This window comes from Pagrus pagrus (assembly GCF_965226575.1).
Source record: "Pagrus pagrus genome assembly, chromosome: 18".
NCBI classification, from domain to species: Eukaryota; Metazoa; Chordata; class Actinopteri; order Spariformes; family Sparidae; genus Pagrus; species Pagrus pagrus.
The window spans coordinates 16,901,227-17,150,733 of record NC_140202.1 but is presented as its reverse complement, the minus strand read 5'-3'; the positions used below and the strand labels follow the sequence as shown (position 1 = coordinate 17,150,733).

General features: G+C 40.7%; 13 protein-coding genes across 19 annotated transcripts; 6 read left to right on the top strand and 7 right to left on the bottom strand.

Annotated features, from left to right (window-relative positions):
* Window positions 1–899: 899 nt before the first annotated feature.
* grhl3 (grainyhead-like transcription factor 3) lies at window positions 900–9,647 on the bottom strand. Its single transcript, XM_084380774.1, has 15 exons — window positions 9,513–9,647; window positions 7,998–8,172; window positions 7,841–7,902; window positions 6,885–7,161; window positions 6,543–6,782; window positions 5,808–5,919; window positions 5,582–5,676; window positions 4,861–5,019; window positions 4,699–4,768; window positions 4,487–4,611; window positions 3,736–3,761; window positions 3,540–3,625; window positions 3,353–3,438; window positions 3,123–3,187; window positions 900–1,914 (listed from the first exon to the last, which is right to left on the bottom strand). Exons 1-15 carry the CDS (start codon window positions 9,527–9,529, stop codon window positions 1,797–1,799), a joined length of 1,713 nt encoding a protein of 570 aa, XP_084236900.1. The 5' UTR covers window positions 9,530–9,647; the 3' UTR covers window positions 900–1,796.
* A 23,640-nt stretch (window positions 9,648–33,287) lies between these two features.
* nipal3 (NIPA like domain containing 3) lies at window positions 33,288–39,849 on the top strand. Its single transcript, XM_084380972.1, has 11 exons — window positions 33,288–33,507; window positions 33,866–33,934; window positions 34,473–34,644; window positions 34,821–34,880; window positions 35,125–35,270; window positions 36,843–36,939; window positions 37,092–37,227; window positions 37,412–37,500; window positions 37,619–37,682; window positions 37,992–38,086; window positions 38,446–39,849. Exons 1-11 carry the CDS (start codon window positions 33,472–33,474, stop codon window positions 38,610–38,612), a joined length of 1,131 nt encoding a protein of 376 aa, XP_084237098.1. The 5' UTR covers window positions 33,288–33,471; the 3' UTR covers window positions 38,613–39,849.
* An 820-nt stretch (window positions 39,850–40,669) lies between these two features.
* On the top strand, window positions 40,670–83,875 carry rcan3 (regulator of calcineurin 3). Of its 2 annotated transcripts, XM_084380888.1 has the most exons (5): window positions 40,670–40,807; window positions 42,538–42,802; window positions 76,604–76,777; window positions 77,778–77,949; window positions 80,637–83,875. In XM_084380888.1, exons 2-5 carry the CDS (start codon window positions 42,593–42,595, stop codon window positions 80,789–80,791), a joined length of 711 nt encoding a protein of 236 aa, XP_084237014.1. In that variant the 5' UTR covers window positions 40,670–40,807; window positions 42,538–42,592; the 3' UTR covers window positions 80,792–83,875. The 2 variants fall into 2 exon arrangements, with proteins under 2 accessions (XP_084237014.1, XP_084237015.1); XM_084380889.1 differs by lacking the exons at window positions 40,670–40,807; window positions 42,538–42,802 and adding an exon at window positions 58,656–58,926.
* A 4,051-nt stretch (window positions 83,876–87,926) lies between these two features.
* Window positions 87,927–99,619, top strand: ncmap (non-compact myelin associated protein). Its single transcript, XM_084380912.1, has 5 exons — window positions 87,927–88,110; window positions 88,256–88,424; window positions 97,530–97,636; window positions 98,082–98,166; window positions 98,546–99,619. Exons 3-5 carry the CDS (start codon window positions 97,543–97,545, stop codon window positions 98,823–98,825), a joined length of 459 nt encoding a protein of 152 aa, XP_084237038.1. The 5' UTR covers window positions 87,927–88,110; window positions 88,256–88,424; window positions 97,530–97,542; the 3' UTR covers window positions 98,826–99,619.
* A 337-nt stretch (window positions 99,620–99,956) lies between these two features.
* On the top strand, window positions 99,957–103,709 carry tmem234 (transmembrane protein 234). Its single transcript, XM_084380913.1, has 5 exons — window positions 99,957–100,060; window positions 100,416–100,567; window positions 100,662–100,728; window positions 102,351–102,443; window positions 102,780–103,709. The coding sequence occupies exons 1-5, from the start codon at window positions 100,048–100,050 to the stop codon at window positions 102,887–102,889; spliced, it is 435 nt and encodes a 144-aa protein (XP_084237039.1). The 5' UTR covers window positions 99,957–100,047; the 3' UTR covers window positions 102,890–103,709.
* A 103-nt stretch (window positions 103,710–103,812) lies between these two features.
* Window positions 103,813–110,523, bottom strand: dcdc2b (doublecortin domain containing 2B). Of its 2 annotated transcripts, none has more exons than XM_084380910.1 (15): window positions 110,416–110,523; window positions 109,928–110,222; window positions 109,741–109,792; window positions 107,785–107,855; window positions 107,177–107,308; window positions 106,946–107,080; window positions 106,739–106,778; window positions 106,491–106,556; window positions 106,134–106,305; window positions 105,920–106,029; window positions 105,718–105,786; window positions 105,276–105,356; window positions 105,090–105,167; window positions 104,905–104,982; window positions 103,813–104,800 (listed from the first exon to the last, which is right to left on the bottom strand). In XM_084380910.1, exons 2-15 carry the CDS (start codon window positions 110,209–110,211, stop codon window positions 104,741–104,743), a joined length of 1,428 nt encoding a protein of 475 aa, XP_084237036.1. In that variant the 5' UTR covers window positions 110,212–110,222; window positions 110,416–110,523; the 3' UTR covers window positions 103,813–104,740. The 2 variants fall into 2 exon arrangements, with proteins under 2 accessions (XP_084237036.1, XP_084237037.1); XM_084380911.1 differs by having other exon boundaries at window positions 105,291–105,356.
* Window positions 110,524–111,233: 710 nt separating this feature from the next.
* iqcc (IQ motif containing C) lies at window positions 111,234–113,859 on the bottom strand. The gene is made up of 5 exons (XM_084380639.1): window positions 113,758–113,859; window positions 113,386–113,529; window positions 112,979–113,303; window positions 112,211–112,332; window positions 111,234–111,476 (listed from the first exon to the last, which is right to left on the bottom strand). Exons 1-5 carry the CDS (start codon window positions 113,797–113,799, stop codon window positions 111,441–111,443), a joined length of 669 nt encoding a protein of 222 aa, XP_084236765.1. The 5' UTR covers window positions 113,800–113,859; the 3' UTR covers window positions 111,234–111,440.
* Window positions 113,860–114,068: 209 nt separating this feature from the next.
* On the top strand, window positions 114,069–151,955 carry fancm (FA complementation group M). Its single transcript, XM_084381395.1, has 24 exons — window positions 114,069–114,847; window positions 114,933–115,105; window positions 115,395–115,472; window positions 115,610–115,768; window positions 133,580–133,711; window positions 134,010–134,142; window positions 134,305–134,397; window positions 134,604–134,708; window positions 135,106–135,284; window positions 135,938–136,144; window positions 136,229–136,469; window positions 136,575–136,723; window positions 137,486–137,653; window positions 145,192–147,028; window positions 147,140–147,228; window positions 148,060–148,128; window positions 148,309–148,422; window positions 148,702–148,867; window positions 149,000–149,106; window positions 149,192–149,643; window positions 149,722–149,815; window positions 149,922–150,270; window positions 150,841–151,135; window positions 151,344–151,955. Exons 1-24 carry the CDS (start codon window positions 114,142–114,144, stop codon window positions 151,468–151,470), a joined length of 6,222 nt encoding a protein of 2,073 aa, XP_084237521.1. The 5' UTR covers window positions 114,069–114,141; the 3' UTR covers window positions 151,471–151,955.
* soul3 (heme-binding protein soul3) lies at window positions 118,037–128,193 on the bottom strand. Its single transcript, XM_084381396.1, has 5 exons — window positions 127,594–128,193; window positions 122,459–122,553; window positions 120,636–120,777; window positions 120,319–120,502; window positions 118,037–120,131 (listed from the first exon to the last, which is right to left on the bottom strand). Exons 1-5 carry the CDS (start codon window positions 127,832–127,834, stop codon window positions 119,960–119,962), a joined length of 834 nt encoding a protein of 277 aa, XP_084237522.1. The 5' UTR covers window positions 127,835–128,193; the 3' UTR covers window positions 118,037–119,959.
* Window positions 151,956–152,481: 526 nt separating the features above from the next.
* On the bottom strand, window positions 152,482–160,952 carry slc25a29l (solute carrier family 25 member 29-like). Of its 2 annotated transcripts, XM_084381772.1 has the most exons (5): window positions 160,540–160,559; window positions 158,760–158,803; window positions 157,450–157,493; window positions 157,111–157,194; window positions 152,482–155,976 (listed from the first exon to the last, which is right to left on the bottom strand). In XM_084381772.1, exon 5 carries the CDS (start codon window positions 155,974–155,976, stop codon window positions 155,188–155,190), a length of 789 nt encoding a protein of 262 aa, XP_084237898.1. In that variant the 5' UTR covers window positions 157,111–157,194; window positions 157,450–157,493; window positions 158,760–158,803; window positions 160,540–160,559; the 3' UTR covers window positions 152,482–155,187. The 2 variants fall into 2 exon arrangements, with proteins under 2 accessions (XP_084237898.1, XP_084237897.1); XM_084381771.1 differs by lacking the exon at window positions 157,450–157,493 and having other exon boundaries at window positions 160,540–160,952.
* A 1,939-nt stretch (window positions 160,953–162,891) lies between these two features.
* On the bottom strand, window positions 162,892–167,496 carry wars1 (tryptophanyl-tRNA synthetase 1). Of its 2 annotated transcripts, none has more exons than XM_084380937.1 (11): window positions 167,392–167,496; window positions 166,916–167,043; window positions 165,851–166,064; window positions 165,659–165,767; window positions 165,272–165,391; window positions 164,986–165,168; window positions 164,726–164,826; window positions 164,126–164,238; window positions 163,859–164,032; window positions 163,636–163,776; window positions 162,892–163,404 (listed from the first exon to the last, which is right to left on the bottom strand). In XM_084380937.1, the coding sequence occupies exons 2-11, from the start codon at window positions 167,027–167,029 to the stop codon at window positions 163,246–163,248; spliced, it is 1,428 nt and encodes a 475-aa protein (XP_084237063.1). In that variant the 5' UTR covers window positions 167,030–167,043; window positions 167,392–167,496; the 3' UTR covers window positions 162,892–163,245. The 2 variants fall into 2 exon arrangements, with proteins under 2 accessions (XP_084237063.1, XP_084237062.1); XM_084380936.1 differs by lacking the exon at window positions 167,392–167,496 and adding an exon at window positions 167,190–167,253.
* Window positions 167,497–167,695: 199 nt separating this feature from the next.
* On the top strand, window positions 167,696–186,736 carry wdr25 (WD repeat domain 25). Of its 2 annotated transcripts, none has more exons than XM_084381172.1 (7): window positions 167,696–167,819; window positions 168,368–169,119; window positions 173,306–173,453; window positions 181,191–181,321; window positions 183,681–183,851; window positions 184,699–184,839; window positions 186,070–186,736. In XM_084381172.1, exons 2-7 carry the CDS (start codon window positions 168,385–168,387, stop codon window positions 186,289–186,291), a joined length of 1,548 nt encoding a protein of 515 aa, XP_084237298.1. In that variant the 5' UTR covers window positions 167,696–167,819; window positions 168,368–168,384; the 3' UTR covers window positions 186,292–186,736. The 2 variants fall into 2 exon arrangements, with proteins under 2 accessions (XP_084237298.1, XP_084237297.1); XM_084381171.1 differs by having other exon boundaries at window positions 167,696–168,002.
* A 1,408-nt stretch (window positions 186,737–188,144) lies between these two features.
* On the bottom strand, window positions 188,145–228,044 carry begain (brain-enriched guanylate kinase-associated). Of its 2 annotated transcripts, none has more exons than XM_084380602.1 (7): window positions 227,959–228,044; window positions 216,963–217,204; window positions 214,025–214,186; window positions 211,940–212,006; window positions 198,719–198,826; window positions 195,405–195,488; window positions 188,145–192,051 (listed from the first exon to the last, which is right to left on the bottom strand). In XM_084380602.1, exons 2-7 carry the CDS (start codon window positions 217,031–217,033, stop codon window positions 190,513–190,515), a joined length of 2,031 nt encoding a protein of 676 aa, XP_084236728.1. In that variant the 5' UTR covers window positions 217,034–217,204; window positions 227,959–228,044; the 3' UTR covers window positions 188,145–190,512. The 2 variants fall into 2 exon arrangements, with proteins under 2 accessions (XP_084236728.1, XP_084236727.1); XM_084380601.1 differs by having other exon boundaries at window positions 216,963–217,127; window positions 227,959–228,027.
* Between the last annotated feature and the right edge of the window lie 21,463 nt (window positions 228,045–249,507).

The following is a 249,507-nucleotide window of genomic DNA, read 5'->3' as shown; positions in this document are numbered from 1 at the left end:
TTATCCTACTCCTTAAAGCAACATTATGTAGAAATTGGCATTTTGTGCGATTTGGCGCCCCCCACAGTTCCTGAGTGCAACTCCACTGTTATGAATACGAATCCCAGGTCAGAACTTGTGTGTTGAAGTAAACATGTAACGCTGTGATCCTACCCTCTCACTGAAGTTACATAGTGCAGAAACAAGTGATAGGGGGGCAGAGTGGCTGTGACGGAGACACCATTCACCCTGTTACAAGACACTGCGTCATCAAAATGATTTCGAAGACGCTATTTTAAGGTAAACGTTGCGTAACATACCGTTGCGCATAAAGCTGACCTTTAAGAGATATGTGGCTCTCACAGGACAGCGACGCTACTAACATATGATGATCTCATACAATATGATGCATTGCTGTAGCTTAAACTACCCAACAGTATATAAAGGAGTTAAAACGAGCTCAACCTTAAACATCTACAGCGGTATAAATCAAATGTAACATTAATGCAATGGTAAAATAATCCAAAAACATCAAATAACAGCTACTTTAAGTACATTTTGCTCATAATTCTTGCTTTTACTTAGAGACCTATTATGCTTTTTCATTTTTTAGTTTAATTAAAGCATCTAAATACTGTCCATCTTTGCCTTTAACACACACACACACACACACACACACACACACATTAATCCATACATACCAAAAATACAGAAAATGAGTCCAAAGCTCTCTCATGCAGATTGGATTCATACTTCTGCTTGAGCTGCACAGAGAGCAAATTGTATTTTCATTTTTTCCAATATGCACTTCATCTCAAGGACTAATTGCAACACCCAGTGATAATTACTGGCAGAGCTGACAATGGCTCTCTTTTCAATCTGTAGGTGCGGAAATGAAAGAAAAAAACGAAGAGACAAAACCTATTATGCATTTTCTTTATTTTTTTTTTTTTACAAAAGAGGCAAGATATGCTAATACAACCAGAATTGCCATGGTATAATAATGAAATATTACAGGGATACATGTTTGCTTTGAAATGATGCGTATTGATATAAGGGAAAAGAATCCTACAACTTTTCACACACACACATACACACGCATACTATGGCTTTAGGGGGTTACATACAGTCAGGAAATGTCCACAGCTTTGGGCTAAATGACGGCCAATACTAACTCTCGTGTGGTTTTACGGGTGGAAATGTCTGACTTTTTCGGTTGTGAATTGAACCCAGCGTTGGGCCAGTTTAGTCATGAAACTGAAAAGGAACCTAAAAGAAGATACTTATGGCAATGAAAATTAGTAGGTTGTGGGTGAATAAACGCACCAACGAGTCTCATGGAAGAAATGATGAGTACATTGAAAGCAGCGAGAATAGCAACCTCTGAAAATGCTGAAAATAAACTGCACACACATCATGTACAGAGCTCTGTAAAAATACAATTGAAATACATAGCAATTCGTGAAAAATGGGTCGCAACATGCACGTGGCTAGTTCATAAAACACTGTCATATTAAAATCTATTTACATTATATATATGTACACACAGGCTGTTCATAATTGCTCTTAATATTAAATTCAAATAAAAAAAATTCAAAAGAACAGGGGTGAGTGGTATTTACAAAAAAAATAATAAAAAAAAAAACAAAACAAAAAAACAGAGAAACGGTTTGACTTTTTCGAAGGTCTCTTCAGTCCGGTTCTCTTACTGGTGTCGGCAGTCCACAGCTTATATTATCAGTGATTGGGCAGTGCTTCGAGAGATGGTTAAAACTGGCAGTTGTAATTTCTTACATCCTTCAAGTGGAAGCTGGCCCTCATACTTCAACGAGAGTGACCTGGAACTGACCGGCGGCGACCTCGGACATCTCGATGAGGAAGGCCGACTGGTTGGTGTAGTGTTCGATGATGTTGTCGTCCATGTTGACGAAAATCCTGCAGAAACAGACGGGCGAAAGCAAAAGGTTACCCCGGTGATCAGAACTGAAACTGGGCCAAATAAAATGTTACTTTTGAATAAAAATAAACTAATCTTCAAAACTAGGATGCACAAATTGGCTCTTAAACGTGTTCTGCTTTTTAACTCGTGTGTCACATAAGCGACAGGTCATAAGGTTTCTTATGTGGGTTCAAACACAACGTGTCATCTGCTTCTTGGTGGAAAAAAAAAAAAACAGCGTATCTCTTGCATCAGGAGGGTAGTAAATCAGGTCACTCTCCTCCTCTTCTTCCCTGACACCAACACTAACCTTTAAGTCTTTAAGGCTTTTAATGACTGAACTAACCACCACATTCATGCATTCTGCCTGCAGGGACAGGGCTGATTGAAGACAAGAGCCAAAGAGGAGGGAGGGAACAGCGGGGAGAATGTAACCCAACCTGTTAGCTTAGCTGCTCCCCCTCAGGTGATGGCTGCAGGCAAGCAGCAAAAAAAAAAAAAATCACCCAAAGGTGATTGTGAGTCTCTGTAAAGAGGTCTTAATAGTGTCTGCCGTCATATCTCCTCTGAAAGTGACTCAGATTATAATAAATTTGACTGTAAGATACAGTCGATGCATGACGTGAACTTTGTGTATCTCCAAGAAAGGACTTTACAAACTCAAGTATAACCTTTTTTTCCTCATGACTTTGAGGAAATGAAACGCAAAAGGCAGGGTACTTCGTACGAACTCATCTGGCCTGACCTAATGTTTTGCTGATAGAAACGTAACCTGCGATGGTTCAAACAAAGATGCCAAACTTGCTGGACAACCTTCACCCAGTTAGCCTTCCACTTTATCGAACCAGATATCTCTTCCACTACGGAAAAACTTCCCGATGTTGCGATGCGATTATGAGAAAATAGAACGTACAACAATAGGCGCATGACGCATCTGCAGGACGCGGAAAAAAATCTTTTCATCCTCGCTCAGTCACCTGTCTTTCTTTTGGAGGAGCTGCAATTAACACATTCCAGCAGGCCGAGCCAAATAAACCTACCTACCCAGTCTGTCGACATGCGTTTCCTTAAAGATTAAAACAACACAAGCTAAGCCCTGAATTTATGTGCATTTTATGCGTCAGATGAACTCTTTTAATCCAACTAAGCTGGTTGTATAATAGCAGTACATTAGGGAATACCAGAGGAACAAAAAGATACTTACCCTCTCTTGCATTTTTTGTAGATTTTCCCGATGGTGTCTTTCTGCATGCCATACTTTTCTGAAACCTGAGGGAGGAGAGGAGTATGAGATGACGGTTAGCGTGATGAAAGAAAGGTGATATGCTTGAGAGATAAGGTACAGTAAAGTTAACGCTATGTGAGCGCGGATACGTGTGAGATTCCACGTCAGAAATCAGGTCAGATAGTCGTGCTTATGAGTGTGTTACTTACAGCATCTCGTAGGCCTGACAGAGTCGGCGTGCTGAGCATGAGCGCGTCAAACACCTCTTCAGCGCTAGTCCTCACGTACAGAAGAACTATTGGAAGGCGAGAAAAGAATAAAACATTAGGCATAAAAGTTAGAAAAGCTCATTGGATCGTTAGATGTTTTATTGAAAGGGTTAGGGTTGGGTTGTACCTCTTTGTGGGTCTTCTTTGCGGGCTTGCTTGCTGGGCGGAGAGCTGTTCTGGTCTCTGTCTTGATACGATCTCTTCATACAACTCCTTAGAAAACAAAACACAAACTCACATTAGTATAAAGCAGCCTCTATGTGATTATTTAGAAAAAAACAATTGTAAAGGATTTCAATGTTGTGTTTATTATCTACGCTTACCTGTCGTTCTCGTCCATGGGAGTGACCTGGAGAGACAGAGAGAGAAACAGAATCTGATTACACACCACTCCATTGCTCGATGCCCCTCTTCCCACCATTGCCTGTCTGCGCAACACCTTCAAGAATGGATGTTATCATCACTCTGAGACTGCATTTCCCATAACCTCTAACAAGAACCACGTCAGCGTGGACGCTGATGGCGAGACGCTGATAGGCTTTATCGTGCCGGCCAATCACAGATGTTTTCTGAGCAGACTGTGAGGCGTTGCATCATAAAGTCATTCTGCAATAGCGGTTTCTTTTACTGTGAGAAGTCGTGGAAGTTGTGGAAGCTTTTCCTCTCGCACATGTCGGTCTAGACTCGGCGGTGTGGGAAAGCTTGCCTGTCTGAACAGCACTCTCACCTCACTGTTTTTGCAAGTGTGTGCGAGTAAAGGAGAAGATGAGGGTGGCGCATCTGTTGGACCAGGTGTGTATGTGTGTGTGTGTGTGTGTGTGTTTTTGCGTGATCCCCCATAGCTTAATCCGCAGCGGCTTGTACCTGTGCCTGGTTTCGACTCAAAATTAGCTCATCTGATCTTTCGCCTCAATTTCGCTGACACCATATCCTCCCCCCATCCCACTACATACTTTCCCACAGTTTTTTTTCCCTGCCTGTCTCGTGCCTGCAGGGACTCAGGGGTCGGGAAGATGATTCACTCAACACAAGAGGCGAGGAACAAAATATAATTTAAAAAAAAGAGGGGCTTACAATGCGCTGTAAGCTGGAGAGGTGCGTTTCTGGGATGAAGAGAACTGGCTGGGTGACGTGGTCGTCCAGGGTTTGGAAGAAGGTGCTGTCGCTGCCCATGGAGCTGCTCACTAAGGACTTGTTGGCTGGAAAACAAAAGCAGGAATGTCAGAATACACTCTTTGGAGGCTGTAATGCCGAACAGAGGATGAAATCTTTAAGGCAACACTTACTGCTAGCATCATTCTTTCCCCTCCTTTTGCTCCTCTTCCTCTCCTCATCACGCATCTTCCTCTCTGCACCCTGAGGACACAAGATCGCAGGGTTACAGTCACGATTCAAACACAAATATCAGATTTTTTTTTGTTTCTGTGTGGGAATAAGGTGAGACATACCTTATCGCAGAAAATCTTGACCTGGCACGCAGCTCTGTGTATGAGCTGGTTGGTTCCCGAGCTGAAGTCATAAGTGTCGATCTGGATGTTGAGAGGCAGGCCTTTCACTCCCTTCTGAGAGGAGAAGTCTGTGCTCAGGGAGTTGATGCCAATGTACACCTGTAGAGGAACAGGAGCAGGGATTTTAAATTAATCATGCGGGCATCATGTGTTTGTACATGTGAAGAGATGTTATGGGGTCTGAGAGACACATGCCATTGAAAACAAAGGGAGAAGTTGGAGGCATTCACGCTATGATTGGATGTTTAACCATAAAAGCTGTGAAAAAGAGAGTCTGTCTTCCTTCTGTTTTAACTTCTCTATCCTCACATTTTCTTATCACAATCTCCCTACTTCCTGCTTCGCTCCACCTGCAGCAGGTTTGGCGGCCCCACCTCGGCGCCTTCGGGCCACAGAGCAGCTCGAATAAGCCGCCGCCGCTCTCTTGCCTGCTGTGGTGACAGGAGCCTCGGGGCCAAACACATTTCTGGGATTCCTCCCCCTCCCTCCTCAGCCACTCCTTCTCCCTCTTCACCTCCCTTCTCTACCTCTCCTCTTTTTTCTTCTAAATCTTCCACCTGTTCTCCTCCCTTTCTTCCCTCTTCAGAGAACTGGCCTTACAGAGACAGGTTACATACATACAAAAAAATATGATTCTTGTTTTATAATAACGTGTGTTTACCTTGGCCTCTACGCTGGGGTTCCACACAAAGGAGAGAGCGTTGAAGGCCACTTCTTCAATGTCACTGATGCCGCTGAACACTTCTTTGTAGTCAGCTATGAAAGGAAGGAAAGAACATGTTTAATCTTTTTTTGAATTGAATAAAATCCTTCACCGTTCTGCCTTCGGTGTTGGGTGCAGGTGCACAGGGACCTTGCATGTGTATTTTCATTTATGAAGAACATACCGATGTCAATGACCCTCTGCTTGACGGTTGGCTGGCGCGCATGCCAGTGATTCCAGAAGCGGAGCTGCATTTCTGGGCTCTTGTCATTCTCAAACACAGCCATCACCACGGTCTGGAGTGAAGAAGAAAGGTGAGAGAAAAGATTTAGGGACAATTGTCGGGCTGAGCGCTGCCTATGCTTCAAGAGAACCATCGGGTTTCATTTATCACTCCAAATCCACCCTTTCTCCTCACACTGTCACCAGTTATTTGCGGTGAGCGGGTGTGTGTTTGTGTGTATTCTTCCCCTGATTTACTCGACAAAGAAAAGGGTTGTCACATATGTTTTAAAACCACACACCCTCCTTGTCCTCTCCTCTTTTTTCTTGTTTTTTTTCCCCACCCTGCTTGTGTCAGATGAGACAAACGGAGCTGAGCTGCACTCTGGCCTCATTAAACCACAGTAGGAATAAGTTATACAGGGCAGGACACTGTCATTTTAATGGTAGCGGCACAGTGTGCGGGGTGTCAGCAAGGAATTAGTCACCAAGGAGCTGGCTATAAGGGAGGGACAGATATTTGGGAAGGGTTGGCTTGGTGGCACGCAAGGAATTTATGTATTCATGAAGCATGAAAAAAGCCTGAAGGGAAGGATGGAGTTTGAAACAATAGTCCTCATATTTTTATGTAACCATCACACAATAAAAACAAAACAGGAACTTTCGTGCTTTCCTGATGATGTCTATCATGACTCACCTTGACTTTGGTGGCACTGAGGCAGGCGTTGTTGTCCACTCCATGGAGAGTGATGGGGTAAAACTGGCCCTTGTTCAGGTAGACCATGGGCAGCTCATTGGACTTGTAAGGAGAAGCCAGGGGAGCTCCCAGGGAGAACTGGAACTCGTTCCTGAGTCTCTCTGGCGGGGAGCTGGCGTAGGAGCCGGAGTAGACCGGGCTGGAGTGTTCCTCGGGGAAGGGGACGCTGTAGGGAAGTGTCTGAAAGAAAAACCGGATAGACATTTGTCAATAAAGGAAGATGTGAAGGACGGCGATGTAAAATAGAAGAGGAGCCAGGGCTCAGCTTTCAAGTACACTAACCTCTGTGTTGTGATCAGGGAAAGCGCCGGGCTCTGGCCACTTCTGCAGCAGGGAGTCAAAGATGATGTTGAGCTCCTGCTTGTCATAAGTGTCAGCTACGACGCTTGTAAGGGTGGCGTAGGTGTCGGAGGTGGTGGGGACAGAGATTGGCAGGGAGGTGTTATGCTTGGATCCCAAAACCTCTTGGGAATGGCTCAAGGGAACATTCTCAGAGAGGATCTTCATGACGCTGGTGGACGTCTCCAGTGACGCAAACTCATTGGTGCTGGTTGGAGTCCTGGAGGGTTGAGGAGAAAAGAGGAAGTAGCTGATTAATTACAACAGGAAAGCTACTTCTTTCAGGTCAGCATGACTCGGTACAAAGAGATCCAGGAAACAAACAAGCTTTAAGTGACTAACTGTATTGTGTCTTACAGAAGCCTGCAGACGGCCTGTGCAAACACGAAGCAAAAGCCCTTCTTGTGTCTAAGCACACATCAGCTACTGCAAGGTGAACCCGCAGAAAGACACGGCTCGAGTGTGGGTGGGAACTATTTGTCTCTTAATCCAGCTTTTTTTCTTCTCTGTGTTTGAGTTTCTCTGTTGAAAATGTTTGAGGGGACAAACTGCGCCCCAACAATGGCCATTTCTCACCCAGCAGCGAGGACAGAGGGAGAAAAAAACACAACCGTCTCTCTGCCTGTTGGGAAACTCTTTAAGCGAGGCAGAGATGATGATGGAGAGAGGATAGATGGATGGAAGGTCTGGAGGAGTAGACAATAAATCCCTCTGACTATGTTTGACTTGAGGATTACCCACTCACCTGTTTATGACCCCTGCCTTTCTCTTTTTGTGTTCACACTCTCCCTGAGACATTTTATCATGTCACAGTATTTAACGTCTTAATCATGCAACCTCTCAAAATTGTTCGTACAAATGGGAATTTAGTTTGACACTTTTTTGAGGATTTTGCTTACCTCTCTGTTTTGCACATGTTTCCAGCGCGGTTGCATGCAGAAATCTTCTGCTCTTTCTGGTTCTGCAAAAATAAAAATAAAACAAAATTGTAAAATCGTCATCAGATTGAGAAAGTTAGAATGAATCCTTGTGTCTTGTTTATCGCCAATTATCTACCTTGCACTGCTCATAAAGCATGGTTATGGCTGCCAGGTCGTCTCCTGGGTGGAGTCTGGGTTTGGAGAGGTTCTGCTCAGGTACACAGCTCTCCATGTAGGACCAGGGGTCCATGATGTGGTCAGTGTAACGGTTATAGTTGAAGTTCTCGCTCTGAAAGACCAGTCCCAGAGTCCTACAGAAGAGAGCAAAGAGTTGACAGTGACTGATTAGATACAATGAAAATGTACACAGAAGAAAAATGTGCCGTGGATCAAAAGTGAACTAAATGTAAACTCGCATTTTTGACGCACCGGGTTTGACAGTGTGAGTGTAACAGCTGTACCCGAGCCTCAGGACACTGCACATACTTGCCCCTGAGCATGAAAGGGTTTCGATTGCAAAACCACAGAGCTGACTAATATCCCTCAGAAGCAGCGGTGTCAAAAAAGGTTTAAAAAACCAAGGGCCACCCACTAATACACCCCCCACAACTTCCCGTGCATCTTCAGTGCTGGATAAACTCTCTTATTTGCACAGATCTTGAAAGAGATTACAAGAAAACCCACAACCAGTCAGTCAATAGTTTCCGTATCACTTGTGAAAAAGAAATAAAGCCTGGGATTCTGAGGATTGGATTTGTTTGGAGAGACTCGCAGTGAATATCCCGCCTACCAGGATAAGCCCCCTTTGGAGTTTGTCTGTGGTAGCTAATGAACAAATAGCAGCAGTTTACTGTGGTTAAACAGCTCATCAAATGTGCTGACAGGAGGAGAAAGATCACATGTGTTCACAACCACAGCAGAACCAAAGCTTACGGCGAAGTGAAGTGATTTCTCGCAGGGATTAATGAGAGAATATTGGGTTGTTCTCACACAGCGCCTGGAGAGCTATAAAATGCTGTTTTTGAGCATGTAGTTCTGTACATTTTAACTTTTATTTTGACGCCAGATTACAGCCCGTTTACTTGATATTTAGCTACCTTAAAGAAACTCAAACAAAACTCATACACCTGCTCTGAGATGCACCTGTCTCTGCCTGTCATACGCAGCAGCCTCAGCAAACACCACCCATTAGTTAGCCTCCAATTCCCCCCTAAAACCAGCCGAGTGCAGACGTTTTTACACAAACACAAAGGGGGGGCTCGTGTCTAGAGTTTCGCCATTATGTAATTCAATGCATTACATGCTGTCTTTGCCCTCTGTCTCTGTCCAACACCTCGAGAGGAGATTCTTATTTCCCGGGCTCCCTTTGTGCTCTGTGGCCCCTAGGTTAGTGACAACACAAGCCGAAACAGACCCAAAAAAACTATCCATATCAATTTCCTCTGCAAAACACCCCTTTCTTAAAACAGGGAGATTTCACATGGGGGTCTCATTGCAAGTAGGAAAAAGGGAGGTTTCTGTCCCCAAGACTGGAATCTAACTAACTTTTTACCGAACTACACAAAGTCTAAACCAAAATGTGTGTGTCTTTGGAGAAAAAAATCCACATATACAAAGCCCAAATAATACAAAAACCAACTCATAAACTTACTCGGTCTCTTTGGTCATGTCTCCAATCCAAGTCAGCAGGAATAGTTCCTTTAATGTTTGCTTCTTCTCCTGTTTGTACGTGTTTCCTTCTCTGTGTGTGTGTGTGTGTCAGTCTAGCAGAGGAGAGCAGTGACACACAGATGAGTCAAGTGTTGTGATTCTCTCTTGAACGGGGCCCAGATTTATTTCATTGCAGCCAAGATTCCCTCTCTTCTCTGATTGGCTGAGAGGACTGAGACAGGTGTCTGATAGGACAGGTGTAGAATCGTTAACTCTTCCCTGGCTGGAGAGAAACTGGCTCGCATGTGTATGAGTGTGTGCACACTTTGCAAGACAATCCGAGGCAGGAGGGTTTCGAATCTCATTATGGTGCCGGAGAAAAGGGCGAGATTGGAGAGCCATAGGTGTGAAAGGTTTGGTAATGACCTGGAACTGGGCTTTAAGATGTTAATAGTTTTTCAGTATCATTTTCCACCTCTACCTTCATGTCATACACAGGTTTTGGTTTCTTTATTTCCTGGGGAATTATACATGTATGTATGGGGGCTTTAGTGTTGTGGTCAAAACTCCTGAAGGGAGGTAGGCTTAAAGGAATCTTGTATGTAAGAAGGAATGTTTTAAATTAAAGTGGAACAAGTTGAGTATGTTTAGGATATAAACAGGAAAAGGAGAAATAATATGAAGGTATTTCTTAGATTAAGAATAAAATTTAAAATGTTTTGTAAAGTTTTGCTTTTTAGTGAATACATTTGAATTCATACAGTAATGCAGCAAAACATACACACAGAGAATGTACTCTCTAATTCCATAAATAATATAATAATATAAACTACTTAATAGCAGTGATGGAATGTAGCTAAGTACATTTCCTCAAGTACAATTTTAAAGTTTGGTGCTTTACTTGAGTGTTTCCATTTTCTGCTACTTTATACTTCCACTCAGTTACTATGAACCACTATTTTAGAGGCAGATATTGTACTTTTTACTTTATTTATTTTATAACTTTAGTTTCTAGTTACTCTGCAGGATGCATGATGCACTGGAGCCACAGAGCATTTTTAAATTAATTTATTTTATCACAATCAGAAGAAAAAGGCTGATAATCAGTGGATTCAAAGCATACATTTTATACACATAGAAATATATGTATAATTTACTTTTATTTGTACTTTTGATACTTGAGTATGTTTGATATCAGATACTTTAAGACTTTTAGTCAAGTGTTATTTGCATGGCTGACTTTCACTTTTGCCAAAGTGATACTTTAACACAGTATCAATACTTTTGCTCAAGTATGACTTTTAGGTACGTTTTACAACACAAAAAACCACATTTTTAAATAAATAAATAATTGTTTGAAAGTATTTACACGTTATTTTTTAATACAAATCATTTCCTGGCCTAACTGAACCTGTGTGAAACTGAAACTGTGTAAATTTAACGGTAATCTTTAAATAAAAATAGCAATTGATCCAGTTGGAGCACATTTTAACCACTTTATATAATGTTGGATATTTTGATCCACAACAATAAATCAGATTTTATAGAAATGATGTTTGGTATAAAAAGACAGCAGTAGATAACAATAGCTGTTTATCCAAAAAAGATTTATCCAAATACATTACATGAGTATTTGTACTTAATTTCCTTTCACCATTGCAATTTCCTAATATTGACATGAAAACGAAATAACTCTGCTCTTCCCATGGCAAACTAAATTATGTAACTGTTTCTGCCATTTGAACTATTTTTATTGGACTGATTAACAGGCAATTCAGTGATGCATTTATGACTTTGCATGTAGAAGTGGAATTTAATCTAGAATATAAACCCTGGGAAGGTGGAGCACAGACAGTTTGTACGAGTGTAGACTACACTATAGGATGAAATGTTCACTTTCACATTGACTTCACGGTAAATCACACACACATACACACACACACACACACACACACTTCCTGACAAATAAAGCCCAAACTCACAACTCGTGCTACCAGGAACCGAAAAGCAGTGAGGCTTGTAAGGTCTTCGTGTCAGTCAGGGATATCATCTTCCACCCACACACAGGTGTACACTCACACAAACACACACACACACACACACACACACACACACAGAGTGATGTGCTTGTGTATAATTACCTGTGGCTGTGTATCTCTTCATACGTGTGTGTGTGTGAGCACCTCTTGCGGCTGACACCTGAGGGAATCTGGCGTGGTATTACACAAGGGTGCGTGCTGTGCAGCTTGCCCACACACTCACACACACCCTTGTACAATAACACACACACACACACACACACACACACGCACACACACATACACAGAGGCCCAAGGGCGAGTTGGCATCGAGTCAAGAGAGAAAGAAGGAAGACTTTTCTGTGTACGGCACACCTTCAATATACTTTGCACGTTAATTAAAATTAATTAAAGAAGCTCTATCCTGGTTTACTTCACCCTCCACTACAAATGTGGCTAGACTTAAAACTTACCATAGTTTTACGTTTATGTTTTACCAAACATCTCATTCAGACATAAACCACTAGAACCAATAGTTGTAAAAGAGGCAGAGGTGAACAGAGGATGGATGGATCACTTTCATCAGCTCGTTCAGGGTGCGAACACTCTCTCTCGTCTGTGGTTTCTTTCTCTCTCCGGCACTTTGTCTTTCTTATATTTTCTCTATCTGTCCCTCATTAGTGCTGTGAAATTAACACATCACAGTGTCAAACTCTTTTATTCCCACTCCCTGTTTCTCTCTCTTTGCACTTCAACTACAGGAAAATCCCATAAGGCCCTGATGCACACATCTAAACAAGAACAGCCTTTGAAACACACTGGAAGTGTGTGATCAATGCTTCAACGAGGGAAATTTTCATAAATTAAAAAATTAACTCTTATAACTATATATATATATATATATATAGTTATAAGAGTTAATTTTTTAATTTATGAAAATTTCCCTCGGACTCAGGATGTTTGAGGACCAGGGGCGAAAAAAATTTAAAAGGGCACCAGTGTTTTTATGTAACCGTAGAGAAATCTGTCTCAGACTCAAATACTGTGCACATATAGCTTCCTCCACAGTGGTGACAATAACAAAATAACATAAAACAAAGCATACTGTAACAAAAGCATTGCATTATAAGCAATATTTGCTTGATATTTTTCTGTTAATATTGGCAGCAAGTTTGAAATATATGTCGAGTTATGCAATAAGCCTAAAAAGTTATAAAAGATAAGAAACAGAAATGTAATCACGACTGAGATATTCTATGATCTAGTGGGGATTTGAAACTTCTTCTAATTTTAGGGAAATCAGACAGTGTTCAATCAGTCCATTTTCAACTACTAGTTTAACATAGATAACATTAATGCTGGAGTGCAGCAAGTCGACTGAACATGCAAAACATCAAACAAAAAAAACAAAAACATACAAACAAAAAAACCCAATATATATCAATAAAGTAATTAAATTAACAATAAATTAATAATCATTTGGGTTTCAATGAATTATCCTTTAATTGGTACCACATGCGTGTTTACAGGAAACTTGTAAGATAATGATCTGAAAGTTATGAACTTATAATAATACAGCTTGCAAAACACAAACCCACATCTACAATAAATAATAACATACAACAAATCCCAAAATGAAATTGTCTAACACTTTTAGTGTGTTTTTACTAATCCAAGATACCGTATCTAAGTATGCGTGTGCAGGAATATGAGAAAGGCGAGCTAACAACAGCAGCAGTCTGGTCTCTGTTGGGTGTCTGTAGTTTTTCTTAATTTTTTAATGCAAACGTACAATCACACTAAGAAAAGAGGATCTACCTTTGCACAAAACTTAACACTTGCCTGTCTAAGGTTCTGTCAAACTTATCCTAACACTCTTCTGTGTTGAACTATCATGTTGTGTGAATGTGTGAACGGCCCCCATAGAGACCTGTGGCTCAATCCTTCAGGGTGGGAACGATTGGAAGATGGATGGATGTCACAAGATGTTCAAACGACTTCCTTTCATGCCTTGAAACTCACCCACGGAGTAAGAAACCAGGACCTGAAGTGGCCTTGTGCTTTGGTCTGTTGAATGTGTGCCTGTTTTGTGTGTGTGTGCGTGTGAGCATGCAGCCATGCATGGTGGCATACAAACAGATATCAGTTCTGGCTCTCCGCAAGACTGCCGCTGAGAAAGGGGCTCTGTCATCACCCTTCTCCTCCCACTATGTCCCTCTTTCTCTTTTTCCTGTCTCCTGCTTGCTCCTCCTTTCACCTTGTTTTCTTGCTGCTGCTTTCCCTTACGACTGACCCACCAAACTCCGCTCTCACTGCTTAAGAGCATCTTCATCACCCTGAACGTAAAGACCACGCAGATTAAAACTCTTGACCCGCGGTGATTAAGTCACGCGAGGTGAAGAAACCAATGAAAAAGGAAGGCAGTTCTTTAGTTCTGCGTCTGATCTTTCTCATCAACTCCTACATTTTATACATATCTCTCTATCTCTTTCTCTTCCTGTATCTCTTAATCTACTCTAATGCCTGGTTTGACATGGAGGAATGTGTACGAAGGGTTGACAGAGATATAAGGAGCCCGGGGCGTGTTGCTCATTATCTGCGCCTCACATTGGGAAACCAGCAAGTATTGCACCTGTTACCGGAAGGCTGCGACACGTCTCCCTTTTTCCACTAATGTCCCACCCTTACCCACTATGTTCTGCTAAATATTCAGTTTAATTACAAATGTATGTAGTGCATGTAGTTATGTTATGTCACTGTTTTCAGGACACAGTGTGCAATTAGTTTATCAGTATGTGTGTTTGCATGATTCGTTGACCTCTGCCAGGTGCTCTGACCTCCTCAGAGCTGTGATACTTCGGTGAATGGTGAGACCTCTTTAGCAGAATCCTGCTGTCACTTTGTTTGGCCTGGACTTGGAGAGGCTCCAAGAGTCTGGAAAGACTCTCTAACCCCCCCACCACCACTACCTCTTCCTCAGCCTCACTCCTTTTAATATCCCCCCCACACCAGGCAGCAGCAGCCACTCCCAGAAACTCCACATTGCCCCGAGTAAGGGATCAGGGCCAGGGGGGAGGAGAGAAGGGGGATTTAGGTGTAAGAACATGGAGAGAAAAGGGGAAATTGAAGGGTGAGGAGGTGGCGGGAAGTATATGAAAAAGCAGCGGGTTGACGGTAATGCTGGCAGAGATTGAGAGGAGAGAAAATGGGGAGCTGACAGGATCTCTTCAAGTTTCAGCGCTTTGACATTTGCATGTTGGCTATTAGAGGTTAGGACACCACGTTGCCTGGAGCAAAGAGAAGCTGCAGAGGAGAACACGATAGTTGCATTGCTCAATACATGCATTTCTTGGAGCTCTGCTCGGGGGCATACGTGTTGACAGAGTAGCTACGAGGGGATTTTACAGGCAACAAAAAAGGAACTGAGTTCCTGCTATTTGGTCATAAAACATCATAAAACACAAATGCATGCCTTGTGTAACCCTAGAAGGATTATTATTACTGCATGAGTCCAAGATAAAATTAAGTAGTAAGTGTTAAGTGTTTAAAGTGTTTAAATTGTTGGTTGTTTGCCTGTAACTAGATTAATATAATTTCCTCATCCTAAAATTTGGATACAATTTGAATTACCTCAGCTTAATTAAAAAGTTGTTCACTTCTCCAAAATAAGCTTAGCTTCTCCTTTCCCACATGTGCAAAAGCATTCAGTTTGCACTACCCTTGATCTTCAGCCTGAAATATGTGTGCAATTTTAGCTTCAAAACAGTTTAGCGCCTGAGAAATTATTTGCATTCTCGTCAAGGACACTGTGAAGTTCAACAGAGTGACTCACATGGAGTATTTTCATCAATTCCTGGTGTTTATTCTACTGTAAAATAGGTCCGTTCCTCACACACTGAGAGGAACCTTGTGTTTAAGAAGCCCGTTGGTGTTCAGTCTCTGTCGTGTTTATTAAGAGTCACACCTCTTTCATTTCATTTCTCAGACTCTGCTTTTGTTTTCGGAGGATCGGTAGGAACACAAGTGAAAGAGCCGGTAAAGATAACAACGCCTGTGGAATGACAGATGAATGCTGTAGGCATACGCACAAACACAAACAAACACGTACATCTTCCATTATGCTCTCTTACATATAAACATGAAGTGGTAGATTTAGACAGGTGATAATCTCATCTGTCAGACGAGCCACATCTCTGCATCATCTGCCATATCTACTGCCAGACAAATTAATGAAGCGACGCCAAGAAACCCAAGGAGTGTTGAAAATTAAAGAAACATGTTACCTGTTATAGAATATCGATTTAGTTATCGCAACTGGCAGAATTTGATTTTTGTAAATGGATAACAGGTACATGGAAATCTTAGAGCTGTGTGAGAGTGTTCACATGTCTAATGAAGACTGCTGCAGGTTGACACGAGGGATCTGACGGCCATCGTCAGGGTTTGGAGCTAAAAACTCACACACACTGCACAAATATGAACGAAACTACAAACTACAAAGAGAAAGCGAGGTTTAGGATGTGGTAAAGTTATAATATCAAGATTAGAAGGTGACACACCAACACAAACAGAGACACTTTATGGTGTTAGGCCACTGGTTGTGGGCCCACCCATGTGGAGAGCAGGTATTGGGCCTATCTACATATTAGGTTTCATTCTGGACCCCTCAGGCTAAAGGTGGGTGCATCTTCACTTCATAAAGCGAGGAGGAGGTCTCTCCTATCTGCCGCAAATGACAATTGGAAAGAATTGTGGCTAATTGCCCTCTGACATTCCCAGAATGCTTTACAGGAAACATGTATAGTCAAACACCTGCTGTCTCCCTAGTAGTGTTGGTGTGTACAACATTTAGGGCAGCTCATTAGTCTTTTAATAAAAAGGCTATACAAAGGTTTTGCAAGTTATAGCCCATTGAAAGATTAATCAGAGAGTTTGGAAAATGTGCTCAACCACATTGTTGTCGAGAGTTGGATGAGAAAATTGACGCCCCTCCCATGTTTGTAGGCTAAATATGAGGCTGCAGCCAGTTAGCTTACCATTAAGACTGGAAACAATGGGAAACAGCTAGCCTAGTTCTGCAAAGTATCTGAACAGTGTGTGCAGTGTATAACTAAAACACCTGGATTGGCAAGAGAGATAGCAAATCTAAAGTGAGCTTTTTGAGGCGCTGATTGCCTTTAAACATAGCCAAGCTAGCTGTTTCACATTGTTTCCAGTCTTAATGCTAAGCTAACCTAACTGGCTGATGGTTATAGCCTCAGATGTACTGGTGTTGACCTTATCTAACTCTCTGCAAGAAGCGTATTTCCACAAGTGTCAAAACATTCCTAACTTGTGAAAATCTTGTGCTAGAGTCACATCAGCCGCGTCAACCGCCAACAAGTTGACATACCAACCCATTACCACTCAATAGTCATTACCAGTTTATTACGTGAGACTCCACCACACCTATCTTGGAACCCTGTCTTCATTTTAATCTCAACTACACACCTGTGAAAGTTTGCGAAAGCATCTTGCAGAGTTGTGATGCTATCGTGCTGACACAAATCTGACAGACTGCAATATAAACACCTCTGTAGGCCACACAACTCGGAAGATCTGGGTGTTGTCAAACCCGGGATGTCGAGCTCGTTTGGCTTCACAACGCCACTGAGCAGCTTTCATAGCAATGATTGGGGCTCGGCCTCCAACACTTTGTCCAGATTTAATACGCTAACTTTGACATGATGTCAAAACTCACTTTTTGATTCCTTTAAACAAAAATTCTCACATATCTCACCTTTAAGGGCGCAAAGAAAATATAGGCCTTGAAGAATGGTCACAACTTATCATAGTTAATGGGCTACAACAATTAAAATAAACGGTTGGACAAATCAAAAAAAGGGATCCAATCAAAAAATGTCCACAGTATTCCTCAGCTGTATCCGTGCCAGCCCGTGCAACATTAAAGTGTGACTGTAAATTAATTTGGTAACGAGAAGAGTCAAGCGTCAAACATCGTGCCAACAGCATCTTCTATGAATATCTGCGGGGTGAGCTCACTCTGTCCCTGTAGCCGTAGGCCCTCAAACACCCTGGAGAAAAGCTGAGACTGATATTCTGGTGAAAATTTCCTGCAGGCGGTAACACAACGCGCAGGCGGTGTGGGTTCACAGGAGATACAGTGCAGCTCATATTCTCCACAGAGAGACAACAATGCAACAGTCTGCTCTTTCTCTTCAGCAGAACGGGACAGTGTGGCAATTAAAAGACACAATGTTCCCTGGTGTTTCAGTTGTTTGTGTGAGTCAAATGTGGGTGCATGATTTTTTTTTTTGGGGTGTGTGTGTTACATTGCAGTATCAGTGTGTATACAGGCATGGATGTTCACTTGCGGGTCAGAGTCAAGTGGAAACTGAAGAAGATGAGGGCAGCAGTGAGAATATGTCTGTGGGAACGGTTCGATCACTTCTCTGCACATCCTCTCCTTTCTCTAACGATAAACATCTCTCTCCCTTCACATCTCCTCCTCCTCCCTTGTTTTCTCATCCACCCATCATCCCTCTCCGTCCCTCTTTTTCTATGGATGAGTGGTGATATTCCCGTGGGATAGTGGAGGAGGAGAGCTTTCCAGGGAGTGTTGCTTCATCGTCCCAAATAAAGCAGGGAACATGTTCAGACCACCTCACCTCGGGTTCAGTGATGAAAACCTCAGACAGAAACTATTTTTTTTTTTTTGTTGCAGGCATGCCGTCCCTGTAAACACAGTCCTCTTTTCTGTCATCAGTCTCTTCTTCCATCCTGCATCTTCTTCTTTTTATGTCAAGTTTTGGGATTTTTTCTTTCACAATCTGTTAATGCAGTAATTTACAGCAATGACTAAATAAATGGGTCTAAATATCAACATTGCTTTAATGGTTTTTCTTCTATACGTTGTTTTTAATCTCAAAAAAGAAAAAAAAATCTAAATAAACTAGAGATAAAGTTTATAGACTTTCAACCAGCCAACTCTGATTAGAGGGTAGAAAAAATTTTCCATGTTCACCTGTGATACCTCACCATAATCTATTTCTCTCTCTCTCCCTCCCTTTTCCTTTCTTCCCCTCGCGCCCAGTTTCAGTCTACATGTCTCGGCTCGTCTGAGGTTTAGAGGAACCACGCACTCCTTTTCTCCTCAATCGCCTGGAACAATCACAACGTGCCCTGCTCAAGGGCCACAGCAGGGCGCGCCCCATCGCAGGCCCAGGAACAAGGAAGACTGACGTACTTATTGATGCACAATCCCTGTGACCTCTAGGCTTAGTCCACAAGTCTGTCACCATAGAGACACAATACTAAGTTTTTCACTGTAATAAACTATATTGCTTGTCTGTTGTTTAATCCTGAGAGGACTCATTCTAGAAATCTCCTGTAAAGGTCAAAAGTTCACATCTACTTCTTCTTTTTTTCTTTTTTAAGATTTAGTTTATGTAGTGAAATCCTTTCACAATAAGGCATCTTCTGTGGTACTGTTAAAATATGGTATCTTTGATTCATGATTGTATTGTCTGTTATACAAAAGGATGTGCATAGGAGATTAAAAACTGCAAAATTAAACATATTATCAACAATCAACAAATAGGATTTTTAAAAGTTGTTCTAAACAAACCATAATTTAGTTTGAGCCAATAAAACGATATAAAAAATGACACTCACACCAGGTCAAAACAAGCCATTGTCATGGGTGGATTTCTGCCCATGGGTACTGGGGTAAAGTTAAACCAGTATTGTTTTTAGAGCTACCACAGATAATCGATTATAATATATGAATCGCCAACTATTTTAATAATCAAAAAATCTGTTTTAGTTCCTTTTTTTTGTGAAAAAACTGTCAAAATCCAGTTTACGACCTCTTAGATGTGAATGTTTTCTGGTTTATTTACTCCTCTATGACAGTAAACTGAATCAACACTGTTCGGATTTAACATTTGACATTTACGAACCAAACCAATAATCAATTAACTGAGAAACAATCAAAAGATTAATCAGCAATGAAACAATCGTTAGTGGCAGCCCTTACTGTGTTGATGCTGTAGTGACCTGAATGGGGTCCATTTTGTTTCAGGTTTGTGAGTTTCACAGTTTACTCAGTAGAATTAAAGAAGAAATTGAGGATGCTGCCGTCCATCTGTTTTGACTGAGTCTTGGGTATTTCGGTCTCGGAGGAGTAAAATTGTGATCTAATCACATTTAAGTTTTACATTTATGTTTTTCATCTGCTGAAATTGTTGTGCAATTATTTCTGCAAACCAGATCAATTACTTCCTGGTAGGTGTAATGTTTCAAAGAAGGAAATGACCGTTATAATGGGTCGAATAGTACAGATACAAAATGAGTGAACGAAGGTCGAAATAGTCTCAGAAATTAAGATCTGCCAAAAACAATTTAAGGTCACAAATAAACTGCAGCAAATTGCAGTTGACATCTTCTACATTGACTAATTGTGTTTGAGGCAATATATGAAATTGCATATACATACATACACAACATTTTCTGAATACCTTGAATCCAGCTTGGGAAGATTAATTAATGTGAAGTTTAGATGCAGAAAGAAAGTTGTGTGAATGTCCCATCTTATCTAAACAATGAGTTAAAACTTTAACAGCCTCACACTACTGAATGTTTTGGTTGCTTTGGTGTAAAGGTCATTCATCAACAACACGTACAAAGGAACATTGTGTGCAGGCATAAGGATCTTAAATGTAATACAGTTTTAATCAGACTTCCATCAATAGTTATATCAGTTCATCTAACAGACTTTTTGAGTCACATCCGGCACACGTGCACCTGCTATTGTCTGACTTTAGTCTCCCCTGAAAGGAGATTCACCTGCCAGTGCAACAGGGGGGAGGAGAGGGAGAAAGGGAATGACAGAAAGAATAGAGGAGGCAGGGAGAGACAGTCATGCCTTCAAGACAAATGTGTCTTGTCACCTGTTAAAAAGAGAACGCAAATCAAGGCAGAAGTGTGAATGGAAGACTGGAGAAGATGTGAGGAAAGAGGAGGGAGGGAGGGAGTTGTCGTCTCCTGCAACAAGTTTAACCTGAATCCAAAGCTAACAAGATGCTGTGATTGCAGGGTGCTGAAAATATGAAGGAACTACCAAAGACAACAGAGGGAAAAAAAAGAAAATTAAACACAGGCTTTTGTTCGCTATGCTCTCTGCTGTCTCTCCTCAGGTTTCAGACAAGAGCTGTCACACACACACACACACACACACACACACACACACACACACACTTAAACAGACACTAACTCACTCAAAAAACTGGGAAGGGATGTGGCAGACAAGATAAAGTTAGTGCATAATCGCTTGTGTCTAAGGTCAAGCTGCATTGCCAGGAAGCATGCAGGTGCCGTCTGCACACACAACCCCAAAAGTCAAATAAAATCCTGCACACTGCACACTGTCCAACTCTGAACACTCCTCATGCATTTGCACAGTACTCACTCATTAGTAAAGACACCAAGACAGTTATAGAAACCTGCAACACACACGGTGCACGACTCGCTTCCTGGTAGAAGAGGTATTTAGATCCTTTACAAGGAACTTTTAACTGGTTATTTATACTGATGCCTCACTGTGGCCTACATAAGCAAACTACTATTGCTGTATAAATATGTTTATTCAGAACGCTTGTCACCAGGTCAGATTCTGACATAAACAGGTTGGATAAGTCATAAAATCAAAAATATTTTTCACGGCCGAGTGCTGAGGATGAATTGATGGGTGTCACTGCCTGAGGAAAGTATGGCACCAAAACCAAAGTTTACTTTGTTTCACTATCGTCATCTTTGTCCACAGAGAACGCCAGAATCAACACAAAAAGGGAAGTTCCTTGTCGTAGCTTTAAGTAAAAGGAGCAATGACGTTGAAAACATTCTGATTTCAGTGTAAATCCTGCAGAATGACCCCTTTCAGCTTGCTATATTATCATATAACTGGATTATTATGGCCGATGCATTAATATAAAAGTAGCATTTTAATGTTGCTTCTCTATTTTCAGCTATCTAATAATGCAAAACAGGCTAGACAAACAGACTAGAACAGTCTCGCCAAAGTGAGGTCACAGTTGGCTCGCCACAAGGTTTTATTTGGCCCGGCAGATGTCTCCCGTAAAGATTAAAAATAATGACAAGAAAATGTTATTAATCTAATAATAATCTATTTTTTTGTGAGATAAAATTCTCTTTAAATTGACCTTTACAGGATAATTTGTGCATGAAGTCAGTCAATAAGGGAACTGGGAATCCTACTGAAGCTCTGAGAGGCAAGTGTTTATCCTAGCAAAACATTTTATCACCTGTTCTTACATCATAAGTGGAAATAAAAGGAAATCACAACCTCATTTTACACACACCCAACTAACTGCGACACTCTGAGATGTGTAACGTATACAGTGCGTCGGGGTCAATAGTTGAGACAAAGTGTTGCCTTACTCCTCTCATAACTGCGGGTGAGAAAAAGTACAGGCCACAAACCATGGGAAGTGTTGAATGTGGGCTCTCACAACATCTCAGTCCTCATGTCGCTGTATGAGACTTTGGCATCCAGGGTTTTGAAAATTCACACTGAAACCACATGAATAAAAATAGTAGTCGTGTAACATTTTTTTTCATTGTGTAACATGGAACGTTTTGTACTGAACACAAAAAACAGAATCTAGAGCAAAATGTCAGTTAAAGTGTTGCTCAATCATTTGTCATTGTATCCTGACACACGATGACTGTCAGTACCATGATGTTTTAAATCGTGTACCAAAGCCCTGAGTCATAATCATGTTTCATGACATAAGTATGATGTAAATCCTAAGTTTGTCAGAAATACTTAAATAATGTTGAATGAAGGGAGTGCATACCACTTCATACGACGGAACGTTTTGTTGTGTCAGATGATTTGTGATTCATGATGTGAATATTAAGATTGTCAGTCAATTTTATGTATCTATTTTCATCTCAAAATAGCAAATTTAACTAAGATTGGTTTAACAGAGTAATAAGGACAAAGACAGACAGAAATGATGAAGGTGAAATCATCCTTAATATTGAAAGAAATGACGATAATGTAATATTTGAAATAATACAAATATAATCTTAATTGTTACTTAAATTAATCAGTGATGATTTTTTCTTGATTTTACATGATTTTAATGACACTATAAAGTCTTGTGACCACAATTTAGACCCATATGATCTAAATTTGTATCCTTATTATTCATCATTGCCACTCCACCTGTCTAAAGTCTTCAATGGACTTGAGGCCAAAATGTTACTTACAGCCTTTAAAAGCCTCTCATCTGTGTTCACCCATGAGAAATCCATAATTACAGAGATTAGCAGACTGTAATTCTCCTCTCACACTTAATAGCCAGGTATGGCACACAGGACTACAAAGCTCTGAATGAGCCGGGTATGCACAGGGCCACCTGGAGGTTAGATGGACACAGTTTTGTTGTTTTGATTATTATCTCAGTAGTCGGGTGGTTCGGCGTGTTCTTCCCTCAGGAATGCGTCTGTACTTTTGAAAGAGGTTGGGCTAATTCTCTAACGATTGCTGCGAATTTTAACGAAGCTGCAAATTGATTGCCCTCCTGGTACAAAACAGGACTATTATAAGAATCTCTTTAATGGCGAGAATAACTCATATGGAACAAGCACATATTCACGTTTACTGAAAAATATAATGAAATCAGGTTTGGGAGGGTAACTTTAAAAAAGTACTCTGATACAGTTACTAATTACCCGTTAACTGAATGTAACTTGAGTACTTTCTGTTAACTTTCAATAAGATGACTTTCATTTAATCTTAATAACCTCAGTTACAGTGCATACATCATTCTGTATTTTAAAACTGTGATCCTGTAATCCAATGATATGTAAATGTCATGTTCTTAACAAGTTGTGGAAAAACTGCCATTATTGGCATGTTTGTCAATATGTAAAGAATATATCAGTTCATTGTTAAATATGTATTTATATTTTAAGACATAAGATGGCACTAATTCAAAATATATACTTGTGTCATATCAGTAATAATATGAATTAATTATAAAAGGCAACATTTAATGATAAAAAACATTAACAAATGGTACATTTACAGTTAATTAAACTTTAGTTAATAGTTATTTGATCGCTTCAGAAACCATTTATTGAGCAATTGTTTATCGCAAAGTTGCAACTGATTATTTGACTGTTTATAATACTTTCTAAATGGTAGATAAATACTGTTAAGTTAATCTGAAAACAATATTCGGATGGCCATTATAAAGCTCATGCTCAACTTTTACACTTACATAATAAATGGTTTGGTTAACAGTACAATAACTATTAATTCAAGTTTAATTAACACACATGGGAAATATACATATAGAGAAATTATATTGTTGCATATACATATACAGTATTAAATGAGGTATATGTAGCATAAGGGGAAATTAAAGCACGCTCCGGCTCTGAATTTGACATTGGCAATTGTGTTTGAGATGCTCATCAAGCTTTCACTGACATGAATAATATCTCAGACATAAAAGATTTGAGTCCTCTGGTGAAATGTTAAAAAATAAATGAGACTCCAGACACTCACGACATCAAACAGGAAATAGGAAGGAATACAAATAAATGAAGGGAATCCGTCTTATTATTATGACTAAAGCGGATTCTGAGTATGTCTTTTGTCACATAAATTTCTTAATCCTGTTCGGCTGATGAAAAAGTGCACACAATGTCATCGAAACCAGCGCTCTGGAGGGATGCCCAAGAAGAACAATGGTGAGTTGATTTTTTTTTTTAACACCCACAGTCACAAGCTGTGCTCAATATTTTCACCTCAGCATTTATTTCTAGTGTTGTCATTGTCGCTTTGGAGTCATTGCTAGAAATGTTCCCGACAAGCCTGGACTTGCAGTGGATTTAGGAAAAGCCTGCTCTTCAACCACGGCTTCGTAACGTGTTAACATTCCTTCACAAGATGGAGTATCACCTCATGGCTGCAATGACTTCCTGTTGCATGGTGCCATATGCCGATGAATACATCCCCTTCATTCCCTGCTCCGATCTAACGTACAAGCATTCCTCAGTCATTACAAACGGATGCTGGTCTGTTTAGTTTTTTAAAACAGGCCTGGCAGTTACTAAATACACACTGCCATGCTTAACATTTGCATTCCTCTAGAGATGGTGGACGGCGCCCACGCATCACAAGTAACTGACAGAAGAGAAGGGAACCACAGATATTTTGTTGATGGTTAACAGAAAGTAATTAGAAAATGTATCAGGGTGTTGAAACGGTGTCTTTTGTGGGTCAGCGAAAGGAGTTTAAGGTGGGAAAAAATGTAGACAATAGGATGCGTTGTCTGAGAAAGCTCCTTGTCTCTTGTAAATTAGTGGATACAACGGGCACTTCAACTTGGCACCAGAGGTTAAGAAGTTCAACCCAATCAAAACATCCATTTATCAATTCATTCTCTGTAACCACCTGAACCTTGGACAGATCATCAGATCAAGTCTTTGACCTCTGTCCTCGGAGCTTAGATGATTGAACGATTAGTCTATCAACAGAAAACTTAACGTACTACAAGAAAACGAAAAAATTACAAAAAACAACCTCAGCTCAATACTGATGTCTTTAAATGATAGGTAATCAAGACCATCAGCCAGAAGATTGGCTTTATAGTTACTACAGTTAATGCCCGTCACTGCGTGGGATTCTGACTGTCATTATGGGCTCCTGGGAAATGTTAATGCCCATTTTTCGGCTTAATTTTTAGGTAGGCTAGATTAATTGATAATACATAATAATGTCATTGGTGAGGCTGGAACAATTAGTTGCTCAATCAGTTAATTAACAGAAAAAGTAATCAGTTGCTATTCTGACAGCAGTGTTGTATAAAGTACCCAAAAGTCATACTTGAACATATTGTGTCAAAATATGATCTTAGTAGAAAAGTCTCAAAGTATCTGATATTTAACATACTTAAGTATCAAATGTAGTTTAGTATCACAAGTACAAGTACAAGTAAATAATACAAATATTTACATATATGTACTGTATATACTGCATACTCTGAGATATTCAGCATTTTCCTGATAATTGTCATCTGTGTGTTTTTCTTTTTAAATCCAATTGCCGAAATAAAATAATTAAATAAAAAATTTACTGAAGCAGCATGCAATCTGCAAAGTAACTAGTAACTTAAGTTTTCAAATAAATGTAGTGGAGTAAAAAGTACAATACCTACCTCCAAAATGCAGTGGAGCAGAAGTATAAATTATCACTGTCTGACAGCCAATCAATTGTTCGAGCAGTTTTCCAGAAAATAGGTCAAAGGATTTACTCGCTCCAGCTTTACAAATATGAGGATTTGCTGCTTTTCTTTGTTATTTATTGTAAGATTATACCAGACTCAAGATGTCAGCTGGGCTCTGAGAAATTATAAAAAGGTATATTTCACTATGAATCAAAGTAATAAATAAATCAGAATTAGCAGATTAATCGATAATCAGAATAAGTGTTTGTTGCACATCAGCCTGATAATACATTAATTTGGGGATTCAAGCTGTAACTCTCACTTACACACACACACACACACACACACACACACACACACACACACACACACACACATACACACACACACACACACACACACACACACACAGACAGATAGCACTGAACAGGTCTGTCCACTATGCAGGATGACCGGATGTCCTCAGGAGGGGCCACACCTTTACTTACTTAACCACCAGGATCTCAAGACGATGACAACTCTAAATATTCAACTAATACTATCACAGGCCTTGACAGAGAAGCTGTAATTGTGTTATAGTAACAGTGTGAGGCTATGATAATTACTCAGAATAGATGCTTTGTTGAGCATTTGCATATTTAATTATATAAAATCATATTAAATTTAATTTCGTGGTGTTGTTATGAAGATGTTTGTTGGTCAATTGCATTAAAAAGACATGAAAGAGGTTTTTAAATAGATTTCGATGTGTGTAAGCACAAATCATTGCATGCATTAGATTAAATTCATCATAAGCTGGTTTTTATTGATAATTAACATTAAAAATTATACTGAAGTGATATTATCAGTCTGTGCTGATGATGCTTTACGTGTTGGATTGTGGGAACAAATTGCATCAATTCACTGGGAATTGTTTTGTCATTTTTTAAATTTAATTTATCATCACAGTCACAATCTAATATGTGTAGTAGTTCACAAAACCAACTAAATCACAAGTAAAGTGATCAAAATGAATTCAATTAAAACTTAACTGCATAAAAAGTCCAAGAAGAAGACTTTACAGAAAAACCTAAACACTACACATTTAAGCCTTGTGCAATGTGTCATTGTTATAATTTCTTAGGTTTTCTATATTCTTGACACTTTGCTAATGACAGTAATTGCTAGGTGCATTCACCTTGAATAATGGTTCACACTACATATGAGGCTGTGCATTGGAAAAAAGACATCATCTGCATACCTCCACGTACCTGTTGACACCCTGAGGATGAAGCACCTGTTCACTGTCTCTATTTATCCTACCCCCTAAACCAAAAGCCACTGAGCTGTAAATCAGTGTCTTAGTGACAGATACCTACGAGCCATAATGCCGCGTCTCATTCCAATAAGTCGTGAAGGACATCAGACTGTGACAGGCTGGGAAGGAGAGAGGCTCTGTAGTTTGGAGGGAGATGATGGTTTAATGACACATCAGGTCCCTGACTGTCAAAGTACAGACGTCTACTGCATTTTGTATTGACTTGTTATTGAAATATGCTGTACAGATAAACATGCCATGCCTTCATCTACAGATATGCTGCTATTGGATTAAACCAGCCTCTGTAATGCATTTACAAATGATTTTGTGCCATTTATAGCGCATGCATGCAATCCACTTAAAGAATATGCACAAGATTTTCCTGATAACTCTTTTAGATGTCAGGAAGGCTGTTTTCACTGGATGTCATGGCAATCTGACAGGCTTTTTGGACTCTGAAGAAGAGGGTGAATACATCCATTTCCAATCAAAAAGTATTCGAATGTGTGCTATGATGAAAAATTCGATCTGAGCATTCGCAGCAGAAAAATCACTTCACAGTTCTTGCAACACGCCAGTCAGAAAAAAAGGCACAGTGCCAAAAATAACCACTTTCTTATATAACTTCATATGAAGCATGCATTCAGGAATTTATAGCATCAGGTCATTGCATGCAAAGAGTGGAATTAAATACCAATGAAACATCAAATGACAGCGGGGACTTTGAATGTCTCGGCTTCCGTCAGAGCACAATGGGACAGGCTGATGGTGTCCTTCCAGCTGTGGTGTTTCACTCCCTCTGCTGGTTAGCAAACGAAATGTGAAGAGCAAACTCAAATCGAGAGTTTGTGTTAACACCTGAGACTGGAGTAGAGTAAACTTTAGTTTAAGTTCAGTATTTCCTATTTTGCAACAACTTGTAATAACTATCACTATTAAATGGTCAATTTATAGTTTATTAAACTTTAGTTAATAAGTATTTCACCATTAAAAAACACATGAAATGCTTTAAAAAACATATATTTAGCAATCATTTATTGTAAAGTTGTAAAGTACTGTTAAGTTGCAGTTGATGTTTACAATACAATAATGTTTAAAATGGTTAAAAATGTGGTGTAGTTCATAAATAAACATTATTTGGATGGCCGTAAAGTACAGATGTTTATCAACCTTAACAATTGCTTAATACATTTTTTTAATAAAGCATTTCATTGTTTGTTTATCTTGAGATAACAGTTAGCTCAAGTTTAATTAACTATAAATTTACTATTTATTATTGAGGTAACCTTCCTATTTAAATATTACGTTAAACCGCAGCTCACTCGTGTCACCACAGCTACTGCACTGTCACCACAGCTACTGCACTTTGCCATATTTCTTGCCAATTCCACATGTGGAGTCAATGACTCATCAGTTCCTCATATGATTTATGATTTCACCTGTGATGGAAATGTTAAAAAACTCTGCTGTCTTTTCAAACAGCAAGCTAACACCCTTCATTGACCTGCCTTTGTTTTGCTGTGCAGCTCCAGTTATAGAAACACTGTTACTGACACACCTGTACTGTGTCCCTCCTTTCACTGCTGCAGTGACAAAGAGAAGAGAAAACATACCATCAGTGTTAGTCAGGATTACAATATGATGCCATGTCAGATAGTCATTATCACTCATTCCTCCTGGATCAGGAGGGGCAAGTATTATATAAAGATATAACCTTTGTGTCACCTCATTTATTTATGTAGTCTGTTTGTGATGGATATGATGAATGAGTTAAAAAAATTATAACTGGGCTTTGACATGTCCTAGATGTCTGGCTAATGACACCAGGGCAATACTCATAATAAGAATTGAAATTCATTTTAAATTTGGTAAGTCATAATTATGAGATAAAAAGTCAACATTCATCTCATGATTTTGAAGTTTTATCTCACAATTTTGACATTTTATCACACAATTGTGACATTTTATCTCATAATTGTGACATTTTATCTCATCATTGTGACATTTTATCTCATTGTGACAATTTATCTCACAATTTTGACATTTTATCTCATCATTGTGACATGTTATCTCATCATTGTGACATTTTATCTCATTGTGACATGTTATCTCATCATTGTGACATTTTACCTCATCATTGTGACATTTTATCTCATTGTGACAATTTATCTCACAATTTTGACATTTTATCTCATCATTGTGACATGTTATCTCATCATTGTGACATTTTATCTCATTGTGACAATTTATCTCATCATTGTGACATTTTACCTCATCATTGTGACATTTTATCTCATTGTGACAATTTATCTCACAATTTTGACAATTTATCTCATCATTGTGACAATTTATCTTACAATTTTGACATGTTATCTCATCATTGTGACATTTTATCTCATTGTGACAATTTATCTCATCATTGTGACATTTTATCTCATCATTGTGACATTTTACCTCATCATTGTGACATTTTATCTCATTGTGACAATTTATCTCACAATTTTGACATTTTATCTCATCATTGTGACATGTTATCTCATCATTGTGACATTTTATCTCATTGTGACAATTTATCTCATCATTGTGACATTTTACCTCATCATTGTGACATTTTATCTCATTGTGACAATTTATCTCACAATTTTGACAATTTATCTCATCATTGTGACAATTTATCTTACAATTTTGACATGTTATCTCATCATTGTGACATTTTATCTCATTGTGACAATTTATCTCATCATTGTGACATTTTATCTCATCATTGTGACATGTTATCTCATCATTGTGACATTTTATCTCACAATTTTGACATTCCATCTCATCATTGTGACATGTTATCTCATCATTGTGACATTTTATCTCATTGTGACAATTTATCTCATCATTGTGACATTTTACCTCATCATTGTGACATTTTATCTCATTGTGACAATTTATCTCACAATTTTGACATTTTATCTCATCATTGTGACATGTTATCTCATCATTGTGACATTTTATCTCATTGTGACAATTTATCTCATCATTGTGACATTTTACCTCATCATTGTGACATTTTATCTCATTGTGACAATTTATCTCACAATTTTGACAATTTATCTCATCATTGTGACAATTTATCTTACAATTTTGACATGTTATCTCATCATTGTGACATTTTATCTCATTGTGACAATTTATCTCATCTTTGTGACATTTTATCTCATCATTGTGACATGTTATCTCATCATTGTGACATTTTATCTCACAATTTTGACATTTCATCTCATCATTGTGACATTTTATCTCACAATTTTGACATTTCATCTCATCATTGTGACAATTTATCTCATTGTGACATTTTATCTCATAATTGTGACAATTTATCTCATCATTGTGACAATTTATCTCACAATTTTGACATTTTATCTCATCATTGTGACATTTTATTTCATCATTGTGGCATTTCATCTCATCATTTTGACATGTTATCTCATCAGTGTGGCATTTCATCTCATCATTGTGACATTTTATCTCATTGTGACAATTTATCTCATCATTGTGACATTTTATCTCATCATTGTGACATGTTATCTCATCATTGTGACATTTTATCTCACAATTTTGACATTCCATCTCATCATTGTGACATGTTATCTCATCATTGTGACATTTTATCTCATTGTGACAATTTATCTCATCATTGTGACATTTTACCTCATCATTGTGACATTTTATCTCATTGTGACAATTTATCTCACAATTTTGACATTTTATCTCATCATTGTGACATGTTATCTCATCATTGTGACATTTTATCTCATTGTGACAATTTATCTCATCATTGTGACATTTTACCTCATCATTGTGACATTTTATCTCATTGTGACAATTTATCTCACAATTTTGACAATTTATCTCATCATTGTGACAATTTATCTTACAATTTTGACATGTTATCTCATCATTGTGACATTTTATCTCATTGTGACAATTTATCTCATCTTTGTGACATTTTATCTCATCATTGTGACATGTTATCTCATCATTGTGACATTTTATCTCACAATTTTGACATTTCATCTCATCATTGTGACAATTTATCTCATTGTGACATTTTATCTCATAATTGTGACAATTTATCTCATCATTGTGACAATTTATCTCACAATTTTGACATTTTATCTCATCATTGTGACATTTTATTTCATCATTGTGGCATTTCATCTCATCATTTTGACATGTTATCTCATCAGTGTGGCATTTCATCTCATCATTGTGACATTTTATCTTATCATTGTGACATTTTATGTCATCATTGTGACATTTTATCTCACAATTTTGACATTTTATCTCATCATTGTGACATGTTATCTCATCATTGTGACATTTTATCTCATTGTGACAATTTATCTCATCATTGTGACATTTTACCTCATCATTGTGACATTTTATCTCATTGTGACAATTTATCTCACAATTTTGACATTTTATCTCATCATTGTGACATGTTATCTCATCATTGTGACATTTTATCTCATTGTGACAATTTATCTCATCATTGTGACATTTTACCTCATCATTGTGACATTTTATCTCATTGTGACAATTTATCTCACAATTTTGACAATTTATCTCATCATTGTGACAATTTATCTTACAATTTTGACATGTTATCTCATCATTGTGACATTTTATCTCATTGTGACAATTTATCTCATCATTGTGACATTTTATCTCATCATTGTGACATGTTATCTCATCATTGTGACATTTTATCTCACAATTTTGACATTCCATCTCATCATTGTGACATGTTATCTCATCATTGTGACATTTTATCTCATTGTGACAATTTATCTCATCATTGTGACATTTTACCTCATCATTGTGACATTTTATCTCATTGTGACAATTTATCTCACAATTTTGACATTTTATCTCATCATTGTGACATGTTATCTCATCATTGTGACATTTTATCTCATTGTGACAATTTATCTCATCATTGTGACATTTTACCTCATCATTGTGACATTTTATCTCATTGTGACAATTTATCTCACAATTTTGACAATTTATCTCATCATTGTGACAATTTATCTTACAATTTTGACATGTTATCTCATCATTGTGACATTTTATCTCATTGTGACAATTTATCTCATCTTTGTGACATTTTATCTCATCATTGTGACATGTTATCTCATCATTGTGACATTTTATCTCACAATTTTGACATTTCATCTCATCATTGTGACAATTTATCTCATTGTGACATTTTATCTCATAATTGTGACAATTTATCTCACAATTTTGACATTTTATCTCATCATTGTGATATTTCATCTCATCATTGTGGCATTTTATCTCATAATTTTGACATTTTATCTCATCATTGTGACAATTTATCTCATTGTGACATTTTATCTCATAATTGTGACAATTTATCTCATCATTGTGACAATTTATCTCACAATTTTGACATTTTATCTCATCATTGTGACATTTTATTTCATCATTGTGGCATTTCATCTCATCATTTTGACATGTTATCTCATCAGTGTGGCATTTCATCTCATCATTTTGACATTTTATCTTATCATTGTGACATTTTATGTCATCATTGTGACATTTTATCTCACAATTTTGACATTTCATCTCGTCATTGTGACAATTTATCTCATCATTTTAACATTTCATCTCATCATTTTGACATTTTATCTTATGATTGTGACTTTTAAACTTATTTTGCCTTTTCGTCTCATAATTTTGCCTTTTTAACTCTACTTGTTTTTTAATCTCATAATAATAAATAATTGTTTTAAAATCAAGGCTTAAGCTGTCTTTTTTGTTTAACTGACGAAAATGGACCATTCATTTTTTTATTTCATTTTCTAATTAAACTGATCGATATCTTTGTCATAGGCTAAATGCTTTTGGCTGAATCCTAGCTCAATAGCACAACCTGGTGCCACCAAGTGGTACTGCAGGCTCAAATACAGCAAATAATACATTTTTAAAATCGCATTAAAATTTCAGAGTCTGAATGTTAATTCGCGGATTCAGTAATATTGGAGAAAAACATTATAAACATATTTGCCTATTTGTTATGTCATCTTTAATATCAACTGTGTAAAAGGAAAAGTACTTCCTGTCCGCGGTCACGTGACTGATTACGTCGTGCGTCAAGTCGCCGCATGAAAGCAGGTCGGTGGAGGAACTCGGAAGTGAGGCGCTCCTCGTCCCAAAGATGGTGTCTTCCTCGACGTAGTGTCAGATAAACACGCGAATTATGAGTGCTAAACATATAATCTGAAAGCGACGAGATGAAATACATAACATGTGAACGTGTGAGTAGTCCTGATAATTAACAAACTGCCTCTGAAGGCGGACAGTATGGATACCAGCAGAGCCGACGGAGGCTCCTACACGGTGAGACACTTGACTTTACTTTTTAATCGTCTGTTAATACTTTACTCTCTACTTTTTCTCTTCTCGGAGTAGGAATGAAACACTCATTGGGGTGTTTTATGTGTCGTTATTCTGTGTGTTTTCACGTCTATGAGTTCATATTAAGAGTATGAATGCTGTCAGTGCTGTCAGATGAATGCCGATAGTAAACAAAGAAAACCAAATGTCCGATTGTGTCACTGCGAATAGGAACAGAGAAATGAACACATCCTTGTCACTCAGTAGAAAGCTAAAGATAAGATTTAGATATGTTGTATCGTTTTATTTATCATAACTGAATCCAATAAATAAATATGTCTCGTCTGTGTGTCTTCTTTAGGATAATCTCATTGGGACTTTACTTGCTATATTTGGAAATGTGCTTGTCAGCATCTCCTTAAGTGTTCAGGTACAGTATTCAGCTGTGACATCCACAAACACTTCCTCATATGTGCCTTAGTTAAAAACGAAAGTTATTGTGTTTTCTACATGAAATATGTTCTCTAATTTCTCTGTGTTGTCTTCTCATGTCAGTGCCCTAACATCAGGCTCAGAATAACCCTTTACTTTTACTCAGCTGATACTCTACATCAGTATTTTTCAGGGTATTGTATCAAAGTTAGAAATCCCTGTATCGTGACAACACTGTGGTGGGGTCAGAACAGCAGTCTTGATTTTGTGGAGAGCTAGGTTGAGCTGTCATCACTGTATTATTATCAGCCTCCAATAGAAACATACATGGATGAAATAATTAACAGTTATGACGTCATCATGATACAATGCTGTCCTTGTTTTTGCCCCTATCACCCATCCTGTTCGCACTCGTAATTTCCAATATCTTGTTTGCTTTGTTTAAACCCGCTTTCTAAATTTGCTTTGCCTAAGCTGAGTATACTTCAGCAGACTCTGTGTTTACCTATGTGACTCTGTTTTACCTGCACTCGCAGAAATTCAGCCACGTGACGTTAGCAGGAACCAAGGACCCGCGTGCCTTCTACCGCACTAAGACCTGGTGGTGCGGTTTTGTCCTCACCTGCCTCGGGGAGGGAGCCAACTTTGTCTCTTATGCTTTCGCCCCCCTTTCTCTCGTAGCACCTCTAAATGCTGTGTCTGTACTCGGTGAGTATTGTTCCACGTTCACTCATACTTTAGTAGAAGGTGTTCAGAGATAAATATTCTGTATTATGAAAACAAGGTCACTTGGCAATAAATGTGGCCGTCTAGATGTATTACTCAAAAGAAAAAAAGGAAAAGTTGTATTAACTTGTTGTGTTATGCTTCTTTGTTGTTTCCAGCAAGCTCAATTTTGGGCCTTATTTTCCTGCGTGAGAAATCGAAGCCAAAGGACTTTGCAAGTAAGTTCTGCCTACGTGTCGAACTGAAGATGGCACACTTCTTGTTATTATGCAAATAACATGGCATTTGCTGCATTGAATGCAAATGTTTAATCAGCGTCAAGGCACTTGGCAAACTACATTCCTCCTGCTCAGCTGCTACAGTATAATGACTTAAAAAAATGTGTCTGTGTAGTCTAACACGTTTCTTATTTCACTGGAACTGATTGCATGTAATTTTTATGATATGATGTTGTTATTTCAGAGCGATATGGGCTGTCCTTCCTGGGCTGTATCCTAACCATAGGAGGAACATACCTCTTTGTATCGTTCGGACCAAACTCTCATGAGAAACTCAAAGCAGAGAACATTGTGAAGCACATGGTCGGATGGCCTGTTCTCTTGTATCTGGTAAGATGTTTTCATTCACAGAGAAGTTCAGAAGCACGTGACTCAAAGCAACACTGATACAGTTCAGTTTCTGCTTTTTAACCTACTGTGCTTAATTTCCACAACACACTCACTTAGCAGAAATAAATATGTATATGTATGATATAGCTTATTAAATATTTGAACATGTGTATATCCTGAAGAATTTTTACACGTCCATGCACTCATAATTTATGGTTTGCAAATACAACCCCTACGGCAGTCCTGCAGTACAGGTTTGGTGACTCTCATGTTCTATTTTTGCTGCCTGAAACCTTTTTGATGTATCAAAACAACTCTGTTGTCATGTTTGTGGCTGTAGCTCGATGTGTTTATAAGAAAATATGCGTCATTGAGTCAGTGTCGATGAAGGTCTATTTCCTCTTTGCAAGTCCGCCTTTCCTGCGTTTCTCACGCGTATTGCTTTTTGCCTTACATAATCGCAGGTTGTAACTGACACACCAGATATTCAGGCTACTCAACAATGTAAACCATGATGAATGAATATGGAAAATTAGTCATATTAGGTGGAATAACAATTATTTGAATGTGTCATCTTTAATTGATGTCTGAGATTCATCATATTTATAACATTTAAAGACATCTTACAGAGGTTAAACAGTCACACCCTGAATTGCTGATGCATCAGTCACGAACACTGCATCATTATGTAATGTGGTAATAGGTAAAAGTATCTAAAACCTTAAATACATACGGTAAATACCCAAACATTGGACAAATAGGAAGAGTGGTTACAAGAAAACCCTTGTCAACACAGACTGAGACACTCAGTGGCACATTTTCTTTACAACACCAGGAGCTGCAGCTGGACAAAAAAAAAAAACTGTCTAAATCAATGGCATCTATAAAGATGGACGACAAAAATCTGTGTAGTAATGATCAGCCGCTGTATCGAGGTCCTGCCTAATCAGCCACCAGTTCAATCACTAGCAGGGTTCAGCTGTCAATCATGAGGTCACTCCAGCTTTTTGTAGCGTCAAATTACAAATTAAAACCAAACTTATCAATAAATTAACGTGAACATGCATCAGCATAATAAGAACGTCCTGAAATCAGTGATGGAATGTAAATAAGAACATTTACCCAAATACTGTACTTAAATTTTGAGGTACTTCCATGGAGGGGCTGGGATTTATTTTCGATACTGCAGCCAGCCACCAGGGTGAGATCGATAATCTTTGGCCTCACTTTAAGGGGGCTGTCACTTCGTCCATCTTGATCTACAGTCAGTGGTCTCAACCATGATCGAACATTATGACCTTTACTAAATTGGTATCTAATCCAGGGCTGCTGTAGTATTTCTCATGCCTTTGTTGTTGTTTAAATTTTTTGGGGAATCCCCTATTAGTGTCCCACAAACTTGAATTAAACACAGCAAATGACTCTGCCTTCTTGACCTGTGCTGTTAATCAGGATAAATGTGTCTCTGTTTGAGATAAATTGTGAGTCTATTATTGAGTCTAGCAACGACTTTCTGTTTTGTTGATTTGATGCTAATTTGGTGTTTGTTGTTGCTGTTATCTAAATCGACAGCTCCTGGAGATCATCACGTTCTGCCTGCTTCTATACTTCTACAAACAGCGTCATGCTAACTACCTCGTTATTATTCTGCTGCTGGTCGCTCTACTGGGTGAGTGTCCGGCATTAAAGCCAGTCAATTACAAGCTGTCTATAAAGTCAAGCTATAAGCACACTTTATTAGAATATATTGTTTGTGAATGTCTGGAAGGCACCTGAGCTGTTTGTACTGTATCTAACTGTGCTTTTGACTTTGGTGCACAGGCTCCGTCACAGTCATAACAGTCAAGGCAGTGTCAGGCATGTTGGTTCTCACCATCGAGGGCACCATGCAGCTCTACTACCCGATCTTCAGCGTCATGTTCGTGTGCATGGTGGCTTCAGCGGTCTTCCAGGCCAGGTGAGTGACAGGAACATCAAAGATGATTTACTGAAAACAGAGAGCAGTGTGATTAGCGTGGTGGCTGTGGTTGGCTGTGGTTGGCTGTTAGTGACGTCAAAGATACACGTATTCGCTTGCTATTTATGTTTTGTCTTTACAGACGAGCAAAGTTAAGTTTTTGTGTGTGTTATTGTCGTCTTAGTTTTCTCTCCCAAGCTTGTAAGCTGCACGACTGCTCTCTGATTGCCAGCGTCAACTACATCCTCTCCACTGTCTTTGCCATAGGAGCTGGTGAGTTAAGAGAGTCTTTGCTGCAGCTAGTCTTGAATCTGATCTGGATTTAGTGGTGCAGGGAAAGTGTGTCAGTCTGGAGCCTGAAGTTTTCTTCTTTTCTGTTTTTCTTTTCTAGGAGCTGTGTTTTACTTAGAGTTTAAGAATGAAGACATCCTTCACATCTGCATGTTTTTGTTGGGGTGAGTGATCTATCATTAATATGCCTCTCTCACAAATACATTTTGACAAAGAGGGATGCTGTGTTTGCACAACTGCATGTAAATGGCAATATATTAATGACATTTTTATATAATATTTATTAGCCATCATTTATGTTCTTATTAACACCTGCTCCCTTTGCAACCACAGTGTCTGCTGTGAGGCTTAACACTTTCTTTGTCAGCTATAGCCAAAAACTAATAAACAGAGAATCAGACATTTGAAATATTGTAAACAGCAGTTGAATTATTTATTTTGAATAAAGGCAGATTGTTTTGTGCTTTGTACAGATCTGCATTCTGTTTCTTGGGGGTCTTTCTCATCACCAAAAACAAGAAAAGGACCAAGACCTTTGAACCGTGTGTCACTATGGATATGACCAATGGTTTGTATAAACTTTATGTAAAAAGTGAAAATGATATTTGTAAAGATTTACAGCTACACAGAGCAAGAATTCCAAGACTTAAACCATTCAGTATCGATGAAACAACGTCAGACAACACTAATCATCTTCATAGTTTTGAGGAAAGTTAGCTTTTGAAATCTGCAGGAAGAGCGCTAGTTAGCTGTTAGCTAAACCAGTGGGCAGCAGAGTCCTGTGTTGTGTTTGGCTAAGAGAGCTAACAGCTAGTGGAGCTTACGGCTAACAGAGCTAATAGCTAATAAAACAGTTTGCTTTCTCATTTTAACCTCGCAGTGCTTACTTAAACCTTACTGTATCTTGCCTGTCCTTTCCGTCATCAGGTGTCCCAACTATTCATGACAAAGGCTTGGTAGACTTCAATGGCTCCTTCTCTTACGGAGCTCTGGTCAACAACGATGGAGTGGCTCCTGCTGGTGTACCAGTCAACCTGGAACAACCACCAGTCAGCTTGAGATCCTCTGAAGCATCTGACCTCAAGCAAGACTAAAAACAAGCATTTCTACTTTTTTCCCCCTCACATTTTGAAAGACATTGAAAGGCAAAGATGGGCACATTCCGTTTTTTTCACATATTCACGAGACCAAACTCCAGCCCAGTAGGGGTGTTGTACTGTAGCTGTTCTGTCACTCTGCCTTACACTCCTCCTCACATGCATTCCTTTCTGAAATCTCTAAACCAAAACCTTAAAAAGCATTTCTTTTTTTTGAGAAGATGTCAGCCGTATTCATTCCGAAAATGAAGGGAGGAAACCTGAAGCTGCTGCTGCTGCACGTTGTTGTGGATTCACAGGCGCGGAAATATGGCAGCAGAGACGGTGTTGTGCCTTGAAGCTTACTGCCTGTACTCTTTGTTTGCTTTGAGAAGTAAGGACTCACTTCCATGACAGTTATACAAGTTTTGCTCTCATTTGGGAACACACAGTGATCTGTTTCTCCTCAAATCCAGGTTCTTACCAACAATGTTGTATCGTGTAGCTGCGGACTTTTTCAGAGGACTTGCCAATGAACATTTTAACTTTACATGTCTGTCTTATGTGAGCAGATTTCACTCCATTTTCTGCCTCTTATTCTTGGAATGTCATCGTATTACTGCTTTTCCTGACGTGACCAAACAATGGGTGCAATTTTTTTCTAATTTATTGTATTTATTAATTTTCAACTGTGCTTGTAGTGTGCCTTATAAAGTAGCCGTACACTGGATAAATAACCGTAAGGTGGCACAAAACCAACTGGAATAAAAATCTTAAAACTATTAAAAAGAACGTGATACCACTTTGACTCAAATACAAGAAGAGTGAATCACGTTCCGATCTTTAAATTACTGATAAGCTGTACAACTAGGTGTATCTGTACTGTAAGTGTAGAAGGGTACTCTATCGTAAAAAAGTCTACATTTTGTTTTTAGCTAAAACAATTCAAATACTATTCAATTTGATTGCCTCTTTAACATGATGCCTTGAAGTTTCTGATGTCAAACAAACCATGAAATGAAACTAAAAGTATGCAGTTAATGTTGCTGACGTACACTTTGTAGTATTTGTAGTACAATTTTTTTTTTTTACATGTAAACGTCAGATATAATGCAGCAATAAGCAACATGTCTATGAAGGGTTCTATGATTAAATACTTAATTATGAATCAATGGCTACATAACTTGGATCCACTCCTCTACATATGTGGCAGTGCATTTCTACAGTGTTAATAAAGCAGAGTCTTCCCACAGTTTTTAGCGCTTGGTTATTTTGGTTGCATGGCCTGTGGTTTACTAGCATCATTATATAAACCATTTAATGTGTGTCGACATTAAAACAGGCCTCTAATGAAACCAGAGCAGCTTTTAAAAAGAGGTCACTGATTCTGCAAAAGTCGTACTTCTTCCATTGTAAATGTGATACAATCTGGTTTCATATAAAGTTGTCACCTAGTTGGGTTTTTTTTTACTGCAGAGTAGCCACAGAGATTTTTTAAATGTATTTATTTATTTATTTTGCATGCAAAAGTGGCTCTTTTGATAGTACAGCTTGCTGACCCCTGGTCTAAGATGTCTACAGAAGCTGTTTTCTTCATTCTGTGGCCATAAAACACCACTTTAATTTATCAGTGTTTGTTTTAAATCCACTATGCAACCTAACTGACTGACATGGGCCTTTTGTTTGAAAGCCTGTTGCTTCATGCAGTTTAAAAACCTCTTTAAACCACCTAAAAATGAAGCGCCTTTGTTTGTGTGCGCAACAGGTGGATCCAGAGAACTGCACTGCATCTAAAACTATCAGAAATCCTATTAAAAAAGTGAGCGCCTCATCGTCCTCGCACAGCGGATGAGACAGTCGATTGGTCCGCAGCTCGTCAGATGTGTCTCTCTGGGACGTCCTTGTCAAATTAAAGCACGGGCCGCTGTGCGCCACTTCGCTGCTGGGTCGCCACCAATCTTGAATCGCAGCATCCGCCCCCTCGCTGCAGCCTGATTGGTCGCTGCGAGCCTGCGCCGGTATTTCATTGGTCTCACCTGCTGGTCCTGACGCCGGAGTAGGCTGCAGCAAATAGTGTCTCATAATCCAGTAATAACAAACACCGACAGCCTCCAAAATATCACAGCAGTGTGACTGAATAAACTCAGTTTAGCTTCCTGCGTTTAGTCCACTTGAGATGGCGTGTTTCGGCCTCTTCCGCTGACAGTTGTGAGGTGAGTGCACGCAACAATTGTCGCGTTTAAACCGATTAGAAAGGGAAATAAACACAGCAACTTCACCGGTGCGAGTGCAACCACGACTCAGTGGCGACTTCCGTTTAAATTCCCTCCTCGTTTGAGCTTAAAAACATTAATTTGACTCTGGAAAACAAACACCTTTGGAGAAAACGTGTTACTTTTGTGACAAACGCTCGTGCAGCGATTTTCGCACGAGCCCATTACGTAATTTCCAGGGGTTTCCTTCGAGGACACGCGATGCAAACATTGATGTCACACAAGCCTCCACGGTCATTTATTTATACTGTGGACATGTGATGTCATTGATGTCATTGCCTTCGCGTGCTCTGTTTGCACGTCACTCCTCAGAGGTTAAAGTGGAAGACACAGTTTTTGCTCTGAAATAAATAGTAAATCATGTTTCACCTTAATACTTGAGGTCAGCTTGATTTTCAGCTGGTATTTTAATTAAAAGATAGATGATAGACTCATTCCGGTTAAATGACGCTAGATGGCGCCCTGTCCTCAGTACTAAGTTGTTTATTTCACAGTAAGTCCTTTTTGGTTTTTTTATAATCAATGTTTCCCACTTGTTGCTTCCTTTTCCGACTTGAAAATTGTTATGGTTTAAATAAAAGTCACTGCTTTCAGCCTCTTAAACGTGAATATTGAATATCTTTGTGTTTTTTGGACTGTAGGTTGGACACAACTAGTGATTAACCTCGGACATGTTTCACTAGTTTCTGACATTTAATGCAAACAGTTGATAAATCAAGAAAATAATTGGCAGGTGAATCCCAGAATGAAAATAATCATTACATGCAGCCCTATAATTGATATCAATTGCATAATCTATAGGTCTGTTGCACAAATGCTTTTTAAAGTGAGAGCAAGTGAGTGGGGCCCTGTTAAACTTTTAATCATAACTCTGATCAACACACTAGACCAAGATGAAGCACTTCCCTAAATGTTTTCTATTTCACAAACAGAACATTTGCATTCAAACGGGCGAATTAATAATCCATCCACATGCATGTAACAGTTTGGAAACTTGCGTGTCTTTGCAAACACATGCAGTTACAACTCGCTGTCGAGATACGTTGTGATGTTGTGTCGAAGTCTGTTCCCCTGTCAAATAATGTTGCCCTGTTAGAATTGTGTTTCCTCTAATGCATTCAAATGGTCCAGTAGATTACACACATATCAATGTAAAACAGACTTCAACACAACTTTAAAATGGCTCAGGTAAATAAGGAATAAAATGTTATTTAACTATCATGTTTTATCAGTTTATATTATTTTTTTGAATTTATTTAAATCTAAGTATAATACAAATAATATGAAAATTAAAAGCTTTTTTTGAAACCTTTTTTGAATTATTTATTGTAAATGACCTCTCACGGCCGACCTGCAGTACCTTCACGGCCAACCAACTTTGGAAATACTGTTGCAAACACTTCAGTCTGCGAGCAGGTGGTACATTTTCTCAGTCAACAGTGATGACCAGATAAAGATATGATATAGATATTATGAAGAATTGCGACAAAAGAGAATATTTGAATCATTAATACGGACCTACAGTGTGACCTCATCACTTAAACTTCAGTGCAACCCTGTAACCTTCACGCACCAGTGCCTCACCATCACCTCCTTCTTTCTTCACAAACATCCAGCCACTATTCACCTTATCTCCCAGCTTCCGATCTCTTAACCTCCCCTCTCCCCAGTCCCCAGCCTCTGTGGTCCCTGAGGACTGTCAGCTGCCTCCTGAAAAGCTTCAACATGCTGCGAGGGGGCTCCAAGGCGTGGAGCAATGGCTCAGAGGCCTACAGCAGCGACCCTGAGGAGGACGAGGAGGAGGAAGAGGACATGGTGTTTGGGGAGACTGATCAGGAGGGCATGGCGGAGGAGATGATGGATCTGAGTGACCTCCCCACGGCGCTTTTTGCATGCAGCGTCCATGAAGCAGCGTTCGAAGACGACGTACACAGGGTGAGATGAGGCAAACTCACTATTGTGTCAAATCTGTGTCAAATCCTGGTGCTGTATGTGTGTGTGTGTGTGTGTGTGTGTGCTTGTGTGTTGTTGGTGCATCAGTGTGTGTGCGTTTGAGTCATCCTGCTGGATGTGTCAGTGCATCTGAAATTCAAAGCCCAGCAACGAGCAACAAGTGCATGATGTCATCCACAGCTTTTGCTCCTGTCTGTCGAAGTCTGTTCATGGTCTTGAGCTGCACTGCTGATTGCTCACACACACACACACACACACACACACACACACACTCACACACACACATATACACATCAGGATGCTGTTATTTATTTGCCAGGGAACATGAATGCAGGGCAGTGGATTACAAAATGACTTGCGCAGAAACGCGAGCCATACTCAGCATGTCATCTTCATACTCGTTCTATCGTTATGCAATATGTTATTCATGCCCACGTCTGTTTTACAGAAGTGGCAACAGGCCTTAGACAAAAGCCCACATACACATATACATATAGTCTGTTCATAGTTACGGTCAGGAACATTACCATCAGCCCTTGAGACTGGCAGTTTTAATGCCAATCCAGAAGAGGGCAGACTTTGTTTGTTGTGCGAGGGAGACGAGCTTGAGAACAAGGTTAATGTTTTTGTTTTGCTGTCCTGTCTACAGGGACGTGAGGGAGGTTGTTTTTCACTAAAATGTCCTCCATTTATGTTGATTTCTTTTGGCTAGAAGATTGCGAAAACCTTTTCTTGAAGCAGATTTTGTTTGCCAAGCTTGTGAGAAAAGGCAGAGTATTTTGTTTAAGATGATGAAGCTGCCAAATACATGTACTTTTGATGTCGTGACTCATGAGGGATGTGCAGTTTGTGTGGATGACACGTAAATAAAAGAAATCAATCAATGACGCAATCATACAGTACATTATTGGCCTAGGGCTGTACGTCAAACATTGATAAACATAATTATGGATCATGGCTATAGTTAGTATTCACTGCTGTCAAGCTAGCATGTTATTATCAAGACATTTTGGCTGCAGTTTCTTCTTCTTTTCCTGTACCACTATCTATCTAATAGCTTTACCAATGTATCTGCCTAGCCTCATGGAAGACAAAGTGGTCAGACAGAGCATTATGATTTATTGATTGCTGTTGGGATGTTATGAGATTTTCTACAAATAAAACCAAAAATGCTTTTAGAATAATTTTCCAACCTTATTATAGCTTTAAGGCTCTCTTGCATGAGTAGAGTCTCTCTGTTATAGCTCCTTAGAGCAGGAATACTTTGTAATAGCTGGATCCTGTTTTCTGGAGGAGGATATAAAGAAAATACTTTTAATTTTCTGCCCCCTCTAATCCAATTACGCTGTCCTACCATCGTTCCATCCTCCCAGCTGGCACCGTCCTCTGTCTCGTCTATCCATTCATCTCTCTCTAAAAGCTATCTGACCCATCTTCATAACATTTTTCTCTCCTGTTTCTGATCACTAGCTGGTTAACTTCTCCTTCTGCTGTTCTTTTAATATTCCCCTTCTGTCTCCCTCCTAAGCTGTCTTTATTTATCCTCTCTGTGTATGTAAATGCAAAGCAGAGAGGCTAAATGTGGCGCATACACAAAATCCCTTTAAACGAATCACTCCTGCTTTGTGCGGTTGCTGTTTGTACACCCATTGCTCCCAGCAGTGGAGTCGGCCCCCTTCCCCTCCTTTCGTTTTTTTTTTCTCTTCCTATTTTGCCTCCCCACTTCATTACGATTCACACTCCTGCTTTTAAGTGGAAATGCCACCCACGCACCCCTTCAGTCAGAGCGTGTCAATAGATTGTTCTCCATATGGCTCAATTAAATGAGCTTCACTAAAAATAGAACTTTTTGACATTTATTTAAACTTTCAAAAACGAGGACCGGAAGGGATGAGGTATGAAACAAAAAAGCAGGTTGCTTGTGATATTTTTCAAAGCACGAACGAGGATTTTATGAGGTTGTTTTTGGCTTGTAGCAGTGCTGTTTGATTCTCCACACACACACATGCACTCACAGAGTCTTTAACGTATTCTTAAATTGCTCAATTTTGAGAATTTCGCTAACTGCTCAAAACTTGACATCTCTAAACTCAGTGTCTGCATCCTCCCAGTGAAGAACAGGGACATGGCAACCTACATTTTTGTGTCTTTGGGCTCTTGGCTCCCTCCCAACACCGACATTACCTTCTGTTTCTGTTCTCAAAGGCCTGCATGCAGGAGGTTGGGCTGTTTCTGTAATCACACTGTGCACTTTTAGAGAGGAAAGGAGGGAGGAGAGACAGACAGAGAGAGGGAGAGATACATGTGCCCTCATATTTATAAGAAGCTCTTAGCAAGCTGTAAAAGCCTTTTTCCTTTCTTCTGCATTAGTGAAAAGAAAGTAAAACCTAGTGGCACACTTTCTTCTTTTATCTGCAGTATTTTGTTTCCCTGACCAGCTTTTAGGTAAAAATGGGGAGACGCCTTAAAAGTGCTTCGAGTTTCTTCAGGAAGTTCGGCCGAGGTCTGGTCAGATCAGCCCACCTCTCTGCTGAAATGAATGGCTTTATTATTCATTTACTCATTAAAATTAATTATCTCTCATGATTAAAACAGGGCTGTGCCACTACACTCAGTGATCTCTCATAGAGCCTGATCAACAGCAGTGTGGCAAAAAGTACCCAAACATCATACATGAGCAATAATAAAGACATTGTGTTAAAATATTATTAATAATAAGTATTGAAAGTAATTTTCTGACGATAAATGTACTTAATAGGAGTGTTGAAAATGCACTGAATCCTTACTGAGTCATTTCAGATTTCACTTTGAAAATGCTGACTCGCCCATGCCTCTGATTATCTTCCTTAGCCTGCTTCTCATGGTGGCCTGAGGCATGATCTGCTACATTCAGAATACGATTACCAGCATTGCATAGAGTGAGCACAGCCGCAGCCAGCGTGGCTCCTAATTTTGACATGATTCATTATCTGTAGCACCCACAGAAAACAAGTGTGTGCGAGGAAAGAGGGAGTTAGACACAGAAGTGTGAGTGGGCAAAGTAAGGAGGCAAAGTGGTTGTCAAGAGGAAGGTCAGAGAAGCCATTATAAGTCGTCCCTCATAGTGCCCAGTGTATATCAGGCCTAATCAGCACAGAGCAAAGCTTTCATCACTGCTCCTGCTGCTGTCAGACTGAGCTCTCCTCAATCTATAACCAGTGCAATCAAGCAAGCACCAGCTGCAAGCTTAATACAACACCAGGCAAAACATTTTCACCTAACAGGCAATAGAAAGACAAGCAAAATATCTTCAAGTTGCTGCTCTGTGTTACTGTAGGATGATACTAAATGAATTATGTCAGCTTAAAGCTGCAGTTAACCAATATTTTTATATTAACAATGTGTCAAATGATTGAATATATTGTTAAGAGGGTTGTTCATTGTGCCGAACCCACATAGACCCTCTGTTTTGTTCCAGAAACTGCGTCTCCGTCACTGTAGATAATGTATCGTGCACTCTTGTCAACATACTTCACAGGGGACTTTTTCAGTGGGACTTGTTACTTGTTATTCCATTTTCTGGAAAGTGCTTGGAGCAACATAATTGAAATACCTCAATTGTGTTGGTGGTGGTGGCAGAAACCTCGAAGACGCCCAGTGTATAGAAGCAAATCAAACCAAAACTATTGCTGTCGTCTCTGGATAACTTGTCTGACATCTTTGCTGCAGAAGCCTTGCAGACATTTTCCAAGCTGCTCCTGTTAGCAATGCATTAGCAGTGTGGCGGCGATATACCACTGTAAGTATGTGAAAAGTTGAGCTGCGTTCCTCGACACAGATGTCCCTCTTCAGTCTAATGTGTTTGATAGTGTGACTCATATCGGGCGATAAAGTACGACAAACCCAGAGCAGAGTGGAGCAATGAAACACATCAGGGACTAAAGATAGTGTGATAGAGGATGTGAAAAGTGAGCTGTAAAGTGAGTGTCAGTGTGTGTGTGTGTTTCGTGCACACAAAATGCATGTACATACAGCGTGCGTGCATGCATGCGCGTGTTAGTGATATGTTTGCATGTGTCAGACTGCAATCTATTTTTGGGTGTCGGTCCCGGGGGGTGAACGTGAGGGAGCGGGTGCTTGGCAGGCTGAAGGTCAGACATGATGCAGTGCAGAGTGAGTGAGCGCCGCCGGCCCCTGCTCCTGCTGCGGCCTGGATATTATTCTGGTACACTGACCGGGGTTGTCTCACCGGCCTGCCGCGCTCGTTTTGCCTTTATTTATCAAACAGAGGAGAGCAAAAAGCAATTTAAGAGAAGCAGACAACAATGGGAGCACAGTTCGGTTGAACTGAGCTGCTGCGGCACTCAGAGTGTGAGTAATTTTTTCACATTTGACAAGATGACAGCGTCTTCTTTTGCGATGACAGTTTCCCATTTTTCTCTGTTTAATGACACTGCTTCTTGGATTTTGATGAGCATGTCGAGCTACTTGGTTTTTCAGTTAAATCTAAGCATTTACTTAAGCGGCAGATAAAAACCAGATAAAAGACAGACATAGTTGTTTGACAAAATATCTGCATCATCTTTAACAGTTCTTTCTGTGTTTACTTACCAGTTTGAACATGTCTATAAATTAAAGGTCTCTGGGCAGAAAAGTTAAAAAGGGAGTGGATAAGGTATAAAGGGCAAATCTGCACACCCATACAGGTGATTGTAATTATACTGACTGATTAGGTCTCCTCTCAGGACTGTATGGGTTTGTGCAGATTGCGCGTGATTGCCAGCTTCCTCACTCTTCTGTTTCACCTGTCAGGATGGAACAAAACGCACCTCAACGCCAAACCGAACTAGCAGCGTGCCGATTAGTGCCAGTCAGACCTAGTTCCTACTTCATTGCTATTCGGTATGTAAAACAGCCTGGCAGCATGCCACTTTTGCCATCTTGAATGGACAGCACTGTGTGGCACCTTGACAAAATACCTCATGTACCAACAACACTGTAACAATAATCCACACATATATATGACATGGCTCATTGTGGCTGAATGCAAATGAAAAGCCATTCTGCTGTAAGGTCGTCAAAAGTATCGATACTGTGATATTTTTTTGACACCATGTGTTTGATACATTACAATATTTGCATTTGTTAGGCCATTTTAAGCTATTAAGGGTCTACATATATTCTGTTACTCCCCAAGCCTGCTACTATTGTATCAACATTTTAAATTCTTGTATCATAAAAATCCTGACTATTCCGTCTTTTCCAGAACTTGGCAGCTGTGAAAATATGAAATTAAAGTGTACTAAATGCTGGACAGAGACTCTTGGTGACCTTGATGAAGAAAGGAGTTTGTTTTTTTGCAACCAGGGACAGGATGAGAGGAGTGATGGTAGGGGAATAAGGTGCAGAGGCAGCGGGTTGGGCAGGATGAGGGGAGTCGTGGCTGGCGGTGACGGCGTATGGGGATGGCGTGATGGCTGCGAGGTTGTAGGCAGGTTGGTAGATGAGTGGGTGATGCTGATAGCACAAAGAAACAGGCGTTACACAAAAGGATGAAAACTCTAACTCACAAGAAGATTTGGCCTTGATGAGGTGAGAGCTGGAGATAATACTGCTGTAGGATGATGAACCGATGAGAGGCCGGTGTGCAGAGCTGGAGGAGTGATGAGCTGATTGCAGACAGGTGTATTCAATAATCAGAGCTGGGAGTCCATGCAAACACACACACACACACACACACACACACACACACACACACACACACACACAGACAACATATGGCAAAGAGAAGGAGACAGACAGAGGGCACTGGGAGCACAGGGAAAGGGAAGACACAGGAAAACACTTATAGTTGATTGTTTGATTGAATAAACACAGAGCCATCGTTCATTTTATTAGTAACACCGAGCGTTTCTTGCGATGACACGTCAGAGGCTGCGTCTTGAATCTATAGTAAGCTGTAAATTGAGATTTTGGTCTCTTATGAATCATTTATAAAATCTAGACCATTGCATTATGGGAAAGCTACCATTAACTCTACCTCTCTGTCAGACGGACAGAATATCTGTTGTGTAAAAGGTCTATTCTCATTAGTGCGAGGAGTTGAGAGCCCTCATGTAATTCATAATTCACCCACCCTCAACCTGAGTGGCATTGTAATCAGCCAGAACACCTGTGTGCCTGTGTCTTCTTTTTAGTGTCGTGTTCATTTCATATGTGTAAGGATTCATTTTTAAATTTAATTATTTAACCTCTTATACCTGACAGAAATGTCTGACACCTGCGTTATCTCCCACATGGTAAAAAGAACGACAGACGTGTCCACAAACTGTTTTCAGAAAGGCTGGACATGCACCGACGCTGGCAGTCACATCTAAATAAAATCAATAGTATGGATTTAGCTAATTTAAAGGGATAGTTCACCCAAAAATGACAATTCACTAATTATGAGTAGCGCCCTCCTGCTGATCGAAAGTTGGGTTAAGTTTTGAAGTCTGCAAAAAAAAAAAAACAGTGGTGTAGCATTCTACTGAACAACTAAAGTAGATAGGGGACGACCAAAAAACCCATAAAACAGCTCCTGGTCTGGTGTGATCCAAGTCTCCTGAAGACCTGAGATGCCAAATAGTTTTGAATAGTCGCTATCCACACCCTTTTGTAAGCAGAGGTCTTCATTTTGGGCTCCTAGATATTGTGGGGGGCTATTTTCCGACATCTTACAGTGTTGCTTTCAAGTCATAGATCACAATTTCTCTCAATTGATCTTACAATCGGTACGTACTCCCCTTAGACCTTTTATTTGGATAAGGAAAAACCCCAGGTTAGTTGGGGAAAAATACAGACTTTCTAATATTGCTCTTATTCTGTATCCTACAAGGATGCTGATCACTGGGTTTTCTGTTTTTGTACTCAAAAGACTTTGCGCTGTAATATAAAAATGATCTCCTTGTGATATTAATGTGATGTTATTACCTTTTAATGTTGAAAGATCACTTCACACAGCTAATCAAATCAGGTTGCATAAGTCGATGATGTCATATTGTCCCTTCTAAACCTCAGACATCTATTTAAAGACAACTTCCATATTTCTTCATCGTGATTAAATCGTGTTTTTCCTATATTGATACTCATTCAGCACCACTCCCACGTCTCCGGCATTTCAGCTTCGGGGAAATTCATTTTTCCTCTTTGATATGTAATTATGATAGTTTTGTGTACGGTTGCTTTGATAAAAGAGACGGCTCATCTCGCCTCGCCCTCGCCCACCACGCAGGGGCTGATTATGAAACTGTAGGATTTAGGATGCGCTGTAAGCCACTGTGTCGTTTGTTCTAAGACGTGCTCCTGTGATTCTATTTAAATCAAGATTATTTTCTGGTTCAATCAGTCTAAAAAAAGAAACGTCCTGTGGGCGCTTTCAAGAATAGCAGCTCGCAGGACAACAAAACATGATCTCTTATGTGACTGACGCCAAATATAAACGGACGCCAACGATGAGTCCATGAAATAGAAAGATGATCTGCAGATGATTGCTTTTACTGAATGTGTAAAATTAAGGAGCTGAAATAAAACCACAGGAAACAGGAAGTTTAGTATATTAGACTGTGAGGATAGTACAAGGACTTATGTACCATGTTATTTTTGGATCTGTCTGTCGCCCATATTCAATTTGTACTTTATTTTAAAAAGGGGATGTTTTTCTCTTTACAGAGAGTCAGTCGGTCTGTGTCGTATTAATCTAAAAGTATTACTTGTATACTTCACTGTCCAGTACTAGCTCCAGCCCTTATTACTTTTCCTTTTTATTTACAGAACTGTATTGATGTCTTATTGTTGTGAGTCTGCTCTCCTGCGATGCTGCTTCTCGGAGGTATTTATGAGGAGAGCAGAGGGTAGACTGGCACCCCAATCAATTCCTGCCTGTTGTCATTTAGAGAAAAGGACTATTGACAGTCTGTTGTTGTTGATTTTTCTCTTTGCACTTGTTTTTAACTGCCGTTACTTTGCTGGCAAAAGGAAACACAATTGGATATGTGACTCTTCCTGATTCAATTTGGTTTACTTTGGTCGTCATTTGTTCCTGTTTACATCTTTGAATTACTGATTTTCTTTCCTTTCATTTTTTTAAAATCTGTCTCTGGGTGCTTCTCACACTCTCTGCTTCTCTCTGAACTCCATTCACTCGATGCAATATTTAAAACTAGAGCCTGTCCGATATATTCGCTGGCTGATATTATCGGTCGATATTGGCTTATCACAGGTATATTGGTATTGGTGTAGATGTTATTTAGCTTTACGAAGCATTTCATTTAGTTTTTGAATGAGCCAGCTTCATCCTTTATAAAGTTTGCAATCTCATCGCACCATATCACCACTTGCTCTCATCTCAGTTGCCATGAGGATCCCGTAGCTTTAAATTAGATCTGTTTGAAGTGAAAGAAGAGAGAGCTGTTCCTATCCTCTGGTGAAGATGATACATTTCTTTCTTCCTCTTTGTTTGCCTTCTACAGAAAATGGCACCCTCTTCTCAGAGCGCTGTGTTGTCTTCGAAGCTCTGAGACCGCCTCGGGTCATTCCCTGCCTGTTTTCTTTCTCTTTTTTTTCCCTCTTTGTTTTGTCTGGTATTCAAGCAGCGGCAATGTCTGTATGCGGGTCGGAGAGTCCGCCTTACCCATCCAAAGATTTGACCTGATTTCAAAGCGAAGCAATCAGTGGAACCATCGGCACGTGTCGCTCTGTCTGTGTGCCGCTCATACAGCTATCCAGCAGCTCATCTCTCCAGCTCCTAAGCTGCTGGACTGGGTTAAAACAGTGAACAGCTGCTGGTGGCCCACCAGATGTGGGCTGTGGACCAAATACATACATATAGTACTATGCTGTCAGCTCCCGTGGTCAGACAGTGCTTGTGATGCTGTTAGCAAATGCCCTCTGTACATAATGTTATTTATTTACTAATTTGCATTTTCATGTTATTGAAAAGTATTCTTACAGCATTTTTTTTATACCCTGCAAAATGTTTCCCACCACACTCTTCAAAAACATTATATTCAACAACTGTGTAATGGCCATCTGACTTACTCCATTGTCTTTCTGGTCATTATTTTCTTTAAAATGACGTTTTTCTTTGCTGGGAGCGGGGTCAGGACACCAGGCCAGTCTAATACACCGGATAGGCCTTGCTCCAGCTGTTTTCATTATTAATTAAACTGCTGAATATTTTTAGGATTAATTCATTAATGATTTAGTCCATAAAATATCAGAAAATAGTTGAGTTTTTATCAGGTAAAACATGTTTTGTCTGATCATCGGACCAAAAAGTAAAATTGTTTCATTTATGATAACCTGAAAAATGACGTAAAGCAACAAATCTTGCTGGAGCCAGAAACCATCAACGGTTTTAATTTAATAATTTAATCAATTATTTGGTTTAATAGTGGATTAGTATCAGTTTGATACTGATCCTATTAAACTGATTGTAGATGACTGGGGAGATTTGACTGATCCTCATACAGTTTCTTTGCGACTGTCAACAACAAACTTTGTAGAAATATATATAACATGTATAAACATCTGGATAAATGTAATATTGATGTATAAACACCTGTACTATGGCGCATCATCCCCTCATGTAGATATAAGGGGATAATGAACCATAGTATTACCAATGTGCTGACTTATGTTATTGATTGGTTTGTCCCTATTTCAAAACTAATGCAGTTGTATCCCAATCGCCATGAATAAATATTTGTATTTGTATGTTTCAACTTTACTTTTCTTTGTGTTGCAATTTTACATTTCTTTTAGGTTCAGTTTTTAGTTTTATCTCGTGACAATGCTGTGCTTATAATCTGGTTAGGTTTAGGCACAAAAACCACTTGGTTATGGTTAGGAAAACAATGTTTTTGCTTGAAATACCTTTTCTGGTCTAATCAGTCATGGCTGGAAATGTCCACAGTCTTGAACTAGGGTCACTGGCTTGTCAGTCTTCTCATTTGTAACTCCTTAACCATCACCTCCACCTCCCAAGGTGACAGCTGGGTCACGAAGATATAATATGAATGTGATATGACACATTTTGTTGAAATTTCAATATCATACACATCTTATGACACATGCAAATGTGAACGCAACCTGACCACTGGGCTGGATATAGTACGAATGTTTACCTTCAGTTCACTACAGCTTGATAACAGATTGACAGAGTCTTCAGAACTTAAGTATGTTAACCCTGATGTAAAGTTAGAAAACTTCCTATAAACCTAAACTCATTCATTCATATTCAAATGTGGAGGAAAACTCATACCAATCAGCTCATCTGCTTTGTTAGCACTGTGATGGTGAGCTTTGATTAGATTTGACTGACAGAGGACCGGCAAGACAAACAAACAGCTGTCATCAGATTTTGATTAAAATGTTGCTAAATCCTGATTGGAAGAGCACAGACAACAGACACAGTTAAATAACTTAAACTGTACAAACATTTTGTTTTTCCAAATACAGGAATATTGGACATTCCACTCATACAGTTGCATCTACAAATTTCCCATGATGACAGGCTCATTTTTGTTAATTAGGAGGAGAGAGTTGCAGTCAGATTTGGCCTCTGGGAGTTGTCTATCACTATTAATTAAAGTTTGATTGCCAGAAGTCGTGTAAAACTTCTCTGTCAACATTTTTCACATCCAAATCACCGAGCGATACGGCAGCTACAGTCCCGCCCTCCTCCTGTCAGACTGTCTGCAGAATTCAAACCACCAGATAAAACAAATCTCAGGCTTTGAAGGAGTGTTGATGGAGGCTACTTGTGTCATTTACAGTTGATGGCTGGTGTCAGCTCATCCTCAGATATCCATGCCGTCCTCTGCACCAGACGAGGCCCCTCTTTCTATTTTCATTCACCCTCTCACTACTTTCATTCCCTCTACGCCATCCCGTCTCCCTGCGCTCCTCTCTTCTCCCCCGCTCTTTCTCACCTACACTTTCTGGATGTGTCTCTCTGCCCTGTAGACACTCTTTTATCCTCCCATCCCTCTGTCTCCCCCTGGCTCCCTGCGCTTGTACTTGGCTGCTTGCTTTATAAATAGCTTGGCCTAGATTACAGCAGCTGCATTGGCGCTGGCACCAGGGTTTGGTTAGGCTGGGCCAAGCGAGGTAGCCTGGTGAAACAAGAGGTTGGCAGTGAAGGGACGAAGCATGTGAGTGTGAGTGTGTGTGTGTGCGTGTGTGTGTGTGCGTGTATGTGTGTGTGTGAAGATCATGAGGATAGTGCAGCCGCAGCCTATCTGCATGCCTGCAGTGGCCGAGCTGTTTTCATTCCTTCCATTCTTCTGCAGTCACACACACACACACACACACACAGCTGATATCACTCATACGTCTGCGAGAACTGTCGTCATACTTGTCATATTTTCATTTCTATTTTTGGTGAATTCTTCTAGTGAATAAATGTTTACTAATGTGTGTGTGCTCAGTTTGACTTCACAGATGATGCAGCACAAATACACTACACTTGCATGACGCGTATATCTGTCATTTATGTGTTCGGCGTGTGCGGGCATGCATCAACATACATGTGTGTATTGTGAGCATGCGTACATGAGCCCACCGTGATGATCCACTGCCCTGATTTCCTCCCTCCTGCTCCTCTGCAGAGCTCCACTTCAGAATACAAATTGTGCTCGTCAGTGAGTCCGAGACACAGCGTCTCACCCTTTGAGCATCTCTGCTGCCTCGCCGCCTCCTCCTCTTCTCATCTTTTATGAAGTGCATCATGCCAGTTAGAGACCCTGCAAAACCTAGATTTCTGCTGTTGGATTACAGATTTGCAGAATGCATTAATTCACTATTTTGCAGAGCGTTAGATTAAAAGATCTACATAAAGCTTTGGAGGTGCTGGTTGCTAGAAATCAACCGTTTAAAAAAGCGACACATTCCTATTTAAACTAATAGTTGATACCAAAGTGAAACGAGTGCTGTTATTAACAAGTCATACAAGGTGGCAGCATTTGAGCGTTCATAATCATCTGCATTTTGAAAGAAATGAGCAGTCGCTCGCCTTGTTTGAAATGGATAAAGAGTGTGTTATATTTTCCTCCATGGAGTCTTGTTTGGGGCTGAGATCTAACAGAGGGAATTGTGAATGAGAAGAAGAGAATTGAGAATGAGGAGGGGGAGGAGGAGGAGGGCTGCAGAATGAGGCCAGAGAGGAAGAAAAGTGCTTCATCATCCGCAACGATCCATCCGACTTATCAGCAGCGACAAAAGGGATCAGAGGAGCGCATCGCGACAGTGCTTAGATAACCGAAAAACATTAATGTTTACGTCCGTATGTCAGTGGCTGGCACTAAAGGTGGTCCCCAACCTTCTTTTTTTGATGATCTCAAGCATTTATACCACCCATTATGCTCATTTGATTGATTTTAAGTTGTTTTACACCATTACTTATGTATAAAAGGGGATAATGTTATTACATTTTCACTGTTTATGTCAGTTTGCATTTGTACCTGAAGCACTTTTGGCAGACTATTTGGCAGAAGCTGGTTGTTTTAATTGTTTATCCATTACTTTTGGCAAGCACTTTCAAGCGATTACTCACCTCTTTTACCCCAACAGGTAAATTAGGTCTTCTAACTAACGTTAGTGAAAAAGTGGTGTTATTAATGAGAGGGTTAGGGCTAGCCATTTTTAACCATGTGTTTATTAATTACTGAACCATTTCGCCATTATTTTTTTTCTATTATATCTTTTTCTATTCATTAACTTTAAGCAACCGTCCATTGCTTTTACAGCACTTGAAGTAGCAGAACCCTGATGTTTGAATCATTTGTCCATTACTGTCAGCTAACTATTTTGACTGCTCATTTGCTAATTAGCTTTTATGCACCTTTAACCACAGCACATGGTGCTCAGGTGTTAGAACTGACTCAGACAGAGGTGTATATTGAGCAGTCAGCATTTCACAGCTGCTGAAAAAGCATCATACCATTTTGAAATCTATTTATGTTTGTTTCCCTCCTAAACAAATTATATGGATATATGTTTTATTAAATCCTGAATTACTTATATTACTCATCACATGTCCCACAGATCCCAACTAAAGTCCCCCTGCGGATCAAGTATTCCTGGTTGTGAATCCAGCAGCAACACTTCAGTGGAATAGGCTGGACTAGATCATGTTAGACCAGATTAAACTAGTCCCGACTAAATGTGAGGTTTACCACAGGCAGGATGGCTTCGAGGACTGAGCATCAGTGAAGCAGAAATTCTCTTCAGCCAGACAGTGAATCTCTTCCATCTTCTGTTGACCCAAGGCTTTGTAAACAGGGGCAAGTGAAAAGAGAATTTTCCAACAAGGCATAAATAAATGATCACAACAGTTGGCGAGCTTCGACTACATTAGATTCCAGAAAACAGAGTGGATTTAAAAGAAAAGGCGACACAGGCGCGCTGCTTTATCACTTCTGAGCTTGTGATTAATGAGCTGTGGGGGTGATTTTGAAAATATATCGGGGGCCTGTCAAGTAACATCTTCCATACCGCCTGCTCTCACTACCGTGGCTTGAAACAATAAGAAAAGATTCACTCGCAGCAGATGAAGCAGCTGACGATGGTATTCAGGCTCAGGCCAACATGTTACAGTGTCTGAAACATGTCGTTTTTGGCATTTAGAGTCGGATTGTTCCAGACTGACTGACTGATGCTGTCTGGTGGAGGAATGTCACAGTCATCCTCACATATCTCACTCATGTTCCCCGTCTGCACAGCATGGACAATGCCTGACACACAGAGACATAAATAGCCTTTACCGCCGAGAGCCTTAATATTAATGGCTTATGGGGGACTTAGCTGTCTCAGCCGGCTGGGCAATTATTATTATGAAACGGCGAGAGAGAGAGAAACTGAGGGAGAGAAGGGGAGATGATCTGAGTGATGGAAAGAAGACATGGTTTGTTAGGATATTACGCAATGGCCTAATGTCTGTGGGAATTTTTTAAATGATTGGGCCTCAGCTGAAGTGGAAACTCGCACTGTATCATCATAATTAAGAGCTGTGGCAGCGCTGTCAGCTCCATCAGCTGCTTTGTTGTGGGTGATAAAGAGCCACGGTACAGTTAATCTTCAATCAACAAGTCAGCAGTAAAAGTACAGTTCAGCTCACTAAGAACATCTGTGAAAGTTTTCGTATCTGAGTCTATCCAGGATCAACAAGGCAGACTCAAATTAGATATCCATTAATTTCCTGTATCAGCTGACAGCATGTAGGGAGACAACCTCTTCAGAGAAGCCGTCATATAACCGCGTCATTTGTCTGTTATTCTGAAGCCCATGAAGCCGTAAACCACGTCAACTGAAGGCAGCACTAACTCCGGAGCATGCAGCTGACGGGCATGGTTATGCAATTATGGCTTGACAGGAAGTGCTGTAGTTGTCTGTCAGTGAGGCAGTTGCTTGAGCTCATGATTTATACAGAACGATATGTTACGGTAAAGCAGCTTTTCAAATCATAGCTCTTATATGACTTTGATCACAAGGAAATTATCAGCATATTATAGCACTGAATCGAGAAGACCTTCACAGCGTAATGCAGCGGATCCTAGCATCTACTTGCAACCCCCCCGCCACAAGATGCAGAAAATGTCATAGTCTTCATAGTCCTTAAAACATTTCTGTTCATCTACATAGGTTGTTTATGAGAATGATGCAGCGCTGTTTTGCAGTGAAGCTCCAGAAATGTTATGTGGATTCTTTCCAGCCCAAAGAGTTATTCACTCACCCCCAGTCCACATACTTGGGGTGGGTGAATAACGACTCAATTTTTTATATTTGGGGTGAACTTATCCTTTAAGTTGAGAGCAGTTTAATCCAAAAGTGATTTCCCCTCATTAGTGTTTCACTTGACTACTCCTCTAAGGGATAAAACATCACACCAACAAACACAAAGATGAGACGAAAGCTTAAAATGACTGATACGATTAAACAACGAACTGATGAGGAAAATGAAGATTTGCTGCCCTCTTTGTTTCATATCATTGTAAACTGAATATATTTGTGTGTTGAACTGTTTGATTTACAGAAATCTTAGATTTTTCACAAATTTTTGACATTTCATAGTATTAAAAATGCATTGACTAAGAGAAAAAAAATAATATTTGGCTAAGTAATGCAGAAAAAAACAATCCTTTGTTGCAGCTGTACACTTGTTTAATGCAATCCAGTAAGAACGACCTTGTAATGTTATGTGTTTCATATGATTACAGCGCATGGGTGTTTATTTAATTTAATGGTGATTCTTTAAAGAGGCACTTTTTGTATTATGATGGATTATATAAGGAATTTTTTTTGTTATTATTTTGTATTAAGTAAAACAGCCTCCACACCTCTGAAACAGCCTGAACAGCATTAAACATGATCAGGACTGTTACTGAAGGGCTTTAATGAGACAAGAATGAGACGTCCCTTGTTTGTATTCATTGTACTGAATATGCAATCATCGTCCAAAGGCATCACATGTAAATAACTGAGCTCTCTACCAGAATGCAGGGGGTGAGTCAGGGTGACTCTGGTGCTGGTGTACCCATGTACAGTTTGGCTGACAGGCTGATTTTTTTAGAAAAGGGCTCTGACACATGTCGGTGCTCGGTGCACATTAAAAATATATATACCAGGAAAAAATACACAAGAAAAAGCGGAATAAACCGGTGCACTGAATTCTGCAGTGCACGGTTCGTCGGGCACTGTAGTGGCGTAAAACACGACGAACGTGAGGCTGGTGATGACGTCAATGTGGAGCCAGGGAGGGAGGGGGAGAGGGAGAGAGAGAGGGAGAGAGAGAGAGTTTGCGCTGGCTGCTGCAGCATCACTCTCGTCAGTGCAGTGAGGAGTCCAGCAGCAACTCTCCCGGCTGAGAAAGAGAAACCAAAGCAGAACAGTCCGCTGGACGTAACCTCAAGTTTCCTGGACCTGACAGAGAGGAAGAGAAAGACTTACTGTTTTTTTTTTTTTACTCCATTTCTGTTTTTTTTTCCCAACCACGAAGGGGAATGCCATCGATAAATATGAAACTGGAGATGGTGACCATCATCGCCTGCGAAGTAGACCTCGAGGTGTTTACATCAGACAAAATGCAGGTACGCTTCTCACCGAGAAAAAAAAAAGAAAAAGAAAGAAAGGGTAAAAAAAAAACGCACGCTGCAACTAAACCCTGAGTGTGCCCTTGTGTTGTGTGGTTGTGCAGCAGTTTTAGCTCATGACCCGGCTGCATGCTGCTGAACTGTAGATGTGCATGCATGTCTTGGTGACGTTGAATGCAGCCCTCTCTCTCTCTCTCTCTCTCTCTCTCTGTCAGACGAGGAATTTTATCAATGGGAGCCGCAGCTCGCCAAGACGCACGTCCCGCGACGCGCGCACGGCACAGCGATTGACGCTGGATGAATTGCAGAAATGCGTAGATACGGCGAGATTTGGACGCAGTCAAAAGACCAAAAAAAAAAAGAAAGAAAAACATCCCAAATGCGCAAGTTGAATGGGAAGGGTGTGATGAATTGAATCGTCCATGCAAAGGCACACGCAGGGAAATAAGTGAGGCAGTTTTTTTAGACGCAGTGGCGGACAGACCCTCTTCTCCCTCTCTTTATCTCATCCCAGCAGCACTGCAGGTGAACTGGGTTATATAAAAACAGCCATAGCAATCCAATGAAAAGGATCAGTTTGACAAATATCTGAATAATCCAACCATATAAATGCATCGAAGGTAATGTAAGAGTCTAGGTAAACTCAGCACTGACCACCCTAAACACTCCCCACAGTCATATTTTATTGACGTGTCTTGAGGGCAGGCGCAGGTGTTCAATCTGCTGCCTGTCAGTCACAGAGCAGGAAAGCAGTTGCACTTAAATGTGCTCAAAGTGAGCCCACCTTTTGGCACCACAGCGTGCCAGGTTTGGGGCTTAAAAGGCCACACAGATGGTCCGCCAAAGCCTGGCTCACCTACTAAACCCTTTGGAAATTCCATGTCAGAATATATTCCCTCACCTGCTGGCTGCTCGTCTGCCTGTCTGATTTGACTCATCAGGAAAGAGGCAGAAAGAGACGCAGGTCTGAGGCGAACTAAAACCAAGTCAGAGCAGCCAGTGTTGCAGTTGTGACATTTTCTCAATCACACAATCGTGTTTTTTCTGCCCCTGTTTCACTTCCTCTTCGCTGCTGATGTGCTCTGGTGAAGCTCGAGGCTGATTTCAGCTTTTCCTTGCATTTGCAGGTTTTTTAAGAACCCAGTCACCCCCACCCTTGTCCCCACAGCGCCTTGCTCAGCCATATATTACCACTTTTTGCAACTCCATGTATATCGCAAACTTTACGCTCGCAGCTCAGAGGATTACGCGTGTATATGAAATGGCCTTTCGTCTGTGATGGCATGAATTGTACGTACAATTTGATACTACTGAAGAATGTATTGCACGTTTGAACATAAGCCATGCATGTCAGCCGGTGCCCACCCTCTGGTCTGCGTTCCCCTTGTGAGCCAACTCTCATTGCACTTTCAAACCCCCGCAGACCAGCTAAGGTGAAAGACACCGATGTGTCACTGTGCAGTTGTCCTGTAATTACAGGATGGTTGTCGTCATCTTTAAGATTTCCCAGGGACGCGAGGTGACAGAAATATGGCTGTCAGGGAATGCTGTGAAACCTCAGAGGCGTTGATTGTGCTGAATGATACTCCCGATCATGACACATTATGATCACACGTGTCAGTTATTTTTTAATGATTTACTTCAGTTAGTGCTCTGAGATCAGACGGCCTCCAGACAGGACGATCTGTTCAGAGCGCAGTCTTCACTGAAAACCTCCCTGTCAGGCAGCTCTTATCAGCCTACCTCTCCGAGACTCACCCAATGAAAAAGGGGGTCCGTGCACAATTAAAAGAGCAGACAGAGGGCTGACTTTCGAATGACACAAAGAACACCACTAATCCTGGTTTCTGGCACACACACGGAGAGCGATGGAGAGCGCCGGGGGAGAGGGCAGATTAAAGCAGGGCACGTGGGGAGCGGCCTCTGATTGAGCTCACCTCCCTGTCAGCTCCTGTTTTTATTATCATTCAACAAGATCTGATTTTTTTTATTAATATCTCTAAATCTGGAGATGAGAAATCATAAGACTCCTGTTTCGTTGCAGACTAATATGTGGATTGCTGCTATTCATATTCACTTCAGAGAAAGATTAGGCAACGGCAGTGGTTCTTGAATGGTGAAGAAAATCAGTGAATGGCGGGGTTTTTTTAATTAGAGGAGATGCCGTGCTGTGGTGTTTTGGAGCCATTGTTTTGACACGGTTGAAATGGCCTTGCCCACGCCTTGGCTCAATCCCTGCTGGTTACATCATTAATGAGCCGAACACAGAGGCTTGTGGACAGGGCAGGTTGTTGTTGCAATAATGTCAGAGCTGGTGGTACTGTAGGCTTTCATAGCGGAGTGCTTTGTATCCATTTTGGAGCAAACAGAAGGGCTATTGTTGTTGAAAGGTCTAGTGAGGGCAGAGCTGTGGGCAGACGCTGTCGTATGTGTACGTTCCCCACAACACTGTAATTACCTGGAAAATCTACCAGCATCAGCAGATGATAGCACAGGACACACGGTGAAGGTCACAGCTTGTTGGCAGGCTGTGAATATATTACAAAGCGTGACGCAAGCCTTTACAGTTACCTCCCATGCTTGATTTGAAGCTGGCATCTTCATCTAATTTATGCCTTTACTCACCAGTCTGATGGCTGCCTGTTTATTCGTTCTTTTATACGTACATTTAAATTTGATTAAAGGGGGAATTATGTTGTTTTAAAGAAGAAATTCAAACCCAGAATTTAAATTTTTACAATATTAATAATTACATAATTTCAATAACTGAATAAACAAGCTGTTCTCATGGGAAAATAAGGTCCCCAGAACACTGTTTGAGGCTAGAAAGGTGGCAGGGTCCGCCACATATAAACAAAGTAAAACAGTATGAAATTGTGTCGTCCTTTATGGTCAGTTTGTTTATTCAGTTTATTCAGTCATGAAACAAAGACAGTTTGTTTAGGCAGAAAAAAATCTTCTCTTCTGATTAAAATTTCTTCCATAAAACTACATACTGCACCTTTAAGGTGCTCTTTCTCCTGATAAGTACCCATCTGGCTTCAGTGTGTCACTGAATGAAATGGGTTTTAATTGGGAAGAAAACAGGATTTTAACATTATGACACATTCACACTTTATTGTTGAGACACTTGTGCAACAGAGACGGCACTGCAAGCCACAAAGTACAGCTATTTTTCAATTACAGTTCGCGTTCCCACACACTGAAGACTGTAGTAACACTGACACAGTCACACACTCCAACCACAACAGTGAGTCAGCGGACTCGCATAGAAACAAACACCTCTGTCAGCAAACACACAACACAACCCCATCGCCGAGAATCCTCAGAGAAGTTTCCGTCCACCTGGGTCACGTTCTGTTTGTCCTCCTGTCTGTCTGTTTATCCGTCACTTGTGTCATATGTCTGTTCCCAGGCGTTGCCGTCACAGAAATTATGCTTGTTTTGAGGAAGGAGGGGAGATTTGATGACTAATCTGCTATTTGCAGGTCAACAAAACTAGAGTGATTCTGCTGACGTGTGTGATGTTTTTCATTCTTTCCCACTGTCTTTTTTTGTTAAGCCTTACATAACGTGTCGCCATTGCCTTTAGTTTGTGACAGCTATTTTGAGCAGCCGAGCAACAAAGTGAGGAATTATCCAAAAAGGTTTCCAGCTACATTGAATTATACAGGGTAAAGGTTAGATGAATGGATATCAATGTTTAATTAATCTGCAGCATACTTTCTTGATTAATCATCTGGGTTACAAAATGTCAGAGAATGGGCATCACAATTTCCTACAGCCCAAGGTGACATCTTTAATCAGCTTTTTTGATCCGAGCAACAGTCTGAAACCTGAAGATACTCAGTGTACTAGCACATAATACAAGGAAAAGCAGAAAAATCCTCAAAATTGAGAAGGTGGATCCAGGTAATGTTTGGTAGTTTTGCTTGGAAAAATTACAAAATGTCTGCCAAAGCATTTTATCCGGATGGACGAATCAGTTATTTGCCTAATCATTTTAGATGATGGCAGTCCTCGCTCATACTTTCTACATGAGATCCCAGTTTAAAGATATAGTATGTAACATTTGCAAAATGATGTTTGGGGTGATTTAAATACTTGAGTTCCCATCAAAGTTTTCTGCATGAATTATACTTGGAAACATTCAAAATTATTAACAGAATGTGAAGAAATAAAAGTTTTGATGTTATGACATCCATGTATTGTGTAGAGATTAGCTTGCTAACTAGCTAGCAACAACCCATACCAGTCCAACATTCCTGTGCTAGTGGTGTAAACACAAACCCTCCCCCGTGCTGTTGCACCATTAAAGTTAGTCAAGGTAACAGTTCATTTTGTCACCTGTCGCTCTAACTTCAGATATATTTTCTTCAGCAATGGTGGTTGTTTAATGATGAAGACAACTCCAGCGATAGCTACGGTCAAGCATGTCTTCTGGTTGGTATTGACTGAGAGATCCCAGTGGCAGAAATGTGCTTAAATTGTGCCTTTAAGTGTTTATCTATCTTACTATCTGCTATTATTTACCACTGGCAATTTAGTTAGTAACCCATTTTCACGGCAGTGTCTAATTATTTAGAGAAAGGACAAAGACAGACCTCTCACTCCATACTCATCAAACATTAATCCGGTCTGAATTTTGATATGATCCAGGCCCATCATTTAAAACACTGTTGTGATCCACTCTTACCAGCTTTTGAGGTGAAGGCAAGAGGCAGAGGAGCAGTGGCAGGACAGACAGGATGGATGTAGACGGTGACAGTATCATGTTCTGTGCTGGTAGGAAACCAGATCTGAAGCTTGGCAAGGTTGAGCGATCCTGGGCCTGAGCAGTGGGTTCAGGTGTGCCTGCTCCCCCAGTCTGGGCACTAGGCAGGTGGAGACGGGCAGCTCACGTTGGCCTGAAACCTTAGAGAAGTGCCGGGGCTCAAGTGTCAGCTAAAGGTTAGCGCTGCGTCCGTTAGGGTGACGTAGAACAAAAGACAGTCTCCTGGGTGGGGTGTCTGGTTACTGCGTGGTCAAGACGACACGACTATGAAGTGATAAGATTAGAAACAAAAGAAAAAAGGCCTTGCAATGGAATGTAGAAGCCCAAGGAAGAAGATGGGGGAGCAGCGTCACACATAATGATTGGCCTTTGTTATTGCTCATTGAATATAATTTTGCTGTCAGAATTTCCGATAGAATTTCCATTCCAAGACAAGCAGCTCTAGGAAGACAAAGCAGTTTTAGTGCCTAAAATAGCAACGCCCAACCAGTGACCTTAAAGAATACAGTAGGGCTTTAAGGCCATTGTGTCTGCAGTGTTATGGCAGCTAAAGGTTAACTTTACTAAGGTTGTGCACAGCAGTGTTTTCATTTTCAAGTGCGTATATTGATGCCGAAAACAAGTCAACAAGTCAATCCATGGAAAATAAATCAACTACAAGTTTGATAATTGGTTAATCATTTGTTTAAGTCTTCTGAATACACGAACATTTTACCTAATCAGTTTTGCATCATTGTAAATTGAATATTCTTAAGTTTTGACTGTTAAAAGAAACAAACTGGAAAGTTGTAAGGGGCATTTTTCAAAAAACTTTCTCTAGTAGTGCAGAAAGAATTATTGGCTTAAACACAAGTAATCTAATATCTATTAAGTAACAGTTGTGTACAGTTACACTGGGACAATTACAAAGACTAGATCAATATCTGTCGATCTAGACTCATCCCATATGCAGCAGTGGAAGAAGTTCATAATTTTGTTCCTCATGAAAGTAGCAATGCCACAGTCTATAATATGTAAGTTAAAGCATTGAGATTTTGGCAGCCTGGCACCATTTTTTCAAGTCTCCATTAGAGACTAAATGAATGAGGAAAGTAGAAACCAATGCTGTTCTTTGCAACGGTGGTGCCAACAATAATACCACACTGGGGGGTTAAACTGGGACATTAAGAAAGACTATATTTATCTTCCCAGATTCAACTAATATGCAGCAGTGGAAGAAGTATTCAGGATTTTTACAATGTGATAGTGGTAATGCCACAGTGTAGAAATACTCAAGTGAAAGCACTCACAATAGGACTTGAGTAAAATTATGATTATTGATGCATTAAAGGACAGATCATCATAATGTTGCAGCTGGTAAAGGTTACTAATACTATATATGCAGCTTGGTAATGTAATATATAATAATTTATCATAATTTATTTGATTGGAAACTCCCCCCCTTCGTTTTGTGGCAATATTGTTGGTGCCTATGTCGCAAAGACAGAGTAACAACTACCAGCAAAACTGGATAAAACCTAAGTTTATTCATTTAGTTTATGATGGAGACGTGAAAGCAGATAGAAATGGTGCCAGGCTGCCATTTTGTTTGAGTAATCTAAATCAGCAAAGCAACTAGGAGATAAAGCTCTGAAATAAATGCAGTGCAGTAAAACACTTGTTTTCTGAAATGTAAGAGGAGAAGAAGTTTAAAGTAAAAGAAAATGGAAATACTCAAGTAAAGCACAATACTGCATCACTGGTTACTGAAACATGACATTACACTTTGCAAGATGTGCAGTCATGCTCCTAACTTTGCTCCTGTATGCTTGATCATCACTCGAGCTGGGTGCTGACCAAGGTGATGCACTGATTGCAAAACGACAGATAAACAAAGAGCTCATGAGTCCATATGCTGCGGTGTCCTAAGGTAATAGCTGTAGCATCTCTTAGCCACCTTATGTAATGTCGTGTATGTTTGGATTACCGTCGCCTCTAAAGTGTGTGAGTCTGCGTGGGAGACTGTGTGGACACACTTGCATGTTAAAAGTGTGTGATGTAAGGGAAATGTGTGCGTGTGTGTGTTCAAACGAGGCCTAAGTGCTGCTGACTAGGAAAAGCTCCTGCCTCAATAAAAAACATAACGACCAGATTGGTGGTAATAGGATTAATGTGTCCCCTCATGCTGTAAACTGATTTCAATCTCCCTGCCGTGGACACACTGTCCCCGAGGGAGCGGCAGTGTAGCGCCGCAGCGTCGGCCCCTTGTCGATACCGTTCCCCCGCTCGAGCTATTGATCCGACTGTAATAACACTTGCACCATTCACATGCCTCCCTGGTGTTTATGCAGCTCTCACAATGCTCACAAAGCTATTAATCAGGAGTTGTTTTTGTTGTTTTGTAATACTGAGGATTTGCTGCTAATGGTGGCTGCTTTGACAGAAGCTGTGTTTGCCTGCCAGTGTTGGGTCACCACACACAAACAACTTCGGCTTGGTATTGAGTTTTTTTGTTTTTTTTGTGGCAACACATTATGTCATCAGAAGCAACTGTAGGTTACAGTTGTTCCTAGTGGCCACAAACGTCTAAGATAGCTGCAGAGCCAGCAGTGGTGAAACATCGCCGACATGCCAAAAGCATATTTGTATTACTCAACACCGAATAAGAACGTTGTTGCTCCAAACTCTTTTAATAACTCTGGAGGTCTTCTGAAGCCATAACATGTCAGACAACCTAAATACAGTACATGAGCTGCTATTTTTGGAGCGAAAATAAAAATAACTTGGCAGTAACTCGTGTTGACATTCAAGATGACATTCACTGTTTTTGTCTTTCATCACTATGTGTGCAGGTCAAAACCTACGCAGTGATCTGAACACACTTCCAATTAAGGTTGAAGACAAAGCAGTGGCCGTTTAAGGTTTTTAGTGGAAGCAGTCGTGAAACAGGGACATAAAATGATACTGATTGCAAATCTGAAAAAGATTGGAACCATGAACAATCATAACATCAAAACTAGTCACAAAAGTACAGACAGTTAAACGAGTTATGTTGTCCCTCATACCAGGAAGAACCATCATCGCTGAAAGATCAACATTAAGCCCTTTTCCTTTTTAAGGAAGTAAAGCCAAAGTCCTTATAGGCAAGTTTCACCACTCAGCAGCCATCTTGACAACACCCCTATGCTGTTATTCCTGGCTCACGAGACCAGTCCCCTATCTAAATGAATGAGGAGAGAGCCAGAGCCACTAGAATCACTAGTCTGATTTAAAAAAAAATGCAAAAAGTTTGTTGACTTTGCCCCAAAAGAAGGTTTAAACCACCTTTTTCCTACAGGTCATACTACTACAAGGCAGACGCAAAGTTTCACTGCACCAACTTCTATTACAGCTCAATACAGAGTGCAACATTAGGTCATCCCGCCGTCAGGGCATCTTGACAAATATAGGAGTTTATTGTCTAATGTTTGAATATCCTCACCTTGGTAATCCTGTGCATTAGCATGACATCCTCCTCTTCCGCCCTTATTCGATGTCTGTAGCACCTGTGCTAAATCTGTTGCACTGACGTCAGTGAATGAATAGGGAATAGGCTGTTTGTTTGGTGACAAAATGGTGAAACTGAGAGAAGTTAAGGTACGAGCAACAGCAATTGAAACTAACTGAAACTAACTGTTGAGTTTCACATTAAGCACTTGTGAGATGTATGCGGTTCTGTGTTTAAAAAAGGTCTGGAAACCTGTAAAAGGAAATGAGAACAGCTTCAGATGAGTATTTGATTTGTTTTCGACAGCGTCGGTATCGTTGTTGACAACTGAAAGGCCTGCTGTGTTTTCAACTGACGCATTTTTCTTGTCACAAGTGATAGTTGTAACTGCACTCAGACATGACTGCAGTGGAAAGTTGGCTCTGTTTTGATGGAACAGTCATGGAAAAAATATGGAACGTGATAAGCAAAAATGTGCTGGAAGAGACACGCATGCAGGTATGAGATTTATCATCCAGCTCCGTCTGTTATCTCTACAATCTGCCTCTCTTTGTTCGACCTCATTAGACTGGTTCCAGTTTGGCCCTTTAGGGAGGAAGGTAATTAAAAATGATGGTCCACACACTTAAAGAAATGAATTTTCTTAATTATTCCAACATGATCTATTTTTAGTGTAACACTGGCACTGACTCACCCCGAGGCTCCGTGGCCTAGTTTGTTGGTTTTCACCCAAATCCCATTCAAGCACGAGGGTCTGGATTAGATTGTACTAAAGCCACGCACGTGTCACAGAAAGATGAGTGATTCGCCAGATGAAAAAAAAAAAAAAACACTCTCAATAACCCTTCTTTACGTCCCAATTAGGCTCGGTTAATCTTTTCATTTTGATCCAAAATGCCAAATGGTGTAATTCAACTTAGAATTGAACTAGCTGGTGGATTACAGTCACGGATTTTGGTACCCCAGTGCCAATGTGATTTGAATACTGTACTAGCTTAAATGAGAAACGGGATAAAAATAGAGCGTTGTGACTCAGTCTGTGAATTTAAATGGCTGCAGATTTCTACACAGACGAAGCGTGCGTATAGATACATAGACAGGACCTCAACCAATGTTACAGTTTGACCTGATGTTTAATTGTTAATCGTTAGGGTCAGTGGTCTATCAAATGTTGGAAAACAGCAGTATATCCATTTTGTGCTACTCTGTACTTCCACCCCATTACAATTTTCGAGGAAAATATCGTACTTTTTACTTAACTGCATTTTTTAGATAACTTTAAGTAGGTAACTAAAAAGTTACTTTGCCAATTGCATTCGGCATGAGAGCTGAAGTAGTGCATTTTTCCTAAATATCGGATCCGATAATCAGTCGGGCAGATAATCTGTTGACCCATAGTATACAGTAGATACATACATATAAATATTTGCATATTAATTTTCATTCTGAAAGGGAGTACTACTACTACTTCCTATCTAACATTACCGTTTGATAGTGTAACACAATACGATAGGCATGAAATAATTCCAAGATATCAACACACATCAGTGCACATTTAAACCTGGAAGTGAAACACACAATGTAATAAAAGTAATATTCATTAACATTAGCCAACATGTTATCAAATATGTTGTTTTACCTTGAAATATGGCCCTGATTTCCATCCAGATTTTATCTATCCCTCATTTCCCCCCTCATTGTGTGTTTAGTGCATTTTCAGGCACATTGCTCATCAAAGGACATGGACATTTGAGTTGATGTGACTTGTTCACTCTCAAAAAGCAGGTGACACCTGAGCCTCATCTAGGTCCCTAAACTGCACAGTGAGTTGACAACGACACAACCAAAAGTCGGCAGAATGTTGGAGCTTTCGTTGAGAACGCATCCCGGGTCTAGTGTTTGTGAGGACGTTTTTGGTGATTGCATGTTTATTCCTCATTGTGTTTACCGTGCCAACAGAACAGGATGGACCTGAAGCTCTGCTAATTGTTACTGATCCCTACACGTTGAGGAAACATAATCCTTCCTTTACATAAGATGGGAAAACACTTAAGTCACACTCATCTGTCACCGGGTTCCACCTGATTCTGCCCCTTGACTGATCCATTACCTGGGAGACGTGTGAAGTAGATGCACTGTATAAACACTTTATCATTCCTCAGCTTTATCTCCTCTCCTGGATCCTGTTTGCCTCTGTACTGTTCTTTCAATCACTGCTGTTTATTGTTCTGCTGCCTGACTCTGCCCCAGATGAAACCGTGTCGACATCGCCCAATAGCCTCTGCCTCATCCCTAAGCCGACTGATCTTTTGTTCAGATGATTGTGTGTCAGGACCACTAGCCGACTCTTGCGTTCACTGCCTCCCTGTGCTGCTGAATGTGAGTCATGCCCACAGACATGTCCTGTTGCCACCGCGATGACAGCCTTTCCATTACCATCAGGAACATAACTGCCTCATTACCCAAGAGGCAATCTGCTGAAGGATGGCCCTCCAGCCACCGCCGCAGCGGCTGCATTTCACTAGCAAGCTTTATATCGCTCCACATTGGGTTTTTATTGTGCTGGGTTGCTTTCTGTCTCTTTTTGTTCCGCCTTTTTGTTTGATGTGTTCTTCTTTCTTGATCTCTATTTTTCTTTTTGCCCCTCAGGACATGCAGTGTGTCACCTGAGGGCATGTTAGTCTCAAAAGTTGATTTATTTCCCTTCTCCTCATATCTCAACAGTATAGTTACGGCTCATACTGCAAAATAATACAAAATTGATTAAAAACACACAGTTTGCATTTTAAAGCACTGTAGCTCAACTGTTTATTTTTTTTACTTAGACCATTTTCACACCAAAATTAGTGCAGATACGCTAATGCTAGACAACATGCTGATAGGCGCTTTGTATTTCTGTTTTTTTCTGGTGTGTCATCAATGTCACGAACACACCGGAAAACAGGGATACAGGGAAACGGTTAGATACATGGAAGACACTGATAATGTCATTTGCCAACTGATCCATGTTCCAGCGCTGCTTGAACAGAGACAAAAACTATTCACGTGATAATGTCTGTAAATTTGATACACGTCATAGCATCGTGTCGGAAAGGGGCAAAAACTAGCGTGTCCACCCAGGTGTCATGTTCCCATCAGTGCCTATTGGAGCTGATAAACACCCCTGACTACTGCAGAGTCAGTTGACCTGGGTGAGGTTTTTTTGTCTAGTGTGAAAGGAGTTTTAGAAGCTGCTCATTTGCATTTTCACCCAATTTCCACTTCAGTTTCTACTAGCCAGAAGCATTTCGTAAACTGTGGTGATAGTTTTACTCTTGCAGTAGGAAATATGACAGCTTTTAGAGTGTATATGGAATAGGTGTGGGCCATATACCAGTTTTATCACCGTTGCTACGACATGGATTTTGCAATACCCTCATTACAGTCATCAGTGTTCGACCATAATGAAAATAATGTGCCATTAAATGGCTAAACACCTACTCATAGAACTAAAGTTACACGCAGTAACTACTGTTTTACTTGCGTATGCCGACTTTGGTAACACAAACACATGGAGCGTAAATAATTTATCTGTTGAAATGTGTCAAAATTAACGTGAGATTTTGTGTTGCAAATTTGCTGCGAGGGGCCCCCGGCTAGCTCAGTTGTGCAACAGCAGGGCAAAGGGGACAATCCAGGACAGGACAGGAAGGGAATTTAACCTGTCGAGGTTCACCCTGGCTGTTACGTAAAGGTGACATGGAGAAACATGCGGTCAGCAATAACTGACGCGGCGCTTGCCGTTTCAATCAAGCCGAGTTGTCGGCTATTTGAGAGCTGCGACTTCACACCTCGGCCTCTGGACCGTCTCCGCCCCTAAACTCATCAGATTTCTCTCGTTAGATAAACGAAGCCTGCGAGTTAAACACAAGACTTTAACGTGAGAAGGAATCATGAGGATGATGTGAGGTGTAGAAATATGCTCCCCAAATAGATTTCTTGTTTTCTGTTACCTAGCTACTGTGTGTGAGATAAATCATATCTTCGTTTCAGCTTCCTGAAAAGATGTTGTCATCTGCCGTGGTGAAAATGAAAAATAAGAACATGCTGTTCTCCTCTCTCAGCTGTTGTCCTGCAGCTCTCACTCATTGCACATACAGTAGTAGCAGGTGCTGGATCAGACTGTGTGCGTGCATGTGTGTGTGCGTGTTTTGTGCTGTTAAAACCAGTCTGTCTGCTGACGAGGGTCGTCCTTCACTTGTGCTTAGATTCCTAATGTTGCTACCTGTCACATTATTTTGCCATGCAGGCCCGCCCTCCGTGTGTGTGGATTCCTACAGAAATGGCAGCTAATTGTGGAAACACAGTGAAGAATCCTGAGCACATTGCGCACATCACACACATGCTTACTCACTTGCCTCTCTCTCTCTCACACACACACACACACACAGAACAAAGGGAGTGGGTCACCACGGGGAACATTGCGATGGCAGATGAGCAGGCCACTTTTCAGCCCTGTGTAACCGAACTCCCCTCTCCTCTTCCTCGTTTCCCCTCCTCTTCCTCCTCTCATTCCCTCAGGATGTCCGCTCATAGTGACCACATAAATTAGTGATCGAGCACGCTCACTTGTTACACGCCAATCAACCGTGGGTGTATCAGCATCGGCGCGCGGGGTTAAAAACAAACACTATTATGGAACATGATCTCAGAGCTTTCCCACATGCCAAAACATCAATTTAGTTTAGGGAAGTACCCGCTTTGTGTGTTTGTGTGTGTGTGTGTGTGAGTGAGACTGAGTACCTTATCGGTTATCCCACATGGAGTTTGATGACATGTGAGTCATAGTAGCTGGCCAAGGCTCATGGAAAATTCACGGTTTGAATAAGGGCATAAGTGGGCTCTGCAGAGAAGCCAAACAAATGCTTTGTTGTCATTCTCAAGGTAATTATGATTTATCAGAAGAGTTTGCAAACAAGCAATAGCTGGTAATCTTAAAATGCTGTGGACCTTTGTTTTCCCACATATAACAACATAGTTTTGGCTGGGACTCAACTCCCATGCAAAGACCAAAGCTTTTTGTGTTTGTTTGTTTGTTTTTTATGAATTTTTTGTTGTTGTTTTTTTTCTCTAAAATCCTTAAGGCTGCACTAATCAAAATGTTTATATCAGCAGTGGAAAAAATACATTGGCTAATGTGAACCGTCTCACTTGTGGTGACAAACCCCTGAACTCTGTGGAGTTTTATAGCATTTTGAGCTAGCTGTCTTGATAATACGGCTAAAAACATAAATGTCATCAACGTCCTTTCCACATATAAAAGGCAAAAATTCAAATGATTGATAATGTTGCTCTGCATCTGCTAGATATGTTAACAAGACACTGTTTGGCATATTTTGAAGCTGAAAGTATGTCAGTGTTGTGTGTAGAGCTTGTTGCTCTGCCCCCAAGTGGCCAAAAAAGAATTAAAGGAACAGTTCACACAAAAAAGAAAATTTAGTCATAATCTGCTCATCCCCATGCCGATGGAAATTCGGGTAAAGTTTTGTAATCTCCAAAGCATTTTTTGGAGCTTCACAGCAAAACAGTGTTGCAGCATTCTCCTAAACAACTGAAGTAGATGGGGGCTTGTTTTAAAACATAGAGCTTGTCTGGCTTGATCCAAGTCTCCAGAAGTCCCGAGTTCCCAAAGTGATTTGAAAAGACATTATTTGCATCCTTGACGTGTGTTCAAGCTTGTGAACCCACTTCAGATGGGATGTGTGCTAACGCTTTTAGCTTAGCTGCTACAGTGAAGATTTTGCCTTTAAAAAGGGAATAAATAACGTCTTTTCAAATTAATTTGGGATCTCGGGGCTTGGATTACGTCGGTCAAATTGTATGGAGCCATTTGATGTGTTTTTTTTCTTTTTTTTTACATTTTAAAACAAGTCCCGCAAGAAAATTTTTGAGAATACATTAAAGGAATTATAAATGTTTTGCTACAGGCAGGGTGTATCCTGGTTTCTCTGGCATCAACAGGAGCACAAAACAGCAGTAACCCTGATGAAAAAGACAAAATATAAAAGGCCATTAAAGGGATGTTGTATTTCAATTCTGAGAGACTCATTAAAAGGCAAATGTGGACCCTTTAACCTCTTAGATACAACATTTTGACTGGCTGTTTAGTGGTGTTTATACGCAATTAAAAGGAAGGAAGCTATTTGTTTAACTGCAGTTGACTTTGTTGTCTGCGAGGCTGAGAGACTCAATTTTAAATGAGCACACTTAACACTCGGCTGTCTCTCTATCGTGGTGAGTCACTCTTCCCTCTCCTCTGGCTTTTTTGAGATCGTAGCGTTTTAATTGCTAAGTTAGTATGTTATTCTCTTCAAAATGCATACAAGGAGTCAAGATATTCACACATTCCTGACTTGACCTCTTTTTTTCCCGGCTTCATTAGAATGCACCTTGTATGGTGAACTAGAAACCTGACTAAAAATGGTATCACAGAGCCTGGAGGTGAAGTCAGCTCTGAAGTTTAGCCAGCTACCCCGAGGCGTTTAGCAGGGGAAGTCCAGATGCACTTACATGGGGAGAAGAAGTGGAAATGAAACAAGACGGGAGTGAGGGCGGATTATGAGTAAAAGCGTTAATCTGCTTATTCTTTAAAATGCAAATTGTTTTACCACAGTGTACACCACACTGCAGCATAACTGTGGTTCACAGCTTGCTCAGTCATTAACGACTCTGCATGTGTCAGACAGGATGATGATGTGAATTATCCGCAGAGATCCAAAATACACCCTGTGTTTTACAGCTCATTCTCATACTAGCCGTTGCAAAAAGCACCTAGCACTTAAATGAAGGGAAACAGGCATTCAGCAAGGACTGCAATATAGCAATACCTTAATTAATCATCGTAAAATGTTTACAAATAATGCTATAGGTGAGATACAGCAGTTTTGTGATCACTTAGGACAAACAGTGTCCCATCTTTGCATTTTATTTCCTTTACAGTAGTAAAATAAATGTGTACTTAAAGGTGAACTATGTAGTTTTGGAAAAGAAAACTCAGAAAGATAACATTTACAATATGAATAAGGTAATAATACAAACTCAGAAATACTTATTTGATATACAGACGTACAGTATTTCCATAACTGAATAAACAGGCCGTCCTGCTGATGGACTAAAACAATATAAAATTATCTTGTTGATTCAATTTTTTTCCCCAAAACTACAAAGTGCACCTCAAGTCATATATGTCATTAGGTAATGTATAGCATGATAATATTAAATTAACACAGACAAGTCATACAAGTCATCATGTCTCGCGTCAAGTCATTCATTTTCCGTAAAGTCAAGTTGCAAGTCATCAAAACAGTGACTTGAGTCGACTCTAGTTCAAGCCACAACGACCCGAATCCTTGTCTCTGCTAATGAGCAAACCTATCGGTCAAAAACAAAGAGGGTGGTACATCATTAATAGAAGGAAGAAAGACCGAGGAGGGAAAAGAAGTGGAGGGAAGAGAGGAGACCTAAATGATTCAAAAGCAGATAGATACAGTGTGGCTCCCAGGGCAAGATGGACCTGATCCTTTCCTTATGTGCACATGATTCATCACCACAAAGACCTCAGAGAAGATATTATCAAATAGAATCATCCATACATGTCTTCTTATGGATTCATCCGAAGGACAGAAGTGAAGTTTACAGACGCCTGGTGTCGGCCATCACTAAGCTGTCGCTAATGTGCAGAGGCAGCTCTCACAGCTGACAGGCTGCCTGTGCTCCTTCAGGTAACACGCACCCTTTCCGTCCTGGTGAGAGGTGCTGTGTCAGCCGAACAAGGCGAGTGTTGTGGGAGTATTTCAGGATCATGTTTCCCACCGCCAGAAAGAGGAAGGAAAATATTTTTAGACGAACGCTGTCACACAATATCACAATAGACTTTTTTTTATAGGAGCGCTTAACAGTTGATATTGATGCCCCTGACTGTACTGAGTGGGTGAATGAGGAACAGGCCACAGTATGTTATGTTAAATCAGTGTTGAAATGTTTATGACAGCCTCTCCTCTCATCAGACTGGTACATTCAGTCATCAACCATCTTGATTCTTGGAAAGAAGACTCGGTTTCGGAGTCACGTTTCCGCCTGTGCTGGGAGACGGCTGGCTAGGAGATAAAGAACAGCACTACCGAATACTCAGAAACCAGCTCTCCCGGCGGCCTTTTTTCTTTTCCTCTGGCCCTCCTACTGAGCAGTTTGATTGGGTTCACAGCTGAGGAGGCCAATTTGATGCCCACGGAGAGCACTGAATGAAGAAACAAAAGAGGTGTGGGAATATATCATATGGTAGTTAAAGACAAATTGGGGTGCATAAGGATGGGAGGGATTCTCATTATATAGAGAGAAAAAACAGAGATGGAAAGTGAGAAAAGAGGACTGTGAGGCAGGCAGCGTCAGAGGAGATTGCAGGGAAATGACAGGAAGTTGGAAATCTAATTTCCCTATTAAGTCAATAGCAAATGAAATGGGTGGAGAGCAGTTAGAGTCACGTCTGATGATCAGGCGGACAAACCTCAGCTGACCCTGAAATGTCTCGTCTTTTCACCAAAACATGAAAAAGAGCCAGAGATTACATTTTCTTATGGAATTTAAAGGTTTATTAACAATTTTGACAATCAAACTAATTGCTCAAATCATTTATCAAGCAATTATGACAAAGATTTGTTGGTTCCAGCTTCACAAATTTGCAAATTTATTACTTTTGTCTCTTTTCTGTCTGCGTAAATTGAGTATCTTTGGGTTGCTGGGAAAAAAAGACGTTTTTCACAGCTTATCTTTTGGGGAATAAAGTATTAATCAAGACATTAATACAAAGATTAGTCAATAATGAATATTAGCTGGAGCCCCATTTGTTTTTTGTTGTTTTTGTTTTGTAAACAAGCAACACAGCTACAAAGAAGTCACCCAGAGCTACCACACCCTCAGGGATAAACAAAGACAGAAAAACAACATGTTCTTATAGGATACAAAGCAATATGATCAGCAAAACATTCTGCACCAGCTACTGAATCAATGTCTACATTATGTATAGAGGAGTATACATATACAGTACATGTATTACGTGTAGGCCTACATACATACAGTAGGCAGTATATACGCTCCCATATGCACAAACACATACACGTAAAAGATAAGACAGGAATGGTTGCCACATTTTATCGAAGATTGCAGAGCTAAGAGAAACAGTGTGTTGAAGGCACATCCTCAGTTTTCAAAAGGGTTAAAATATCCCTTTTTGCAACAACCATACTGTATTGTATTGTCTTTTGGTGCAGGTGGGATAGAGCTAAAAGATATTGGGTCGCACCCAAAATAGCAGCGCAAGCTCCAGCCCCATTTTTAACCAAGTGTCTTGATTCCACCCTCATCATTTGTGTCCTTTTTTCTGTTTTTATCCTCCACAGGAGAGGTTCGAGGCGTTGTTTAGGATCTACGATGAACAGGTGACTTTCCAGATGTTCAAAAGCTTCCGGAGAGTCCGGATCAACTTCAGCACCCCAGAGGCTGCTGCCCGCGCTCGCATCGAGCTGCACGAGTCCGAGTTCAACGGCAAGAAGCTCAAACTCTACTTTGCCCAAGTGAGTGTCAGTGAAAGGGTCTGGGAAAGGGCAGGCAGGGGGCCTGGGACACGGACGATCTAAGGAAGAGCAACATGTACATGGGAAGTTATGTTATAGTGCATCATTCACTGCAGCAACAGGGACAAAACAAACTTCCTGACTGCTTCCTCAACCCTCCTGTCAAACCTCATCAGTCACATGATTTAACACATGAACACATTTTTGATGTCTCTCTCCCAGCGTAGCGGTGTGTATTTGTGTGTCAGTCTGTTGCCTTTGGGGTCGAAAGGGAAATAAAAACAAAGCGAAGTGTGTTTCTAGCACAAACACAAAAAAAGAAAAGCGGATATCTTCAGCACCGTTTCATAATGCACATAAGCTTTGTTTCGACAGCCTTTTAATGAATATATTTCAATGTGTAGCAAGTCCAGACAGGAGAAAAAAAAAACTCAATTTAGCCCACGGATGCCTGGACGTCATTGGCCTGCAAATCATCAGATTCCTGCGTCCTGGGAAACCACGAGTCGACTTATAATTGATGCCCCTTTTATCACAAATACATCACCAGCCATGGCCCTCTCAGTACTTTGATGTAAGAGGATTAAGGATTTTACCACTCAGACAGATGCCACGTGTAGGTATTGTAATTATGGCAATTGGCAGCTATCAAAACGGCAAAATCTCTCTATGGGTAGAAGCCTGCAGTTTGGGCCTAAAAGGCTGAAGCTGTGACTGCACAGCTTTGTGCTTTTGTTGCTTTTAAGTATCATGATCCCAATATGACCCAGCTTTGTAGAGCTGTGCGCTGTTGTTTCAAAGTTTTCACCCTTTTGCATCAACCTATCTACTCCCTGTATAGAGATGCAGGCTTCTGTCACTTTGCACATTCAGTATGGCATGAAATTAGGTTGCAGCTATGTCCACTATCATTCATGCAGAGGATTTCAACAGCAACAACTTTGATCTGCTCTTCAGAGCACCGCAGCCTTTTTTTCAATTCTTATCTCCTCTTCAATAGATCCAGAACGGCGACGAGGATATTGACAAGGCGTACCTGGCCCCTCCCCAGCCCGTCAAACAGTTTCTGATCTCGCCGCCTGCCTCGCCACCCGTGGGCTGGAGCCAGAGCGAAGACGCTACGCCCGTCATCAACTACGACCTGCTGTGTGCAGTAGCCAAGCTAGGACCTGGTCAGTATTCAGTAACTAAGTTCAGCAAGCATGCGCAGTGTACTTACACATTCGCACAAACATGCACAGGAACAACACAGAGAAATCAGTCCATAATGAAGGTAAAAGAAAAAAATCTAATTGGGTCGGTCATCTCTGAACTGTCGCCCAGACAGAAACAGGAAATCATTTCACGCTCCTCAGCAGGGTGTTATGGAAGGTGATGAGTCTAGGAAGCAATTTAACAAAGGAACTGAGGTGGACATTGTTGAATCATCGCTGTTTTATTATTGACATTTCCTTTCAGGTTTTTCAGGGATGAAGTCTGATTTAGCCGACCAAAGATGCATTTTTATGTCGGAAAGCCGTTACATGCCTGTATACATGAATGTCATCGTGGATTGATTTTAAAATCGGTCTTTCCACGTGAAATGGTTGTCAACAGGATTTCATGCTCCAGCAGTGACATCTGGAAGAAAGTATGCATTATTACTGTGGTGATACTTGACCTCTAACTTCGATACAGTACCTTGAAACGTTTCAATATTCTATATCATGTTTGGTACCACAGGGAAAAATTGACACATCGAGGGCAAAACATTTCTGATTTTTTTTTTAAGATAAATAAAGCAGGGTTTGTGTGCTGTGTGTTAAGCACAGCAAGTAAATTTACATCTGAACATAGAAGATTTCGAGGAACTGGTCCTGGTGTATTGATACTGCGGAAATTGAGTCCTGAAACTATATATATAATCAATATATGTATCGATATATTTATAGTTTTAACAACATATGCATGTACGACAATGTAGATCAGATTCACTTCACCACAGTTCGATCTTTTTGCAGTTTTTCCTACAGTTTTAGCAGCTGTATGTGTAGATGTGTAGGGAGCTCAGCTCAGCACAGTTAAATTTGGAGATGTTTAAGATCTTTCCCAGCAGCAGTTTTTCTGCTCGGAGATAATGCCGCCGCTGTCTGCCTTGTCGTCCAGATTTTAGATTGCAGCAACCTTTATAAAATGTCACCTAACACACATACAAAGGTGTGTCGTGTCGACAATGTCTCACCATGTTTTTTGTGTGTGGCTATGCTCAAAAATCATTGCTTCTCAGTATTCTCTTCAGCACTATTGTCTTTTGTTATTTTCAACAAAAACATGATGAAACTTTCAACATACTCACAAACACACACGCACACACACACACAAACACATACTGGATGATCAGGAAATGGCTTTGTTCTTCGCCTCACATCCTGGCATCTAGAATCAGATTAGCGCAGGGCTGCAGCACAGCGCGCTGACTCCCTCTGTCAACTCTCTGCGGTAACAGCAGGACTCTATTCACGGCCCATCTTTCTGTTTGGCACCACAGTGAAAAGCTACGAGACCAATTTCCTCCTGACTGTCGGCTGTCTGATCTCATCTCCATGGCAACTGTGATACAATCTAGCAAGTGTATGTTTTCAATCCGAGTCCGCTCAGTTTGGGCGTCTGGACAAATGGCTGCTGCAAGAAAAGGCTTTATGTTTTCTCTTAAAGCCCCGTCCTTCCACCTGAGCGCTGACCTGATTTCCAGCGCGGTGGAGACACTAACAATAGATTATTTTGTGCGGTAAAAATATCTTCAGGGTTTTATAAATAGCGACAATAAATAATTAATAAACTTCAACCAGAGCTGCTCAAGCTGTCTCACTGCACTGCTTTAAGTAAACGCAATGCCTTCAATGTTTGCGTAAAAGTAGAATAAAAGTAGTATAATTCAGTCTGAAATGTGATGGATTGATTGAAAGGTCTACAATCAAATTATTCTAAATATAAATCAATTTGATGTAACTAAATATGACTAAAGTTCCTCAGAATAGCACTTTAAAAGCTGAGGTTGTTGTCATCTTATATTTTTTTGACAGTAAAATCCATAAAAAGACCAAACCCAACAATGTGGTACTTTACTACTTTCCTAGTTCCTGCTAAGATAGTTCCTACTAGATCAAAAAGGGGTCACACGTATCAATCAATTAATCAATCAAACAAACCAGAGAAAAGGAAAAAAGCAATAAAAGGAAAAATACTGACAAAGTAAAGGCAGTCCCACAATGGGTTTCTGAAAAGCCACAAAAAACGAAGGATAATCTGATAAAGATTCAAATAAGTAAGATGTAAAACAACATTCAGTTACTTAAAAGCCCTAAAACTTTGCTGTTATGAGTAAGTAAAGAAAAAAATGTAATAATTGAAAGTGAAATAAAATAGTTACATATGAATGTTAACACTGATGTTATTTAATACCTCCTAACCATGCTTCATGTCATGTTTTTTTTTTTTTTTGTGACAAACTTTTTATTGAACATTTTGAACATTTTATTACAAACAAACATAGTGCCATCGCCCCGCCATTAAAGATTCATAAAAAAAAAAAAAATAGGATCCACCAGTGGGAGCCCATTGCATTAGATGACCTATGTGAGGAGAGTCTTGCAGTCAGACAACATAATTCACAGTAACACCCTTCATGTCATGTTTAAAAAAGAGAAACGGTATTAAAAGTACAGGACACAAGGCGTAGGTTCTCATACCTCTTTTGTCCAGTGGGGCCGCCAGAAAAACACAAAATGAAAGTTCCCTTGTAGCTGCCTTCATGTAAAAAATGTTTTTTTCTTCCACCCCTCTCCTCCCTCTTTCCAACCCTCCTCTCCCTCTCTTCCAGGTGAAAAGTACGAGCTCCACGCGGGGACAGAGTCCACCCCCAGCGTGGTCGTGCACGTGTGCGAGAGCGAGACGGAGGAGGACGAGGCGGCGCGGCCAAAGCAGCAGATCGTCCAGACCAGACGTCCCGACGGACCCCCCAAAGTCTTCAACTAGAGAGGCCTCCCCAGCCCGACACCGGCGCGGCCCCCCGACCGCCCCTTAAACCCGTAACACACCTGCCCTCTCTCTCTCGTCTCTGCACTCACAGAGAGCGTCGATGCCCCTCATTTCAGTTCAACTACAAGCAAAAACAAACCAACAAACATTGCTCAAAGACGGTGTTTGTGGGGAGCGTGGCGATGGAATGAGGCGGCTTGAAGGGGATGGATGAGAATCACACACACACTCATCACATTCTGCGGACAGCGTGGGGAGCGGCGGGCATGCTTTGCCTCCACCCCACCAACCCCCCTCGTTTTCAGCAACAGGGGTCGAAAAATACCTGTCCCAATGCAGGCACCTGTCACTTATCACACACACACACACTCAGCTCTCATTGCTAGTCCTGCTCAGTAGCTTGCTAGTTAGTTAGCTTATTAGCTTGTACCTCTCCCTTCGTCTCACAGTCCTGTGTACAATGATCTTCAGTTGAGGTGTACGCAATGCCTCTAAGCGAAGACTTTATTTCTTCTTTTTGTTTTTTACAATAAATTGTGTTTTCAGGTTATATATGAATATGTATGTTTATTTTTTTTCTTCTTTTTCATCCATTTTCATATCGCTTCAGCTTGCATCAAGATTGAGTGTGTGATGTTCCCGCTCTTGTCTGCATGTATATAATGTATTACAAAAAATACGTACAGAAACACAAATTACTAACAAGATATATCAAGAAAAAGGAACCTATTTAACATCACACACAGCACGAAGCACCATATGTGACTAACAAACTTGTGGTGGTTGTTTGACTCTATTTTCTTGTTTTTCGCTCGTTTTTTGCTTTCTTGTCTTTTGTTTTTTTTTTTTATTTGGAGAGGCGTTGTTTTTTGCTAAACTACTAGATGTGTATTCTGACTATGTATTTGATACCCCGACACTTTTTGCATGCTTAGTTACTTCTGTAGATGAGGAGCTGAGGTGTTTTTCTGTTCTTGTTGTTTGTGATGACAGGGAAGTAGTGTGACGCTTTTGACGCAAGTGCATATCCCCGAGTTTAAAAGGACGTCTTAGGGGGGAAAAAACAGCTGAATTTTTTGTAAGATTGACAGTTCAGTCTTCAACTTGATGGCAAATTTGTCGCTTTTGTTGGGATTTGACGGATCAGAGACAGTTCATCCCCCTCATTTTCTTCAAGGGGTTTGAGATGTGAATTCTATTTTTCTGTTTGTTGTATTTCACATCTTTGATGTCTTCGTTTGATCAAACCCACTTTCTATGTCAGGTTCTCTTCTGAAACCTGCGACTGCTTGTTTTGCACTGAGTATCTCTCGATATCTCCAACCAACTGCGGGGCTCTCGACCGTCTCCTGCTGCGCACCAGAGTACTGCGCTGTTTCTCGCTGTAAATAGCTAAGCAGTAGATTTGTGGAAGTAGTCCTTTTAGATTTTGTAGTTTTACCTGAAAGCATTTTGCTGAGAAAAGGGAAAATTAGGTAGCCTCATGAGATATCAACCAAAGCATTCACTCACCTCATGTTGTTATGGAAACATAAATGATTTTTCGTACTCTGAGACACCGATGTATATTGTTGACATGAGCTGAAAGGAGTCATATTTTCCCAACACATCTGCAGTACTTTTGTATTGCATTATGTCTTATTTCATATTAGCACTCAAACTTTTTTTTTGCAGTTTTTATTTAAGTGGAAATCTCCACTAAAAATCCTAAACTCACTTACTTCGATATTTCCCCTCCCTCCTTTCCTCTTGGTTAATTCTCCCCACAGCTCCACTCATATCAGTGTTTCACCTCCTTATTTAATGAAATGTTTCAGTGCTTTAGAAGCAACATGAGCAAATGTTCCTAACAGGGCTTTTGGGTGTCAGCGGTGAGTCTAAAACCTTATTTGTCATTAGGCAGCATGAAATCTAAAAAGACTTTTTTTGCTATATAACAATATTAGTAAGCAAAAGACAAGTCAGTCTGCATGTGAGCACTTTATCGTCAGTGTTTTGTTTGTTTCCTTCACATTAAAAAAAGTATTTTTCTTGAGACGAAAGTAGGAAGCACATTACATTTCTTCTGTTTCTTTCTTGTTTTCTTTTTCTTTTATCACAAGCTGAACACCTGGTTAGCCTTTTCACCAGCATATTGCAGTGAGTGAGACACTTCCTTTTTGCTAGTGTGAACCTTGGATGAATTTCAGGCCTTGTGGTTCTTTGGGGAGTGTTACTGCTGTAAAGATGTAGACAGTGCAGTACAGTCAGAGGGGTTTTAAATGAGGAAGGATGACACTGCAAAACAAAAATCAATGTCTTTGTTTTCGTGTTTGTCCGCAAGGAACATTCATCTTATCTTCAGAGAAAGTTAAACAGATCTTTGAAATGCACCGTGTTGGCAGAGTGCAGTTTTATTGGCACTACGGTAAAGCTGTCACAGTTATCTGAGCAGACAGCAGATTGGAGGAACTACTGAGGTGGATGGTGATAAAGAGGAAGCAGCGAGCAGCAGGAGGAAGACACTCGTGAAGATTTTTTTACTCTCTGTGGTCATGGTGTTTAAAACCGGGTGCATTTTGGTCACAGTTGAAATGAAAATGTATATTTATGTACATATGCCAATTGATTTTTTTGTTTTGTTGCTGAGACCAGTCCCAGTGTGCAGTTTGTTACGGCTTCTCTTGGCAATGTTGTAATGGAAAAAAAAAACAAAAAATACAAAAACGTGTAACAATAAGTCCTGAAGATGCTCGATCAAAAACCAACTGTCATTGTGTTGTGTTCAACATGGACTCTGTTTGAATGTTTCTTTTATTTCTGGGGAACGTCTACTAAAAAGGTCAATAATACCGTTTGTCACTGTTGTACTGTTTCTGTTGAAATATGAATATTGTGTCTTGTATTGTAGGAATCCAGAAAACAAAGTAGCAAAACAAGCAATAATTTACAGTTCTATAATACCGATATGTGTATTTTCATGTTCTGTACTTATTTCTCAGAGATGGTCTCTGTCTCTTACAGTATCCGCTTCTATTTGTGTAGTATAATAGCCATTTGTTTCACATAGAGAAATACATAAAGACTTATTCTTAAAAGCCATGTTTAGTGTTGTTTATTTTAGGGGGTTTCCTTACTTTAGGGGCTACACACTTGGGATGCAAATGTAGGAACAGAAAAGGAGTTTCAAGTTAAATTTACAATGTAAGATAATAAATATAACACTTTCTAGATTATTGCACATCATGTTCAGATTGCATGACACATTCTTAGCACGAGCCCAGTTTCATTACATTTCAGTCACAGAGCTTAGCATCCTTTTTTCAGGGACACCCCGAAATCGAAAATACAGCTAGCTAAATAAACTCACTAAGCTGGCTAACAATACAGGTCAGCAGGAGGACACCATAATATAACAACCAGCATGCTAACGTTTAAGGCTCTGATGAAGGCCAGTAGGCCAAAACATTAGCATGTTGGTTGACATGACAAGAATAAATTGGTTAAATTAATGACATAAAATTCAATGAAAATGAAGATTTATGTGTGTGATACATTAAAAAATAGATATTATTTTCTGTTACATAAAAAAGATTTAAAACTTGTTTAGCAGGATGTGGCTATATTGCTAGTTCATCCTGTCGAGACGCAAGCCAAAAAGTTTTTATTATCAGGCACTAATCTAGTAGCCTAAATAAATTTACTTACTTTCCATTATTTTTTATTTTCATGCATAACTTTTATAATGATTGCTTTGTGTTCTATATGTGTCGCGTCTGCCATATTCTAGAAAATAACTTGGAAAATGGGATTTTAAAAAGTTTTTTGTTTATTTCAAGCAACTGACAGAATACTTGTTCTATACAGATGAGCAGAAGAGTCTACGGAAATATCATCAAACTGTAAGTTTTCCCAATCAACCATCGTGGGTTTTAGCCAGGCTAGCGACATGTTTATGTTAATAGTGTAATATGGAACATTATACCTAGCAAACATCAGCATAAGCATTTATTGTTGTTGCGAGCATATAAGCCTGCTAACGTTAGCATTTAGCTCAAGGCATCTAATGCAGTGAATACAGTATGACTTTAAGACTCTAGCATTGTTGGGTGATTGCCATCATTCAGAAAAATGGCTCTATGATACAAGTGTAGCCTGAGGATAATGTTAGAGACACAATGTGGGGGCGTCTCATCAGCCTAATCATGCAGAATCGTGTAAATATTAAATGATAAATTGCCATGCTATGCAGAGGCACGTGCAATATCGCTCCAATCTCTTTGACATCCACTCACCCCTAAAATTCTCTCCTATTTTCTAGTTTTTTCACAATTAATGGCAGTGAATCAAAATGTCTGAATTCCCATTGGGTTTGGTATTGACTTGTATTCCACATAAGGCTATACAATACACAGATTAGCCTATTATCACCTCACTGACATGTATTTGAATCAGGTTATAATGCAAGCATGTGACTGCCTACTGCCATTTGCACTTTGCACCTCATATTTGCCCCAAGGACCAAACAGCAGTTAATACTGTGTCTGGTCAGAGCCTTGTTTCAAAGGACGCTGACATCAAGGTTGAGCTAATGATTCTTTCAGTGAGCAACACCGGACATGAAATTTATCACAGGAAATCTGGAGCGACTGCGCGGCAATACAGTAGCCATGACCTGCAGTTCAGCAGCCTACTGAATTCCACAACTTCCTTGTGTTAGACATAACGAAAAGACAAATGACTTCTCATGGATACAATAACAATACATTTCTCTCGTCTATTCCTTCTGACAAACTGCACTTCATTTCTTATGCGAGTAAAGAAAAACAACAAAGGCAGAACGGTGGCACGCTGTCGACTCTGACTTGACAAAAAGATGTTTTGCAAATACAAGAAAAAAAGATATCTATGTCAGAAGATTTGTGAAGAAAACGCTGCTTTTTAAACATTAAGAAGCAGACATGCAGAGGATCCAAGGTCTTAAAGGTTACCTGTGTCACTGCTGATGTACTTAATGGTTAAAGGTGGACAGCTGTCTCTCCATGACACAATAAACCCTCTCTTCCTCCCCACAATGACCCTCACTGTTCAATACGAAGATGCGTGTGCACCTAAGAGGAAGAGATCAGGTCAACGTGGCCTACATGGGTGTTGTACCTCCAGATTCCTTTAAAGGTACTCTCCAGATTTACACAACGCGTAAATCTCAGTCGCTCAAGCAGGAATCTTAAGTGATGCATTAGTCATCATGAGTGGACAAGAATGAGTTTTCAATACAAGTTCACAAGGTGTAATTAACAGTGTATAATGTGTTTATTCTGACTGAATCAAACACTTGCCTGAGCTTTTACATCAAAGTCCCCTAATGCAATAAAGTGATAAGTACCGTGAGTGTAAACACTTTCGCCTCAATCAGGAAGAGTGAGCAAAGGTTGGCTGACCCTTTTAAGTGTTCATATCGTCAGGAAAAGTACTTTTCTTATCTGTTGCGATAATAAAATCGCATTAACGGCTAATTAAGGCAAATTATCAAAGGATTACAATGTTTACTTAATGTTTGTACTTTCATCAGGGTCTTAATCTAGGGAAATGTTAGCCATGTTGTAGCGGCTTGGCTCCAGGGACAGCATGGTCGGTCCACCACCCCCTAGATTGAAGTATCTCAACAAGATTATGGATTGCTATGAAATTTGGTAAGACTAAGACATTTATGGTCCCCAGAGGATGAAATTTAACAACTATAGTGAACCCTTACCATTGCTCTGTTCAAAATTTGTACCTGTACGTAACCTGTACATCATGTTTAGTCCTGTCAACGCGTGAGCATGCTAACATGCTAAACTAAGACGGTGATCAAGGTGAAGTTTACATCTGCTCAGCAACAGCATGTTAGCGTTGTTATTGTGAGCTTGTTAGCATCATGGATGTGGTTAGCCTGTTAGCATTAGCATGTAGTACAGCCTCATGGAGAAGCAAGTTAGTCTTGTTCAAAGCAATTATCGTGGTGCTTGTAGACATTAACTGATTATTTTCTGGTAAAAGAAAACCTAAAGACTCTGATGTTGATACTTGACATGATGGGAAAAGTAGTCGAGACCAGACGCTTTCTTTACTTTGTGATAAGGGGTTCAATAAAAGGTGATTGACGGGTGAAAATGCTAATGTCAGCCTTACTGTGGGAAACCGCCAAATTACAAAGCTTTCCAACGAAAACAAACAGTTGATGGAATAGACAACAAAATTCTGACACCGAAATGCAAACCCAACCAGGAAATAACAAACGATGAGCCACCTGTCTTTTCACTCAACACATTTTGCTTACACCACCTGTGCTGGACTGAAACCAACACAATGCCATTTTGTAGGAAGTATTCTCGTCTATGAAACTTGACCTGCAGCTTTCAGACTTACGTAATGGTCTTCCACCACTGCTGAACGTAGAGTAATGGGGGACACTGGCGCTGTGCACGTATGCAGGCCGTTAGGTGAAGCAGAACAATGCGTGTCTGCCTAAATGAAGTTTAGTTACACTTTCTCACAAAGGCACAACACTCACTTGCTTTATAGTCGTGGGCACCACCTATCCCCTGGAGGTAATGTGAGGCGAGATCCTGACGAGCTGCTGGCACAGTTTGGGGTGGGACTGCCATGTTACAGGGGCTTATTTTCCAACAGTTAGGTAGTCGGACTGATGAGAAGATGGGCAAATTGTTGCCAGTGAAAACATTTTTCTCGTTCAGTGGACAACTTTCACACAAATGTTGCCAAGCCTTTGAATGGAGCTCTTTGTCTGACAAGAAAAGCATCTAAAGAAAAGGCTTTTGCGCACATTATCTTTTCTTAGAAACACACCCAGTACACTTTGGACAAGCACTGTAATTCACAGTTAATTTTCAACTAAATACACAAAACGTGTGTGTGTGCACAGATGAATGGGTTTGTGATAACTTTGAAACCGCACGCTCACACAAAACATGCAGTCTTTTTATTCTCCGTAAAAGAAAGGTAATGATTTGATTTTTGTTTCACACTCGTGCATGCATAAATGTATTCAGTAGATGCACACGCACCCAAATGTTTAGGATATACACTGGAATGTAACATATGAGAAGTTATTTTTTATCTTCTTTGAGCCCCACCCTCTGCAGTCCACGTCCCGTGAGATGCAGCCCGTCTGATTTTTGAGAGGCAGCAGTCATGGTGAGAGCCGAGCCGAGGCGAGCAGACAAGTCTGGAAAGGGAGCCTCGCTTTTTGATCATCGGCACGCCTAAGGGCCAGGCGGAAGGACCTGAAAAACCAGCTGCCTGAGATTATTACTTTCAGCGAGGAGCAACAAGTGAGCAAGCCTGGAGCCTCCTCCTCTTCACTCTCCTCCTCCTCTTCACCTGAACACTCACCACAGAAGCCACACACACAGACACACAGAGCCATCCCTGCTTGTTTATAGTCTTTTGTCCTTGTCTGTGTGTCTGTCCTGTCAGTTTGTACCTTGTCAGCTCCTGGGACTTACATTCCTCTCTTGGAGCTGCTCACGCTCCTCAGACCTCGCCGTGACTCCAGTGGACTATGCCCCCCTCGGTCAGCTGAGGGAGGGGGCTCTGTGCTGCTCAGGCTCCCATCTGGAGAAGAAACCAAAGAGGAGACGGTTAGGTGAGTCCACAAGACCTTGAACTCCTTCTTCTCTGTTGAGTTTGCTTTCACTTACATTCAGTCTCTTGTGGTTGAGAGTGATTTGGGTTTGCGACATACTTTTCTGTGTGAGAGTGTCTGTGGGAACAGGGGTTCTCCCAGACAACATGGCGGGACGGCAGGTGAGTCAGGTGTAAGGGAATAGCTCGCATTCCTCAGAGCGCTCGGATTTAGAAATCCGCTGTTACTGCTGAACCAGTGGAACGACTCAGATTTACCTCCGAACGGGGAAGATTCAATTTCAATTCCCAGCACTATCAGCCGGTGAATCTCTCATTGATAAGTGGCAGTTTGATAGAACTGCTCTACTTATCGTCTCATCAGTTGCCACTACGTTGTAGGAAAATATGACAGAGCTCACCAGTCCTTGTTCTTCAAATAATGGACAGAGAAGTGGCATGTCGATGATGTATTACACATTTTGGATTTGTTTTTTTTTTGTTGTAAACAATAAGTTATTAGGCCAGGGAAGTTGTCTGCGTAGGTCTAAAAAAACAGAAAGGTTACCTGTTCTCTTCACTCATTAAATCAGGCTACAGCCAGTCATGGAAAGGTTAATGAGTATGTTTCAGCTGGATCGCTTTCAAATGTCACCGGGATAGTGGCCGGTTTCTATTTATTTATTTTGATGCAGAGAAACCAAAGTTAAAAAGACAAAAAGACTTAACTCCCAAAAGGACATGCAAAGATACAATCAACGGGTGATTCCCTCCACCCACGTTACACACTATCACATCCACTCAGTTCAATTATAAATACATGACTGCAGATATAAAGAGGCTGATCACTCGGCATAAGAGGCTGAAATGAGCTGGTGATTTTCACACGAAAAAGAAAATGATCCTCTGGCTGGCTCTGTAGACGATAAGCTCGGTGCTGTTGTGTGTGCTTTCTTTTGTTATCGTGCCCAGCTCTGATAAGCATTGTTTGAAAATATGCTCCATTATCCGGCCCGAGAAAGCACACGGCGCATACCAGCAAGCAGAGTTCAATCTGCAGCTCGGACGTGAAAGTTTTTCAGGGTGTTTGACTATAAATGAAAATTGGAAATCCTTATTAGCAAAGCCTAATTGGGAAAATGGGCTCTTTAAATGTCTAGATGACTTTATTCTGACTAACAAGATGTTAGTATTAGTTGTTAAATGTGGTGTTTAAAGTATAAGTCCTATTACTGGATTATAACACTCATGGGAAATCAGAATATCCCAACAGGAAAATTAATTTGAGCAGGTTTCTGTCACGCTAATATCTATATTAAAGGAGATAAATCAGATTCCACCTGGGCTGTAAAAGTAACTATCCAACTGCTGTACAAGCATGCATGGATTTTATACATTTTTCTTTTAACGTCAAGGGAGGCCCCCTGGGAATTTTCTGCCTTGGGCCCCGAGCAGGCGCTTCGACTGCCGCTGCCTGGAACACAGCAGTACGACATTTGAGCTTCCCAACCTCAGCATGATGTCAGAGAAAAATATGGTCTTTGGTAAAAATAGTTCTCAGAGGTTGACTCACACAGATGCCTTTTGACTGACAGTTTTAGTTTAAAGTAGAAATCGGCTTTAGACCACAGTAAATAAAACCCAGAAAACCTGCCGCAGTATGCCACCGTTTGACATTTTAACATCCCTCCTCACAGCAGCCGTCAAACTTTCAATTTTAAGGCTTTCAAAGTGGTAAATAAACCGGCTGAACACAAGATACCGTTCGCTGTTCTCATCCATGTCTGGCCATTTCAGCCGGACTCTCAGTGATGCGAATGCAGTGCCTGTGTTCATGTTGCAGAATGATCAACTGATGTCATCGCCACAAATAATATATATCTATATATGCTTATATAAGTCCAGACACTCATGAGTCTGTTTCAAACTCAGCCTGTTCAGACAATGACTAATCAATCAAACCCCTCCTAAAAACACAATGCCAAGAATAATGACTCGTTTGTGCAATCACACCACAGCAGTGTCTTTTTGTTGCCCTTCCAAAAATATCCATTTGTCGCGCTCGAACAACACATTGTAAGCTCAGAAGCTGTTGTGCAAACCTGCTTGTGTCCTCAATGATGACTTTTTCTTTTATTCTTTTATTCAATGCTAAAAATCACCCTTTTTCTAACCCAGTTTGGTACCCAGGTAATAGTTGTCATTGAGATGTACACCTTTTTTTATATTTCCTGGACAATGCAGACTGTTCTTTCACACGTCCAGTTTATAATACTTCACTCTCACACCCTGAGCTGAAACATGGTCGTGATATATTACATCTTTACGACACCCTTCTCTATCAATTAGCTAGTTTTTAAATCTCTGATGTCACTTTTTCATTTATGTCAATAACAGGTCGCTGTAGATTGTGCCAAAGACCTGTCAGCGCTGCTGCAAATCCTGCGTTGACTGATGGAGGTCGATAAAAGTCACCGTCGAATCACTCTTTAGGGTGACATCTGGAAAACAAACAGCATGGGAAATTTACATCTGACATAACCAGATGACCTCTCCGCTGTGACTGTGTGCTCGCTCTTCCTCGGCTGAGCTGATAACTCGGCTTGTCTTATTAACCTCCTTCAAACCGACTGCTCAAATATTGACTCCGACCGTCATTAGATGAAGGGCACACTTTGAATGTGTTTATGGAGCCTGTGTTGTACTCGCAGAGGGGAAACAGTCGGGTCAGTCAACAGCTTTGTCTGGCTTTCCTCATATAAAAAAAGGGGGAACTAAATTGTTCCTGTTCTGTGTTGAGAGTCCGCTCTGTCCAGAGTCCCGTAAATGATGTGTTTACTGAGGGTGGAAGAAGATATTGAATCTGCGGTCCGCAGCGAATAGCTGCAATTTGTGGAACAACAAACAAACTATTTCAGCAGGAGATGAGGAAGTAGATCACTGACGGCAGACCTCAAAGTTTCCTTTCCTTTGCTAAAACAACAAAAGTAACCTTCAAGTCTGTGTATCCATTATATCTTTGACTGTAGTTATAGCAGAAGTTGGCCAGCGATGAGCGCTGACGTAACAAGGAGAAGATCCTGGAGTCCAAATTGGCAATTTGTGCAGGGTCTCAAATACAGAAGGATGCCTGTATAGTATGCTGCCACTGGCTGCTTAGCATAGCTTAGTTTAGCTCTGGGGCAAGGGTAAGAAAATACCCCTACCAGCACTTTTAATCTTACTAATAATCTCTTTGTCTAATTCAGTAAGTTAAACTGTAGAGCCATTAGGAATTTACTGCATTTACTGTCACTGCATTAGAACCTGAGCCTGACTGTTCAAGGCAGATGGCCACCAATGCCTGTTAAAAGACAGTTTTCCCTCGCCATTGTCACCAAATGTTTGCTCGTGGGGGAATGTTGAATTAAAGAGTTTAGTCTAGACCTACTTGACATCATTTTAACCCGTCAGTTATACAGATGCAGATAGATTACCTCTCCCCAGCTGAAGCCTAAGAGGATGTCCAATGCAGTGGAAACATTTTATGTGAAAATTGAGTGAGCTGATTCATGGATCATCTCTCAAGCATGTAGTAATTAGCTTATATTATCTCTGTGCTCTGCTCGAGGCTATGTAGGCGGCGCCGGGAGTCCGTTTTTAGTCATGATAGGCGGCTGAATTTGTAAGCAGGAAACAGCTCAGTCACGTATTGGAGTATGAGGTGTGGTAATTGTACACGTTTCCTCAGCTGACGGCTATCCCAATCTTTCCATGACCTCTACCTGGCCAAACCTAGACCTGAACCTCACCCGTAAACAGTCTGATGTATTACCCAAGTCCCGACACACCTCAGTCTGTGGGAGTAAACACACCCACCCGCTATGGATAAAAAACCAGCATGTGCCAGGGCTGCAGCTGGCAACACTGATACATCTCTGTGCATACACTTCACATTCTGTAAAGAATCGTGTGCCGCTAGTTTCGTTCGGCAGCGATGCAGAGACAGCATTGCTACTATGGCTACCAGGCGGCACACAAAGCAGGAGATGAGCAGCTCAAAGTCAATAACAAATTAGCTTGATTGACCCAATCAAAACTGCCCTTTAAAGGCCAGTTTCCAGCTGGCTTGAGGTGACGTGTATTGAAGCACAAAGTGTTCTATAGGATAGCTTTGTTCTGTCGTGCTTTAATATATCACCAAAGTGCTCTTGGAATATTTGAATATGATTGTACACATGCTTTTGTTATAAGAAGCAAATTAACCGCAGCTCTCTCCATCAGACATGGTCCTGACGGCGTGTGATCATGAATTGTGCTAGTTGAACTGCTTTTTGCTGCCATAAATATAAAAAATAACTGTAGCTGTATAAAAAAACTGACTATTTGTAATTATACATCATTACAAACCTGCTTTAGCGTCTCTGTTTCGTGCTATCATCGAGCTTAGCTAAACAAACCCACAATATTGTCCACAAAAACTTAAATATTGTGATCAAAATATATCTTGCGTATGTATATTCATCAAAAAAGTCCCTCTTTTGTGTACTTATTTAAACAGAATATATATATATTTATTAGATGTTTGGTGATACCAAAAAAATGGCTTGAAAATGCGTCACATGAGTTTGCCAGCTTCAGCTGCATACTGTATTCTCCGCCGCGTTACCAAAGCAGTGGTGTTGCCAGCTTTATTCAGCACATTAGCCACTTATCAGGAGCTGTCACCCTTGCAAACAGAAAACCTGATATATGTCATTACTAATCTCTATTCTAATAGCACGTCAACACCGGCAGAGTTGATTGTGTAATGTTTGCTGTTGAGCAGGAAGCTGGATAAGACGTTCAGTACACACAAGTATCGAGCACCAGCTTCAAATCTCTGTCGTCGACGCGTAATTGCAATTCTGATTTGTGTTTCGTCGCATCTCAGCGAGTGAAAGAGTTAAAGTCCTAGTTTGTGGAATATTTCTGCAAATCTTGAGCCTACAAGGGAAATGGATTGAGCTCTTGGTCTCTGTCAACCAATGTCATGTAGGTTTCACAGGTGATGAGTGTCACATGTCTGTGGTTGTAAATTGTTCTTTCACAATGCCTCCAGGTTATGCACAGCTTGCAGGTGAAATGTAAACTTTCACGCTCCACTAATGGTTCAAGCTATGTACACACGCCAATGTATTGGTCCACATACTACAATCTTTACTTGTTAAGATCAAACCTTCATTAAAAAACATGCACGAATGGAGGAAAACAGTATTAACATTGTGAGAAAGACTTGCAGAGAATTACGTCTGGTACGTATTTCTCATTACACTTAATATAAGACACAGTCAGCGAACAAGTAACATTTCAATGAGATATATGGACTTGTTTTTAAATATCACATCTAGTTTCAAAGAACGTTTAAAAATTTTCTCTTGTTCTTTTTGCAGATTTCTGCTAATTACGAGCACAAAACACCTTGTATTTGCTTTTAATTATATATAAAGTGGCAATTTTAGATTAAAAAGTTGCACCTCATATGTCAGAGATGGTTAAAGGTGCTATATGTAAGAGTTTTACTTCAACTGAACGTCTTACTCTGGTGATATGCTGCCCCTCTTTTAGTTGGGAGTATGAATTAGACAGCTGGCCATAGAGATGTGCGCTATAGAGGTGCTGCTAGGTCAATTATGGTACCTTTGGCCAGAGCCAGGCTAACTGTTTTCTAATCTTATGCTAAGATAAGCTAACTGACTGCTAGCTGTAGGTTCATATTTTACCATCTCGCTGGCTTCTGAAAGAAAAGTGAACAAGCCTTTTCTCCAAAATGTCGAGCTCCTCCTTGATCAGTGGCAGTACCTGTGGCAGAAAACTAATTAGGTGTGTGAACGCGAGAGGAGAAAGTTTGTCAGCTCATCTTTCAGCAGCCAGGTGTTGCTCCCATCCTTTCATGTATAATAACAGGTTCTTTGTATCAGCTCCGGCTACACTCTTGAGTTGCAGCAGTGACTGTAATGAGTTGTAATCCCTTTTTTTCGGCCTTGTGATCAGCTCTGCGTCTCTTTCTTTTCTTTTGACATTAACACTGTGGTTCCTCACAACTTCCGTCAGTGGTCTGATATCCGTCAACCACCTCTCATTGAATTTACTGTTGGTTTATTAACTTAATAACGTTCAGCGGTGTCTTCACAGGCAGCGGCGATAGAGCCGTAAAGCTTTTGCATGCCTATCGTGGGAATTTGAATGCAATCAATGGAGCAATCAATCCCGACCTAGAAAAGCGAGGGATGGGTGTTGTGTGTCTGTTCCTTGTGCCGGGGTTTCCATCTTTTTATAGCTGATGCAAATTTTGTGCCATTGAAGCGCTGGTTTTGATTGTGCGGCTGTGCTTCGCTCCCAGCAGACGCAGTGAAACGTCACTCCAGCTCATGTCTCTATAAAGGTGTTTTCATGTGAGGCCTCGTTCTCCACCTGTCACCCATAATTAAGAAGTGTTTGGTCCACAATGAGACATGTTAACTGTGGAGGACCAAAAGTGTCATGGAAATAGTAATAACGCATTTTGTTATAAATAGCTAATTGTTCAATTGATTCTAAATCAATGCTTACTCATTTATTAATCTATAAATACATAGAGGAGGTAGGTACTGCGCCTGCTCTCAACTTTTTAACTTCCATTGTCAGCTCAGGAAAATAATGATGCTTCTAATTCAGGACTTTTCCCCCCCAAACTTTTAAAATGAAGTATAAACATCTCGTGGATGTGGTCTGATGAGGTGTGTGATCTGCTGCTCTCTATTGTTGACACACAAGGGAAAGAAAAACAGAAAGGCAAACTCATCTCCTGGCAATGGGAAGCTAGTCAATAGCCTGTTTTAGCTAGTTTAACCAAGTTTTAAAAACCTGTATAGAAATGTTAATTTTTGGAACAAATGACTCAGCGGATTGAATAGCTAAAAGGAAAAGGAAAAGCAGCACGGAAATGCAAATGGAAAGGAAATTGCCCTTTTAAACACCTGATTCATATCAGTATTCTTTTTTATAACTTAAAGTTTTATGATTTTCAAATTTTGGGAAACACAAAACCACGTCAGCAGAAAAAAAGCACAATCCTCAGCTGAAATCAATAGTGGAAAGACAATAGGAATAGTATAGTAAAAATGACTAATACATTTTTTATTATTCCTCTTTTAATTACTCATTAAAGTATCAAATAATTACTTTGCAATTTAGTTTACTTTTTATATATTAATAAATTACTTTGTAAACAAATGTATTAATGCCCTTTTTCATTGTACAGTTAGTTATTAAGTAAAGAAATGCTTCATTACTATTCCCATTGCACTTCCGCTACGGTTCAAACACTGCATGACATTAAGATTAGTCACTGAAGCTGTTAAATGAGAAACGAAAGTCAGTAAGAACAACAAAACGGCATAAAGACAAAAAACTAAAAAAAACATTGGCCGTATGTCTGAGTCACACTTGGATGACTCATAATTTACTCTTTGTTTTACGTCGCACTACGTGAAAAGAGGATGAGGAACTCCCGTGATGACGTTTGTACGGCTTTGTACGATCGGCATTCATAAATCAAAGGCTCAGTGGAAAATACTGCAGTCAACCCACATGTGATCAAAATCAAATGAAAAAGAACTTAAACTTGGCTGCAGGTGCAAGTATTTTATTTCAAGTTTGCATGAGTATCTGTCTCTTGGCATGCGATTGCGTATTATTCTGGCTCAGGGGAAGTCTCAGTTACAGGGACAGCCCTGACCTACAGCTGTGTGTAGATTGTTTCCTGAACAGTATCAGGGATCCTTCTAAATGACAGAGGATCTCCACATGACACATAACAATTGCAACACAGTAGATTAGATCAAGATAAAACGTAAGAACATAATGAAACCGGCCTGTGCATTGTTCATGTTGCACGGTCGAATGAGTCATGATTGAGGGAACAAACTTAATTACATCACAATTACATCAATGCATCTTTATATTAAGATGTGTTCGACATGATAATGACAGTTTGTCCCACAATCAAATGTGCATATTTGTTCTCTTACCTGTAGTGCTGAATAATTTAAAAGAAAATCCTAAAACAGCTGGGGAGTGCAGTCTTTAGCAAGCAGGAGTAAATAGTGCATTTACTAGGGACTATTTTCAGCAGTGGAGTAATACATATTTGATGTGAGTGAATATTTACAGGAGCAGGTTGGTGTATGAGGAACTCAAAATAAACCACCGTGGTTAAAAAAACACACCATGTCACACGGTGCAAACGCGTCACTGATGTGTTTTCAATTGTTTTTGGGCAACGTTACAGTTTGGCTACATAGACAATGAAAGTCTTGAACAACTCTAACCCATCAGACATACATTGGAAAGAGTATCTTCCTTTTTATACAACCTAAAAAATATAGCTTAAACCATTTTGGACACTTGAAACAAGCCCATGTTTGTGTTTAAGTGAGAAAATTGTTGCCGTAAACTCAAGTTGAACTGTGGCACATTGTAACATACTTGTCCTACATGCCTTCACATTGTTTCTCGCTCCTACCTGACTTGAATCTAAAAACCGCAAATGTTATTGTAAAGCTTTGGCAGACGTGACAATGGCGTGTGAACCTGCTGTGCGATGTCAAGGCCGCCTCATTAAGAGCAAACACAATGACGTTCAGTTCCGTCTCTCCCGATCAGATTTTAGGTCAGTCGTGTGAGCGAGAGGTGAGTGATGTAGGCGTTAGGGTTAGGGCATGTTCTGCTTAGATTTTTATCACAGTGTTTAGACTGAACCTTACTTTAAAAATAGCTCCAGTGAGCGCTGTAATCAGGCCTGCATGTCAGTCCTCTGGTAGTAAAGTGATCACTCATTAGTGCTTCAGACATAATGTTCTTGTGAGGATCTTCATTCTTGTGCTTTCTTTAAAACATTCATTGATTGCTACCACTCCCTCTGCCATGCCGCCCATCTGTTTCATCTTCAAATCCCCTATCATTTCTTCATTCATCTCTTATCTGCTCACTCAACCTGTCGGTTGATCTGTTTTTATCTGTTTTGTGCTGAGAATATTCCCTCACATGTGTGCAGCTGTGTTTGATCATGCTTTCAGAGAATAATCAGTAGGCTAAAGCGATTCTTTTCGTCTGTTTCTCTCTGCAGGTCATTGCTGAAGATGCAAGCCTCAACTGTCTCACCTGTGACCAACACTACGCTGTCTTCAAACACGACCGCCGTCACAAAGTCTAGAGAACAAATACTCATCCAGAGTAAGGAAATCTCAAGTCTCAGTGTCTGCACTGAGCTCATGTTTGTGCTTTGTCCTTCTCGTCCTCTTAAATCTGATATTGATGAAACACGCCCGTGTGAATGTAGGTGTTTGTTGTGGACACCGTCAGATCACAGCGTGTCCCCTATCGCAGACATATTGCACGATAAGACAAGCCTCATAAATAACAACCGATTGCGTCATGCAGTCTAATCTGGATGGTTTGCGCGGGAGTGGCACCCATGCATTTAATAGCACATATTTGCCATGTTCTGTTTGTCTGTGAGTGATGCCGTTGCCAGGCTACTACACGCTGCTTCTGCAGGAGATAAGTTGTGCTGCATGGAGCAGAGGGAATGTGTAAAATGTGTCAATTTAAGAGGAGACACACAGGTGGAAAACAAGCTTTCAACATCACTCATTCTTCCTCTCTCTGCGTCTCTCAGGTTCCGGGGCGATGATCGCTGTCATCGTCCTAGGTATCATCATCGTTCTGGCCTTTCTGCTGATCATCCTGAAGACATACAACAGGTAGGGCCGCATTCCTGTTGTTGACAGGACAATTCCTGCATAGTGGTTTACACGAGCCGTGAAACAGACAATCGTGCTATTTTTATCCACATAAAGGAGGACCAGACACCTGCTTCAAGCCATCTGTGAAATTGTGTTAATAAAAACAATCATGCACATAAACATACTTTTTTTAAACTTTTTTTTTACTTTACTTGATGTTGGTTCCTAAGAACCTAAAACTGTTCACATGCTTCATCTCAGCTCCACTGATGTAGACAGAGATGTGCCTCCTTTTACTAAAACTTCACAATAAGAAAAGACAAGATGAGATGTATATTTATTGAGCCCCTGTGAGAAATTCAGTTTGTCACATGATTTATTCTGTCTCATTTTCCAGGCGGACACATGTATCCAGAGTCCTGGGAGCCAGCGGCGGCTCCAAGCCTCGTCAGAAGATGTCACAATCCACAGTTCAAAGCAACATGCCGCTGAGCACCGCGGGAGTCAACTCTGTGTCGGGCAGCATGGCCAATTCAAACCCGGCCTCGGAGGACAGCTTCCGGCTGCCCATGGTGGAGCTGAGCAGCGTGGAGGAAAACCACATAGAGCAGTTCAGCACCAACAGTGGATCCACTGCGGTCACCATACATGATGTCCCATCATTAGAAAACACATAACAGCGAGACAACAGGCAGTGACTGATGTGTTGTCTTCATCCGCATACTGTGTGCTGACTGAATCCCGTGAAACTATCACTATCGTCACCAACTGAGCCACTGCTGGTGACTACATGAATAGCAAATGTGCAAATATTTACATCATGAACAAACCATAAACAGACACAGTGGATCGCATGAAGGAAACTGCATGATGGAAAACTGAGACTTCCGTCCTAAGAACTGCTTTTTGGCTAAATTCAGTGTTCAGAGTATAGATGCCATACGTTTTTTTTACCGTTTGTACTTTTTCCATCACTACTAATACAATGAAGAAAATGTGTAGTAAAGACTGTAATGGCTTGATAATGTTGCTCCTGAGTGTGTACATTTCTGTATTAAAGAGGACCACATAGGTTCATGAGTAAATGTAGAAGTAGTATAAACTTCAGAGAAGACAAAGACAGTATGAAAGAATAGATATCTGTTAATATTGCATATTTAATAATACTCCTTACTAAATCTGTTTAACATTGCATTGTACCGTCTCTTTCTTCTGTTCAGATTAGTTTTTGTCAAAGAAATCTATAAAATCTCAGCGTATTTTTTAAAAAACCTTGTACAATGAAGAGATAACAATAATATAAACAGAGATTTTGTGAGACATCTGGGTGTCAGCCTTACACGCTGACGTGAATCCTTTCTAGTTGGACCCCGAAGGATTTTGCACTTTATTTTGATTACTCCCTGTGTGTATTTGTATTGCTTGTGGTTCTTTAAATGTGATTAGATGAAAATAAAATGTAATATTTCTATTTGCTGCAGACCTGTTCGTTTAAGTGAAGTGTCATTTGTACATAAGATATAATAATATGACATTAGAAGGAAGTTTCAGAGAGCAGAAAAGAAAAGGAAAAAAAAAAGAAAAGAAAGAAAGGGGTGTGTTTGGTGTTGTTGAGCAGGTTTTTGCGCCCTCTGCTGGTACGTTTTGGTACCATACGTTATAGTTATAGTACCAAGTTGCATTCAAGACCGCAAGAGATGTTAAATAGTCCAGTTGTCATAAAATGATTCGATTCTTGGGTTGCTTTTTAATTAATTCAAAGTCCTGGATTAACTTTATCTTACTCTACAAAAAAGTCTTGAAACTGTTTATTAATCCGTCCATTTGAACAATGTTCACTAACAACTGTGGTGGCGCACAGTCAGTGAATGCAACTTCTGACGGTTTGTTTACAACACGATGGTGACTGTAGGTGAGTGGCTAACAGGCTAATTTGTACTCTCAAATCATTGCATTTACCAGTATTTTAAAGATAGCTTTTGTATTTTGATATCGAATAGAAATGCCTAAGTATGTGCTTTGTCGTTTGCGCGATTAAACACAGAACTAAACCAAATATAGCTGCCATGTCAGAGCTAATGCTAAGGAAGTAAGCTAGCTAAATGTGAATACAGGTATTTGTAGCTCCGGTGCTAACAGTTTGCTCTGTTTTTATTGAGTCCTAACTTGGTCTTCGCTAGGCAGACGAGCCATATAACAATAGTACAGCATATTTATGTAAATTGTGAAGTGATGGGGTGACTGTATGTGACTGCCTTGTGTTGTAGGGGAGCTGCTGAGTCTCCTGCTGGTGTCAGTGCTGTGGGGCTGCACCAACCCCCTCCTGAAGAGAGGCACCGAGGGGATAGAAAATGTCACTGAGACCAGCAGAGTCTCACAGCTACTGGCTGAGCTCAAGTTTCTTTTCCTAAACCTCAAGGTAAATCCTGACATCCCTCCTTGTTTGCCAAGTATACCCCCCTCCCCCCTAAAAGTGGTTTTAATTGCACCTTCTTCCTTGTGCTGCTGCTCAGTACCTGGTCCCATTTGTCCTGAACCAGAGTGGCTCCTTGGTCTACTATTACACACTGTCCACCACAGGTGAGATGCACACTCAAAATCAACCTCATCACTGTCTGATGGTAGCTTCTGTAGAGGAGAATGGGTTCAGTTCACACACAAGTCAATGAAATATCACAGCTGATACACAGGTGTAGTTAATACCGTCAGTGATTGCTCAGTTTCTTAATTATGCCAGTAAACTCTCCCAGTATGCACATAATTACAGTGACTGGAAATGAGTAACCTAAATGTGATGCAGCCCTCATTAATGTTATGAATTACACCCGTGTGTGTCTGACTATGACAAGCTAAAATATCTGCACAGCAGGCGTGACTTGTCAAAGCAGGAAATGCACAGGTGTTACTAATATCATTAACAATGGCTCTGTTGTATTCAAGTGCTCCAGTAAGCCGTGACAGTGAGTCAACATGCACAATACCAGGAGGACCCTGAAACTGAAGCAGCTAAATGTCATTCAGCCATCAATGATTTCATTATTCCAGCCTGTGCTTTCCCTTGTCCAACATGTCAAAATTACTTCTGTGAAAAAGGCCTATAATGGAAGTGAGCTGTTCAGGCTCAATCTGCATGTTTTTACCACACAAGTCAGCATGATTTGACTGCTTAACATAAACTAGTTAAAATATTACTTACAGGATAAATGTACATATATGACTCCTGCTCCCTCTGGGAGAAACAGGTTGTCGAGAAAGCAAAAAGAATCATCAGCCAATATAATCATGTTTTTCTCCAATTAATTAATTTGTATGTATTAATTCTGTTAACAGGCTACTAAACGCAGACAGTAGTTATTTTAAATGACTGTTGCATTATTTCAAACTCTTTTTTTTTTTTTTATATGAACTATAACAAAATGTCTCTATTTATAGCTGCTTGTATTGTGCCTAGTATTAACCCATGTCTATTGATCTGTTGCTTCTGACACATAACTATCCTGCTTGTGGGTTTTGGAGTTGTATGTATGGACTGGATTGGCTGCAAATTAATTGCCCTCCATTTGAATCAGAATCTGAATATACATGTCAATGGAGGTCAAATATTCCAGTGTCACGGACCCAATACTGCAACTTATGGTTACTTTTTGTGATTATTCTGCTGATTATGAATCTTTTGATCTTTACTGTGTTAGAAAAATTACAATCACAATTCCCTATTCAATTTACTTTAATGTAAGACAATGATGAAAAATAGCAAATTTACACATTGGAGTATCTGAAGCATACAAACATGTGGCAGTTTAGCTTGAAAAAATGAGTTAATCTATCGCCAAGGATTTGCCAACACATTTTCTGTTGACTCGCCCAGAGACATTGACCCCACGCCTATTTGTAATCCATGACCCTGCTTGTGGGAACACGTGCAGCTTTAATCATAAAGAACTGATATTTCTACAGGTTTCAGTTTTGTGAAGTTTTAAGAAAATGACCTGTACCAACAACTTTTACATTAGACAAAGAGGACATATCCATTTACAAACACAGGTTTTAAAGATGTATGAACCTGATTTTAATTTAACGAAACCATTAGTCTTCATTAAGAGCACAACATCCTGTATAAGGTCAATTTTCATTTTGCTCACAGATTTGAAATGCATGTTAATTTGGTGGCAGAATATTAAAACTTCTTCTGTTCTCTCCAGATTTATCACTCGCTGTTCCTGTTGCCAACTCTCTCACCTTCCTTTGCACTCTGCTCACTGGCAAGGTACTTGGTGAAGAGTTTGGAGGCAAACGTAAGTGACTCATCTTCGTGCCGCTCAAACACAAGCCTGCTGCTCCGATCCGGGGCAGCCACACAGCATGTGATATTGATACCCACGAGGAGAAATCTGGGATGCTAAGATGCTACAAGCTTGAGGGTCAAACATTAGGCTACTGGAACATGTTCAGAGATTTCCAAGACCAATTTAGCACATTTGCATAAGCAAGACATTACTGGCATACCAAGATGTTATTGAGCTATTAATCCCCTCTTGTGAATTTCTCCTTTCCTGTACTGGTGGTTTTCTGTCTTTTAAGATGTGCTTTTCTTAATGTTCATTTTCTTTCATATCCTCTGCTCCTCACAGAGGCCGTCGCGGGAATGTTCCTCACCATGGCTGGCATCACTCTGTGCGTTATAAGCTCCATTGATGACAAAGACGCAGGGAAGCATAATATGACGCAGGCTGTTCACTAACAGAGACCAGGATTAAAGCAAACTCTCCCACACCTTCAAGTGATTCCTCAGCAGGGAAAGGAAAGAAGGCCAAAGGAGCGCCGGAGCAAGACTAGAGGGGGCAATTTAGATTCAGACAGCGACTCCTTAGAGCAACGGTTCTGGTGGGAGAATTGCTCCTAAATGAACACAGCATGAGCTTCAAAAGACCTGTCCAGAGACTGTCTCACCAAGCTGAAGGGGAAGTGGGTTCATGCAGGGTTCACTTCAAGGCTAGACCAGATTTATGGTGCTTGCATAGAAGTTGGTGGTTGTTAACTTTTACTTTAAAACACTCCGCTGCCCCTCCATGTGACTGGCATCTGCATAAATGCTATAGAGGCCACATACAAATGAGGTCGGGGTTTAAAATGGACCAATTAGATCCAACCTCCTGGTTTAACGGGGACAGTGGTGGCCTTCTGTCCACCATCGTGTGTGTTTGGGGAGGAGCAGGACACAGAAGAGAACTAATTGGTGTTTATCTCAAACATAAAGCTGCTTTTCATACTTATTATGTCCTCGTTCTTCTTCCCACTGCTGCCTTGTATAGATGATGCATTACTGAGGTAGTATACCACTGTTATTTTCTGAAGTTCTTTGAGAATTAAATGAACAAGGACTTGTAGGCTTTGTAAACCACAGATTTCAGAAGGAGCAGTAATGTACATAGCAATATATATTTTTATTCTCACAGTATTTAATTGACACAAAACACTGTCCAGATGACTTTGTCATTGGTGCATATATTCTGTTGGTGATGTGGCTGACATTTTATTAATAAATTGTTGGCAAAACACAACTCTTTGTGGTACGATCTCATCACTGATTTCTGCAAATCAAAAATACATTCAGGCTTAAAACGTCCCAAAATAGTGTTTCTTATGTACAAATCACACATGGAAGAAATTGCATCATTGAAGATCTACACAATATGTATTTTAGAATTGAGGAACAGGTTGGACACAGTATCAAACAATTGTACAATACAACAAACACTACCTTTGGAAAGCTTATGTGTTTTTAAAGGTATACTATACAGGCTCTAAGCAGCAGTGGCCGAGCGAGCTAGAGAGTGCATGAAAGGAGGGAGCTGCAGTGAATCAGAAATATAAAACATTATTTTTGATTGTTTCACAGCGAATGCGTTCTAAAGCACAAATAAACACCCACACAACCCTCCAAATGGGAAAGATTCATCCAGCCTGCTGTTTGCCTCTCTGCTGTGGCTGTGTGTGTGTAGCTCAGCCCCGCCCTCGGTGAAACAGACATACAGATCCTGCAGCTCTTTCTACATTCACGACAGACCGAGCAAAGGAGAGACGGGAGACAGTGATGTAACCTGGTGGTTTTTATAAAGTCCCGACCTTGCACTGTTACTGGCTGGCGGATACACACCACTGCCCAAAGGTTGACGCATCTCGAACACGGCAATATACTGGGAAAATAAGAAAATACAGGCAGAGGGCAGGGTCTCTGCAGATACAGAATGAAGTGATGATTGAAAGAGATTACTTTTGTCTGATACCATTTTTTGTTTTGTTTTTTGTTTTAAGGAAAATCCTGCATAGTATACCTCTTTAGTCGGTCGTTGCCGTAGATTGTAGTGTCCTAGAGTTTATGATAGTGTGTCAATCTCCTGTAGTGTTTATTCTTATTTTTCTTCTGAGCATGTTCACATTTTCAACTCTTCTCAAATTAAGTATTTTTGTTACTTGGCTCATTATCACAGTTGAAGTACTATCAGTTTAATGAAACATTCATCCAGCCGCATGAGTCATCGTAGAAGCAGTAATCGCTGGGTTATCTGCTGTGGCTGCTGTAGCGAAACTGTTATGACGATGTGACCTCCTCCTGATGATGGTTCTGTTCTGCTGTAATCGACAGGGCGGCCTGTTTGAGCAAATGAATAAGACAGACAAAGAAAACCACATGTTGTAATTGGTCGTGGTGATGACGTCATGCACCGTTTTAAGATGTGGGGTGCGTGAACTTGCCTTTTCCTCCCTGTTCTTTCTCTGAGAGGTGGATGACGAAGGCCGCGACTCTGAAGACGTGTGATTCAGCTCCGGCTCCTTTGAAAAAAAACAGTTGCATTGATTGCTGTTTTTTGTACTAATGAATGTGAGCTGTTCAAAAACGTTCTAAGCTTTGGCAGTGTGTGTAGGTGTGTGTAGCGTACCAGTATTTCAGCAGCGGACTCCTCGGTCTTGACAGAATTTTCAGTCTGTTTCACACTATCTTGCCAAGATGGAGGTGCCTTTCACAGGACAAAAATACCATCTTCTGAACCATTTTAAACACGAAAAGAAATCCTCTTTATTAGGACACATTTATTGTGATTATGTAAATGTGACCACCCACTCACTCTGGTATGCTGTACCTGCTTTCCATTGTGTTTGTGTAGGTGTTCTGCCTCACTGTGCTGCTCCCTCTTGATAATTTGTCTCTTGAGAAAAAAACAGATGCAGAATTCAGTATCACACGTGTTTGAAACAGAGATACACAAATGGGGAGAATGCAGTGGATGTTTATGTAACGGCACAGAAATATATAGAATGACCTTCAGGACTGATTGAGTCATTTGTTAAAAGATGAGCTAATTGACATTTTTCCTTTACCATGTTCAGATAGATTTTACCTTTTAACTGTGTAGACTATAATTTAACAAAGGGCACAAGTACCTTTAATTTACAAAATGATTGATCGATCAGTCGTGGAAATAATCAGCAGATTAATCAGTAATGATGATAATTGTTAGGTTCAATGCTACATGGAACATAGAAAAAACTAGTTGAATTCATGCCTACCTGCTGTGTGTTGTGCAGAGGATCGTTTTGGTCGTTTAGTTCATCATCCTCCACTATTTCTGCAACTCGCTACAGACAGAAAATGAGAGACAGATTTAGAATTAGCTCTGCTCTAAACATATATATATTTTCAGAAATGAATTTAACTCCTTCAGTGATAATTTAGCACTTAATTACAGATTGTGATGATCGTAAGGCCAACCTGGTCAACAGGAAGCTCTGTCGCTGTGTTCTCATCCTCATGCACCTCTTCGGCCCCTCGTACCTCCTCTCTTCTCTTCTGTGCTGCTCTTTTAAACACGCTGGGCAAGACTGATAAACAGAAATCAAAATGCTGCTACTACCATGACAATCAACACAAAATGAATTGTACTCATTGTGAATGGGAGGAAGTTAGATTTAAAAATGATAATAACCAGATCCATTGCTGAGTGGTGGTCTTGGTTGTCGTCTGTTGTTGTTGCGGATCTTGACCGGCCTGGCAAAGAATGCAGACGTCTCATCTGCTGCTTCTCTCCTGCTCCTCTGCTGTGTGGCTGCTGGAGCTGCAGCTTCATCTCCTGTCGACTTCACCCTCCGACCATCGGACTGAAAGCCATGACATACAGCTGAATAAATGTAATTTAATTTACAGTGTGCTACATACAGACAAAAACACCGTATTCCAAGTTTGTCCCACTGGTGTATTGGAGGTGTCCACCAAACCAATTAACAGTCCAAATATAGCTCATGTGGTGTGAATTCAAGACAGTGGAGGATTCTTTTTTCGATACCTCAGGGGAGTCGAGGAGAGCCGAATCACTGTACTGGTCTTCTGGACCGCTTCCTGCTTTCCTGTTCTATGAGAAACATAGAAGACAGCTTTCACTCAGACCTGACATGTTGTAAATGAACTGCAGGCTGCAGAGTAAAAAAGTAAGAAAATCTTTTATCATCAAAAAATTCAGATTTTTCAATGTCATCCATACAGTTTACATACTGTAAAAAGTTAACATAACATACACAGAAGCACAGAATGTACCTCATTTCTCTTCAACAGCCTTCTCTTTCCTGGGTAATACCTACCAAATAAAAGAAAAACATGGGGATGTGAATAGGTGGAAGAGAAAAGTAATCTTCTGTCATGTCTCATCAATCATTATTTCACTGTAGGGAGCAGAACAACAGCACAGATGCACTTAAACACACATCTTTACACACACTCACAGAGGACTTTGCATAACAATACCTCTCCGCAGCTTTTGAAACCAACAGCTCCACATATGGGAGTTTCTTGAACCTCTCGGTTCCCACGGCAACATAGAAGTGGCCGGTCTCCAGCTCGGCAGCCGAGGATACCGTCGCTCCTTCCAGAGAGCACAACCTGATGAAGCAAAGGGGTTATATTATATTTACCGGATGACGCTCTGTATTTGTTTTCAGCAGAGTGTGAATGTGTGTGTACGTGACTGTCACTGACCTGCGCACAGCTCCGGTTCGTAAGCTGACCTTCTCTGTGACCAGACTCAGGATCTGCTCCAGGTCCTGCCGCATGGTCCGAGGAATGATGAATCGGAACGGTGGACACAGGAGATCTCCGTTACGGAAAACACTAAACGGATACAAATACATGCCCATAAGTACACTAAAACAGTTGTTCTTCCTGTGCTGGCCATGTTGAGATCCTTTCCTAATGTCATTCCAATGTAAGCGATGGAGATCAAAATCTACAATCCTTGTTCTGTGGAAGAACAACTTTCTAAAGTTCAGCCAAAGAAATGAGATTTCAGCAGTCTAGTCAAAGTTTCGCTACAGGAAAAGCCAGGGGGGGTCACCAAAGTCAGCAGGATTCATCGTCTGGGGTCACTGAATGTCTCCAATCTCATGGCAGTCTATCCAGTAGTTGAGTTACTTAATGTTAGACCAAAATGATTTTGTGAACCGAATTGTACGAAAAACACAGTAAATTTGGAAGACATTTGATTTGACCAAGTCAGGCCGCTGAAAACTTACATAAGCTCTTTGAAAAGGGTTAGGGTTAGGGAAGACTAAATGTATTAAGGATAATTATGTGTGTGTCCAACTTACTGTAAAATGCAAGGCACAGGTATAAACTTCCTCCATTTGGCTGAGACATTTGGCCTCTGGGTTACTTTGGCCTGCAAAGGACATTCAGAAAGTCAGTCTGCAAAACATCATAATGTTGTCATTTCCTCAGCATTATTGAAAATTCCCTCATCGGCTTCACGTCATCCATCAATTACACTGCACGTCCATCACGGCAAAATCAGTTATTCTGAAAGTGTAATGACTGACTAAATATTCTGCTCATGCCAGCTCAAGTGCTGCAGCCATGGAAACTAACGTCACTGGGAGACTTCTCCGGTGGCACATTGATACGCTGCGTCTGATCTGAGGGCTCCTCTCAAAGCCGTTACCCATGTCGTCTCATATCAATGAAACGTGGAGCCACTGTCCGTTTCTCTGCTGACGTAGCTGGACTAAATCAATCGACATCAATAATCTTCCATTATTGTTCTTACTTGTGGCAGACATTTAATGCATTTACATGGAAAAAGGAGGCGTGGGATGGTGAATATGGGCATTAGGCCTGCCCAGACATGCACATAGCCCCGCTCACACTGTGTGGAAGCATAACTCTTTGTTTCGCCAGCAGGATCAAACACAACTCACATACGGACACACTTCCTGCGTTGCTCCACAGCAACCACAACACAGGCATCTAAGACTCTAAAACCAAAGACTCAGCTTTCCAAATGGCAGACACCCAAGGCACACACAGTTAGTCTCCGCTCCTTTTTATGTTTGTCAGAGAAGTAACACTGACGGCTTAAGACCGAGAGCGCGGTCATCCCTGCCAGCTGGTCAAAATACAAAGCGAGCACTTGTCAGCTTGAGTGGTTCCGTGTGTGTACTTGTGTGTGAAATCAATGTTGTGTGAATGTTAAGAGAGCTTCTGCCTGCATATTAGTACCATCATTATCACCTGCTTAAAGAGAAAAAGTTACAATTAAACAGATAAAGAGAGAAGAGTTTGGTTCAGATTTATTCAGAGATCTTTGTTGATGAAAATAATCATTACCTCTGGGAAGTTCTGCTCTCTGATGATATCCAGCTGTAATTTTAGAGTCTAATGACACAATGAGACACTTAAAGGTCCCATATCATCACATATTGGATTATAAAGCAGGTCTAGATACTATATAAATACTGTAAAAGTATCAAAACACTCAATCCATGGAGAAAGGCACACAGCCCATACTCAGAAACTGTGCCTTCCTATGAGCCATCAGGACTTCTTTAAGTTTGTGATGTCACAACTATACAGTCATCACCATCAGACATGCCACCAGCACGGCCGTGGTCACAAAAACATTGGCAGAGCTGATGCGAAAACATGGTGATTGGTGCCTGCTCAGGCCTGTGAAAGTCGACCAATCAGAGCACACTGGGCTTTTCAGGAGATGGCTCTTGAAGAGACAGAAACTAGAACAGAGCATTCTGGCAGATGGTGAATAGAGGTGCTGCAGCAATGGACAGTATGAGAAAAATAATCTGTTTTTTGCATTAAAGCATGAAAACTTCTTCTAGTACGCCAAAATAAAAGTATGAACCTGAAAGTGAGCATAATATGGGACCTTTAAAAGGGCACCCTGCAAGCCTTAGTGACTGCACTTTGGACAGCACAATCATTACACCATTGTTTCGTGCAATTTACATGACAACCAGTGACATCAACGGGAAGTGCAAAGGGTGACCACTTGTACACTCATACACAAAGTGCATCTGATCTATCTAATTCTAACATGAGAATGTGTCGTCACAATTGTAGGCAAATATGAGCTGGTCTCGGTTAATGGAAAATCCTGCAGTCATTTTCCTATTTGATCTGGCAGCAGTTCAAATGGATCAACTCGATATGAGCACAAAGCGGCCTGGTGGTGCATTCCTCCTGGTTAGACTGGGATTAATGAGTGATGGAGTGTAAAAGCAAGCTGTCCACATGACAAAATAAAAGCCTACCTGGGTTTCTTCACGGGCAGCAGGATGCTTTTTTGTTCCCCTGTTCAGATAACTGTACATCGAAACAACAGACAACAAAAGGTATGATGGGATTCATTCTAAATTCAGTAAGTTTCATTTTAGAGAGAGCAACGGTGCATTAAAATGATCCTTAATATCTTTACAATCAATGTACTTTTGTACTCACTCCAGCTTCTTGAACCTTTCAAAGCCAGCAGCAACATACTGGGCTCCTGTCTGAAGGTCCTCCAGCTCTGTGATCCTGTGGCCCTGTCTGGGTGTGTACAGGTTCCTGATGGCGAGTGGAGCCCCGATGCTCTGGGTCACTTCAGTCAGAAAGGCCTCCATGGTGGCCACCTGTCGCTGGTTGACCACAAACCTCCGTCCACTGTAGAATGGGTCTCCATTCCTGTACACCACCACGCTCTTCACTGGAGGCAGGACAGTTGCGGCTGCAGTGCTGGCAGCCATCTCCGAGCCAGCTGTTACAGTCACAGACACATTTCAAGACCACACATAATTCTCTCCACATACATATTTCACCCTAGATTTGCATTCTCTGACCATCTTCACAACATAGATACCTTCACATTCTTTGGATCACACAACCACAGATTCACACAAACACAGTAAATCATCTCTGATCCACACAGACACTAATGCTCAGTCACTCACACGCCTGGTGGAAGACGAAGCGAAGAAATCGCAGAATTGAAGCCAAAGGTGAAAATCAGTCCCTTCTGTTGTTGTGGTCTGTCTGGAGTCCCACTCACCACGTTTGGCTCTCTCTATCCCCCTAAAACACACACACACATTAACACACTACTCCACTGACGGTGGTGAGTATTTCCTGGTTGCTATGGCAGCGTGACAGCAATGACTGGCTTTGTGGGGCAAACCCATCGGCTGCAACCACAACAAAAGAGACAGCGGGAGGAGGAGAGAATGGGCGGCTCGCCATGTTGTAAGCTGAATCAATAAGATAACCTCGACACCCAGTTGCCTGTTTTTTCACAAAAAATGATTGCCACATGATTGCATATTAACACTAACAGGCAAGTGCAAGAACAAGCAGGTGATGGAACTGATACTATATTTCCCAAAGGTGATCCCCTTTAAAATATAGCATTTCAAATAAAAAGACTAAAAAATATAACCTGAAGAGCAGGAAATATACTTTTTTTTTAGGCTTTAAAAACCATCTTTCCCTGGGTGCTCTTTAATGACATCAACACAAAATGACAACAGCAGCTTAACAGGAGACAGCATTTCTCGTGTGATGAGTGACAGCTCATTGACTGCGATCCAAATGGGAAATTTGAGCTTCTGTGAGTCACAACACAAACTTAGCCTCGTGCCAAGGACCCCCCCTGAATTCTACTCAATGAAACTTCCTCCTACACAAAAGCAACTACCTCAACGTCTCACAATTTGAGAACAATATCAGAGAAAGACTGCAGTGGCAGTAACAGCAGCAGAAAGCAGACTTTTAAGAAAAATATATTTTATTCATTTTTTTTTACATAGAAAATAACATACACAATGTACAGCTTTTGCTAATCACGATAAATATAACTGAAAGTTATGTATAAGTATAAAATAATGGCTTAAACAGATGACACTTGAGTGAGTTCAGCTGACTGAAAGCATTCGAGCCTTGAGTCTCACATCATCGAGTCCAGTTCAGATTACGTCTTCTGTCAGGAAACACTCAGTCTGTCCTTCAGTGACAAGTACTGCAGAGGAGAAGAAAGAGGAGATAAACAATCACTAAAAGTTATACCTTGTCATCTAAAAGGTTGGATGAACTCACTCCTAATGCACGACAACAGATCATACACATACATATACATTCATGTTCCAGTATGATTCTTTTACTCTGTCAATTAAAATTTTCTGTGTACGACTGCATTTGAAAATCGAACACTAGGGTGCACAAGTACCTGCTTTCTCTGAGTTCAGTTCAGTTTAAATTAAGCGTTTTATGTGTACATTACTCCACATCTTGGCACTTTTACACCCCATGAAGGTGCACAGTGATGCAGGCTTTATGAGAACTTTCATTTTGTTAAAAGATAAATTAAGGGATGCAATTGGTACACAGTCTGAGGGCAAACGGTGCAGACAGCTGAACATGCTAAGAACACCATTACAGATTTATGACCCTAATACACAGTTCAGACTGCAGGAAAAAAAACTGGTTGACTCATACAGATAGCATCAGTGTCTGTGTTTGTTTGTGCAAGTTAGCTGCATTACAGTCTTCAGGAGATGTTGACTGTACTCAATGAGTAGCCACTGATGTTGCATATATACTGTGGTTGTTAATCAGTTATGGATATGACAAGGAATTTTCTACTGTACTGACTTATTTTTGAGGCAACTTAATAAATGTAGTCTTGCAGCAGTGGTAATTTTCTTACAGCAGGAGACTGCTACTGTTGAATAAATACAGGACACAACATTGTACCTTTTTCCTGCTGTCAATGGCCTGTTGTAGCCAGAGCAGCTCCATGGTTAGGGTGTTTCTGTGGAGACGAAGGGCCTCTGGGGTACAGGGCACCTCCAGGGCCAAGCAGTACTGTCGGGAACCTGAGGGAGGGATGACGAATTCAAAATGAATGAAGATTTTAATGTGTTATTCAAAAAATGTCAAACTTAACATCACTCCTGCAGGTAATTGATGATTACATTTTTTGTTTCTTTTTCTCATTTTGCTTATTCTGTTATACAAGTGAAACACTTCCAAATGTAGTGAGAAAATTAACTTGTACGCAAAGAAATTTCTCTCATTTTGACAGTTTTCTTAAAGCTATCTTGACACGTTAGTGTCTTAAATAATTCAGTTTAGTTTATCTTAATGTCCTTTAAGGATGGATATTGTTCGCAGTGAATAACAAGATTAGTGCTTAAACAATGAATTGATCGATCATATTATTCAATTTTCACTAATTTTGACAGGAACATTTGTAATTTAAGTTATTTATTAGGGAAAATCAGTTTCCAGCTCTTCCAATATTAGGACAGTTTTGAAATTTGAAAGCATCTCCTTGAGCTCTTTTCACTATTTCTAAACATCTGCAGGCCAAGTGAATATGACAAATGATTGTTATTTGAAGCCCTAATAAGACTCAACATCTGTTATAACAGAATAATGATAGATGTAGACACAAAAATCATCTAATTTCAAAAACTAAAAAGGAGCTGGGAACACTACCAGTGTGTGCACCATTCTCACCTTTGTGAGACTGATCATAGTTCATGTCCAGCTCCAAACTGCTCCAGACAGGGGTGGAGTCTCCTGTGCTTTCAATCACCCCTCCATCGTTATGCACCATGGTTCTTTCTTTCTCTCTGCCCCCTTTAACATTGTTGCTGGGGAAACAGTCCTTAAAAAGAGAGGTCTGTCCTTTATTTTGTGGATCATCTCTCTCTGCTTCTATCTTCTCTGACAGGGCAGGATGACCTCGCCTCTCCTCTGATGAGACTCCTGATGGACTCTGTGGACTGGCACGGGCATCTAGTCCTTTAGCAGCGCTGCTGGGTCGTGGAAACAGGCCATCCTGATGATGCATGAGCAAAAGCATGAGAGATGTAAAGAGAAGTTAAATAAATCACACTGTCATTAGAGTTACAAGTACTTACAGTGTCTGTGAAGTGGGGAATGGGGATGACTGTGTCCCTCCACTGTAAATGGGTCAAGCCTCCATCAATCTCTCTCACGACGTCGTCAAAGTCTTCTCGTGCACGCCGGACTTCCTTTCTCACCATGTATCCACGAGCAGACGCCTACAAGAGAGATTAGAGAGTTACAGTAGCTAATGCTAACTTGTCCCCAGCTTCAGTTATGTCAACAACGCTAGCTACAATTAACATGAGCAGTCTTCAACAGTTAGCAAAGCAGCTAAACGGTCCGAGCTCGCAAAAAAAAACCACTGACTGGAAATAACCATAAATGAAAAGACGCAACTTGGTGCTTTACGACTTGAAAATAGGATAATTGGACAATGTAATTACCTGAAAACAGGTGAGCATCTTCTCCCACTTCTCTCTGTCCATTGCCTCGAGAGCGGGAGTTGAACTCGAACTTTTGATTTTCTTCCGGGGTCACCCTGAGAAATTAAAAGCCTCCTTGTAAAAGTTAACCACGTATGTGTGTCGGATTAGCTCTTGGCTTGATATAGTGGCGTCAGTACAATACACTGAATTATTTAATGACTAAAACGGTACGAAATGACCGAAATAACTTCGGAGTGGCACCGTCGTTACGTATGCGGAGTTATATTTTGGTAGGACGTGGGCGGAAGTGGCCTTGTGTTTGGTTTACCGGTATTCAGCTTGCAATGTTGCTGCTTGTCACAGGGCACTTTTTCTCAAGGTTTTTCGCCACAACTAGTGAAAATGAGCAGTGGTTCAAATCAGAGGACTTTGTTCCAGACTTGGGGTGGATCCGCTTCTCAAAACAAGGTTGTTCAACCGAAAAAAGATGCCAAGAAGCCCGCTGGACGGCGCAAAACAACTCCAAGCAACAACACACAGGTAGCTAAAACAAACCATCCCAGAAACCCTCTGTGGACTGAAATAGGTCGGGGGTCCACATACACATCAGAGATCCCAGGAAGGACAGAGGAGCCTAACCCTGCGTGTGAATATGAAGATGACGACGATGATCTGATGTTGGTCGCTGTATATGAAGCTGAAAAGAGCCTGCAACTTGATAATGTACACTCTTTTCAGCATGACAACCTTGTAGGAACAGAGAGCACTGCCATCTCTCCCCTCCCCTCAAGTGTGGGGCAGACATATCCAGACTTCCCTGGCTTTGACTGCTCCTCAGCTAAGGTATGGATTTACCCCACCAACTATCCCATCAGGGAGTACCAGCTGAAGATATCAGAAGCTGCCCTGTTTCAAAACACACTAGTGTGTCTCCCCACTGGTCTGGGAAAGACCTTCATAGCCGCTGTGGTTATGTACAACTTCTACCGATGGTATCCATCTGGGAAGATTGTGTTCATGGCTCCCACCAAACCCCTGGTGGCCCAACAGATCGAGGCTTGTTATAAAGTGATGGGGATCCCTCAGGCACACATGGCTGAACTGACAGGTAGCAAATCATGACACAAAAGCCATGGCACGCATCCTTCTTTCTTTTAGCTTTAAATAACAGGAGTTCATCTTCTGATCCACAGGCAGCACAGCAGCAAAGCAGAGACAGGAGGTGTGGAAGACCAAGCGTGTCTTCTTCCTCACACCTCAGGTCATGGTGAACGATCTGTCCAGAGAGACGTGCCCGGCCCAGCAGGTCAAGTGTGTGGTGATCGATGAAGCCCACAAGGCGCTGGGAAACCATGCCTACTGTCAGGTACACAAAGCTGTCACTAATGATCACAGCTTGACCCTCAATCCAGTTATTCATCACTGCTGACTATGTTTCAGGTTATACGTAATGTGCCAAGCCCAGATCTGATTCTGAATCTGCAATAAAGTGACTCTGAAGTGAAAATCTGCCTAAAAGTAGTTCTTCACTAAGTAACACTCCATGTTATAAACTTTGTAGGGTGTTTGTAAGAAGAAAGAACACTTGTAGTTAGTTAGTTATATAAATGAATTACTGATAACGCCCTGTACTCGCCCCTCTACGTGTTACTCAGGTGATCAGACAACTTGGCAGCCAGACTCTGCAGTTTCGCATCCTGGCCCTTAGTGCTACTCCAGGGGGAGATACAAAGGTGAGACCAATATAAAGAATCTGTGTCTATCAATCCTTTTTTGTCTCTCTGGCCTGATGTCACCTAAAACTTAAACATTTCCATTTAACTATGCTCAAATCTGATTGTGTTTTCCATCTCCTACTCCTTCCCTGCAGTCGGTGCAGTCGGTGATCTCTAATTTGCTCATCTCTCACATTGAGCTGCGTTCAGATGAGAGTCCGGACATCCAGGCCCATTCCCACCAGCGCAGCGTGGACAAAATGGTGGTTCCTTTGGGAGATGTCCTTTCTGCTTACCAGGCACACTATCTGCAGGTAGGCACACATATGATTTTGCATCATATTTAGATAAACTCCTCCGTGTTTTTACAACCTTTATTTTTTCCTATAAACACACATCTGACATGAACACAACTTTGAACATTCAAACTTAGATGAAAGTTGTTTTTATTGTCAAACTTTCCCCTCATTGGTCATTTTTGGTTTGCTTACATCATCATGCAAAACCATGTGACTTTTGTGTTTTTGGTGCTTTGCTGCCACCTTGTGGTCACTGTTTGCTCATTTCAGTTGTAAAAAAAATCCACAGTTGAATCTTTTCTCTGCATCATGTCTTTCCTCTGGCGGCAGGGGTCAGTTCATATTAAATAGATTTGATATGTCTTGAAAGCAATATCCTGTCATACTCGGGGGTCTGGCTTCCAGAAAATGGTTCTGGATTATTAACGGACCCTACAGGCTCTCTCTCCTTGTCACGGGGTTGGTTCGCTGTCTGTGTGTACTGTACTGTAAATGTGCAGCTACACTTCATCTGTCTCAACTGGCTGGACAGCTGGAATGTGACACCTGTGTTTGAAAGTTGAGACTTGTTGTGTATTAGCTCTGTTGGGTCCTGTTTTGTATATTTTCTACTCTCCTTTCTGATTCTTTTTGGCTTTTCTTGCTTGTTCTTTAATTGCTTTGACATTCATTTTTCACCTTCCCTTCATATTAGCCCCTGACCGGATGGTGCCTGCAACCTGCTTGTTAACCTCCCTCAATTTGACCTGACAGTACTCAAAATAGACACAACACTGCACTCGGGTGTAAAATGAGCATTGCAGCAGCCATTCAGGCATAATTTAATGATTGTTGAGCAAATCAGAAAAATTAACCAGTCATGCAGACAGGTTTTATGGGCTCTGTGGTGTGTTTTTCTTCAATTCTTGGCCCATTTCATCACAGACATTAAAGTCATAGACCAAGACCAATCCACATACCCACTTAAATATCCTCTGTTTTGTTGTGTATGAGCTTTGTGATTTTGATCGAGCATGGATGGAGGTTTTATAGACAATGCGCGTCATGTCAGTGAACATCTAGGCCACTGTGTACAAGTTGGTGCTGAGATATTCGTCATCGAGTTCACTCCCTGTGTTGTGTTGTAATGGAAACTGATGGTGTTACTTCAGGGCTTCAGTTTTATTGGCATTCCACATAAATTGAAGTAATCTGTCCCAATAGAATTCCTGTTATTCATAACAAATGTGATGAAGTTAACAGGGACAAGACTCTGTTTTCCCAGCAAAACAGATGCCATGTTTAAACACACAAGCTCTCATATTAGAAAAATAAAACCGCTAATCAAGTTCCTTACGTTAACTCCTATTAGCTTGTTGTAATGTAATGTATTGTATAACAGGCTGCACTCTGATATACAAAAGTGTGTGTGTGAGCCTTAGTGAGAACTCATCATGTTACTATGCTCCAGTAACTGAGCACCGGTTCTCCACATGAAGTAGGTTATGCTATGTTTCAGAACAAAAGTAGGGTGTGACCCTTTTTGTTTGCCACATTTGATCCCATAAAAAAAGGAAGGAATACCCTACAGGGATACTCTGTAGTACGTATACAGTACGTGTAGATTACTAGTCTGAAACCTTGCATGTGTTTCAAGGCTGAGTTTAAAGTTGGAGCATTTTTTCCCAGCTGTTGCATTGGTAAGAATGCAAATTAACTACATGTATAGCTGTAGCTGAGGTGGTAGAGCCTATCTGTCTATTACTTGGAAGGTTGCACGTCGAAGTATCTGAACCCCAAATTGCTTCTGATGGCTGTCCCATCGTTGTGTGAGTGTGTGAGTGTGTGTGTGTGTGTGAATGAAGTAGCATAGAAATACTGTCGATTTGGATAGGAAGCATTGTATTGCTCCTGAATGTTTATGTGAATATGACAAATGTTTTAAAGTGCTTTGAGTAATAAGTAGACTAGAAAAGTGTTCCATTTCCATCCAGTCTATATTGAGGCTACGAAATGGCTAAAAAGTAACATTAGTTTGAATAAAATATCTTTTTTTTAGGCTTAATTACAAATTACTTGTGTTTGAAAATTAAACTTATTTTCTCACACCAGTATTTTATTTTGATAAGCAAATATTTGTAATCTGTAGTAACATACTTTTGTTCGTGTCTCTGATAGTCAGCTAATACATTTTTAATGCGTTAGTTCTTCTCCCAGTAGAACTTGTGTGTTGTCTATAAGAACCCAAGAAAACTCCTAAAAAAGCTAAGCTAAACAAAAAAAGCCTCACTGTAGATTTCAAAAGACAGGAGACAAGTACGTTTTTATTGAACAAAGAAAACCACAGTAGCTCTTGTTGATGCACTTGATTTTCACAGTACAGCACATGTTTGCAGAACACTAAAAAAAAATTAAGCAAAAGAGAAAGGAAAAAAATTGAATCATCACACTTGATGTTCCCATATAACCAGGCTCTTAAAGGGAAAACCAACCAAAATCATGGCTTTGCAAGTGTTTACGCACTACAGTTATATAGAGTATCATGCCAACTCTACAATCATTTAATGTAAAAGAAATTCTTTGGATTTGGTGTCTCGACTTAATTAGGCAACCTTCCTAACCCAATACTTACTTTCTTAACTGTTAATTTCTTTCTTTTTTTTTTTTTAAATTAAATAAGATGAAACCAACTGTCACAATTTAAGCTCAACATTCCACTTTCAATTTTACACATATTTAATATGCTTTATGCTTGACTTAGTGCCCACTTAAGCATTTCATAGGATGCTCTTTTCCTGATAAATCCTCACACAGTGATGATTTGGCTACTTTACCTCCAGTTTTTTTTCCACTAGCAGCCAAGCACTAAATATACATTTCCAAATATTCCTATATCAGCGTGAACTCTAGGTGTTAGCTGGTGTGACGCATATCACTCTGTATATGTTGCATATGAGATAAAGATACTTATTTCTCTCTGACTTTTTAGACTCTCTTTAGATTGATGATAGAACATTAAACAGCTTCAACTTAAACAGAATTTAGCTTTCTTATATCTATTTTGCACTGTCTCTACACAGTAAGAGTGGCTTTTGAATAAGCAAATGCTTACTCACCATTGATGACACAGAATAGCAAGCAGAAAGAAGTACAGAGGTCATTATTTTTCCTGTGTGTGTGTGAGAACGGACTTGAAACATGAGGAATGCATTGAGTTGCCTTAAGAGGTACTTCATGATTGTCATTCAGCAGTAAAATCTGTGAGTTTTTCAGCGTTTGGTTTGGAGAAGTGTGACATTTGTTTCTACCTCCTCCCTGTAGCTGTACATTCATGTTTCCTAAATGTAGTGTCACCTATTGTGTTAAGAGCTTATTTATGGTAGAAGCCACCAGTTCTGATCTGGATGTTGTTTTATGGGGTTGTGTTGCATGCTGCAGGTTCCTTCCCCAACCCACCATTACCAGCCACTGAAAACCCACTAGGGTTAGGTTAGTGGCCCAGCAACTGTAATACCTGACTTGTTGATTGTTGGTTATGTGGTAATTAATATTGCACTTATTGTAGAAATCAAAATAACTGTTAATGCAGTGTGACTGGCAGCACATAGACGTGTAATCTCTAGTGCAGAGATAAAGAAATAGCGGATCAACAGTGACAGTTGCAATTACCTCAGCAAACTAGAGAAGGACATGTTGTGCATTGACCTTTACCCCACATGACAGAACACTGTAGCTGTGCAACAAACAGAAACAGAGCATATAGATAAGGCTGCATGTTTACTGGGAACCTGCTTCTGCTGTGTAAAGACAGGCTGTTGCATGTTTCTGACAGCACTCAATGGCCACCGCCTTCACAAGAGCGCGAAGAGTTAAAACTAGTTTTAACAAGAGGTCACAGTGCCTAGCAAAGGGTTTTTTAAGTAGGAGATGAATGCTATGCTTCTTCTGAGCATCTGGGTTGTATCAATGAGAGTATGGCAGTGGTTTCGTTCAGAGGATCTATCTAAATGAGCACGACTGAAAATTCACTGAGGGTTAAGTCAAGGGCAGATTTTTCTCTCAGGCCCTGACTGATCTGGAGTGTGCTGGGGCTGGTGGTCAGTTCAGGTAGAGGCGGTGAATAAAGAGGATGTTGCATCTGAGGCTGTAGCTGGGCTGGGGCAGTGTTGCAGAGTCTTTATGAGCCTCATGGGTCACAGATAGGATGCTGCTCAATCCTCTCATCTCTCAGGGTCGCTCTAGGAACCAGATCTCGTTCTGGCGCTGGCTGTGTGCAGGGTTGGTGTAGCCGGCCACAATGAACGAGTCATGGACACACATGTCGGTGGAGTCTAGAAGCTCTGCCATGGCGCTGATCTGATCAATGATGGTCACTTCGTTGGTGGGACCGCTGAAGGGCCTGGAAGAAGCAGGGGGAGTGGTGCATGAGTATTTCCATGCCGAATCCAAGGAGGTAAATCCAAGCATTAATTCAAGCATCATTTATTGTTGATAAAAAAATCATTGTTAGTCGTCAGTGCTGACAAGAAGAGGGAGTTAATTTAAGAAAAGCAAACATGTTATTTTTTATTTTATGCTCTACTGACCTTGCGTATACAGTAGTGGTGGGCCAGATCTCTATGACGATCTCGCCGTCAGTAGGCTGTGGGGGCTGGGCCTGATGCTCAGCGGGGAGGAAATACGCCACAGTGACTTCATGGGAGATCACAGACTGGTTCTCATTTGTGCGCACCACTGTGACGATGGGGAGCGTCATGCCCAGGTAGCCACCTAGGGATGGCAATTGTCTGTCAGACTAGCTTGGAGATGATCACCAGCAAATGCAAATACAAGACAAGGCTGGAAATGTCAAATGCCAGTACCTGATAGTGTGTGGTGAACAGTCCCTTTCTTGTGGACTTACCTACGGAGTTCTGCTGGCAGATGTATTTCATTATCCTCATGAAGCCATAGCAGATGCTCTGTTCATAAGTGTCCTCACGCATTCTTATACAAGCCCAGTGGCCCTTTTCGTACTGGCGCTTCTCAAACAGCAGCTCCCCACACTAAAAAAAGTACAGATGACGAAATAAGAGAAGAATGAGTTACAAGTTTATTTCATTAATGCCGCATAAATTGAATTAAGTCTTATTTAACTGTTTTCTGTGACATTTGTTAGTATAATTGGGAAATGGCATTGAGGATGCCAGAAAATGTTCTGATGAATGCCTGGAAAGCTGAGCCGTCTACAAAATGTGTAAAAGATGCATCCCACACAACTGTTACTTGCAATTAAAATAATTCAAGACATGCTGCATAATGGCCTTGTGAGTGCACTAAAGGAGTGTCTTATGACGTATGTGAGAGATTTTTACAGAGCTTCATTTGGATGGAAAACATTTCTACAAGGAGAGGTGGTGTTTACTGTCAGTAAATATTCTGTTGTCTTTTATCTAACGATAACTAATGTTTATGTAATAGAGGTGCTTCAAATGAATGCTGTAGAACTACTATATTAGATATTTACAGATGAATCAGTGATGAAAATAATTGTCTATGAATCTCCACTCGAGCTCAGGTGTATGACCTACAGCTTTAAGACTGCTTGCTGTCAACGTGCGCTGAAACCTGCTCTAAGAATAGGGTGTCATGATTGTCCTTTGTTTAACCGGAGTCTACAGCCAAGTTTTAATGAACTAATTAACTCAAGTTAAACCAATTAGCCCTCTTAATTTATATGCCCCCTAAGGAGTTTAGAAAGCTTATTGTATTGGGTGGCATGATCATCTTGTTGAAAATGAATAGTTGATGCATACTTGCACATGAGCTGTATGATGTTTATTTGATGTCGACTGAGAGGTCGGATCTGTTTGTTGTTGTATGTGCAATCCAAGATGTTAAATGCATCTCAGTATTCTAAAATCAATTTGTTATTGGTCAGAACAAGAAGATTAAAGGTTATTCAGGCATCATAATGTCATACACTGACCTTAAATGAACTAGGGTTGGCATATTCAGGACAGGCTATGTTGCAAATCAGGATCATGTGATCTCAGAATTTGCAAATCCAGCTGCCTCACAAGGTAATGTGATTTGGGCAGCAGTGCTGCTATCCATGTTCTCACGTGACATGAGAGTGATAGTTGGTGGTAGTAATGGACCTCTAATCTGATTTGCCAAGAGAGTGACAAGAAAACATGGAGGAGGAAAGTGAAATGGAGGGAATACAAGTTTAGGGAGAAGGAATTGTTACTACAGGCACTGAATTTACAGAACAATTACTATATCTTAATACTGTTAGACTGAAGATAGCCCTATCGCCCACGACCAGTTCAATCTAACTTAGCTGGAGGGCCGGAGAAATGTCTCTGGAATAGTCTACCAGGAAAAAGTTCAATCTCATCATGGAGTTATTCCTGTATCGTTGTTATTTCATGTCACTCATTGCTGTTCTAATCAGCTACTCCAGTTTGGACATTTGCATTTCATGTGAGCTTCTCCCATCCAGCAGTTGTCTGGCTTTGTGGTCCTGCGGTGTGGAAGGTTTTTGACCGCTACTCCTCAAATATTGGGTTGTCATGTAAGGCCTTCATTTGCAGGTCTAGTCTCTGGTGAAGACACACTAATTATCTACTTTAAACTAGGTCACTGCTACCCAATTTTATAGCTTTTCTCTTGGTATAATGTAGAAAAACAGGGTGACACAAGTATATAGATAATTTGTTGTGGACAAAGTCGGATAGATACCTTCTCTTTGCGTGCTAGGAGGGTGAAAGGGACTTGTTCTCGGTTACTGCGTCCATGGTTGTTGCTGGTTAGTTGTTGAATGGGCTCTGCCATATCTGTCAACAGACAAACAACATGTGGTTAAACAGTGGTTACAAAAAAAAATTGTGTTTAACCTGGCTGCATACTGTTTCATGTAAAGTTGATTTAAATATATTAAAGCAGAAGCTATGTGTGACCTCTCATACAATTTCCACATGCTTGGAGTGTAAACATTCTTCCATAAACCTTTTTCCATTCACATCATATTAACATTTGCAGTCTCCTGTCTCTAATCTGTATAAAACGTCCCCACTTCCTGTAATCTGCTGGCAGGCAGTGTTGGTGGTTTGTGTGAGAAGAGGTTGCCAGATGGACAGAGTGCTGTGCCAGGATGTCGCAGAGTGTAATGTTTATTGGAGCTGGTGGAGAGAACATTGACTAAAGCTGCCCAGGGCCAGGTATAGACTGGTATTAACAGAGAGGGACAACCGCAGGAGCCAATGCTTTTTTAAAATACTGAAGCATATATGACCTATTTCCCACTCTTTTATGATGATGCCCATGTTGGTAGATTTAATAATGGCACTATGTTCCATTGTTGAACTGTCAAATACAGGGCACTCGAGGTAAACCAAATTAAATCACATTTTGTCAGTCAATATGATGGAGGACAGCTGGGTCAGAGGGATCTGTGTATTTAGGTGATCAATCCTTTGACAACGGACCAAGCTGTGGTTTGGTGTGCGTGTGAGAGAGTGTGGGCTCATGTAGCAGGATGTCATGATCAGGAGCAGTGGCACAGCAAAGTTAATGACCCTGTATATTTGACAGTAAAATATTACCTCCCAGTTTTACGTGTGTGTCTCCAATATAAGAGACAGGGAAGGAGAAGAAACACCATAGCTTAAACCACTGGGTGGTTATCTACCTGCAGGGCTGCACGCAAACCCCAAGCAAACTCATCAGTTTCTATAGCAGCAGAATAGTCAACACTGACCACCCAGTCAACATACGCACTTGCTTTTGTGCACAAGGTTTATAATCAGTACAGGGCTGTGGTCAGACCCCACTTTCAGTCTGGCTTCTGTGCCACAAACCTCTGGTCTGCAGTATTATTTTTCCATCAAACTGACAACTAATTGTATAGGCATTGTGTTCATAAAGTCCTTTCAACAACTACACTTCCCGTGAGCTTCAGACTTCTCCTTATAGGCCATTTATGCTTTGTTAAAATAGGAGTATTCAAATTTTATCAGCAATAGTTGACACAAATTTAACACAGAATTTGAGCAGAATAACATTATGCAATGTTTGGTCTGGGACAGACTCATCAACCTGGTAACCAAGCTTCTTCTATTTAATAAATAATAACAACATACCATAAATTAAACAAGGATAGAAATGTAAAAACAATGGGTGAATTACATTCTTTATGTGTAATTTAAAAGAAGATGCTGATGTAGCAAGCCAGAGTTCCTCAGGTAGGCTGTGATATGTCATAACAGATGCATACAAGCCCATTTGTGGGAGCAGATTGCTGGGAAACTGAATGTTGCTGGTGTGAGTTGTTGTTGCTTAGCTGTGCAGTAAACCCTCTGGTAAAGGAGTGCTTTTCTCTCACTGCACAAGCACTTCATCCCAGGGTACCCCGGCACTTTTCTGCGAGAGAAAAATGCTTTATGGACACACTCCTAGAGTTCAGCTCCCTGTAGGAAGTGTTGAGTGTGCATTCTATATATGGCTTTTCTTACATGTCAAATTACATAATGCAATGTAATGCACAGCAGTTAAACAGGTGTTTACAAATAGGAATCAAGTAGGAATCTACTGCTACTGTCAATAATCACCTGTGTACTAACTTTGAACATGTAGTGTTTTATTGTGGTTTCACATTTGATGTCAGATAGACTTCAATAAGTTGGACCTTTACTTCAGGGACAATGTGGGGTGTGTGTATTTATGCATGTCATAATAAACTTTGACACCCACTGCAGGGAAGGTCTAATGCGTTGACTGGCCGGTATTAACTAGGGCCAACAGAGGCACTATACGTAAATGGGAAGAGATGACAGAAACATGCTCATTCTTGTTTTCTATTCAACTCTTTCACACACACCGATTTAACTGAGAAATATCTGCATCATCCCAACTTTAAAGATTAGACTGCAATTAAGTAGGATCTGTGATACTTGGCATAAGAAAACTGCTGTTTGATTTGTTTTCTTGGGTGTGCCAAGGCAAGTTCAGTTTTGTTCATGAATTTCACTCACTCACTTGAAAACACACATTCCATCTTGTTTACAAGCTACGAACCCTTCATGCATCCTCAGCTGTTGATGGTATCTGCTTCTCTGACCTCATAAGAATGAGGCATGAAAATCATACAGTCTTAAAAGGTTGTTTGCACTGTGCCAATAGGTCGCACTGCAAGAGTCTATATCATAAAATTGTATGGATGAAGCCTAAGTGACCTAGATTTGTGTTTACAGTCTTCCATTTTGCTGAAGGCTGCAATGACATGCTGCTATGGATACCGTTTAAACAATATATGTGGTAAATCATTTTTACTGGACTGTAAATTAGTTCTACAATTAGTTGGTAGCTACAGTGGAATTTAAATTGTGTCTGTAGTCCTGGCCACAGTTAACCAATCAAACAGCTCCATCTGCTAGCACAACTGAGCTCCTACCTCAGCCCTGTCCATCCAACTCCATCCCAATTAGAGAAAAGGACTTTATCGTGTGGCCTTGGCCTCTGTCCTTGGCAACAGTATTAGTAGACTTAGCCGCTGCAACGTCAGTACCAGTACAGGCAAGGTAGCTAATCCCCCTCCCCTAGTCTGAGAGCCCCAGTAGGTGATTTTGTACTAACTCCTCAATTAGAGCTTGGGTTTGAGGGCAGAAGAGGGACGTGCCAGTCTGTGTTACTGGATTCTAAGTGAGAACCCAGTCTGACGACAGATGGGGGCGCTTAACTTGAGGTCAGGACAACCAAAGGGATTGGAGAGTAAAAGAATGACGTATACACAAAATAATACTTATTTTTTCGGACTGTTCACAAATAACCCATATTTCCTAGCCTTTCAAATGCCTAACAATTATTTAACGAAATGTTAACTTCTCATGACTTACAGTATAAGCATGTTAAACTGGTGATGAGGGGTCACACATAGTGCTTGATTTTAAGAAGATGCAAGCCGACAAGGGAACTGTTGCTAACACGTTATACTATACATAAGCTGATCTAATAGAGAGGGCTTTGATGTTCATTTTGTTCAACGTTTTTGTGCCCTAGAACACACAAAAACACAAATCTGACGTGTTTTGAAAATAACATTTTATTGCTGTGAAGCGGGAATTAAAATGTTGAAGTTTAGCCAGTGTCAATGGGCCCATTGTTCTGGTCTGTGTATCCAAGATCTGTGATTAGCATTGACTTGGAAGGTTCCAAGTTCACAACAACTGCTCTTGTTGTCTCTAGCCTAGCATGTCTGGACATCTATGGTAAAATGAGACTCCTGGAGCTACATGTCGACAGAACTGATCATTGATTTAAGGCACAGAAAGGCTAGAATTTAATTTGGGTACTTTTTAAGTATATTTGCCAACAATTTTCCAGAGAAAATGTTGTAATGGTAACAGTCATTTGAGACGAACCAATGGAAAGATCAGTGCCTGAACTCGATTCCTTGTTTCCCCTTGGTTTATGTGGTTTCAAAAAAACGTTGTGACTGCCAAATTAATTACTTCAAAAGCTATGTTGCCACTTCAAAATTAACACAGCGGCTGCCAATGGCAAATTGGACTGTGAGGACCAATGCTCTGACAGGATTGCCAAAGAAACCGCTCGACTGCATGCTCAAGTCACCCGATTGCTGTGTCAGAGGCAATCTTTCTAGTGTAAAGGTTGCAAAGCAGTTCAACGCTGAGTGTCCTCTGACAGCTTGTGAATAGATCATGCACCAAACATACAAACTAATGGACATATGGAGCAGCCAGGCTTTATCACAGGCAATTTTATTTGGTAGGTCACTGTTTGCATATCCCAGAAACAAAGCACCTTTTCTACTGGATGCAGCGAACAGTGCGTTTACTGTGATGATGTGCCCTTTTGTTTTTACTTATTTCATTGCGAGGTTGAAATTGAAATCAAATCATTTACAGTACTCTCAAATGCCAATGCTGCTACAGATATTCCACACTGTTAAACCATTCATTTCATGCAAAAAATGGCGAGCACAGTGGTCTGACACAATTATAAATCACTCCTTTGTTTTGTTTGCTTTTTGTTTGACAACCAGGGACTTTGTATTCCTCACAAAATGCAAGATAAATGTCTATTTTATTTCAATATTACATTATTTTTTTTAAATGTTACCTGCTAGACACCACAACCTCTAGTATCACTATCCTATTAACCATACTATTACAATACCACACCTTTTTCCCCATGCTATTGTTCTGTCCTATAAGAATACTTTAATCTACAAGCGGAAACAGTTATTTGCTTTTATAGGACTGATAACACAATTCATCATGGACTGGATCACTGTTCTTGTGATCTCTTGCTTTCTCTGCCACACTGCTGTGTGACAGAAGGCTTTCCTCATTATTTCTACTAAGAGGATCTCCAAATGTTCATGCAATTGTTAATAGTCTGATTTTGCAGACCCTAAAATAATTAACAAGAGGTCCCATGACCTCACATTGTGTTTACCTTGCTGTTGTTATACAACAGCTGGGCCATGTTTCCATGCTTGGAGTTTAACTTTTTTTTTTGTCTGTTTTGCTCCAAAGTTTGGCCTTGCAGCTAATGTATTGACTTGTTTAGTTTTACAGTTGAAACTTTGACTAAGGGGCAGGGAAATAGTTTTTCCAAGCTGGCACAGGTTTGTCTATGTGTGTCTGGGTTTGAAACTAGGTCAATGTACATGGCGGAATGCCTTGAGGAAGTTGAACCAAAGTAAAGTCAGACATGTCAAAGTCGAGTTGTTTTTACTTTTCTGTAATATACAAGTGAAAGTTTATAACCCTAAAAAGAAATGGGATTAAAACCTTAAAGTCATTGTGCCAACGTTGTATTTCTCGACGTATTTATTATTATTATTCTTTTACCTTGAGCAACTTCCACTTGGTGTCCCCTCGCTACGTCCTGCCAGTATTGCAGCAGTCGGCCATCGCCTTCCTCCATGGTTTCTGCCTCTTCTTCGAGGCTGCCGTTCCCCGAGTCAGACAGCTGTTCTTCCGTGAAAGACTCCAGGTCCTCCAGCGTGATCATCCCGGACTGCTCGGGCCCGCTGCGGTCTCCTCCTCCTCCACCGCCGCCGCCGCTCATCTGACAGCCGCCTCGGTCCATTTCTGTTCGCAAGAGTTGTTTAGAGAAAAAACCCTCAATGGGTGGTTGCCTGGAAATTAATTAAAAAAAAACCCCAAAAAACAGCTTGACTCGCCGCTGAAATTAGCTTCGTTTAAGTGTTAATCTTCGGACCTCGGTGAGTTGCCTGTCCAGATTGGACCCGTCGTTACTTTCTGGTAAACAAACCAGACACTACGCTGATTTCCTCGACATATTCAGCCATATTAAATGTTACACCTGACTCAAACGAGTCATACACCTTCGCCGGGTCTACTTTCTATTCTTAAAAAAAAATAATAACAAGAAAGAAGTCGTCTCCGTCAACTGCACGGAGCAGCGCGACGCTTCCCTCTTTGTAGCCCGAGATGAATGCGATGTTTAGAGACGAGGACGGACCACGTGACGCTGCGGCCTCACACAGGCCCCGCCCCTTCCTGCCGCCCGAGACGATAAATGCATGAGACCCCCACCCTGCCCGGCACAGACGATTCACAGTAATCCCAGGAGGGTCAATAATAATAAAAGTTCTTATATTATATGTCAACTATTTAATACGTGCTGTGGTCCATAGAGCTGAGACGAATGGTTATAAGGCATAAGGTTGGATTTGGTCTGCCAGATGTTTCCAGCCAAAACAAAATTAATAGATGAAAGTTATGATATGAATCACTGTTTGTATGCTTTTTTTTAAAAAAAAGTATCAAAATGCTCTTAAAATATGTTAAATCCATAATTGGCAATTGTTTTTCATAATCTGAACAAGGCAGGCAGAGAGACACCAATAAGGATCGTACTTTGAAGATTGATCACCTGGATTTTGTTTTCTGACTTCATATCTGAACAACATTATACAACAGGTGCTTTCTTTTGGCCCATGGTCCACCATTAAGTGTCAGTTTTTAGCTTTCGAGGAATTAGTTTGGGCACCCCTTGTTTATACCATAAGATATAAGAAAATACCAAAGGCAACTGACAGAAACATCTGTCAATTTCAAATTGCATTATTTTGTGTGACCAAACCCAAAGATGTTCAATTTCTAATTATAAACAGGGAAAAGTAGCAAATTGTCTTAATCGAAAAGCTGGATTGGCAGTTGTTCTGGGTAGAAAATGGCGCTAGATACTGTGTTTTCTTTATTTTAATTATTTAATATTTTATTTAGTTGACTTTTTGGTTATGTTTTTGAGATCGTTGCTCTAAGTCATTCTAATGCATTTCATTATTTAATACTTAATAAACCCTCTTAAAAAGAGAGCTGCTTATTCATTTTAAATAATTATGCCTTATGTTCTTTGTCTTGTTTCATCTTTTTTCATGTTTCATTATTTTAGTACTTTGTCTTTTATTTCGGTTGATTTACAACAAACATTTCCACTGCGAGGATAATAAACAAAGCTGAACTTGTGCACTAGGGGACAGACTAAGCAGGATTTCCTCCGATCTGTGACGCTCAACAGCCAGCCACCATGTTGCACCCTCCAACACGCACGTAGAGAGTGATTATATAATCCTCAATAGTCTGTGTGGAGTATTCTTCATGTAAATACACACATGCAAACACAGACACATTTGCACATACACACGACCTACAGCACTATAGAAGGGGGGGATTGACCTAATAGACCCCCTGCCTGGCTGTAACATATACACATCTGTGCCATTGTTGTGCTTTGTCTTTGTATCTTGTCATAATAAAACCTCACAGCCACATTGTAATTGCGTTTTGATTTTTCGACAGCCCTTATAAATGAAATAATAACCCTCGCATTAACAATAGGGTTTCATCATTTATTAATCAGGTTAATCATACTGTAATTTCCACTCTTTGAGAAGAGCAGGCTGTTCTTTTTCTTTCCTCATACTTGTCGTTCCTTAAAAGTGCCAGTTATTGCAAGGCTAAGCTTCATCGCGCAGACACACAGATATGTATCAAGAAGTCCCGCCATTGTTGACATGCAGGAGTGAGAGTTCAGCTCAGTGTAGGTTCTGTTATTAATAGCTGAACACAGACTGGCTTGTTCACCCACTCCCCACGTCACTTAGCTCCATGCCCCCTCAACCAATCAACTGCTGGCCCCCACTGAGCATGCTCAGTGAGGCTGCCGTCAACGATGTTGTCATTTGGCACATGTCCTCTGCTCTCCTCTTTTTAATAATCTTACTGGCTTTCTGAGTAATCCAAATCCAACCTTCACTTCATGTTTGTTTTACTATTTTTATGAGACCCTTACCCCACACTACCCTATGTTTGTTGTATCATTATTATTTTACTTGTGATACATTACTGTTATTATTGTAAACAAATGAGACCATGACTGAAAAGAGTCCCTCTTTCTGTGATATTCTTCATGATAGTTTCTTAAAAGTGTTTTTCCCTCTGTTTTTTTGCTTTTTGCCCCCTCCTCCACCTCCTCCCCCCATCTGCTGTTGCCTGAAACTCTTGCTCTATTTTCAGGGGAAGAACAGTGATTGTCTCCCTGTTTTGCGCATTACAGCAAAACCAGCTTTCGCGACATCTGACCTATTCTGCGAATGTTTCCTGAAAAGCTGAGACACTGTGTTGAACAAATAAAAACAGAATGCACTGATTTGTAATCGTTTTTAGACCTGTATTAATACTTTACACTGACAAGATATTTACTGTCACAGCGATAAACTTTATTGTTTGTTGTTTATTGTCCTGGTATGGTAGGTGGATGAAATTAAAATAAATATAAAATATATCTACTATGTCATCAATCATTCTTTTGTAACCATTTCATGTAAGACTTATGCAGCAGGTGTTAATTGGATATAAGGATTAATCTAATTTATCTTTTCTCCACTTCCCAACTGTTGTCTGTCTTTCTCTGTACTCCCTTCATAAACATAAACATTTACCATCTGTTTATCTGTTATCGTGACAGGTTTTTCATGGCTTTATTGAAAAATCTCCTATTGTAACAGCACAAAAAGATATAGAAACTGTAGGACACTTCAAGCTTTTGTGGTTTTAATGTATTCCTCAGAATGAATCAACAGATGGCTATGTAAGTAAATATACTGGTCAACAAAGACTAATACTCCGTTAGCACACACGTCTTGCTAGATGACTCATAAATATACCTCATACATGGAAAAGGTAATTGAAATAACTATGTTTCGTAATCAAGTAATCATTTAGATCATTTTTCAAGCATACATGACAAACACACTTGAATTTGTTTGGGGGGTTTTGGACTGTTTTTGGGCAAATTAAGACGTCACTTTGTGCTCAGGGATATTGTGATGGGTATTTTCCCCAGACCCCCTGCTCTATTGCACCCTCAGGTAAAAGTACTCAGCAGGCCTAAATTGGACCGCAGAAAACTAGGACTCGAACTAGAACTCAGTTTTTCTTTCGGCACTTTCTGTCATTTCACTCCACATTCCAGCCAGACAAAAATAGCAACCTCAGTAATCTGGTCCTGTGTAATCTCATAATCTGGTCCAGTCTGCTGCGTACACATTCTCTCATCGAGCTCCACCTGTCAATTAACTACAGTAGGGAGAGAGATTTTGCTTTGTAACCATCTTCAAGTTCAAGTTCAAGTTGCTTTAGACAATGTTGTGGCTCTTTCTCTCAGTGCTGTCCGATTCTCTCCGACACACACAACCACACAGACATGCACATACAGTAAATCATACACAGAAGACGTAAGACTTCATGTTGCCGTGTTTAATTGATTCAAAATTGTCGAATTTTAAGTATTCAACCACAAGTTTCCTTTAACTCACAAATGTATTTCTCTTATGTTGACGTTTATTGAAAATCTACAGTCTTTTCGGGTCCTTCCGGTATATCTTTACCTTTGTACCCTGTGCTGAATTAAACCTGCACTGTGCAACTAAATCTCCTCGTTCATCTCATCCCCTTCAGTGGTCCATCATTGTCTACACCTGTTCTAACCATGTCTGAATCATTTTGTTAAAAATGTCAGCAATAAAGAAACATACATTCACATTCACATGTACAGTACAAACATGTACAAGTACACACACTGTACATGTGTACATTTACACAGATTGAAAGCATGACTTGCCTTAGAGATTCAAGAATCTGTTTTATAACATTTTGTATTACAATTTCTTTAAAAAAGAAAACAGAGGAATGAATAGTCGAAATTTTTAATAAAAAATAAATAAATAATACCCCTCCTCATTCAAATAATCCTCTTTTCTGTCCAATACACTAAACAACTCACTAAAAAAGTAAACTCTTTATAATCTCACCCCACAACAGAAATAAAGTCCCTGCAGTATTTCAAATAATGGCATTGCATCATTTCACTTAGCTATGGTTTGTTGATAAATCTTCTTTAGCGATCACTTGTTAGGTCACTGTTTTCGAGTTTGAACCATATCATATGTGATGAAGCACAGTCCCAAAGACATGAGGTGGCCTCGTTATAAAAGAACATTGAGGGCTAGGTGATATAGCTGTTGATGTTTTCTGAAAGGTCGGGGGAATTAAAGGCTGTTATTTAAGTCTTTGCTTTTGCCTTCATAAGCTGTGCACACTCACATTTCACCTCGGACAGGCAGGCTGATGTTTAGCAGAAATCGGGTTGACCGCTGAGTTTCCTCTTCGAGAAAAAAGCTTCAAATTTGCATTTTTTTCCACGTAAGAGAGAAAGAAGTTTCCCTATTCTATTTTATCCTATTATTATTGTATGAGCACTTGTTGCTCAGAGAGATGGTCAAGGTGTTTATGAAATATATAATAAAAAATATCTGTGTTAAGACAGCTGTGAGGGTAAGCCATCTTACCTTGAACTACCGGTTCATCAGAAGATGGTAGAGTGGCTGTAAAATAAGTTTTACTCAAATAATCAATTTATTTCTAGTGAAAACTTTGAATCATGTGAATGACTTTTTATGTCACATGCAGCAGGGAAGGTCTTGTGTTTGTTCTCATTTTGTTCATTATGATGCTTGATTGCCCAACAAAATGAAAAAAACAAAAAGTTTAATATGTATTATATGAAAAATGAAAATAAAATCCATTTATATACCCTATAATGTATACAATATTTTAAAAAACATGTTTAGAAATGTTAAAATGTTGCCTATATTATTATAAAACTAACTATAAATTGAAAAAAAAAAAAGTGTTTAATATAGACCTAGAATTCGGCCTACTTGTCGAATGATTTTCTAATTACACTTTATAACACAAGTATAACTTACAAATCAAAAGAACTAAATTGCTTGTCACTTGTTATAAAATCTCTCTTTTTTATGTTTTACTTTTTTTATGAATTGATTCCAAATGGCAGCCCACTTCTTCTTTCAGACATCCTTTTATCCTGTTTGGTTTCTAGAGCAGCAGCTCCACACAGCTGAAATTGAAATTGTAATGACCCTGTCTCTGATTATCTGCAGTGGTGAAGATGAATAGATTTTGTGGAAATTGTCTGTTTGAAAAACTGCTTCCATCTCTCTTCCTATTATAAGGAAATGAGGACAGGACGAAGAAAGAATATTTTAGTGTTATTATGTGTCTCCCGTTGAAGTAAGACTATTATTCAGTCTGTGCAAGTCTGTTTACTAATAGAGGTAACACCTGCAAATCTAAAAGATTCACAGGGGTCATGCATTTGTGTGTGCCTGTGTGTCTATGTGGATGCACTTAGCAGTCAGTCAGTCTGATGCATTACACTTTAAGACAGGAAGTGGCCTATTATCGATGACCCTGTGTATCTGTTTGTTATTCTTCCTGCCAGGTGCTGGAGAAATTCATGTCTCGTCTGGTCCAGAACCGGGTGATGGCACACAAAGACCTGCGGTCTCTCAGCAAATACCAGCTCATCCTCGCCAGGGATCAGTTCCGCAAGAACCCACCGCCACAGATCAAGGCACAGACTCGGTTCTATGAATCTTTAAGTGCTATTGTGTGAAATACTGTTTGCTTGAGTATACATTTTTACATAATATGATCCTGCTGGTCCTCCTTTTTAAGATGTATGGAGCCCCGCATCTGACAAAAATGGGAAAGGTTATCAAACAAGTTAAAAACATACATACAAACACACACACACAGACACACACACGTGTTGATATACATAAAGCTTAAAATTTTGATTTTTTTTCTCCTGTGGTCCTACCAGTGGTCTGACAGTGGTCTTGTGGACTTACATGCTCTCCTCTCCACAGGGTCCACAGCAGGGAATGCTGGAGGGCGACTTTGCCCTTTGCATCAGTCTGTATCACGGCTACGAGCTGCTGATGCAGATGGGGCTCCGGTCGCTCTTCTTCTACATCCAGGGAATCATGGACGGATCCAGAGGTCGGTCACCTTGCCTTCAGGCTTTCAGTGTATTTTGTTGCACTTTGTCCACAGATACATGTGCTGCATTAGAGAGCATTTCTCCATCAGTTCATCAGTGCCCCTGGGTGTATTTACACTCATTAATGCATAATGCTGAAGTGTTTGCTTTGTTTGGTTCAGAGATGTCTAGGGCCAGAAATGAGCTGCAGCGGACTCCCACCTTCATGGACCTTTACCATGAGATGGAAGCAATGTTTGTGAAGCCATCTGCTGGTAACTGAACTATCATTCATCAGACACTTCAGTCACATTTCTGAGCTGTTGTATGTAGTTGGTTGAGGCATTTTGATGGGAAGTATCTGGATACCACTTTTGTCCAGTTAAGAAAATAAATATCTCAATATACAAGCTACTTTAAAATGTAGAAAATATTACACAGCCCCTGTTTGATTAACACCCTCTATGATTAATACTTCTAGGTCCAGATGAGCCATTCGTGTACAGTCACCCCAAACTGGAGAAACTGGAGGAGGTGGTGCTACAGCATTTCAGACTGTGGGCTGAGAGCTCAGCAAACAATACTGGTGATTTACTTATTATAGCAGTGCAACACTGATATGTGACTCATACATGCAGTGATCGTTCTGTGTTAGGGCTGAAATATAGTCATGTTCTACATACAGCAAAGAGAAAGCATTGAGTCTTTTGTTGAAACTGTTTAACCTTGTTGCTAGGCTTACATTAAAGACGCAATAGTGAAGCTTATTGTGTGATGTTTACGGCCTCTCCGTGAATCCCAATTTAATTAACAGCTTCACAGTATCCAAACGGCGTTTCCAATCCTATAATGTTTGATGAGGCTATGTTTACACATAGCATATTAAATTTGCAGAGGATCACAGAACAAACAGGCACACTGTTCGTTAAAGCCGAGTCAGTAATCGGCTCATACTGTGTCTCTTCTGTCTTATTAATGTACAGGTTCAGGTCCTCAGGAAGTAAGCACCCGTGTGATGATCTTTTCATCGTTCCGTGAGAGCGTGCAGGAGATCGCAGCTATGTTGAACCGCCATGCTCCGCTGATAAGGGTCATGACGTTTATGGGCCAAGCCTCAGCAGGGAAGGGAGTGAAAGGTTTCACCCAGAAGGAGCAACTGGAGGTAGAGACTCTATGACTCATTCTTGAATTGAGGGCAGATTTACAGTGAGGTTTAAGTGAATTAAGATTTTAATTTAAGTTTTCCTTGGTTGTGCTTCCTGAAGTATTGTGAGCTTGCTCCGCAATGAAAGGGCAATCAAAAGGCGCCTCTAAAGACACTAAAATACCATTTCACAATCCTTTTACGGAGGGTAAAATTACTATAATTTTATACCCAGTTTATGGTTCATCTTTCATCTGGAGACTTAATTGAAACTTCTTTTGTGTCTTTCTTCTTGTCTAATTTGTGGTACTGAAGAAATGTATCTTGTAAACAAGCAGAAAAGTGGGTGGATGGGGATGTTTTCAGTGCTGGTTGCTTAGCACTGAAGTTTCTCTGTCTGTCTCTGTCTACAGTCTGTTCCATTTTCTTCTAAATAAATGACACAGGGATGACACTTGGATGTAAATGTACATTATGTCTTGTACGCACAGCATTTACTAAAAATAAACCAGATCCGTAATATGTTATAAAAAGGGGCATTTTGTTCAGAACGTTTACACAATGACCTCAATTAAAGTCACTAGCACAAGTACGTAATTACATACTAGATACACAAGTGAAAGAGTACATTGACAATTTCTTGCTTTGTTTCTGCTGTTCACGTGTTGTAGGTGGTGCACAGGTTCCGTCAGGGAGGCTTCAACACGCTGGTGTCGACCTGTGTTGGGGAAGAGGGGCTGGATATCGGAGAGGTGGACCTCATTGTATGCTTCGACGCTCAGAAGAATCCCATCCGCCTGGTGCAGCGAATGGGACGTACTGGACGTAAGCGGCAGGGACGCATTGTTGTCATCCTGGCTGAGGGACGCGAGGAGAGGGTGAGTGTTTAACATTGGTTGCTCTACCAAATGCACTTAACATTTAAACACCTATACCAAATTTTTAGCCTTTGTGTTCCTCAGACCTACAACCAGAGCCAAAGCAACAAGCGCAGTGTGTACAAGTCCATTATCAGCAGCAAAAGCGGGTTCCACATGTACCCCAACAGTCCCCGTATGCTGCCTGAGGGGGTGAACCCCACCCTGCATAAGATGCACATTACCTGTGGCCAGTTCGACCATCAGGAGAACAGCAGGCGGTCTGTCAGGGGTCGGAGGTCCCACTCTGAAGGACGGGCCTCACTCATCCACCCTCAAAACCTGAGTGAGACTAGATTTTAATTATTCAAAATGGAGATGGAGAAAAAAGCTTTTTTGACAGGAAAAAGTGGACATGGTTTTCTGAGTTTGTGTGTGTCTGATGTGTTAGTTCGCCAGGGCAGCACAACATCGGACGGGTTTCTGAGCAGTACTGAATATTCCCTCTGGGCGTCCACCATGAGGCTGGAGAACGACGAAGCTCATCCAACCCTGAAACAGTCCCACTTCATGACCTTACCGACTGATCCACCACCTCAGGTTTCTTTCTTTATTTCTTTGTTTGTTAGTTTCTCTCTTTAACAGGTCTGAAGAGTACCAAACAATGGACGACATGAAGATAAATCTGTCCCATTTTGAGGCTAGCATACACATCCAATCCATGAAACCAACAGACAATATAAGTTAAGATCCTTCAATAATGAAATAATACATTATAGATACATAGAACAAACTTTTATTCAGTAGTTTTTAAAAAAATTTGATGGGCCAAGAGTCATCAAGCATTTGAAATTTAACATCTTTTAATCAAACAGGCACATTGGAAGTACTGTAACATAATTGATATCCAGATATATTGAATGGACCTCTCAGGTTTGGATTTGTTTGGAGCCTGTAATGGGTCTGCAACTCTGAGCAAATCTGCGTTGGCTCCCGTTTTTGACATAACACAGTGGCAGAGCTTCAGTTTTCCATGATATAAGCTGTCTAAATCTTAAAGATCTCATATTATGCTCATTCTCAGGTTCAATTGTTTATTTTGGGTGTCTACTCGAAAATGTTGACATACTTTAATGTTCATAAAACACATTATTTTTCTCATACTTTCCATTGCTGCAGCACCTCTGTCTGAATGCTTCATTTTAGTGCCTAGTCTCTTTATTCCTGCCTGTGTCTGGCTTGAATATATTGTTACTTTTTAAACAGTATTTTATAACATAAATATAGCACAGCAAATTAAAACATTATGCTGTATATTATATGACACATAACTTTTCTATGGTTTCATTTCATGTCCCGAAGGAGGAAGTTTCCAAAAACCAGAGACCAGTTTCCAGAGAGCTGTCTTTGTGGGAATGGAGACACTGGCAGCACAAAGCGCTTCCCACCCATGCTGTGGATCACTCCCTCCGCTGCCACCACTTCATTAAAGTGATGGAGCTCATAGACGGCATGAGAGAGGAAAATGAGGTGAGAACACGAGGTTAATGTATGATTATATTGCTGTGATTTAACTCTGTGAGAATCAAGAATGAAGCGAATGTAGCCCTACGATGCGTCATAAAGGTAAATAACCTCAAAAGTCTTACATAAACGTTGCTTCCTTTCATAAAAGTGTTTATGCAAGAGAAGAGCAAATTTTATAAACTCACCAGGCTGAAGGGAGTCAGCTGAGTTGCATGTGAAGCCACGATTGTGAGTTACTACATTCATCGTTTTGACCTGGAAGGCAAATTCCTGGCATGATAAACAGGCTCTGTGGTGTAATTGTGGTTTTAGTTTGTTTTTCTTAATTCATTTATCTTCAACAGGATGTTTCCAGGCTGCCCCTCCTCTCGTCTTCATTTCTCTCAAATTAGATTTCACCTAAAAAACATTTTAAAAGGAAATAACAAAAATAGCACTTTTGAAATCACGGACGTGATGAAACACGTAACGCTAAGTAACGTAATGCTATTTTAGATCAAGATGTAATTTTGGTGATGTGTGGCAAAATATTCCTATGGACAGGTGAACTAGAACTTTTCTCTCTCAGTCATAATGTTGTCAATAGATCAAGGCTGGATGTTTACAGCTTCAAAGCTCATATCTAATCACTTTTTTTCTGACCTCACACCAGCTTGGTCTGCGGTCTTAACTGCTCATTGATGCCAATCTTGTTTTACTGGTAGCTTGAATGGATCAATTATATCAGCAAGGTCATCAGATCTACTAGCACTGGTCACACAGCAGTCGTTATCATGCTGAATCTACAAAAGGTCTCTAGCAGTGAAATATGTTTTACAAACCACGCTGTGTTGATGTGTTACCATGGCGCTGTTTGATAAGCAACATCAGACACGTAATTTAGCCACAAGACTCCTCCATCGCTCTCTTTTTGACCTTGTTTACACTCTGCCAACCCCTCACATTACACACCTTTGCACCTCCAAAGGCCTCCTGCTCTCACCATCTGCTCTTTCACAAGATTGTGCCATCGATAACACCCCCCGACTTTGTCCAAATCCTTGAAATTGGGTCAGAGATTATGGTAAAACTGACTACTGGCTGAACTAACAAGTGCAAGGGCTCTTATTACTTTTTTTTTCGCCCTGCAGAGTTAGTCTTGACCATACTTGGGAAGGAGAGAATTATCCCACCTGTAAAAACAAAACCGGATCACTGGGCTAGATGGCAGCTAATGTCTCACACGCCTCCAGGGATGATTTCAGGTCATGAAGGACCCAGTGAACAAAGGATAACTTATTTTCAAAAATTTGTTCAGACAAATGAGAAAAAAACAGCTGACAACATTTTGTCTCCAGAAGCTATATTTAATACCCTGTAAAACTCAAAGGGCTCAAACCTGAACCTCAAGCAGTGCAGGGACATTTCCTGTTTTATGGCAGAGACAATGATTTTTATTGGGGGTTTTTTCATTGTCTATTATTTTCTCGATTAATTGATTGTTGCATAGCATATAAAATGTCACAAAATAGTGAAAAATGCCCCCGACTTTTGAAAAAATTCTGCAGAAGTGACCTCTAGGTTGCCCATTCAGTACCCTTTCTGTGTGCTGGTGCCCCTTTTATTTTATTCGGCCCTGCCCCCTTATATCCTGAGTCGACCACTAATCCTCAAATGTTTTGTTTTGTCCACAACCAAAATATATTTTACTGTGGTGGTGGCGTAAATTAATCAAATTAATAATTAAGCAAATAAATTTAATAGTTTTCAATTAATCAGTTAATTGTTGCCGCTCTAATACTGCATGTGTTGTGTTCCCTCTGCAGTCATTAGTTATTCAATAAATAGGAGTAATCACTAATTGCTTTGTGCTTATTTGATATACAGTAAATTATCCTGTGTACCTTTGCAACACAATACGTAGATGTTATTCATGGTATGTTAATAATTTTAAATTTTTGATTGTTTTCAACTAAAATTATTACATATTGCACCTTTTGAAGTATCAATACTATGCAGCAGAATGACCTCTTTCAATGTTGTATTATTACTGTGCATGATGTATTATTATTACTGCATATACTGTTGGGTAGTTTATTACGGAACAATGCATAATTTTATAAACAGATATTATTTACCTTTATTATTTTGACTTTATTTTATGGAAACTACTAACCTGAGAAGTATCGAGTAACTGCAGCTGTCCAATATGTGCATCTGAAATGTAGTAAAGTTGAAATATAAAGTAGTAGAACATTTAAAAACTACAGTGCTCGAGTTAGTGTAATGAGTTACATTACACCACTTTTGCTGAAGCTGCACGTCCTCTAAATCTGTTGTTTTTAATCGTCGTAAATGTAAAAAGGTTTTTTAATCTCGATGTGCATCAAGTTATGCATAAATAATCATTGGGGTCAGTCCATTTTTTATTCATTCAAGTGAGTGCTCTATTATGAGGAAAACATTTGAGATAGATTAAAAAATAGTTTTGAAAATTCCTGGGACCAAACCTGGATCACTGTATGTCAAAAGGAATCATTATTACTTTCCACCAAGTTAAACTAAACTCCAAAACCTGTGTCCAATGTCTGAGATACAAACAAACTGCACGAAACATCCCTGAAAGAAGATTTTTTAAAATTAATTAAGCTTTTTTTGTGTGTCTTTTTTGTCTTCCCCTGCAGTGTTGTCTTCCTAGAATTAGACAGATCCACCATCCTGAACAATACTCCTATTTAACATTCACTAGACATCCACAGTTTGTGCAAACAGACGTGTTTCCATTAACACACGAGCAGCCTGTTGCTGTTGTTCCACTCATCTTTACTTCGGTAGGGAGTGCGTCAGCCGGCTTACTTGCTCGGCCTGTATTTGCAAGGAGGCCATCAGAGGGACAACAAAAAAAGAAGTACTTAAATGAAAGGCCAAGCTTTTTTCCCCCTATGAATCTTACCAGCACATATCCAACTTTAACAACCTCGCACCACAGAAGCCATTAGTCTTATTTGAAGCAATTTTCTGTCTGGGTGAGTTCAAAACCATGCTGTGCTTTTCATTGTGCTGCCTCTTTCTCTTTGTGATGAGGGGACATAGAGCAGGCAAGCAGGCAGGCAGGCGGCGGGCCTGCTCTTCTGTGATTATGTAACGTTTCTCTGAACTGTTACATAAAGCCAGGAAGCTGGAAGTAGGTCGGGCCATTATGACCTACATGTAGAGCGTATTGGGCTGAGGAGGGGAGCGGGAGATCAGAAAACAGATGCAAAACAAAAAAGATAAAAGAAGACAATTAGTCTAGGTTCTAGGTTCACCAAATTATAGGCTTTTTGTAACGATCGCTCAAGTGTGCTGTCAAACAATGATATGTAATGGACACAGGATATTTTTCCATTTCATAATCAAGTTTATTGTCTAAACTGCACCAGCGCACTGACACGGTAAACTCGCTGGGAATTTAATGATTTTAAATAAACCCAAGTATGTTTTTCAGCGTGATTATTTCTTAAAACAAGAGTTTTCATATGTGTCCATATTGACTAATTCATCAAAACTGATGTATTGGTCGGGCATTAGCTTTAAGTAGATGGCAACTCATCTAGCCTAACTGTCTGACGTCAGATGCAGCCCTGTACTCTTCCTCGCCACCTTTTATCTTAATGTAGATTTAATGATTCTTGCGTTGCCATATCAGGGCCTTTATATAAGCCTGAATTTACATGACAATTCATTTTTGTTTGCAGTCAGTAACCATAGCTTTTTCTGTTCTTTGCCACATTTGCAGTAGGGTCTAATGCTATTAATAAAAAATAGATATGCCATATGATCATGTGATTTTTGCTGGGGTCTGGACCAGACAAGCATGTTCTCTTACGTCTGGAGAATATGATTCGAAGGATGGAGGATCTATGTCCTAACACATTTTACTGTTATCAAGGGCATATTGTGATTTTGATAAATTTTGATTAATTGCTTCGGCCTATCTTGCAGTGGAGCATCATGTGAATCAGGGCAGCTGGGGTTGCTTCAGTCGACCAATTTCTAGTAATTTGAGCCGTAGCATGTTTGGAAACAAAGTCACGCAGGCTGATTATTACGGGTGCTGCATTCTTTTGTGTGTGTCTTCGTTATTGTAGCGCGGTGAGATAATCAACGGAGAGGAGTTTCCACTTTGCTGCTTCCTTCATCATGCAGTCTGAAACAACAAAAAACCCTCTGACCTTTCCAGCCTCTGCAGCGCTCTCTCTCTCCGTCTCTGTCTTCGTCATCAAGTTTATTTCAGTCTGCTACATCTCTAGATCTACAGCCTTAATCTGATCATTAATTAATTGCGCCACCAGGGGTTAAGGTTAATCCTGTGGGTATTGAGTCTGAGCATGTCAAGAAACTCACAAGATATAAGATAATAAAATGTATCTTCAAGTGAGGAACACGATGAAGCATTAATACAACTCCTGTCGACTCCCGTTGATGTATTTTTTCAACAGGGAAACATCACTAACAATATTTGTATTGTATTTGAATATGTTTAAAGTATAAATAGATTAATTTTTTTTTAGCGGGAAGCCTCGCCTGTCTTAAGTATTCCGCCCTTATTGAGAAATGCTGAGTGTTGAGTTAATTACAGCTCTCATGCGAACGTCGAAGCCTCCAAGCTGTGTTTACCTCCAGGTGTTGTCTCATAAAACTATTTAGGTTAATAGTCCAAATGTGAAGAAATAATTGTTCAGGCATTTCACAGTTTTCACAGTAAACACTGCAACGAGCAGGAGTTACTTTAGACGATAAACCTGTGGCCTCTTGTGCTTCTCGAGTGGAAAATAATACACGTTTTAAAGTGAAGTGGTTAGCTAACATGTAGTATGTCTTTAGTTGTAAACAGTAACTTGTGTCTCCAATGCAGAAGGAATCTCAAACACAGCAATCACATAACTTGTTTTCTGTTCGTGCTGAAAATTTCAAAAGCTGTTGCACAAGCATGTTGGCAAACAACCTTGTCGGGACCACAAATAGCAACCCAATGAGATGCAATAAACATGATAGACATGTCGGAACAAGTGAACAATAAAAATGTCCGATGAGAACGCCATCCGCCATACTGGCATCCAGTCTCGGAGTAAGAAACCTGCTGATCAGGAGTCGAATTGGTTTCGTTCATTCAGGTCATGCCACATGATGAGAGCAGGAACTCTTCCTGCAATTAAACAATATTACACTCACAATATTCACTCATTGCTGCTGCAGCAAAGCAGCACAAAGTCACCTACGCAACTTTAATCCTGTTTAAAGGAGGAGTGAAACTGGACTGTATGCCGTCATGCAGTCATTTCAGTAATGGCGCACTCAAAATCATGGTGGCCTTTTATTGTCCAAGAGCACATTAAGTAGTAGTTGTGTGTTAAATTTCAAAGCATTTGGACTTGTGGTGTGGAGGGGTCTACCTTTCAAAGCTTTCAAGTTTTCAGCTTTAAATTGTAGTGCCCAACTCCTGGTTGGTTGTCCTGGGCCCTGGGCCATGGGAGGGCCCAAAAAGGTCTTCCAACCCTTGAAATAATCTGCTTGGGGGGCCTTCGAAGATCGTCCTGTCCTGGGCATAAACACGACTATCGGTGGTTCTGTGCCAGCATCAGGTTTCATTTCTCTAGCTCGTTCCAGCTCACAGCAAATTAAGCAAAAGACTCCTATAGCATGCAATGACAAATAGGTCACGCCCACATGCACAAAGCAATATGACCCGTTATATTTTGGTTGATACTTGCCCCCAGAACATATGCACCAAATTGGTAAAATTGTCTACCAGGGTTTGTGGTACAAGTTTTTGGTACTTGTGTCGGGCTAGAAGCCTAAAAAAGAACCCAAGTGTTTGTCTTTGCATGTATGGGCTCAGTAGTTTAGAAATACAGGCTGGAGTCAGTCCATTTAAGACCTTATACGTGATTAAAACCCTAACGCTGGAAGAAGAGATCTTGTATCTCAGTGTGACCTTCCTGGCTAAATAATAATAAGATAAGTAAAATTGTACTTCCAGTGAAAAGGCTTGAGGTGACTTTGGTTATTTTTATTTATTTATTTATTTTTTTACTGAATATAGAGTTAAATAATGAAGACAGAAAAAGAAAATAGGGCATGACTAATTTCCACCAGGTCAGCTGCACACAGAAATGGTTTAATTTTAAAGTCACTTACGTATTTGGTGATTTGGTGTTGAAAGCATGGATAATTATGAGAACAGTTTCACAGAGTTGAACTGGTGGTACAGTGGGCTGGTGACACCATACAGTGTACAGCAGGGTCTTACCCAATTTTTTCTGGATCAAAAGGCCTTTGGGGCATGTCGAAAGTGGCACGTATGAAGGCTGTTTTATAACAGCAGAGACAGTCACTTTTTCATGTGAGCTATGACCAGTTTCCTCACCGTAAGAAGGTCTTTTATGCACTGTTGCCCATTTTTAACAACGCCCGGGGCCATTTGTTACCACTCAAATCTCCCAATCTATTCAGTATGACGCTTTATTTAATACAATGACATAAGTTCTCTTCACATCTGGTTTTATTGCCCTCTTTCTAGGAAAACCCCAGTCTTTTTCCCCCCCGTACACACTCGCTCTCACTCTATATTAAGGTTTCTTTCTTTTCTGTTCACTGAGCATCCTCACCCTGCTGGTCACAGGTTTGATGGCACCCCATCGGCCCGGGCAGGATACCACTCTAGATGAATCACTTCCACATCATATGGTTTGCACGGATGACAGGTGCCGGATGATTACGATGTCTGTGTGCTTTCGTAAGAACCAGATAACAGATGGAGGGACAGGTTGATGTTTTAATTTTGGGCAGATTTATGGTGGTTTTACGCCTTTTAAAATGATTATTTTGGGGAGCAACGTCTGTCTTTTTTCCATGATGTTTTAATAAAGCATAACATTTGAGAAGCATGTTAAAATGGTCAGCGAATGTGCATATATTTAGACTAACGAAGAGACCGCCTACCATTTTGTGCACTTCTCATCTTTTCACATTTAAGTTATGGTGTAACCTCTTGGTCACAAGCAGCTTCTACAACAGCCACGCCTCTTTTGATGACATACAATCAAGCATTTATGAAGCGCTTATTAATGCCTTATGTTACATGGCCATATTCTACGACTACTGAGATTAACTAACAGTTTTCCCTCAATAACCTCCCCATTACTGCGTATTGAATGTAAATAAGGAAGTTCTTGTACATGAATTATGATCTTAATATGCTTTACTTTAGTACTGCAAGAATAGCCATTCTCCCTTACACATAAAGACTAGATTTAGAGTTTCTTGGACACTTAGATGAAGTGTTACCAAACAAATAAACGAGGACTGTTTATGTGTTCCATTCCTGGCTACAATGTGACATCCCCTCACAGAACACTTGATTAGATCACTGTATGTTACATGAACTGACAAGCTGTTTGACTGGTGAATTTGCTTTCCTTGGTGTTACATGTGTTGGCAAGAGGCTGATTACAGCTCCTTCCGGCAGAGGGGATGTTTTCTTACACAACTCTTCTGTGTATGTCTGTGTTTGTGTTTAGGGTGAATGCCGTTATGAGCAGGAGCTTCTTCCTTACCTCCACGAAGCGGATGGCCACGTGAAGAAGGGACAGAAAAAACAGAAGAGCACCAAGAATTGCGCTAAAATCACCGGCAGCAAACCCAAACCATCTCGCTCGACGCTGTCCGAATGCATCGACGAAGAAGCGGAGACGCCGTTCTTCCTGAGACTTCCTGTTCCACATCATACCGAGGCATCTAATGATGAAGTCACAGATCACCCGGGACCTGAGGCGATATGTCCTTGTCCCTCAATCAATGACTGCCCAGAAGCTGACATGGATGACAACTGTGTCTTTATTAATGAGGATGTCAGTAAATCAGAACACGCAGTCGACGAGCCTGTAAACTTAGACAGACTTTCACAGCTGATTAGAAAAACTGATGGAGATGTAGATGAAGATGAAGATGTTGAACTTCAGGCCATGTTCTACCTTCCTAAATGGGATTCATCACCTCCTCCCTCCTGTGCTAAACTCTGCCCAGGAAGAGATGAAAGTCTGAAGGTCATCCTAGCCAATGTGGTGGAGCTCCTGTCCCGATCTCCGCCATCACAGATTGAAGATTTAGAGGCCTACACGGCTGCTCAGTCACTCCCTCCTACTCCTCCTCATCAGCCATTCCTGGTAAACTTTACCCTGGATGTGGACGACGATGACGACAACGAAGAAATGATAATCAGTCCCAGCCCAACGTGGGTGGACTCCAATGAGCCTCCAATGGGTAAAGAAGACAGTAAAATCTATCATGATTGGCCTCGCCCAGAGGAGCAGCAGAGCGCCGACGTAAGAGCAGACAGTCCGACTTGGGATGAGGTTTTCTCGGAAGATGAGGCGAAAGATAATCATAACATAAGTTATAAGAACAAGGAGACAGATGATGAGGAAATAAAAAGTGAGAATGAGAGCAAGACAGAGGAAAAAGATCGTCATTGGGATGATGTGACGAATGAGGAAAAGCCAGACTTGACAGACGGCAGTGTAAAAGATGACATGGACCATCAGGTGGACGACAGCATGGATCTGTTCGAGGATGACGAAGCATTTCTGCAGGTGACCATCCCAGACATCTCCACTCCTGGTGTCACACCAAGGACTTCTCCTCGTGCGGGAGACTTTTCTAATAGCACAAAAAAGACATCTAACACTTTACATGTGCACACCCCAACAGCTGACAGCACACGTACGTTAAACACAGATGATTTAGCACACACAAAGCAAAGAACTCTGACACCTCAGGACACAAACGGCCAAAGCACTACAGAGACTAAACATAATGCACGCACAGAAACAACAGATAAACATGAAACGGATAATTCAAGGAGAACTCCCACAATGCAACAAAACCCTGACTCATTTGACACCTCCCATGACTTCTTCTCTGTCAACTTTGACCTTGGCTATTCACTGGAGGAATCTGATGAAGACGAGGATGTTCCTGCCCCATGCACGTCGATCTCTCCGCAGATTAAAAAACAGGCCACATCCGACTCTTCCACTCCCTATAACAGCTTCCACAGACCGAGAATTCCTCTGCAGTCCAGTGAATCAATGCTATCTACGCCACAGATGCTATCAGCGCACAGAAAGAGAGAAACTCAGCCTTCGCCTTTAATGTCTAAAGGTGGTGCACTCCCATCTCCGATCACATCTCCAGGAGTTAGACGGACGCTCATGCCTGGCTACGGCGGGCCTCGGACACCGTCTTTACTGTCCAGGTTGGAGCGGAGAAGACTAGAGGGTCCTATCCCCGAGGCAGGTGTGGAAAACAGCTCACATCTGGCATCTGTTTGTTTGGCTGAGTCACCTCCTCATCCAGGTTTGTTTAGCCTTCAAGATATGTGATTCATAAACTTCAAATGTCTTACTTCGTTGTGCCCTGCTCCAGATCCCTGCATTTTTTTTTTTATGTTCGTGTCATCCTTTTTAGTGGAGTGCATCAGTGACAGCGAGGATGAAGTTGTGGTTCATAAAAGAAGACTTCAGAACAAGGTCAACCCGCTGTCATCCCCAGAAATGGTGAGCAAAGCCTGGTGATATTGCTCTAATTGTACTTAAACATAAATAGACATACAGCCAGGGAAGGGGACTATAACAACCTACCAAATAAGTGAGAGGTAAATAATATAGACTGGTGAATGGTTCAGGACAGCCTGTACAGTAGCATGGGCAAAAAAGTAGGTGTATTTACAGTATTTTCAAACCACCAATGTATACAAGTCCTCTGTTCTATATGTGTAAACAGTACAAATAGTGCACAGAAGCAGAAGAGTAAATACAGGATAAAAACTAGAATGGCACCCAGTAGAGCGCATAACTCTGCGAATGCCTGCCGGAGTAGTAGTATTGCCTACATTACCCACAATGCAACTGAGTGACATCACTGTAGGCAATTTATCACATTACATGCAGCATCCTCCGGAGTCACAAAAGGCTTGATCTTGCTTTTTCACTGATGACGCAATACTCCCCAAGACCAGTAAACACACTTCAATGTGTAAACTTTCTGGAGTTACCCTTTAATGGGATGTATGTAAAAAGATGGCCTCTTATATTGTATACATTACAAATGCACCACACTTTGGCGCAAAAACAACAGCCAGGACTTACGAATTGGGTATCTGATTCAGACGGCTCTCGGGCTGCCACCGTCCATCATTTCCATCCAAGGCACCTGCAGTTGTCATGGCAACCGGCTTGCGAGCAGCTAGGAAGCATTTTTAGCTCCTGAAATGTGTTAGCAAAACACGTTACGACAACATATGTCAGAATCACATAACACACACACGTAACAGGTATAGACACAGATCGCATGTGTGTGTGAAATGTAACGTGTGTTGTCTCTGCCAGTCAAAGATCTGCAGTGATGTGGACTCCCCGCTGGTTGTGAACAGGAAACGTGTTGCTGCACTTAATACTGTAAGATTTTCTTGATGAGCTGTCAAGTATCCCACATGAGTCAATCTATTCAACACAGCCAATTTCCTTTTGAATACTTTTACTGCATTCAATCTTTCTGTAATGGCTTGATAACACGCAGCATCACAGTCCATTAACAGTGTAGGTTTTGACTGATTTGTCCTCCTCATTGGTCTCCAGACCGATGAAATGGAGGGCGAAGCTGTCTCTGATGATGATTTCCAGAATGAGTCAGTGTTCACACGCAGAACTACGGCAGCTGAGAAGCAACGAGTCCAACACGTCAAAGCTAAGGTTTGTAAGGAAACAGGTGGCTCTACAGGGACACTGTGGTTTGAATCTGAATCCTATCATTTATTTCTCCTGTTTGGATTACTGCATGCAATGAGTGACACCTGTGTAGGCAGAAATGATGTGTCAAAACCCTAGCTGCTGCTTGTCTCTTTCAAAACAATGAAACATTTCCGATCAGTTTAACTTTTGCCCAAAAATGTCAAGCCTGTAAATAGCTGTCGTTGTGCGGACACCATCATTATCTGTCAACCCTGACATTTTCCACCATTCCTTTCTCAGCATGCTGTACGTCAAACGGGGCGTCAGTTCCTGGATGAAGAAGCTGAGCTGTCAGAAGAAGACGAGGGGGCCGACATGTCATCTGATGAAGAGGATGGAGACGAGCAGAATCATTCTCTTGACGGCTTTGTTGTCGACAACACGCACTGTTCACAGGGACTGAACGGTACAACATGATTTTCCAAGACTTTATTGTGCCTCCAGTGGATTATTTCAAATGTAATTGACTGAATTGAAGTGTTTGAGCTGAAGAAATTGTGCTGTAACATTTACACTTCCTGTCTGTTCTCTATGTCAGAGTCAGAGATGCATGGTATTTACCTGAAGTCAGTGAGAAGCCCTGCAGTCCAGGGCAAGTTTAAAATGTCCTACAGAAATCATCACAACATGGACATATTTTCTCAGGTACACTGTTTATTTTATTCTCACCTTTCCTTTCAAAAGAAAAGTTCGTTCAAAAACTAGTTAGTCTAATTGACTTTCATCCCAGGTGCCTGAGATGGATGAAACATATGCAGAGGACAGTTTTGTGGTGGGCAGTGAGGTGGAGGAGCCAGAGAGCAGCGAGGAGGAGGCCGAAGACATTGAGCTCATGCCCGAGGCCTCGTATGTGGACGGGAAGAGGCAGTACGCCACCAGGCGGCGTGTTTTCCTGCACAAAGCAAGAGCCGGAGCTAAGAGTGCAGCTGAAGCTCCGCCAGAGCAGAGAGGAGGAGTGAAACACAAGCGCTCCCGTGTCATTCGCATTAATGATTCCAGTGAGGAGGAGACAGAGGAAGTGAGTAAGAAGAGAAGTCTCATAGCAGAAAGTAGTGTTGCTGCCCCCTTGTGGCCAAAGGAACAGCAGAAACCCTCCTCCGCATCTTCAACCATAGCATCCAAGGTCTCACTGCTGAGCAAGGCGCAGAGATGCTCAGTGACTGAGGACAAGCAAAAAGAGAGGTAAAGAAGTTCTCATGTGGTAGCTCACAAACACAAACATTCAACAACCACTAGAGCAGTGTTTTCTTTCTCCTGCAGGTGTCGCCAGAGGTTAGAAAATCAGCATCTTCTCTCTGATGAACTAGACTTTGAAAAATCAGAGTTGCTGTTATCCTCCAAGAAGCCACCCCAGGTATGAGCAAACATGATGACACGTGCCGATAGGGCCCTACAGTATGTGTTAAAGTAAGATACATGATCACTTAAACTATACTGAGGTTTTGTTTTGCTTTCTCCAGGCTTTCTCTGCCACCTCCTCTGTGCCTCAGAAGTCCACTGTGCAGGATTCGTCAGTCAACGAGTCACCTGCAACGTCCGCACCCATTCGCATCCTGGTCGACAGTCGCTGCATCAGCAGCGGAGTGGAGCTGATGACCAGCCTGCGTCAGCGCCACGCAGCCACCGTCCACATCTGCTCGCTGGACGCCAGCTACTTCATCGTCAGCAACCGCATGGCAGTGGAGAGGCACAGCCAATCGGATTTGGCCGCTATGCAGAACCGGAAGCGATTGGCTGAGAGAGTGAACAGCTTGCAGGGGTTGTATGAGCGCGTTTGTCTGATCGTGGAGAAGGATCGGACCAAGCCAGGTCAGTCTGATGACTGCATTTTAACCCAGATTCAAATAAGGTTTGAGTTACATAAATAAACAATACAAGTTTTTGGTGAAAGAATTTGTGAATTAAAGGTTTTTGCAACCGCGGCCATGCTGAGGGCTGTGACTGTGTAGTTGTGACATCACAACCCTACGGAAGTCCTGACAACTAATTTAAAGGCACAGTTTCTGAAAACAGGCCGTGTGAATTCCCCTGTCGACTGAGCATTTTAAAACTTTCACAGTATTTATTAAGCACCTACACCTGATTTATGATCCAAAAAGACATGGAAATCTCATGAGACCTTGAATGGATTGCTTGATGGACAGAAAATTAATCCGTATGGATTCAAATGTTGATTTGGTCATAGTCGTTTTAATATTCCAGCCTCTCAAATGTGAAGATTGTCTGAATCTACATTAAATTTGTTAAAGTTAACTATTTTCTTATATTTTATAGGCCTATCAATTAATCGATTGATCAAGAAAATAATCAGAAACTTCATAGTTTACACAACAATTTGATTAACTATGTGAGATGACATGTTTCCCGTCTCCGTCACAGGCGAGGCGTCACGTCCCTTCCAGCGCACGCGTTACTATGACAGCACTCTGACAGCACTTGTGCGGACCGGTGTGCGCTTGCTGTGGAGCAACAACCCCGAAGAGAGCGCCGGCTTGCTGGCAGACCTGGCGCGGCTGGAGCAGCGTAAAGGTCAGGGCATCACTGTACCGCTGGAGGTCAAAGGGCAGCACAGGCAGCAGGCGCTGCAGCTGTACCTGAGCCTGCCCTCAGTCAACTACGTCCACGCCCTCAGCATGAGCCACAACTTCAGGTCAATTGCTCAACTCATAAACAGGTAAAGGAAGTGTGTGTGTGTGTGTGTGTGTGTGTGTGTGTGTGTGTGTGTGTGTGTGTGTGTGTGTGTGTGTGTGTGTGTGTGTGTGTGTGTGTGTGTGTGTGTGTGTGTGTGTGTGTGTGTGTGTGTGTGTGTGTGTGTATTGTGGAAAAAAAGAACAGTATAACAGTGCATAATCTCCTTTCATGCTGTTTTGTTCCTCCTGCAGCTCCATTGAAGACGTACAGAAGGGAGGCAGTATGAGTCGATCCAGAGCGGAGGAGATCTACCGCTTCCTGCGCTACTCCTGTGACTCCTTCCTCATGAACACTCCAAAAGCAGCAAAAAACAGCTAGCAGATCTGTGATCTGTTTCTACTGTCATGCTTTGTATTCCTGCACTACTTACTCTTTCTGACTGATATATCTGTACTTCTCCTGCCCTTTTTGCTGCATGTCTTTGTTTTCAGTCTCACCAGGGACTGTTAAAATACTGTGCAGTAACTGATCTATTTGATCTCTCCATGAGAGAAGAGCCCGAGGACATCGGTGCAGCCTTCTAGTTGAAGGGGAACTCTGCTCAACCAAGTTAATGTTACATAATACAAGTGGTTTCTTGATATAAAGCATACTATTTGTTTCATGATGTTTTCTTTTTTAATTATTTGGGTGAGAAATGTTTTGTGCTGACACTAATCCTGTCAGATGGTGATCTCTATTTGATGGAAACTTAAATAACTTATTGTTTTTGTCAAAAAAATAATGAGTACATTCGTTTACAGCACTACTGAAAGAGATAAATATGGTGTCAGATTTCTTGAATAAACAGTGCTATTTTTGTACATTACTGTGTCAAGTATTTAAGTGTTTCCCTTGGAAGATTTGAAATAGTCTGTCAAGCCCCATAATGTAAGAAAAACCTGTGGTACCCATATATAACCACTAGAGGACAGTCTTTGATCTCTCTTGACTCACTTTAAGAGGTGCACTATGCAACTTTTTACAGACCTATTAACAGCGATAGGAGTCTTGATACAAGGAATGGCAGTTCAACAGCTGAAATCAGTTTTGAATGGGCTTTAAAGTCATGTGTTTGTAAACATTCAAGCACAACAGGCTTGTATTTTGAGTTAGGGTGGAGTGCGAGCAAAAAGGGCACAGAATAAAGTACTAAATAATCAAAACTGTGGCTAAAAAGTGATATATTGCACCTTTAAAATTAATCTATTCATCCTCCATTTACCTTGTTTGGGTTGTGGGGGGGTCTGCCAAATTAAAGTGGTGAAAATCATAAATATCAAACATCTTTAAATACCTAATATCCATATTGTGTTAACAGCTGTAGCAAGAACTGTCTTTCAGAAAACATGAGAAAAAAATGTGGCATTTATTTCACCATTCTCTCAAAGAAGTACACAGTGTGCATGCTGCTTTGGAGCAAGATATACACAAACAAGAACAGAACATAAAGCAACAGTTAAAGCAGCCCTTTCACTAAGATATATAACACCCACTGGTACAGTTAGACAATTTACAAAATATTGAACAGAAGTCTTGAAACAGAAAAATGCAGCACTGTAATTAAAGTAAATCTAAAGCTTGGAGAGATTTCATACACCTTTAAAAGGATGACATGAAAACAAAAGCCACCAAATTCACAGTATTTACATCATTTTGTCTTTGGGCAACACCAAAGCTGTATCAGACTGCACTTTGGACCGTGCAGTCCCAATCGGCCACTCGGTGATAAGAAAAGTAACAGCAGCATCCGTTCAGGACTGCAGGTGTAGACGTGAAGATGTGTGCCTTTTACATTTGACGAAAAGCGATAGGTCAAGCTTGTATGATACAGGTTTCACCTGCAGTTATAGTTTCCCTTTAAACCTGCAAAACGTGAGCCATGTTAACTTGATAAGCTGTTAACTGGGTAAAGTGCAGCAGTCAGTGTGAAACTGTGTGCTCCGTCTCATACTGACTGTCTGGGTTAATGCTGAGAGGGAAGCAGAACGTGTCCTAACCAGTTTTTCCAAAGGTTTAAAAAAAAGGTTACGGTGTGCTCCGTCTCATACTGACTGTCTGGGTTAATGTTGAGAGGGAAGCAGAGCGTGTCCTAACCAGTTTGTCCAAAGGTTTAAAGTTAACCGAAATCTGTTGTTTTTAGGCGTTTTGACTTTTATAAAACCACCAGTTTTGCTTGACACTGTAACAATCTTGTATTAGTGGGAAATGCAAAATATAAAATCTGATTTTAAAAATATTTTGGACCTTACATGTGCCTAATACCATAGTATAAGGTGCCTTCTCTACTCTACAGTGACCAAAACTAAAAGATTCAATTGGATCAGATTTGGTTTTAGGGCCTATAATTAAACATTTTTAAGGAAATAAGATGTATTTTTTGTGTCTAAACCGTTTTTGGTTCATACGGCAATGGACTAAAGCCTGTAATATTAGATTATAAACTACAGAATCCAAAGCAGATTATTAAAGTACTGAATTACAACCTCACACTTAATTAAAACCTCAGACAGCATTCAAAAATTGTAGTTTAACTGCATACATAATTATAACCTCTGAATAAAGAACAACAATATGTACATAAACGTACACGTAGAAGAAGAAGCATGTACACATACGGTGTGTGCACAATTATTAGGCAAGTCAGTATTTTGACCATATCATCATTATTATGCATATTTTCCAACTCCAAGCTGTATAAACTGGAATGCTTATTGGATTTAAGCATATCAGGTGGTGTGTCTTTGTCTAATGAGGGAGGGTGTGGCCTAAGGAAGGCTGAAATCCGACCACCACTGAACAAGACACATAAGTTGAAATGTCAAGACTGGGCCAAGAAATATCTGAAGACAGATTTTTCAAAGATTTTATGGACTGATGAGATGAAAGTGACTCTTGACGGACCAGATGGATGGGCCTGTGGCTGGATCAGTAACGGGCACAGAGCTCCACTTTGACTCAGACACCAGCAAGGTGGAGGTGGGGTACTGGAATGGGCTGGTATTATTAACGATGAGCTAGTTGGACCTTTTTGGGTTGAAGATGGACTTGAACTCAACTCCCAAACCTACAGCCAGTTTTTAGAATACACTTTCTTCAAGCAGTGGTACAGGAAAAAGTCTGCATCTTTCAAGAAGACCATGATTTTTATGCAGGACAATGCTCCATCGCATGCATCGAAGTACTCCACGGCGTGGCTAGCCAGTAAGAGCTTTAAAGATGAAAGAATAATGACATGGCCCCCTTCCTCACCGGACCTAAATCCTATTGAGATCTTGTGGTCCCTTCTTTGGACTTGTTCTTTGTTTATTAATCTCACGTACACAGATGAAAATAAACAAGTGAGATGGGAAACTTTTCGTTTTTCATTTAGTTGCATAATAATTTTGCACACTAACATTTGCCCAATGATTGTGCACACATAGATATTCTCCTAAGAAAGCCAAAACCTACATTTTACTTTCTTAAATATTCAGGTTTGAGGTTTATTAACATTTTGGATTGACTAAGAGCACTGTAGTTGCTCAATAATAAAATTAATCCTTAAAAATACAACTAATATAATGGTAATTGTGCACACAGTGTACATTTACACCTACAGGGCCTTCTTTGTATTGGCCTGGACATCACAGAGAAAATATGGATTGGTTAACCGCATAAATTAATAAATTAATTCTTTAAAATCGCATTCAGTTCACGTATGAAACTTTGCAAAAAAGGAGCAGTAAAAATGCGTTGATGTTCTCAAGTATTCCAAACGTTTTGGACTTACTTAATACTCTAGACATGTCGAGCAGTGGGGATGGGAACATCTGTAACTGTCACTGTACAGTATGTTACAGTAACTCTTGTAACCGTCAAGCTTCCTCAAGTAGTTAAAACTAAAAAGAAATTTGTACAAAACCTTTTAAAAACAGACCCTATTTACAAGTGCAGCTTTTATCTTAAAATATATATTATTTAAATACTACATGTGGTCACTGAAGGATCACTTCGCTTTTCTCATTATGAACACCAGATTAAAGACCAGCATGAAGCATTATAGATGTGTAATGCTCACTGCTGCACAATAGCTTGCATGCTGGTCGACTGCGCCTGTGGCTGCAGAGGCTGCAGCTGTACAGACTGTGGCTCGGAGTTCTGAATGCTACACTCTTCTCCTTCACGCATGTAAATTAAAAATAGAGTCACAGTGGCAAATGTGGTAGCATTCACTGGAAATGCACGGAGCAAAGTGGACGTGAGCCCTCGTGTGAACACCCTCCACCCCTCCTTCTTTACGCTCTGTCGGACACAGTCCATAATGCCACTGTACTGGTTGACGCCACCAACCCCGTCCGCCTGGAGACGCGATTTGATCACATCCACAGGATAGGTGGAGAGCCAGGAAGCAATGCCAGACATTCCACCAGCAAACAGCAGCTTGGGGATCATGTACGGGTCCTCTGGCTCACAGCCCAGGGAGCGTGTCAACGTGTCATAAGTGAGAAAGTACACACCAAAACCAGGGGTCTCGCGCACCAAGGTGGTCACCATGCCGCGATTGATACCTCGGATTCCCTCCTTATTGTAGATTCTCACCAGACAGTCCACAGAGTTCTTATAAACCTTCCTCTTAGACTTCTTCTCTCCGGTTCCTTGCAGCTGCATCCGTGTCTTGGCCAGCTCCATCGGGCAGCAAATGACACACTGGATGGCTCCAGCAGAGGCTCCAGCCAGGAACTGGTTTAGAGGCGTGTCCCTGCCAAGTTTGCGCATGGCATTACCCTGGACACCAAAAACTATGGCATTGATGAAGGTCAGGCCCAACATCGGAGAGCCGATGCCTTTGTAGAGACCTAACATCTGCAGACACAAAGATTTCTGAAATTACTGAAGGAACAGCATTGTGTTGTATCACAATCTCAGGTCAGCTCAGTAGGTGATCATTTGATCATTTATGAACATAAATTAGTATTATTTCCTAGAAATGATCATTTGTGCCCTTTAATTATTAAATTACTCCCTTGAATTTATTCAAATTTAGCTCATTGTGTTAATTTTGTGGCCTAAAAAAGATGTGTCCTAAAAAAAAAAACTTAAAGCAACATAGCTTCAAAATAATTTTAAAGTTATAGTGACTTGTAATAGGGTGAATCACACAAGATACAAATATCTACATCACGTTGTTTTAATTTATTATCTAAAATTAATATAACTGATTCTAATTCTCCTTGTCCCCTCAGTACCCTTGTCATCATTTTGATGCTACATCTGAGGATTTATACTGCCAGCATTTTGTGCTCACAAAATAGTAATTAATGCACACAAATTGGTGCAACAATAAAGTCAACTCACATTTTGTTTTGAATTCTGATATAGAGTTGATTTTGATATGATAATCTTGTAAAATCAGCTTCAACAACACCCCTTAAATTGTTCAAAAAATGTCTTTTTACTCTTTGTCTTTGGAAAGACTGTTGTAACAGAGAGCAACAGATACTGAAGTTATAAACAAAACAGTGAAACACGGAAGTTTGAACTTGACATGTCGAGCTTTAAAGCCTTGACACTATCAGACGCATTGCTGGAATGCTGAAAAATGTAAAACAAAAACATGTACAGTCAAATCATCTTCTACAGCTATGAGAGACTCACTGAGACCGAGCATACTCAACCCTAGCTCAAATGGCACGACGTCCACAGCTTTATTTAGCTCATGCAGGACTAAGGTCCTCACTGACCCTGAATAACCGACGCAACCACTCCCCACTTTCACCCCTAACACCCCATGTTAGGAACATGCTGGCTCATGCCTGTGTTTATAGAGATGGGACTGTAACTGTACACTTCGATGAGCGCAGTGACCAGTCTCCACGTTGGCACATTGAGCAGCACATGGTGAAAGCTACACAAATTACTCGACAGCAGTCTAAGAAAAATTAGCTATAAAAAGTGGTAAAACATCAAAAGGCATTCATAGAATAAACAGAAGCTTACCGACTCCTGCCGTATGATTGACTGGAAGCAGTGAAATGTCCCGCGGTACAGAGGTTTGTCCACATTTTGAACTTGAAGCCTCACCTGTGGACGACAGACCTCATGTTAGAGTCAACAATAACTACAGACCACATATTGTAATACATGTTTAAAGGGAAACAAGCAGGCAACAGTGCTTTAAAATCTTTTCAGGGTACAAAAGGATGTATATAGGGTGTAACATAAGGAAGAAAAAAAAATAGGTTGTACAAAAAACAAAATGTCTTCTGGGGTTTATATTTCTATAGCTCAAGACAAGACATTGGGTAAGAGGGATAAAAAGACCTTGACCATACTTACTAGGTCACATTTCCATGGAGAGGTTGTTTATTTCTCTCTCTCATCTACAACACAGTGACACTGCTGCTGTTAAAGACAGCCCCCCACCAGACACCAGCTCAGGGAGACATGACATTAAAAGCAAGGTACAAAAGAGCTACAACCAAACCATTCACCATCTCAGTATGTACTTTCATAGAGGCTGAAATTTCAAACAATTGTGTGCCACATTTAAAACTTCCTTGCTCTTACCCTTGTTGTCTATTTGTTTGTTTTTTAATTTTGCCTTTAAAAAAGGTCCACAGTTTAGGATTTAGAGGCATCTAGAGGTGAGGCCCTCGTGCAACTGTTTGTTTTGTCCGTTCTGGGCTACTATATAAACATGGTGGACATGGCTCCTTCTGTGGATATAAAAGGCTCATTCTAAGGTAACAAAAACACAATAACTCTTAGTTTTAGGTGATTATACACTCATGGAAATACAATTATGAATATTATATTCCATTTCTTTAACTACACTCCCCTAAATCCTTCACACTGGACCTTTAAGGAGCTTTAAGCCAAGGTGGTACTGCAAAAAGGCTGCAACATGTAGTCCATTAATCAATGTTTTCATCAACTAAATTAATCACCAACTATTTTAATAATAACTTAATCATTTTAAGTTGTTCTTATAAAGAAAAAATATCCAAATTATTGGATTTTAGCTTCTCAAATGATATTTTTTTTGTTTCTTTAGTCCTCTATGATAGAATAAACTTGATATCTTTAGGCTGTGGACAAAAAAAGACTAAGCCCTATAGACAAGCTAACTAAATTCAGTGCCTATGACACTTCTTGCAACTTTGCGGTTAGTTGAAAAACAATGACTGTATAAGATTAGGAAGCACCAGAGTTATTAAGCAATATGACTGTAACTGAAACCAATGTCCCTAAATAGTCTATGATAAAATCTAAAAAGGAAGCGACTCCACCTCTTTGTTCTAAACTTTGACAGAACAATATGTCCAACTTGTTTGGTGGGGGACAACAAAATAAAGTAGCTCAAGTTATGTCTTTTACTATATGTTACTCTCTTGATGATTTGTTTGGAAATGACAAAATACAGGTTGAACAGAAATCCTGATCTACCAAGTTAATAGCCTGACAAACTGTAATCATGCCTCTTGCTCAATTCCCATTGAGGAATGACTGTGTAACTGTAGGTTACTTGGATTCAAAGTCAGACTGCCTACAGAGTGGTTTGACTTACAACATCTTCACAGCAGATAACTGGATCATGTCATTGCCTAATATGAGTAAATAGTGACGAGAATGCAACAGACACCCACCTTCACAGTGTCAAATGGATGTCCCACCAAAACACCAGCAGCACCTGAAAAACAACAGATGGGATTTAAAATTCACATAAAAAAAAACATTCTTGACTTATCTCAGTGTCTTCTCTGCACTACAGCGATGCACACCTAAAGCTAAATGGTATGATTGCAACGTAGCCATATTATTGGTCGATTACAATGACGCACTTCAAATATGGTTTGATTTCGGGAAAGAAAGTGGTTCCTGATCAGGTGGCTCATCTCGGAAGAGCAAACAGCCCATCCCCCTGAGACAAAGTAATCAGCTGTGACGAACGCTCGACAGCGGCCTGTCCTTGACTTATGCCAATGAGCCTAAAAATCATTACACAACAGTAACTTCTGACCATGTCATACTAGGACGTATTGGCCAAGAGGTACTGAATCATCATCACACACTTAAACTCCATTGTAAAATGATGTGACAGACAGATTTTATGTTCAGTCTCTGCCACCTATCCTACACTTCTACAACGTTGCCCATGACCTGACAACCTATGCACGCTTACCTTTTCTGTGATGATTAACCTGACAAATCTGTTATTTGTTATTACAGAATGTACTAATGCTGAAAACAAATAGTGGAAAACAGAAAGCTTTTCAATAAATCATTCACTTATTAACGGTGTTGTAGCTCTACTGGAGGGATGTTCTTCCAAGCATATTGCAATGCTTATCCCGAGCTTATGGTTTACCAGTTACACAACAATGTCTTGCATTAGCGAAACCCAGATTTGACATGTATGAATCATTGAATGACTAAAAACAGTCCATAGCAGTGTTGCAGTGAAACCAGAGAAGTTTTACAGGAATCTGTGACTACGATGAGCACAATTCAGACTTTGTTTGTGCACCTGGTGTCTAGAGATATACCAGTCGAATGAGAAAAAACTGGGGTCTAGAGAGTGCTTGCCATGCTATACAAAGATCTGCTTAATCAAAATGAAAATTCATCCTCTATCTCTCAGTTTAAAGTGAATACAACACAACTTTTATCACATCAGGGCCTGTGTCGCTCTATATTGAGACTATCTAGGGCCCTTGTTTGGGAAGACCTGACCTTGTGCAAAGACAAAACAGCTGACAAGATTCCCAAAGGTTTAAAGCGAGGGGATTTTTGCTAGAAACACAGACTGCGAGGGACAAAAAACAGGCATGAACTCGCTTGATACACATTTTCTCTAGAGGGTTACTCCCTAAGAAGGAATGATGAAGGCTATTTCACAATGCAGAATGGAGGAAATTGATAATAATCAGGAAAGAAACCCGATAATGCCACATCTTGTGGGAATGCCATAGCGCTGCAAGACATAACTTGCATGCAATATTTGGATTTGGATGTTAGCTGGACGTGAGGGGGTTTAATTCACACAAATAGCTGTATCATGAATGACAACACTGAATATAAACACCACTGCCTGTGTGTGAGCTACAGGTATGGAATGAAACTTGACTAACTCAGCGTTACATCCGGTACTTTCACACTTTTTCCACACACACACAAAAAAAATTGAAATACCACTGCTAATTTTTTAGAAATTTCAGTCTCTCATGTGTCATTTCTGTTTGTTTATACTGCTTCTCATACGTGGCAGCTGAGGACAAACCACAAACTTCACACATGGAGACTGTGCACGCTGGAAGACACAAAATAATGTAAACGGCTAATGCTAATGCTAGCCGTTAGCTCAAACCTGTTAACCCAGCTAACGTGGCTAGCTAACATCAACACCAGCTAACTAGTGGAACTTACCTCCGATGCAGCCCGCGGCGAAGTCCAATGCCATTCCCTCAAGAATGTGACGTTTAAAAACAAATGTCAAAGCTACCTTGTGTGGCTGACTACTGAGTTCACAACCCTGGAGTGGGAACTTTGTGGTGAATATTTCGGAAATCTGTCTAAACTTGGTAATGTTTACAAGCCCCGGCTTGGTGTGCAGCCAAGCAGGATAGCTCTCTCTTTACAGTCTCCTCTTTAGCTTTCGGACGCTGCTGATGCTGAGCGAGCGGAAGCGACTCGGAAACTGATTGAAACTCTGGCAGACTTTTTTTTTTTTTTTTTTTTTTTTTGCTGATGTGTCCTCACTCACACTACCAGGCGCGCTCTTTCTGCCAAACCTATTTCTATTTCGGTGCCGTGTGAATAGGCTGGGGTTCAACGTAGAGGAGAAGAAGAAGAAGCGTGTTTGCCCTTTTTCAAGACAGCCCAATGGGATGAGACAGAGGCGGACAACTCCCCTGCACACTGTCCGCCCCTCAACCTCATTGGCTGCTGGGAGCTCAATGAAACTGAAGCCTGGAGTTTTTAACATTGCTGCTCCTCCTCGTCAGAGTCAACAGTGTTATCATCAGCAGTGTTACTTTCTAAATGCAATAGATTACATATTACTAGTTACCTTCATTTTTTTAAAAAGTAATCAATTACGTTACAATAGTTGTTACTACAAGCCTACAATTACAAAACTATGTATTCCTATCTCATGATATATCAGACTGTGATCCCTGTGTCCAAGGCCATCCCTTTATTTAAAAAAGATCAAGGTTATTTCATTGTCCTATAGAGGTTATTTGTATTTGGGCATTTTATTAAAAGTAACTAAAAATCAGAATCAGAAATCGATACGTTACAGCTGCTCCCATTCAAAGTCTTAGAAATATGCAGAAAAATAAAAACTATATATAAGCAAGAATAATAAAAATGGAATAAAAATATAAGAAATGTACATTCTACTAGAAATATATATACAGTGTAATAAATAATCCTACAGTTGAAATATGGGTTATTGCACATTATTTGAGAAACAAAGTGTCCGGAGTCCTCCTATTGACTCGGAGGAATTCTGAGTTCTGAGTGTAAAGTAGTGTAATAAGTAATTTATTACTCTACGCAGACAGTAATATTGTAACAACTTTAAAAAATAAAGGTAACTAGTAATTTGTAATACATCCATTTTGAAAGTAAGTTGCCCAACACTGTATATTATGAGATAGGAATAAATATCTTTAGTTGAAGGCTCAGTCATATAAAAACACAACAGACCTATAGCTTCTATAATGTAGCCTATAATGACATGACAAGACAATAGTCTCTTTTTATTTTAGTCCACAGAACCAGGAATAAATGGGCATATGTGATTCAGGACTGTAATTTAAAGTGCACTCGGGGGATTAGGCTTCATCATCATCATTATGGTCATGTTGGTGTGGATGGATTCTTAAAAAAAGCTAAATAAACACTTCACTTTGGTCGGTAACATGGATTGTAACACGTTACGTGATATAACTGTAGTGATATATTCCTTAAATATTATTAGTAAGGGTTGCCCCCAACACTGAACATCAGCATGTGTGTTCAACTACAGGGTAGTCTACTTACAGAGGGTGATCAGGAAGCCATGTATTGTTTTCCCAAGTTCAGGACACATCACACACCTGTGCAGTGTGGTGCAATACAATAAATTGCAATGCATTGTATTGCAATGTACAGCACATCATAACATGAAATGTATTGTTATAACAAAAGGTTTTTCACATTATAACAACGTAAATACATTGTTAACACAAGAGAAGTTTCTTGTTACAAAGTGATTCATTTCTATGTTGTTGTAACATGAAAAACATTTTGTTATGACAATAAAATGTTCATGCTCTAACACGCTAGTGAACCCTTTCTCTTCTGATGTGCCAGCAATACTCTTCATTAAATGTTTTATAACAATAAGTTAGCATGTTATAATGTGCAACATTTCACATTATAACAAGACAACTTATTGTTATAACATAAATCGTATCGTGAAAGTATCTTATGTGATAAAAATAAGTTAATATGTTGTCATGAAGATAGATAGTTGTAATGTTATAATATAAGTTTGTATTTCATACTAATGTGAAAATGTCTTGATATAAAGTTTATCAAATATTATTCTTTTTTTTAAAGTATTGTTTTGGCCTTTATATGGCTTTATTGATAGAACAGCTCAAGATATGACAGGAAGGAGGATGAGAGATCAAATATAATTCTTCTTCAGACTTCTTAATCAACAGTTTTCAAAGTGGATGTGTAGCTGTGTTGTTGTTGGTCACTAAACAGATTTTTGCAACAATAAACATTTGTACTCCGTTTTAATCGTCATTCATCCTGAGCTGATTCCAGGGTGAGGAGCAGGGCGGCGCTGCAAACACAAACACGTGATGAGGACAAATGTTTACACTTGGCGCAGCGTGAAGCTTACATGTAGCATGACAATTAGCACGAAGGCTTGGGCAATGATGCACATCATCGCTCCACTCATTTACAGTTCAAGTTTTTCTCCAGTCCTGACGCAAACTGAATGAGAAACTGTCCGTCTTCCCTTTACATATTACAATAATCTTCAATGGAAAAAGATGGATTAATTAGTTTTTCCTGCATTTTGCCTAGTGACATGATAAACGTTGATATCTCAGTTGCTCAAGAAGGCTACAATTTAAAATTTAAAGGCCTGGGTGTCATGAACTGCTTGACGGTCTCGTCTGTGACTTGTTTGCGTCGCTCTTGATGCTGGGCAATCATTGGCTGCAGAGTCTCAATCAGCATCTTCTTCAGTTCTCCCGTTAGCAAAGCTCCACTTGCGTAGTCCTGCAGAGACGAGATTTAATGTGTGGGAGCGGAAGGGAGGGAAGTTGAAGAGGACGATAAGGAAGCAGAGAAGAATGATAAACAGAGCACAAGATAAGGGTTCAAGGAAAGATACAGAAAGTTGTATGAAAGTCAAAGAGTAAGAAAAAGAGAACAGAGTAAAGAATGTGATTAACAAAGGAAATAAAGTTTGGATGATACATATTTTTCCTCTGATCTCCACACTCTCACCTGTTTGATCTTCTCCAGCTGTTCATCATCTTCCAGGAAGAAGGTTAAGTACATGAAGGAGACGTCTACGTCTGGGTTCCCACCATACTTCCTGTGCTCTTCCACTGTGTCTTTTCCTCCAGAAAATGCATGTTTGTTGACCTGTGAATAATAATAATTATAGGTCAGACCAGTCAGCCAAAAATCATAGACTAGTGAGTGTGATAACTAGCTTTAGCAGCACCTTGTTTTTGATCTGCTTGGGTGTGTCTGTGAGGAAGATGGAGGAGTTGGCATCACTGGCGCTCATCTTGGTCTGCGCCCCCTGCAGGGCTGGGAAGAAGGTGGAGTGCAGCAGGGCTGGTTTGGGATAGCCGATCCTTGGAGCCACATCACGGGTCATCCTGAAGTATGGGTCCTGGATGAGAAAAATCACAGATATGAACACGTCATTGTAAAATATGACGTTGATGTGTAGTTTTGTTATTTGTTACTGTAATGACATCCAGACCTGGTCTATGGCGCAGGGGATGAGACACTGTATATCCTTTCTGCTTCCAAAGATCTGTGGGAAAGAATTACTGAAGGACGGTGCCGCCTGGATGGCTGGGAAGCTGATCTTTCCTGGATAGATAACAAATAATAAACACCATAAAGGACCGTCAAGGTATTCACACAGTTACACTTCAGAATCAGGAAATAACGCAATAAACAACAGACACAGTGTTAGGGCTGTGCAATATGATGATTAATATGGTGGGACAATAGAAAAACGTCTATCTGACATGGACCAGAAAACTATAACCATAATAATAATAATTCATTATCTGGATATGAAATGACCTACAGTATATTTTGTGAGATTTTGGTCGTATCAGGCAGCCCTACAAAAGATTATATTGAAACATTTGGCACATCAAAACATTTCATAAGAAAACATCAGTACTTTTTCACCTGCTGTTTTGACTATGGAAGCAATTTGAAAGCACAACATGTACAAAGCAAATTATTCATCAGAAGACAATTAAACGGTAAGTGAGTATGTTAAATGGTTGATCAAGGAATGGATGTTTTTCTTTTTACATTACTCAAGCTTTTTCAGTTGTCTTACCAATGCAGTCGCTGTCTGTAAATCCAAAGATGCCTTTGACCTGGTTGAATGTCACATGTTTCTGGATCTTTACCACATTCCTGTAGAACTCAGGGGATGCACTGCAGAACACAATTTAAATTACCAAATTAGACAGTTTAGTCTGACTCAGGTTATTAGAACAAATACGATACATTTTCCCCCTCTAATGCATCCTTGGAAGCCTCGGCAGTATAGTCCGCAAGACAGGACAATAAAGGTTGTATTTTGTCATTTTTTACCCCATGTAGTCGAGGTCAGAGAAGATGAAAGTCTTGTTGACATCAAAGCCACAGGCAATGATGTCCTTAGCATTTTCCACAGCGAAGCGATGGCAGTCTTCCAGTGTTAGATCCTTCCACAGGTACTTCTCATCGTCAGTCAACTGGATCACCAGTGGGATGTCAAACACATCCTGCAACCATCTGCAACGAGGAAGTATGTGTCAGTAATGAGTTGGAATCATTGTAAAAGTAGTAACATCAGACAGCTCTTTGGTAGTAAAACATTACAGAGGGAAGAACTCACTTGGTGAAGATGAAGGGGATGAGGTGACCGACGTGCATGGCCTCCGAGGACGGGCCTCTGCCAGTGTAAAGGTAGAAGGACTTGTTCTTCTCATATGCATCCAGTACCTGCTGCATATCTCTGGAAGAAACAGCGATAAGAGGAAAGTGATTTATTATCATCCTCGCATTAACGCTCACCTTCTCATCATATTTACTCAAAAATCTCAAGATGAGGGCTAGGTCAAAGGTTCAGAGTGGATATTTTATTGCTGACTAACTTCCCTTGAGATTCAGGATTAATGAATGACTACAGATAAACACTCATACACTAGAAATCAGGAATTAAGTAACGGAAAACATGAAGACATCACGCTGAATAATCATTTTTAACTCCTGAACTGCTGACCTGTGTGAAAAGAAGATTCCTCTTCGTAGAAAGCGATGAGGCTTCTGTCCAGCAACTTTTTCTATTCTGTCCACCAGTTCTTGATCAATTTTATTGCTGCCAAACCTCACTGAGGACAGACATGACAAAATTATTCCGTTGCTGTATCGCTCTTTAAGTCAGGGCCACACTTGAAGCTCATTTGAATCGTACCTATGAGTTTGTCATAATCCACTCCCTTGGCGTTGGTGGTGGAAACGTTCCACGGGTCAACTGTGTCTTCATCAGCGCCATCTGCTGCTGGCCCGTTGTCAGGGGCAACAGAGTTTTCTGAGGGCGGACAGCCTGCCTTGTAGTCCTGACCTGTCATTTGTTTGTAGTCCACTTTCAACTTTAGCAGCAACTTCACAGCAGTTTCAATTTCAGCCTGAGGAACCCAAATACTGCTGTCAGATAACACACAGAGATAAATGCAGCTGAATCCCAACAGAATCAAGTAGTACTGTAAAGGATATTCTCTTTATATTTTAAAGTACCAATAAAAACTGCTGACAGCATGTTCTATTGTTTATCCAGAGACAAAGTGTTGTTGTTGACCTTTTTTAAACATCACTTTTCACTGCTGCAAGCTAGGGCCGGGCTGTATTGATATCACAGTATATATATCTTTACATCACAATATTGACATAAAGTATTATATAATTCATTTTCTGGAGAAAACAAAATGAGTACACAGGAACATCTGTTTTTGGCTCTCAAAATCTAATCTGACCGTAAAACTTTCAACCTCGCTCACAATTAGGGATGCAAGATATTGGATATTGGCTTAAATCCGATACACCGATATTTTCCAACTCATTTTCATTCTCTGTGTTGATGGCCCACTGGCAGATGAAGACATTCAGTTCTTTTCAAAATGTACACTTTCACTAGATAGAAAAAGAAAACTTCTTTGTCAATGGTTCACACACATTATTAAAGCATCATTTTATCAGCAGATATATTTATTTAGGGCTGTTGCTGATATTGCATTTGAGAGCCTTTATCAGCTGATTACAATGATGTGCCAATATTATTGTGCATCCCTACTCAAAATAGTCCAATAAACCCAGAGATATTAAATGGGTAACTACCATGGTATAAAGGAATTCCTCTACTGTAAGCCCTACAAACAAAATTACATGCACCACATTATAATAGGGAAGTGGCAGAAATCTCAAAACCTGGGCAATAAAATCAAAACTAACTGTTTTCACATGGTAGCTTAGAGACACTTACTTTGTCAGCTTTAGCTGTTTTCAAGACCCTGACTTGGTCTCCTTGCTCTGTCAGTTTCTCGTAGAGCTCCATTGGACACTTGGCTCCTTCCCCGTCTGCCTGACAGTCTGTCATCTTCTTCACACTGGCTAGGTAGTTGTAATAAAGAAGTTAAACGTAATTAATTACCCAATTTATAACACAAGTGAACGTTACATGCTTTGAATAGCTTCTAGTATCAAGTTAACATAATTACTGAGGCTTTATCTGCTCTAGCATTGCTGTATCTCCTTACACATGAGCTGAGAAGACTCCCATATGTGAACACTGCTAACTTGGTAGAGCTATTGAGCTAGCTAATCGCCCGATACTGCCCCTACAGTTACCTCACGCTGCCGTATTCCATAAATGATTAAATAATCTAAATGAAATGGATTTTAATAATTGAGTCGCTTATATAATTCATGATAAATACAGTGACTAGCCGGCATACGTACAGTTGTCTTCACACACAGCTGACAGCTCACTCTTTTAACTTGCATCAGCCTGAGTGAGGTAGTGTTCGGCTCAAATTGTTCCCACGCAAACAGGCTTCTTTCAAAAGTTCCGCTTCGAATTAATCAGCGCAAAAGTGCAACCTTGTGAACTAGTTTACATACATTTAATACACAAAGTGTTTTCTATATGTTTAATTAGCTTAATTCGACAAGATGCCGACAAGTTCAGTTTAATGTAAATACTATTAACACGATGTATGCCGGAGGAGTGGGGGAGACGGCTCTGTTTCCGGCTTCTTTCAAAATAAAAGATTTTACGCTTAGGTAAATGCTGACATGAAACTCAGCATTAACTCTCGTGCTTTAGCGAAATATGCGACTGTTTTAAAGCTCAGGGGGCTGACATTGAGGATTTAACCTGATTGCAGGTACAACAGTTTCACCGGGTAACGTTAGCTTTAGCTTTAGCGATTAGCTTTTCTTTTCTAGGCTGTGTCAAGCTTTGAGCCAGAAATGCAAATGACCAAAGTTAGCTAATTCTGCTAAGACATGCCCTAACGTTAGCGTGAACCTTTTTGTGACGGTGGCTAACGTTAACAACCTCTATAAAGGTAAGTGCTATATTGTACTTGCTCTGTACGAAGGTAGTAAATTGAGCTAGCTGTTACTCTTATTATTCTACTTCATATTTATCTCCCAGTCTGCTTGGCTGGTGCATGGAGGAGGCTGCAAGACATTTCACCCCACTAATGATAGTAAATTACCACCACATTTCTTTTTTTTTTTTTTTTTTTTTTACACATGTGGTTAAACTGCCAGGTCAAGCTATTTAATGTCAAGGCTGCTGATGTTGTGAAATGATAAGTCAGTATGCTACTTTAGGGTGCAGGATTTCATGCAACCACTAGGGGTCACCCTTAGGCTTCTGATGTATTACCAGGCATTGACAATTCACCTGTTGTTCCTTTACTTTCAGACATACATCATGTTGAGATGTCTTCACTAGTGGCCTACGAGGATTCAGAATCAGAGGATGATTCTCTTGATCAAACGGAGGAGGCAGCGCCAGCTTCTGTCAAAACTGGATCTTGTGAACACAACCAAGAAGTCAGGGTGTGTAATTCCTCTGAGGTGACAGCCATCCCTCACAGCTTCACACCAGACTCTGACAGGTCAGTGTTGGAACATCATGGGAACATCTCAGACAGAAACAGTTATCCACTACACCCACATTCACAGCTGCAGAGCTGTTTTGACTGGGAAGGAAAATATTTCACTGACGTTGCAGCACGAGAAAAACATGTTACAGATACTACAGCTCCTCTGAGTTTTCGTTCAACTCAGGGGGAGATTTTACCAGTGCAGACTCTTCCTCACATGCTGCAAGGCTTCGGCGATGGATCGAAAACAGCAAAAAGACATCACACTGTTGCACCTGGTGTCAGACCTTACATTCCCAAGAGACAGAGACTTCCCACTTCAGTAGAGACAGTGGACCCAAAGTTTCCAGCAGAGCAAGTCCCAGGGAACCAGACCAGGGAAATTCTGTCAGAAGTGTCGGCGAAAGTAAAGCCATATCTTGCTCACAAAGTCCGTGCTGCAGGCATACCGAGGAAGCTTCTGATGAGCCTGGGAGGCCACCAGGGCCCAGTCAACACAGTGCAATGGTGTCCTGTGCCTCATCTCAGTCATCTGCTGCTGTCTGCCTCCATGGACAAGACTTTCAAGGTATGATAGACCCCCAGAAAGGATGCACATTGATTTTTAGCCTTGAAAGCTATGAAATCAGTCGAAGCTTCTATAGTGCAATGCTTCCAATAATGTAGCTTTAGCAATTCTTATTTAATATAAACTTACTTAGGGAATCTTACTGATGTTTATTCCATGTGTCCTCCTTCCTCAAGCTGACTGCTCCATGTATGCGGTTCTGGAACAGTTTCTCATAACAAGAAAATCCATCCAGCAGCATAGTTTTTAGGCAGGTGCCAAGTGCATCAGGGAGGTCTAAGGGGATAATCACTCACCTGACACTCAGTGTAATTGGCACAGCGTTACAGGCAGTCAGATAAAATTTGCCCCTCTGCCTCAATTTATAAATGTACCACAAACCACTTTCTTTAGAATCATATCTGTCACTGTCAGCTGAATGTATGTCAGGACCCATGAGACTTCCTATCTTTTTCTCTACCTCCCTATCTCAGTTTCTCTCTCCCTTTCTCACCCCCCATCTTCTGTATTTCACACCAGGAAAACAATCCCTCATTTCTCTGCCGTAAAGGTCAAGTCATGCAGTAGCTAAATATTTCTATCCCAGTACGAAACCACGTACCCCAACCAATATCCTAAGAGGACTCGGAATAATTAATAATTTAAATATGCATGAGACAATTTGCATAATCATACAAGTGCAGCAGTATGGCAGCCACCTCCTTTGGCACCTGGAAAGGGTGGGTTGGAGCAGATGGTAGAGAAGAGGATTGTTTGTGTGCAGGGATTTCTCAGACTGTGACACCCATAGATGGAGTAGCATAGAAATACTCCTGTCTGGTGAGCCATTTTGCTCAATTTCAGTGGAGGATTGTCATCAGGTCATTTTGTTCTTCTCTCTATGTTCATCCTGACTTAAAAGATCTATAGCTAATTTAACTTAGCCCAAATACTGGCAATGCTTTGACTAGAATCACAAATTATTTAGAGGGGAACTGCAGGATTCTGAGTTGATATGGATGTTTTATTCTGCACTTGTCAGTCCTACAATGAAATGAAAACAAACAGGAATTAGGACTGGCAAAATATATGATATTATATCATTATTGTGATATATGACATGCACACATGTGAAAATACCACTCTCTTTATGCTCTTTTCGCATTGCTCTTCTTGTATTATGGCAGCTTGTCATAGATTATTGCTTTCTCATTAACATGCTGTAGGGCTAAATCGATTAAGTCTTGCAGCACTGTCACACTTTGACTGCAGCTATTCTTTTCTATTCTCTACGTGAAGACAGAAAGGGGACACACTCGAAGAAGTCTTAACACTTTCCTCTTTGTGCTTGTGTTTCTTCATCAACACCCTTCAGGCTTCCGCCTTCGCCTCCTCCTCTTCTGTCCTGTCTGTCAGTTGCTCAGAAGCCGAGACTCAGACTATTATCTTTCCAGCCTGTTTGCAGCTGTCGTCACCATGGCTACGGCAGGTGTAAGGCAGCGGTTTTAAGTTGATAACACGAATACCAATTTAGTTTTAATTACCGAGAGTCATTTAGGAAGCAGATTACCCCAATGAGTCATCTGCAAGGATCTGCTCATCGTGTCTGTTAAGTGGCCAGTGAAATTAAAGGGGATGCAAATAAACAAGAGCTCATTTTCACCCGTGCATGCATTCGCGAGGCCTCGCATTGTACGGGATTATTGCAATTGTGTGTGCATTGAATGGTGTTGTTATGGTGAATCTCATTAACCCTGGGGATGGGGCTTAAGCAACATCCCACTGAGATGTTAGACTTGTTATGTACTGTAGAAGTTGAGTATTTTGTGGCTATAGAGGATACCATCAACAGATTTTCACGTTTCCTTGAGATGGCAGTGTTTCCCTAAGCCTCAGATCACACAGAGGAGTGACACATCCTGTTGCACAATGAATGGAAATATTCTAAAAAGACGCTTTGCTTCAATCTTCATCTTTTTGCAATTAACAGTGTGACTCTCCTGCTGCTGCTTTTTCTCACCCGCGAGGCATCTCTGGCATTCTGTTTGTTAAACTGCTGCCTGCAGGATTGATATGTCACACTCCCCTCGTCCATCGCTCTTCCCCACCCGTCTGTCTCCTGTCCTGTGGGAGTCGTGGTACAGAAGTTCTCAGTGTGTTTCTCATGCTGCACGGAGGAGTCATCTTTAATAATGAAACACAGAGAGAGGCAGAGAGGGATCTGCAGTGTCCCACAGATCTTCAAAGTTCCTCAGTGGCCCTGTCAACGCCAGGGAAGCGAAAAATACTTACATCATTAGTGTAATATACTTCACCTCAGTGGACACCAGACCAGACCACCCACCGGATTTCAGGCTAGGCTTCAGGGAGAGGCATTACTCTTTTGACACGTCTGTGAGAACATTACACTCTTCGTGAACAGGGCATCTGATAAAAAAGGATGTGACAGTATTGACCAGCGTGTGTGTACTAAGTGGTCTTTTTGAAGCACAGTACAAAAGCACGACAACATTAACTAAAGCCAAAATCAACAATAAAACGATCTGGCAGACTAACACCTTATTCATAAATCACTGTGTGCCTTTTTTTTCACGCCATGATATCACATTTCAAACCAGCAAGCTTTAGAATAGAGTAGCCAGGGCAGACACAACTAATGGAAGGCAGCTGGGTGCTTTTCACTCCAGCTCTCTATAATCAGTGAAGCCTTTGACAATACGAAAACCATTAGACCCACCGGGGAATTGATTTATAGGCACACTCAAAGGTAATTAGTTTGATTAATTAATAATAAAGGCTGTTTTTGCTTTTAAACCCAGCAAATAATCCTGATTTGTATACTTATTATACCGATCTATCCAGTGGCCCTTGGCTGAGTAATTTGATTTTGTTTCATAACAATTGAATTTAGATTAGGAAGGCTTAGATTATATCTTCAGACTGCACTCACTAATCCTCATTCACACAGGAAAGAGAGATTTTCAGGGCCAGAGGACGCATTACATGGCTGAAAAATGTCCTTTCTTTACTCTTCTCAGTTGAGAGAGAGCAGCGGTTGCCAAGCCAGGTTCGGACTGTTTGATTCTCAGTAAACTGCCTTGAAAGCTCGTCCAAAGCATGCAGGCTTGTGTCTTTGAAGCCCAGTGTGTCAGCGCTGTCTGATGTTTCCTCTTTTTCACTGCTTCTCTCTGCATACTCATTTCATCTGGTGTTTGTTTGAAGTAAAAAGGATGCAGGGGTCAGTGTCAACTCTTAGCCTGTTAGCACACCTATGCTACCGTTTTTTTTCTGTCATGTTTTTCTTTTGTACAGCAGTGATGTGATTCACCAAAGCAACCAACAAAGAGTGAGCACAAATTACTGGTAAAAACCTTGCGTTCTGGTGTCGTGACAATTCTTTTAAACTATCATGGTAATGCACGTTCAGTTCAACTCTGAGTGATTATGCAGAACGTTTGAAGTTTATAACTTTTGTGGTATTTTTATTTTGGGTAATTGAAAATTGCAAGTCAGCAGCACTGGCTGAGACAGCGCTCCAGCCCACAGGTCCACTGTGGCGATAGCTACCATCCAAGAATTTGTGTTTGAACTTGTCCAACACCTGCCCTATTCAGCTGATTTGGCACCCTTAGACTATTACCCCTTCCCTAAGATTAAGAAGGGGCTCGGTGTTTGCCATGTTGACAGCGATGATGAGACTGCTGTTGGTGGTGGGTCAAGACACCAACTTCTTCAAAGAAGGGATCCACAAACTGGACTGAAGATTAGCAACAATTATAAACGGAATGTTGAGTTCAGCAGGTGGCCAGTTCTTACATATTGCACTTTTAAGCGAAGATTTCTAAAAATCTGCTGCTTTTAACTTTTAACCAGGTTTTGCTGCATCACTTTGTTATTGATCCTTATTAAATGAAGAGGCTTTGGGTTTTGGACTGTTGGTTGCACAAAAGAAGCAATTTCAAGACGTCCCTACAGACTTTGTGATGAGCATTTTTGCTTGACTAAACAATTAATATATTTTTATAATGAAAATAATAATTCTTTGCAGCACTAAACTCATCAGTCAGTTCAAGTTGTTCTTTAGCACACACTGTGTATTTCACTCTATGCTATGTAAGCTTTCCTCCAAAACTGTTTCAGGCTTGTGCACAGTTGCTGCAGTCTGGGTGTATTTGTGACTTTGGCTTGATGTGCCCATGTCTGGCAGGTGTGGGATGGAGCAGAGAGCGGGCGATGCCTGAGGGTTTACACCTGTCATTCGGGAGCCGTGCGTGATGCCTGTTGGACCCCCTGCGGGCGACACCTTCTCACCGGCTCATTTGACAACTCGGCTGTGATCACAGACTTAGAGACAGGTGAGCAGCAACACTTACTCCTGTAGGTCTGACGAACAGTGTCACTTAACAACCACACTGGGGTACCTGTGCTGAGAAAGTTACAGTCAAGCCACAGTTTACTTCAGAATTCAGCTGTTCAACAAGCATTTATCTCCTAGCATATTGCTGGTGTTGTGGGAAAACAAAACCTCTCGGCAAATTTAATGTGTGGTTTTTGTCGAACTCACATTTAAAGTCGGTGTAGTAATTTATATGTGGAGTGACTTCAAATTGCCTCAGGCCCCAAAACCTGTTATAAACCAAAACCTGTGTGTAAATTGCAAAGCTGCTTCCCACTCTCAGTCGTCGTGACCCATTTAAAGGGCAACCTGCAAAATCCGCATTTCCTGAGCAAATGCATCCTAACTAGACAACTATTACATTCCTAAGACTCCTCCAAGTGCAGCCAAGAAATGCTGCCTTCTTTTCCCAAAGCTTAAATGAAAAAAGGTATTTTATTTAAGCCTGTAGAATCCCAAAACCCGCTAGGGTCCAGTTAAATTGTGAGGCTATGTGTCCGCTTCAGTGGAGGCGGTGCCTAAAATGGGACACTGCTCTCACTCTTTTTCTGTCTCTCTCTGTAACTCACACAGACGCATACATAGACAGCACATGCGAACAAAGAATACAAACATTATTGCTTTCTGACATTTAGCAAACTCAGCCAAATCCGCTGGCTCATTGTGTTTGCTGTCCCTTTTGTGTTATCATACAAATTGTTTTCAAGGTGACATTTACAAGACATCAATAATTTGTTTTTCGCTTCGGAAGTGCGTTGCTTTCTGGCCGAGCGAACGTTTAACAAGCATGGCAGAATAGATGAAAACGACTCATACAGACGGTGAACAACAGGGAGACTGCTTGTCCTGCAGTTCTCTCGTTTCCTTCGTTTGAGACAATTCAGGAATTTCTGCACAGCTGAAGTTTAAAATCCTGGTAAGAACTTTTAGAAAAACTCTAATTCTGCTTGAATTGGACAGATTTCTCCTTCATGTCCCTCCACCAACATTACGTATATTGCAGTACTCGTATATGTCGGGAAAAGACCTCAAAGAGGCTCAACAAAACGAGCTAACATACAATAGACATTGTTTTTGAAGCCCCTGTGGCAACTACATCTCTTGGGTCAACACATCGCTGTGATGACTTGCTGCCGTTTGCACTTCCCCTCTCAGCATGTCTGTCAATACTGCCAATAAAGCCTACGGATAATAGCTTGGCCAGGCCATTAAACACACAGGCAGCTCTGGGAAGGGGATCAATAATGGATACATCACCACAGGAGCAGCCACCATGACCTTACTCTGGAACGTCACAAACCACAACCATAAATAAACAAATGTTTATTTTTGTCTTATGCTTTGGTAGTGGCTTGCTTAGCACTGTAGGATCACCGAGTGGGTTAAAAACTTGCAACTTTGAAGAAACGTCGCACATCTGAAGAGACCTCATACATCAATCCCGCAACACTCTTTCTATTTCATAACGAAATCATGTTATTCTTATCTATTTTCTTACCACTATTATGATTTATCCAAATGAAAATTGAATAAAGCGTATTGTTTCTGAGGATGAAGGTCTGCAGATGTGTGCTGGCACTACAGAGCAGTAAGCATGCATTCATAAGGCAGCGTGAAATGAAGAAAATGTAATTTAGTTGCTTATTAATATGGGAGTTGGGAATTCCGTCCCCCGTTTCTGCACAGTTGTAGTACAGTTTAATACGATACAGCTAAGACCTCTGCACCGACTCTTTAAAACCAATCATACAGCATTCAAGCAGTGAAAAGGCCAAGCTGCATACATGATTTACCTCATGGCTGGGGAGCTATTTATATTTCTGACACATGTGACTCACAACAGGGCTACATCAAGATGCTGCCGTGGCTATGGCAATCGAGATGCAACGGTTATACAGGAACTTTGCTGACTGTTAACCAGCTTTGTATCACTACATTGTTGGAGGTATATAGAAATGAAGAATGCTAAACATCACTCCATTTTGCCTACACCAAGAACCTCTCCTCTGGAGGATTTTAGGGCTGTTGTGTCAACTACAGTTTGTACTTCCAAGTTGAGTCTTATGTCAATTATTTTCTGTCAATTAAAGTTGCAAGTCATCAAAACAGTGACTCGAGTCAACTCAAGTCCAAGCCTTACCATTTCCTGTTTCAAAATGGACTCCGAGCCAAAACCAAGCACCACCCAACTCGCAGTACGTCACTTGTCAGTGTGAATGTTTCTTGGTTCTGATGCTCATTCCTATCATGTAGCACCAATTTCAAAGAAATTTGCATCTGTCTACTATATAGACAGCCCAGTTCAATTAAAAATTCTCTGACATCATCTTTGGAAATGCATGTATTTTCTGGTTTCTTTACTCCTCTATGACAGTAAACTGAATATCTTTGGGTTGTGGACAAAAAGGACATTTCAGGATGTTATCTTTGGGCTTTAGGAACCACTGACTGACATTTTTCACAATTTTCTGGCATTTTATAGACCAAACAAGTAATTGGTTAATTAAGAAATAATCTATGGATTAATTAACAATGTAAATAATCATTAGTTGCAGCCCTATATGACATCTTTTGAAAAATTAACAGAGCTCCCAACATTCAAGCAAAAGCGTAAGCACTGGAGATGAGATACTGAGGGAGCTGAGTGTTTGCCACATCAGACTGTAATCAGGATGAATGTGATCTTTACGCTCTTCACAGTAATTCAGAGCCTCTCAACTTTAAGAAGGAAGGCAGCTGGGCCTATTCTGTTCAATTGAGCTCTCTTTGGAGATGTGTGCAGGCCTCTTCTAATGATCAGCGAGAGTCTCGCAGGACACCTGACCCTGTAATTCGCTGCAGCATAGTCGAACCAAATGCTGCACCAATTTGCGTGTTTACAGAGCAATGGAAATATAGAGGAGCCCATGCATTCAGAATAGTGTGTGGGACCCATTTTCCTTGGCCATCTCTGCAGTTGTTCCTGTGTCCAATTTAATTTGTACAATCTTATATCCACTCCCAGTGGGCCACAGACAGACTGTCACAGCTGAATAGCAATAGTAGAGGCAGAGGAGGATATGGGGAGGGAGAGCAGGTTAAGAGGCATAATGCAGAGAGTGGAGAGGAGAAGAGGAGTGTAAGAGAAAGAAATCAAAAGAAGCAGAATAAATACAGAGAAGGAGAAACAGAGAGAGCTGCAGTTGGGGAGGGGAATAAATGAATTTCATCTGGAGGGCATTAGTGTGAAGTGGCAGCTGTTGTCCAGCGCTTTCACGGCTGTCCTTGGAAAAGCTGATTGGCAGAGGAAAATATGCCCACATAGCCACGGGCTGCCACAGGTTGATGTGCACACAGAACTTGAGCTCTCTGTCCAGATGCCTCCAGGCGCTGGCAGAGAGGAGTTCATCTTTGTTTTCTAGAAACCGGTAATACACAAAGACAGTGCCACAACTAGAGTGGGCTTACGTGTTGCCCTTCCACCTAACTTTGGCTTTGGCTAAGATACAATTTGCATGTGTCAGTAGCCTGTCCATCCATCCATCCATCCTTTAGCTATACCTGCTTATCCCTTAGAGGGTCGCAGTGAGGCTGACATTGTGCGAGTGGTGAGGTGCACCACTGACAGGTCGCCAGTCTGTCACATGGCTGACAGATAAAGACAGACAACTATTCACACTCACAATCGCACCTACAGGCAGTTTAGAGTCTGTGCTAGAAATGCAAGGGCAAAATAATAAGTTAGAGTGACGGTTTGAGATAGTGGAAATATCAATATTATATTGTTATTGGGAAATTAGACTGTATGTGGTCTTAGATTTTGGATATTGTCTTATCGTGACGTGGCATGAGTTAAGTCTTCTCCTGCTTTTAAAGGCTCCATTACAGTAAAGTGATGTTTTCATTTTCTGAAATTATCAGACTGTTCCACTCGTTCTTATACTTGCCTTTGCCCACTTAGTCATTATATCCACATGACTCATGAGCAGCTAGCAGCTTTTTTTTTCATTTTCAGAAACACTGCAATGAATTGTGTACAATGAAAGTATTTTCTTCTATATTTTACATTTTACTCCTTCACACGAGCATAATGTACTTGTATAAACACAGGAGCCTGAAGCGCTGTGCGCCAGGAGACATGCATGCAACAGCACACACATAAAAGCATTAACTCCAAATGCCACTGGCAAGCACATCTGCATTTTGACCTATTTCAAAAGCTTCATTTCACAGCGGTCACATGCTTGCGAACACAGGTTTTACTTGTTATGTGACAAGAAAAGCAACAGACTTGTTTTAAAAGGAAAGATAAGTCCAGATCAGTCGACAGTAAAGGGCATTTGTAGATTTTACTGTGATGATGAGATTCAAAAGCATCCAACAGGAAGCAGTACGTGTTTTCAGAAGTGTTTGGAGTTTTGGAGCTGCTTAATACTATAATACTACTTAATACTACTAATTACTTCTACTCATTATTTTTACCTTTCAAGGGTCCCATTTCCCTGTCCCCTCCAGGAATTATGCTTTATACCAGAGTGAATGTCTGCAGTATATCAACTGTTTGCAACATTCATCAGCAACCCGTGAAGGGGAAAAAAAGAGTGATAACGTGACAAAAATCCAAATTTGTACTTTGTACTCTCCTTTTATGTGTTGGCTTATCAAGGGGGCACAATAACAGTGAAACACAGTAAAGCTTTAACTATCAAGGTAAATGTGATATTGCAATGCATAAAACACCTCTGAAATGTAGCCACATTTCACTTTGTGTGGGAGGTTAGTGAGTGTTTGTGTGTGCATGCTGTGGCAATATGTGATCTTTTCAGATACTGAAGGCTCCTGTGTTTCCTCAGGATGTCAGTTCAGCTTTGAAGGTTCAGTCTCGACCTTGCAAACAGAGACCTGACAAAAAAAAAAAACACAAGGTCAGCTGACAAGTCTTGAAACTCACTGTGCAGTGCTGAAAGAAGCGCATGAAACACTTAATGAAAATACATTTAATAGATTAAGATTCAGTTATTTTGAATATGCTTTTTCAGAGCATCTCAGACAGAGGGGGAATACGGTGCTGCTCCACTGGACTGTATGAGAAAACCAATACGTCTTTTACGCATCAAAGCATTTAAACCTATTCTAGTAGTAACCCATAATAAAATCATGAACCTGAACATGAGCATAATATATCTCTTTTAAGATTTAACCACGTGTTAAATATCTTTGAAACATCAACTACGTACAAATATGGTTGTTAAGCCTATATACAGAACATTTTTTTGGATACAACTTGTCCAAACCATGTAATGTGCTTCTAACCCTTGCTTATGCCGCAATGACGGCACCCTGCTTTGGTGGATCCTCTAATGAGGCAGAATATCCATTTCATCCCAGCTCCCCTCTGCTCTAAGGGGCTCACCCCCGCCGTCCCAATCATCGCTAATGTCCTCGGCGCTGTAGTCATCCTCCTTGTGTCAGCTCCACAGCACGATCACAGCTCTTTCAGGACTACAAAGTAAACTATCGTGAGGGAGGGACGGATCACTGCAGCCTTCCCTTATCTCCCCTCTCAAGCAGGCTAATTAATCTTGCTTAATTAAAACATGACGAGGCCCTATTTATTATGAGGAGAATGTTGATTTCTCATCGCCTCGCCAAACATGAGTTTTAAATCTAAATGACAGAACTGTTCTGTATCGCTACGGGTAAGCCAATTAAGCAGGGGAGCGTGAGCCCCGACGAAATAGCCTGTTAAAACTTTGGATCAATGCAATCGAAATTTAGGAGCGTGCTCGTCCACCGTTAAGTGAAAGAAAGGCCATTTCTGCTGCAGTTTATTAGCTGTGACTCAGTCCCACTTCTAAAAGGACTTGGTAGGAACATCCTGGAACAAGTGTGTAATGAAGTGCGTTTTTGTTGTGGGCTAACTGCCTGGGACTGTTTTGGATGGGGTCTTTGTTGTTTGTTCGATGAATTAATGAGGAGCAGTGGAACCCTGAGGTGTTCTGCTTTGCATAGCCTTTGACAGAGCTGCTGGCTCATAGTCTGCCTCGGTCCCTTATGAAACCCTCGTCATCGTTTTCCCAAGAAAGTAATTTTTGGTCGTACCCTGTCAGGCTTAATTATATTTAAGCCCCTCAGTGTTTTTGTTTTGTTTTTAAGGATGACATTTTTTAATTGATTTAGATAGAGCCGCCCCGGGCCAAAACAGTGCTTTATACTTTGGTTTCTCTTGTCTGTTAGTTGGGATTATCTTTTTGTCTCCAGCGATGTTTAAATGAAGTTTCTTTTTAGAGACTGATACTATGTGATTTGCTGTCTGGAAGTATCCCAGACATGTTCAGCAGCCCTCGCTCAAAAACTCTTTCTGGTCAGTCTCGTCACCCACCATCATTAAAATGAGTCAGAGATAGACTGCTCTGGGGGCAACCAGTGGTATAAATAGAAGTTTCATTTCATCAGTAGAAACTGTTCTTAGTCCTGTGTGGAGCTTTTTTTAGTGACAGAAAGACATGCGATCAAAAAACTGATAGACGCGTTCAGTAAACAAGTTCCCACCCTGCCTCTGACCTGAGATGATCACAGAAAGCTTCTCATCTTTTACTTGAACATCATTCCTTCGTGAATTTCAGACGACGCACCGAAACGGGGACGCTATCTTTGGCCGCAACTTAGAGCAAGATTTACTGCATCTTTTATCAGTGAGCTTGTTTTCAAATCCCTGTTTATAGGCAAAGGCAACGGCCCAGTTTAATTACACACAATCTTTACTGCACAGAAATCTATTGGGTGCTTCACGAGGAGGATCGGATCTTCACAGTGCGCTCAATTAATAAACCAAAGAGAAGTTTCAAGAGAATTTGCAGCTCAGAGGAAATGTAGTTGAAATGTATGTTGTGTTTAGTTTAGTGTTGACAACTGAAAAAGATACAAAAAAATCTAATCAGGCAACAGTTTTTCTTAATTAATTAGTATGATAGTGTGGACTTTTTAATTCTTTTTGAACATACACTTCCTCTCCTACTTTGTGTCTGCTTAATCACTGTATTTTGATAAGCAGTACATCAAAAGAAGGTGAACAACACTTGTAAACTCATTCATGCAGAGTATATTGGTTTGTTCAGACAGATCAGATGTGTGCAGCAGCTGGAGTGAAACTCTCTGGACAGAGATTAAACAGCAATAGGGCGATTGCTTCGCCAGCCTTGGCGACTCGGGGAAGTGTTGTAGCTTAGAGAGGACAGAAACCAGCCAGGGGTCAGAGTTGAGCTGGAAACGAGTTCCTCAGAGCTGAGTAGGCAACATACTTACGCAGTTGCAAACACTGCATAGTCTCATATACACACCGTCTTCACGATAAAGTCTTAAATGGTCAAAATGGCTGTGCACAGGAGATAAATCATCTTGTAGTGGACTCCGTATTGTTTCATAGATCCAGAAGGTGAAGGAAACATCTTTTATTGTTTTTCTGCTCTACCTCTGGAGAAGATTATTTACCTTGTTAAAGGTAAAGAATCCAGCATTGCCAGATAGGAAATGTTAAACTATTGTATCAGAGGCTTAAAATCATTGTATTTTGAGGAAAATGATTGAAGTCATAATGTGTAATTTTACCACAAGGCCATAAGCTACGATAATGAAATAAATCACTGTGAGTGTTCATTATGAACTTAGAAGGAAGCATTGATCCTATTCTCTGTCTACTTTCTTCTTTTCTCTGTAGGGCAGCAGGTGGTGAGATTGGACAACCAGTTCAAAGTGATGTGTGTGGTCCCGCATCCCAGCAACCCCGAGGTGTTCCTGTGCGGAGGTTACAGTGCAGCGGTCAAGGCCTGGGACTCTCGCAGCTGCAAGGTCAGACTTATTAGCCTCTACAGAGTAGATTTAGCATTTTTATCGACTCTTGTTCACCTACCGTTGTTTGACCTTTTTCATAAATCTAAGGCGGCTAGGCTCTGAACACATGCTCTTCATCAACAGCTCCCTCTTACACACCCCCCACTGGTGCAAACAAGGAAGTCAAGTCAACATTTGGCTGTGCACAATGACCCATGCTGTATTCCACTGAAAGTATAATGCTGCCACAGACAAAGAAGCAACACTGCAGATTATCAACTAATTGCTAATTGCTCAAAGCAAATTTTAATTCACCCAAGACTTATAAATCTTTCCTGTGAAGCTTCAACCTAATATTGCTATTAAGCTTAATGGACTGTTTTATATGATAATCCTATTCATTTCTTCAGAATATGAGTGCTCACGTGGAATTTTTTCCCCTCAGTGAACAGCCTTGTTTCCCTACAGGGTTTTAGACTTAATACAGCAGGGCTTGTGGCGGAGTGAGCGTAGAACCGGTCCTCTGCAAATAGGTTGTTAATGCTGTAGCGTTCTGGCTGCCTGTCAGTCTTAGCCATGGGCTGTGTGTTTCTTGCTCTGGGGTGAAATTACCCCACTAGATACCCCACTAGAGACCCAGAGGCACAACTTTACCCATTAGCCTGAAGACTTTCCGAACGGACTCATGAGGTGGAACTGCGTGCATCAGACTGTGATGTTGAAACTCACTGATAAGAGTAAAAGTTTGGTTTAATTTGCGCCGCAGAAGGAGAGTTAAAGTTGAAGTTGCAGTTAGGGGTTAAAGGTTAAATTGCCCCATGTAGAGTGTAGCTGCTGGCTGTTCACTCAGCAGCTCTGAAATGAAACCAAATCCACATGAATGCCCTGTGAATATCTGATGTGATATGAGTGAGCGTGCAAAGAAGATAGAAGAAGTGAACACAAGTTGATGTTTTCTTTGAAAAGAGAAAATAATTCAGTCTACCTTCAACTAGATCAGAATTGACTGAGGCTCTTTCATTTACTGCTGTTTAGTCTAATCTGGTTTTATCATTTGAAAAGTTTTTATGAAGGCAATTTAGACGAACGATATCCCTTTAGGTTTGCTTTCTGCTGCTGTTTTACTAACCTGTTCCTACCGATCTCGTACTCTGATCCAGTCTGATCTGCACAAAACTGTAGTTCTCTCTAGTTTCAGGGCAGGAAATTGGCATATTGGCACATGACTCTATGATGTTGTTCCTAAATAATTAATCAAAACTTAACAAAGTCATTTCCTTCCACCTAAGGTGATGTAACCAAACTCCTATTTTTATTTGACCATCAGTCCAGATTCAAAGACATTTAGTCTGACAGAGGAAGGCATCAAATTCTCACGTTTGAGAAGCTGGAACCAGCGAATGCTTGGCCCTTTTTTCCAGTTCGCTGCTGACAAAAATGTTAAGATTTATAATTCAGAAGGAAGCATTGATCTTTTCTCTCTGTCCATTTTCTTCTTCTCTCTGTAGGGCAGCAGGTGGTGTGATTGGACATTCTTCATCTTTTTAACACAATTAATTGATTCTAAAAATAGCTGCTGATTGATTGTATGTCAATCGACTAATTGACTAATTGTTTTTACTGAGTGTCAGATGCTAATGATAGCCTTAAACCTGCCAACGTTTGGCTGTGAAAAAGTGGGTGATTTTCTACAATACAAAATACTTTGTATTAGTCTTAAATTCATACCTCACTATAATATAACTTTCTTATCTGTAAAAAAGGTTTTAATGCTATCAGAGGATTCTAACCTTCAGCTGGTACACAGACAACCCACCACATCTACATAGTTCATGGACAACAGCTGTGGTGATTATTGTACCACTGTGTGTCAAACAATTGGCATTGCAAAGGATCATTAACATTTTCTTCCCCTAAAACTAGATACCTAGACATCACTAAATGTATAATATGCAGGATACTGCTTTACCTTGATATAGCAGATTCACATGACTACATGTATGTTCAGTGTTGGATGTATTGTGGTCATCTGGCACAGCAGGGTGAGTGAGTGACAGTATATCTTCATATGCAAAGACAACTGGCACACTGTATTTCATCCCTCCTTAAGGGCAGCGATCCAGATGTCCCCCCACTTCCTGTTAATTGCTCTGTGATGTGCATTCAAAAAAAAATACTGTGTTATAAAACAATTACAGATGGCTCCAACAGTTCAATTCTAACTTGATAAAATGTCTTAAATGTGGTTTGAATAACTGTTTAAGAGCAGTAACACTTCCCACTACATATTATGACTGGAGAGCATTTCTTTTCTCCACTTTGTGTGTGTGTGTGTGTGTGTGTGTGTGTGTGTGTGTGTGTGTGTGTGCGTCTACAGGTGGTGAAGGTTTACAAAGCAGGGATCCAGCAGACCTTGGACATCCTGTTTCTCAGGGGTGGTGTGGACTTTATAACAAGCTCCGACTGCGTAAGCAGAGACTCTGCAGACCGCACCCTCATCGCCTGGGACTACCAGACCACAGCCAAGGTCTCCAACCAGATCTTCCAGGTAAGGAAAAATGTGTGCGAATAAGAAGTCACTAATTACATACAACTCTGATTGTCACATGATGTTGACATTGTCAGCTTATAGGCTGAAAAGCAGGTTGAATTTCGACAGGCAAATCCCATCTAAGGTTATATTCCTGGAAATGTGTGACCCTCCTGATGTGAAACAAGTTGGTAATGAGGCATGTGGACCTGGCATATTTTGACAGTTACATGGTGCTGGAGGAAGTGAGGGCTCTAGTGAGTGCTACGTATTTTAAAATATGATTTTAATAACCTTTGTGCTTTATGTATTGAATAAATTCTCATTCCCTGAACCGCTGTTTCTGCAGGTTGAAGTCGCAGGAGTCTTGTAAATTGTTCATGCTACTCTTGATATGCAGGAAAGGATGGACAAAATAACAGGGACAGCGTTCAACATTGTGGTGTTGATTTCGATTCTCAATCAAAAATTGTTTCAAATGAGCTTTTCAAATTGGATTATCAGTTCAGTGGCAGTATCGTGCATTCAGCATGCGTCCAAAGAAAAAAGAAAAGCATATATACCGATATACCAGAAAAAGATCCTTGGAGTGATTTATAATTATTAAATTATTACAAATTTTAAAATTGCTTATCGGTCAAGCTTTACTCCTAATCCTTATTTCTGGTGAATATTATGTGAACTTGCCTAACCCTGAAGCGTTTCTATTACTTTGTGCACCCCCTTCACATCTGACCATGAGGCTTTTTCACAGTAATGGTCTAGTTGACATGCAGCTGACTTCATGGTTAGTAATTGCAAGAAAAGGTCAAGTAATTAATGAATTTTCCCTCTGGATTCTTCCCTCCACTCATTTGGCCACCAGGAGCGATACACATGCCCCAGCCTGGCTCTCCACCCACTGGAGGAGTCCTTTGTGGCCCAGACCAACGGGAACTACATGGCTGTGTTCTCCTCCCAGCAGCCCTATAGGATGAACAAGAGGCGGCGGTATGAAGGACACAAGGTCAGTCACAACTGTGGCCTCGGGAGGGAAATGGGAGGGGGACGGGGTTTAGAGGTCTGATCAATAGAGAATGTACACTCACACAGACAACTTCAGCGATAATCAACATGTGCACAAAACTGTGCAAAAGCCAGTAGAATAGACCTCTACACGCACATGAAATTGTAATCTACACAACACACAGTTGACATGTATAGTAGATACATAGCCTGCAGTGTTTCTTCTGCGGCACCCCTCCCCCTTAACAAACACAGTAAGCACAAAACTATATTTCCACTGAGGGGTGCAAACAGAGCAGAATATGGCTGTCAAATATTACTGAAATCATTTTGTTTGTTGATTCAAGAAAAATACAAAAATTGACAGAAAACATGCTCTCCTGTTGTTTCCTTTCTGGTGGCAAAGCACAACATTTCACATCAGCAAAAACAGCACAGAACATCCAGAAAGCACAAAGACATTTCATTTCTTCATGTTTGCTTTATTGTAAATACAACTTTGAAGCAAACGCTTCTAACAGAGTAAATGTTTTAGTGTGATTATAAGCACTTAACTGCTGCCTGAAAGCAACAGGCGTCAGTTGTCTTTAACTGACGACTGGCTGTTGTGATCAAAAACACCGTCAGACAAAGGATAGGCTCAGATCTTTTTCAAGTCTAACTTTATATCAAACTCATGTGTCCATATGTACGTTAAAGGAGTTGTTGGCTGCTGGAAACGTTCCTCGTGTCCATACTGGTCCCAAAGAGGACTGTTCCCTTCCAAATGAGTTTCTAATGTAAGAGAAAGTTACAGATTTTTAGCATGCAATTCAGTGCACACTACAGAGCGACCTGTGACTAGTATATTAACATAATACCAAATCCAAAGCAATCCTATAATATCTCCCAGAAACAGGCATGTAGTGCATACTGGAATGCAGTAAAGGAGACTGTATTTATTTACAGCACCTGAAAGGTGCTCAGTCACGACCACTCATGTGGTTAAGTGCCTTGCTCAAGGGCACCTGGTTGGTAATAATGAGGCTCTTTACTTCCCCCTCACAGACTGAATCAGCAGCTTTCTGGTCATTTGCACACTCCTTTGTCATTTAGGTCGCCAAAGTCTGTAATCAACTGCATCGCAATCCACTTATTATGCTGACATTTTATTATGCTAATGTTAACATGGCTCTCAGTGGAAGGTTAATGCATCGTAACTAACACATATATCCTCATATCCTCATTCTAGGTGGAGGGGTATGCTGTGAAGTGTGAATTTTCTACGGATGGAACTATCCTGGCCTCGGGAAGCTCCACAGGCTCTGCTCACTTCTACGATTACCAGAACGCTCGTTCACTGCACAGCCTCCACGCCCACAGCCAGCCCTGCCTGTGTGTTTCTCAGCATCCGGTCTTGCCTGCAACCGCAGCGACCTGCGACTGGGCTGGTGAGATCAAGGTCTGGCACTAAGGACCGTGAATGAACAAGCAAATATTGAGTTAAAAGTTATAAGATGCATCATGTTGGCCAAGAGAGGACTATTTTTCACTGAGAACTCAGTCATCCATCTTAAAGACTTTATCTCCATAATCTCTTGGCACAAGATGATAAGCACTTGGGGAAAAAACATGCTGGAAGTCAGCTAATCTACTATCTACTGACGCCTTTGAAAAACAGTTTTTTTTTTTTTTTTTTACACTGTGTATCTTGTAACACTTTCTTTGTTTTAAAAAACGCCCACATCTCCTTCATTCCCATTTATATGAACTCATACTGGCACAAAAACAACAGACGCTATTGTGTAAATCTAACTGTAAGCATGTTATTCATATTTGGCCTGTCTTACGTCGTTTTAATAACTTGGAAACGGGAGAGTTTCACTGTGAGATCATAAAGTTTCTTTACATTTCTAAGAGTGAAATTGAGTTTTTTCCAAAGTGGTGGGCGGTGGGTAAGCAGTCGAGCTTCACACATAGACGCACATCCTTAATACTTTGCAAAACAGCAAGGGACATCATCACCATCATCATGTTCTTGAAGTTTTGTCAAAACAAAAAAAAATCTCTTTGGGCATTTTTTTCTAATCAGCGGGGTTTTTCATTCCACATTCTGCATACGCATCATTTTTCTCTTTACCTTTTTTGTTCTCACCGGCTCTGATATGACATTTCTTTCCACACTGACAGCTTAGAGCATCAGAGAGAGACAACCAGAGAACTAAAAAAATATGCAGACATCTGTCAAAACATTGCCAGGTTCTTTCAAGATCCTGCCAGTCAACAACAGAACGGTGAAGTGCACACAGATGCTCTTGATCTTTATTCAGTATCTAGTAGAGCGGTCCTGAAAATACACTTTGCTGTTTGCTGCTGAAGGAAATTCTAATGGCTCGATACTCTTACTAGCCCCTGTGGTTGTTTACACTGTAGTTAATAATAATTACATTTACATTGTTATTGACTTTGAAAGTACCACTTAGTGATTTGTGAGGCCATGTTGTAAGCAAATTATATTTTATATTATATTATAACTATAATTTGCATGTGCTGAATGGTGACATGGAAGATCATAAGCGTCAAAACAAATTGGAGAGGATGAAACAGTATGTCCTCTTAAGGGTGAAAAAGACCAAAGAATGAAGGGTAACACTTCATTTTACAGGTCAGCAAATTTCATCATACATAGGTGGTAATTACCAAGTAAGATATTTGAAATGTCTTTGAAATTACCCCAACTTTAGTGGCCCACTGGGAAGTTAGACAGAAAGTAGTTGGAAATTAATATGGCACGATCAGCAGAAACCAGTTGGAAGTTTCCTTGAAATGTGTTAAAGAAATGACCAGTTATTTATGAAATGCTGAGTATTACTTTTAAAATTTTCAATACATTTCGAGGTAATTATTGTGGAAATGTCAAAGAAATTTCAAATATGTTGCTTGATGATTACCACGTACTCAACATTACATTTGTAGACCTGTAAAATGAAGTGTTACGAAATAAGGCTCAAGAACAGCAGCGGCAGAAAACCAGGGTGAACCAGGGTGTCACTTGATTGTTTCAGGGGAGGAATCTCTGGGGAAAATCAATGCCAAAATCAGTGCCAAAGTCTGGCCTTTTCAGAGTGATACTCTTCTTGTCACCAGATTTAAAGAGAGCCCGTGAAATCAATAAAGCTCAACAATAAAAATAAAATGAGTTGGGCAATGGCGAAAGGCAGGTACGACCTCCCTAACTGATCCTCTTAACTCTGGTGGCAACACTTCACCAACTTATCTCAGCTACCTGCTAAGTTTCTCAAAGTAAATAATGTAAAACAACCATCGTGTATTTCCCAACACCCATCTTTATTAAGTAAATAAACATACAGCAAAAATATATAACCATGCATCAGACAGACGGACATGTTGACACTTAGACAGCTGGCCTGTTGTTCCTGGAACAGGGCTGGAGGTAGGACAGGACAGAACTGCTTCAGCCTCTTCATTCAGGGTCAAAACATTCAATAAATATAACATCAACTGAAACTGGATAAAAAATAGTCATAGTGTTATATCGCGTATGTAGTATCTCTTTTTATACATTATGTCCACACCAAAAATACCGTATATCCTCTGAGTCCCTCTGTACATTAGTTAAATTAAATTCCAAGCCTTTTAAACCCTTTAGACACTTTGTACCATTGTTCCAAATAAAAATATGACTGTAGACTTTTTGCGACTTGTGTGGTGCGCTTTCACCTTCATGAAGATGATAAGGTCAAAATGAAGAGATGCAGTTTTGAAATCTTCAACAAAAAGAAAAGAAAACAGCCTTAAGCCAGTTCCCAGATCTGCAGGAATGGGAGAGGTAGAAGCATGGCCTTCCAGAAAAAAATCTATTCATGATTAACTTGAGGGCAAAGCTGAGTCCCTGTCGCCATTCCTCTCAGATCTATAGAGCCACACAGGCTGGTAGAAATCCTTCAAGATATATCGTGTCAAAGGGCACCCAGATGTTGGAGTACTGTCGTTTTGTCCAGGTCTATACTAGGAATAGTAGCAGATGATAGCATGACTGTGCAGCAGGCCAACTCCATTTTAACATAATTTATTTACCGACAGGTCAGCACGTCTTTGCCACTTTCTACGTACGTATATACACACGCTTTGTCTATTTTCACAGTGTTTTCTCTAAAAAGGCCTAATTGAGCATGCTGGTTTAAGAACAACACACTGACTGACATTTTTTTTCTTTAATCAGTCGTTTCCTTCTGCCTTCTCAGTGCACTTTTCCAATTCATCTCTACTGAAAACTATAACATCCAGCACTTTTTGTTTTGGTTTGAGCAAGTAGTGCCAAAAGTGTTTAAAGAGTTCATATCAGGGTAGAAATTTTGGCTGTGTGTGCCAGATTTTCAGACAGGGATTAAGCCTCATTGTCTTAAAATGAAACAAATTTCAATGGAAATCTCCAATGAAAAATAGAGTAAGAACAGACTTAATCCTTTTCCAAGAAACTGGTTGTGTGTATGTCTGTGTCTGTGTGTGTGTGTGTGTGTGTGTGTGTGTGTGTGTGTGTGTGTGTGTGTGTGTGTGTGTGTGTGTGTGTGTGTGTGTGTGTGTGTGTGTGTGTGTGTGTGTGTGTTCTGACAGGAAGAGCGGTAACAGTAGTGTATACGTACAGTAACAATACAGCAGATATACAGTATGTACACAGTTGTTAGATGCTGTAAAGGAGACCATTTTGTCCTCTGAACAGGATTAAGGCAAGTTCACAAGTGTCCTGGTATGAGAGTAACTTCTGTGCAGTACAGCCTCAGATTTTATCACCTCATTTTGATACAAAAATAAGAAAAATTCCAGCTGAGTAACGCTAAAAATCTTGCAGTTCTGTTGAATAATTTGTAATTAGTATTTTATAGGCTTATTTATATGTTTAGAGCTATTATACCAACGAACAAAATCAGGGATTGTAGAATCTCGCATCAGGAAGGAACTCTCAAAATCAAAATTTTTTATCTTGGCTATAAATATTACATTTCATTTGAATAAAATACACATTGTCTACCCAATTAATGTTAATAAAACATCCTCTGTAGTAAGTGGTGTTTAGAGATAATGGCCCTATGAGAAACAATTTTGCTGGGAAAGTGTTTTTCCCCATCTTATTTATATGCATTATACAGCATGCATTTTGTTTAAAAGAAAATAGAGAATGAATAAATCTTTTTAACAGCTTGCAGTCAGCTGGGTCCACTGTACATAATGGATAAACTTCCCTCTCCCAAACATGTGTAATTAAGTCACCCCATTTCAGACGCTGTAGTCATTTATCTATACTGTATATATTAGCGCAGGAATTAATGGTCTTTTGCTGGTTTTACTAACAGTACTCAACAGCAAAAAAAAAAAAAAAAGAAATAGCACAGTACGGTCGTGTGGTGTGGCTCTAATCATTATCATTGAAACAAAAAATACTGATTAGCTGGTCTCGGGTAGCTACACCATTGCATGACATACAATAGAAAAAGTGTTGCAGACTGCATGAAACGTGCCTTGGCTAAGAGATACATAAAACAACAACATCTTAATACCCCATGACACCAAGTATGTGTTTGCTGCAGGGAACTGTTGAGACATACAGTACAGTACAGTACAGTAAGTTAGGAATCATCATCATCATGCATAAAATAAAAAGCTCTCTTCTCGCCGCTCAGTTCAGCAGTGTACCGTATAGCTGTGCCTTGGTCAAACTGTCCTTCCTCGTCAGTCCCGTGCTGCCAAATTTTTGGTATCTTGGAGAGGTCTTCTTTGGGAGTGCGGGGCCGACACTGAGAGCGGAGCTGGAGCTCGGGCGAGGCCGGATGCTCGGCCTGGGGCTGGGGTAGTGTTGAAGACTTGAGGCTTCGAGGGAGCTTTGGTGTAAGGACTCAGCCGAGCTGTCTGCACTCAGATTTATGTAGTCCTTCTTGGCGCTGCTTGCCGCCATCGCTCCCCCACCGCTCTCCTTCTCCTTAGAGCTCCCTGAGAGGAACAGACTGCACTCGGAGTCCTGACTGTCATCCTTGGCTCTATACAGCACAGAAGTTTTCTCCTGCTTACGATGCTCCATCGGCTTCGGACTGCGGCTGGGTGAAGGGGAAACAGCAAAGCACTGGTCCAGCACACGGCTGTGGAAGACGTCATCTCCTTCTTGAAAGCTGCTGTAGAGAGAACCCTTGACTTTACTGGGAGGGCCCATGGCAAAGTGGTGCTCGGAGAAGCTGTATGGAGAGACCCGCCCAGCGATGTCACGGTAGGAAGATGAGAACGTGTTGATGTCCTCCACGCTGAGCTGTCTCCAGCGGCTGCTGAGGTCGTCCTCAGGGACCTGGACATCACCTCGGCTGTCAAGAGCCACTCCACGAGCCAGGCCCAGTCCAGTTGTGGACCCCATGCTCTGAGAGGAGGCCAGGCGAGGGGTACTGGAATGGTATGGTTCACTGAAGCATGAAGCCGTCCTTGTGTACCCGGGTGAGGTGCCCTTCTGCGGGCTCCTGGGAGTCACCATGTGCTGGATGCTGAGGGACTTGGGGAAGCTTGGGCTGTCTTTATCATAAGACGACATGCCTTTGCGCCCGTAGTCCCCATTGCCACCATCTCGCCATTCCATGTAGAGACCCTGGTGGGAAGAGGATAAGGTGCTGCTGGCAGTGCGTCCACAACCACCACTAACACCTCCCTTCTCGTCCGATGCAAGGCTGAAGCTAGAGTAGGAACTGGAGGCTGGGAGGCTACCAGTGCCAAACTCATCATGATGGTGGAAGGACGATGGAGGCTCGTGGTGGGAGAAACGTCCAGAATGGTAGGCCTCTTCTTCTGGGTTGCTGTCAGTGGAGTTCTGGGCGTGAAGCTGGAGCAGGCTGGTGCCGTGAAGGTCGACGCTCTGCCTGCGCTCTGTATCTTGCCATCGTTCGGGGCAATAGAGGGCTGTATCGCTGCAGTACAGGTCAGAGCTCTTGTATGCAATGCGGCGGTTCAGGTGATCAGTGCTTCCTGTTCCTGTAAGAAAGTCTGACTCCTGTGGCTGCGGGCTGGGTGAGCGTGTTACAGGACAACTGCTTCCTGGTTCTGGTTTTTCCAGGACCTTGGCAATTATGGATGTGGGCACAGCGTCAGAGTAATTGGAGTGGCACATTGCCATGGTGGCTCCGCTACCCCGATTATGTTTCTCCATGTGGGAACTGATGCGTTCCTGGAAATCCAGCGGCAACTGAGACAAGACAGACGTGGAAAGAGACAAAGGAAGCTTGATGAAGATGGGAATTAAAAACAAAAAACCATACAATTGTGACAGCTGCTGAGCCTGTCTATTTAGTCAACTTGAGTCTCTTTCTCAAGCACATTTTAAGCTTTCTGTGTTTGTACAGAAGATATGCTTAGAGCCAGTCCTCGAGGATTTTAATCTATTGTTCTGGTTTAGAAAGTAATTCATTCTCGCAATGCTCAAACAGTCCAGACCAGTTCATGGATCTCGGGGGAAATGCACTACTTGGCCCCTCTAATGAACTTGTCAGAAAATTGCTGAACACAAGCTCTATTTATTTATTTATTTATTTATTTATTTGCTTTCCTTTTCTCCCAACACAACCCTGTGTGTCCTTGTCTACACATGTTTCTTTTCTACAAATGTTTACTAATCTAAACTTTTTCATTCTAGAAAATTAATTAACAGGTAAAGTCTTTGGGACATTATTATTTTTGTCTCTCCGTCCCCCTATCTCCTATTTGTTTCTCAGTCTCTCCCCCTCTCACAAACACACACAGACATACACATTATCTGTTTGATTGGCTCCTGTTTGAGAAAACTGTTCCCGTCAATTACCGACTGGTTCTTTGTGCCTATTAAAGCTAGTCAAGGTCAGTAGAAACTGTTCGTGACACACTGAGTTCTCTCTTTTTTCCTCCCTTTCTTTATCCTTTCATCTTTCTCCTCTTGCTCCACTGCCTTCTCAACCAAAAAGCCCTCATTCCCTCTCTCTCTGTCTTTTTACTCTGTCTCTTTATTCTGTCTACCATCAAACACATATCAGTTCCACAGGGAACGGCTTAGATTCAAATTAAACCAGTGCTCCGGGTCTCCAGCTGGGAATATAAAAAAAAAAAAAAGATAAAATACTGACTTGGCTTTGTTAAGAAATAGAAGCTCGCCTCGGCATAAAATAACCTGCATCTTTCAAGTCAGGCTATTTTTAGCAGCTACTGCCTCTCCCAGAGGGAATAGAGATGGAAAGTAGGTGAGGCTGTTGGGAGGGGGAGCACAAGATAATATACAGTGTGCTCAAAGTAAGCCAGCTCAGCATTAGCTGCTATCTGAGGCAAATCTTAATTAACAGTCACACAGTTTGGCAGTTTTAATCCACGTGACAGCATACACGTCTACAGGTCTTGCTCCATTTATTGAGATAAGTGGTTTAATGTAGTATGATGGAACTGGCACTTATTATTTTAGTAATTCGAGCATTACAGAGTCACTCTGTGAAAGCTATTGCCTCAAAATGCTCCACACGTACAAGACATTTTGCATTTTCATGTTTTATAACCTTTTTTTATTATTTAAAGTGAGACTATCCTACTTCAAAAATGAGAAAAAACACATTCTACCTCTTACAAATGAAAAGTTCATGAACACTAAAGCACGCCACTTCTCAACCGAGCATTTGCTAAGCCTTTTCCACACAAGTCACTGTTCCTATTGCCTGTTAGGCTTTCTGTTTTCACACAGCATTTATGTAGTTAACAATCATAACAGTGGAGACACACACGGAGACTCATTTACTCACTTGTCGGTTTTTTCATGCAGACTTCAGTTGCAAACTATTCTAACTCTAACCTTCCAACTTTTAGATCATCATTGTATAGTTATGTGTGTATAGTAAAGTGTGTTAGTATGGTGCTTAGTGGCGTAATGTTGAAGTCATGCCACCGCGATAACTTCTGGTGATTTCATTTACATTTAAAAAAAAGTAACATGGTGTTCATCTGTGAATACTTTCTTGCTGAACAAAAAAACAAAGTATCACAAACTTGTGTTTGCCACAGAACTTATTTTCTGCAATAATCCAAAATCCAACTGAAAAATATTGTCAGCTTCTTGACGAGGGAACCAGGGCAATGCTAATTTAGCAGCCTACATAAATACGTCATCCCTGCAGCACTTTATAAGTTTCCAGGTAACATGCTGCTACACATATTTTTTTACTTTGTTGATATTTGGCGGACCCTGCCACCTTTCTAGCTTCAAACAGTATTCTCAGGACCTTATTTTCCTCTGAGAACATCTTGTTTATTCAGTTATGGAAAGGATATATATTTCCAAAACTACATAGTGCCCCTTTAAGACAGATATTCCTGCATAACGGACATCACCACTAAGTCAGTTTGCTAACCTGATGACTATTCTCTTCTGTTTTTCTAGTATTCACTGTTCTCCAATATTTGTTAAATGTGAATTTAATTCATTATCGCATTTAACACATATCATCATATAAATAACAACTCATGTATATGAATTAGTCATATGTGTCTGGTTACAGGCCCTGTTGAAGAGCATAACTTTGATTCTATGATGCATCAGGTGTCGTCTCAGACCAGGCTTTCATTTATTCAGTCGTTCATTATGCACAGCCGGCATGCAGACAGATGGCACTTCAGACAGCAGACCTTCATCAGTCTGACTGAAGAGGCCATGAGAACTGTGAAACTGCGTTATTGTGAAAAACATTCACCAAGGCTTTTAGTGGTTACACGGTCGCAACATACCCAACCTTTCTCCATTACAGAATTAATGCATCAAGAATCCTTCATTAGTAATTATTTACAGCATACGTTCAGTGGTGGGTGATGTAGTTTTATCCATTAAGCTCCCAGTTACTTACCTTACCCTCCCCACTAAAATTAGTATTATCGTTGCATTTTTTTGTCAGCTACTCCCCAACATGAGGGTCTAAATGTTGTTTAAAAGCTTGCTCCAAACTGCCAGGAATAAAATTCTGGTGCAGAAATACTGATCCCTTCAGGGGTGGGTATCAAACCTTTTCTGAATGCCAACTGAAATGTGTGCATAGTGTTTAGTACTGAAAATGTCAGTATTGAAATTGGGTTTTGAATGCTTGGCCAGTTTCTTTGCCTATTTACTTACACTTTGGTCAGCCATCGCTTGAATTAAATAGGGCAACCTTTTCTAATTTTAGGTTTAATTTGCGTATTAAACTGGGCCTATAATAACGTGTAGGGCGGCTTATATTGCTGTTTAAACAAGTTGGCAGCAGTTGTAGTGCAGCAGATGTTCAACAACCTCTGCAATTTCCAGTGGATTCTGGTGCCACAGTGATTTCAGCGTACGGAAGTTAATCCTTGCTAATAATATTTTGGATTCATGTTAATGTGAATATTCAGACACACTTAAACTACAACTTGCATCTTTAACCACATATAACATTTTGCAATTCAAGCACTTTTTTCATAAATGGTAGAGCCCAAGTCAGCAAACCTTTTCACTGAAGCGCAGATTTGAATTGACACAATGATGCAGTCGGACAGCAGCAGCATTGTTGGAAAGCTCACCTCAGACATCTTGTGCGCTCTGTAGTGAGACTTGGAGCACTGCAGCAGCTGGGCTGCCAGGTTGCAGTCTTTCCTGTACAGGTCCTGTAAGAGGCAGAAAGATTATAGTCAATCACTAAATCCATACTTCTCAAATCTTGTTCATTTTGGCAGCCTGATGGTTCCAGCAGGCTTTTTCACCGAGGGGGGTTTTGTGCGAACACTCTCCGGAGAAAAATCTGAAACACTTTAGATTACAGCCTTATAATTGTGGTTTAATTATGGGGGAAGTCAGGAAGAAATAATTATACAGTCATGTAACCTGGATGACTGAGAACCTTCATCAACACAGTCATGTAATGTTAGCACTGCGCTATAGAAACAACACATTTCTGAAGTAATTATGGGTCGTGGAGAAACAGAACAAGAAGGACTGAAGTAACAAGTATTGAATAATGAGAAATGTATAGTATTGCATAGAATACTGCATGTTGCAGACACATTGGGCCATATTCAGATGGAAAATTGGGAGAAAGTAACCCACTGGATTAGGCAACTCATTGATTAAGTGATTAAAGGAACAAAGTCATCCATTGAAGCTGTTAGAGTTTAATTAGATTTCACATATTATTCACTGTGGTTGTATTGTTTCACTAGGTTGACACGCATTTTTCACTTGTAATGTATCTTGTATCTGTCCACTACGGTCTCTGCTAATTCTATTACTCGTCTAAAAAAGCGCATTCACTTATCCGCACCTCCCAGCCTCAGGAAGCCAGTTCAGCATTATTTATCTCTTTCTCTGTGCTTTCTTTCTATAATGGATGTTTTCCGGATTTGTACTTAAATTCCAGGGCAGAGTGAGGGTGGTCCACTGGCACAGCAGATGCTCGGTTTAATTGTTTGCAGTGTTTCTGAATGCATCAGTTTGTGTGGGTGGTTAGCTGGTTTAGCTCACTTTCTTTTCCTCTCCCTCCTCTGTGAAATCCCTCCGCTCACAAAGGTCATTTCTGGCTGCACTGTAGCCTCCATCACACCACAGCCCTGACAATACTTCCCATAACATCAAAGCCTTCTCTTTGACAGTTTCCCCCCGCCAGTTAACAGTGACTGCTTTTTAAAACCACTGTATTTCTCTTCAGTCTGTTGCCGGGGGACATCTGGGCTCCCTGTAGTTTTTGTGGACGGTTCAAATAGCCCTGTGAGACCTCGGTGATGTCTTTGTTAACATGAGTTGTGTAGTGTGTTTCTCCAGGGTAAACAAACTACACCAGTTGAAGCGCTGAAGGTCTGAGGGCAAGAGAAGGGTTTTCTGTCTCACCTTTCTGTCAAGTAAATAGAGTAATGACCATTTCTTGTGGCTTTCTATCAACCTTGTATTCATACTAGAAATAAGCATGGATGGATTATGAGACCCAGACACACAAAACCACTGCAAATGACAATATTGAAGCTATTTTGTGTCTCTTCTTGGTTGTTTTGCCTGTCTTTTAGGGAACTTTGCATCTTCATGTGGTTGTTGTGTGTCACAGTTGTTTTTTTGTTTGTCTCTGTAGTCATTTTGCTTCTGCTTGTTGTTGATTTGTTTCTTTTGGTGTTTTTTCCTATTTTCATTCGTTTTGCAACTCTGCTACGACTTTTTCTGTTTGTAGTCATTGTGTGTCTGTGATTTTTTTTCTCTCGTCTTTGTGGTCATTTTGCCTCTCTTTGTGGTTTCTTTTCTGTCTTTCAGGGTCTTCTTTAGGTTGTTTTACGTCTCTTTTAAGTTGTATTCTGTTTGTTTCATTTTGTGCCCTTTTGTAATTTTGTTGTTAAGTCTTTGTAGTCGTTTAGGGCGATATTCAATACCATGTTTGATACAATGGGGCAATAAATTAAACTGACACAACATGGAGGGCAGCATTTTTTAAATTTTTAATAAGAGATAAATATAACAAGGCTTGGGTTTTGTGTGTTAAGCACAACAACATTTAAGATAAATTACTTCTAGGAGTCGGAGGAGGCGGGCCTATGTGAACACTGCAGCAGTGTGTATGTCGAGTCGCTGTCGGAAAACAGGAGAGAGTGAGAAAGCACAGCTGGTATCAGTGTGGATACTGTGGAAATTAGTTTTGAAACAGTTCATCAATATGTATCAATATTTAGATATTTTGCTTTTTTGCACCTCATTGTAGTTGTTCTGCATTTCTCTGTGGTCATTTTGTGTTCCTCTCTGGTCATTTTGCATGTTTGTAGTCTCCTTTGGTGCCTTTTTGGCTGTTTTGCATTTCTTTGTAGTCTTTTTTGGGCTTTTTTGGGCCCGTTTTGCATCTCTTTGTAGTCATTTGATTGACTTTTGAACAAAAAAATGTTAGCAGCCACTTCAAACAGTTGCTCTGGCCCCTGGGCCCCTGTGTCTGTGCCTTGTTAGGCCTGTTCAGTAATCCATCCATGGTAATAACCCATTGTAGATTGAATAGTTTCATCACTCAAGAGTAATAAAAGTGGAGTAGATTTTATTCAATAACATGCAATTGTTGTTTCCATCAGGTCTCAGGCATGAGGCATTTGAAATTGTTTTTTGCTTGATCCCATGTTATAAGCAGTAAATCCAGAGCTTGCTCTCTGGAGGAAATCCCTGCCTCGCTGCTGGGTCTGACGGGACAAATTCCTCCTCCTTCCACTTAAAATGAACCTTGACTCCAATCAGCCTGGTCGGATTGGAGGGGATTGTGAAAACACTCTATAGCTCAGAAGTGCTAAAAGTGACATAGACCAAAGAGAGAAAATCTAACATAACCTGATGCCCCTGGTAGAAGTACCAGTAAAATCACTTCAAAGAAAGTGAGGCACACGATTGCCACATGCCCTTGAGCTCAGATCCACGCAGCCCCTGCTCCAGATTCTGGCTGCCCCGAGGAATGCCCATTGATTTCAGTATAATCACTATAAAACACCCAGTGGCTTAGAGTTAATTCCTCTATCTGCTGTGGCCCCTTGAAGCAAAAATATCCAGGATGTTGTAGGAATACAGAGGATATGAGACTTTTAGCAATCGTGTTCACAGAGTTTGACGGGAGAAAGTCCTTCCATTAGGAAAAAACTGCTTTTTGAAGAGCTGTCATCTCAGCCTCTCAAGCCAGATGTTGTTTTGGCGCTAACAAGACAAGGAGAGCAACCACCCCAGGCTGGGCCCCAGACCTCTATGGCCCTGAATGCCCCGGGCTTCTCCTTCATTTGTGTGCCTGCAGGCGAAATATAATTCGGGCATATCTTCAACTGGAGTCTTATCACACAAAAAAAAAGTTCAGATATTGTCGGACCCCGTATGACATGATGCCGCCCTGAGTACTCACGTTGTCCTCTCTGAGTTTATTGATGGTGATCTTTGCCTCCATGAGGTGGTTGTTGAGGACGATGATTTCCCGGCTGAGGGCTCTCTTTTCCTCTTCATGGTGATGGGACTGCAGTATAAGAGAAAATATCGACAGTGGACAATAGAAAAAACAAAGAACAAAGGATGTCAGAGGTTGACCGAGTAGATGATAAGAGGAAGGGCAGGAAATAAAGGGTTAAAGGACAGAGTTGAGTGTTGAGATAACAAGAGAAAGATGAGGGAGCCAAAGTTGGAGGAGCAAGAGAAGAAAACTAAGATGGGGGGGAGGGGAGAGAAAAATGAGAGGAAGAGAGCCTGAAGTCACTATCAGGCTGAAGCCAGTGCCAGCAGCAGGTCTTAATTAAAAGAAGATTACACTTGCCAGCGCTCATATCATATCAATTACTCTGGGAGTAAGAAGAGGAGAAATAGAGGGGGAGAAAGGGAGGAGAGGGGAAAACTAAAGAGGAGGAGAGGGAGAGAGACAAATGAAACACGCGTTCTATTTTCAGTGATTACTGTCAAAGAAATGCAAAATGACTGCTGCGGTGACATTTTAGCCTCACTAACAGCGGCGCCTAATGATGCTGATGTCTGCTGGTTAGCCGGTCTGTCTTTATGTCTGTCAGCCCACTTATATCTCGACCACAACTGGCCTCATTGTCCTGCAATTTGTTGCAGACATTCATGGTGCGCCGAGGATTATACGTAATGATTTTCAAAAAGTCAAAAAGTCAACTATAAATCAGCAATAAATCTTATAACCTAATAAAGAGACGGTCATAGAATTAGCTGAGCACAAAGCGTTTAGTGCTACCCTCTGGGTAAACTTGGCTTTTTGCAATGAACTACACTGAGTGGCATTTATTGTTAGCATGTGAGGTTTTTGTATTATATTTTGTTGTAATCTTGTATCACATGTGCTGTGTCAATTGGATCATTTTGAACTACTTTTTCTAAAACCAAGTAGCTTTAGTAAACCTAGATTTCTCCCCAGGGTAGCTTTGCTGTAGTTCAACTACTTCCAATGTGAAGTGATTGGTTGGTTGGAAAGCTACAGCAATGCTTCAAAATGGTTTCCACAACACTGCCAGCAGCCAGTGGGGTCTATTAAGTCATCAATGTAATATTAGCATGCATTCTAGCAGATTAGCTTGCTAAATTGATTAATCATTTTTTTTATAGACTCAACGATTGTGAAAAATGCTCATCACAATTTCCCAGAGTGACGTCTTCAAATTGCTTCTTTTGTCCAACCAACAGTCCAAAATCCAAAGACTCTTCATTTATTGTCATCAGTGACAAAGAAAAGCAGCAAATCCTTTAATTTAAGAAGCTTATAAAATACTTAATTGACAACAATTTGTTGTTTATCCAAATAGTTGGCAATTCATTTCATTTCGATTGACATAGACATGTTACAGTAGTAACTAAAGTATTTGAAAATAGAGAATAAGAAGTTAAACATGCATCCCATGAAATCAAACAATATTTTTGCATATTATTGGAACAAACCCTTAAATTCCAATAAGTTTGTGGTTTTCTCCCAGCCTGAAGGCTTGAACATTTGGGAACAAGATGTCTTCTATGACAATTTTCAGACGGATAATAGTCCTACAGGTGCTCAGAATCATAGGAACTCCCAACATATAGTTCACAGCAACTGAGTAAACTCAATCTGCTGATGAAGACCATGTGGTACGGGCGAAAGTTCCAGAACAGGTGATTAATTGAACCTAAATTGAGTTTGTCAGTTGTTTGTTTATTACTGTTGCATCCAGAATCCCTGTGTTGTTGGCTGCAGTTAACGATGCAGCCTCTAGGGGCCAGACGTCTGTTCTGTTCGTTAATGAATTGTGTTTTCTCTCTCTCTCTCTCACACACTCACACTCTCTCTCTCTCTCTCTCTCACACACACACACACACACACACACACACACACACACACACACACACACACACACACACACACACAAATGTGAAACCTGCCACACAGCACCAGCTGACAAATGATACGTCTCTGAGCACTCACTTGGTCTCCCACCCTCCTCTCTTCCAATCTCTTAGTGGCGGTGATTGTTTTGAAATACAGGGGTGCACAGCCAATCTAATAGGTAGCAATTAATGTCAGTTTAAGCAATAGGCCAGCATTGATATTCAAATCCAATTCTGTTAGGGTCTCATTAATCTGCTGTCGAGACATGCAGCTCACTGACTCGCTCTCTTTGTCATTACTCTGGGTTACTAGTTGTGTTTTGTGGTGCTGGCTGTGTGGCTGAACACATTAAAGCATTTTTAACCTCGGATATTTGACTGCACCCTGTTCTATCTTTGGTGAAATTATGTTTTATTGGATCAAAGACAACGTCTGACTGAGATGTTAATAAAAAAAACAAAAACGTTTTTTGTTCTCTAATCTTGTATAGCTTATGGAAAAGAAACCTGATTATATTAAGGCATTGTATGTATAACACTAGTATGAAGAGAAGTTGATCATTTTGGATCAAATGTAGAGATACATACACTATCTTTGGTGTTGCAACAAATCTTTTGTACGAGAACAGTGTAACAAAATGCCACTTAAGTTTGAGATCGCGTTTTCAACATTTCAGAATGAAACCCAATGGTTATGGGAAACCTGATGACGTTAATGAGGTAAGTTTCTACTTGTTCCATTCCTCCCACAGACCGTATTAAACTACTCCCTGCAATATTTCAATCTGTGACTAGCCTACTTGAAAATAAGAGTCAGCAGGTGTTTCTCCAGTGAAATACTTTTAATGTGAAGCTGCAGCAGTAAGAAATGTTTGATATTAGTAGTAAATTAATACAACAGTCGGTGTCCCAAACTCATTAGCTTCTGGGAAAATTTAGAGAATGTAAATACTACATTCACTCTCTTTTAGCTCTGTTTTTGGTCACCACCTCCTGGGACAAATGAACTTGGTCTCTTCAGCTGCTAAATGCTCGACTAAATGTTCACCATCTAGTCGCTGTGGCAAGCAACTTTTTTCATATTACACATAGTCATTGGATCCATTGTTAATATAAAAATATGGATTGGTGCTGCTTTAAATGAAAGTGAGAGTGTCTCGGCCTTCCCATATCTCAGCAACTAACGTTGACTACAATGTTATTACCAGTGATAGGAATCATGGCCAGACTTAAAAAATAATATCCAATTTTAATGAAGAAAAACACAAAGCACAACACTGTCTGTCACTTTAATCCAAAAGTTCAACATGCAGGTGCTGCTTTACTATCTGATTCCTCTGAAATCTCCCCTATTAAAAATGTATTTAAAAACTCGATGCACGTTGGACTGCCAGCTAGAGTGACCTTGAGTGCGACAAAAAAAAAGGTGTGAAAACAGTGTTGTACATGTTCAAAAATAATGTGCCACTTTGATGCCAGAAGTAATCTTGTTCCCTCGGTGTAGCTGCTGACTTTGATAACTTTCCCGGTAATCTCTTGGATCTTCTAACATACTGGTGCTCCACTTGCACATGATTAGAGGCTAAATTGGAAGCAGAGTCTACCTATAGATTAAAAATGAACAGAGAGCAATCTTAATAGGCTTGATGTGATGAACATGATCTTGCACTGTACTTTTGGAGAGAGGGAGGAAGTGTAATTTTAATTACAGAGTCAAGGCCAGCGGAGGAATCACAGCTGTGCACACTGACTTTTGCTATCTCCTCCAGTCACACTGTGTTGGATACACAGGCCGTCACCACGACGTTCTTATCAGTTGTTGCCACACATATAAGAGAACAGCGTCAAGGAAAATTATTATGCAAATTTTGGCTATCATATCTTGACCCAGTGGATATTGTTTCTCACCACAAAGCAGCTCAGAGACTCACAAGTATTTAATGTATGCAGGTTTCTACTAATTACTCAGCGACTAGATGACCATGACATTTGAGCACACATTGAAACCCTGACTCAGCTAACAAAGGGCCCCTTCTCTCCTCTATAATGCAGATTATAATGGACTAAAAGAAAAAAACAACAAAACAAATTTTATAGAGCTCATTTCAATTATTGATCAGGAGGATTTGTTGAATTGAGCACACGGTGAATAAAAAGTGGAAAAATGTCAGTTTTTCCGAGACGGCCCCAATTTGTTTTGCGTATTCTGCTGGAGATTCTGCCTCCTCACTGGACAACAAATGAAGCCTAAACCCCATGAGAGGCAATTACTGGAGACTGCGGTTCACGAAAGAGAGCAGAAAACTCCACTCCAGTTAAATACGGTCTTATTTTTGTGCGGAGAAAAAAAAGAAAAGAAACAAATTAGATTTTCTAACCTCATTAGGGAGGATTTTCAAATAGAGACTCTGAAGTTAACCACCCCTTCAGAACAAAGCAGAGTCTAAATCTTGTGAGTTTTCAGAAACTAGTCAAAAGTCGGTCACCTCAGCGGACGCAGCGTAGGCGGGAGAAAATCTCTGGCAGACTCAAACTTCATCAACGTCCCGTGTGAAACTAACAATATTTACTGCAAATACCTCAGTTTGTGCCTGAGAGAGACGACTGAGCTTTAAAGTCAGGACCATTCGGGTGGTTTTACAATTTAAATAAAGCTCACACCATTTAATAAAGCACAGAGTATCATGTTCTTTTATCGTTTTACCTTTCAGACAACCACTAGGTCCAGTTCCTGCAATACTGTAAACATACTTTTATGTTTTAAATTAGTGGATTGGTGGAGTTATCCTTTAAAACAGTTGCTGTTTGCTGCCAACAGCAGACCAGATAAGGTTTTTCTTTATTATTCTTTATTTTTCTTAAAGTCAACAAATCCCATGAAAAAGCTCACCAACAATATGGTATTCATATTGTTGGTCTTTCTCAAAAAACCTTTCAACCACCCCAAATTTGTGGGTCACAAATAAACACTTTCATTCTTAAAAATACCTGTAATTTCCTAAAACTGCTGGGCACTTTAATGTTTAGCAAACATTCCTCAAACCGGAGTAAGTGGTGCATTTGTTGGGAACTATTTTAGTCAAGAATTTGGTGCACTAGAGAGTATTTTCAGCAGTAGGACGGCAGTGTATGTGGGATTGACTTAGAGTAAATTACAGTGTGCAGGTTTTGAACAAAAGTAAAGCTCTAAGGCACAAAGTATTAATTATATATTGGGTTTTGGACACACACAGAATACTTATTAGTGGATAAACTCATTGGTTTGATCTGCAGCAGCAGCAGCAGTCCTCACAGGATGGGTTCAGACACAGTGTTAAGTGTAGGTCACCTGGCAGACCAATACACAATCACTATTAAACAAAAGATGATAGCTTTGAGTTGCATTTAAATGGGTTTAGCATGAGTAACACTTGAGTTATTTTTTTAATCCATTTCCTGACTAGCTGTGTTTCCAACAAATCGTCAAGCAAATTTTAAGTGAACTTTTGAAAAGTCACAAAAAAAAGAGCAAAAGCTAATTATGCAGTTTCCATCAACTGGTTTGGAACGAATAAATTAAGTTATGAAGATGTCTGTAAATGGCTGTGATTAAGAGAATAGAAGTAAAGTTCACAAACAGGAAACAAATCCAGTTGTTTGCCGGCTCCCAATTAACCTCAAAGAAGTAAAAAGAAACAAAAGCAGTTGCCCTGCCACCTACAAGGAAATGTACAAATTAATCTGGGAATGGGAATCTTATGGGAACAGCTGGGAAGACGCTGACAGCAGCCACAGCTTCTTCTTTTTCTCTCAGAAACAGTGTGAGAGAAGGTTAGAGAAGGTGTTGCCCTCTCCAGGTAAGTATTTAACCACCTCAAGCAAGTGTAAAAACTCTCTTGCCCAATTGAGAACATTTTTTCAATGCCAATGGAAACATGGCTGCTACTACTTAAACAAAGTTTGCATTTTGGTCATGTGAACTGAAAGAAACCAGTGATCGACTACAATCTTTGGTAACAACAACATAATAAAAACAGTTTTGGAAGTCTAGCTGCTGATTCACCACCTGGGCTTGTTTTTCTGCTCCTCAAAGAATCAGGAGTAAATAATTACGTGCTTCACATCTGCTGGGTTTAGCCTTGGCGCTACTCTCCCATGTGTAATTCGCACGTTTCATTGAAGAGTTATGATTAATGACTGTAGTGTTAATGGCACAATTAGTGCACTGCAGGCCTCGTTGCTGCTCACTGAAGAGCAGAAAACAACACACAGAGATAGGGGCACGCATTCAGACACAGACACAACAGGCTTCCTCACACGTTGTCCCTCTCTCACCACCAGGCTGTTGTTCATCTGACACCATCCACACCGGTAAACACGGACGAAGAAGCCATTATTTGCTGTTCGGTCAGCCTTGAGGGCATCTGTGACATCTAAACAACGATAAATTCTTCTTTGCCGCAGGTTTCTATGACGACTCTGTTCACCAGCCACACACTCCCTGTTGAACCAAACGTATTTATAACCTCAAACTTCCATTTTCTGTTGAAACTCTCATGTTCCTCCTCTATTCTTTCTCATCACACCGGCACTTCTTCCATGTTTCCCTGGTTTAGACGTCAGCAGCACAAAACAATTACCGCTCTGATGTCCCCGCGCATGATAAACTAAGCAGATAAAATGCATTGATCCTGAATCAAATAATATTGATCGTCTTAATGTTTTTATATAGAGGCTTGGCCAAGAAAGAACCGATCAGACCCCGGAGATTAGACCGTGCCGCTGCGTTTCATGAATAAACACATAAATAATTCTGATTGGTTATGACAGGCGATAGATTAATCTGGATAGAAAAGTGCTGCAGACCCAGAACAAAGGTGAAGCATGCAGCCGTTTGGGGAGACGCTTTGAGAAGGAACTAACAGTCATTTTTCAATATGGATTTTTTTAACGATTGACCTTTCAGTTGAAATATTATTTATTTAGTCTATAAAATATAAAGAAAATAATGGCAAGTGGCCATCAAAGATTATTGATCCCGCAGTGGCTGTGTTTAAATGGAGTCTAATATTCAGCTTATAATTGGTTTAAAAGCCCAGACAGAATGAAAACGCTCCATATAAACACCTCAATCAAACCGAATGCAATTTCCGTTGGTTGCAGAGGGGGTACTAAACACCTCTTCATAAACCGATCCAAATAAAAACTGTCCAATGTAAATGATGTAACCGTATTATTTTTCCGCTGCGTTCTTTCTGCATATGCCCACCATCTTAACGTAAATGCGTTGTGACGTAAGCGTCTCCACTTATCAGAGATGGTGGCTTCTAAGGTGAGCTGGTCTACTGCGGAGAGTTAGTGGATCTTTTACTTAAGTGCAAGTTAAAATGCTGCAATGGAGAAATACCATTCTACTGCACAAAGTATGAGCATCAAATATACTTGAAACTGCAGTAACTGATTTTAAGCCACTTGGTAGCAGCAGAAAGAAGGTGCCAACACAACATTGATGTCACCATTTAAGGTGATATGGCGGGCTTGTAGGTGAACAGTTGCCGGTGTAAACATGCAGCAGTTACGGAGGAACATCAGTATTCATTTCAAGTCGTGTTTCGTAAATGTCAGTATATTTTTGCTTTTAGACTCTAGCAAATCCAGAGGGAAATATCTGTTTAACCGTTTAGCTGCTAAATTCTCAATTATGTTGAGCAGCTAGTCGCTAACTGTGTTTGTTCCCTGCTTGGCACTGAGCAGGTCATGAACAGGTCCTGAAATCTCTATTTCACATGCTACATGTGTACTGCTGCTGTCCATGGTCCCGAAATGTCTGCCTTACGTGCAATGTGTGTACTGCTGCTGTCCATGGTCCTGAAATGTGTACTTCAAACTCTGCCTGTATACTGTAGCTGTCCAAGACATAATGATAACCTAGTGTACGTGTTTGAAGCACAACACTATATGACTTTCACTGCAAATAATGTCGGTAAGTGAGTGGAAAAAAGAGTTGAAACACTTTTATTCCAAAGGGGATTTATACGAGTAGTTAATCAAACTTCATAACAGAGCATGTTCAGTCTGACTCTAAAACTTAACTTAAGTAAATAAAAACAGAGTGTTATGACAATAAAATGTTTGACAGCAATACAATAAAAAAGGAAATGAGAAGTAGGAAAGGTAATAGATATTGTACAGAGTAGGGAAGCAATGGCAGTAAGGTGCATCTATAATAATTAGCCAGATATTGCACTAACTTCATCTATTCTGATGCAGTCTGTATGGTACCATATATTTTGGGTAGCACAGACTACCTGACTAACAATTATATGCAAATATGTCTTTTCTGCTTGCACCAGCACCGTGCAGAAGAGGCTCAACGATTAATTTAAACTCTTACCAAACAGTCTCACAGGCACCAAGCTATAACTAGTCCAGCTGACAGTGCCAGGGTTATATTGTACCCATGTTTTTTCAGGTAAAGAAGGTATTTTTTCATCTGTACAAACGGCTTCATCTGCAGGACTGTTTATCTGCAGATCAAAACATTTCCCCTCCAGTGTCATCACAACGTGGATCCGTCAGTTCCTCCAGGTGTTAATCTCTTTCTTTGGTCTACAGGAAATAGTTTGATTCTTCGCTGTTTTCCTCTTGACCTTGTCAGTTCGGGCCTCTCAGAACTTTTAATTACGTGTCTGATTTGATTGGCGCTGCCTTTGTCACCGCCTGCCTGCCCTGCCCGGACTGTCTTCTACAAAGGAACATATTTCCCCCTTGAAATGCCATTGCATGACATGACATCAAAAGAAATGGCAATCCCAATGAGGCCTGCCTCTAAAAAAAAAAAAAAATCCCCATACTGTCTCCTGCCATGAAGACTGATTTGCTACACCAAGGCTCTCCGCTAGACACACAATCCCTTTGAAAAGCCAACAGTTTTCAAAATCATTTTCACATGACTTGAATACATCGATGTGTGTGTGTGTGTGTGTGTGTGTGTGTACTGTATGAGAGGAATGATCCATGATGCAAAGACATTTTAGTCCTTCAGTCTGTTCATGGTATGACAAAGCAAGAGGGATTACATCGGAGCATCACAAATAATAGGCTGCAAATACTGCCAGACAGATGCTGTTGTAACTGGCTGTCTTCACAACACACATCACTGTACTTCATGTCTGGGATGATTTATTGCGATTGTCACGCCTCACTGGTCCACCACCATGCATGAGTTCACAGAAAAATTCACCCAGCAAATCTCCATTATCTAGTGCGAATCGAAATATAGCTGTTCGCAGTAGCTTGTGCTTACTTTAAAGGGTCAGTTCACCCAAATTACAAATTATTCATCGTAGGGACGGTTATAGATGAACTGATTACTAATCAGACTCATACATGATCGATCTATTATTTATATTTTTTTTCCTTTCTATGTGTGCGTAAGGAAGAAACATGCACATGCAGTCTGTACGCCAAGACTGCATTCAAGAAATACTGTATTTGAAAAAGCAGGAGAAAAAAGTATTTTCTATAGGTTGGATTTAATTTAATAGTATCTTGTCACAACGCTGTGCTCATGGTTGTTACTTGGGCACAAATACACTCAGTCAGGGTGAGGAAAACATCATGTTTTGGCTTGAACATCATGTTTTGGTCGCCACGAACACAGCTGGAGATGTCCCAATTTCTCATCAAACATATCGGGTTGATGTTGCCACAAACACAGCTGGTAATTATCCCGAGGTCTCCTTAAACATATCCAATGGCGTCACGCTAATAAATGGTGAAACACCATGGTCCCTCGCCAAATATATCCAGTGGTTCCCAAATAGAAATGTTGAAACGCAGTCTCGAACTGTGGTCACTGCCTTGACAGCCTTCTCGCCTGTAAATCTACACCACCATCCCCTCCACCTTCAGATATGAAAGTCAGTTGATATGGTTGGTAGGCCCACATCTCCAGAAATGTTTTTGGACCATGAAACATACATTAGTTTCCATTGGCAAGGGGGTGAGAAGATAATGACTGAATTTTCATTTTTGGGTGAACTTATCCTTTAAATCAATAAATTAACTGAACAATGAAAACAACCATTTGTAATTTTGTTTTAGAAATAGTACAGCATGTCATTCCCAAGCTGTTTCCACCTACTTCTGGTCTTCTTGCTAAGCTAAGCTAAGCTAACTGTCTTCTGGCTCAAGTCCGCACATCACATACATATATGGGGGTGAAATCAACTGACATTTAACTGATGATTTGAACAAACATTCATCTATAATGTCAAATTATTCCTTTAAAAAGATTAATTTCTTAATAGAAATGAAAAGTAGAAAGCACTATGAAAATCAGCTCATTAGTTACCTCACCATGGGTCAAAAATCACTCTCCTTCCATTACTGTGTGTGGCTCCGACAGGCCCTATGGATCAAACTTCTGATGAGATTACGATCCACTTTAATCGAGATACTGTAAGTCACAAGGATGGAGCTCGCTGTGGAGCCGGCTCATCCTCTGGCTGAGAGATCCCAAAGCAGAGGTTGCGAGGGGGGGAAAACGCTCAGGGAACCTCTCAGCCTGATGTGATTGGACAGCTGCTGCTGAGGTGACCAGAACAGCAGTTAGCTATAATAGTTTTCTAACAGGGTTGCATGGCAGGTAAGACCAATTACTCTGGACATTGATTGCGCTCCCTGTCTTTGATCATGTAATTGCTTTGAGAGAGATGAGAGCGGTTCTGCTGCTAAACAGGTGTGTTCAAATTGATTATAGTAGATTTCTCATTTCTTAGACAGGAGACGGAGAGAGCAGAGAGAACAAACGTCCTCATCACTCTCACATTATCTGGCTGCATTAGTTTAACATTACACCGTTTATCATCATCGCTGTATTTGAGGATCTGAAGGTTGTGTATTTTTCTGTATTGTGTTCTTCTTCCCGCCGCTCAGCTTTAAACTCTGGTCTGGCACTTTTCCAGTTAGATTCCCTTTCAAAAGAGGCCAAGGCAGCTCAGCATGGTTACAAACACTTGATACAATTATTGATCTATGTTTGAGCGTATGGCTGCAGATTACACTTGTCTGGCACATGCTTTTGTCTGTCTACAGGGTGTATCTATCTATGGTGTGTCAAAGAGTTTCTGGGTGTGCAGGAATCTGGAAGAAAAAGTCAGGTTTTGTCATGGCGTGTCCCTGCACATGTACTAATATCTGTATCAGTTGTGAGGCAGGAAAAGACGGACAGGGAAAGGTCGGTCACCAAAGAATACTCTGCCATGTGACACTGAGCCGATACGGCAAGAAATTACACAACTTCAAAGAACAAGGACTGAGACAGCTGCCCAGTGTGGGCTATCACAGCAGTCGGACGGTATTCAGTGCACAGCAAGAGGATGACTTGATTAGTTACTTGACTGAGTCAGCAGTCTTGTAATTTGGACTCACTCCACATGAGGTTCTAGGCGTCTGACAGAGGCAGACCTACATTTTTTAACTTTACTCTTTCCTCAGGATTGCAAAATATTTTTTTTCTTTGATGAAAAGTGAAAAAGTGCAAACTGTACAAAAAAAAAGGAACAGAACTATGACTGGCATCGAGCATTTCTGCAAGAAACATCAAGTTGCTATGATTAAAATCTACCACATTATCACTGATGTTTGGCTGAAGTTAAAGACGACACCTCACGATGCGATCATCAGTTTTAATGTGATATCTGTCAGGTTTGGGGTCAAATTTTGATGATTTCAGTCACCAACATTTAGTGTTTTGTTCCTGAATACTGCACTGAAGTTTTCAAAAAATTGCTACAGCTCTAACTCACACCTCTGACTGGCTTCCTCTCATTGCAGCTGAGACTTTTGGGCTGTGTCGTATTTACAACCATCGACACTGAAATGGTGGAAAAAAATGTGATTTCTCAGCACCACGGTTGAAATAAAAAACTCATGGACATTATGAATTTATAGAATCATGAATCTATCCAGGACATTGCAGAGAATATTGTTAGAAGGAAACATTAAAATGGGTATTTAAAGTGGGTATAAAATACATCAGCAGCTGGCCTCTTTACATCAGTAACTCTAAGCCATACATTTTCTTTTCCAGCTACTGTTCAAACATGACCTGCTGTGATTTTTCTCATGGATATAACTGAAAAGATTATAAATAGTTCACAGTACAAAGTGCAGAGCCGAGGAAACAGTTGCTGCCAAGACAACAACTTCTACTTGGCCGTCTTTGTTCAACGACTGGTGTCATGTCATAGTGAAGTGAAGAGAAAGTAAACTGGTTTCTTAGTAACTACAAGACTTGATGTTCTCGATTAAGTGATTCCAGGTCAGGTTCGGGTCGCAAGCTGTTTAGCTGTGTGTGTGTGTGTGTACACAAGTATGTGGCTGAGTTCACAAATCTCCGTCACCTTCATGCATCTTTTATGAGAGACTTAGTGAGAACTCTGCAGACACCATTAGGATTCTGCACTTCTTGATAATATCAATACAAACAACCGCAGCGGTCGGGAAATGTGACAGCTCAGAGAACGAGGCTGAAACAATTGTAAGCGGTGAAGAAGAAGCCTGTACAGGTCAGTGCTGGCCTCGGGGTTAGAGAAGCTGGAAGGATGCCTGTTTAAATCTGTGACCCTTTCTGAGTGCTGGAAGACGAACTCACATTGTTTGATCAAGTAGAAAAACTAGAAAAAAGAAAAATACATACTGCTCTTAAATGTCCCGCAGAAGTATTATACAATGTACACAAAGTATTAAAAGTAAAAGCAATTATTGGGCAGAATGACCCTTTTTGGAATATTACATTATATTTTCTATGATTGGATTATATTTGGCTAATGCCTTAATGTGTAAGTGGCGTCATACTAGCTCATTTTACCTACTAAATGTACTGTTGGATAGTTTAATCTAAAACAATAATATAATTTATGATCTGATCAGACGTTTTAGATTGAAATCTTCCTCTGCAAAGTAACTGTAATTGCCATATAAATCTAATGAAGTAAAAAGTACAATACATACAAAAAGTAGCACAAATGTATGAGAGGGACAAGCCTTAAACTAAGTACTTGGGTACATGTACGCAGTAAAAAGCACCCAAAAGTGATAGTTTGAGGTTTGAGTTATAATTTGAGGTATGTTAGGTAAAGATTGTAGGGTTAAAAAAAAACAAATAAACATCATGATGGTTATTTTGATATATAAGATATACATATAAAATGTTTTTGGTTGAGCTTGTGCTGTGATTTTTGTCTGAAACTGAAACGACTGCTCAGCCGGAGTCTCTTACCGTCCTGTGCATCTTGTCCTCCAAATCCTGGTTGATCCTCTGAAGAGCTGCATAGCTACTCTGGATCCTGAAAGGACAAGAGAATAATTACGGCCTGTAAAAACGCACACAAACACAATGATAACTCAAGAGTGTTTTACTGTTCATACGGCTAAATGAGCACCAGTAATCTCATCATAAATTTAGACGGAGAAATAAATAATTTATGAGATCAGGGCACTGGCGGAGGATCTCAGAGGGGATTTGCGGGATATTTTTAAGTTCTGACTCAGATATAAAGATCACTCAGGATAAAAATCTGCTGAGCCAAAACACAGTAAAAATGGTTGATGATATGTTTAAGCGCCACAGCGGGGGATTCTAAGAAAAAGAAACAGTGTGTGATCATAAAAAACTTTGAATCCTAAAATATTTTATGACAAGAAATCAGTAAACATGCAGACCCACAGCACTAACTCTTCGGTAGACCTACCAGTGCCTTAGTGAGCATAATGGGACGGCACCTCGACTCTGTATTTGTTAACTTGTTCCTGGTGTTTTATCTTGTCACCTCTCAGTTCACCATCGCATTTTCACATTAGCTCTCGGGCTTGAGAGAGTGTTGATAAACCAGCATTTATGGCTCCATTAAACAGACAGATGCAGAGATCGTGAAGTGGAGACAAAAAGCAAAGGCAAATCATAAAACCTGAGGAGAGATTTGAGCGGGTATCGATTGATGGGCAAACAAAACCGGTCATTACGAGGAAAATACTGCTGTTGCATGTTCAAGAGGAGCACGAGCGTGTCGGGCAGCACTTTCTCTCTTCAACAACCTCCGTGAATCATTCAGATGGTTAAAATTAGGAGGAGGGGGGCGGGATTGGGTTCTGCCAATTATAAAGCCCGAAAGACTCGGCGAGAATGTCCCCTTGGAAGACAAACACGCCTCGTCCACCAGACGTCCAGACTGTCTGCTGTGAAACTATCCAAGTTTTCTTTTGCAAGAAGCAAGTTTCAAGGAAGTTTTAAGTTTATTTAAACATCACATTAGTCACATTTATTTATATACCATGGCCGCAGAGAAGGCTCTGACCAGAAGGTTCGCTCTATTTGCAGATAATCTCATTGCTCTGAGGTATCGCTGCTAAATAAAACCTCATAGCTGAGCCACTCATGTACTTGTTACTGGGCTACAGCTTCTTTTAAATGTTGAAGTAATACATTTAGTTTGGTTGCAAACTTGTCAAAACAATGGCTTTTCATTTAAAGCGCGTACTGTCGAAAACTATGAATTAATACATTTCTGGCAAGAGGCCATGGCACGAGTGGAGTGATTCACTTCGCCACATGCAGTGAAAAACACTCACACAGGGGAAGCTGGTGTATTATTTTCAATAACACCATAGCTTGTTGCGATAATGGGTGATAAACAAACAAGCAGGTGTGTGATTGCGTGACAGGTTTGTTGCAGGGCAGCAGAAACTCCCACACGATATCTCAATCACGGCTTATTTCATACTTATTGAATGCAAGCTTTAGTCCAAATCAATTAAATGTAACAATCATCTTTCAAGTTCCATATATAGTTTATACGTGCATAGGTGCTAATTAGATTCTCCAATCAGATGATGACAGAAATAAGGTCAATTGGTGCTCCCGACACCTTGATGAGACAGACATAAACAATTGAATATTTTTGCAATAGTGTCAATCTTGATTCTGCAGAGCATCTTTTACCTCCTTTACAATACTAAGGCCTAGTCCACATGTAGACAGGTATTTTGAGGGTTTAAAGACGATCTACGTCCAGATGAGCATTTTAGCACCGTTTCAGAAATAGGTCCCGTCAGTACAACACACCTGAAAACACATATCACACGGCCATTTATGCACACTGCCATTGTAAACATGAATTGTATACTCCGGTCAGTTGCTTGTACGTTAAGACATGGCCCCTTTTTTTAACCTTGTCATCACGTGAAGCCGCTAGGAACAGCTATAAACACTTTTGCCTTTAGACGTCAGTGGGTGACACATCGCATAGTTTGTTTCTGGTTGGGAAATTGTCAGTTCACACACAAACACACGCACAAAGACACGCACCTGCGCAGTTTCTCTGTAAATTTCTCCAGTTCCTCCTGGGCCCGCCGCAGCTCCGTCTCGAGGTACTGCCGAGTGGAATCGAACTCCGTCTCCACCATCTCTAGTTTGTGGGTGGTGTACGACAGGCGCTTACGGAGGTCGTCCTTGTGGTCGTGGAAAGAGCTGAACAGGCAGCGGGGAGAGTTTAGAGAACAGGATGCGACACAACACTGATGCACTTTCATTGCTGTCAAAGTTTGTCAGATTCATGGAGGCAAGCACCGAGAGGGAGAGCAAACAGAAGCAGAGAGAGAAGGCAAAACTAAAGAGTATGTGTGTTTGTATGAGACGGAGGGGAAAAGGATGAAGTGTAGCTGGAGTGTAATTCAGTTTGGAGTGAGAGAGGTCCCAGGCAGGGGGAAGGCAGCGAGGCCGATGGGGAGGAGGAGATGGATGGAGGAGGAATACTAATCATTTCCCATTCACAGGGAGGGAGCAGATCTGGGAAAGGAGCTCCCACCGGTGTAATGCTGAATACCATTACACATCCCCCCTATCGAATCGGTGAAAGAATATGGGGAGGATTTTTGCCCCCAGACAAAGACCACGGGTGATTCATGGAAGAAGAGGTGAAGATATAGAATGAACCGATGCTTTGTGAGTGAGTGAGCTTTAAAAGAGACAGCGACAGCAAAGAAAGAGAGCGAGAGGCCAGAATAGCATCATTTCAGTACCGCCACCATCAACAGCAACAACATACCAGACAGGTAGCAAATATTTCGGCTGTGCTTTTGATGCAGGTTTGAGTGTGGGGGGATGAAAACACAGTGACAGGACTGACTGAGGGAATGGATGTGGTAATGAAAGGCTGGAGATGGGGGAGCAGGGGCAGTGTGCGCTCCGGGGGATTTAGCATTTTGCCAGACTGATGGATACTTGGCTCACGGAGAGGTTCGATGGCTCAGCGCTGCCAACCAGCAGGCGCTGTGAGTGCACCTCCAAGTTCACCTCGGCCCAGAGCCTCAATTAGGAAGCTGGCAGTAAAAGAGGAGAAAATGCTGTCTTATGGACTGTGTAGTGTCAATACGTAGGTGGGGCAACAGACTTCCTTTAATGTCCGGGCACTCGGTTTGAAGATCTCCACTAATTAAGCCTTCATCAAGCAGTTAAGAAGTGAAAAATACGCTTATTGAATTTCTTTGCAAGAGCGTAGTGTCCTTATTGATGCCACGCACATCGTAGGTTTCTTAAAGGAACAGTTCACCCAAAAATAAAAAAAATTCAGTCATTATGTACTGTCGATGGAAAGCCAGGTGAAGTTGCGTAGTCCGCAAAACATTTCTGGAGGTTCACAGCGAAACAGCACAGCAGTCTCCTACAACTGAAGTATGTGGGGACTTGTTTTAAAATGTAAAAAGCAGTGGTTCTCAAACTTTTCCTGGCCTCTCCCACCAATTGCGATACCCAAGCTGCTGATCTGAGTTTCAGAGACTTTGTTTCCTGCATTTTTGGGACTTTTAAAGAATGAGAATGACATAATAAGTCTACTGCCACAGCATTTTTATGCTAAATTAATTTTGATCTCACTGTTAATAAAAAAATGCAGAATAATTCACCCCTCTGGCCTGTACTTGTGTAAATTCTTGACTTAATCTAATATTCATCAGTTTCCATTCATTAATTCATTTTTGCTCGTGCCACTTATAGAGTCTGCCAGCCACTGTCAGCCTCTCGATTATGATTGATGTTCCCTCGGGATCGACAGAAAAATCAGGCGCAGGGGTCACAAAATGCACGACCCTTTCCTTTAAAACTGGAAAACGAAAAAGAAATTTGAATTCTTCATTCCAGGACATCTGAAACTAATTATCGCTCTTCTCAATTTGTCTCTCACCTACTGAGGAGGACGAGATGCAACTGAATCTCACACTACACGCTGTTCAGTGCCAGAAACAGGTTGTCGTAACTAGAATGGGAAAAAAAAGTGTGAAAATCTGTCTCATAAAAGCAAACTGCGGGCTGGCAAGTATGACATCTTCCTTTAGAAGCTGAAAAAAGTTCATGCCCCCCACCCCACGATATTCATCAAGCAATAACAGAAACAGGGGACATAACTATTAAAAAAGGATCCAAGTTGATTTTTTGGCAGCAGCAGTTTGTTTATTTCTCATCCCTAAATAAATCATATTTAATCAAATTTGTTTCATTCCGTATTTCCCTTCTGATCATCTCAGTTTGAGAAGCAGTGTTGTAGGGGGAGTTGAGACGGAGCAGCGACTCAGTGTAGAATCCCAAAAACTAAAAACCATAACGTGTGATCGCAGCCCATATCTGGCAACCTATGCCACGGCCAGATGATGACAAGTTACTCTGGGCAGAAAACTGTTGCGAAGAAAGCAAACAAGCGTATTTCTCAAAATGCTGAGCTCTTCTTTAGACCGACAGGCAGATGGACTATTATAGAGATAATACATTGATGAGTTTATCCAGCACGCTGAGACTTTGCACGTTCAACCCGCTCCGCTCGCCTGGCGCTACAACAGAACAAAATCTTTACAACCTCTTCACTGTCTAACAGCTGCAAGTGATGTTGTAAAATCGCATGGCAAGGAGCCAGAGGGCTATGTGGCTATGGGGCTCTGGGCTCTTATCATTATGTAATGCCAGCTCACAGTCATTGATTATTTTTTTAGGGTGTTTTTTTGTCAGACGTGTCCAAATGTATAAGACCATTGTTGGTTAACTTGGATATAGATGTCAGCCGCTATGTGATGAGAGATGTATTGTAAAGATGAATGATGGGAATGAATAGATGCCACATTATGTTTTAATGGCTTTTTAATGGTCATGACCTCCCAATGAGAATCCATTTCCATTAGTCAAATGAGTGAAATGGATTCCCCAATAATGAGGCTGATGTTTAGAGTTTAAAACACAACCCCAGACTGACTCATCTTACCTTCTTTTCTGATGTTTGCAACCATTTCTCTGAGTTTTGAGGGCAGTTTTGCCAATATATATCTTTTTCATATTTTTCTCTCTGCCTCGGCTCGCATGTGTGTGTAGTCGTTGCCACTGCCGCCGCTGCTGCTGGTCGGCTGAATGTCGAAGCCAAGTTTGAACTCTATAACCACAGACCAACAGTCAAAGCTCTAAGTCTTGCCTGGGGAGGCAGATAGGAGTTGGCTATCTGTGATGACCCTGGCAAGAGAGCAGAGAAAAACAGCTTTGAAGTCCCACAGATTTAGCAGCACATTTAGTTCTGTTGACTCCAGAGAAAAACACAGATTTTGTGTGCATTCACAAAATGAGCCAGTTCGGTATGACGAAGCAGAGCTGGGGAATCAATTTGATAAGTTCAGTAAACAAACTTATAATGTGCAATAGTTTGGATTATTGCACCTCCAGTTGAACTCTGCACTTCCTACAGAAAGGCCAGTTACACTGTTAAAGAAAACTACAACACCGAATGTAGAAAGATTAATATTTCTGTCACTCGCGCCTCCTTTTTCATCATTTACTTCTCTCTCTTGTTGGCAACAATTGAAACTGCAGGACCCCTATGGAATAGAGAGGTATTGACCAGCTGACCACAGAGGTTATTCCTCAATAAATCAGTGTTATGATGAATGTGTGCGTGTTTCCATTTCCATCCCTCGTCATTGCTCTGCAGCGCTGAGGCTTGAACTCAGGTCCCCTGCACCGTTAAAATCTTAATAACCTGCCACCAGCAAGCATAAAATCCAAGAATAAACCTTTCAGGTTGTACGCCTTTCTTTATGCAGCTGCGTTTGATGAGTATTGTTGACATCAGTGGCCATTAGCTATCAATGCGATGTTGCAAATGTCAAATACCATAATTGCTCCTGAATATAGAAGACCGATAGAGAGAAAAACAATTGATCATTTGCTACAGCCCTCCCCTGAGCACGGTCTGTCATTTTGGATTTCTCTACATGTTGAAGCAGTGAGCGTTGGGCTGTAGCGAGAGTGATACTCTGTGCAGGGTGGTGTCTTTGCATAAGCGTAGGAATGGATTAAACACTGCGTATTTGCTCCAACGTAAGCTGTGCATGTTAGCAAATCCAGCTAACTAGCTCGCTGTAGCCTAGCTAGTGACCTAATCAAGCATAACTAGTACCTTAATAGCCTACATTTAATGCTTAATTATTTCCGGGTTATGCCTTGTCCTTAAGAGCCAAGTAAGCACAAATGTGTAAATAGAGACAGGGGTTGCCAGCGGCATACATTTTATCAGTATCTGCAGAGTGGCAGGGTAGCAGTTCAACAACAAACTGGAATGAATGTTTTGTCGCCTGCCACCATTTCTAATGGCGCCACTACTTATTATTTTTAATCTCCCCTCAACACTGGCTCAGGAAACAATGGCCGTCTCTGGAAACACTGTCGCCGTAGCCATTTTCTTATCTGCAAGTCACAGAGGGAGAGGGAGAGAGAGAGAGGGAAGATGGGAATAGTTGCTGAATTGGTGAGGGAAGTGTGGTTGTATACAGTCCATCCTCACAAACATAAACACACAACTCCCTGCAGTGCATATGAAGTACTGTACCCTCACTGTATCATAACACCTCCCCCCATGGGGGATAAACTGCAGATCTCGGTGCTTCAGGTGTTGTTTGGCAAGGTAAACACTATCCACAAGAAGGAACAAATCTCAGTCCTCAGAGAACCTCGGGATCGGCTTACTGCTGTCTCTACACCGCCAGAGAAACTCAAAACAGCAAAAGATATGCAAATCAAGCACAGTTCCCTCTCCACAGTGTTCCCTCATAAGTCTTAAGAGGAGTCTATTGTGTGGAAGGAAACACGAGTAAACCCTGTTTACCTGAAAAACTTTCCCCATGCGTTACAACTTGTCATAATGATCAGACAATGTGCTCTGCAGGGAGTACAGCAAATGGCTGTCGTAATGCTGCAGACTTTAACCTACTTTAGTCAGACAGTTCCCACCTCCCACTCTGCCTGTATACTTCCTCTCTTTCATGAGAACAGCTCCAACAGCAAGTGACTCCAGAAAACAAAAAAAGCCTTAATGCAAAACCTACTAAAGGTCACAAGCAGCCAGCATCCATCTTGGATCTACAATGGGGAGCCCTTATGGTGCCCGCAGGTTGATTTACTGGTAATGAGCCACGGGAGGTGAGCGAGCAGAGCTACTGCCTGCCAGATATACTATTCACAGTGACCAAATGAGGATATTAAACTTTAATGGCCACAGTGCCATCTCTCCTGAGCTCCGCTATTTAAGTGAGCAGCTCACAGAGACACAAGCACCTCGTCTACTATAAACAGTTCATGGTCCAGCTTAGAGGAAAACTCTGCAGGTGTTATTTTTGTTGTTTTGGCCATCATTTCTATTCATTCTATACACATTGTACTGACCAGTAATTGCTGAGACCTGGGAGCACTGGTGACATTATGGCAAAGAAGTCCCACTGAGCAAGAGAGACCAGAGGTGAGATGATAAAACAAGCTGTAAACAAGCACGCTTTAGCCACATTTTCTCAACCACGTTGAGCGAGCCAAACAACAAAAATAAAGGTTTGGTCACAAAAACTACTTTGTTAAAGGAAAAGTTTGACAGCTTAAGCTTGAGGCGAGAAGGCTGCCAAGCCAGTGACCGTAGTTCAAGACTGCACTTCAACATTTGTAAGTGTGTAACCACCAGATATATTTAAGGAGACCTTTGGACAATTGCTAGCCGAGAAGTTGCAACATCTCCGGCTATGTTTGCGGTGACCACACAGGTATTTTAGGCCAGAACATGATCTCTTCCTAACCCTAACCAAGTAGTTTTTGTGCCTAAACCTAACAAGATCATACAGTTTCCAGATCATATCCGTATGCAGAAATGAACATTGCCAACATTTGATCTGGCAACTGGGTTGGGGAAACAACTAGCCAGGCTCTCGCCAAAGGTCGCAAAATCTGCCTCCCAGCACATGTGAAGGTGTGAAGTCAAAGTTAACAGGAAATCTGTCTAGTAAGATGGTTGATTGAATTGTATCTAGTGCCTCTGTTTTCTCTTCCAAAGAAGTCTGGCTAACAAGGGGGATTGTATAATTGTCTGACTCACAATGTTTCTTGCCCCAATTGACTCATTTTTGGTACTGCTGCTGCATTCATAGACCTTAGCAATTAATGTGGTGATGGCCAAAACAACACAAATAAGACCCGAGTTGTAATAAGCCAGATTTTTTTCTTTGAAAGCATCTCTACTGCTGCACAACTCGATAAGACGATAACAGTCCAAAAGCCAAAGGAGACCAAACATGAGCAGAAATGGTGATAATTAGCAACACTACTTGTTTTTCTCGCTTGGTCCGATCTACGACAGTGGTGGAGGCTTTACTTGAGAGCCATGTGTTGTGTACTTCTTCTGATGCAAGACTCCAGAAATACAACGGTCTCTTGAGCATGCTCCACTACCAGCGGCCAGAAAAACAACTCTGTGGATTAAGTCACCAGAGCGATGATGATGACTAGTCAACACAGTTTGCTGCCTGAAGACAAGAGCTGCAACTGAGGAGCGATCCCCGCGCTGTTTATCACTTCTTTAGTCTCTATCTACATATCAAAAGAGAGTCAACCTTAAGTGGGTGAGAAGGAAGAACTTGTTGACCTTAAAACTAATAAAACTTTTTAAGAACTTCTTTCATAAACGCCTGAAGGATCGGTTTTATTTGAGGTCGGATCAAATCATCAAACAATGTCACTGATATCATACAGTAACACCCTGATCATGTTCTTGAAGGTGACCCCGAACACAGTTCAGGGCCGGACAGTAAACATGTTTGAATTTCCACATCAGGCTTCGTATCCATAATACTGTTTTCTAACACATAAAGCTCCTGGGGATAAATTAACCAGAAATGAATAGTTCCCCATGCTGTGCCATGACTCATCCAACTCCCTTCAGCTCCTTCATGTATCCTTGGCCTTTTAAACGACCCGTCAGTCATAGCAGTAAAGTTTTATTTGTGTGAGTAGAAGCGTGTGCCTTCATTCGCGTAACGAGCTTCAGCGGAAACAGCGAGCACTCAATCAATTTTGACAATTTGTAGGCACATTTCACACTATTCCTGATCAGATAAGGTCACAGCAGGGGGCCACAGTCGGAAGTCACCGCAGGGGATCGTTCCCACATCATGCAGAGGTTTGTGTGCCTGAGTTCAGGACTGGTGGAAAGGTTCTTCTTCTTCTCTTTTTCAAGGCAATCGCAGGTTTTAAGAGTGATTGTCAGGATCATTCAGAAATTGGACACCTTATATTGTAGGAATTAAAAAAAAAAAGTCCAATATGAACAGGAGGAATGATAACAGCACTTTTAAAGACTAAAGGCTGAAAGATTTTAGGAGCGGAAAGCGTACCAATAAGACAAACTCCAGATTAGTGGATTAATTGATTTAGTTGACAGTAAATGAGTTAGTGTCTTTAAGCCATAGTGCCATAAAAGCCATTTTGCCTCAATGGAAAAGCCTCAGAGTAAAGTAAACGACAGAGAAGCTTTAGGAGACGATCTGCGCTTCAAATTGGGAGTAAATTGCAGCCCCATCTGTAACTTACTGTTGCCAAACCATACTTTCAACAGTGTGATACTGGCAGCTCACAGCTCCTCATGGTCCAATTTAAACCTCCTTTATTATGCAGCAAAGTGCTATAATCATTGCATTGACTGCATCACCACCTGGCGCAGCACAACAGAAGACTCCGGATCTGACTGCTCCATCCCAACAGAGTATTAGCAACAGGTTCAATTATCAACAATAATTTTGGTAACAATTAATCAAATAGACTGAATTTATTTGGTAGAATTCAGCTGATTTTATGTGTCAAAATCAGTTTAAAAGTCGCTGGAAGTATTAAGAGAGATCTGTGCCCTGTTCTGTGGCCCTGGCAGGACAGTCGGAGAAAATGATCACATTTAAAGACAAATCAGAGGCGTGAAGTTGAAAAGACAATTGTTTTCCCTAGACGGTCTAACAACAGTAGCTACAGTTCAATTCAGTGCCTTTGAACTAAAAGTCTGATTTTCTCATCTGCTTCTCACCCAGACCCGGTCTTTTTTTTTTTATCTCTTTGAATTTACCAGTTGTGTATCATTGCATGTCACGTTTTGCAGGGAGATATAAAATGCCAGTATCAGTAGGAGTATCTTTATTTCATCAAATACTTAGAATTGTACCAGTCCGGTACAGCTGGGACTCATCTGGGCTCTGGTCTCAGTTCTGGGCAACCCAATCACCAGGATAGATGTTGGAAATGTTCAGTGTCTGAAAACAAAGCAACTTTACATTTCTTTGGGTTGCAATTTTATATTTAACACTATGCACAAAAAACATGGTTAGGGTTAGGAAAAGATCAACTGACAACCATCTCCGCCACCACAACCTCCACATACGAAAGTCAGCAGAATTGTTATTATAAATATCATACAAGTATTTGAATGCATCCATGGATTGCAGAGATGGAATAGGCCAACATTTTATCCTGGCAACTGTGCTGGTTTCTAGGCCTGTGAAGATCTCTCGTCACGTAGAGTGATCTTACAGTCTTCATGAGATTGGCCTTGGGCTAAAACACCAACTTCATCTTTTTCTGGGCTGCTTAAAAATTCTGTCAAAAGAGCTCAACAATTAATGTCAGAGTATAAAAGAAAAACTACCAGAAATGTTTTCTGGAAAAGACTGCATGCCCTAGAGAAAGTGCTTTAAATCACGACTCCCTTTCGATTCAACAAGCTTGTTCAGATTTCGACTTCTGAAGACAGTAAGAATGAGGATTACATACACAGACAGTACAGGAGGATTTGAGGCATGGACAGTGTAGGTACAGCCGAAACACTTGCCTTGAATTTCACTTTTATCTTTATCAGTTACATAACGCTATAAACATTACGTGCTGGAGACATTCCACTCGTTGTGTACGTTTCTTTCTGGGTAAAGAATGAAAAAATCCTTCGGTGTCTGCTGAGGAGCGACAAAGCTTCAGGGTCGGTCTTGACCAAGAAAAAAATATGCACCAGAAAACCTTCTGGGCAAAAACTTGGACCATGTAATAGACTTCGGATTCATCCGGTCGCATAAAGTTCACCTATAATTCCAAAGATGTTTCCCTTCTCATCAAGAAAAACAACTCGAGCCCTCCTAGATTTAATTCCTTTCTTTTAGCCGAGGGCACAGTGATGAAATCTCTTTACATTTGTACTACAATAACCGTCTGCTGGTAAAAACAATGGTCAAATTAATAAACTTCACATTGCTGTACCTGTCTGGCTCTCTTTCCATCTGTGTTTCCTGACATAACTAGACATGATCATGGCTGTGGAGTTACACGGTGCAGCGAGGACAACAGTTCACTGTACTCTTCACCCCACCATAACCTTTCAAACAAGCAGCAATAGTCTGAGAGAGAAAAGTGGGAGATGTTCCACTGAAAGGATGCTTCACACAGTTTATACGTCGTGCGTGTTAAGACCACAGCCCGAGCTTCTTATTTTCTCTCTTGTTAAAATACTGTGAAAGAGAGCGAGTTCAGTCCTCGCTGACGTTGCCACGACAACACAGTCGTGACATACCTGTGCTCGCAGCCTGGCGGAGGACAAGAAGCCTCACACTGCTGAGAGACAACACTACTGTATGTGCACAGAGTGTACGTGTTTTATCGAGCTATTAAGCGAATGCTCCTGATGATTTAATAGTTCATATTCATGTTTGGTGTTTATTGTATTTAATAACTTATATTTGTCTCATTTTACATACAGTAATTGCTCATTCTGTAGTGTTGAGCTGTAGGCATGGCTCTAGTACAGCCTCACACAGAGCCACTAGCATGTCTCTAGACTGTTCAAAGTTATGTTTGGGGTCCGATCGTGTACTTCCTTGTTTGGGATTAAAGAAAAGTATCTTATAAGCAGTATCGTAGTTTAGCTCTGTTTTTGGTCTCCACCAACTAATGTGTGGAATTTGTGGCACTTGTTCACCAGTTAGTCTCTAAGAGAACAATAATTGGAAAATAAGATAATTGTTAATGTCCATTGAGCACTTTTTGGTCTGGAGGACTCACGCTGCTACTCATCTTTGCACGCTTGACCAACGCAGGGTACACCCTCCGACAACCACGCAAATGACTGGCTGCATCTGATTGAAAGAGCGCCACTCGAGGGCTGTCCGGAGTGTTGGATTACAAACTACACCACACCAACATCGTGGCTTAAGACATTTTAGCTGAGAAATAAGCCAAGTAGTTGCTGGATCTGTATTTGTTGTACACCACAATGCTACATTTTTATAGTTTCCAGAGGCAGCATGTCGTGCTGGACAACCCTGATTTGAATCGTTGGGGTCAGATAACCAAAACCATGAGCTGAAAGATGCTAAAATCCTCTATAGAGCTAAAGTGAACTGCAGACTGATGTGGTATTTCTCTGGGGGTTAATCACTGCAGATGACTCCTTTCAATACAGTAGACGTGATTTATTGTTAATATATAAATGTTGTTTTTTCAAGGTACAGAACATAACTACTGAATCTGAATACAGTAGAGAGATTACAGTTTATAGGATCCTGTCCCTCCACGGTATATGTTGTACAGTAGCTCAGCTCAGCGCTGCAGAACACAAAGAGGTACAAAAGGCCATGACGAGCAAATTTCCCCTTTGAAGAAGGAATCCTGCGCTTTTCACCTCCCAGCCTTTTCTCTTTATCATCGCAGCCCAGATTGGACATCTGGAAATCCACCATGCATTACACTACAGGAGGAGATCAGGAGTTAGTGAGATTGCCTGCATGTAGGCTGAACATAGAGCAGCGTGCGCTGCCCTCCGGGGTGCAATGAAGTATTTATTGAGGTGTAACGTGCGCAATAAGTGCACAGTTTGTTCAACATGTAGCCCGTAAGCGCGCTAGGTGTGTTTGCTTGTACGTGTTGGATAGAAAGCCTCTTGTCTGGTAAAACAGCATGGTGTTTTTTTTAGCAGCCTGACACACAACAGCGGCTGTATCAACAAATTATTGTGGATATAATCGGAGCAGTCTCTGAACCATGACCCTGAACAAGGGAGATCGGGGCCGAAGCTAATGCATTAACGAGCTGCAAGACCGAAGACAAAGTAATTTGTCAGAGCTAAAATAGCCTGCGTGGGGACAGTGAGATCAGGTTAAACCTCTGTGTTGAAGAGTCAATTCTATGTTTTCTATATATGACAATAAAAGCCACACATCCCACTCTCTTGAGATACACTTTGAGTTGAGAAGACCCTTATGGTTGACTGTATGTCTGTAACCGAGGCTTATGTTGCTCAGCTGACCCTGTCCTCTTGGCTTTGACAGAGCCATATATATGCGGATGTGTGGCAGACAGGCGTATCTCCAATAGTCCCAGGAGCAACAAGGGTGGTGAGGTGGGAAGTCAGAGACAAAGAAGAAGTCTTCAGACTGAGACATGTGATTCACAGAGGTCGAAATCAGAGAATACATGTGCACGCTGAAAGACAAAGCCAAACCCTTGTGTTCGCTCCGAGGCAGATCCCTCATCAGCCACCTCCAGATGCTACAGTAGTCCAACCCCACAAATGGCTCCTGCATAAATCTCTGATCTCATCGTCTTGGAAATAATTAGACAGAAGAATGAGAGAGCAGGGAGGTGGCAAACTGCTCCGGGCTAACCTGAAGGGAGCCTTCGTATAGCATCTGCTTTTGGAAGCTACGTGCCTAGCTTAGGGAAAGACGAGAGAGATGAACAAACAGAGCCTCTTCAGGCATATTCCTCAAAGTCTGAGTGGAGCCCGTTGGGCTAGCGGTGCGTCTCCCAGGGGCTGGTGCAGGAGGCAAAGTGGATCATGGGTAGATACAGCTGACGAAGTTAAGCTGAAACATTTGTGGAGACCTAATTAAAAGTCACAGCAAGTCAAGTGAAACCAATACAGCTTTAATTCTCCATGCTTTTTATTGAGCTGCCTGCTTAAACACTTTTCTGTCCTTGGTTTATCCAAAACTAAACTCAGCAGCTATGACCGTAATTTGACCAGGTCAGAGAGTACCTGAATAAATAAACCTCCACTACCCTTGGACTCATGGAAACTACTTGAATTGAGAAGGATATTTTTTTCCTGTTTACAGAAAATTGAACTTAAAGAGATGTAGTTATCTTTTGACTTGAGGGGCACAGTGTCCATTTTTAAGAACATCGTGCGCTCACCATTCCCGCTCTGAATTTCAGTTCGACAGTGACACTTTTATTGGAAAGTTCTGCGTGTCCTCTGTTTGACTGGCACAGCGTGCTCCAAAAATCACCCCATAAAGATGTTATTAATGATCTAAAAATAAAAGAAGACTAGTGATTACAGCGATTTACCCGACACAGGACTTCAGAGCAGAAATGTTTCACAGGATGTGAAGAAAGAAGATTAACCACAAAGTTTCAATTATCTAACAATCAAAAACTAAACGTTAAAACTGACTTTTACGAGTGAGTGTGTAATGTTTTGTCAGTGCGCGATGATCTCTATTATAGTTGGCGTTGATCTTAATTCAGTTTACAAGTGAAGAGCAAAACAGCCTTTGGTGATAAGCTTTGGCTTGTTATCTATGACAAGAATCATTTCAGAAAAGTGAGGAGGAGCAGTTCGTGGTGTGCTGCTGGGCTTTGGTGGAGCTGAGGATTTGTTTAGACAGCCTTCGAGACTTATTTATTCAAATTTTTTTGGATCCAATTATGTGTTTGGCTGCAAGAATGACCAAATATTTCTGTAGAGTTTTGTTTGTATCACCAGAAAACACGCCACTGCTATGAATTATGCTTAAAATTGTTCCAAATTGGCTTGTTGTGATTTCCTGTTTGACAGGAGCCACTGAATAAAAATAATATTTGTTAACTAGGATTGCCTCTCATGCCATGTGCAGTACAGTAGTATTTAATTTCACTGCCATCTTTGAAGTACTGATACATTAATTACATGCTGTCATAACACGAAAAAACAACACTGCAGGGCTGAAAGGGTCAGAACTCATTGTTCTCTTTTCTTTTGTGTTTCACGCGAGATTAATTAAAGCTCTTTGCATCGTACAGGAAGTTGGAAACTCACTTCAAAGACCTGAAGTTTCCCTCTGGACGGCACCTTATCCGAGGTACTGTTTGCTTTAATTATGTAACAGGAAGCGGGGATCATCTCCAAAAATCAATGTTTCCTCACTTGCTGGAGGTTAAGACTGGAGGTGAAAGCAATTAACTCCTCGATGTTATAATCATAGCATGCTGCCATTTTATTGTTATTAAACCAGCCAAAGGCAAGATGTGGAGGAAGACTTCATGATTCACTCGCTGAAATATAAACCAATCACGTGTCTTTTCTCAACTCAGCAAGTAAATTATGAATTGCTCCCTCTCCCTCATTCCCCTAATCTATACAAGGTGAGAGTTTGGCTTAATGAGAACAACTTTCTCTCTCATGATGCACTTGTTCAGCCATAATTGCCTCTCTGTGGTATCATCTCGCCCAGTGAATGAATATGAGAGTTAATTGAGGGCTGTGAAAACATTTGGCGCCTCATTATTCTCACGCCAACAAAATCCAAATGACAGCTGAATCGACTGAATGAAAAAAAAAAACCCAAAACACGAAGCAAAACACTGATTTACTTCACTTCCCTTGCTGCAGTGATTACAGTGACAAAAAGCGTCAGTTTACTCCAACACGCTGCACAACATGTACTCTGCAAACATGCTGTACTGTTGAATGCACATCTTCCAACCCAACCTTTATGTGAAAGCACTCAAGCTATGCAACACATGGACCGCACGGCACAACAGCTACAGGAGAGCACTCACAACAGTCATTATTTTATATATGAATAAGTGTGGAAAAGCAACTACACACACTTATCTCAGAGCAGCCAATAAAACCAAGCATGCACTTCTCCTCTTCCTTGCCTTACCGTTTATATGCTTTTCGCCTCATTTTCAGCAGATAAGATCACAATATTCATGTGCCTGTGCATCCCCTCAGAGCGGCATGCATTTAGAAAAAGCCTCCTCTAATTCTGACTGGAGACAGGCTGGTAGGCAGAGAGAGAGAGAGAGAAGAGGAGAGAGAGAGAAAGTGAGAGAGGGAGCTGAGAATTGAATGGAGCAGGAGGAGGTGTATGGGAAGAGGAGGGGTTATGGGAGTGATGGAGAGGAGACGAGGAAGGAGAGAGAGAGGTGTTGTGGTGGTGGTGTCACTGCCGGGGGGAGAGAGCGTAAAAGTGAAAGTGGCTAACCTCATGTCATGCAGCATCTCTCCATCAGATTCCTGGTGGGGAGAGAAGAAGAGAGGGTAAAATGATTAGATTTATTTATCAAGCAGATTTATCTGGCGCCGCTGCCACTGCATGCTGTGGAGTACCTCTTATCTGGTGTTTAACGAGCTCTCAGAGTGACTGTCTCGGCAAACAAATACATCCATTATTTCTCACTCTGGGTACACATACAGTACTATTTCACTATTGAGAGCATTAAATGAAAGAGGGAGGAGAGAGAGAGAGGGCGAGAGACAGACAGAGCAAGAAATGACAGATTAACAGTTCAAAAGAAAAATGCTGTGTGCTGCAGAAATGGAGAGAAAGTGCCCAGGGGTAGGAGGCAGACTCACATACTGTAGTTGTTGAGAGGAAAGAAGAGAAACAAAAAAGATGAATGATAGAAAATGGAAAATTCTAGGAGGAAAAGTATGAATTGCGAACAAAGCTGAATGTCTGTATGTAGTTCATGAAAGTCAATTTCAAAGGCTGGTTCAACACTTTGGGAAACAAAGTTATTGGCTTCGTCGCCTGGAGTTAGATGAGATGATTGATAACAATCTCATTTTTATGTAAAATAGGCCCATGAAGCTACCAAGGGCAGCTTGTTAGCTTTGCATAGCATGAACACTGGAAATGAGAAACGGCTTCTGGTCTTAGGTTCAGATTGAATGCGCACTTATTAAAGTAATTTTTTTTTAGAAGAATGAAAAGAAAAAAGAATAAAAATAGAGTTAGATGAGATAATTGATACCACTCTCATATTTAAAGCTAGCAGCAGCCTGTTAGCCTGTTAGCTTAGCATAGCATAAACACTGGAAATGTGAAAACAAAAGAATACAAAAAACTGTCTACCAGCACCCCTAAACCTCGCCAATGAATACATTATATCATTATCTTGAAATGATTAATTGCTGAGGGGTCTCGTGTGGAAGCTAGCTACCTCCCCTTTCCCAGTCAGGTCAAGCTAAGCTAATTGGTTTCTGACATTAGCTTCAGATTTATCATACAAACACAGAAGTAGGAAGCTCCTAATCTGACTTAAAATAAAAAAAATAAGATGCACTGTATATCCTAAAACCTATTCCTTAAAGACATAAGACATGTAAATTATCATACATCATGAAGGCGACACCTCACTCCACTCAGTTATGCGCCATCACGTCTTCCTATTTGAAAACTCAAATAGAGATGAATGTAAGAACACGTCCTTGTTTGCACACATTTGTTTGTTGCCCATGAATTATGCATGGATTTCAGAGGAGCATTCACCATTTACATTTTCACTTGGGATTAATTCTTTGGTGCAGAACCAATTACTCAGCACATCCCCTGGACCAGAGTTGACATGGCAAAACATATATGTGCAGCCAAGGTCCCGAACAAAAAACTAAAAACGCTGTGACTATAGTGATAAAAACCCTCTCCAATTTACACCCATGAACTTTATATTTTAGCTCAGGGAGTCAGACATTGTAACCGTGAGTTGTTGTTGCTGCAGGTTGGTGTGCTTGCAGGTGTTTGTGTGTGCCAAGTTGCATGTAGCTCCAGCCAGCCTCAGGATTTATAGCAGAGGATTCAGTGAGGTATAATGAATGTCACAGGTACACAGCTTCAACACACAGGTTCGTGAGAGTGCAGTGTGTGTTTGTGCACACGTGTATCCTGTGCTTCGTGATGTTGTGCGTGGGTGTTACAAACAGTGCGAGTAATACAGCAGGATGACTCATACAGCTACTGAATGAGACAACACTCAGTAATCCCCTCTGTCCATCCCTCCATCCCAGCATCCCTCTGCGCGGGGAGGGCAAGCCTAGAGAGAGGGTGGAGGAGGAGGAGGCAGTGGATCGGCATTCCTGGAAGGCATCACTGAATGATAATCTGCTGCTGCAGCTACTATGGATGTGCATTCATTCACTGAAAAGTGTAAAAATGGTAGCCTTCTTTTTGCTGTCGAAATTATTGGTACAATCTTTGATCTACAGTAAATGTTAAAAAAGGGTGACCCCACCACCACCATCATCATCAGATGCTAGTTATGGTTAGTTTACATTGGTAGTTGTTGTAGATACCACAATAAAACATCAATATATTCTCTATTATGACCAGCTGACAAACACAACAGTTTTTCTCTATCTTTACAGAGCAACTTTAAAGCAACTGAAAATCTTCACTGTCTTCATATCACTGTGTGTGCAACAAAGCACGCCTCGGACCACACCCATCAGTGTAATCAGATGTGACAGACTTAAAATTTCAGCCGGAGAGGAGAGTAAAACACCCTGGTATTAATGTTGATGAAGTTTCTCAGTCATCCAAGTCAGTTTTTTATAGACGTTTCACCTCTCATCCAAGAACTGAAGAAGCCTCTTGGATGAGAGGTGAACCGTCTTCAAGAAACTGAAACAAGTCCAACTGTAAAATTAACATTAGCAGAGCTGCTGCCAGTAGTTCAGTGTTAATTTACATGAAAATCATTTACAGTGACAGTTTTAGATTTACGTTCAATTGGTGTACAGTATGCAACATTCATCACACAGTACACCCTTTCTTTCCCTCCTTCCCTCTGTGAAAGAATTTCCCTCCTTGTCCGCCCAATGACCCGCTCTTGAGTCACTATCTGTGTGAAAAGCTGATATACAGCAGTTTTCTCTCTTGGTACCAAACCAAATGTATTCCTTTCAGTTCATACACCCACTAGTCGGCTGAACAGTTGCTAGGGAGCTGCCATCCAGTGAATAAATACTAATCAGGACGCTGCATCCCAAACATCTCCCTGGTTCCTCGCTGCTGGACATTGGTCAAGGTCCATCCATTCAGCTGCAGAGTATTTGTACAATAGTGCAGTATGGTGTGAGAGGCCATAGTACTGAGTGGCGTTTCTAAGCCTGAGGCTCAAAAGCACAAAAAAAAAGATGGAGGAAAGTGTTTAAATAATTCATGTATTATACCTTCACACAGGCAGCCAGGCAGGATCGTGAAATTTGTTTGAAACCCAAGCAGTAAATACTGGTGAATGTATTTTTAATATCAAATGCCAAAGGGACCGATACTTTCGCTTTGCTATCTCTCTGTTGGATGTTTGGAGGGCGGAAAGATGCTAATACATTTAAATGAGAAGAAATATAGACCTTTACCGTAGCACTCCTTTGAGAACATCCTTGCTATGAAAACATTTGGGCGAGAAAGGATTCATTTAAATTGCAGGTCATGCTTTTATTTTCTAGTGAGAATATGTTCGTCTACATTCCTGTGCATGTAGAACATAATTCAGATCCCCCATTCACATCACGTTAATGAATAATCATGTTTGCAGATTTTGTTTTGTGTGGCAAGTGGGTGATTAAGCAAAACACCAAACATAAATGATTCACGTCTAATAAGAAGCGCAACATTCGGCTAACAAGGAGGACTGTGATGCAATGCAATATATCAAAGCTTTGAATAAAGATTGAGTGAAATCATCAGAGGCTTCAGTAATCTTTTTCATTTGGCTCCTCATTTGATCCAATCTACTTCTACTCTTACTGCATGATGAGGAAGCAGGACATGCAGGCGCACAGTGAAAGTTCCTCTCTGATATAATTTTCTTGAAATGATCACAGCAATTATCTTTACAAAAAGGACAAAATAAAGTAACTGCGGATGATGTAATAACTGCATATGACGTAATATAATCCATTTATCCATATATGCAGTATCTTGATTACGTTAGGTTGAAGGTTTACAGTGTGAGAATGTAGTTAAAAGGACTTAATGTTGATTTAGACCAACAATCATTTCACAGTAAAAGCTTGTCAGCATAAAGAGCTATTTGTGGTTTTCATCCCTATCTGTATGACAGTATGCTCACTACTTGCCATAAGACTACACCACTAAAAATGAGAAAATCTTGGTTGATGCAAACCTGGTGCATGTTCACAGGGTCGAAGATGCATGTCACAGATTTTATTTTCTTGGCACAAAAGCCCTCCCTCTATCAGGTTAAAAGCAGCAGCTGGCACCTTAAGAGATGGTAGCAGATGGTAAGTTACTTTACACCTTTCCATTGCCAACAGAGGTGTCGAGAGAAAGTCATTAGGAAGAAAAAACAGCAAGATCAGTCCAGCACCAACACTACCAAATATATATACTACAGGATCGACTTTCTACGAAAGAAAAAGCCCCTATAAAATGTGTTTGCAACCCAGTTTCCCCAGAAATTCATATTGGACAATTCTGCACCTCGTGATTTACATCCAGTGCTAATGTTCAGTGCCAATACAGGGAGTAATATGTCTTTTATGTAGCAAAGCAATAAGGTAAAAGTATTTTAAAAAAACTGTAACCAAGACATATCAGTCTCAAAGGGACATTCAACCCAAAATTAAAAATACATATTTTTCCTTATGAGTTGCATAAGAGTTTTGGAGATATCAGATATCATGTCTGCCTTCTCTCTAATAAAATGGAACAAGATGGCACTTGGTTTGCTCTAAGCACTATAAAATACATTAAAAAAAAAAACTCAACAGCAGTCTCTCTTTACAGAAATCATGACCCAGTTACTCAAGACAATCCACAGACCTTGTTGTGAACAGTTTCACATAAGACCTGTTTTCTTTCTACCAAACTACTCCCAGTAAGTGTATCACTGTGCAGAAGGTAGCATGAACCTACTCATGGCTGGGAGGCTAGCTAACTAAGTTAGCTACCACTACAGCACACTATTAATGTTTACATCCCGCACTGTCACAAGGACATCTGATATATGGTGTCTGTATATTGCAGTTAATAGAACCAATCACAATGTTTGTTTACAATCACTTCCTGGTAGAAACCTTCTCCATCATGAACAAACTTACATATAATGTAATTGTGTGATGTTATTTCCAAGTGTATACATCTGATTAATCTGAAATTAATGTCTGATTTCATATCTCATTAATAACAACACTTTGACTAATGTTAGGTTGGAGATGTCATTTTCTTGTTGGACCACAGAAAATGACTTTCTTGAATTTACCTCCAACTAGCAGTTAAGGCTGATTTATGACATCTCAAAGGTGGTGTTATACATGTGCGCTGGCGTGTCTGTGTTACTGGCTGTGGTGAGTCGATTGCCAGCTGTAGTTTCCCCAGTAAACACACCGACACCTTTAGGTTCGCAGCTGTGTCTCTGCGCTAGCCATAGTGGACAGACCGAGTGTCCATAGGGAGGGCATGCATCTAAGCAAAGACTACGCCGTACAATGCAGATCACAAATCAAGCTTTAGTCTGAGATGTAGCTGTTGGGTAGATACCAAAGACAAGAAACTAAGCAACACAGTTCATGAAATAAGCACTGTAAATACATTAAATAGGTTGTGTTTAAGTTGTGTTTTATGTCATATCTTTAAACGTTAAAGTTACGACTGAAAGTGACAACAGAAATAAAATTTGCCAATTTCTTATATCTCCATAATGCAAATCAATTGCTAGTTGTCTACCCGTAAGTTGTTAGTGTAATGTCACTGTGATTTAATCAATAGTCCAGACGAACACACCACTATCCCCTGATGAATGTTGATATTGGACAATCCTGAGAAACATTGCTTAGTGCCAAAATGTTTCTTTCTTCCTACAATATCTGCATATGGAAACATAGGATTGTTTTGGAAAAATGTTGCTCTTTAACTTTTTAAATGTAATTTTTCCATTGTCATGCAAGGGAAATTCCTGCATTTGCATTTGGGTGTCAATCAACATTTCAGAAGATACAGATGTCTCAAAACATGAGCAAATACAACCAAAACTCTCTGCCCTGCACTTCCACCAGGGGTAAGTTCGACAACATGATTTTTATTTGAATATAGATGAACCAACTTTAAATACAGTGGTACTCACAGTGATATTAATAGGTCTGGGTAGTGAGGTAGACCTGTAGGACATTCTGGGAAATCCCTCTGGCCAGCTGAAGACCGGGCAGGGGTTACTCCGTCCAATGGAGGTTAATTGAGGAGGAGGAGGATGGGGCTCAAAGCTTGTAAACATCCTTTTCTTCTCCTTCTCCCTCCCTCTTTCCATCCTTCTGTCTTTCTCCCAGCTTGGCATTTCTCTCCCTTTATCATTTGTCTTTCCTTTCTCTATTCCTCTGTCTCTCTCCCAGGGGCTCTCTGTACTCATCTCCCTCTCCTTTGCTTTTTCCATACCCAAGCCTCCATTCCTCTCCCATTGAATCCTGTTTTCCCGCTCTTTCCCTCTCTCCATACTCTTGTCCGGCACTTTCTCATTCCTCTCTTTCCCAAGGGTGCCATTAGCTGCCAGTTCATCAAGTTGCCTTACTCTGTCAATGTCTGTCTCCAGATAAAGTCTCCCAGTGGAGGGCTGCGCCTGGATCTTCGTACATGGCTCCAGGTCGTGCTCAGGGTATGAGTGACTTTCCCCTTTTACTTTCCTCAACACATCCCCGGGCTCCAAGATCTTACAGCTGGGTAATGTCTTGCTCCACTGGTGAATGGATCTGGTAATGTCCTTTGAATCGTATTCCTTGATGGTCTGGAGGTTTGAGCTGGTTGGGCTGTACCACAAGTTTGTTGCTGATGCAGATAGTGGTGCTGGTGGTGATGGTGGGTTTGTTGGCGTTGGATGTAGCGGGGTTATAAGGGATGGGTGAGATGGGGTTGATGGTGATGGTGGTGGAAGAGACGGGTAGCTATGTCGAAGGGTAGACTGTTGCTGGGGAGGACCACCGTTAGTTTTCAACACCCTGAAGGTTACCTCATTCAGAAACTGCGAGAACTTTCGCCTGTTGTCTGTATTATCGTTGCGCTGATGGGATGAGACAGTAGTAGCATTCTTGCTCAAACTAGACGAGGACACACTTTGGGTTCCCACATCCTTCCTTAACACTGTGGGAGGCCTGTCAGGAACACAATCTCCTTTACTTTCAGTTTTAGCAGGAGGACGTGAGAAGATAAGATTTTGGTAAATTACTTCAGGCTCATCCATGGCAGTAGCAGATGCCTGGTCAGTGGTGTAAGACTTTTCACCTGATTCCCCCGATGCATCATTGCTATCTTGTTTAACAGGAGTCCGTAGCAGGCAGGTGGCCCCTGAGCTCCAGCTATTAGTGTCCCAACTGCCATCATCATCACTGGAGCTGCCATTGCCGCTCTGTAGGCTGGGGCTGGTACTCCTCTCGCTGGGGCTGGGGCTGGGGCTGGGGCTGGGGCTCGAGTTGTCCAAGCTGCCCAGCGATCGCCTCTTCAGCCGAGAGATTGATCTAGTAAGGTTGGATAAAGACCCCTTGAAGCTGGGCAGAGATCCTCGGAGACTTGGTAGTGATCCTTGTAGACATGAAACAGACCCCTGGAGGCTAGAATGGGAACTCTTGGGGCTTGGACTGGCGGCATTTTGTAGACTGGATAGAGAGCCTTTGAGTAAAGGAGAGGATTGGCGGCGTAGTGGTGGATCTTCTTCTTGGTCACTGTACGGTCCAGAGAAGACAGGGCAAGATGCGGTGGAAGAGCAGGAGCCACGATCCTGCCGAGTTGAGGCTGTTCTGGATCTTGGTTGTCGCCGCAGAGTAGCCATATTAACTGCCTTCCTTCCCTTAGCTCGCACAGTCTTTGGTGATCCTTTCTGTACAGACTCGAGCCTGAGACCATCGTCAGAAATGGACACACACAAGTGAACCATGTCAGGCTCAGTAGAACAGATTTCCAATGGTTTTCTGTCCTCTGGCTTTGCCCAATTTCAATTGTCTGCCCTAGTTGTCCCTGGACACCAACAGTGCACCCAAGCTGTTGCAGCGTGACACACTTTCACTGCTGTAGCTCAGTACACAATGACATCCCAAATAGGTTAAAGTCTCATTTGGTTGTCAACTAACCTACTTTCTTCACCATTCATACGCTGACAATGTCAATTCTATTTTTTCCTTTTTAAAATAGCATAATAGATCAACAGCTTCATCACCAGTGTTTTGTCTGTGGGCATCATCAGTAATGAATTTGTGTATTGACTTGGATGGAGTTGGAAAGCAGGATATCCAGGTCACTGATATTGACAACAGCTACCACGTGAAATCTGCTTTGTGGGCAGCAAAGTGGCCACTGATTGATCGGTCACACGTGGTTTGTTTAGTGGTTTGTTGTTGTGTTTGTTGTGCTGTGGTGCAGAGATGAACGTAGAGCACCATGTTCATTATCTTTAACTCGTCCCTCAAGACACACTTGATATTAATTTGTCAGCCCTACAATCTATTTCATCTTAAGACAGAACATCTCTATAGAGGTGATGTGGTGCAGAGGCAGCATCTGGTGACTCTTGCTCGGATGAAAAGGAGCCTCCCCAGCAGCTGTTACCTTGTCCAGACACCTGGCCTTTAAAGATGCAGCACCTACCAGAGGCATCAGCTCTCCAGCTAAAATGATAATACAGACTGGTGGTACTTCAAAGTACCATAGTTTCTTTCCATTAACATATCAATTTTTGAAGGCTTGCACAGCCACCTATTTCCAAAGTCTCATAACAACCACACAGTTAATTGATAAAATCTACATTTATTTTCTTGAACTCCAACGTATCTGTGCTAAACCCTCAACCAAAGACATCCTGTAAACAATTTACAAATGAACATGACAGTTTAGATACAGGATTTACTGAGAAGAGGAGGGGAAAAAAGGACAGAACAGAAGAAAACCACACATAAAAAGGGAATAATTGCAAACAGAACAGAACAGACGGATCCACTCAATCTGTGGCTGTTCTGACTCATGTAGGCTCTGGCAGCGGGACATCAATAGCACCCAGCAGTGCTCCAGTCTTGCGTAACCACAGAGCAACTAATTGCAATTAATTGCTTTGTCACATTCTAACTCATTTGATTTTCATTATTCAAAACTAGTGAAGGTATTACAGAATTCAATTAAGTTAATTGCATTTAGTTGTTAAAATAATAGAAATTTGCTATATCTACATCGCAAACCACAGATATGTTGAAACTTTACATTTCTTCATGTTGCAACTTTATGTTTCGTTAGATGTAATTTAAAATGTTATGTTGTGGTCACCACAAATGTGGCAGGATATATATATGTAAATATATATATATATATATATATATATATATATAGTTTAGCATCATGGCTGTATGAACGACTAAGCCATCAGTAAAAACATTGGTTTATTCTCTGTTCTTTCTTCCATGTCTTTATCTCGTGTGTCCCCTGGTACAATTTCCCACATACTGTGCAGGACTGATTACTACACAAAGAAGGGTACTCAAGCAAAACAGGAAGAGGGCTGCCTCAGTGAGTGAACAGTGTGAAGCTACTCTACATGGCAGATGGCGGAACCACTGAAAAAACACCACTCCCAACAGCTGTACCCTCTTTAATAAAATGTAAAACGGAGAGTTTGAAAGAGGAGGCACACAGAGTGATTGATGGGGAGACAGAGCTTTGGGAAGACCAAAGTAAAGCCTTGATGGTGGAACCTGGAAAGATGAGCTCTTGAGCGCATGGTTACAAGAAGAGCTTTTAATAAGGTGCAACACCTTACATTTCAGGTAGACATCAGAGTCTTGGAAAAATGCTTCTAAAAACGTACGGTAGTACAGCCCATACTAAATAAGAGCTGCAACGATCTGATTAAAAGAAAATTAATCACCAACTATTTTGATAATCTATCAATAGTTTCAGTAATTTGTCAAACATTGCAAAAATGTCAAACATATTCTGGTTCGAGCCTCTGAAATGTTAGGATTTGCTGATTTTATTTGTCATTTATGTTAGTGAATAAAGAGTCGTCGGTTTTGATTGGTATTTGAAGATGTCCGCTCTGGGAAATCATGATGATCATTATTCAAAATGTTTTGACATTTTAAAGACTAAACAATTTTATTTATGAGAATAATCAACAGATTATCAATAATGAAAATAATGATCACTTACAGCCCTATACTAGATGTAAGAAATGAAATGAAATTCTAGTGTAGCTGTGTAACTGTGGCCCCTATTTTCAACCTTTTGCTTGTATTTAATAGGTCAGATTTTGATGCTGATCTTTTCCATTAAAAGTCTATTAATAGGGGCAAGGTTTCACCTTTGCTCCAACAAAGCAATTAGTTGCTCTGTGGTTACGCAAGACTGGAGCACTGCTTAGGAGGCTATTGATGTCCAACTGCCAGAGCTGACATGTGTCACACTGTGCATGTACAGCGTCAGAAAGGCCACAGATCGCAGAGATCTGTTCATAATTCTTCCTGTATGTCTCTGATGAAGACTCCATGTAGAAAAATGTTTGTAGCTGCACCACATTAAAAGCTCCAGATCTCATCCTTCTACATCCTGCCTCAGTCGTTCCATCTGATGCGGCATCGGTTTGGCTGCAGAGACTCCTTCTTTCCTATTGGACAACTGAGTGATATAAAGTTAAGTTGTTAAGTAGATACAAGTCCAAATCTGGTCCTGTGACTGTGATGCTGTTATACACTACCTCTGAGGGGCTCGACTTGTCGCTGAGTAATTAAATTTAAAATCCTACTGGGTGCGGCTTTAATTACAATTGGCTTATAAGCCACGAGGTAAGTCGTCCATCACCACCGCTATGCACAGCAGCTCCTCTGTGATTCATCTTGTCCCTACAAATCTTCACACCTACAGAAACTATAACTCCTGCAGCAGGATGCAGCTGAGGCAGTGACACAAATGAAAAGACGGCAACGTTTGTCTTGTGGTCCACCACTTTGGACAATATCTCAGCAACTACCGGATGGATTCTTCATGGAATTGGTCCAGACAATCGTGTTCCTGAGAGGAAGAACCCTGCAGACTTTGGTCAGCATTTCAATTTGCCCAGTACTTTGGTTTTGACGACATTTGGCCGTCCATCCTCATATGTGCTTTCTACTAATTAGCAAATGTTAGCATGCTACGAGGCTAAACCATAGGCAGTATGATAAGTGGACGGAGCTTCTCGGCCTCAAAAGAGAAGCCAATGTGGAAGTTCCTTAAACCTGCATGCTTTCTAATGTCCAGCAGGGGGCAACTCCACATGTTTAAAAAAATAAGTCAAAATGTACGTAAGCTTATGAGAAAATGATTTATTACCTCAGTATACATTTTCCTCATGAGTTTTTTGGTCTCATCTTTCTATCCTTGTTTAGTCTTTTGAAATACACAACAGATTTCAGTCTTTTTTTTTTTTATCCTATAATCACATGAATCTGATATGGGAAAATCATTCTTTGGCGACTCTTTATCACTCTGTATCTGAAATATTTGTCTCAGTTTTGCAAGAACACAGATTTATTTTGACGGTTTCGAGCCTAAAAAGGTGTAGTATTTTCTATTCTTCCTTTTGTGCTCACATTTAGTATCCATTATTTCTGAGGAGAAGAACGAATTGTCAAAACTGAAGTGGAATTCAACAGGATAATAATAATGTAATCAGATGCAGCAACACAAGCATCCCTCAGCTCTTTGAATAATACACTCTCTCTGGCTGTGCTAATAAGATCTTTGCTGACTCATCATATCCTCTGAGTTCGTCCCGATTCCCCAAAGCCTCCGCAAATGAAACACAAAGATCAGACGCCTCATTTCATCCCTTCAAGCGTCTGCCTGATGAACTCTTCAGAGATATGCTTTGACATCTCGCGAACACTTCACATTCACAAATTGGGAAACACTGCTTAGGATTTGGTATTTGCTGTGCATATCAGCCTGGTTGATTCCAATGACATACGTAAATCAAAACTATTGATGTATAACAAAAACTGCCTTCGGGGTGGTTAACAGTTTTGTCGAGAATGAAAATGACAGTGTTATGTACGTATGTTGGGTATGATAGTGATTTTGTATCCTCTGGAATTGTTTGCTCCTAATAAAATCTGTTTGTTTTGATTTTTCTCTTTGCTGTGGTTTTAATGTATACACAGGCCTACAGTTATCTGCATTCTGACCCACTGTGAGCACGCTGTCTGTCTGTGCATTACTTGCAAGTCCGTTTGGTCGACCCAGCATGAGACGATTTTCCCCAATTGCAGAGGAAGATAAAAAACAGAGTAGCAGCACTCACTCGTTGAACTTTAATGTAATTTTACCAGCTTCCATACCCACATGCTGTTTTTTGCCTCCTCTTCTTAACCAGCACTCAAACAAACAGCAGATCCCCCCTTTCCCCCCGGTATCAACATTGATGTTGTCATGGAAACAGTGATTGTGATCTGGATCCATCTCTTTTTTTTCCTGTCCAGCTATGTGCCAAAAGAGATCTGTATAGCTTTCCCTCTAAATGCCAAGGCAATAACACAGACACCTATAGGAAATGTCAGCGGCTCCGTCTGACCGAGGATATGGAGTCTGACAGCCATGACAAGCAATATTTTTCATTTCCATGTCAAAGGGAGCCCCTTGGTGATGCATCTTTTACATTTAAAGGGAACAGTAAGTAGCAGCAAATTGAAACGAATGGCACCGCCGTACACTGAGAGGTCCGGAGGTTACAGGTGAGATTAACATATATGAATCATTCCAACTATTGTACACACATGTCTACGCACATGCTCTCTGACATGCATGTGCAGACACGTGCACACTCACATACTCATGCAGCACATGCAGAGCTCTCCCTTCATTTGTCACTGAAATTACACATGGCCATTGTTAATGTATGCAGCAGCGCCCTCCAGTGGTCAAACACAGCAAAACAGAAATATTGGCTGAATTTTTCTCAGCTGCTGTATTTCATAGAGAAGTATCTCTCTGCTCATTCACCTGTGTATCACCGCTTGTAGACACAGTCATGGGTGCAGACCTGTTGTTTGATGATTCCCTTATAGCTCAGTGTCACAGAGCTGAAGAAAATATCTGGTCTTTAATTTGATGTGAGATTAAATAGGTTGGAAAATGCTTTTTAGGGAGGCACAGTCCAGGTTTGTCTTTAAATGCTTTCTATCACAGTTTTTAGATTTTTTTTCTGTGTCAAAGTAACAACACTACTGCCAATGATGGCAATGGGATAAACAACTCCATCTTAAAAAGGCTGCTTCTATAATGAGCTTCATTATAAAAGATTTTGAAAGACAGAACCAGGACGAGACCATCTGTTTTATTAAAAAAAAGAAAAAAAGTGTACTGACTGGTTATGAATGCCATAGATGCTCCACAGAAGGCAATTTATAATTGTGCCAAGAGACACTAATGAATGAATTTGTGTGTTTTTAGAGATTTATATAGTAGCTAAGCTCCAGACCTGCATTCCTGTTGAACTAGTAGTTTATTATCCTTTCTGAAATTGTTCTCATGTCTGTTGCAACTACACAAAATTACAACAATTACAATCAAAGCCAGTTAAATACAAAGTGCTTCACATCATCATCAACAATACAGAATGGAAATATACCAAAATGCAAGTTGCACACACCACATATCACAAGGTTTTTTTTTAACAGAGCTGAACTGGAAGGCATAGAGAAATCCGCAAAGGTGGCACCCTGTCCCTCCTTCTTGGTGATCCTCACTGAGGATAGCCCGTTCTTTCCCTGCAACTCAGGTCTCACAAAACAGTGACACTGTGGTGTAGTTGTTCACCCACAATCTTGCTTAACATAAACAATCTTACTGAGTTTGTTCTGGTTAACTGCAGACAGTGAAAATACCTGGCAATGAATTAGAAAGTTAAAATAGTCTCAATAAAACAGAACCAGTATTTGTTTATCCACTCCAAACTGTTGAAGCTCTGCATGAAATGCAATCGTTGCAATCCTTTCCTATAGATCACGCCTGTGTTTATATCCAATGACAGTTTGATCAATTATTGATCCACACAGCCACAATTACTTTGCTACTTTCTTACATCATCAGTGATCAAACAAACGATAACACATGCTTTTTGTGGCATTGTGTCTATTACCTGAAATCTCACCACACTGTGATAAATGTAACTCAACAGAAACAGCCTTATTGCAGTCCCAATTTGCAGCACTTCTAGATCGAGAATTTGTATTTTTTCGGAGATACTGGGGTTGAGATTAAGCCTGATCCAGTATTAATCATCCCAGAAGTGGAAAAGGGCTGAGAAGACTGCAGTTAGCAAAGCAACGTCTTTAATCTTATGGGCTTCTCACTGCAAAGAAACCCAGTCTTCTATTCTGGAGGAAGAAGTGCCTACTGTTAAACTCTGGCTCAATGAGTTAATGGGAGCTCTGCATTTATTCTTTAAAACAAACTCAGAAAAGATTTGGCATCTCTGCTATCTGCAAAGCTGGAATAACTCAAATGCTGTTTATAACTTACACTACATGCAATATCTGGGAAAACCCCTGGGAGGGTCGAGGGTCGGGAGGGTCATTTTGTTCTTGTTTTGTTGTTCATTGCCTCCACCAAGGAGGTAATTTTTCACCCGTGTCTGTTTGTGAGTTGGTTTGTCAGCAGGATTACATGAAAACAACTGAACGTATTTCCACAAAACTTGGATGGAGGATGGGGCTCGGTCCAGAATAGACCCCATTAACTTTGAGGGCAGATACTGATAAAGGGATGGATCCAGGATTTTTTCTTAGGAAGTTTCCTTAACATTGCAAGGGCATTTTTCTATACAATGTTTATCCCAGGGAACAATGTATGGTGATGAAAAAAATAGGCATATTCAGGCGGAGTACAATTTGATGCGGATCCTAATACAAATCTATTCTTCTTCAACAACACAATGGAGAACATGATTTCATCTGCATTGTTCTGTTGTCCTTGTGGTTAGCTGCTACAGATCTTCATGGAGATTGTTCGCTGTGGTGTTTGTACAGGCATGTGTGGATGCATGAGGATCCTGTTCTCCACAATAATAGTTTGAAACAAAATGTGTTTGAGTGATACTGTTAATGGCAGAATGTCTTTCATATGTTGTCTGATGTGACCCTTCTGACTTTGCTCTGAGATTATTAAAAAAAATGACCAAATGACTAAAACGTGGAAATCCAGAGGTGCGATGAAAGGCTGTTCACCTGCAGGTGTGTGATTTATCTGCAGAGCAGTTACTGGATATTGTATAAAGTGAGAGAGTACGTGTAAATTATCCTTCTGATATGAAGGCATATGTGTGCATGTATATGTTAATTTGTTAAAAGGCACTGTAGGAGGATAAATGTGCTGCAAAATGCACCTCTCATTCTCTCTTTTTATTATTCTTCTCCCACTCCTCTGTTCTCCATTTGTTGCTTAAATTCCACAGTATGTTTGTTAGAGCACACAATACATTCAATTTAAGTTTGCGAGGCTCACTGTAATTTACATTTGTTTTATTTATTTTTTTCACCGAGAAGGGGAAAACAGATGGATCTTTCTCAAAATAGAGGAGAGCAGGCATCAAAACCAAGAAAAATACAGATGCAACCTGCAGAAGACGGAGATGTAAATGTGAAAAAGGAAGAAGACAGAGATGTCATCACTGTTTAGTGCTGTCTCGCACAGCTGGTATTGGTTAATTTATATGTCTGAACAGAACTTATGAATATCAATCAGAGAGTCACAAGCAGCGCACTTGCAAGAGATAAATAAGAATGGGGGAGATGGAAATGATAGCGCTGTGACGAGAATCTAAAGAAGACAGACGTGTTTGTTTTTGCAGAGCAACGGCGTTCAGACTGAGTGCATATGGGAGGGTGGGAGATTAAGGATGTTTTTATTAGTCTGCAGAAGATATCAAGTGCATCCGGGCCTCATTTGTAAGAAAAAATAAATGGCTGGCACATACATTCTGTGCATAGGAAAATAATTCAAGGGAAGAAATAAAAAAATAATGTCAGAAAAATTTCTCCCTTCTTACAGCATCAGCCAACAGCAACAATCTGTCAAGGGAAGGAGAAACTGCATACTTATACTAGAAAATCTGGAATGTGAGGTCTCCACTGCCAAGACTCTACAACATTTAAAGATCACATTTTATCCTTCAATCTCACGGTTTCACATGACAGTTTGTTGGATTCAAACATGATGCTAATATCCGTTTCTGTAAAAGAGGCTGAAGGGGCACGTGATGTCTTCTGGCACAACTCCAGAGAGTGAGGTATATACACACCAGGGGACAGGAAATATGAGAGCGTGTTCATCGCTAATTAACTGTTCAGTTACTATAATCACCTGTAGGGGACTTAGGTTTATGATCATTATCTGCTCTAAAGAGACAAAATTTATAAATTACAGCTGATGTGAAGCTGCACTTCTCCCCGCTGTGTTTTTATCTTTAAGTTCCTCAACAAAAAACGACAACAACACATTTCATTGATCTGTTTTGAGCTCAGGTATAATACAAGCTGGAAAAGGAATCTTCCCCTAAATCTAATTAATGTTCCCCGTGACTTCCAGTGTCCTACAGAGTAAAAGTTATTTGTTTTGTAGTGATACACAATCGACTTTCACTCAACTTTATAATGACAATATAACAAAGGAGGCCCGTAGTTGTAACCTTCTTTTTTATAGAGTACAGTTGCACAGAACATTCCTGCAGTGTCAGGGTGATACAGTTCATGCAGACTGTGGTGGAATATAAACAGAATATAATATAAATACAGTCCTTGAGTTCATTGAGGACGGACTTGTACTATACTGGAGCTGAGTTATAGATTTAACTGCCCAACTAACAGTATATGAAGTAATCATTAGCACTGTGTAATGAACACTTTGGATACTTTTTTCAGCTAGATTATGAGAGGAGTTTTACCTGTAATTAAGGCTGCAACTAACAATTATTGTCCATAAAATGTCAGAAAAAAGCCCAGAGCCCAGTCTTCACATTGCTTTTTTTGGTCCATTAAGTCTTCATTTACGGTCATAAATGACAAAGAAAAGCAGCGAATCCTTGAACTCATTTTCCTTCGATCAACTAATCGATTATCGAATGATAATTATACAGCTCTACTTCCTATATATATATACTTGTTCAACCATAAAGGGTGGCATGGTGCCTCTTCTGATCCATGGTAATGTTGGAACGCAGAATATCTCATGTGGTATATGAGTTGCATAAAGTGGGTGACACTGTTGTAAAAGCATATGGTGATAAGATATAACTTGCACTCCTGTGGCACCTTGTTATCCCAAAATGATTAAAAACACATCAGTGAGCCACACAGGTACACTGGGTGATTTGTTCCCTCAGTACAATCAATATGAGCATTTATTTGAGTCAACACCACATTCACCACCCAGTGCTCTAAATTCTCATGAGTGGTATTAAGGCTTTTTTAAGTGCTATATTTGAGACTGAAGTTCTGAGAGAAAATTTACATCTTCAGTAGGAACAAATAAGCCCGGGGCTGAGAGCAGATTTGGGAAGTTGGGGACATTGGTGGTATTTTTGCAGGTTTTGTTGAAAAATGTAGATGCAGAACACCAATATTGTGCCATTTATATGTTTGAGACAGCCCCATATGTTCTGCTCCTGTTCCACTGATTATGAGTAGGCTGATCAGAACTGGATACATCATATACATAATGTCATTACTATGTCACCTTGAAAACTGTCACTACCCGATGTGAGCAGTCACTCTAACTGAGTAGCACATGAGCAAGCTGTCCATCTCGGAGAGTTAGGTAAGGCAACCTCATTTGGACAACCTTGAAATTAATGGAAATCCAAATGTGTATTATTCTAAAACAATGTCACCAATGTCTTAATGTTTTTTTTAATTTCCTTTTTGTATCTCCTTTCTATATTTTGTAATGATAATTTTATGTTTTATTGTTTATTAATCTATCTAATTTTTTTAAATGTAGTTTATTCTATTGTGTCTCTGTTAATGTTTTATGTCCCTTAGTAGTGTGTTTTCATTGTGGAAATTTCTGACTGTAATTACCTATACACAAATGTAATATACAGTATGTACATATATGGAATTCCCATATATGAAGCATATATTTATGTACAAACCAACTCTGAAACCTATTACAGTTTCATATATTGACAAACCAAACCAAGGAGCTTTGTTGACATGTTAATTATAAGAACAATAGAGCCATAGAGAAAATTAGCTACAATTTGTCTAAATATTTGGAGAGTGAACAGTAACAGCAATATGAACATTGAAAAATATGCTATGCTACAACATGCAACCACACACCACCATCAGATTTGGCAGCCACTCACATCGGGTAGTGACAAAAACCAACACAAATGTCAGTTGTTCCACATTAAACACTAAAAAACCAAGTAAACAACAGTGAAGTGACAGCGATAGCATTTTGAAGAGTAGAAGAAGACATCTGAGGTTTGAGATGGCTCTGTGTATCCAGTCTGGTTCCCACTAATATCCCTTGTAACTGTCACCATTCGACATGGCGGTGGATCAAACAATAGCTGGCTGTTTCTCCAGAAGGCCCACAAATGGTATTATAATGCAGGAAAATTGGGATGCTTTGCAAACATCGCACTGAGAGAGTAGATTCAAGCATGAATCTACACATCCCATAGCTATAAAATTAACTGCATAGGCATCATTTTCACATCATTATTACCAAGAAGACACACATTGATATTCTTAGTTGGTAGTTTATCTGAAAAAAAGAAGTGCAGTAACTTTAATCACCTCACTGATGGAGTGAATGGGTCTCTTTCCTCCTCTGGCATCGTTTTGCCCAGCAGTGACCTTCAGCTCTACTGTCGCTGCAACCTGCATAGATCAAGTCAGATCATTACCTGATTTACCCTGAAATTGACATCATGCATTTCTTTTGTTGTTGCATTTCAAGTTTTTCAAGTAAGCTTTCATATAAAAAGAGAAGAAGAAGAAAACAGATGGACACACGACGATGGAGTTCAGTGCAGAGGCAGAGATAGGGATCTAGAAGCTTTATGGTTTTATTGATGTATGTTTGCTCAAATAAAATTGGGATATCAATGCAACCCTCAGTTACCATGGCTACAGCAGAGCCTCCGTGTGCATATATAGCATGGCGGCTTGTGTGCAGCCACAGAGGGACCAATTATCTCTTCCTGACTAAAGAGGTATGTTCTCTATCCTCTGTGCATACACTGATGCATTTTAGGTGAAGTCCATAAGCTTAAATGGTGCAGATTATGAGAACATTTCTGGAATGAAAATGATAAAGAGAAAAGATGAAGAAGAATATGTTATGAACAAAGGGTTCAGGCGGTCTTCTGAGTTCAAATATGGTAAGGTAGATATGTAAAGTACTTCACAGTTCAGTTGTTCTTGAGTTAATCTAGCATTTTAGTGTTATATATAATTTTATTCGTTTTGTTCATTCATTCATTCATTCAGGGATTATACATTCACGTTTGAGGGGGTCAATGCCCTACATACCATAATGACATTTCCACAAAACATGTTATAGCATGTTCACCTTACAGGCAATTATCCTATTATGCACAAATTTTGGATTATAGGATAAAAAACAAAGTAGTTTTTGTGACTTTTAAGGCTCTAACACAGTAGGTAACTCGGTTTTTAACCTGCAGTTTCTGTTCCTGCAGTTCCTCAATTATAGTATAATAATTACCAAGAAGGAGCCATGGTACATTTATATTGCCTCTAAAGTGTAATTATGATAATTCAGTATGATTCAGCTTCATAACTGGTAGGATGAAATGATAGCCTTGGTCACAGAAACCAGTAAGTGAATTGGAGCTGGCTCATGAACTTCTGGAAATGGTTGGACTAAATATCACATACATTTATTTTCTGATCCTGTCATTTTGACTACTAGCGTCAAAATAAAATGAAATAAATTGTATAAATTCAAGTAAAAAACATTCATGGCTGTACATAAATAAGATGATGTTTTTTATGCACATCAGTACTTTCCACAACTGGAAACATCAATCCTATGAAATGAGTAGTCACTCGTCATCACTCATCAAACACCGGGGGAGGTATTGCATGATACAGACCAAACAGAAACATTGACGGGGAGAAGTCTGTAATTATCTCGATGTCCATTTTTTGGAAATTACATGTCATATTTTGACAGCTACTATTAAAAAAAAAGATGGAAACATGAGAGTAATTTAGATTTCCCTTGCAGGTGCTTGTCGGAAAATTGTGGATGTTTGTACCTCTTAAAAGGAGCAAAACGCTGCTGGATGATCTGCTGGACTGGACATGTAGAATACCGCCTATGCTGACTCAGTGCTTTGAAATTGAAAACCACTGGCTGCACACTTCCCCTCACTGACTGTACTGTGATATATGGGGAAATTCTGAACGCACAGCTGTCGATTCTGTCATTGTGGATGTATATTATAAATGTAATATACTACTTAAATCTCAGAGTTATTTTCCCCTTGTGGGACTGTCACTGGGTAGTGTAACTCATCTTTCTTTATTTCCTACACCAGAACATTTGCATTTACATGTTTAGCTAATCAGGATGAGGCTATAACTCAATGGGAGACGCTGATAAAGACAAAACATTTAAAATCCAGTTTGAGCAAGAGGCAACAGCAGCTCTGAGAAGCTGTATTGCCAAACTCCAGCCAAGTCTCATGCCAAAGTGTGTAATCGACCCGCTGATCCACTAGAGATCACAGAGTTAGGGAAAATGTATGAAGGTGCAGTACCAGCAGGGGGTGATAATGACAGGAGTAATGGATGAACACAATTCAAAGATCCATAAAATCCCCAATGGGAGAGGTTGGGTTGGCAAGGATTCAAGTCCTGTGTGATGCAAACAGCCAGTGGTGACCTTTGAGGAAGTAGTTCATTTCACCAAATCCATAACCATATCCATAACCTAACCAAGTCATCTTGGCTGAAAACCACAGACTACCTCTAAACAAGAACAAGATCTAAAAGATAACTCCAGGAAGCTTTCTAGCTGATGACAAACCTTTCATTAGTAACCTGCCAACCTGCACAATAGAAAAGCCCTGACTGACCTCTTCCAGTCCCTCCTGCTTTTGACAACCTGATAGTTAATGTGAGGTGAAGCCAATTAACTTAAGGTGAAGCTTCTACACTCACAGGCTTTGGCCTCTAACAAGACTCGGTAGGTGAAGCCTGTTAACTGCACCTCCTGCTGTGAACCTGACAACATAGATTTAAGATGTGTAACAGTTCCACATCAGATGATTAAAAGCTGTGCAACACCAAACGCAAGCCCATTTGACTGTGGACGATCAAAGCTTTGAGGGTTCAGCAAAGGAAGTGTTGACTTGAGCGTGGGCGGGTTCACCTGGCTGGGCCTGGGTCATGATCTTCAGGAGGCTGGCTGCCATCTGTTTTT

Coding starts and splice junctions, on each gene's coding strand:
- tmem234 (XM_084380913.1), top strand. Junction 100,568..100,661: donor TTCTTTTCCTAAACCTCAAG/GTAAATCCTGAC, acceptor GCTGCTGCTCAG/TACCTGGTCCCATTTGTCCT. Junction 102,444..102,779: donor TGAAGAGTTTGGAGGCAAAC/GTAAGTGACTCA, acceptor TGCTCCTCACAG/AGGCCGTCGCGGGAATGTTC.
- soul3 (XM_084381396.1), bottom strand. CDS start 127,834: ATGGACCGAGGCGGCTGTCAGATGAGCGGCGGCGGCGGTGGAGGAGGA. Junction 120,503..120,635: donor CTGCCAGCAGAACTCCGTAG/GTAAGTCCACAA, acceptor TGCCATCCCTAG/GTGGCTACCTGGGCATGACG. Junction 120,132..120,318: donor ACCACTACTGTATACGCAAG/GTCAGTAGAGCA, acceptor TGCTTCTTCCAG/GCCCTTCAGCGGTCCCACCA.
- rcan3 (XM_084380888.1), top strand. CDS start 42,593: ATGCTGCGAGGGGGCTCCAAGGCGTGGAGCAATGGCTCAGAGGCCTAC. Junction 76,778..77,777: donor TCAAACTCTACTTTGCCCAA/GTGAGTGTCAGT, acceptor CCTCTTCAATAG/ATCCAGAACGGCGACGAGGA. Junction 77,950..80,636: donor AGTAGCCAAGCTAGGACCTG/GTCAGTATTCAG, acceptor CCTCTCTTCCAG/GTGAAAAGTACGAGCTCCAC.
- wdr25 (XM_084381172.1), top strand. CDS start 168,385: ATGTCTTCACTAGTGGCCTACGAGGATTCAGAATCAGAGGATGATTCT. Junction 169,120..173,305: donor CCATGGACAAGACTTTCAAG/GTATGATAGACC, acceptor CATGTCTGGCAG/GTGTGGGATGGAGCAGAGAG. Junction 173,454..181,190: donor GATCACAGACTTAGAGACAG/GTGAGCAGCAAC, acceptor TTTTCTCTGTAG/GGCAGCAGGTGGTGAGATTG.
- grhl3 (XM_084380774.1), bottom strand. Junction 3,762..4,486: donor TCTCCAGCTTACAGCGCATT/GTAAGCCCCTCT, acceptor CTGTCTCTCCAG/GTCACTCCCATGGACGAGAA. Junction 1,915..3,122: donor TACAAAAAATGCAAGAGAGG/GTAAGTATCTTT, acceptor CTGTTTCTGCAG/GATTTTCGTCAACATGGACG.
- wars1 (XM_084380936.1), bottom strand. Junction 165,392..165,658: donor GGAATCTTCTTTTCACACAG/GTCAGCAGTTCA, acceptor TGTTTCTTCCAG/AGATATGCAGCAGGTACTGG. Junction 164,033..164,125: donor TCCCCTGCGCCATAGACCAG/GTCTGGATGTCA, acceptor TTTCTCATCCAG/GACCCATACTTCAGGATGAC.
- slc25a29l (XM_084381771.1), bottom strand. CDS start 160,573: ATGGCATTGGACTTCGCCGCGGGCTGCATCGGAG. Junction 158,804..160,539: donor CGCCGCGGGCTGCATCGGAG/GTAAGTTCCACT, acceptor GTTGTTTTTCAG/GTGCTGCTGGTGTTTTGGTG. Junction 155,977..157,110: donor CAATCATACGGCAGGAGTCG/GTAAGCTTCTGT, acceptor TTGTGTCTGCAG/ATGTTAGGTCTCTACAAAGG.
- dcdc2b (XM_084380910.1), bottom strand. CDS start 110,211: ATGGCTGCCAGCACTGCAGCCGCAACTGTCCTGCCTCCAGTGAAGAGC. Junction 107,081..107,176: donor CGAACCGGAGCTGTGCGCAG/GTCAGTGACAGT, acceptor TTGCTTCATCAG/GTTGTGCTCTCTGGAAGGAG. Junction 105,787..105,919: donor CAGAGCTTCCTGTTGACCAG/GTTGGCCTTACG, acceptor TTCTGTCTGTAG/CGAGTTGCAGAAATAGTGGA.
- fancm (XM_084381395.1), top strand. CDS start 114,142: ATGAGCAGTGGTTCAAATCAGAGGACTTTGTTCCAGACTTGGGGTGGA. Junction 115,106..115,394: donor GAAACCATGCCTACTGTCAG/GTACACAAAGCT, acceptor CGTGTTACTCAG/GTGATCAGACAACTTGGCAG. Junction 135,285..135,937: donor CCCAGAAGGAGCAACTGGAG/GTAGAGACTCTA, acceptor CACGTGTTGTAG/GTGGTGCACAGGTTCCGTCA.
- ncmap (XM_084380912.1), top strand. CDS start 97,543: ATGCAAGCCTCAACTGTCTCACCTGTGACCAACACTACGCTGTCTTCA. Junction 97,637..98,081: donor AGAACAAATACTCATCCAGA/GTAAGGAAATCT, acceptor TGCGTCTCTCAG/GTTCCGGGGCGATGATCGCT. Junction 98,167..98,545: donor ATCCTGAAGACATACAACAG/GTAGGGCCGCAT, acceptor CTCATTTTCCAG/GCGGACACATGTATCCAGAG.
- nipal3 (XM_084380972.1), top strand. CDS start 33,472: ATGGATACCAGCAGAGCCGACGGAGGCTCCTACACG. Junction 37,501..37,618: donor TGTCTTTGCCATAGGAGCTG/GTGAGTTAAGAG, acceptor TTTCTTTTCTAG/GAGCTGTGTTTTACTTAGAG. Junction 37,683..37,991: donor ATCTGCATGTTTTTGTTGGG/GTGAGTGATCTA, acceptor TGCTTTGTACAG/ATCTGCATTCTGTTTCTTGG.
- begain (XM_084380601.1), bottom strand. CDS start 227,981: ATGAGGCGAAAAGCATATAAACG. Junction 214,187..216,962: donor TGCAAACATCAGAAAAGAAG/GTAAGATGAGTC, acceptor CTGCCTGTTCAG/CTCTTTCCACGACCACAAGG. Junction 212,007..214,024: donor TTTACAGAGAAACTGCGCAG/GTGCGTGTCTTT, acceptor TTGTCCTTTCAG/GATCCAGAGTAGCTATGCAG.
- iqcc (XM_084380639.1), bottom strand. CDS start 113,799: ATGGACAGAGAGAAGTGGGAGAAGATGCTCACCTGTTTTCAG. Junction 113,530..113,757: donor AGATGCTCACCTGTTTTCAG/GTAATTACATTG, acceptor TCTCTCTTGTAG/GCGTCTGCTCGTGGATACAT. Junction 113,304..113,385: donor TTCCCCACTTCACAGACACT/GTAAGTACTTGT, acceptor ATGCATCATCAG/GATGGCCTGTTTCCACGACC.